Source organism: Heptranchias perlo, chromosome 6 (assembly GCF_035084215.1).
Source record: "Heptranchias perlo isolate sHepPer1 chromosome 6, sHepPer1.hap1, whole genome shotgun sequence".
NCBI classification, from domain to species: domain Eukaryota; kingdom Metazoa; phylum Chordata; class Chondrichthyes; order Hexanchiformes; family Hexanchidae; genus Heptranchias; species Heptranchias perlo.
Window position 1 is genome coordinate 15,326,218 of NC_090330.1, and position 246,983 is coordinate 15,573,200.

The following is a 246,983-nucleotide window of genomic DNA, read 5'->3' on the forward strand; positions in this document are numbered from 1 at the left end:
TAAGCTGGGCATCACGCCGATGGAAAGCCCCACGGGGGAACTCTGCTTCTGATTTTGTTCATGATTAATTCACATATCGACTTTTCTACTCTTGCGCTCAACATGTCCAGCCCGTTACCGATATCTAGGTATATAGAAAAAAAACAAGAGGTTTAATTTTTTTTTTACGGTATTTATTGAGACAGTGGAATCACTTTTCAAGAAATCCAAATGAGGGAAATAATCGTCCCTTTAAACTGAAAAAACCCACATAGGATGATTCCGCGTAAAATCAGGTCCAGTACTTACTAAAGGTACTTTCTATTTTGCAAAATGGTTTGGGAAAAAAATCATCTTGCATCGCACCCCGATTAGTGAAATCTTGTTCTTTAATTTAAGTTCTCTAATTTTCAGTGGACACTGTCACTCGCGGATGATGAGAGGAAACTCACACAGTAGCACTGTCAGTTTCCAGAAGACTACTTGTCAGAGACGATGTTGTTAGTGGGAAGCCTCAGATGGATCTTGGAGCGTGTTTCTTTTTAGAATTCTGTCCTGCAAAACAACATAGGCAGGTAAAATCAGAATAGCGCCTTTATTCATTCATTTTAAAAGTGGAGTCCATAACGGCCAGGCATCTTCCGTGGCTGAATGTGCAGGTTGGGGGAACATTTCTTGAAAATGCCTTTCACTAAATTCCCCACGAGGGACTTGAGTCTATCACCCAGGCTGCCTCTTCAGTGTAGTGCTGAGACAGTGCCGCATTGTCGGAGGTGCCATCTTTCACACTGCCTGCTCAGCTTCAGTTAAAGGATCCAATGACACTATTGGAAGGGGAGCAGTGTTCACCATTCTGGTCAACATTCCTACTTCAACCATCACCACCAATGGATTATCTGATCATTCATTCATTTGTTGTTTGTGGGACTTGCTGTGAGTATATCGGCTGCTACGTTTGCTTACATAACTGTCCTCATTTTAAAAGTAACATAGAAATAGAAGCAGGCACAGGCCCCTCGAGCCTGCTCCGTCATTCAAAAAGATCATGGCTGATTTTTGACCTCAACTCAACTTTCCCGCCTGATCCCCATACTTTGATTCCCCCTAGGGTCCAAAAAACTATCTATCTCAGCCTTGAATATACTCAACAACTCAGCATCCACAGCCATCTGGGATAGTGAATAGAGAATTGGGGTAGAGAGGTAACGCATTGATTGTAACACCCTCTGGGACAAACGAAGGATGCATTAAGGTGTAATAAATGCAAGTTCTTTGTCACTCTTCCGTCAGGAAATTGTTTTTTATTATTTTGTTTCCTGCCTTTGTGTTTCAGTTTTTGATTGGCAAATTGTGAATACATGACTATTGGGAAATGAACAATAGTTTGTAACAACTTAAATATTGCAATTATTGGCTGCTCACATTTCTATGGCCACAAATTAATTGTCAATCAATCAATCAGCACATGGATACTAAAAGATGGGAATTGCATTGTGTGATATTAGTAACACATATATTGATGCATTTATATGAAATTCCTCTGCAATTTTAGTGCAATTTTAAAATAAAGGGATTAACACTTTTATTAAAATAGCAAAGTAATTTCATAGAAATTTGTTAATGAACTGTTATTAAGGATTTCAACCCATAAAAAGGATAGTTTCAAAAGCACATCCAAGGAAAGCATGAAAATACATAAATGAGTCAGCCACAATAGTGAGCTTTATATGAGGATCTATTTATGGAAAAAACAATTTATCAATCAAACCAAAAGTCCAATTGTATTATATTTTTTTAAATTAAATTTCTTTAATCCATGGGATTAAATGGGCAGTGGCAGCATGGATATGAAATTGGCTAAGAGACAGAAAGCAGAGAGCAGTGGTGAACAGTTACTTTTCAGGCTGGAGGGAGGTAAACATTGGTGTCCCCCAGGGGTCAGTATTAGGAACATATTTTGATATATATTAATGATCTATTCTTGAATATAGGTGACATCATTTCAAAGGTTGCAGATGATGCAAATCTTGGAAATGTAGTAAAACAGTGAGGAGGATAATAGAAGACTTCAGGAGGACAAAGACAGACTGGTGAAATGGCACACATAGCAAATGAAATTTAACACAGAGAAGTGTGAAGTGGTGCATTTTGGGAGAAAGAATGAGGAGAGGCAATATAAACTAAATGATACAATTTTAAAGGGGGTGCAGGAACAGAGAGACTTGGGGGTTCACATACACAAATCTTTGAAGATGGCAGGACAAGTTGTGTTAAACCTTTTATAAATCACTGGTTAGGTCTCCACTGGAGTATCATGTCCAATTCTGGGTACCATACTTTAGGAAGGATGTCAAGGCCTTGGAGAGGGTGCAGAGGAGATTTGCCAGAATGATACCAGGGATGAGGGACTTCAGTTATGTGGAGACAATAGAGAAGCTGGGATTGTTCTCCTTAGAACAGAGAAGGTTAAGGGGGGGATCTAATAGAAGTGTTCAACATTATGAGGGGTTTTGATAGAGTGAATAAGGAGAAACTGTTTCCCCTGGCAGGAGGATCAGTAACCAAATGACACAGATTTAAGATAATTGGCAAAAGAACGAGAGGGGAGATAAGGAGGTTTTTTTTACGCAACAAATTTTTATGATCTGGAATGCACTGCCTGAAAGGATGGTTGGAAGCTGATTCAATAGTAACTTTCAAAAGGGAATTGGATATATACTTGCAAAGGAAAAAAATTCAGGGCTAGGGGAAAGAGTAGGGGAGTGGGACTAATTGAATAGCTCTTTCAAAGAGCCAGTACAGGCACAATGGGATGAATGGCCTTAATAAAGTTCCTTAAATGTATAAAAACAGCATTTTCTTACATGCATTATTGTTTAGTCAAAGTACAAACAAGGTTACTTATGGTTCAAGTGGAGACTTAAACCAAGAGGTAAGTGCTCTTCAAAGGAAATTTAAATGCTACATTCCAATTTTAATTGGAATTACTACATTCCAATGATTTCCTGGTTGGCCTCCCATTCTCTACCCTCCACAAACATCAGTTCATTCAATACTCTGCTGCTCCTGCATCAAGTCCCACTCTCCCATCACCCCTGTCCATGATGACCTACATTGTTTCCCAGTCCTCCAATGCCTCAAATTTAAAATTCTTATCCCCATGTTTAAATCTCTTCATGGCTTCACCCCTCCCTATCTCTGCAACCTCCTCCAACCTGTAACCCTCCAAGATCTCTGTGTTCCTCTGACTTTGGCCTCTTGTGTATTCCCCACTCCCTTCACCCAACCATTGACCCCACACTCCAGAATTCCCTCCGTAAATTTCTCTGCCTCTCCACCTCCTCTCTTCCTTTAAGACCCTCCTTAAAACTCACCTCTTTAATCAAGCTTTATAGAATAGAATTATTGTTTCGTTATAGCACAGGAGGCCACTCGGCCCATCGAGCCTGTGGTGGCTCTTTGTAAGAGCAATCCAGTTAGTCCCAGTTTTTAGTCAACTATCCCTCCCACTCCCTTGCCACCCCCCACCCAATACCTCCTTCTTTGGCTCAGCATCCATTTTTACTGATTATGCTTCTGTAAAGGTCTTGGGACATTTTTCTACGTTGAAGGCAATCTATAAATGCATGTGGATTTTGCTGTTATATTTTGTTGGCTACCATAAAATGATTTATGAAAAGTTAGTATCTTTATATTGTAGACTTTATGTGACCTTAACTTAAAATATCATATGTGTTACAACAATCTAATATTTACAATGCTGGAATGTTAAACTCCCAACTAGAAGGACTGGGTTTGAATCCCAGTCATGACAGTGACATCCACAAATTGGGCAGAACTTCCCAACGTGGCAAACTTCACCAGTCTCAGCTAGATTAACCGTGAGTGAAACAACTTGCAAACTATTTAATAGAAAACTGTTAAATTATATAATAGATCATCAGTGATTGATGGAAAGATATAAAAAGGGCAAAAAAATGTACAAATAGTTAGGAGAGTGAAAAGACCTTGGGGCGATTCTGTGATCTGATACTCCCGAGAGTTCAGGCCAAGAAATTGTGGGCCAACAGTTCTTCCTGTAGTTTTTCACTTTAACTGTCACTCCGGGACCTCACTGATGATGTTTTATATCATTTAACAGTTTTCTATTAAGCAGTTTGAAGTTACCATTCAAAACAGAAAATGCTGGAAACGCTCAGCAGGTCAGGCAGCATCTGTGGAGAGAGAATCCCCATTTTCTGTTTTCATTTCAGATTTCCAGCATCTGCAGTATTTTGCTTTTTGAAGGTCATTCAACCCAATAACTCCCTTTCTGCAATTGGAGTATCTTTATTCTCTCCTCTCTCTTTTTTCAACCTTACAAAAATGCTTATCTTATCTTTTGGTGTTCAGTGCTGATGAAGGGTACCTATCCAAAACATCATACCTAAACTGTCCTTTCCCTTTGCAGATGCTCACTGACCTGCTTTATATTTCCAGCATTTTCTGATTTTTGTTATTAGGTATCAGTTTCTGTTTAAGCATAAATTATAACCTCAGTGTTAAGTGCTCAGGTGTTAGTCTGTCACTGTATTTATAAGGAAATACTGAAGATGCCTCAGTGGCTTTTAATTAGGAGAGAAACTAAGCAAATATTGAATGCAGCATGGTAACCTTTAAATATCAGGTAAATCAAAACTCTTAGTAAAATAAGGTTTTCACACTTGGTCACTAAACTATGACATGGTTTGTATATTCAGTTTTTTGAGAAATGAACAAGGCCATCATTGCTTTCAGTTATTTGTTTACATTGTGTCCATTTTAATTGCACAAGGTTAAGAGACATACATTAATTTTGGACAAATATTATAACCTCAGAATAAAAAGGAATGTCAGCACTCTAAATAACTAGGAATCGCTGTTTGTTTTAAGCAGACACATGCTTAATGCATTCCTGTGATATTCCTTTGTCCACTATTTTAACACAGATGTTAATACGTTTATTTTAAATGAGTTATCTCTCCGCTAAACTAGCAGAGAAAGCAATGTCATAGGAATGTGTTAGTTATTCATCCTCTAATATTGCCAAAATTAACTTCTAGGCTGATAGAAAAAAAAAGTACAAACTTCTGCCATGAGGAAGCTTTCAGACATGAAATTCTTTTTTCCAGAGAAAGCTGGGTGGAAGGATAAGACTATACTGCGGAACATTGCCAAGGTTGAAACAAGCATGAGGAAAGACAAATCACAAAGTTGTGGTTAGATGGTGCCAAACCTGAGTTTCAAAAACCTTCAGAACGTAGGAGAAAGGGTAGCTGAGGGAGGTAAGGAATTACACAATTTTGAGGTTCCAGGCAATAATTAGTTTGAGGTACAATTACCCTTGATTTAACAGAGAAACTGCATGTAGGATGGCATCAAAAGAGGAAAGTTCAGAAATGCAATGACTATAATAGTATCAATAAAATAGAAAAAGACAAGAAAGATTGCAACAAGGAGTGAAAGTTTAGAGACTTGAGGTGAAGAAGGAAACAATCATTTGCAAACAAAACAAACATTTGCAAATAAAAATATAATCAGTTGTCCACACTGTAATTCAACAAGACTATAAAACCATTTCATATTAATTTGATTTCATTAATCCATCAGCATGATTCAATAGAGTGTCTGTTGATGTACTGGAAAAATGTGACTCTGGTAACTCGTCCTCTGAATTGTTTTCCTGCTCGTCTTCAGCATGTTGGTCATTTTCCCAGCTCTTCTTGTGATAAATCTCCATAGCTAATTGAAACTGGTCCTCTGAGAGCCAGAAGCAGTGCTGGGGTTCTACATTCTGAAGTCTGGAAGGCAAAAATCACTACTATCAGTTGTTTGGCTGTGACCTTGTTGACTTAGTAACCTTAGTATATCAATCATAGACAAAAATCTGATGCATAAAAAGAGCTTATGAATAGGCAAGTTATCCGGGTACATGTAACTCAACGTTAAGTGCACGCATTTCAATAGCTGCTTTTATATTGTGTAGGTCCATGCTAACGAGACTGCCTCCCATCAACCTAAAAGTAAATTTCCAAGATTTATTAGGAAGACTCGGGTCTTCTCAGTGCCGGCCGTAGCAAATCCAGAAAGTTTACTTTTGGGTTGCAGGCAGGTATGCAAGATCTGTGCAATATAAAAGCAGCTAATATTGCAGTTGTGGAGGTAACATAGCAGATTAACAAATCAGCACTATAATGTTTAGAGGCTGAAAATGTGCCATTCTAGCAACCGACATATTGGCACGTTCATATGAAATTCTGTCGTACACTATTTTAAGCGTAGAAGTGCAGATCCCATCAGCTGATGGCTACATTGTTAGTGGAATGAAAAAGTATTTAAAGAACTGCCTTCTTTAAATTAGCAGACAAAGCAATTTTATATGAACATGTTTATGTGTTTGTTACTAATATCAAAAAAGGGTGTAAGGATAAACCCGGCAACTACAGGCCAGTCAGTTTAACTTTGGTGGTGGGGAAGCTTTTAGACACGATAATCCGGGACAAGTGTGGATTAATAAAGGAAAGCCAGCATGGATTTGTTAAAGGCACATCGTGTTTAACTAACTTGATTGAGTTTTTTGGTGAGATAACAGAGAGGATTGATGAGGGCAATGCGGTTGATGTGTTTATGGACTTTCAAAAGGCGTTTGATAAAGTGCCACATAATAGGCTTGTCAGCAAAATTGATGCCCATGGAATAAAAGGGGCAGTGGCAGCTTGGATACGAAAGTGGCCAAGTGAAAACAGAGAGTAATGGTGAACGGTCGTTTTTTGAACTGTAGGAAGGTATGCAGTGATGTTCCCCAGGGGTCCGTACTAGGACCACTGCTTTTTTTGATATATATTAATGACTTGGACTTGGGTGTACAGGGCACAATTTCAAAATTTGCAGATGACACAAAACTTGGAAGTGTAGTAAACAGTGAGGAGGATAGTAATAGACATCAAGAGGACACAGACAGACTGGTGGAATGGGCGGACACATTCCTGATGAAATTTAACGCAGAGAAGTGCAAAATTATACATTTTGGCAGGAGGAATGAGGAGAGACAATATAAACTAAATGGTACAATTCTAAAGGGGGTGTAGAAACAGAGAGGCCTGGGGATATATATGCACAAATCTTTGAAGTTGGCATGTCAGATTGAGAAAGTGGTTAAAAAAGCATATGGGATCTTGGGTTTTATAAATAGAGGCATAAGAGTACAAAAGCAAGGAAATTATGTTGAACCTTTATAAAACACTGGTTCAGCCACAGCTGGAGTATTGTGTCCAATTCTGGGCACCGCACTTTATGAAGGATATGAAGGTCTTAGAGAGGGTGCAGAAAAGATTTACTAGAATGGTTCCATGGATGAAGGATGTCAGTTATGTCGATAGACTGGAGAAGCTGGGGTTATTCTCCCTAGAGCAGAGAAGTTTAAGAGGAGATTTGACAGAAGTGTTCAAAATCATGAAGGGTTTAGATAAAGTAGATGAAGAGAAACTGTTCCCATTGGCGGAAGGGTTGAGAACCCCCAGAGGACACAGATTTAAGGTGATTGGCAAAAGAACCAAAAACGTCATGAGGAAAAACCTTTTTACGCAGCGAGTAGTTATGATCTGGAATACGCTGCCTGAAAGGGCGGTGGAAGCAGATTCAATCGTGGTTTTCAAAAAGAAATTGGATAAATACTTGAAGGGAAAAAATTTGCAGGTCTACAGGGCAAGAGCGGGGGAATGGGACTGACTGGATTGCTCTTACAAACAGCCGGCATGGGCTCAATGGGCTGAATGGCCTCCTTCTGTGCTGTAACCATCCTATGATTCAATAGACTTTCAACCCCTTATTGTCTTGCAATACAGCTTAGGACTGATTACAACCACTGATTGGGAAATATTTTTAATGCTAATAATTCATTCTCTGGAGTAGCCTCACAGTTGTAGTAGTCAAACAAGGTAACCCACCAGAAGGTTGAGAGCTCACATCTCAACTGTGATTGTCAATAAACTGCCCTTGTTTGCCAGCTCTCAGATGGGCTGCATCAGATTAGGGAGGGGTAGTCATGAAAAATTAACCCCACCCTGGAGATGTACACTACCCATCAGATGACGGCAGCATTGCTTGTGATCACAAAAATGTCTGGGAGTCATCCTGTTTATCCCATTACAGCTGAAGGAAGAAATGTGGTAACTGGAAATAGAAGCAAGAGGCCCAAACAGAGATTAAATACAGAGCAAATGCTCTCCACCTCCGTAACATCGCCCGTCTCCACCCCTCTCTCAGTTCATCTGCTGCTGAAACTCTCGTCCATGCCATTGTTACCTCTAGACTTGACTATTCCAATGCTCTCTTGGCTGGCCTCTCGTCTTCCTCCATCCATAAACTTGAGCTCATCCAAAACACTGCTGCCCATATGCTAACTTGCACCAAATCCCATTCTCCCATTAACCCTGTGCTTGCTGACCAAAATTGGATCCCGGTCCCAGAACTCTTTGATTTTAAAGTTCTCATCCTTGTTTTCGAATCCCTCCATGGCCTCTCCCCTCCCTATCTCTGTAACCTCCTCCAGCGCTACAACCCTCCGCAATATCTGCGCTCCTCCAAATCTTGCCTCTTGCACATCCCCGATTTTAATCGCTCCATCATTAGCGGCCGTGCCTTCAGCTGTCTAGGCCCTAAGCTCTGGAATTCCCTCCCTACACCTCTCCACCTCTACCTCTCTCACCTCCTTTAAGACACTCCTTAAAACCTACCTCTTTGACAAAGCTTTTGGTCACCTGTCCTAATATCTCCTTATGTGGCTCAGTGTAAAATTTTGTTTGATAATCGCTCCTATGAAGCGCCTTGGGACATTTTACTACGTTAAAGGCATTATATAAATACAAATTGTTGTTGTTTTATTTAACAAGTGTCATGATTAACCTCTAAAAAGTCCATTTCTGTTGATTTAAATATAAATGTGTTTAAATAATGATGATGACATAACTGATGGAACTGGCTTAGAGTATTTTCTGAGCCTGGCACTGAGGAGTTGAACCCACACCAGTAAAGCTCCTGGGTGCTGCAGCTTCAACTTAAACTGTGAGTGTTAATTCAACTTCCTCACACTGACAACCTTAGTAAGTAAAGTAAGCTCCAATTATATCATCAGCACTCATTGTTTAGACCATACGTTCAGGAAAAAAAAAATCAACAGAAAGGCAGAAGAGAGAAAACAGATAAGATCCTTTATATCAGTTAAATAACTTCCCCTCCAAGTCACACACCATCCCGACTTGGAAATATATCGCTGTTCCTTCATCATCGCTGGGTCAAAATCCTGGAACTCCCTTCCTAACAGCACCGTGGGAGAACCTTCACCACATGGACTGCAGCGGTTCAAGAAGGTGGCTCACCACCACCTTCTCAAGGGCAATTAGGGATGGGCAATAAATGCTGGCCTTGCCAGCGATGCCCACAGCCCATGAACGAATAAAAAAAACTATTGCGAGTTTTGTAAAGCAGGATGGATAATGATACTTCATTTGTAAAGCAAATACAAGTAAACATTCTTCTGTTGCTATGAATATGATATCACAAATGCATTTGGAAGACTTTCTCTGTTTGCTATTTCTAGGAAAATTATAAGTACTTTCTAAAGGAACATCTTTACAATTTTACTAGATATATTGAATGGAGGAAATCTTCACAAATGCATTTACAATGTTGTTGCACATTGTGACCAGAGGGATACTTACTCAATAATGGTCAACTGTGTAAGAAAAATAGCTAAATAAAAACAATTCAACTTTGAAAATAGAAATAGACATATCACAGCTTTTTAACATCTTTAAAAAGTCTTTTCTGAACACGTTTGTAAACATCGCTTACTTTTTTCCACTGCAGAAATGGACAACCAGCTTTATCCCATTGTAGCCACAGATAAGCCCAGGGAGGTACGTTAATGAGGCTGAATCAGCCACTGCAAGGACACAGTCACCCACAGTAAGGACCTTTTGACGACTAAATCGTCCAAAGATAAAAGAAGCACTTTGGAAAGCCCTTTGCCCATTTGTCCAGTGAATTAGATAGTGTTTCCCATCACCAACACGCTCTTGGACTTGTGCTGTAGTTAACAGAAAATAAGAAAAAGATGTCAGTAGACCAGCCCTGGAGTTCTATCACACAGCTAGCTGAAAGAGAATGTTCATATGGCTGCTCAATCTATTGAGCAAACAATCAGCACTACTGTCATTAGGAATAAGATTTTCCTCTCATTGTTATTTCAAATGAACACTTTTCTTTCTAAGGCATAGAAAAATAACTTGTGTACTTCTCTTTCAAAAAATCTTCCCTTTAGAAATAGTCCTGCAGGTATTCAATTTATACCAGTTAAGAATCACAGGGTAGGTTTTTGGAATGTCTACAAGTTGTATAGACAGAGAGAGTGGAAAATTATTGGAGCAAGCCACAGACATATTTTGCATTTGATTCTTTCTGCTCATGATTTTGTGCCTGTCTGGATTTTGCATACTCAAGTGCTTGCAGACATTTCTGGGGTAAGTTTTTGTCTTCAGTGCTCCGAGCACGGAGCTCTGCATGGCAGGAGCGCAACTCACAAATTCTAATGTACACTCTCCCTGGTTTTACATCCGTTAAAATGAATGAATGGAGATCAATTAGGGAGGTGGAATGCCCAAATTCCTGATACGTGCAAAGCTATATCCTGGGAATGCTGAAGATAGAAATTTACCTCTTCATGTCAAAGCTTCATTAAGACCCTAGAATGCATGCTAATGTATTTAAATGAACACCTGACATGATTTTCCAGCTTTTGAATTGGGATTGCATCTTTTTCCCCCACATTTTGAATGGATGCAAGGGGACTGCCATGAATAATGCGACCCTTAGAGGTGAACAGGCTTTGGATTTGTTTATGCAAAGTTTACAGTACCTTTTTGGGGTATTCTTTAGAGATGTTTTCAATATTTCTGAATTTTTTATTAATATCAATTTGTGAAATTATTTTTGGGGAGATAATTTGCTCTTTATGATAAGTTTGGTTTTAAACATTCCCCATATTGCCCAGCAAGTCACCAGAAAGCAGACTCTAAATGAGCCAGAAAAATCATGCCAGCTACCATTTTGATTGGTGGCCACAAGAATATACAAAAAAAATAGGACTATCAAGCCTTTTTCTTGAGAAAGGAGAAAATATCCAAATATCTAAAATAAAATCAGAAAATGGTGGCAGTGTACAACAGGTCGATCAGCAACTGAAAGAGAATGGTTAGTATTTTGTGAATATAAGATTTTGCAAGCTGGTCTATTCTGGTAGACCCATGAGGGAAATTTTGTAGACGGAGTGATGGTACAGAAAACATGAACTGAATTCATCTCCACTTTTCTTGGCTCTATATTTTCTCTCTCTCCTCGTCCAGTCTCCACCATGGACACGTGTGACTTCTCTGATGTGAGTTCTGATGAAGAGTCACATCCAAAATGTTAATTTAACCGTCTGAGATAACGAAATATCTTAAAGGTGTATCTTGTTTTAGAATTGTCTATTAAATTGTAACCATGTTTACTGACATAAACTGCCTGAAAATAAAGGCTTATTTTGGATTATAAAGGGTATAAAATAAAAACCTATCAAGAGGCTTCCATGTTACATTACAAGTTGTTTTCTTGTTTTGTAATGCAAATTCTGCTGGCTAGAAATACCTTATGCTATCACTTTTCATTCTAATAACAGAATGCCATAAAAATAATATTGTTCTTTTTTAATGTACTCCCCATTTGAAAATGCATGGCTCAAATGAGCAAGGTAGAAATGACCCAGTTACCATGCCTATAATTCAATTCAGAAGATAAGCATATGCCTCCAGCACAAGTGGGACTGTTTGTATGCATCTATTTATTTAAAACAGCAAAATAGATATTGAGCCACTGATAGTTTATTTTTGCATAAAAATGTAGAAAATAAATGATGCAATTAATTATGTCCTACTATGGGGAAAATGAACAATAGTCGATAAAGTAGCATCAACAGGCATTGTGTTGCAGGGAATGAATTGTCCTCTGTATATATATATAGCCCACTTCATCACTCTAATAAGATGTAATTCATGTCAACAGTAAGGAGCTGAAATTGCTCTTTCCACATGGAAAATGTGCTAAAGCAGCCACCATTTTTTGCTCGCAGTAATGCACTATTTTGAAAAGCGCGCTTCATGCAAATCACTAGGATGTGCACACAACTGATGATCCAATCAAAATGCACCCATTGAGACTCTCATTAAGCATTGAACAAGCCAATGAAGCAGTATGAACTGCATAGTTTTAAATACAACCGAGAAATGTACAAGATTGTGTAGTAATAGAGCTCAAGAAAATGCAAAAGGAAGTCTATTTCCTGAAGAGACCCTGAAAGTTCTTGTATACGGAATGTTGCAGTGTAAAATGCCTTCTTCAGAGTTCATAGAAACCGCACTAATAGCCAGAGTTATATCAGGGAGTGGAAGGAAGTTACAGAAATACTCAATTCAGTGTTACGCACCATCAGATATGACAGGTGGTCCAGGTACACTAGGTCACCTAGATGCAGTAATTATTGAACAATTAGGCAGGTCAGAGATGCTCTGTGTCCACCTACCAGTACCCACATACCAACCTCAGCAAACAGAGGTGAACGTACCTTGCTTTGGCAGACAATTAGTGCATGCAGAGGCTTCTGTTTGCAAAAGAAGCTAGGACTGCAGACCTGATAAGGATTATGAATGCCTGATTAACTGTCTCATGTTGGAAGGTTCCTTGGAGGCATCCTATCACAGTGTGTCACACTTTCAGTGGCACCATGAAAGAAGGCATGTCAGGGTGATGAACAGCCAACGTATTCTGGCCACATCTGCCGACATGCTACCGTCCCTATTTGCAGGCCAGGCATGCCTACCCAGCAACAACTGTAAGGTACCACCTTCACTGGTTTAGGGTCAAATGCAAAGCTCTGACACCTGCTTCAAGGATATCTGCAACTACCATACTAACACATCCAGCGACTGTAACCATCAGCTGCAGTCTAATACTTGGCTCCACCTCCTTGCAGGCATACTGCAGTGTTGAACTATGGAGATAGAGTGTGGAGTGGCACAGAGGGCAACCCTCCTTGCAACTACCGCAGATAGCACCAACTCCATTTCAGCAGCTTAACAGGGGGTTGAGTGCTAGATTGAACTGTTTCTTGCCTGCAGATTCATGCTTACATCTTGGGTTTCCTTTCCCTTCATTTTTATCTGTCAGTTCTTTGCCCTCTATTCCTTCAGCCTTGGCAAGGGCCAATGGGTGGAGGTGCCTTCTGAGCCTTTCTTAAATTTGTACGGATTTTTATTGCTCTTTTCAGATACTTCCCTGTAATTGTCTACATCCCCATTAATTTCATCTACACACAATTTTCCACTCCCACTACTATAGGGTGCTCCCTGCACACATCCAAATCTGCACCCGAAGCTACGCACAATTGTGATAAAGAGCTAACCACAGAAAACTGAGTGCAAATTGCACACTTCCATTTGGGTCTACACAATATCTGTCTCAAACAAAGCTCCACCAATAAATCCAGGATATGGTAGCCACAGAAACCCTTGTCAACTGCAAATCATTTCTTAATGAACTTACACCAATGACTCCATGATCACTAGTCCTATTGTATGAAAATTATGACACACAGACATGAGCACTCCTACAGTTTATCGTGGTACTGACATCCACTGGCAGAACAAGAATGATCCAAAACTGAACAAAAGAGGGACAGATGAAATGATGCACTATACGTGTAGGGGTGGTGCAGTGGTGAAATGTACTGGAGCATGAACACATGGTAGGAGGTAGCAAATTGTGGTTGACTTCTTCCCTGTTTGAAGGGAGGGAATCTCAGAAGAAGTTTTGTGTCACTGCTCCAAACAGCTGATTCAGAGTAGCATTGGCATTGCACTGGATGTAACATCTCACACCTGCCCACTTAGCTGCAGTTGGTGTGTGGCCTAGGGAGATAGATATTGTAAAAAAAAGTTAATAACAGATATGGAGGAATGGTTCTTTGGCTGTAACATTAACTTGGAGTTCAAGCAATGATTTTAAACTGCTCAAGCTTCATTTTGTTGATAGGGTGAGATGAAGTAAGGTGGGAGGAGGCTCATGTGGAGCATAAACACCAGCACAGACCTGTTGGGCTGAATGGTCTGTTTCTGTGCTGTGAAATTCTATGTAATTCTATGAATTATGAGATTAGAATTCAGCCTTTGATCTCCAAATAATTTAATTCCCAACAAGGTCAAATTTCTGTTAGGGCAAAAACTCTTCGGTTAACTGCAATTGATTTTTTTTTAAAGGCTGCATACTCTAATTTGTGAATTGGGGTGATCACTGTATTAATCTTGATTGGTTTGATTACTGAGATGTTATTTTTGTTTTACCAAGCTGGTAGGTTCCAGTTTCATCATTCCTTGCAACTACTGGTTGTCCAACCCAACGTTCTTCACATTCTAAGATGTACGCCACATCCCGTTCAAATTTCTGAGGGCAGACCAAATACATCTCCTCTCTAGGGACCAAAGCTTCCACTCCATCATAATAACGAATCTGTTTGCAAGTAGAAGATAAAAAAGTAACCATTTGTGGCTGGGAAGTAAAGCAACAACTCTACTATACACAGAAGAGATGCATAGCATGTACACAGAACCAATATTGGCAGTTCTGAACATGCAAGGAAAATAGAACAGTTTAGAGATTTCAACAGGACAATCATTACAATTAGTAAAAGGTTGAGAGTCACATCAATGAAACCTAACAAGCATGAACTAAAAATAGCATTAATAATTATGATACTGGAGGGTTTTTGTCAATAATAATTATATGGCAGCAAAAAAATGTCCAGCTTCTTTAGTGAAAACAATGGTTGATAGTTCTTTATCTCATCAAAACATATAAATTTCTAACAGGTCTAGACAGACTAGATGCAGGGAGGATGTTCCCGATGGCTGGGGAGTCCAGAACCAGGGGTCACAGTCTCAGGATACGGGGTATGCCATTTAGAACCGAGATGAGGAGAAATTTCTTCACTCAGAGGGTGGTGAACCTGTGGAATTCTCTGCCACAGAAGGCAGTGGAGGCCAAATCATTAGATGTATTCAAGAAGGAGATAGATATATTTCTTAATGCTAAAGGGATCAAGGGATATGGGGAAAAAGCAGGAACAGGGTACTGAGTTAGACGATCAGCCATGATCATTTTGAATGGCGGAGCAGGCCCGAAGGGCCGAATGGCCTACTCTTGCTCCTATTTTCTATGTTTCTATGTTTTCTATGAATATTTCCTGTCCAGAGCAGCTAGTCAATTCTAAGTCAAGAGAAAAAAATCCTGACGTGCAGGTTTCAAAGTAGCAATTCTATTTAATTTTGTCAAGCATTGTGAATTTGAAAACCCCAGTTCTCAATGTCATATTGAAAATTTATGTATACGCTGGAATCTGCTAAGAAAATATAGTATTATCAACTGTGTGCTATGGGTTGTTATTTATTTTGGGAGACATATTAACAACTCTTCAAGTCTCAATTGATAAATTATTTCTTCAGTCCAAATAACCCAAGCAAATACCTTAGGACCAAAATCTACAATTACCTTATCTTTAAGTGTTCTTCTGAAAAATATGCTTGGATCTAATTTTTTTAAAATTATAAATGAAATTGAAAATATATAAAGTCACCATGCGATGGCTGCACCCCCCCGCCCCCATAATTTTGTCAGCCATCTTCACCGTGTTACCAAAGGTGGTGAAATATATGAGGTAGATTCAACAATCCTACATTCCCAACGGGAAACGATGCTCAAAGACAGGTTTACAACTCTGCAGCACCTATTAGGTAACCTGCATTCCCTTTGAGCAAAGCTTGCCACTGGGAACATGGGACTGGTGAATTGACCCTATATTTCTTCACCCAGCCTTAGATTCCATCACTATCCCTCTGACTGGTCATTGCTTCTGCTAAGCAATAGAATTACTGGAGAAATACTTAAAGATAAGACCATTGCTGGGCTTCACTGGGAGAGTATGATTGTTTCGTGATTCTGATATGCTACTATGTATAAGGCAATACAAAAATGTCAATAGCCTATGGTAGTTAATTTAGTGTGTAGGCAGACTGGCAGAGAGATTTGCTGATTACCAAAAGACCAAATTCACTATGAATGTGAGCTGACAGTTATACAATAAAGTCACTCTTGTTGTTTTTTAATCTCTGCAGAATTGATCTGGTTCTTCCTTTGTAGACATCCTGAATAGAACCCATGATACACAGTACTGAAGAATTATATGACTCATCATTAAATTCTACTTTTCCCGAAACAATCACACACAAAATGTAGGAGTTCTTTAACTATCAAACATTTAAACTTTTTTTGATATGCAGTCCTATGTGAGATGACATTGGGTAATCTTAGCATCAAAATATCACTGCTTGCAAAATTTCTCCAGGATAAGAATTTTAAAATTAAGGTATTGAGGGACCAGGAGCTAATGTAGGTCAGTGAGCACATGGGGTAATGGGTGAGTGGGACTTGGTGTGGGATACGATATGGGCAGCAGAGTTTTGGATGAGCTGCAGTTTATGGAGGATGGAGGATGGGAGAGCAATGTAATAGTCAAGTCTATCAAATTATTGATATACATTGTGAATAACAAAGGGCCTAGCACTGATTCTTAGACATCCGGTAATCACTTCTCACCAATACAACACAGCGCCATGCACGACCACCCTCTGATTCCTATGATGCAATCTATTGCCATCTATAATTGCTCACCTATTCTGCGCTTGTCTACCTGAGGGATCAACCTCCTATGTGGTACTATATCAAAAGCCTTGCTGAACTCTAGATAAACAGAGTCAACAGAGTTCCCTTTATCCACAAGCTCTTCAAACAAGGATGATAAACTTAAACCCTATATATAGCATCTTATTTATACACACCTTAGACTTTAAATCAGGCAAGATTTTAAGAACTATTCCAGGGCAGTAGCCAAGAGGATGCAGCGGATGCAGGCCTATCACGGGATCATCTTCCTGCAGAGATTAAAAAGACAACATAATGTTACAGCAAAAATAAAATAGCTCCTTTTTGTCAGCTAACATAATTACTGAAAATAAAGCAAAAAAGTTTAGATTGTTCCTTAGCTGAACAATATTTAAATACAAAATTCCATTTCTGAAAAACTATGACTATGTACATGAACTGCAGGATCATTCACAGTATTTTAATTGCTAAGGTACTTTTGTGAATTGGGGAAAAGTTATGGAGGTGAAATCATTGCTGTCAGTAATCTTAGCCAAAAATGTCAACATGAGAGAAAAAAGGGAAATCCCATTCAGTACTGACCTTTTGGTCAAGATTGTCAACCAGAGGAATTTCAGCCTCTATGTGAATTATTTTTAAAATTTTCTTTTTGTTCTCTTGATTATATTTTTGTAAATGAAGGTATATTGTGAAAGTCAAGTTCAGGAGTGATGTCAGAAACAAAGAGTGATTAATCCCTGGAATGGTCTTCTGGTTAGAGTAATGGAAGCAAAAAATTTCAATCAATGAAAAGAAGAGCTAGACAGGCTAAACAGACTTCCTAATCTGTACTTATCTTTGTCAACTTCATTTCTTTGGAATGTACTTTTTAAAATGACATGTGTTTGCTTTTAGGTTTATCTAATGCCTCACTAAATCACTTACCCCCCACCTCCCCATCAGCCAGTGACAAATGCATTAGAGGGTTTATCACATCTCTCACTACACACTGCCTGTGAAATGGAGACAGACAGGTAGGATGTAGGCAAAAACTTACAGCTGCTGTCTGCTCTGCCCTGACCAGCTGAAAAAATAGTTCTGGTAGGCACGAGGAGTTCTACTTCGATTGACATGGAATAATAAAAACAGTTTGAATTATATATTTTAATTGGCAGAATGTTGGTAGTGAAATCTCATCATTAGCGATTCTAGTGTTAATCGTGCCAATTAAGACAAATTTCCCCTTTAAAACCAAGATATGAAGAAGGAATATTAGTGGAAGATGAAGCTGTTTAGCTCATGACTCAGAATTTTGCAAACGTGCATCCGCAAACCCATTTACACCACCGTAGTCATTTATCAGCTGGGCGGCTGGACAAGATATCACAAGATGCCAAGACACTCAGTCACAGAGAGGACATAATGATACACTCAACTACTAATGTGTCTTGTCACATAATCACAAAGCTGCCTGGACACCAGCCACAGAGAATTCTGGGCGGAGAGCATCCTGCTCTCCCAGCTGGCACAGTGACATCCAACAGAGAGAAAAAATTAGAAAAAAAACAGATGAAATTGTTTGAAGCTGCTCCAATACTCAGAGTCAGTGGATAGTACTTTGTAATGTTCTTTCAAAATACAGTTCAATGAACAGCAGAAAACATTTTCATTTGCACATGAAGCAACATAAATAATGCGCTAATAAGTCAACAAATACAGAAAATACAGTATGCAGAACTTTTGAGATGAAGTGCTCATGGTGCACAATAGGTCCAACCCCAGACAAACAGAAATCTGATGACTATGCAACCCTTGGGATCCCCTGGTAGACTCCCTAGTTTGAAAACCTATGGTCTCCCTGACCATTTCCTTGTTGTATTTCTTAGTAATCTTACTGTATTTATACATGAACCAGGCATTATTCGAGAAATGTAGAATTTATTGTGTACTATGTATTGTGTTATTTTTAATATTTCAATATAATGGAAATAAATTCTATGTTCTTTAGTCAGAAATTGTGAATTCCCAAACAGTAGAAATTTAAGCCATGAAATTGCGAGACTCCACTCCTGGCAGTGACTCTCACTTAATGGGAACGCAAATTGAATCAGGCATGGAGGTCAGGGTGTCCAATTCAAAGCACTCATCTGGCCATTTTCTTCTGAGTTAAAAGAGTTGACAGGACAGTCCAGCAAGACAGTATGTCCCTTTCAATCAGAAGAGAACAAGATAACTGTACAGAAGGTTATGGTGATATTGAAGATAGGCACCATGCCAAATGCAGTTTTGGCATGGCTACCGAAAAGAACGGATGTGAAGAGTTACAATGCTAAGGCTGCTAAAGTTTAGAGTTCATTTTTGGGGCTTGGCACAAGAAAAATTTTGGCATGACACCAGGACGATTAATTAATTAATTGTGCTGTTTAAGGCTGAGTGCCATAACATTTTTTAAATGATTCATAAACTGTAAATAGAGCAAAATATTGTTTGGCTGCCTCACCTCATCTCTAGTATAAACTATCTTATATAAACATTGGTTGGCTTGAGGAAAATACCAGAACACTGATATAACACTAGGATTTTCCTTTACCTTTATTACATTTTCTGCATCTTCGGAACATGTAAAGATATCCTCTCGCCAGATTCTTTCTACATCTCCTGCACAGTTCTGTATGAAGTAACTATGATCCCCACAGTCATGGACAACAGCTCCTAAGACATAAATTTGGCATTCAGCCTAAAATAATTCGCAACAAGCAAAGGTAATATCACAATACCACAGTGCAGTTGATGCTTATTATTTACCAACAACCTTTCTGCCGAGGCTTGATGCTTTTCAATATATCTTTCATTTTAAAAAAAGTCTAATGAGGTTGCTTTTTCTATTATATAAAACAGATGTTCATCACTACCTCTAAATATGAAGTACAATTGAAACCATCAAAACCTATTAGCAGCCATTGCAAAAAGAAAATGGTAAAGTTACTGGTTGGAGATATTTAAATCAGTTAGTGTGAAATATTCCTTTGGTCAAAAATGACATGCTACTGGCATAAAGGTCAAACTGAAAATGAGAAATAACAAGAATCTACTGTGTTAAAGGGCAGATGAATGACCACAAAAAAAAATCTTTCTCCTGCTGTAAGGTTTTTATTGTTACCACAATTTGAGAGCTTTGTGTCTACACTTCAAAAGTACTTCATTGGCTGTAAAGTACTTTGGGATGTCCTAAGGTTGTGAAAGGCATGATATAATGCAAATTCTTTCTTTCGTTTCTTTCTCATTCGAAAGATTGCACTTGCAACAGTGAAGCCCAGTACTACATTCAATTGTCAGCCTAGTTTATGTGCTCAAGTTCTGGAGTGGGACTTGAATTAACGGCTTTCTGATTCAGACGCAAGAATGCTACCAAGTGAGCCAAACTGATACCTGAATGATTTATGCAGGCACAAATCTGCAGGCAAGTGAGGAAGCAGCCCAACTCCATTCGACATCTGCTGAAGTGGTGATGGTGCTGCATGAAATGGTTGAGAGGAGGGTTACCCTCAGTACCACTCCAGGGCACCATCTCTATATGTCAGCATTGCAACATGCCTGCAAGGAGGTGCAGCAAAGTTTCAGGCCACACCTGACCATTACTGTAACTGTATATACCAGTTCTTTGCTGCATGGTAGCTGCAAGTGTCCTTGCCACTAATGGTACAGCTCTGCACCTGCCTCTCTGCTGACCCAGACCCTGAGAAGGCAATTCCCATGAGATAGGTGTGTCAGGATCTGCACAGATAGCTGATGGGTGTGGTCAATCATGCTAAGCTAGCTCTTGATCACCCTAGCATGCCTTCATTCATACAATGCTATTAAAAGCATTACATTCTATTATTGAATTGTTTCTGAGGAAGCACCTCTGTAGAGTTATTCAGGCATCTATATATCTTGGTGCCATTAGGCTTGCTGTCTCAGCTTCCTTTGAAAAGAGGAGCCTTCAACTGTATTGATCATCTGCTAAAACCAGTAATGTTCACCTTGTCTGTAGCTGCAGGTGTTAGAGTATCTGTGCATGCCACAGAGCATCGCTCATAGAGCCAGAACTGCTTCGCATAAGTCTTCATCTTCAAATATATATTTCCTGGCAAAGTAACTACTACATTACTGAAATCTGTCCCAATGCCGATCTTTTAAAAGCCGCCTGTATACAAATAAACTGGGAAGCATTTCTAGGCAACTCTTACCAGTGTCATACCACCCTATATGTAACCATCGAGCAAGCACATTCTGTCCGGGGATCAGTTTTGGTAGGATTAGTCTTGCAGAATTTACATCTTCGGGTATTGAGATTCCACTGCCTTTGCCTGAAAAGCAATAAATATGGCAGTTACATGCAAATTCTAATACCAGCTACAAGTTTTGTCAAAGTAAACTTGTCTAATGAGCTCAATTTTGAAATGGTGGCGGTTTGGCAGCAGGAGGGATGAGTGAAGTTGCGCGTGGCAAACCCGAATAAAAAAAACTTACCTTTTCCGACACGGTCGCGATGTAATTGATGGTGATTAAAGTTGTTTCCGGGTTTCGCGTCCGGCAGCCAGCCTGATTGACAGGCTGGGTACAGACAGGAGCTGCAACGCCGAGGACGGGGGGTGGGAGAGGGTGAAAGAGAGAGCGAGACATCATCCGGCACAGGAACATAGAGTGAAGGGCGCTAAAGATCGGGAGAAAGAGAGGGGAAGATCGGGGGGGAGAGAGAGGAGGAAATCGGGGGGGGGAGAGGGGAAGATCGGGGGGAGAGAGAGGAGGAAATCAGGGGGGGGGAGAGGGGAAGATCGGGGGGGGAGAGAGGGGAAGATCGGGGGGGGAGAGAGGGGAAGATCGGGGGGGGAGAGGGGAAGATCGGGGGGGGGAGAGAGGGGAAGATCGGGGGGGGAGAGAGGAAGATCGGGGGGGGAGAGGGGAAGATCGGGGGGGGAGAGAGGGGAAGATCGGGGGGGGGGAGAGAGGGGAAGATCGGGGGGGGAGAGGGGAAGATCGGGGGGGACATCTGGGGGAGAGGGGGCGATTGGAAAGGGACATCGGGGGGGAAGAGAAGGGCATCAGAGAGGGAGTCATCGGAACAGGGTGGAAAGGTAGGTTTATTTTGTTTTTTAAACTTTGTGCAATGGTTTTTGATTTAATTTATTGCGTTTATTTTTGCCTGATCCAGCTCTTCACACCTGGTTTCACCAGGCGTGAATTGGAAGCTGTGGGAAAGCCGCCCAGGTAAGTTTAAAATCGTTTTAACTATCTACTATGTCAGAAATAAAGTACCTTAAGTACCTCAATGAGCTATATTTGGTTCTTTAACTATCGTCCCGCCGGCTTTAATTGCCGCCAGGACTTCCGGATTCGTGAAGTGCTCGCCCAACACACCCACAATTTGATTTTAAAATTGAGCCCTATGTGTCTGTGATGTTCTAAAGTGTAAAATTGAATTATGTTGCAGTAATCAACACAGAATTAAAAACAGAAATTGCAGGAAATTCACAGGCGGCCAATCAGCATCTGACCTGGTTAGGAAATTGATTGAGTGGCAGGAGACAGAGAGTATGGATACTGGGCAGGTACTCAAATTGGCAGGATGTGACTAGTGGTGTCCCCCAGGGATCTGTGTTGGGGACTGAACTATTCACTATATTTATTAACAACTTAGATGATGGGATAGAGAGCCACATATCCAATTGATAACACAAAGATAGGCAGCATCGTAAGCAGTGTAGATGGAAGCATAAAATTACTGAGAGATATTAATAGATTAAGTGAATGGGCAAAACTGTGGCAAATGGATTTCAATGTAGGCAAGTGTGAGGTCATCCACTTTGGACCTAAAAAGGATAGATCACAGTACTTTCTAAATGGTGAAAAGCTTGAAACAGTGGAGATCCAAAGAGACTTAGGGGTCCATCTATATAGATCATAACAATGTCATGGACGGGTGCAGAAAATAATCAAAAAGGCTAATGAAATGTTGGCCTTTATATCTAGAGGACTAGAATACAAGGGGGTAGAAGTTCTGCTACAGCTATACAAAGCCCTGGTTGGACCACACCCGAAGTACTGCGTTCAGTTCTGGGAATCACACCTTAGGAAGGATATATTGGCCTTGGAGGGAGTGCAATGTAGATTTACTAGAATGATACCTGGACTCCAAGGGTTAAATTACAAGGAGAGAGTTGTATTCTCTGGAATTTAAAAGGTTAAGGGGTGATTTGATCAAAGTTTTCAAGATATTAAGGGGAACTGATCGGGTAGATGGAGAGAAATTATTTCCGCTGGTTGGGGAGTCTAGGATTAGGGGAAGTAGCCTAAAAATTAGAGCCAGGACTTTTAGGAGTGAAGTTAGGAAGCACTTCTACACGCAAAGGGTGGTAGAAGTTTGGAACTCTCTTCTGCAAACGACAGTGATGCTAGCTCAATTGTTAATTTTAAATCGGAGATTGATAGATTTTGATTAACCAAAGATATGAAGGGATATGGGGCTAAGGCCTACTTGAGTAAGCCTTAGCTCCCTACTCAAGGCCTACTCTGTGACATAACTCCTGGTCACAGATCAGCCATGATCTCATTGAATGGCGGAACAGGCTCGAGGGGCTAAATGGCCTACTGCTGTTCCTTTGTTCCTTTGAAAGTAAAAGACAAGTTAACCTTTTGGGTGCAACTCTTTATTATAACTGTACATTAACATTAACTCCTCATTAATTAATTTAGGAATTATGTCAAAAAGGTCTTACAAAAAGAGTGATTAACATGTGGAATGGACTTTTGGTAGGGAAATAGAGCAATGCTCCTTGGAAACATTTAAGAAACAGTGATGGGAAACTGTAGGTTCTTTCTGTAGGGATGACCTAGGATGGACTAAAAGCTTTTTACACCTATACCGATCTTATGGTCTTGCAAGCGTTCCCAAATTTATCTCAGCAGCAGTTAAAATTTTAACAAAAATATTTTTAAAAAACAGAAATGAGCATAGGGTAACTGATTTCCACAGAAAGAAAGGGAAGATCGGAGAGCCATCCTGTTGCACCTGGCCTCAGATTGGTGTTGACCAGAAACCTGGGAGCAGGTTGTCTGCTCCAACTCTTGGCTGCAGAAGGAACATGGGTCTCAATTTTAAAACGGAGCCGAGAAGGGGGCGGGGGGTCAATTTGAGGTCGGGAAATCCATTAGAACGTCTTTTATTTTTTTTTGTTGGTTTCTCGTCCGACTGACCAGCTGATTGACAGGCTGGTCACAGTCAGAGGGAAGACCAGCCAGGGAGAGGATGCCTTCAGGTAAGGCTGCAGGTAAATCTTTGTTTGCATGGATGGGAGGGATGGGGGCATGGGTGGGCATAGGGACATGGGTGGGCATAGGTGGGCACAGGGGTCGCAAGTGATGGGGGATGGGATCGGGGGTCAGTCACGGGGGTGTAGCATCGGGGGTCATCACGGGGGGGGTGGGGGCGGGATCGAGGGTCATCGTGCGGGGGTCCGCAATTGTTAAGGGGGGGGTCGGGGTTGGGGGATCGGGGGTCTACGATCGGGGGTCAGGGGTCGGGGGTCCGGGATGGGTCAGTGAAGGTAGGCTCGTTGGGCCTGGGGGAAGCACTCCTGCTCCTCCGGGCCCACAAGCTATGCCTTTCTAGGCACCGACCTGTTAGTCTTGGGCCTTCTCGCCTCCTTTCACGAGGTGTAAAACAGAAGGCCCGGGAATCCCAGCCCCCCGGGGTTGAAATCAGGAATTACTGAAAACTGAGGCCTGAAGCCTCCTTGAAAGGTTTTAAGGCCCGACCCGTCTCTTGGGAGCGGGTTTGCCGCCTGCCCCTCGTCCCATCCCCGTGAAAACCGCAAATGGGCGGGTTGGAGGCGGGTCCGAAATGGTGGCAATTTTCAATGCCCCCCACCCCCACTGCCCCAACCCACCCGTTTTTTACTTTGAAAATCGAGCCCATGGTGTTGCTAAGTCCTTAGAAAGGGGAAGAGGAGAATACCACAGGGAGGATGCAATCTCTGCCGCTCAGACAGCATTGCAAGGCGTCTGGTAGGAGAATTACCCGCACAAGAATAGAATGCAATCCAAAGGGTTTAAACTTGCAATAGATTGAAAGTCAAAAAAGGAATATTCCTTATTTATTAGCCTGCTTTGCTAGGATTTCCCAGGATAATTTGTTACCACGTCTCATCATTAAATAATCAGATCTGAGTATCCTCTCACTTTGTATTCTTTTTAATCAAACAATGTAATTCTTTCTCCAACTGTAAACACCAATGGGGCGAAATTGGGCCGTTTAGCGCCCGTTTTGCAGGCAACACGCAGACACCTAAGTCCCAAAAATGGTGTCTGAGATGCGCCGTACCTCCTACATGAAGTGCGCAGGACGCCATCTTGCTAAAGGCGTTTGCGCACACGCAACTAACGACCACCGGCAGCAAAAGTAGAGTAAGGAGATGATGACGCGAATCAGTGTGCATTGCTGATTTGATGCATCCGGTGAAATTTTGGAACGCCACACCAATGCCCTGTCTTAATCTCGCACAGCTGAACAGGACTTAAACGGCATGAAGGGATCTTGAAGTACTTACAGGTTAGTTGCTAGATTATTTATTCTGGCTGCTGGTGCAATTGTACGTGTTTTTGGATGTTTCCTATTCTTGGTTAAAGTTTCAAATTCTATAAAGAATGGTTTGGCTGGTCTTGCAGTGCTTTTAATGGCATTTAAAATATAGTGCTGAAAAATGTTGTTTCCAGACATGGGTGGCCTGCCAGGGCTTCCTCTGGGAATTGAGCATGACTGGGAGAATGGAGAGAGGCCACGCAGAGCAGGACAAGCTGCTAGAAGAGGGAGGAGGAGGAGGAGTTGCAGGGCACTCAGCAGGAGGCCATATCCAACGAGGGTCTTCAGGGACCAATTCTCTTAGCTCAACTTCAGCGACGACCAGTGCATCAGATGTCTGTGGTTCACTAAAGAGGTCGTGACTGAAATTTGTCAACTGCTGCAGCCACAACTGCCGCCTCAAAGCAGGGCAAGGACAGCATTGCCTGTGGCTGTCAAGGTAACTGTGGCGCTTAATTTTTATGGCTCTGGCTCCTTTCAGGCTGCTGCTCAAGATATGAGCAACATCTCGCAGTTTGCAGTGCGCTGCTGTATAAGGGAGGTCACTGAGGCGCTGTACGCAATGAGAAACAGATTCATCACATTCTCTCTTGCCAGAGACAAGCAGCATGAGCGAGCACAAGGGTTTGCTCGCACTGTGGGCTTCTCCATGGTGCAGGGTGCCACTGACTGCACGCATATTGCCATGCATGCTCCACATCTGAACTCGGCCTTATTCATGAACAGAAACGATTCCACTCTCTCAATGTGCAGCTGTTGTGCGACCACAAGCAGCGCATTATGCAAGTGAATGCCCGCTATCCTGGCAGCAGTTATGATTCCCTCATCCTGCGGCAGTCCTCTGTTCCACCTATATTTCAACCAGCATGGCCAGTCAAAGGCTGACTACTGGGCGACAAGGGTTATCCCCTCATGAAAGGGCTCATGACTCCAGTCAGGAACGTACGCACACATGTCCACAGCAGGCCTACAACGACAGCCATGCTGCCACACGGAACATCATACAGCACACCGTAGGCATCCTCAAGTAATGCTTCCACTGCCTGGACCGCTCTGGAGAAGCCCTGCAATAGTCAGCTGAATGGGTATCAAGATTTGTCGTTCTATGCTGCATGCTGCACAACCTCACCATTATGAGGGGACAGCCCTTTCCATCGCCTATCAGTCGTGAACCTGAGCAAGAGGAAGAGGAAGAGACGGAGGAGGAAGTGGAGGAGGAGGAGGAGGAAGTGCACCAGGAAGTGGAGGAAGAGGCAGGGAGGCTACAAGGTCGACAGGTCCTGTTTGCCAGTGCTCTACATGATCAGATTATTAATGAGCGATACCAGTTACCTCAACGATACCTCCCCGTTCACCAACAGTTCCATACTTCTTACCTTTCCTCTCTCACATGGCCATCAAATCGTCCTCCTTATGATTACACATTGCTTCTTCCCTCAGCTCATCGCAGGAATAAAAACCACCACCAAATGCAAATTCAAATCCACATTTATAAATTAACACGTGAAATTATGCAAACAAACTGAGACTATTCACCCTTGTGCATTCCCTTAGTGCCTGTCGTTCGTGTGCATTTACCTTTCTTAGTGCTCCTAAGAGGTTCATCCCCAGGGGCTGGAGCTTGGGAGGTGGAAGACTGCTGATCTTCAATTGAGGAGAGTGCAGATGGCCTTGAAGGATGACCTCAAGCAGTTCTGGACCGAGAGGGCCCGTCTTCAGACTGCACCATCTCGGCCTGGGCTGCAACAGTCTGAGCTGGCTGGCTGACAGGCAATAGCAAGGGCACTGGCAGAGTGGCAGGGATGGGTGCAGGAATGCTGTCATTCTGAGAGAGGACAGCACGCCCGACTGTCATGGCGCCACTGTCACTCTCCCGGGGCGGCGCCTCAGCAATCCTGGTGATCTGTTGGAGAACGGTTCGCTGGACTGCTGTATGCCCTGGAAGTCCCTTTCAACAATGGTACTCAGAGCCACAATAGCAGCAGTCTGAGCTCCCAATGCAGCAGTCAGATCTTTGATGGCAGATGTTTGTGCTGCAATGGAAGCTGTGACATTGGTCATCAGTCGCTGCATCATGGTGGGTTCCACAGGTGTGCTGATGGAGGGGACCACTGTTCCATGTGGGAAAGGATGGACTCCAAGCTCTATGCAAAGCCTTGTGCCAAGTTGGAGCTGTACTCCTCCATGGCCCTTGACATTGTGTGCAGGCTTTCTGGTGGGCTTTCCAGTGCACCAAGCATTTGGTTATGTAGGCCCAAGAGCCTTCTTCTGTAGCCTGGCCCATTGAAGTCATCATCTGATTTCTCTGCAGTAGAACTAGTGTGTGACCTCGCCCTCCGGCGAGCTAGCACCTGCGATATCTGTTCCCCCGCCCCGCCCCGGCTTCTGCGCACTTGTGCCTGATTTCTCACCATCTGCAGATCCTTCCTCTATCCTAGCCACTAAAGTACGCGCAGTGTCAGTCTCTGAGCTGGTGACTGTGAGTGTAAGATTGAGTGACAGTGTCTCTTCAACATCACTGTCTTCTTCCTCTGCCTCCTCTGACTGGGCAGGTTCCAGGTCTTGGGTATCTGAAATGACAACACTTTAGGAAGGATGTCAAGGCCTTAGAGAGAGTGCAGAAGAGATTTACTAGAATGGTGCCAGGGAAGAGGCACTTCATAAGAACATAAGGACATCAGAACATCAGAAATAGGAGTAGGAGTAGGCCATATGGCCCCTCGAGCTTGCCCTGTCATTCAATAAGATCATGGCTAATTTTCGACCTCAACTCTACTTTCCCGCCCGATCCCCATAGCCCTTGATTCCCTTAGATTCCAAAAATCTATCGATCTCTGTCTTGAATATTATCAACGACTGAGCATTCACAGCCTCTGGGGTAGAGAATCCCAAAGATTCACAACCCGCTGAGTGAAGAAATTCCTCCTCATCTCAGTCTTATATGGCCAACCCCTTATCCTGAGACTATATCCCCTAGTTCTAGACTCTCCAGCCACAGGAAACAGTTATGTAGAGAGACTGGAGAAGCTGGAATTGTTCTTCTTAGAGCAGAGAAGGTTAAGGGGAGATTTGAAAGAGGTGTTCATAATCACAAATGGTTTTGATAGAGTAAATAAGGAGAAACTGTTTCCAGTGGCAGAAGGGTCGGTAACCAGAGGACGCGGATTTAAGGTGATCAGCGAAAGAGCCAGAGGCGACATGAGGAAACATTTTTTTACGCAGCGAGTTGTAATGATCTGGAATGCACTGCCTGAAAGGGTGGTGGAAGCAGATTCAATAGTAAATTTCAAAAGAGAATTGGATAAATACTTGAAGGGAAACAAATTACAGGGCCATGGGGGAAGAGCAGGGGAATGGGACTAATTGAATAGCTCTTTCAAAGAGCTGGCACAGACAATGATGGGCTGAATGGCCTCCTTCTGTGCTGTACCTACTATGATACTATGACAAAGGGACACAGGTTGAGTTATGGTGAGGGGAGAGGAGAAAGTAAAAAGTGCGTGCTTACACCATCTGCAGCACGAGTCAGAAAAGATTGTGGGCTGAGGGAGAAGTGGGAAGCGAGAAGGACGATTAGGTATGCAGAGACCCTCATCATCAATCCTTCCAGCACCGCCAGTGGCTACGGCCTCAGCGATGGCCCTTCCAACGATGGCCAGCACTGTCTCCTCCACAGGAGTTATGACATGTAGGCACACTTGTCCTGCTCCAGTTGTTTTTTGTTGCCTCCTGTTATGTGCCACCTTCTCCTTCCAGAAAGAGAGAAGTGTGTTGGTCAGTTTCCTGCAAGATGTATGGATGATGTGGCAGTCATGGTTGAATAGCTTCCAGTGTGTGTGTGACCTGTGAGTTGTAGGTGTGCAGCTTGCAATAGTGGTAAAGTGTGAGGGTGAGATGAAGCATCTGATTTCAATGGTTGAGTATTGATTGAAAGAGATTGTTGGTAGGTGGGTGATAGGTGGATGTAGGACATTGAGCAGTGGAAGAAACTAGTGGTGCAGTTGGTACGATATGCCACTTGAAACTTGAACTCACTCACCTTGACTACTCATATTAAATAATTGAACTTCTTCCTGCACTGCATCCATAGTCTTGGCGTATGCTCCTAGCATTTATCTCGTCCGCTATTTCCTCCCACTCCCTCTTGAGTATATGTCTGGAGGGCCTCTTGCCTCCCGCGGATACAGGATGCCCCTCCTTCTCTCCATCTCTTGCACCAAGGCCTCTAGTGCATCATCAGAGAACCTCGGTGCACACTCTCTCGCAGGCGCAGCCATTCTTCAAAGTATTAGAGCACTGAATCACTTCTCAGACGACTCCCACCACTTCTTGCAGCCACAGTGCACCTCCCCTTTAAGAGATGCAAGCTGCCTTTAAGTAGCGCTAGCAGAATTGACCAGCGCTAATGCGTGCAGCCAATCAACAGCACAGGTAGTGCTGGCTGCACGCATCAATCATTTAAAACAGCAAGCAGCACGAATGTTACGTGCATCGCAACGAACGGGCGCAGGTTAATCGCGTACCACAATCCCAGCAATTTTTTTTGTATTATGGAACTAGGGTGTGTTTAGCACATGCAAGTACAATACAAAAATTCAACGTTTGTGCTGTGCAGTCATTGTATTGCTTGAGCTTTCTGTAACTGGCAAGCACAATGAGCAATGCCTGTTACCATAGTTACAGTTTGTAATGAAAGATTAGCTGGATGGGTACTGTAAAAGAATACAGCACAAGCACAATAAATGATGCATCATTATCTATTGCAGTATTGTTTAATTGAATGGATTTTCTCACAGGTATTAACATTATCAGATAAAATGCTCACTTAATTGTCGTTTTTGTCATTAATATTGCATCCAAAAACACTCAGATCAGGAAGTGCTAAGGTTTGCCTAAAGCATTACTGTGGATATCTTTTAATTTTTTCTTGTATTTTTTCAACCATTCCATTTTACAATCATTGGACAATAGAAATTATTCTAATGAGAGATTAGAAAACTGGAGATAACATCAAACAATAAATATTCAAACCTTGAACTAAGGAGTTCAGGTCACTGAGGAGTTAGAGAAGATAGTTACAAAATGCAATGTCTAGTAGTATGCAGTTCCACAGTAAAGTGCATTTAAAGATAATGCAAAAAAGATGTTATAAAGGAATTATTGCATATGGATTAATTTCAAAACAAAATAGGAAATTAAATGAAGTAGGAGGGCCAATGAGCGAGCATTGTCATGATTACTTCCCATGTCTAATATTTGAAGAAAATCAGGCGTCTGACTTTAACATTCCCTCGGTTTAAGTCAAAGCCATCTCTTAATTCACTGCATCTGTGGGCAGTTTTTTTCTCTCAGACATCTTGAGCGCAGGTGGTAGAGGATTATACACTTTGCTATAATCAGCAATGTTGCTATCAGTTTATTTTGTTCCATTAGGATATTATTCAACTTGGGAAAATCATCTCTTATAAATACTCTGGGTTCAGGGCCATACAGACCATTTACTACTCTGGCAATGTTCTTTCAATTACCCGCTTCCCCAGACAAATAATAGCAATGCAATATCCAGCACTGGACCTCATTACTTATATAATCTGCAATTTCTCTGTATCCATAGACATCACAAAAGCTCTCTCCAAAATGAATAGCCTCAGAAACCAGCCTGGAGAAACAATTCAAAATGGCCATGTGGCTATGATCATAATTTTCACCAAGGCAAACCACAATATTAATGATTTCTGGATGAGATGATCATAACGCGAGCAAGGGAAAATGGGGCCTAACATTTTTTGTTTTTCTAAAAAATGGGAGAAAAGCATGTTTTTTCCAATATCAATTAAGTGATAATAATGATTCAGGAACACACAACTTTCAAACATGTGATTTGTGAGAGTGCAATTTCAGTGGTGTCAAAAAACTTTTTAAAAAACAATCACTGTGCACCTGCAATAATGATCAACAATAGTGAATGGAATTCACGATTGCTGGAGAAAATGTCAGAACAGGTGAGAAATCAGCCAGCAAGATTTAAATGAGGCCCAGAAGTTAAAATACCCTGGGTCTCATTTTTGGAACAACGGATGAGTTTCTAATTCAAAGCAAGAACTAGCCCAGAGTTAAAGTCGAGCTAAAAATTAGGAGCGAATATTTCTGCAAAATAGCAGTGCAGGACGTGCATGCATGAATGAAAGCAACAGTTTTTCAAGATGGTGTACTGATACACAAATAATAGCAAGGATGTCGCAACCAAAGTGTTAGAAGTGAAAATAGTTGCCATGCTGCAAGAGACAAAGTACTGCAGGAATGAATTTCCATGGGTTAGATCAGCGCACAGTTTCTTTAACAAAAAAGTAGACATGAGTGAAAAGTGGCATAACAGCAGTATGAAGCGCTAACTGATTATTTGTCCATGCCTAGTGCTGCTCTGAGGATTTGTACCTCTTCAAAATTGGATTAACAAACATTAGCAAAAAATTAGAGGAAAAAGCCATGTTACGCTCATATTAAAGACCAATCTTGAAATATTCACGCAGAATTATGCAGCTCTGGAGGTCAGTCAAAAAGTGGGTAAGACCTGGCACTGATGAGTTTAGCGAAGGGAATCGTTTCAAAGTAGCGACACAGCAGGGAGAAAAGCCAATAATGCAGACGAGTTTTCTGTCTCCCAGCATGTACGTCCCTTTTCAAAAATATATTTATGAAAGCTACAGGCCCACGCACATTTAAGTCAACAAAAACTTTTCAGATTCTCAGATCACCGTGCTAGAAATCTGTCATACAACCATGTATCATGTTGCACAATGGTTAAGTAAATTGCCAACATAGATAATTAAATATTCTGTTGGAGATTGAATAACAGGGTTGTTGTGTCCCATGAGTTGCAGCAGCTGGTATAAAACTTGGCACCTCATTATACTATGATTTGAATGCACATGTCTTTTTCAGTTATATCAATACCAGACCATCACAATGAGCCTTGCAATGAATTCATAACTGAGTTCATAAATTAACTGAGTTCATAAATTTCTCTTCACAGTCCAAGGATATGAGCATTGTGCAGTGGTACGTAAAATATAGACAGACACAAACAAAACAAGAACATGTTTCTTGTACATGTTTTAGAAATACACTTGTTAAATCTGAAAAAGCCAATGGCCTTGAACTTACTCACATTTTGTACCACGCGAGTGCCAGTATCATGACAGGTGGTTGCCTGCTCTTGTTCAACAAAAGGCTCATGGAACAGAGGTGGCCCTCCTCTCAAAGTAGCTTGATCCTGGGTAAGGCTTGCTGCAGGCTGCATCTCTTGAACTTCTGCCTGGACAACCTAGTGTTGCCTTTTACGTGCCACTTGCTTTGAGGGGATAGGCTGAATGTCTGGCAGGAGTTGCTGTTGTGAGAAACGGCAGCCTCGTGCAGGTTAACTCCAGCTGTTGCAAATCCACTGGACCCTGGATCTGTGTCCCCACTGATCAATGAGGTGTCTGGTCTGAAAGCTTTGAGTGACAATATCCTGCATCCTGAGCTGAAACCTAGTACATGGAGTTCTGTCTAACCTGTACCCACAGCCACCAGGGCTGCAGTCTGCGATTCCATGGAGGAAGAGGCACCCACTGATCGGGGGCCACTTCTCAGGAGTGGGAATGTTGCAGAATCCAGTGATACTGCCACATGCTCTGTTGACGACTGCAAGAAAGAAAATGCTTCCTACATGTTACTAGGAAAAATGAATGTTGTAGACTCCAGAATCACACTTCTTAGTTGCAGTCCAAACAATTCAGTGAAAATATGCTCCCCTCTCCACTTCCACACCCCAGCAGCCTCCTTCCAATAGCATAACCTTTTTTAAAAAAATTCATTCTCAGGATGTGGGTGTCGTTGGCAAGGCCGGCATTTATTGCCCATCCCTTGTTGCCCTGAGAAGGCGGCGGTGGGCTGCCTAGCGATTTGATACAACTGAGTGGTTTTCTAGGCCACTTCAGAGGGCAGTCAAGCATCAGTCACATTGGGTGTGGGACTGGGTCACATAGAAGCCAGACAAGGTAAGGACAGCAGGTTTTCTTCCCTGAAGGACATTAATGAACCAGTTGGACTTTTATGACCATCTGATACCTCTGACTTACTGTGAGCAACTCCATAGTAGATTTGCCACTGTACTATAAAAAAGGCACAGTGAGATATGTCAGTTACATATATTCAGGCCATATCTCCATTGGCACAGTAGCAATTTGTAGCTGGCAGTGCAAGCATACATTTACTCCCTGCTGGTAAACTTTAAATGTATTGACACTGTTGGCAGTAGGATACACATTCTCAAAATGTTGAAATAAGCTGCTGTAAGTTTATAGTATCCAAGATGCCCAAACAACGACTACCTAAGAAGTTTTAAAGCTATCCTTGACTTCTGTGGAGTGGAGTAGAAGTGGTGTGAGAAGGCCACCCTTAAATAGCATCAGGCTGTCCCATTCTGGAATTAGCTCAGAACCAGATTATGGAGTTACATTGTCACTTTTGGAGCACTGTGAAGCAAAAAACACTTTACAGTGATACAAAAGTGGCAACATAACTGCTCCCTTAGAGTGTGTCATATTTATCAAAATATCAAATAGCTTGAAATTCATTTAGATAGAAACATCTTTCAAATACATCCAGAATTGCAGCTTATTTTGACGTTTGGTAGTTTAGAATCTGAACAAGCTGCAGAATCATGTTGCCAGGGGTCCAGGATTAGCAGCTTCAATGCAACTGCTGTTAATCTTTTGATGTAATTTGCAAAGCTAAATAAAAACAGGTCAGAGAGCTGGCAGTGGGAGACAAGATTCTCTCCCAAGTGTGGTCAATATAACTACATATAGAAGGTAGATGGGGAATTGGGGGAATACGTCTCCCAGTCACCATGGTATCCTGGGACTTGAGCTCATCCAAAACTCTACTGCCCCTATCCTAACTTGCACCAAGTCCTGTTCACCTATCACCCCTGTGCTCGCTGACCTACATTGGCTCCCGGTCCAGCAATGCCTCAATTTTAAAATTCTCATCCTTGTGTTCAAATCCCTCCATAGCCTCGCCCCTCACTATCTCTGTGACCTCCTCCGGCCCTACAACCCTCCGAGATCTCTGCGCTCCTCCAATTCTGGCCTCTTGCGCATCCCCGATTTCCAATGACCCAACATTGGCGGCCGTGCCTTCAGCTGCCTAGGCCCTAAGCTCTGGAATTCCCTTTGTGAACCTCTCCGCTACTCTACCTCTCTCTTCTCCTTTAAGTCACTTCTTAAAACCTACCTCTTTGAGCAAGCTTTTGGTCACATGTCCTAATATCTCTTTATGTGGCTCAGTGTCAAATTTTGTTTGATAACGTTCATGTGAAACACCTTGGGATGTTTTACTATGTTAAAGGTGCTATATAAATGCAAGTTGTCCGCGTAGATCGTATGGCTGGTTGTTGGGGGGTGGGGGTAGGTGGGGATTATGGTATGCATAAATTTCTCACAGTGGCAGTATGGGACAAACTTGATAGACCAGCTGATCTTTTCCTGTCCTTTGTTTTCATATGTTCTATGTTCATAAGTACTATCAGATACAGCCCAGGCCCAACCACTTAACCACTTTTGTCCGTATTGCAACAAAACAGTTAGACAGGCCGGAAGGCATGACTTTTGATTTTATCATATACTCTAAATTATACTTACAACAGAAAATTAAGCTGACTCTCAGTGCAATGTCAATCTTTATCTGCCTGAAGATTTTACTTTGAATTTTTTAAATAATGCATTTCCCTCCGCTTCCACTGTCTTGATCGTGTCACATATTGTGGCATCTGTTGCTAAAAGACTTGCCGATGGCTGCTTGGAAGTACACAAAGGGTTGATTCTTCCTCCAAATCTCAGGGGCTGCCTCAGACACACCATCAACTTCGCTTCCATTTTGAGCAAAAATACAAATTCAGATGGTATCAGATTGAAGGTAGGTAGAGAGGGGTTAGCAGCAGTGGAGAGCAGGCAGGATTGTTGGATCTATCAGCAATTAAAGGATTGCTGAATCTGGGAGTGGTTCTGGAGTATGGCAGTACTATGGATGAAAATCCTGGGGTTTGGTGGCACTGGGGTAGGGTTTAATTTGGGGTTTGGTTTAGTGGATGATTCCTACCAAAACCAAAAATAACAATTGTATGCCTTTTCTTGAGCCTTGTGTAGATCCATAATAAATATGAAGAACATGCTGTTCCCTGTTCATATCACTGTAAATAATTAATGGCAATCATTTTCATCTTTCATATTATTTAAAATTTATCGGTGTCATCCTCTTGCAGTAAGTGACTCCTTGAAGATCCTTTTAAGTTTAATAAGGATACACAATCTCACTGGTTGGCTGCTTTTGTAGGTGAAATCCACCCTGATGTCAACTAGCAGACTGTCAGAAAATGCTGCGGATTTGAAACAAATTTCTTCCTCAGTTCATGCACTGTACAACAGAAATTGAAAATTGTCACATCTTTCTTGATTTTCTTTCTTTTCCTGTGCAGCAGGAAGAGAGAAGAGTCGTGACTTGCATGAAAGCCTCTGCTTACACTGCTTTTGAGCTGAGGATGCACAGCAGTGACTCAGGCTAGCTTGTAAATAAATCATTTCCTCCCTCCTTGTGGTCTCCTCTCAGTTCTGTGGCCTTCAGATGGAGCCTACGCAGTGGGCGTCAGTACATTATTTGACCATTGGGGGCAGCAGAGCTGAGCCTGATTATGTCTTCCTGCAATAACTATATGCCCATGTTTTCCACTGGAAGAATTATTGGACCACCATCAGGAGTAGAACCCAGGATGATTTTAACACATTACCTAGCCCAGAAGCATGGTCAAGTTTAGTGTTGTTCCAGTTTATTCAGCATTGACAGAGAATTGAACCTGGGATCTTCTTGGCATGCTTATCTCAGTTCCAGATTAGACAATGCATTTGCCATACCTTTATATTCCATCTGTAGTTCTTTTACTTTTTGTCCACAATATCTTATGCATTTCAACTATTAATATACCCCCATCTCCTTCATTAACTCTCACCGCTCGGCAGAAATGGAATGGACAGTAAAAATGAATCGACTCCATCTAGTGCTCTATTCCCACCGATTTGTGATTTTAGGGCCATTGGTTTTTGCAGTGGATTAGGCTCATGGCAGTCTCAGATGAGAGCCTTATACATAAATGCTAATCGGGATCCTATGACGTCAATAGGACCCCGATAGCATTTTAACCCTGTCCTGAGCCGCCCCAGTCAGTGATGCCTGGTCTGAAGTCAGCAGAGCCTTTCCAAGGTAAGCAAAATACTTTCCTTAGCGGGGATGGCAGGAGCAGGAGTGCTTCTCCAGGCCCCACAGTAAAATCCTTCCCTTAGTGTCAATGGGTAAGCCTCCGAGCTGCCCGAACTTCCTCTCTCGTCCGCCGTCCAGCTGCCGCTTTCCGCCCATTTCGGGCGGGCAGCTGATCAGCGACATGCAGATGCGGCCACTACTACTTCTGATTTGCGTAATTGACCTAGATTCAGAAACTTAATGCCAAGTGGTCATATTCACAGACAATTTCAAACTAGGAGGGGAAGTAGAATCAAAAGAACTAGAAAAAGAGGCAATTCGGAAATCACAGAATGAGTTGGACAAAATATGGGCAGAACAATGGCAGTTGAAACTTAATGCAGACAAGTATAAAGTGCTACACTGAGGAAGGAAAAATAGTTGACATTTGTACTCCAGAATTGTGTTGAATAACTAAGGATGAAGCTGAAAGAGACCTAGGTGTCTTAGTAGACTCAATGCAAAAGACGTCCAACCAATGCTGAGCAGCAATCAACAAAGCCAATGGAATGTTGAGCTACATGGTCAAAGCAGTAGAATAAACATCAGAGGAGGTAATGATCAAACTCTATAGTGCTCTGCTCAGACCACACCATGAAAATTGCATCCAGTTCTGGTCACCAAGAAAAATGAGAGACTTTCAAGCACTGGAGGCAGTGCAGAAATGAGCCACAAATACGATTCCTAGTGTCAAAGGTCTGAGTTATGGCAAGAGACTGGAGAAACTTGGGATTTTCAGCCTAGAAAGAAGGTATCTGAAAGGTGATCTTATAAGGTTGTTAAGGGCAAAGCAAAAATCAACCTGGGAAAAGGCCACAAAAAACTCCGGCCCGCTGCCAGCCCATGCGATCCTGCCACCTCCCAGGATCGCCTCCCTCTCCCACCAGGTTCAACCTACTTTCCTGTACTCTCTAAACTGACAAGCTGCCGAGGAGCTCCCAGTCGGCGCCTACAACTCACTGGCAGCATTTAAATGAGGCCCGAACCCAAAAATGGTTCGGGTCTCCTGGCACGGGCTTAGAATGCGAGGCGCAGCCGCTCCATTGACTTTGCGCCCGTTTCAGGTGGAAGTCGGAGATCGCCCTCTACGATTCCATTTTAAACAATAGATATACGTGGAGAATTTTTTGTGCGTGAAAATTACTTTCTTTACTTCTCTTTTGCTTAGTTTCCCTAGAGGTTCTTTGTTCAATTCTCTTTCTTAAGGAATTCTTCAAATTGCAATTATCTGTTAGTTGCTTCGTATGCTTTGAAAATCAATGAACTCTGTTGCTAGTCTCACAGTTATCCTTTTTCCCACTTTGGAGAGGAAATTAAATATCTAGGCCATCAAAGTATTAAATAAATCTTTTGCCAAATATAAATTTTGTACACATACCACCGGAATATTGAATATGATTTTCCTGTTTTTACCCCAAAAAAAAATCACAGACCTCCTTTCATCAGCTGGTCTCACCAGCACAGAAAGTCTCAAGAACATTTTTAGGAATTTATCTGTAGCTCAGGTCTGTTTAATAAGCGTTTCACAAAGTGACAGTAGTTTGTAGTGCTGCTGGATTTACCCAAAAAGGATTGTGTGATCATTTCCACCCTCTAAAACACTTCCTCATGGACCTTAGCTTTAATCTATTTTCTATTCTCTTTAACTACATGTTATTTCAGGAGATCACTCTCTTGGATGGTTGCTATTAATCTATATGTTAATTGATTTAAGTCCCATTACATCAGTTATTGAATGAATTCCGAGTTTGCAATACTCCATTACGGCAAAAAAGTAATTTATCTTAATTATAACTGGTAACAGTTTCACACTAACCTTAAAAGATTTAACCTAAACATAAGGGACCGGAATTTGCTGTGAAAATAACGGTAAGGCTGTCAGCGCTCACCGTTATTTATGCGCAAATCGGACAGCAACTGCCCTGAGCGCACGTGCGCAGTTAAACACGAAAATCTGGAAGTTGCTGTCCGAGATGTGCTGACTCTCCGTAAGTTGTGCGAAAACGGCACTTTGCCATCTGGCTCACTATTCAAATGTATTGAATGGCGTGAAGTTCCTGTACTGACATTCTAGATACGGACTAAACTCACCACAAAAAGTTAGGGCTTGTCCACTCCAGTCTAAGTGCCCTTTTAACAGCGTGGTAAGTTTTAATTACTGCCAAATAACCTCTCTGGCACTGAAAATTAACTTTTACAAGTGTGGAGTCTCAATACTTCAGCTTTTAATTATTGTTGGAGTTTTTTAAAAATTTAAATACATTTTTTTTTTACTTTTTCTTTCTGTCTCTATCCCTCTCTCTTAATCCAATCTTTTTATTTCGCTTTCTGTACTTGATTTGACATTGAATTCACTATTCTAACTTACACTCCCTGGCTCAGACTCTGCACTGCTCATTACTGATTCTTCAATCTGATTGGTTAAGGAGATACCCAGCTGCTTGCCCTGTTCACACAGGTCCCAGATGCCCTGTAGAGGGGCCCGCGCTGTTTAACTTACAGTAACTTGCCATGCAAAACCCCAGAGAAAATCTATGGGCAAGTGAAAGACTAACGAATGGCTAGCGCTGTTTGTTCGCCGCTCACAGCAAATTCTGGCCCAAGATAACATCCCCTCAAAATCCCTGTTATTTATCTGATTCAAGATTTTAGTGGGGCTACTTATTGCTTTGGCATAAATTGAAACCCATATTTTGCTGTAATTTTTTTAGTACCCAATCTAAATATGCCCTTTCATGCTGAATGATATTCCACCAGGCATGCACCAGCACTGTGCACTGTGGCATGATCTCTAATGTTATTACAGCATAGTGTCATCAGTTACAGCTGCCATACAAATTATTCAACTTTAAGTTGAAAAAACAGTTCTAAGCTAAATCTATGTAAATGTTGTGTAATTCTGTTCCTCCCTCTGATTTTGGGACTCTGCCTATGCTTACTGCACTCTCATCCATCTAGGAGCAAGTGCTATCTACTTGCTAAAGGCCAGCACTTCAAAAGCAACCCATTGGTTGTAAAGCACTTTTGGACATCCTGAGGACATGAAAGATGCTATATAAATGTAACTCCTTTCTTTCATTCAATGCCAGTATATAAAAAGTTTGAATCTGTCACTTTTACAATGCTGCACTTCAAAGTATCAAAGGTTTATTAAAAAAAGGCAGCCATTCTATGCTGGTTTCTTCAGAACGTTACAAACATTATTAATAAACAATTCTATCATAGTTCTAGAAATCAAGGAAGAGTTTTGATAAGCCAAATAGGGAACGACTATATTCTCTGATTGGGGAGACTGTGACAAGGAGTCATCAATTTAAAATCACTACTAAGACAGTGAGGAGAAATTTTATAGATATAGGAACATAGGAACAGGAGTAGGCCATTTAGCCCCTCGAGCCTGTTCTGCTATCCATTGAGATCATGGCTGATCTGTGACCTAATTCCATATACCCGCCTTAGCCCCATATCCCTTAATATCTTTGGTTAACAAAAATCTTTCAATCTCAGATTTAAAATTAACAATTGAGCTAGCATCAATTGCCATTTGCGTAGTGAATTCCAAACTTCTACCACCCTTTGCATGTAGAAGTGTTTTCTAACTTCACTCCTGAAAGTCCTGGCTCTAATTTTTAAGCTGTGTTCCCTAGTCCTAGACTCCCCAATCAGCAGAAATAGTTTCTATGTAATCTATCAGTTCCCCTTAATATCTTGAAAACTTTGATCAAATCATCCCTTAATCTTCTAAATTCCAGGGAATACAACCTTAGTTTGTGTAATCTCTCCTCAGAACGTAACCCTTGGAGTCCAGGTATCATTCTAGTAAATCTACGCTGCACTCCCCCCAAGGCCAATATATCCTTCCTAAGGTGCAGTGCCCAGAACTGAACACAATGCTCCAGGTATGGTCTAACCAGGGCTTTGTATAGCTTTAGCATAACTTCTATGCCCTTGTATGCTAGTCCTCTAGATATAAAGACTAGCATTCCATTAGCCTTTTTGATTATTTTCTATACCTGTCCATGACATTTTATGATCTATGTTCATGGACCTCTAATTTTCTTTGGACCTCCACTGTTTTGAGCTTTTCACCATTTAGAAAGTATTCTGATCTATCCTTTTTAGGTGCAAAGTGGATGACCTCACACTTGCCCTCAATGAAATTAATTTGCCACAGTTTTGCTCATTCATTTAATCTATTAGTATCTCTCTGTAATTTTATGCTTCCATCTACACTTCTTACAATGCTGCCTATCTATGTGCAATTGACAAACTTAGATATGTGGCTCTCCATCCCGTCATCTAAGTCGTTAATAAATACAGTGAATAGTTGAGGCCCTAACACGGATCTCTGTGGGACACCACTAGTCACATCCTGCTAATTCGAGTACCTGCCCATTATCCTTGCTCTCTGTCTCCTGCTTTCAGCCAATTTCCTAACCAGGTCAATAATTTGCCCTCAATTCCATGAGCTTCAACTATAGTTAACACTCTCTAGGAGGGACTTAATCGAAGGCCTTCTGGAAGTCCACATAAATAACATCCGCAGACATTCCCCGTCCACTACTTCAGTCACCTCTTTTGTCATCCATGGCTATTTTTTGGCAAGTAGAGCTCTTAACCTTTATGGGTATAAACTGGTTCTGTATCATATTAAATTCTTTTTTGAACACCTCCCACTGATCTTCTGTTGTTTTACCCATTAACAAATTTGCCCAGTTTACTGTGGACAGTCTCTGTGTCATCCCATTGAAGTCGGCTTTACCTAAATTCAGAATCTTAGTAGCTGATTCAGGTTTCTCACTTTCAAACATAACGTTGAACTCGATCATATCATGATCGCTATTAGATAAATGTTCATGCACTGTTCGGCTGTTAACTAAATCTGGCTCATTGCTCATTAAATCTAATATGGCCTGCCCCCTGTTGGTTCATGGACATATTGTTGCAGAAAGCTGTCCTGAACACACTCAAGATATTCACTACCTTTCTGATATGAGCTTGTCTGCTTATCCCAATCAATATGAATGTCAAGATGAAAGTTAAAATCCCCCATTAAAACCGCTCTGCCTTTGCTACATGCTTGTCTAATCTCTGCATTTATACATTCTGCCACTTCACAGCTGCTACCAGGGGACCTACACACAACTCCCACTACAGTCTGAAATCCTTTTCCATTTCTTAATTCTACCCATAAAATCTCCACTGCCTGCTTACCTCTCGTTATATCCTCTCTTATCATTGAAGTAATTTCATCCTTAATCACTAAGGCTCCCTCCCCCCCTCCACCAGTCTCTCTATCCTTCCTATAGATCTTATAACCTGATATATTCGGTTCCCAGTCCTGACCGTCTTGGAGCCATGTTTCAGTAATGGCAGTAGTAGAGGCGGGTACAATTTTGTCTTTTAAAAAGCATTTGGACAGTTACATGGGTAAGATGGGTATAGAGGGATATGGGCCAAGTGCAGGCAATTGGGACTAGCTTAGTGGTATAAACTGGGCGACATGGACATGTTGGGCCGAAGGGCCTGTTTCCATGTTGTAACTTCTATGATTCTATGATTCTACCATGTCGGTCGTACCCTCTAAGTTGAATTTGGACCTGCAATTCATTCAAATTGTTCTTTATACTCCATGTGTTTGTATAAGGAACGCTTATTTGGGCCACACACCCTAATCTGTCCTCTATATGAAGATACAGAGTGCACCGGAAGGTTCAATTATCTTTGACACCAATTTGTTAAAGAATGATTGCAGTATACCTTATCTATCAGTGCTTTCATTGTTGTAGGAGATCAAGTTAACAAAAGTAGTGAATTGTTTTTGATGCCCCTTTATTAATAACGAACCATATGAATGTGTTTTCTTAACACAGCATTCTGTCCTGAAGTACTATAATAATATTCCTTTCCAGCTGCAAATACCTTTTGTTACACTAGACCATCTTTATTCAGGAGAACGACTGGCACAATGTAATTTCATGTATTCACCTCTTGCGAGATCCTCTGAAGTTAATGCAGAAGAACTTTGATAGTTTGTTTTGAATCATTACAGCTGTCAGAACATTGACATTCCACGTAAAGCTCACTAAAGGTCATGAAGCGCAAGTGTCCTTAGCTGACAGATTCCATTTACCTTCAGAACAAAATCTCTACTGTGTTAATATGCTCAATCACTTCCAGCAAAGGATTAAACTAAGTGTTCATTTGCTGCACTGAGTCCAGAAAACCTGTCTGAGATCCTCATGGCACACATATACTGTATGTCAGGTTAGGTAAATTGTACGATGATTTTAAGTAGCAGAAAAGCCACTATTTGTGAGTGGATAAAGGGAGGGTTGTGATTGAGGGAGTCATATTTGAGAAACATACAGCCAGTTGTGGTGATAGTATTCAATTGTCTAATCTATGGATGATGTGGAGATGCCGGTGATGGACTGGGGTTGACAATTGTAAACAATTTTACAACACCAAGTTATAGTCCAGCAATTTTATTTTAAATTCACAAGCTTTCGGAGATTTTCTCCTTCCTCAGGCAAATGTTTCAAGAGCTCCTGAAACATTTGACATTCCACGTAAAGCTCACTAAAGGTCATGAAGCGCAAGTGTCCTTAGCTGACAGATTCCATTTACCTTCAGAACTCTTGAAACATTTGCCTGAGGAAGGAGAAAATCTCCGAAAGCTTGTGAATTTAAAATAAAATTGCTGGACTATAACTTGGTGTTGTAAAATTGTTTACACTAATCTATGGAGGTAGCATGCACCTCTGGCAGAAGCAGATGTCTCAAGATATGAATGGCGTGGTTTGAAGACCTGGTCCAGGGATGGCGGTAAGTGTACATATAGCTGCTACTGTGCCTTTGGATCTGCAGATGACAATCCATAACAAAACGGTCCTCTTGGTTTGGATCATGCAGGAGAGTAGGTGTTAACAGAGCCAACCCCATCCACACTATGTTAATAGGTGCTACCTGCAAACAGCTACTTGTCTCTTCAACTGCAGCTGCTACACATGCAAAAATCATAAGATATTCAAGGTGAGCGCCAAGAAGAGCAAATAAACTATGCACACTTCTAAATGCAGAGCCCTTCAAATGCTACCACCAAATAAAAAACAACATTGCAAGCTGCTACCTAAAATCTCCAGACACAGCTTCTAGTGGCTTATTAAGCAGGATTAGCCATTTCCTGATCCTGTGCACAGATTTTTTTATGGATGAGGTTTACGCCAGGGAATGTAGCAATGTTACAAAATTCAGCTGAGATCCCTCAGGACCTCATTAGCATATCTCTATGAGGCTTGCGGACACCTGAGGCATGGGGCCTCCTAAAAGGCACCAAAATCCTGATTGTAAAATTGGGTGTGAAGCATATCAGGCCTGCGAGGTCCTGCATTCAACAGAGTGTGAGGACCTGCTGGCAGCACGGAGCCTCGCAAAATCAGGGCCTATTTGTTAACTCACAGTATCTTGTTACCAACTGTAGAAGTAAATTCTTTAACACAGTCACAGTGGTGTTTCCATATTTGTGCATAGTTATATAGAATTATCAATGCATTTCTGAATACATGAGGATTCTCAGTTACTGAAGTGGAAGGGAAGGAGGGAATGAGGAGGAATGAAGGGTATGTTGTCTATGATGAACAACAGACCATGGTTGAAAATCAGGGATAGGAGGATAAAGGAATAATATCTTTTTCATTACCTTTGGGGATTGGGAAGTATTTGTGCAGCAAATTTCTCTCAATGGATAGTGTAGAATTCATGATGGGAAGTAGAGGCTTGATCAGTCAAGTGGCTATTTCTCATTCCATGCTTTCCATGTTCTTAAAAACTGGCTGCTATTTGTTACTTAGGGAGGATGGTTCAGACTGAGATATATTTTATATTCAGTGATGTACATGTGAAAAGTACCAGTTGAATTCTTCTAAAAAGCACCCTGTCAAACAGTGTTGCCATGTTAACTTGTCAGTACACTGGCTTGGCTGAGAATTAATGGTTGCAAGATGATGGATGTAAAGTCACATCACCACTTCTCATTATAGTGGTTTAGTACATCAATATGCTATCGCATTGGATCCTGCTCCCCGCACCCAAACCTTCACATCTTAAATTTCAAATTTGCTTCATTTAATGAATACACAGCCCACGGTAAAGGTGATATTTGAGCTTTGGTTGCACAAGCCAAGTAATTATAGGCCAATCAGTCTAACCTCGGTGGTGGGCAAATTACTGGAATCACTTCTGAGTGACAGCATAAATCGTCATTTAGAAAGGCACGGAAAGTCGGATTAAGCTGGATAGCTCTTTTTTGGCTGGCACGGACACAATGGGCTGAATGGCCACATTCTGCGCTGTAACTTTCTATGATTCTATCATTTTAAGCTTGCATATGCAAAGCAGCACAAAGGCAAATTATGGTTATGCTCGTATGCATTCTGATGCACAAGGGACAACTTAATCCCAAATTCTCAATCAAGTAGCTTTTGGACAGCTGCTGTTTTGCTCAGGATGTGGATTTGAGGCACAAATAGAGAATTAATTTAGAGATGTAAGAGATAATTTATAGGAACTAGGGGCCGAAGCTATACCTAATTAGTATTAGCCCAAAGGTATGCACCTTAATGGTTTTCAGTAATTGATCCCAGTGCATCAACAGTCACGCATATTCCAAGAACTTGTTCTTGTTTATTGATAATTCACTGTACGAACAGTAATTGTCGAAATCCTAGAATCGCCATCAATTGGAACACCATGTAAGTTCTGTGAAATTAGTAAAAGGCAACTTTGGGCCTCACTGCATATTTCTGCTTCCTTTATCTTTTCACGGCAGGGGGATGAGCACCAGGATGTAGCATTGGAAAGGAGAAACAAGGGGCACAAAGGATCGGGAGAGAAAGGTAGCACTAGAGCAAGTAATAGTGCAATATTAGTGGGAACAGACTAAGAGAGAGTACAAGAAAGTCTAGGACTTTTTTGCAGTGCATGTGTGCAAACGCACGAAGCTTGGTAAACAAGGTTGGTGAGCTGCAGGCACAAATAGCCATATGGGAATACAATGTTGTGGCGATAACGGAGACCCGGCTCAAAAAGGGCAGGATTGGGTACTAAATATTTCTGGATACAAGGTGCTCTGGAAAGAGAGGATGTCCTGGAGGGATCAAGGACAGAATCTATTTGGTTAGAGTTAAGAAATAAAAGAGATGCCACTACACTACTGGGTGTATTCCATAGGCCACCAACTAGTGGGAAGGATATAGAGGAGCAAATTTGCAGGGAAATTACAGAGAGTGCAAAAGCTATAGAGTAGTGATGACTGGGGACTTCAACTATCCTAATATAGACCGGGATAACAATAATAATATAAGGGGCAAAGAGGGGGAGGAATTTTTGAAATATGTTCAGGATAACTTTCTTGACCAGTACATTTCCAGCCCAACGAGGAAGGAGGCATTGCTGGACTTGGTTCTAGGGAATGAGGTGGGCCAAATGGAACAAGTGTCAGTGGGGGAGCATTTAGGGAGCAGCGATCATAGTATCATAAGGTTTAGAATAGCTATAGAAAAGGACAACGACCACTCTAAAGTAAAAATACTTACTGGAGGAGGGCCATGGGATGATAACAGATTAAAAGAAGTTAGAGAAAAGATAACGGAGGCACTATTACATGAATATATAAATTAATGAGAAAAGGGAATAGTCCAGAGGACAGGCAGACAGCCAATGTTATTCCTATATTTAAAAAGGGAGATAGAACAAGTCCAAGGAACTATAGACCAGTTAGCTTAATGTCGGTGGTAGGAAAGATAATGGAATCCTTACTCAAATATGTAATAGAAAAACATCTAGAAAACAAAAATATAAAAAAGAATAGTCAGCACGGATTTCGAAAGGGAAAGTCATGCTTGATCAATCTTTTTGAATTCTTTGAAGAAGTAACAAAGAGTGCACAAGAGTATTGCAGTTGATGCAATATATCTGGATTTTCAAAAGGCCTTCCATAAGGTACCGCATTGTTGACTCATGACTAAGGTCAGAGCATGTGGAGTCAAAGGAATGGTTGCAGAATGAATAGCAAGCTGGCTACAAAACAGAGAGTAATGGTTAAGGGTAGCTATTCAGGCTGACAAAATGTAGGAAGTGGTGTTCCACAGGGATCAGTGCTGGGACCACTGTTGTTCATAATTTACATTAACAGTTTGGACTTGGGAATCAGAAATACAATTTCAAAATTTACGGATGACACCAAATTGGGGGTGTAGTTAATTGCATCAAAATGCAAGAAGATGTCAATAAACTTGCAGATTGGACAGGTAATTGGCAAATGAATTTCAATATAGATACATGTGAGGTGGTGTATTTTGGTAGGAAGAATTAGGAGACCACATATTGTTTGTATAATAAGAGTCTAAATGGGGTAGAGGAGCAAAGGGATCTCGGTACAGGTACAGAAATCACTAAAAATAGCGACGCAGGTTAATAAGGTCATTAAAATGGAAACCAGACACTAGGGATCAATTCTAGAGGGATAGAATTGAAAAGCGGAGAAGTTATATTAAATTTGCATAGAAACTTGGTTACACAAGAACATAAGAAATAGGAGCAGGAGTAGGTCATACGGCCCCTCGAGCCTGCTCTGCCATTCAATCAGAACATGGTTGCTCTTCAACCTGAACTCCACTTTCCTGCCCGATCCCCATATCCTTTGATACCCCTAGAGTCCAAAAATTTATCGATCTCAGCCTTGAATATACTCAATGACTCAGCATCCACAGCCCTTTGGGATAGATAATTCCAAAGATTCACAACCCTAAAGAAATGCTTCCTCATCTCAGTCTTAAATGGCCGACCCCTTATCCTGCAACTATGTCCTCCAGTTCTAGACTCTCCAGCCAGGGGAAACAACCTCTCAGCCTCTACCCTGTCAAGCCCCCTCAGAATCTTAAATGTTTCAATGAGATCACCTCTCATTCTTCGAAACTCCAGAGAGTATAGGCCCATTCTACTCAACCTCTCCTCATAGGACAACCCTCTCATCCTAGGAATTAATCTAGTGAACCTTCATTGCACCACCTCTAAGGCAAGTATAGCCTTCCTTACATAAGAAGACCAAAACTGTACGTAGTACTTCAGGTGAGGTCTCACCAAAGTCCTGTACAATTGTAGTAAGACTTCCTTACTCTTGCACTCCAACCAGCTTACAATAAAGGCCAAGATACCATTCACCTTCCTAATTGCTTGCTGTACCTGCATGCTAACTTTTTGTGTTTCTTGTACCAGGACACCCAAGTCTCACTGAACACCAACATTTAATAGTTTATCACCATTTAAAAATATTCTGTTTTTCTATTATTCCTACCAAAGTGAATAAACTCACATTTCCCCACATTATACTCCATCTGCCACCTTCTTGCCCATTCACTTAACCTGTCGATATCCCTTTGCAGACTCTTTGTGTCCTCCCCACAGCTTACTTTCCCACCTAGCTTTGTATCGTCAGCAAACTTGGATAAACTACACTCGGTTCCTTCATCTGAGGCATTAATATAGAATGTAAACAGCTGAGGCCCAAGCACCGATCCTTGCGGTACTGCACTAGTTACAGCCTGCCAACCTGAAAATGACCCGTTTATCCCTACTCTCTGTTTTCTGTCCATTAATCAATCCTCAATCGATGTTAATATGTTACCCCCAACCCCATGAGCCCTTATCTTGCGTAACAACCTTTTATGTGGCACCTATCGAAAGCCTTTTGAAAGTCCAAATATACTACATCCACTGGTTCCCCTTTATCTACGCTGCTAGTTACATCCTCAAAAAACTCTAATAAATTTGTCAAACATGATTTCCCTTTCATAAAACCATGCTGACTCTGCCTAATCATATTATGACGTTCTAAGTGCCCTGTTATTACTTCCTTAATAATGGATTCCAGCATTTTTCCGATGACTGATGTCAGGCTAATTGGCCTGTAGTTCCCTGTTTTCTTTCTCCCTCCTTTCTTGAATAGTGGGGTTACATTAGCTACCTTCCAATCCGCTGGGACCATTCTAGAACCACACTTGGAGTAATGTACACAGTTCTGGTCTCCATATTATAAAAAGGATATAGAGGCATTGGAGAAGATGCAAAAAAGATTCACAAGAATAATACTAGAACTGAGAGGATATAGTTATCAGGAAAGGCTGAACAGGTTGGGGCTCTTCTCTCTAGAAAAGAGAAGGCTGAGGGGTGATCTGATAGAGGTCTTTAAGATAATGATATGGTTCAATAAGGTAGACGTAGAGAAAATGTTCCCACTTGTGGGGGAGCCCAAAACTAGTCGTCATAAATATAAGATAGTCACTAATAAATCCAATAGGGAATTCAGGAGAAACTTCTTTACCCAGAGTGGTAAGAATGTGGCGCACGCTACCACAAGGAGCAGTTGAGGCAAATATCGTAGATGCATTTAAAAGAAAGCTAGATAAGCATATGAGGGGGAAAGGAATAGAAGGGTATGCTGATAGGGTTAGATGAAGTAGGGAGGGAGGAGGCTCATATGGAGCATAAACGCTGGCATAGACCAGTTGGGCCGAATGGCCTGTTTCTGTGCTGTGGACTTTTTTTTTTATTCGTTCGCGGGATGTGGGCGTCGCTGGTGAGGCCAGCATTTATTGCCCATCCCTAATTGCCCTCGAGAAGGTGGTGGTGAGCCGCCTTCTTGAACCGCTGCAGTCCGTGTGGTGACGGTTCTCCCACAGTGCTGTTAGGAAGGGAGTTCCAGGATTTTGACCCAGCGACGATGAAGGAACGGCGATATATTTCCAAGTCGGGATGGTGTGTGACTTGGAGGGGAACGTGCAGGTGGTGTTGTTCCCATGCGCCTGCTGCTCTTGTCCTTCTAGGTGGTAGAGGTCGCGGGTTTGGGAGGTGCTGTCGAAGAAGCCTTGGCGAGTTGCTGCAGTGCATCCTGTGGATGGTACACACTGCAGCCACAGTGCGCCGGTGGTGAAGGGAGTGAATGTTTAGGGTGGTGGATGGGGTGCCAATCAAGCGGGCTGCTTTATCTTGGATGGTGTCGAGCTTCTTGAGTGTTGTTGGAGCTGCACTCATCCAGGCAAGTGGAGAGTATTCCATCACACTCCTGACTTGTGCCTTGTAGATGGTGGAAAGGCTTTGGGGAGTCAGGAGGTGAGTCACTCGCCGCAGAACACCCAACCTCTGACCTGCTCTTGTAGCCACAGTATTTATATGGCTGGTCCAGTTCAGTTTCTGGTCAATGGTGACCCCCAGGATGTTGATGGTGGGGGATTCGGCGATGGTAATGCCGTTGAATGTCAAGGGGAGGTGGTTAGACTTTCTCTTGTTGGAGATGGTCATTGCCTGGCACTTATCTGGCGCGAATGTTACTTGCCACTTATGAGCCCAAGCCTGGATGTTGTCCAGGTCTTGCTGCATGCGGGCTCGGACTGCTTCATTATTTGAGGGGTTGCGAATGGAACTAAACACTGTGCAGTCATCAGCGAACATCCCCATTTCTGACCTTATGATGGAGGGAAGGTCATTGATGAAGCAGCTGAAGGTGGTTGGGCCTAGGACACTGCCCTGAGGAACTCCTGCAGCAATGCCCTGGGGCTGAGATGATTGGCCTCCAACAACCACTACCATCTTCCTTTGTGCTAGGTATGACTCCAGCCACTGGAGAGTTTTCCCCCCGATTCCCATGGACTTCAATTTTACTAGGGCTCCTTGGTGCCACACTCGGTCAAATGCTGCCTTGATGTCAAGGGCAGTCACTCTCACCTCACCTCTGGAATTCAGCTCTTTTGTCCATGTTTGGACCAAGGCTGTAATGAGGTCTGGAGCCGAGTGGTCCTGGCGGAACCCAAACTGAGCATCGGTGAGCAGGTTATTGGTGAGTAAGTGCCGCTTGATAGCACTGTTGACGACACCTTCCATCACTTTGCTGATGATTGAGAGTAGACTGATGGGGCGGTAATTGGCTGGATTGGATTTGTCCTGCTTTTTGTGGACAGGACATACCTGGGCAATTTTCCACATTGTCGGGTAGATGCCAGTGTTGTAGCTGTACTGGAACAGCTTGGCTAGAGGCGCAGCTAGTTCTGGAGCACAAGTCTTCAGCACTACAGCTGGGATGTTGTCGGGGCCCATAGCCTTTGCTGTATCCAGTGCACTCAGCCGTTTCTTGATATCACGTGGAGTGAATCGAATTGGCCGAAGACTGGCTTCCGTGATGGTGGGGATATCGGGAGGAGGCTGAGATGGATCATCCACTCGGCACTTCTGGCTGAAGATGGTTGCAAACGCTTCAGCCTTGTCTTTTGCACTCACGTGCTGGACTCTGCCATCATTGAGAATGGGGATGTTTGCAGAGCCTCCTCCTCCCGTTAGTTGTTTAATTGTCCACCACCATTCACGACTGGATGTGGCAGGACTGCAGAGCTTTGATCTGATCCGTTGGTTGTGGAATCGCTTAGCTCTGTCTATAGCATGTTGCTTCCGCTGTTTAGCATGCATGTAGTCCTGAGTTGTAGCTTCACCAGGTTGGCACCTCATTTTTAGGTACGCCTGGTGCTGCTCCTGGCATGCTCTTCTACACTCCTCATTGAACCAGGGTTGATCCCCTGGCTTGTTGGTAATGGTAGAGTGAGGAATATGCCAGGCCATGAGGTTACAGATTGTGGTGGAATACAATTCTGCTGCTGCTGATGGCCCACAGCGCCTCATGGATGCCCAATTTTGAGCTGCTAGATCCGTTCTGAATCTATCCCATTTAGCACGGTGGTAGTGCCACACAACACGTTGGATGGTGTCCTCAGTGCGAAGACGGGACTTCATCTCCACGAGGACTGTGCGGTGGTCACTCCTACCAATACTGTCATGGACAGATGCATTTGCGACAGGTAGATTGGTGAGGACGAGGTCAAGTAAGTTTTTCCCTCGTGTTGGTTCGCTCACCACCTGCCGCAGGCCCAGTCTAGCAGCTATGTCCTTCAGGACTCGGCCAGCTCGGTCAGTAGTCTGTGCTCCTGGCACTGCTCATGATTTTCCAACCGTTTAGTCTTATGTTACACTCAAGTTGACGTAACACTACTCCACCAGCAATCCACTGTATTAAATCAGTTCCAGTGGAAGCAATGCAGTTCTATAGTTTGATTTGGTCAATCTTGTGCATAGCTGGACAGTTGCAAGAGCGCTGTGCATTGTTCCTCTATGATGCTGCACCATTTTACAATGAAGTGTTACGAAGATGCCTTGTTACACAACATTGTTAACTGATGTAAATTGAAAACATACATACCTTGGCAACCTTACACAGCCCAGCAAATTCCTTCCTCACCTGCCCTTATGTTTGGGCCACAGGTGAAACAGCACTAGCCCTCTCTGCAAACTCCATGCAGGCTGCTCTCGCAGTACTCTTGTCTTGAGTGTGCCCGGACGTTCCGTAAAGATTCACCCTTCTCTATTGCACCTCCTGCAGACACACCTTCAAAACACCATCTTGGAATAATAGCATTTTGTCACTGCGTCTTGCTTCTGCCATTCTCTCGATTTGGATCCAGATTCCCTTTACGGCTGACCAGCAGCTCTTTAGAAGGTGCTAGCTGAACGTATTGCTCCCCCTAACCTCTGCACACTTCCAGTGCACCATACATCAAGTGCACCAATTTTAAAAAAATAAGCTGACCTTGCTTTTTAACTCACTGCATGCAGCACCCAATGAGCAGCAATTTCGTGCATCTGTGTCAGGACTGTACTATCAGCCTCTCAATTACTATTTATGGAAGGAAGAAGAAAGTGACATAAGAACAAAAGCAGAGGGCAGTGCTGTGATCGTTACAGAGGGCAGTGCTGTGATGCACCAATACTCTGTCATGGAACAATAAGGCATGGGTTCCTGACCAAGGTTTACCAGTGGATGAGCTTCCAACCTCAATCATGCGTCAGGGAAAGTCACTAAGCAGAGGCTAGGCACTGCATGACAGGTTAGGAGAGATGGGAGAAAGCTTAAAGGCTCAATCACCCTGGATTACTTCTGGACAATGCTTGATGGATGACTCAAGAAAAATAATAGCAGAAATCTGACAGCAGATATTACCGCACACTAGGACAGGTACAGTGTCTGACGTGAGCATAAACTAAACAAATAGATCCAATTTTTTTAAACAAGAATAAGGCTAACAATGGCACTGGCAAGTCCAATAGTAACTTCTCTATCCTGTGCAATATATTTAAAGCTGCTTCAGTTAAATGACCATAGGGGTTCATATAATTTATCACTACAGTAAGATAGTGTACTTGCCTGAGGCTGTCTCAGCCTCTTGGTCCTCTCTTAGTGCCCCAATGTTATCTGGTGTGCTGGAACTCCTAAAGTGCACTTTGAAATGATTAGAGAATTCATCACATGGTTGTTGCTTGATATGCCAGTGAACAATAATGTAAAATAAATCAGTTCCATTTTGCTGCTTTAAAAACTGGGACCAGAACAACTTTAAAAACTGAAATAGCCTTTCTGCACAAAAAGACACTTAAGATCAAAAAATGTGTCCTTCATTATGAGGTATAAAATTATCTGTGCATTTCTCCATATTCTACTTCATTATAAATCAGCATCAAAATATTACAGAAAATCATTTTTCAAGTGATGCATGCCTTTAGGGTGACCAATCTGTAATATTGGGTGGTTATACGTGCATTGCAACTAAAGCTGCTTCATACCTTCAAGTATTCAAAATACATACCCACAGTATCAAATAAACTTCTACAAAAATGGAATTAAAGTAGATAGCTCCAGTAGAAAAGCCAAAACTGGCACAGGATCAATAGGCCAAATGGCCTCCATCTGCGTTGTAATTTTTAGGATTTTAAATGAGCGGGAGGGATTTTTATTTTTGGATCTGCTACACTTAAGTGATACAATTCTGCACACAGTAGACTGTAGTTGACTATTAAACAAAGGTACAAAGATCAAGCCAGCAAACTAAGTGCCATTGTACGTGCTTACAGTACAGAACTTGCAGTGGCTATTGAGAAACCAGGTGAAACCTTCATCCATGCCTTTGTTAGAACCTGACTATTCCAATGCTCTCCTGGCCGGCCTCCCATCTCCCACCCTCCATAAACTTGAGCTCTCTTAAACTTTGCTGCCCGCACCAAGTCCCATTCTCCCAACATCCCTGTGCTCGATGACCTATATTGGCTCCCAGTCCAGGAACGCCTCAATTTTAAAATTCTCATCTTTGTTTTCAAATCCCTCAATGGCCTCGCCCCTCCCCATCTCTGTAACCTCCTCCAGCCCTACAGCCATCCGAGATCTCTGAGCTCCTCCAATTCTTGCCGCTTGCGCATCACCGTTTTAATCGGTTGTAGAAGACATATTATGGGAGGGGGGGGAAATCGGAGCCATCGTGGGAGGTTGGTGTCATCGGGGGGGGGGGGCCATGGATAGATCAGGAGGGTCGGAGGCATCAGGGTATCAGATATGGGGGTGGGGGTCACCCGATCGCGTGTGTGGGATCTCAACGGATAAGCTTGTTAGGCCTGGAGGAAGCACTCCTGCTCCTCCTGGCCCAAAGCAGTGCAATAAAGGCACTTACCTGTTGATCCGGGCCTTCTCACCTTTTCTTACGTGGCGAGAATCACCAGGCCTGGAAATCCCGACCCCCAGGAGTTAAAAATAAAAAGCTATTAAAATTGCCTTCGATAAGGTACCTCATAGTAGACTCATGACTAATGTGCAGTCAGGGGACAAAGAGCAGAATGGATAGCAAGCTGGCTACAAAACAGAAGACAGAGAATAGGGGTTAAAGGTAATTACTCAAATTGCCAAAAGGTGGGAAGTGGTGTTCCACAAGGATCGGTGCTGGGACCACTGTTGTTCACCATTTACATAAACGATTTGTGTAATAAATTGGATAGCCAGGTGGTGAAGGATAGAATACCAGAGCCAGGTCTTCAGTTGCTTCCAAGCCTTTAGTCACAGAGATCCAACATCTCTGTGAATAAAGATTCTTTATGCCCCACACCCTAGATAAGCTCTCATATAAATGGATACAAGAGAGTTCCCAATTGATACGCACCACCTGAATACAATTAACACTAATTGATATAAATCATATGGATACAATTAACAATTTGGATTCGGGAATCAGAAGTACAATTTCAAAATTTACGGACGGCACCAAATTGGGGGGTATAGTTAAAACCGAGAAGGACTGGGACAAAATACAGGAAGACATTAATAAACATGCAGAATGGGCGTGTAATTAGCAAATAAATTTCAATTTAGATAAGTATGAGATATTACATTTTGGTAGGAAGGATAAGGGGGCCACATACTGCTTGGATAATAAGAGTCTAAATAGGATAGAGGAGCCGAGGAATCTGGGGATACAGATGTACAAATCACTAAAAATAGCGATGCAGGTTAATAAAGCCATAAAAAAGGCAAACCAGGCACTGGGGTTCATTTCTAGAGGGATAAAATTGAAACGCCAAGAAGTTATGTTAAACTTGCATAAAACCTTGGTTAGACTACACTTGGAGTACTGTGAACAGTTCTGGTCTCCATATTATAAAAAGGGTATAGAGGCACTAGAGAAGGTGCAAAAAAGATTTACTAGGATGATACTAGAACTGAGAGATTGTACCTATCAGGAAAGATTGAGCAAGATGGGGCTCTTTCCTCTAGAAAAGAGAAGATTGAGAGGTGACCTGATAGAGGTCTTTAAGATTATAAAAGGGTTGATAGAGTAGACGTAGAGAAGATGTTTCCACTTGAGGTAACCAGAACTAGGGGCCATAAATATAAGATAATCATTAATAAATCCAATAGAGAATTCAGGAGAAACGTCTTTACGCAGAGAGTGGTTGGAATGTGGAACTCGCTACTACAACGAGTAGTTGAGGTGACTAATATAGATGCATTTAAGGGGAAGCTTGACAAACACATGCGGGAGAAAGGAATAGAAGGATATGCTGATAGGGTTAGATAAAGTAGGAAGGGAGGAGGCTCGTGTGGAGCATAAACACCGGCATGGACCTGTTGGGCCGAATGTTTCTGTGCTGTAATGTAATTCTATGTAAAAATGGAAGCACTCAGCTTCCTCAAAAGATTTCACTGCCTCCTGAGAGCGGATTGGTTGCCCGCCCCTCGACCCACCTCAGATAAAACCGGAAGATTAACCCCTGGTCTCCATATTATAAAAAGGATGTAGAGGCATTGGAGAAGGTGCAAAAACGATTCGCATGGATGATACCAGAATTGAGAAAATATACTTATCAGGAAAGGTTAAACAGGCTGGGGCTCTTTTCTCTAGAAAAAATGGCTGAGGGGTGACCTTATAGAGCTCTTTAAGATAATGAAGGGGTTTGATAGGGTAGAGGTAGTGAAAATGTTTCTAGGTGTGGGGGAGTCTAAAACTAGAGGTCATAAATATAAGGGAGTCACTAATAAATCCAATAGGGAATTCAGGAGAAACCTCTTTACCCAAAGTGTGGTAAGAATGTGGAATGCGCTACCATAAGGAGTAGTTGAGGCAAATAGCATAGATGCATTTAAGGGGAAATTAGATAAGCACATGAGGGAGAAAGGAATAGAAGGGTATGCTGATAGGTTAGTTGAAATAGGGAGGGAAGAGGCTCGTGTGGAGCATAAATGCCGGCATAGACCAGTTGGGCCGAATGGCCTGTTTCTGTGCTGTAGACTCGATGTAATAGTTAGTCCATCTGCATAATCACCCACAGCTTCAGTGCAGATTTGGACATATGCGGGGGGTGGGGGGGGGGGGGAGAGCAGAAAATTGTAGTGCAGGTGAAAATTAAAGGAGTGAGGAATTGGAAAAATAGGGGAATAAAAATCCTTCTAACCTTTGGAAAGATTCAAAAGGCATCTCAATCCATTGGCAGCCTTTGCCAAGGCTGAAGGGAAAGAGGACTAAAACATGACAGGCGAAAATGAAAGAAACGAAAACTTAAGGTGCAGGCGTGAGTTTGCAGGTATGTGATGGAATAGCCCAGTACCTGACCCTTGACTGATAGCTATTCAAGTGTAGGAGGTGCTGCATGAACTGGTTGTAAAGAAGGTGCCCTGTTTGCCACTCCATGGGATCATGCACATGGATCATTATTGTAGCGTGCCTGGAATGAGGTGATGGTAGGTAGCAGGCACAGTTGACCATTACAGTCACTTAGCTGTGCCAGCCCTATGCTGCAGGTGTCCCTGTAGCAGATGGCTAAAGATCTGTCTCCACCTCTCTGCTGACCCAGACCCTGTGAAGACATTTCGTCATGGTCACTGCCAGATAGGTACAATGGTGTTTGCAGATATAGTTGGTGGCATCTTGGGTGTGGCTAGTTAAGTTCTGCTGACTGTTGATCAACCTGCTATGTCGTCTTTCATGCAATACCACTGAAAGCTTGACATACTGTGCTTTTGAAGAGCCATTCAGCATTACTGTTAGTCACGCCTTCACATGGATCTGTGCTGTTGGAACTTACCTCCAGAGTTGGAAGCTCTGCATACCATATTCCTCTATGTACATCTCTGTCTGTACATGCAGGTATGAGGGTACCAGCAGGTGGGCACAGAACACCTTTGATGCAGCCTGACCTGCCGGCATCCTTCCACTGGTTTTACTCTTCCTCCTCTTAAAAAGCTCACATATGTGGAAATTCACATTGGGAAACCTATTAGTGGCTCCAATGGAGCAGTAGTGGTGGGGGGGGGGGGGGGAAGGAGTGACAAGTTCCCATAAAGGCTCATAAAAGCCTAAGTGGCAGCAAGAAATATCAAATTGATTGTGAAAAACAATCCAGAAATGGCCTCCAAACTGCCAATTGATTTTTACTGTTCCGTTTAAATGAACTTTCATCTACAGGTGGTCCCTAGCAACCCCAGACACCCAATATATATGGGGGTGGTTTGCCCATGGCACCCTGAACACTCAAAAGTCAGAAAATACTGTGCAGAATGAAGTTATGTCAATCCACTCTCATTTTAATATTTAAATGAGAATCCTGTCTGAAATTTTGACAGAAATGGACATGATGAGCAAACAGGGCAGAGACATGGGTCTATTTTTGCATTCCATTACTCTCTTTGTCCATCATTTTATGGAGCAAACGGACATCTTCGTGGTGCCCTGCAGTATGAACCTTGGACCTTCACCTTGCTTGCTGAATAAAACAAAAATTATCATGTGTGTCATTACAGTGATCCAGGTTCTAATAAGAGGCAGTTGCATAGTTAACTACATACCTTTCAAATCTTGATTAACACTGACACTGTGATTCAGCTTGGGTGATAACTTTTCAAGTCTTTTAAGAAGCTCCACCTGTTGTTTGGCTAATTCTTTCTGTTCTTGCAATATCTTTGAGTTAAACTGGTTCTCCTTCAAATTCACTAATTCTTTCAGATATTCTTTGACTGCCTTTTTGAACATGGAAAATAATTTTTTTAAATATACATACATAAAGGCAAGTAGGAAAACTGTTAAAAACAATAGGTTTGAATAGTGCTTTACAGCATTAATAACAAATCTGTTCATATGAAAGTCCACCTTTACAATAAAAGGGTTAAAATAGTGGACAATGGAATTTCATACGAGCATGCTAACATGTTAATTACTCATATCATGTAGCACAGTTTCAACCCAAAAGAATGTAATTTTCAAGAAACACAGAATCCATTTCCTCATTGCACAACCAAACCCTTTCTTTGTGCCACCATCACCTCTATTTGCAGATTTGGCCAGTTAGATAAACATTTCTAAGAATATAACCTATATACTCTTCTTTAATTTACAAGTTACATAACCAGAAGGTAAATCATTAAACTACAAGTCACTTTAGAGATTAAGATAGAGAAGAATAGTACGTAACACATGATTTTTCACTGGTGGTGTTTAAAATCGGTAACTAGTTCTTGTGTCTGCTTTTGTCATTTCTCTTTTATTGATACTTTATTTAGCTGATTTTTTTTCTATTTCTTTGTAATGCCTTTCTTGTGTGAATTTAATGCTCATCAAAGTGAGGTGCTGTTAGCACAGGGGAATGGAACATTCTGTTTCAGGTGCCCAGTGTCAGCATCAAGGCAAACCAAACCCATTCGACCCTGCAAAGTCCTCCTCACAAACATCTGGGGACTTGTGCCAAAATTGGGAGAGCTGTCCCACAGACTGGTCAAGCAACAGCCTGACATAGCCATACTCACAGAATCATACCTTTCAGCCAACGTCCCAGACTCTTCCGTCACCAACCCGAGGTATGTCCTGTCCCACCAGCAGGACAGACCCACCAGAGGTACAGTAATATACAGTCAGGAGGAAGTGACCCTGGGAGTCCTCAACATTGACTCCGGACCCCATGGCAATCTCATGGCATCAGGTCAAACATGGGCAAGGAAACCTCCTGCTGATCATCCATCTACCGCCCTCCCTCAGCTGATGAATCAGTCCTCCTCTATGTTGAGCACCACTTGTAGGAAGCACTGAGGGTAGCACGGGCACAGAATGTACTCTGGGTGGGGGACTTCAATGTCCATCACCAAGAGTGGCTCGGTAGCACCACTACTGACCGAGCTGGCCGAGTCCTGAAGGACATAGCTGCCAGACTGGGCATGCAGCAGGTGGTGAGCGAACCAACACGAGGGTAAAACCTACTTGACCTCGTCTTCACCAATCTACCTGTCGCAGATGCATCTGTCCATGACAGTATTGGTAGGAGTGACCACCGCACAGTCCTCGTGGAGACGAAGTCCCGTCTTCGCACTGAGGACACCATCCAATGTGTTGTGTGGCACTATCACCGTGCTAAATGGGATTGATTCAGAACAGATCAAGCAGCTCAAAACTGGGCATCCATAAGACGCTGTGGGCCATCAGCAGCAGCAGAATTGTATTCCACCACAATCTGTAACCTCATGGCCTAGCATATTCCTCACTCTACCATTACCAACGAGCCAAGTGATCAACCCTGGTGCAATGAGGAGTGCAGAAGAGCATGCAAGGAGCAGCACCAGGCGTACCTAAAAATGAGGTGCCAACCTGGTGAAGCTGCAACTCAGGACTTTATGCATGCTAAACAGCTGAAGCAACATGCTATAGACAGAGTTAAGCGATTCCATAACCAACGGATCAGATCAAAGCTCTGCAGTCCTGCCACATCCAGTCGTGAATGGTGGTGGACAATTAAACAACCACCAGGAGGAGGAGGCTCTGTAAACATCCCCATCCTCAATGATGACAGAGTCCAGCACGTGAGTGCAAAAGACAAGGCTGAAGCATTTGCATCCATCTTCAGCCAGAAGTGCCAAGTGGATGATCCATCTCGGCCTCCTCCCGATATCCCCACCATCACAGAAGCCAGTCTTCAGCCAATTCGATTCACTCCACATGATATCAAGAAATGGCTGAGTGCACTGGATACAGCAAAGGCTATAGGCCCCGACAACATCCCGGCTGTAGTGCTGAAGACTTGTGCTCCAGAATTAGCCGCGCCTCTAGCCAAACTGTTCCAGTACAGCTACAACACTGGCATCTACCCGACAATGTGGAAAATTGCCCAGGTGTGTCCTGTACAAAAAGCAGGACAAATCCAATCTGCCCAATCACCGCCCCATCAGTCTACTCTCAATCAACAGCAAAGTGATGGAAGGTGTCGTCGACATTGCTATCAAGCGGCACTTACTCGCCAATAACCTGCTCACCGATGCTCAGTTTGAGTTCTCACAGGACAACTTGGCTCCAGACCTCATCACAGCCTTGGTCGAAACATGGACAAAAGAGCTGAATTGCATAGGTGAGGTGAGAGTGACTGCCCTTGACATCAAGGCAGCATTTGACCGAGTGCGGCACCAAGGAGCCCTAATAAAATTGAAGTCAATGGGAATCAGGGGGAAAGCTCTGCAGTGGCTGGAGTCATACCTAGCACAAAGGAAGATGGGAATGGTTGTTGGAGGCCAATCATCTCAGCCCAGGACATTGCTGCAGGAGTTCCTCAGGGCAGTGTCCTAGGCCCAACCATCTTCAGCTGCTTCATCAATGACCTTCCCTCCATCATAAGGTCAGAAATGGGCATGTTCGCTGATGATTGCAGAGTGTTCAGTTCCATTCGCAACCCCTCAGATAATGAAGCAGTCCGTGCCCGCATGCAGCAAGACCTGGACAACATCCAGGCTTGGGCTGATAAGTGGCAAGTAACATTCGCGCCAGACAAGTACCAGGCAATGACCATCTCCAACAAGAGAGAGTCTAACCATCTCCCCTTGACATTCAACAGCATTACCATCGCCAAATCCCCCACCATCAACATCCTGGGGGTCACCATTGACCAGAAACTTAACTGGATCAGCCATATAAATACAGTGGCTACAAGAGCAGGTCTGAGGCTGGGCATTCTGCGGCAAGTGACTCACCTCCTGACTCCCCAAAGCCGTTCCACCATCTACAAGGCACAAGTTAGGAGTGTGATGGAATACTCTCCATTTGCCTAGATGAGTGCAGCTCCAACAACACTCAAAAAGCTTGACACCATCCAGGACAAAGCAGCCCGCTTGATTGGCACCCCATCCACTACTCTAAACATTCACTCCCTTCACCACCAGCGCACTTGTGGCCGCAGTGTGTACCGTCCACAGGATGCACTGCAGCAACTCGCCAAGGCTTTTTCGACAGCACCTCCCAAACTCGCGACCTCTACCACCTAGAAGGACAAGGGCAGCAGGCACATGGGAACAACACCACCTGCACGTTCCCCTCCAAACCACACACCATCCCGGCTTGGAAATATATCGCCGTTCCTTCATCGTCGTTGAGTCAAAATCCTGGAACTCCCTTCCTAACAGCACTGTGGTAGAACCTTCACCACACGGACTGCAGCGATTCAAGAAGACGGCTCACCACCACCTTCTCGAGGGCAATTAGGGATGGGCGATAAATGCCAGCCTCACCAGCAACGCCCACATCCCATGAACGAATTTAAAAAACTTCCAGATTAGATCTAAATGTAAGCCCATGCCCACTAGGAATTGGGTTGAGAATGTCCAAATTGATTTCACATAGGGCCCTTGCAACCAGCAAATGGAAGGAACTTTCATCCCATCAATTTGGCTTGAATTCAAAGCTAGGTCTCAGAGATACAAAGCTGTGTCTAACCCACTGCATTCTCCAGGCTCCTTTCTTTTTGTATTTTTAGCATGTTCTAAGGTACCATTGGTACAACAAAAATGCACATCAAGATAAAAAATAAAAACTGTTACCGTAAGATCTCACTGTAGAAAAACACCACATCTCTAATTTAACTTTGCAATACTGGCACAGCACATTAACCCAGAGACTGCCTACTTTGATTCCCAATCTCATTTTTTTTTCAGGAATATTGGTCAGCATTGGTAAATTTAAATATTCTTCCCATAGAAATAAGTTATACCAAAGTAGTGCAAAGACTGGAGAGGAGAACTCTGCAACCCAAATGTTAAGGTCAGCTTGGAACATGGCCAGGATGAATCATTGGTCATCTTGAACCAACAGAGTCAGACAACAATGCTTAATAAAAGCATGTAGCTTATTCCAAACAGCCATCTTACAGATAAGAGCAACAAAATAATTGTCTGGACTGGTGAATATCCTTTCTTCTATTTATGTAGGATGCTAACTCCTTGGGCGATGGCAAAACAGAGAAAGAATAGAGGAGGTGAGAGGATAGGGAGAAATGATCAAACATTCGCAGAGCAAAAGTAAAGGCAAAATGAAAACCCTGAACTTTAGAAAATTGCAATAAAAGCAGAAAATGCTAGAAATGCACAGCAGGTTATTTATATTGCAGAGAATGATAAGTGCTGATCTACTGCTGTGCATTTCTAGTATTTTCAATTTTAGAGCAGAAGTAAAGCTTTTAAACCATATTATTTTTATCTAAAATGGTTACAGCAAAAAATGTCTGACATCTGAATAGCAATAGTACGGTAATATTACAGTTTGTTTCTGTATTATGATATATCACATTTTTAAAATATGTAGCCCTGGAAACCTGGAATTCCTTGGAAGTGTCAACTGTCTAAGGTTTAATGGTTATCCAAATTGTACTTAAAAGTGAACATAGTTCCCGATTCAGAAAGATTTCCTCATCTATTAAATTTGAGTTTGTACTATATTCCATAATTTTTCTAAAGACATTTGTAGACTTTTTCCTAAAAATAGATGCCATTGGAAAATAGCATTTCAACAGACCTTTGTGAAGTACAGTGATGATTGGTTTTAGGTGTGGATTATGCTCCATAGAAGTGGAGTACAATAAAGAAATGTCAGATTTTTTTTACTTGCATGATATCATGAAAATATCTAAGCATGTCACTGACCTCCTGTTGTTCCCTTTGCTCTGTTAGGGCCTGCTGCAGTTGGTTTCCCAGTTCCTCCAGTTTCCCACTGGTTACAGTAGATGCACGAGTCTGATCTGGAGATACTCCATTTTTTGAAGGGGTGGACAGTGATTGAGGGGAATGGTTTGGTGGTAGTGGAGTGGAGAGACTTGAGGACATCAGAGCTCCAGCCTGTGATAAGCAATGTGACTGTGAGACAGAAGAGGTTGGAGTAGGAGTGCATGATGGAGTGGAGGAAGAGATAAGGCAACCATTTTTTGTTTTACAGTCAGAGTTAGATTTGTGATCTGAAAAAAATAAAGCAGAGAAATAAATAATATTATGCATCAATTGCTATCATGCACTTATGCTAGTTCAAAAGTGGTAAACGTGGCACCTCCAGCATTCGTCTCAGTCACTGTTTCTGCTGAAGAGCTGGAAATCTCATACTAATATTTTGTAGATATCAAAATTAAGTTGAAGTTGGTCAAGTTTAGCCCTTCCTTTGAGGACATCACTTGAAAGTACAAAATTTCAGTTATGGCTTTGAAGTTATTCAGTGGGAAGATAGCATACAGGTACTTAACTTGTTTGAACAACATTTATTTAAATGGGTTAACATTCCTATTAAAAATGGAAATTCAGAATAATGTGACAGCATAATTTTAAGGCCCATGATCTAACAAGTGTAAAAAGACTGCAGGTTCAAATTGCTACAGTTGTTCCGTTCTTCAGGATTTTGGGCTCATGTCAAATGAACTGTCAGGAACCCAGCACTGTCAGTAATCTTTTACTTGTGCTATGGCTGTTGAATATGTCTTCCAGGCCTTTTAAGCTGATGTTGAAGTGACCTAACTGGTGCTTTTGACCCATGGAATTTTTTGAGTGATACGAGCTGGTGCAGGTATCAAGGACAGATCTAATGTGAAAAATAATGAAACATTTTTAACAGCGTGCTGTAGCTTTTGATGAGGACAGCTGGTTCTGCACGTGATTCCCTAACGGCCCTGCAGCATGCGCTCGAAAGGAGTCGGATACCAATCCACACTGGCGAGTGGAGTACTGAGCAATGTCACTCTTTCTTCTAAGATTGCGTTCCAGTGAGTCGAATAAGTATGAGAAGCTTCATGGGATAGTTTGGAACTGATCACACACTTCTGAAAATTGCAAAATGTTGAAAAACAATACAAGAGCCATCCATGGTTACCTCTTGCCAGAAAAGACCAAAGTTTTGAAAGTGGACGGTGGCACCCACTGGAGCCAACTCATGGAATGTTTTGAATGATACTAGCTGGCACAGATATCAGGGATGGATTTAACCTGCAAAATAATAAAAAGTTTGCAATAGGATGCTGTAGCAGTCCAGGAACACAAGTATTAAAAGTCAATCTCAAGCTCAACTTCAGAACAGGCAGATCGACTGATTTGCTAAACACTGCTCCTGCTGTTTTGAAAAATGATCTGATGGCCTTGACTCTCACTAACCCTGTATGCCCTCTTAAAAATTCCATTGCAGCACTTCACTATGCTCAGATTCAGACAACAGTAATGGTCCTTAGCCCCCAAATACAAAGCAAGCAAGCATCACAAAAGTTCACCTTTCCTCCCTTCCCCATTTTCCACATTCGGCCCTCAGGCATCATTACACTCCCTATTTTCTCCAGCTTTGGGGACCTCAGGGAGTGTTCTCTTCCTGCTCCAGCTTCAGGTCTCAGGTCCTGCTGCACTCCCTTCTGTTCCAGCTTTGGAGCCTATACCCCACTCTTGGACGTCACAGATGTTCAATTCCAGCACCCCACCCCTCTAAGTCCTACCCGTGGCCATGCCCTCAATTTTGCTTTCACCCACTTATGTTGCAGCATTTTCCAAATGTTCCACTGCTGATCAGGGCCACAACTTCAGATCCAGCATAATCAGGTCAACAGAAATACTATCTGCTGACGCAGGGTAGAAGAATCCGCTGCTCCCTCTCAAGTCAAACAACAGTTCCTTTCCAGTCCCTGTCCCAGTGCTTGCTGTTCTTTTCCAGCACAGGTACCAACCTTCCAATCCCTCCCAACCTAAATCCCCATGGGGTGCGACTGGTCATCGGCAGTAGAGCGAAATGGGCACTAGCGCACCTGCAGCTGGTTTTAGACTGTACCTGACCTTTTTATCCGTTGACTTCAATGAAAAATAAAATCGGGCTTGCTGATTCCTATTGCCCGTTTCACACTATTGCTGATGACCAATTTCACTCCCCTTCCCCCTTACCTCTAAGGCCAGGCTCCAGCCCTCAGTTTGTATTTGACCCTCTCGTGCTACAGCACCTTTTGCACTCTGCTGCTCGACACACCCGCAATCTCTCCCCACTTATCTTAGATCCCCACCTCCAACCAGATACATTTTGGCTCTCATCTTATTGCATGGTCTATCCTTTAAATAATGTAAAAATACAAATTCAGCAAAGTCAGTACCAGAATATGTGTGAGGTGCAAATAGACATAAGGCGAAACATACAGAAGAGAGAGGTGACAGATGAAACGGCAGACTTACAGAAATAGCAAAAACACAAAGAGTGACAAAAGACAAACAAGAACAACAAAGAAAACGTGAGAGAATCATACAGAGAGGAAAAGAACATAAGATAAACAAAAAACACAGAGAAGGACATAGAGGCCGGGGTTCTCCACTTTTGTGCTCACCAGCCTAGGATTTCTGCCCATTAAAGTGAGTGAGCAGAAAATCACTGGCTGTTGAGCATAGAAGCAGTAAACCTCGTTCTCTTCAACTCTAATTCTCACGGGCCAAGAGAAGCAGTTACAGGGAGAGAAGCAGATTTTTTATTTTTTATGAGCAAAGCCACAGGAGATCAAGTAGCATGTCTGTTAATATTCATGTGTCAGAATCAAAATGAAATACAACTTTACTACATTAGAAACAAAGAACAGATGGGAATTTCCAGCTTGTGGCAATAAAATTACATATGTTACAGAGATTCATCCGACAACATGACAATGATGATAAGAAGGAAAACAATTCGTACTTGGAAGGAACTAAATATACACCAACAGCTTTCGGCAAGATTTCACTACTGTTTTCCAATTCTTAGTCTATCAGCAATGAGAAGACAATTGCATGAATTGTTACTGACTCAATTACATTATTCCAAAACTTTCAACTGCAACAGAAATTACAGGGGAAATTTCTGATTGCATTTTAAAAATATTACTATCTAGGGCATAGATACTTATTACATTATAGGATGCAAACTTATGCAAGTCACAACATGGGAACTGAATCACATAATTTACGGTTCTTCGCCAATACTCCTCTGATGAATATACCCCAGGTTAATCGTTACTAAATCAAAACGTAAAAATTGCAGACCATATAGGAGACAGAAATCAGATCTGTTCAGTTCTAAGCTTAAGCAAGGCAACAATGAGTAAAATCATTCTAGACTGAGCAAATATTAAAGAAACATCAACTTATGTGAATGTTTAGTTGATATAATGTATGTACTGAAATATAATTATACAAGTGGGGGAGGGAGGGATTTCCTCTGCATTCTATATGTGGTGAAATCATGAATGCATTTTTATTAAGAATGTACTTACAATTTCACTATACCTAGCATACAAAGGAAATCTTCCCCATGTATACACCTGGTATGTACTGAAATATGAAATGCTAACCTCTTTCGCTTCCAGATGCTGATTAATTTGTTTTGCAGATTTTCTTTTGATTCCACTTTTTTCTCATTGTGTACTCTCTTTATATTTCCTTTTTCCCATTGTTGCTCTTTACCCCTTTTTCTTCACCGGACCCTCAGCCCACCCATCCTCTTACACACCTCCTGAGGAAGGTCACAAACATTTTGATGACTGCTACCAATATCACAGGTGTGATTACCCAACAAACGGGCACTTGTGTTGAATGAGAAAGTCACGGTAATTTTTCTTTCCTGAGTTTGAACATTCTATCATCTTGCAAAATGGGTGCGTAACTGATAAAACTAATATTGGAATCCACTGGATTGTATTCACCATCAAGTTAAAAAACAATTATCCTGATTGAGGTTGAAAGCAGAATGTACCTTGATAATTATCTTCATCGGTTGAGAAACTTCTCCCTTTTAGTCCAAGCTCTGATCCAGAGGCCGATCGCCATTCATTATCCTCAGCATCTGAAGAATCCTTTTGCCTTCTATGATGCTTCTTGTGCTTCTTTCTTTTCTTTTGCTTTTTCCTACGTCTTTCTTCGTCTGAAGATGAAGTGTGTTCTTGCTGTTCCTGTGGTAGAACTGGTTTAGGAATAGGCTTTACAAACTGCACGTTGGGTCTGGAAGACAAAGTTGGAGAATGTAGGGTTAGCAAAGGATGGTATCTACTTTTTTTAGTATTTACCTCTCTCACAGAAGTATCCCCAATGATTCAGTTGTTAAGTACACTACAAGAAGGTCCCAAGTTTAATCCCAGGTCTATGCTGAATTAAATGACCTCAGCAGTATGATATTACCATTCTTAGGCTAGGGAGAGGCAAAAAAAAAGTCAGGTTTTCATTCAAGCGCTTTCTAATATTGTTGGAATGTGCACCCATGTGGACGTCAGGTGTAAACAGAATCAGGCTCAGCAGTGATGACCCACATGCCCAAGTAGCCTGGAAACACTCACTGTCTGCACTCACACTTGAAGACTGGCCACTTGGGCAAGCTATCCGAGATGCTGGTAACCGTGTAACTATACCTCAACATTAGGCAGCATCTTCAGGAGAGAAGGGAAGAGAATTGAGGAGAAAAAAAAAATCCAAATTCATCAACTGCTATTACAAATTTTAAGAAAGTCCCATAGAACACACTGGAAACATGATTAAACAGTAGACAGGGACAAATACAGAATTCTGGCTGTCCTTCAGGGAAACCTTTTCATATTCAACTCGTACTCAGATAAAGATTTAATTGTAGCACTCAGTTTTGATCTCAAAGCACTCATTAAGAACTGAAGAGTCTTTGACAGAATATTCATTGTTGCTCTTTCTCTTTCCCAGTCACGTCTTTTCTTTCATGAATTCTAAGATGACATGCAACATTAAAATTCTACTCACTGGCTGAATGCGGTCAGAGTAAAGATGCCTATTCTAGGATTTGTTTTTATTTGAGCTTGAGATGTGGGTGACACTGGCAAGGCCAAATTTATTCCCCATCCTTAGCTGCTCTGAGGAGGTGGTGGTGGGCCATCTGTTTGAACCGCTGCATTTCTTGCGATAATGGTGCTCGATAGGAAATTTCAAGATATTGATCCAGTGACAACAAAGGAACGGCAATACATCCACATCAGAATGATGTGTGACTTGGAGGGGCACCTGGAGGTGATAGTGCTCCCATAACATTGCTGCTCTTGTCCTTCTCAGTGGTAGAGGTCACATCGGAGGGAGGTGCTGTCAAAGTTTATGCAGTGCATCCTGTAAATCGTACATACTGCATCCACATGATGCCAGGAGTGGAGCGGGTGGATACTGAGCCTGATGACGGGTGCCAATCAAACGGAACTGCTCTGTCCTGGATGGTGTTGTTGTGGCTGCACCCATGCAGGTGAGTGGCGAGTATTTCAATGCACTCCTGACTTGAGCCTTGTAGATAGTGGATAAGCTTTGAGAGGTTAGGAGGTGATGCACTCGCCAAGGGTAGCCAGTCTTTGCCCTGCACATAGCCACGATGTTGACATGGCTGGTCAGCTAAGCTTCTAGGGTGACCCCTAAGAAGCTGATGGTGGGATGGTGGTGTCATTGAAGGTCAAGGGGAGATGACTGGGCTTTTTATTGTTCAAAATGCTCATTACCTGGCACTTATGTGGCGCAAATGTTACCTGCCACCTGTCAGTCCAAGTCTGCCTGTTATCCAGGTCCTGCTGTAGATTGGCACGGGCTGTCTTCCACATTGTCAGATAGATGCCAGTGTTATAGCTGTAATGGAACAGCATAGCTAGAGGATACTGCCAGAGCCCACAGCCTTTTCTGTATGCAGGGCACTCAGCTGCTTCTTAATGCACCATATTGGTGAGTAGGGGGTGGTCTTCTGTGGTTGGGGCCAAGGCATGTTGTTGAGGCAGAGAGGGCTTCATGCTGATAGTGGGTGCCTGATTGGATATGGTAGCCTAACGGCTATGGTACCGAACTAGCAACCCAGAGGTCTCGAGTTCCATTCCCACCATGGCAAGTTGTGAAACTGAATTCAAAAAGTTGGTCACTTGTGGGCTAGCACCATGAAAGTTGCTAGATTGTCATAAAATTCAACTGGTTCATTAATGTCCACTCCTGCTCCATCTGGAGTACATTTGCCTCCTGTCCCACACTATGTGCTTGACTCTCAATACCTTCAGGGCAACTAGGGATGGGTAATAAATACTGCCTTGCCAGTGTCGCCCACATAACAAGAACAAATTAAAAACAAGAATGAAAGTTTTCCATTTCCCAGTAAGAATATCCCTTACCTTGATGAGCACAAAAAAACCAAAGAAATGTAACTTGTTATATAATACATAAAATATACACAATTTCCTTCTTACATATGTAATGTTATTTTTGATACTTAACGACATAAATTCTACACTATAAGCTACATTTTTTATGGAATTATTCAGTCCCTTTATGAGCTCAGTGTTTAAGCTCCAACAGCTACTTCACGTTCATTAAGACGCTAAAGAAAATATCTTGTGCTAAACAACAATGGTTCTCCTAGCAACCACACAACCACCAATAAGCAGGAGGCCTAATCTAACCACTTACCCAGTCCCTACAGTCATTGCATAACAATGACAAATATAGTCTTCTATTTGCTGCTGAGAAGCATCTTAATCCACGTAAATCAACCTAATTTTTATTTCTTTTTACTAACCTATCCTAAGCTGTAAAAGGTGTTTGTGTGTATATAAAAAAAATGTCCGATAGCCACTTAATACAATATTAAATTCAACCAAACTCATAGCACACTTTGGTTATGTCTGCTGCTTAATCATATCTAGTGAGTCTCCAATCTCTTCTGTGGTGATATTACATGTAATGATAATTGGGTGAGATTGTGTGGAATCTGTAAAATAATCACAAGGTTCTGAATTTTGTTAAAACTGCAACTGCTTAATTGTGACAGTTTACAATATTTCAGAGATAATAATCCGGAATAAAATTAATTGGCACTTGGAAAAGTATGGGCTAATAAATGAAAGTCAGCACAGATTTGTTAAAGAACAATCAAGTTTGACTAACTTGATTGAGTTCTTTGATGAAGTAACGGAGAGGGTTGATGAGGGTAGTGCGATTGATGTTGTGCATATAGACTTTCAAAAGCCCTTTGATAAAGTACCACATAATAGACTTGTTAGCGAAATTAAAGCCTATGGGATTAAAGGGACAGTGACAGCATGGATACAAAATTGGCCAAGGGACAGAAAGCAGAGAGTAATGGTGAACGGTTGTTTTTCAGACTGGAGGGAAGTGTACAGTGGTGTTCCCCAAGGGTCAGTATTAGGACCACTGCTCTTTTAGATAGATATATATATATATATATGACCTGGACTTGGTATAGAGGGTATAATTTCAAAGTTTGCAGATGACATGAAACTTGAAAATATAGTAAACAATGTGGAGGACAGTAACTCACCTCAGGGACATAGACAGGCTGGTGAAATAGGCATACACGTGACAGATGAAATTTAACGCTGACAAAATTAAAGGTTCTTTATCTGAATGCGCGCAGCATTCGTAATAAGATAGATGAATTGATGGCACAAATAGAAACAAATGGGTATGATCTTGTGGCCATTTCAAAGGCGTGGTTGCAAGGTGACCAAGGTTGGGAGCTAAATATTCAGGGTTATTTAACATTTCGGAAGGAAAAGAGAAAAGGTAAAGGTGGGGGGTAGCTCTGTTAATAAAGGATGAAATTGGTACAATAGTGAGAAATGATCTTGGCTCAGAAGATCAAGATGTCAAATCAATTTGGGTGGAAATAAGAAACAGCAAGGGAAAGAAATCACTGGTGGGAGTAGTATATAGGCCCCCTAACAGCAGCTACACTGTAGGGCAAAATATAAATCAGGAAATAAGGGGGGCTTGTAAAAAAGGTAATGCAATAATCATGGGCGATTTTAACTTTCACATAGATTGGACAAATCAAATTGGCAAAAATAGCCCTGAGGAGGAGTTCATAGAGTGTATTAGGGACTGTTTTTTAGGCCAATACGTCGGGGAACCAACCAGGGAACAGGCCATTTTGGATCTGGTAATGGGTAACGAAACAGGATTAATTAATGATCTCAAAGTAAAGGATTCCTTGGGAAGCAGTGATCATAACATGATAGCATTTCACATCCAGTTTGAGAGCGAGGATCTTGGGTCTGAAACTACTGTATTAAACTTAAATAAGGGCAATTATAAAGGAATTGGCAAAAGTGGACTGGGTAAACAGATTAGATGGTATGATGTGGATAAGCAGTGGCAAATATTTAAAAAGATATTTTATGACTCGCAACTAAAATATATCCCTGTGAGAAGGAAAGACTCCACAAAAGGGTGAACCAAACATGGCTAACTAAGGAAGTCAAAGATGGTATCAGGTTAAAAGAAAAAGCATACAACATGGCAAAGATTACTGGTAAGCCCGAAGATTGGGAAAACTTTAAAAACAGCAAAGGATGACTAAAAGAATAATAAAGAGGGAGAAAATAAATTATGAGAGTAAACTAGCAAGAAATGTAAAAACTGACAGTAAAAGCTTCTACAAGTATATAAAAAAGAAGAGGGTAGCTAAAGCAAACATTGGTCCCTTAGAGGATGAGCCTTAGAGGAGGAGGAACTAAAAACAATCATTATCACTAGAGAAAAAGTAGTAGGTAAACTAATGGGTCTAAAGGCTGACAAGTCCCCTGGACCTGATGGCTTACATCCAAGGGTCTTAAAGGAAGTGGCTACAGTGATAGTGGATGCATTGGTTGTAATCTTCCAGAATTCACTAGATTCTGGAAAGGTCCCAGCGGATTGGAAAACCGCAAACGTAACACCCCTATTCAAGAAGGGAGTGAGACAGAAAGCAGACCAGTTAGCCTAACATCTGTCATTGGGAAAATGCGAGAATCCATTATTAAGGAAGTCGTAGCAGGACATTTGGAGACTCATAATACAATCAAGGAGAGTCAACATGGTTTTATGAAGGGAAATCATGTCTGACAAATTTATTAGAGTTCTTTGAGGAAGTAACGGTCAGGGTGGGTAAAGAGGAACCAATGGATGCAGTATATTTGAATTTACAAAAGGCATTCGATAAGATGCCACATAAAAGATTACTGCATAAGATAAGAGCTCATGGTGTTGGGGGTAATATACTGGCATGGATAGAGGATTGGCTAACTAACAGAAAACAAAGAGTCGGGATAAAAGGGTCATTTTCAAAATGGCAATCTGTGACTAGTGGGGTGCCGCAGGGATCAGTGCTGGGGCCTCAACTATTTACAATATATATCAATGACTTGAATGAAGGAACAGAGTGTTTTATGGCCAAATTTGCTGATGATACAAAGATAGGTGGAAAAGCAAGTTGCGATGAGGACACAAAGTGTCTGCAAAGGGATACTGACAGGTTAAGCGAATGGGCAAAAATTTGGCAGATGGAATATAATGTGGGAAAATGTGAAGTCATCCACTTTGGTAGGAAAAATAAAAATGCAAAATATTATTTGAATGGAGAAATACTACAAAATGCTGCGGTACAGAGGGATCTGGGTGTCCTCGTACATGAAACACAAAAAGTCAACATACAGGTGCAGCAGGTAATCCGGAAGGCAAACGGAATATTGGCCTTTATTTCTAGGGGGATGGAGTATAAAAGCAGGGAAGTCATGCTACAACTGTACAGGGTGCTGGTGAGACCACACCTGGAGTACTGCATTCAGTTCTGGTGCCCTTATTTAAGGAAGGACATACTTGCATTGGAGGCAGTTCAGAGAAGGTTCACGAGGTTGATTCCGGGTATGGAAGGGTTGTCTTATGAAGAAAGATTGAACAGGTTGGGTCTATACTCATTGGATTTTAGAAGGATGAGAGGAGATCTTATTGAAACATACAAGATTCTGAGGGGACTCGATAGGGTAGATGCTGAGACGATGTTACCCCTCATGGGGGAATCTAAAACTAGGGGGCATAGTCTCAGAATAAGGGGTCGCCCGTTTAAGACGGAAATGAGGAGGAATTTCTTCTCCCAGAGGATCGTGAATTTTTGGAATTCTTTACCCTAAAAAGCTGTGGAGGCTTTGAATACATTCAAGCCTGAGTTAGACAAATTATTGATCAGCAAGGGAGTCAAAGGATATGGGGAAAGGGCGGGAAAGTGGAGTTGAGGTAAAAATCAGATCAGCCATGATCTCATTAAATGGCGGAGCAGGCTTGAGGGGCCGAATGGCCTACTCCTGCTCCTATCTCTTATGGTCTTATGGTCTATTGAAGTGTGAAGTGATACAACGGTAATGAAGAAAATAATAGCATTAAAGAGTGATAAATCCCAAGGACCAGATGATTTCCATCCCAGGGTTTTAAAGGAAGTAGGTGAGCAGATTGCAGATGCCCTAACTATAATCTTTCGAAGTTCTCTAGATTCAGGAACTGTCCCTCTAGATTGGAAAATTGCACATGTCACTCCGCTTTTTAAGAAAGGAGAGGGAAACCGGGGAATTATAGACCAGTTAGCCTAACATCTGTTGTGGGGAAATTGCTGGAGTCTATAATTAAGGATAGGGTGACTGAACACCTCGAGAATTTTCAGTTAATCAGGGAGAGCCAGCATGGATTTGTGAAAGGTAGGTCGTGCCTGACAAACCTGATTGAATTTTTTGAAGAGGTGACTAAAGTAGTGGACAGGGGAAAGTCAATGGATGTTATTGATATGGACTTCCAGAAGGCATTTGATAAGGTCCCACATAAGAGACTGTTAGCTAAGATAGAAGCCCATGGAATCAAGGGAAAAGTACGGACTTGGTTAGGAAATTGGCTGAGCAAAAGGCGACAGAGAGTAGGGATAATGGGTAAGTATTCACATTGGCAGGATGTGACTAGTGGAGTCCCGCAGGGATCTGTCTTGGGGCCTCAATTATTCACAATATTTATTAACGACTTAGATGAAGGCATAGAAAGTCTCATATCTAAGTTTGCCGATGACACAAAGATTGGTGGCATTGTAAGTAGTGTAGATGAAAACATAAAATTACAAAGGGATATTGATAGATTAGGTGAATGGGCAAAATTGTGGCAAATGGAATTCAATGTAGACAAATGTGAGGTCATCCACTTTGGATCAAAAAAGGATAGAACAGGGTACTTTCTAAATGGTAAAAAGTTAAAAACTGTGGATGTCCAAAGGGACTTAGGGGTTCAGGTACATAGATCATTGAAGTGTCATGAACAGGTGCAGAAAATAATCAAGAAGGCTAATGGAATGCTGGCCTTTATATCTAGAGGACTAGAGTACAAGGGGGCAGACGTTATGCTGCAGATATACAAAACCCTGGTTAGACCGCACCTGGAGTACTGTGAGCAGTTCTGGGCACCACACCTTCAGAAGGACATATTGACCCTGGAGGGAGTGCAGTGTAGGTTTACTAGAATGATACCCGGACTTCAAGGGTTAAGTTACGAGGAGAAATTACACAAATTGAGGTTGTATTCTCTAGAGTTTCGAAGGTTAAGGGGTGATCTGATCGAAGTTTATAAGATATTAAGGGGAACAGATAGGGTAGATAAAGAGAAACTATTTCCACTGGTTGGGGATTCTAGGAGTAGGGGGCACAGTCTAAAAATTAGAGCCAGACCCTTCAGGAGCGAGATTAGAAAACATTTCTACACACAAAGGGTGGAAGAAGTTTGGAACTCTCTTCCGCAAACGGCACTTGATACTAGCTCAATTGCTAAATGTAAATGTGAGATAGATAGCTTTTTGGCAACCAAAGGTATTAAGGGATATGGGCCAAAGGCTATATTAATATGGAGCTAGATCACAGATCAGCCATGATCTTATCAAATGGCGGAGCAGGCACGAGGGGCTGAATGGCCTACTCCTGTTCCTATGTTCCTATTTTGGTAGGGAGAATAAGGAGAGGCAACATAAATTAAATGGTGAAATTTTAAAGGGGCTGCAGGAATAGAGAGACCTGGGGATGCACATACACAAATCATTGAAGGTGGCAGAACAAGTCAAGAAGGCTGTTAAAAAAGCATACGGGATCCTGGGCTTTATTAATAGAGGCATAGAGTACAAAAGCAGGGAAGTTATGCTAAACCTTTATAAAACACTGGTTAGGCCGCAGCTGGAGTATTGTGTTCAATTCTGGGCACCACACTTTAGGAAGGACGTCAAGGCCTTAGAAAGGGTTCAGAAGAGATTTACTAGAATGGTATCAGGGATGACGGACTTCAGTTATGTGGAGAAACTGGAGAAGCTGGGGTTGTTCTCCTTAAAACAGTGAAGGTTAAGGAGAGATTTGATAGCGGTGTTCAAAATCATGAATAGTTTTGATAGAGTAAATAAGGAGAAATTGTTTTCAGTGGAAGAAAGGCCAGTAGCTAGAGGACACAGATTTAAGGTGATCGTCAAAAAGAGCCAGAGGCGACATGAGGAAACATTTTTTTAAGCAGCGAGTTGTAATGATCTGGAATGCACTGCCTGAAAGGGTGGTGGAAGCAGATTTAAAGGTAACTTTCAAAAGCGAATTAGATAAATACTTGAAAGGAAAAATTTACAGGGCTATAGGGAAAGAGCAGGGGAATGGGACTAATTGGATAGCTCTATCAAAGAGCCGGCACATGCTCAATGGGCCGAATGGCCTCCTCCTGTGCTGTACCTACTATGATACTATGACTATCTCCAGATCGTCTTTCACCCTCTTGACACACTTTATTTAATATTTATGGTACAGCATATTAAGTGCAGGCTTCTATTAGGAATGCAGTCTATAGAATTCATCCCTTTCGCTGCCGGAGTATATTATTGCTAAGTAAAACCAAGATTCCCCTGTTCCAAGCGCATATCTCAGTTTCTGTGTCCGTTTGTAACTTTAACTGAAGAATATAATTGTATATACAAAGGTTCATGCTGCAGCAGATGCACTAATTTAAAAAATCAAATTACATCACCTAACAGCTGTGCAAGGGAACTTAAGTCAAGCGGAAAAACTTAGTGGATTTAATATAAGTAAAAATATGGTAATGGAGAAAATAATGGGACAAAGGTAGACAAATCTCCAGAACCTGATGATTTCCACCCCAGAGTATTAAAAGAAATAGGTGAAGAAATTACAGATGCATTAGTCGAATTTTCCAAAGTTCTGAAAGGATGGCATACTGCGACTGGGATGCTTCAAAGTTTACAGTCCAATATTACAATTAGACAGGCGTTCTGATATCTTAGTTATGCCATCAGGTCTGCTGCTCCAGCTTCCTTTGGGAATAGGAGACTCTCCATACACTAATTGACTGCAAGGGGGGATAATTAGCCTCTCAGCACCATCCTAACTCTTGTCCCTTTTCCTTTTCCTCTAGGTCCTTCTCAGCACATTCTGAACAAGACACCTCAGAGTAGGATAATCACTGCAGGGCGAGATCCTCTCCCAGCTCTGTTGAGGAGGATTGAGATGAGGACCTCAGGGGTCCAGCCATTAAAAGAAAAATGCTTGTGCGAGGCAAGCAGTTAACATAACAAATAGGAGCAGGAGTAGACCATATTGCTCCTCGAGCCTGCTCCGCCATTCAATAAGATCAAGGCTGATCTTCTACTTCAACTCCACTTTCCCGCCCTATCCCCATATCCCTTGATTCCCTTAGTGTCCAAATATCCATCGATCTCAGATTGAATATACTCAATGACTGAGCATCCACAGCCTTCTGGGGTAGAGAATTCCAAAGTGTCACAACCCACTGAGTGAAGACATTTTTCCTCATCTCGGTCCTAAATGGCTGACCCCTTATCTTGAGACTATGACCTCTCGTTCTATACACTCCTGCCAGGGGAAACAACCTCTCAGGATCTACCCTGTCAAGCCCTCTAAGTATTTTATACATTTCATAAGAACATAACAAATAGGAGCAGGAGTGGGCCATACAGCCCCTCGAGCCTGCTCCACCATTCAATAAGATCATTGCTGATCTTCTACCTCAACTCCACTTTCCCTCCTGATCCCCATATCCTTTGATTTCCTTAGAGTCCAAAAATCTATCAATCTCAGCCTTGAATATACTCAACAACTGAGTAATTGAATTTCAATGAGATCACCTCTCGCTCATCTAAACTCCAGAGATTATAGGCCCATTCTACTCAATCTCTCCTCATAGGACAACCCTCTCATCCCAGGAATCAATCTAGTGAACCTTTGTTGCACCACCTCTAAGGCAAGTCTATCCTTCCTTAGGTAAGGAAACCAAAACTGTACACAGTACTCCAGGTGTGGTCTCAACAGAACACTGTATAATTGCAGCAAGACCTCCTTACTCTTATAATCCAATCCCCTTGCAATAGAGACTAACATACTATTTGCCTTCCCAATTGCTTGCTGTACCTGCATGTTAACTTTCTGTGATTCATGTACAAGGACACCCAAATCCCTCTGACCACCAACATTTCTTAGTCTCTCACCTCTTAAAAAATATTCGGCTTTTCTATTATTCCTACCAAAGTCGATAATTTCACATTTCCCCACATTATACTCCATTCTCGCCTACTCACTTAACCTGTCTATATCCCTTTGCAGGTATTGGAAGGCCTGCCAAGGAGTTTTAGCACAGCGGCTGAAAGTGTGGAGGAGTCCGCATCCAGCCAGTGTGGTGTTGTTAGTATGGCTTCAGCACTCTGCACTCTACCTTGGAGAGTGTGGCCAACTCCAGGGATGTTGCAGCTGGGCACTTACAAAAAGGAGTCAATTTCACCAGTCTTTGCAGCCTTGGTGGAATTTGCAAGGTGTTCAGGGCAATGTTAGCACTTATTGGAAAGTATGATTTATTCATTTTACAGAGTGCAAGTTCTCTTCCAATTCTGAATTTTCAAGGCTGATTTTAACCCTTCCCACCCGGTGGGAATAAGGTGGTGGGTGGTTAAAATGATGGTTGCACGCTTTCCTCTCCGTTCATCGCCATTTTAACTGCCGGGTTTTCGGCTGCCACAGGCCCCAGGCCCCTCCCCCCACCACAGGCAGGCGGTGGCCTCATTAATATTTAATTGTCGAGATCCTATGATGCAATTAGGACCCCAACGCAATTTTTACTACCGATCACAGGCCAGGTAGCGATTCCTGCCAGGTTCCAGCAGGAGGCATATTTCCAAGTTGGAAATGAGTCCCGGGATTTAAAATCTCAAGCTGCGGGGGTAGGCCAGACAATTTGTCATCCGCCTCAGGTTCTGCCCAAGTTAAAATCCAGGCTTAAATGTCTGGTTTCATGGCACACATCCATTTATTTAATCTAACATATACCTCAAATAATAATGAAATTCACTGAAAAATCAAATCGATTAGAAACTATATGAATCCTTTAGAAGTTATTATTATATTGCTGCTTTAATTCTACTGAGTACATAATTCGCTGTGAAAATATGCTGCAGACTAGCCATGAGTCTTACAACAGTGTCTTTTTCAGTGCTCAGAAAATTTCTGCTGCTCTGAGGTCCTGCTGAATATAATGATTAGTTTAGCTTGATATGCAAATGTATTAATCAGTAACCAAATAAAAAGCTATAAGATAGATATCTTAGTGGAAAATATATACAAAAACAAGACTTTCGCCATGGATCTAAAATCATTTCCTAACAATGAATTATATTTTCACACAAATTATAGTGAAGCAAATTATAGTCAGAAACTTAAGCTGCTACTGACCTGTCAGTTCTCTCCACCCATGGCAAAGCCCAGTGACAAGGCACTGATTCTAATAACCTACATGCAGGCTAACATCTGGCCTTCTCATTAAATGCTGGCTGCAGCTGAGTGGGAGACACTTAACACATTCTGCCACAACTCAGTCTGCCACTGTGCTGCCTGTTAGCATTGTCTCTGTTTTCACCTGACATAGGCACCCATCTAATACTGTCACTCAGGCCAGTTATAAGATATCCAGATTATTTACAAGGTGCTGCTACATGTCAATGTATTTGGCTATTAAAGTCATTTTAAAGTTTTCAAGTAAGATTGGGACCTAATGATGTTGGAAGCAGGAACAAGGCTGCAATAATTAATAATGGGTGATTGGCATATTAAACCCATAAGATAAATGTCCAAATGATGGAAATGCTCCACCACTCTAAGCTTCACAATCTTCCAAGTGTTTGCATTCTCAAATAGTTTCTTTTTCACAGGAAAAACCTCTATAAGCAACCGTGTAGGGAACTCACACTCTTTTCTAGATTGGATCCCATCCAAAATGCCTCCCATCTTGTTACCGTCCAGTCATGATTTGCCATGACTTTTCACCATTTTTAGCAAGGCTTTTCTATTTCTAATCCAAGGACCTCCAGGCAGCAAGTGAGCATGCATTTTTATTTAATTGTTCTTGGATGTGGGCAACACTAGAAAGGTCTTGTTTATTGCTCACCCTTAGTTACACTGAGGTGGTGGTGGTGGGCCTTCGCCTTGAACTGTTATATTCCTTGTCATGATGGAGCTCCCACAATTGTGTTAGGTAGGGAATTACGGGATTTTGATCCATTGACGGTGAGGGAACAGTGGTATATATCCATGTCAGAATGGTGTGCGGTTTGGAGAGGAACTTGCTTGCAGTTTACTTACCCCTTCAGATCCCCACCATTTGAGACTATTTGCGATGTTAACCTATTGGGTTCTGCAAGCAGATGAGGTGCCAGCCTAAAGCAGTCGCATAAATTTATGTGAATCGGGGTTCTATAATATCAATTGGACCCCAATGCAATTTTAACCGGGGCCTGAGCGGGTAAACCGCTGTGGCTTTCCCGCTAGGCAGAAGCAGGTCTGCAGCTGGAATGAAGGCAAAAAAGGCCCTTCTGTCAAGTCTTTGTGGGGCCAAGAGGAGTAGCAGTGCCCCTCTGAGCCATACAATTAAAGTCGTTGCCTTGCCTGCCCTGGATCCCCAACACCTCCCTCCCATGAGACCCTCCCGAAATCCCATTCCTATCACTTACCTGGAATCCAGGGGGCGGTGGCCAAGGGCTGTCCGATCTTGGCCTGCTGGTAGCCGCACTGCACTCACTTCATGCCTGTTCCGGGCGGGAAGCTGACCAGTGGCTTTTAAATGAGGCCCGGCAGTTAAAATCGCCTTGGCCTCCTGCTTCCTCTGCTGGACAGGAAATCAACTCACCAGAGTGATTTCCCACCAGAACCCTGCTGTTGACACCTCTATTTTTGTTTTTAGCAGAATAGTGGAATATATACAATGTATAACATACCACATGACAATATTACTATGTATATTACAGATGCAAGGATTCAAAAGTTGAATTAAAATTACAAAAACTACATTCAGGCACTGATGAAACAGTTGGGATAATTTTAGTGACTGTGGTCTATACATGAGTAACATTATTGAACAGAAATCTGAAGAAAGTACTGCTGTGTTATTGATCTTTGTGCAACTGGACAGCTGGAATAATTACAGCGCTGAAATTAAACTGCGCACAGTAACATACAAACAGTTAAACTTTTGAAATGCCTCAATCTGCTATTTTAGAAGAGATATTAAAGCCCATTTATTTTAAACAGCGTGGGGGCGTAATTGGGCTGTGTAGCACCTGTTTTGTAGGCGCTACGTGGACTCCTAAGCACCAAAAATGGCGTCCGAGATGTGCGTGCACACTTCCGACATGAAGTGCGCAGGACGCTATCTTGGTAAAGGTGTTTGCACACTTCACGTGCCGGCAGCATGTACAGTAGGGAGATTATGATGTAAATCAATGTGCAAAGCTGATTTGAAGCAACCAGTGGCATTTTGGAACTCCACACTTCAGCCAACGCTGAGCAGGACTTAAACAGCATGAAGGACCCCCCCCCTACCAGTGCTATTTAAAGGGATCGTGCAGGAGTTAAAGGTTACTTGCTGGATTAGTTATTCTGGCTTCTGGGGCAATTGTATGTGTTTTTCGAAGTTTGCTATACTTGAAGAAAGTTGCAATATTCTATAGACAGTGGTCCGGCTGGTCTTGCAGTACTGTTAGTGGCATTTAAAATAGTGTGCTGACCAAAGCTGCTTCCAGACATGGGTGGCCTGCTAGAGCTTCCTATGGGAATTGAATAAGACTGGAAGCAGCAGAGCAGGACAAGCTGCTAGAAGAGGGAGGAGGAGGAGGAGGAGGAGGAGCAGGGCACTCAGCATGAGGCCATATCCAAAGACGGTCTTCAGGGACCAATTCTTTCACCTCAACTTCAGCGACAACCAGCGCATCAGATGGCTGTAGTTCACTAAAGAGGTCGTGACTGAAATTTGTCAACTGCTGCAGCCACAACTGCAGCCTCAGAGCAGGGCAAGGACAGTGTGGCATGTAGCCATCAAGGTAACTATGGCGCTTAATTTTTATGGCTCTGGTTCCTTTCAGGCTGCTGCTGGAGATATAAGCAACATCTCGCTGCTTGCAGTGCACTGTTGTATAAGGGAGGTCACTGAGGCTTTGTACGCACACCGAAACTGATTCATCTCATTCCCTCTTGCCAGAGACAAGCAGCAGGAGCGAACATGAGGATTTGCTCGCATTGTAGGCTTCCCCATGGTGCAGGGTGCCATTAACTGCACGCACATTGCCATGCGTGCTCCACATCAGAACTCAGCCATATTCATGAACAGAAAGGGATTCCACTCCCTCAATGTGCAGTTGGTGTATGACCACTCGCAGTGCATCATGCAGGTCAATGCCCGCTATCCTGATTCCTTCATTCTGTGGCAATCCAACATACCACCTATATTTCAACCAGCACGACAAGCCAAAGGTTATCTCCTCATGAAATGGCTCATAACTCTGATCCGGAATGCATGCACACGTGAGCCATGCTGCCACATGGAACATCATAGAGTACACCATAGGCATCCTCAAGTGGAGAAGGAGGAGGAGGAAGTGGAGGAAGAAGCAACTAGGTAGACAGGCCCTGTCTGCCAGGGCTCTGCGTGATCAGAAGATTGATGAGCAATATCAGTAACCTTTCTCCACAGATGCTGCCTGACTTGCTGAGCTTCTTCAGCATTTTCTGTTTTTACTTTGCTGTCTAGACCGCTCTGGAGGAGCCCTGCAGTACTCAGCAGAGCGGGTATCAAGATTTGTTGTGGTATGCTGTATGCTGCACAACCTCGCCATTGTGAGGGAACAGTCCTTGCCACCGCCTGAGCAAGACGCAGAGGAAGAGGAGGAGGAAGAGACGGAGGAGGAAAAGGAAGTGGAGGAAGACGCAGGGAGGCAACTCGGTAGACAGGCCCTGTCTGCCAGGGCTCTCCGTGATCAGATGATTAATGATACCTCCCTATTCACCAACCATCACACACTCCTTACATTTCCTCTTCCACATGACCATCAAATAGTCATTCTTATGATTACACATTGCTTCCTCCCTCAGCTCATCGCAGAAATGAAAACCAACACCAAATACAATTTCATAACCACACTTATAGATTTACACATGAAATGATTCAAACTAATTGATCCTATTCACCCTTGTGCATTCCCATGGTGTCTGTCGTTCGTGTGCCTTTACCTTTCCTAGTGCTCCTATGAGGTGCATCTCCAGTGGCTGGAACATGGATAGCTGCTGACCTTCATTTGAGGAGAGTGCAGATGGCCTTGGAAGATGACCTCGAGTAGTTCTGGGCCAGGACAGCCCGGCTTCAGACTGCACCATCTTGGCGTGGGCTGCAGCAGTCTGACCTAGCTGGCTGACAGACAACAGCAACGGCACTGGCGGAGAGGTAGGGGTGGGAGAAGGAATGCTGTCATCCTAAGAGAGGACAGCAGGTTCATCTTCCATGGCGCCACTGCCACTCTCCCGGGGCAGTGCCTCAGCAATCCTGGTGATCTTCTGGAGAACAGATTGCTGGACTGCTGTGACACCCTGGAAGCCCCATTCCACAGTGGTACCCAGAGCCACGATAGCAGCAGTCTGAACTCCAAATGCAGAAGTCAGACCTTGGATGGCAAATGTTTGTGCTGCAATGGAAGCTGTGACATCAGTCATCAAATGCTGCATCATGGTGGGTTCCACATGTGTGCTGATGGAGGTGACCAACCATTCCATGTGGGAAAGGATGGGCACCAAGCTCTGCGCAAAGCCCTGTGCCAAGTTGGAGCTGGACTCCTCCATGCCCCTTGAAATCGTGTGCAGGCTTTCTGGCAGGCTTTCCAGTGCACCAAGCATTTGGCTGTGTACACCCATCAGCCTTCTTCTGTAGCCTGGGCCATCGAAGTCATCATCTGACTCCTCTGCAGCATACTGTGAGACCTTGTCCTCTGGTGAACTGGCACCTGCGGTATCTGATCCCCCCCACCCTGGCTCCTGCGCACTTGTGCCCAGTGTCTCACCATGTGCAGATCCCTCCTCTATCCTAGCCTCTAAAGCATGCACAGTGTCAGTATCTGAGCTGATGGCTGCGATTGTAAGATCGAGTCACGATGTGTTTGCATCATCATTGTCATCTTCCTCTGCCTCCTCTGACTGTGCCGGTTCCAGTTCTTGGGTATTTGGAATGACAAAGGGACATGGGTTGAGTTGTGGTGAGGGCAGAGGAGAAAGTAAGACGTGCGTGCTTACATCATCTGCAGCATGTGAGTCAGAAAAGATTGTGGACTGAGGGATAAGTGGGAAGTGAGAAGGAAGATTAGGTATGCAGAGACCCTCATCATCGATCCCTCCAGCACCACCAGTGGCCACGGCCTCAGCGACGGCCCATCCATTGATGGACAGCACTGTCTCCTCCATGGGGGTGAGGTCGTGTAGGCGAGCCTGTCCTCCCCCAGTTCTTTCCTGCTGCATACTATTATGCACCACCTTCTCCTGCAAGGAAGAGGGAAGTGTGTCAGTAAGTATCCTGCAAGATGTTTGGGTGGTGTGGCTGTCATGGTCGAATAGCTACCAGGTGTGTGTGACCTGCAAGTTGTGGGTGTGTGGCTTGCAAGAGTGGTAATGTGTGAGGGTGAGCTGCAGCATCTGATTCGCAGGGTTGCATACTGATTGAAAGAGTTTGTTGGTAGGTGGGTGAAGGGGAGGGTGTAATGTGTGGAGCAGTGGGTGAGGCTAGTGGTGCAGTTGTTAGGATATGCCACGTGATAGTTGAAATCACTCACCTTGACCACTCGTGTCAAATCATTGAACTTCTTCCTGCACTGCATCCAAATGCGTGGTGCGATGCTCCTGGCACTTACCTCGTCTACCATAGCTTGCCACTGCCTCTTCAGCATATGTCTGGAGGGCCTCCTGCACGCCTGCGGATATAGGATGGCCCTCCATCTGTCTAACTCTTCCACCAAGGCCTCTAGTGCACCATCCGAGAACCTTGGTGCACGCTCTCTCACAGGCGCAGCCATTCTTCAATATCTTCTAGCACGTCCCATAGGACATCCTCCAGCCACAGTGCACCTCCCCTTTAAGAGGTTCAGGCTGCCTTTAAGTAGGCACTCCCAATATCGGGGCCCCCTGCTGGTGCATGCAGCCAATCAACAGCGCTGGCTGCACGCAGCAATCATTGAAATCATCAGGCAGCACGAATGTTACAAGCTGCCTGCATGCTATGACCGGGCGTGGGTTAATCATGCACTGCAAACCCAGCGCCCGTTTTTGGGGGTTATCCAACATAACCCCCCATAACTCTCCACTAAAGTAGCATTAGAGAGGAATGGAGAGGGAATTTTGGATGGAAGTGTCAAGCATTCGTACGCTAGTATCACACTGTGTAACTTCGTGGGCGTAAGCATTGTGCTGAAATAGAACAAAATATAAAATAGTGGATGCTGTATAATTATTTCTGCAGATGTACAATTATTGTACATCTGCAGACTCCAGTTAATCAGTATTCAATACTAATAGCAGTCTGTTTATTTAAAAGCCACTGACCTGATTTTAATGTCACAATACCAGTGTCATTTAAGTAAATTAAATAGACAAATTAATAGTGCATTTGACAGTGGAATTGTAAAACTGCTGCAGTGCTTTAAAAAAAACAAAATGGTAATTAATGACAAAGAAACATACGACTAGTGAAGTTCACTGAAGAGCTGGTCCAGTGGATGAGCAATTATAATACTAACTTAGCTTCACAGTTGATTTGTTGTCTGAGCTCTTGAGCTCCTCATCACTTGAAATCTGCCAACCGCTGCAGGCTCACTTGCTAATTGATTGCAATCATATCTGTCCAACACACAATAGGTAGCGGTTAGCAAGCCACTCAGTTGCATCAAAGAATAAATTCCCCACATAACGGGATTTTTAGGAGCACCTTCACCACACGGACTGCAGCAGTTCAAGAAGTCCCATTACCACCTTCTCAGGCAATTAAGACGGCCCATTAATGGGCCTTGCCAGTGACTCCCACATCCCGAGAATAAATTTTTAAAAAGATGGGCTGAGGCAAGGGGGAAACGGGTGATGTTACGGAGGTGGAAGTAGATGGTCTTTGAGGATATGGGGTTGAAAGCTCAGCTTGGGGTCCAATAGAACACCGAGGTTGCGAACAGTGGGTTTCAACCTGAAACGGTGGCCAAGGCGGGAGCAGAATTTGTGGCAGTGGTGGGGGGGGCGGGGGAGGGGGTTAAAGATAATAGCTTTGATCTTTCCAATATTTAACTGGAGAAAATTGCAGCCCATCCAGGACCGGATGTCTGACAAGCAGGCTGACAACACAGGCAGTGGAGTGGTTGAGAGAGGTGGTGGAGAGATAGACCCGGGTGTCGTCAGTGAACATATAGAACCTGATGCCATGTCTTTAGATGATGTCACCAAAGGGCAGCATGTAGATTAGGAATAGGAGGGGGCCAAGGATAGATCCATGAAGGACTCCAGAGGTAACGGTGTGGGGACGAGAAAAGAAGCCATTGCTGGAAATGCTCTGGCTATAATTGGATATGGAAGAGTAGAAACAAGCGAGGTAGTCCCACTGAGCTAGACAACGGAGGAGAAGCAATGGAGGAGGATGGTGTTGTTGACCATGTCACAGGCTGCAGTGAGGTGGAGAAGGATGAGAAGGAATAGTGTACAATGCTGACAGTCACAGAGGATATCATTTGTGACTTTGATTAGGGCCATTTCAGTTGTGTAGCAGGATTGAAAACCTGATTGGAGAGATTCAAACATGGAGTTGCGGGAAAGATTAGCACGGATTTGGGAGGCATCAACTTGTTCAAGGACTTTGGAGAGGAAAGTGAGGTTTGAGATGGGTCAAGGTGCGCTTTTTGAGGAGAGGAGTGGCGATTGGACATTCGATCCCCAAAACACACGTAAAAATCACAGAATACTGTGTAATAAAATGCATTTTTACATTCAGTGACTGTAAATAATTGTGTGCTACATGGCAAAACAATTTCCTTCAGTCCTTCGCTACTCACTGACTACGCTTCTAAAGCCAGTAATAATACCGACATGGGAACCAAACAACATCTTGCACCACATGAATCAACATGTGGGAGTCCGAACAACACTACTCCAATCTCTAGGCAGAATAAACAAATACGAAACAGGTTTTAAAAATGGAGAGTTTACAGTAGACATCACTATCACATTAATCATACTTTCCATCTCAAAAATAGTAGCTCAGCAGCCTTCTAATATTTTTGGTAGTCTGGGGCTACTGAGCCACTTCAAATTTCAACTTCCAATTTATGATTACTGAATGATCATTTTACTACTTTAATAATTGAAACATTTCATTTACTTTTGCATTTTTATTAAAAAAAGATGACTGAATAATTAGTAAGTCATTCAAATGAAAGTTGGATAAAGCAAAGCTTTTTTCTTTAATTTACACTTAGCTATAAACACAGCTTCTACAATTTATATAGCTCAGATCCTTTCCAGTTGTGCTTGCTATCTCCTACCATTCAATCACTTACACCTCTAAGGACTAGCTAGATTCATGTCACTTAGATACAGCATGTACCTCTACTGTTGCCAGCTGGATCATTACTGTCGCTTAAGCTGCTTTATTCCCTTCTGTTGCCTGTCATATCAGGGAACATCATGAAAAGGGGAGATAGGAACATAGGAACAGGAGTAGGCCATTCAGTCCCTCATGCCTGCTCCGCCATTTGATAAGATCATGGCTGATCTGTGATCTAACTCCATATACCTGCCTTTGACCCATATCCCTTAATACCTTTGGTTGCCAAAAAGCTATCTATCTCACATTTAAATTTAGCAATTGAGCTAGTATCAATTGCCGTTTGCAGAAGAGAGTCCAAACTTCTACAACCCTTTGTGTGTAGAAATGTCTGGCTCTAATTTTTAGACTGTACCCCCTACTCCTAAAATCCCCAACCGGCGGAAATAGTTTCTCTCTATCCACCCTATCTGTTCCCCTTAATATCTTATAAACTTCGATCAGATCACCCCTTAACCTTCGAAACTCCAGAGAATACAACCCCAATTTGTGTAATCTCTCCTCGTAACTTAACCCTTGAAGTCCGGGTATCATTCTAGTAAACCTACGCTGCACTCCCTCCAAGGCCAATATGTCCTTCCGAAGGTGCGGTGCCCAGAACTGCTTACAGTACTCCAGGTGCGGTCTAACCAGGGTTTTGTATAGCTGCAGCATAACTTCTGCCCCCTTGTACTCTAGTCCTCTAGATATAAAGGCCAACATTCCATTTGCCTTCTTGATTATTTTCTGCACCTGTTCATGACACTTCAATGATCTATGTGCCTGAACCCCTAAGTCCCTTTGGACATCCACTATTTTTAACTTTTTACCATTTAGAAAGTACCCTGTTCTATCCTTTTTTGATCCAAAGTGGATGACCTCACATTTGTCTACATTGAATTCCATTTGCCCATTCACCTAATCTATCAATATCGCTTTGTAATTTTATATTTTCATCTACACTGCTTACAATGCCACCAATCTTTGTGTCATCGGCAAACTTAGATATGAGACTTTCTATGCCTTCATCTAAGTCGTTAATAAATATTGTGAATAATTGAGGCCCCAAGACAGATCCCTGCCGGACTACACCTGCCAATGTGAGTACCTTCCCATTATCCTTACTCTCTGTCGCCTTTCGCTCAGCCAATTTCCTAACCAAGTCCGTACTTTTCCCTCGATTCCATGGGCTTCTAACTTAGCTAACAGTCTCTTATGTGGGACCTTATCAAATGCCTTCTGGAAGTCCATATAAATAACATCCATTGACATTCCCCTGTCCACTACTTTAGTCACCTCTTCAAAAAATTCAATCAGGTTTGTCAGGCACGACCTACCTTTCACAAATCCATGCTGGCTCTCCCTGATTAACTGAAAATTCTCGAGGTGTTCAGTCACCCTATCCTTAATTATAGACTCCAGCATTTTCCCCTCAACAGATGTTAGGCTAACTGGTCTATAATTCCCCGGTCTCCCTCTCTCTCCTTTCTTAAAAAGCGGAGTGACATGTGCAATTTTCCAATCTAGAGGGACAGTTCCTGAATCTAGAGAACTTCGAAAGATTATAGTTAGGGCATCCACAATGTACTCACCTACTTCCTTTAAAACCCTGGGATGGAAACCATCCGGTCCTGGGGATCTGTGGAACTGTTATACACTTAACATGTGAATTATGTTGAGTATTAACTCACCTGTGTAGTGAGTACTCTATGGGGTCTATTTGAACGGAAAGCAGGATCTCTGCGTGGGGAGGCCGGGATCTGTGCGTAGGGAGGCCGGGGTGAGTGGCAAGCTCACATGCCAGCACCAGTTGAGGTGAGGAGAGATTTTAGCTCCCAAGCCTCATATCCATAATGTTGATCAGACTCCCGCCCGAACCTGGTGGGAATCACTGCCTGGCTGGCTGGTGGGAGTGTGAACCTGGGCCACAGGAGGCCGCCGCCGGACCCAAAGGAACGGTCCCCGGAAGTCCTGGGCCTCTTTTTGTTTGGCAGGTTTGGCCTGGCGGCAAAGCCACGACTGCTCCCCCGCTCAGGCCTCAGGTACTTATTGCAGTCAGGCTGTGAAGAGATAATCGGAGCTCGATCTACATATTTAAAGAAAGACCCCATCGGCTTCAGGCAGAAGTCCTTGCTACTTGCAATTTAAAATTGAAGTTGGCCAGGTCGGGGCAGGAAGGCAGTGGGTCAATACCTCGTTCTATTTTAACTGCCCTCCGCCTGGGTGGGGGGGTGGGGGGCGGGGGTTAAAATTCCCATCTGTGAATCCAAAACATGCTACTTTTTTCAATAGCTAGAGTCAGCTGTAGCTGCTAACTAATCAATAGCCAGTGAAATTAAAAATTCTAGTTAAGTTTCTCAGCCACAGGTTCTTTTGTGGTGATAGAAACTAAAGGATTTTACGGTATAAATGCTTTTTTTTCCCCCAATAGTGCTTTAAAACTTCAAATCAAAATATTTACTAAGAATTGTTTCCAAGTTTGATGCAAATTAGCAGTACCTACATGTTATCCTGAGTTAGGACCTGAGGAACCCTTCTAAATAGAGTAGTTGATCATAAAGGTAATCATACATCATAATCAGAGGTTTAGCTAGTAAGTCTTCATTAACTCATGTGGACTATGAGCAACTGAAAATGGCAGCTCTCCCAGCAATTCATATGATAAATTCATTGTCCAGTCTAACTAAACCATGCAGGCTAGGCAGGTTTCAGGTTTGATCCCAAGTCTGTACTGGTATTAACTGATCTCCGCAAGGATGGCAGTAGGGGTGCTACAATTAGCCTCAGCATCCTTGAAGGAGTAAAAATGTAGGCAGGGTTCCCACTTCTGTGATCACAATCCAGCAAACTCTGCTGAAAAATGTGCTTATGTGGATGTGGACTGCCTAAGACTTTATTCCCACATTGTTAATTCTTCCTGTTTTGAAGCGTTTTAAGTCTCAGAGTTATTTGGTTGTATCTATGATGCAACTATGTCAATCTTCAGACTTCTGGCTTTAAGTTGGATAAAAACAACTTTGTAGCCAGATTTTAACCCGTTAAAACTCAGTCTTTTGCAAGTTGTACCCACCTCCAAAATAGATAGTGGGAGTCAGGAGGAAGAAACAGGCAAATAAATGATTACAACCTTTATATAAAACTCTACTCTAAGTGTTTATTTGTAGTATAGAGTTAACATTACAATAAAGCTGCTCCTGATGGTTGATTAGTTTTGTCACTGTAATATTGGAGCTTTTTCTGGATTGTGAGGTCTGCGTTTTATATTTAAAAGAGGACCTGCTTGGACCTGCTAGGTTAAATAATCACCAATCATCTGCATATCACTTAGCAATACAAAACATCGTGCCACATGGCATTAGTAATAAAGTAAAAATCTCCTTGTGCAAAGTGAGTGCAATATGTGCAAAATTTAGCAATGTTAATATTACAGAACACACTATTATAGAAACATAGAAAATAGGAGCAGGAGTAGGCCATTTGGCCCTTCAAGGCTGCTCTGCCATTCAATATGATCATGGCTGATCCTCTATCTCAATACCATATTCCTGCTCTCTCCCCATACCCCTTGATGCCTTTTGTGTCTAGAAATCTATCTATCTCCTTCTTAAATACATTCAGTGACCTGGCCTCCACAGCCTTCTGTGGTAGAGGATTCCATAGGTTCACCACCCTCTGAGTGAAGAAATTTCTCCTCGTCTCAGTCCTAAATGTCCTACCCCGTATCCTGAGACCGTGACCCCTCATTCTGGACCCGCCCCCCCCAGCCAGGGGGAACATCCTCCCTGCATCGAGTCTGTCTAGTCCTGTCAGAATTTTATATGTTTCAATGAAATCCCCTTTCATTCTTCTAAACTCGAGTGAATACAGGCCGAGTAGACCCAATCTCTCCTCATACGACAGTCCTGCCATCCCAGGAATCAGTCTGGTGAACCTTCGCTGCACTCCCTCTATGGCAAGTAAATCCTTTCTTAGGTAAGGAGACCAAAACTGCACAGAATACTCCAGGTGTGGTCTCACCAAGGCCCTGTATAACTGCAGTAAGACATCCTTGCTCCTGTACTCAAATCCTCTTGCAATTATGAAGAGTAAAACAGACTTTCATCTCAACAACAGGTCATCAAAATTAATTTCATCTGTGACTCTAAAAATCTATCTAATTGATTTCAACATGAATTTCCAGAAATGATGAGATAGAAATAATAGAAGAAAGACGGAAATGTTTTCAATGACAGTATATGTGTGTTTAGGATTGCATATCGTAGAAATCTGGTTAACAAAAAAGCTAGGTTACTCACATACATTGGGAAAAAAAATGCCCCCAATAAATGACATCTAGGAGCTATGTTAATTAGCACTACTTACATTGTGTGATCTATCATCTGAGCCTCTCTTATGTAACGACTGATGAAGGTATACTGGGTCTTACTGATTTTAACCAGTCCGCTACGGAATGAGTGTTCCTGCAAAAGCAAAGCACAGCATTGTGATTCAATTGCGCTATCAACACAACAAACAACACTTAGGTTGAAGGGGAATGAAGTAATACACATCTGAATAAACCAGGCTTTAGAAATAAGCTATCTAAGCAAACAAGGATCAAAATAGGTTTTCAAAAATTGTCTGAAAAAATAATTCTCACATACACATCTGTAAGTAAGTTTTTTGTTTAAAAGTTCACTTTCTTCAAATTGTTTATAACCATTGATTTCCACTACCAAGTACAGTCACAAATGTGGTAGATAGCCTACATAGCTGTCTCTGTAATGTGTTATCAGGGAAACCAGGTCAGCTAATAGGGTAGAAAAGTGTCTGTAGACAGGGAGCCATCTACCCTATCAATGTTTTCTTTAAAAAAATCATAATTGTATTACAAATTATTATTGATAGAATTACTATTGATCCTTTCCCTCAATACTACCACAGTATTAACAATTGTATCTTGGAAAAATATATAGGGAATTTTATTTAATAGTAAGATTACTCCTTGCGTAATCAACTACCCTGATGAGGAACCAAGAAAAAGCTTCTGTGAGGATAATATATGAACATACGAATTAAGTAGTCCATTCAGCCCCTCGAGCCTGCTCTGCCATTTGATAAGATCATGGCTGATCTGATTGTGACCTCAACCCTACTTTCCTGTCTGCCTACTATAACCTTTGACTCCCTTGTTAATCAGGAATCTATTTAACTCAGCCTTAAAAATATTCAATGACCCTGCCTCCATCGCTCTCTGGGAAAGGAAATTCCACAGACTCACGACCATCTGAGAGAAAAAAATTCTCCTCATCGCCGTCTTAAATGGGAGACCCCTTATTTTTAAACTGTGGCCCCTAGTTCTAGTCTCTCCCACAAGGGGAAACATCCTCTCAGCATCCACCCTTCAAGTCCCCTCAGGATCTTACATGTTTCATTAAGATCACCTCTCATTCTTCTAAACTCCAATGTATACAGGCCCAACTTGTCCAACCTTTCCTCATAAGATAACCCCCTCATCCCAGGAATCAGTCGAGTGAACCTTCTCTGAACCGCCTCTAAAGCAATTATGTCCTTTCTTAAATAAGGAGACCAAAACTGCATACAGTATTCTAGATGTGACCTGTACAACTGTAGGAAAACACCTCTACTTTTATATCCCATTCCCCTTGCAATAAATGACAACATTCCATTTGCCTTCCTAATCACTTGCTGCACCTGCATACTAACTTTTTGTGATTCATGTACTAGGACACCCAGATCCCTCTGTACCTCAGAGTTCTGCAATCTCTCTCCATTTAAATAATATACTGCTTTTCTATTCCTCCTGCCAAAGTGGACAAGTTCACATTTTCCCACATTATACTCCATCTGTCAAATTTTTGCCCACTCACTTAACCTATCTATATCCCTTTGCAGACTCCTTGGGTTCAATTTTAAACTTGCATTGGGGGTGCGAAAATTGCAGAAATGCAGAGCGGGTTCGGAAGCCGGCTCCAATCCGCCGACTTCCGAGTTCCCCACAGACGCACCTGTGCGCGCGCGCGTTTCCCAAATCCGGAAGTCCTGCCGGCAATTAAAGCTGGCGGGATGATAGTTAAAGAACCAAATGTACCTCATTGTGGTACTTAAGGCACTTTATTTGTGACATATTAGGTAATTAGAACGATTTTTAACTTACCTGGGTGGCTTTCCCATGGCTTCTGAGTGACGCCTGAACAAAATAAATTAAATAACAAACCACTGCACAAAGTTAAAACCCAAATTCAACCTACCTTTCCACCCTGCTCCAATGTCCGATGTCTCCTCTCCAATCTCACCCTCTTCCCCCCCACCATGTCTCCCCAGTCTCCCCCTCTTCAACCCCCGATATCCACCTCTTCCCCCGATAACCCCCTCTTCTCCCCCCGATGCCCCCCCGATCTTCCCCTCTCCTCCCCCCGATCTTCCTCTCTCCTTCCCCCCGATCTTCCTCTCTCCTCCCCCCCCAATCTTCCTCTCTCCTCCCCCCCCGATCTTCCTCTCTCCCCCCCCAATCTTCCTCTCTCCCCCCCCCCAATCTTCCTCTCTCCCCCCCCGATCTTCCTCTCTCCTCCCCCCCGATCTTCCTCTCTCCTCCCCCCCCGATCTTCCTGTCTCCTCCCCCCCGATCTTCCTCTCTCCTCCCCCCCGATCTTCCTGTCTCCTCCCCCCCGATCTTCCTCTCTCCTCCCCCCCCGATCTTCCTCTCTCCTCCCCCCCGATCTTCCTGTCTCCTCCCCCCCGATCTTCCTCTCTCCTCCCCCCCCGATCTTCCTCTCTCCCCCCCCCCGATCTTCCTGTCTCCTCCCCCCCGATCTTCCTCTCTCCTCCCCCCCGATCTTCCTGTCTCCTCCCCCCCGATCTTCCTCTCTCCTCCCCCCCGATCTTCCTGTCTCCTCCCCCCCGATCTTCCTGTCTCCTCCCCCCCGATCTTCCTGTCTCCTCCCCCCGATCTTCCTGTCTCCTCCCCCCGATCTTCCTGACTCCTCCCCCCCCGATCTTCCTCTCTCTTCCCCCCCCGATCTTCCTCTCTCCTCCTCCCCGATCTTCCTCTCTCCTCCTCCCCGATCTTCCTCTCTCCTCCCCCCCGACCTTCCTCTCCTCCCCCCCGACCTTCCTCTCTCCTCCCCCCCGACCTTCCTCTCTCCTCCCCCCCGATCTTCCTCTCTCTTCCCCTCCGATCTTCCTCTCTCTTCCCCCCGATCTTCCTCTCTCTTCCCCCCCCCGATCTTCCTCTCTCCTCCCCCCCCGATCTTCCTCTCTCCTCCCCCCGATCTTCCTCTCTCCTCCCCCCCCGATCTTCCTCTCTCCTCCCCCCCGATCTTCCTCTCTCCTTCCCCCCATCTTCCTCTCTCCTCCACCCTCCGTCGTCCTCTCTCCTCCCCCCCCAATCTTCCTCTCTCCTTCCCACCCCCCCAAAATCTACCGTTCCAAAGCCGGATGACATCTCGCTCGCTCTCTTTCTCTCCCCACCCCACTCGGTGTTGCAGCTCCAGTCGGCAGGCAGCCTGGGCGCAAAACCTGGAAAGAACTTTAATCACCATCAATTATGTTACGATCGTGTCAGAAATGGTATGTGTTTTTTAATTCGGTTTTGCCACGCGCACCTTCACCACCACCCCACCCCCCACCCCGCACCCTCCACCCACCGGCTGCCAACCTGCCACCATTTCAAAATTGAGCCCCTATGTCCTCTTCACAACTTACTTAAAGGATAAAGGGATAAAATTAAAGTAGAATGGATTTGAAAATCAGAATTATTGTATTACATGTTGTGTGCCATTAAACTAGATTTTAAAAAATTGAAAATGGCATATATAAAAATAAATGCAGCAATCCCATCATGATTTGTTTATATGATAGGCATTTGCAGCATTTGTTAGACTAGCTAGTCTACTTTTAAATCTACCTAAGTGCTAATATATAAATTATGTATAATTAGCATACTATGATGATATGGTTTCGGTGTAGCATAATAAATATACCCTCCAAATCTAAGTCTGTTTTCTAATCAGCCAACTTACATATGCAGGTCAGTCACAGGATATTAAGTCTAATTAGCATACATTTGTCATGTTATTCACTTTTAACAGAACAAATAAACTTAGATTTGATGGATTTTTTTTTTTTTTATTCGTTCACGGGATGTGGGCGTCGCTGGCGAGGCCAGCATTTATTGCCATCCCTAATTGCCCTTGAGAAGGTGGTGGTGAGCCGCCTTCTTGAACCGCTGCAGTCCGTGTGGTGACGGTTCTCCCACAGTGCTGTTAGGAAGGGAGTTCCAGGATTTTGACCCAGCGACAATGAAGGAACGATATATTTCCAAGTCGGGATGGTGTGTGACTTGGAGGGGAACGTGCAGGTGGTGTTGTTCCCATGCGCCTGCTGCCCTTGTCCTTCTAGGTGGTAGAGGTCGCGGGTTTGGGAGGTGCTGTCGAAGAAGCCTTGGCGAGTTGCTGCAGTGCATCCTGTGGATGGTGCACACTGCAGCCACAGTGCGCCGGTGGTGAAGGGAGTGAATGTTTAGGGTGGTGGATGGGGTGCCAATCAAGCGGGCTGCTTTATCTTGGATGGTGTCGAGCTTCTTGAGTGTTGTTGGAGCTGCACTCATCCAGGCAAGTGGAGAGTATTCCATCACACTCCTGACTTGTGCCTTGTAGATGGTGGAAAGGCTTTGGGGAGTCAGGAGGTGAGTCACTCGCCGCAGAATACCCAGCCTCTGACCTGCTCTCATAGCCACAGTATTTATATGGCTGGTCCAGTTAAGTTTTTGGTCAATGGTGACCCCCAGGATGTTGATGGTGGGGGATTCGGCGATGGTAATGCCGTTGAATGTCATGGGGAGGTGGTTAGACTCTCTCTTGTTGGAGATGGTCATTGCCTGGCACTTATCTGGCGCGAATGTTACTTGCCACTTATCAGCCCAAGCCTGGATGTTGTCCAGGTCTTGCTGCATGCGGGCTCGGACTGCTTCATTATCTGATGGGTTGCGAATGGAACTGAACACTGTGCAGTCATCAGCGAACATCCCCATTTCTGACCTTATGATGGAGGGAAGGTCATTGATGAAGCAGCTGAAGATGGTTGGGCCTAGGACACTGCCCTGAGGAACTCCTGCAGCAATGCCCTGGGGCTGAGATGCTTGGCCTCCAACAACCACTACCATCTTCCTTTGTGCTAGGTATGACTCCAGCCACTGGAGAGTTTTCCCCCTGATTCCCATTGACTTCAATTTTACTAGGGCTCCTTGGTGCCACACTCGGTCAAATGCTGCCTTCATGTCAAGGGCAGTCACTCTCACCTCACCTCTAGAATTCAGCTCTTTTGTCCATGTTTGGACCAAGGCTGTAATGAGGTCTGGAGCCGAGTGGTCCTGGCGGAACCCAAACTGAGCATCGGTGAGCAGGTTATTGGTGAGTAAGTGCCGCTTGATAGCACTGTCGACGACACCTTCCATCACTTTGCTGATGATTGAGAGTAGACTGATGGGGCGGTAATTGGCCGGATTGGATTTGTCCTGCTTTTTGTGGACAGGACATACCTGGGCAATTTTCCACATTGTCGGGTGGATGCCAGTGTTGTAGCTGTACTGGTACAGCTTGGCTAGAGGCGCAGCTAGTTCTGGAGCACTACAGCTGGGATGTTGTCGGGGCCCATAGCCTTTGCTGTATCCAGTGCACTCAGCCGTTTCTTGATATCACGTGGAGTGAATCGAATTGGCCGAAGACTGGCTTCCGTGATGGTGGGGATATCGGGAGGAGGCTGAGATGGATTATCCACTCGGCACTTCTGGCTGAAGATGATTGCAAACGCTTCAGCCTTGTCTTTTGCACTCACGTGCTGGACTCCGCCATCATTGAGAATGGGGATGTTTGCAGAGCCTCCTCCTCCCGTTAGTTGTTTAATTGTCCACCACCATTCACGACTGGATGTGGCAGGACTGCAGAGCTTTGATCTGATCCGTTGGTTGTGGAATCGCTTAACTCTGTCTATAGCATGTTGCTTCCGCTGTTTAGCATGCATGTAGTCCTGAGTTGTAGCTTCACCAGGTTGGCACCTCATTTTTAGGTACGCCTGGTGCTGCTCCTGGCATGCTCTTCTACACTCCTCATTGAACCAGGGTTGATCCCCTGGCTTGTTGGTAATGGTAGAGTGAGGAATATGCCGGGCCATGAGGTTACAGATTGTGCTGGAATACAATTCTGCTGCTGCTGGTGGCCCACAGCGCCTCATGGATGCCCAGTTTTGAGCTGCTAGATCTGTTCTGAATCTATCCCATTTAGCACGGTGGTAGTGCCACACAACACGTTGGATGGTGTCCTCAGTGCGAAGACGGGATTTCATCTCCACGAGGACTGTGCGGTGGTCACTCCTACCAATACTGTCATGGACAGATGCATTTGCGACAGGTCGATTGGCGAGGACGAGGTCAAGTAAGTTTTTCCCTCGTGTTGGTTCGCTCACCACCTGCCGCAGGCCCAGTCTAGCAGCTGTGTCCTTCAGGACTCGGCCAGCTCGGTCAGTAGTGGTGCTACCGAGCCACTCTTGGTGATGGACATTGAAGTCCCCCACCCAGAGTACATTTTGTGCCCTTGCTACCCTCAGTGCTTCCTCCAAGTGGTGCTCAACATGGAGGAGGACTGATTCATCAGCTGAGGGAGGGCAGTAGTTGGTAATCAGCAGGAGGTTTCCTTGCCCATGTTTGACCTGATGCCATGAGATTTCATGGGGTCCAGAGTGAATGTTGAGGACTCCCAGGGCCACTCCCTCCTGACTGTATATCACTGTACCGCCACCTCTGGTGGGTCTGTCCTGCCGGTGGGACAGGACATACCCAGGGATGGTGATGGAAGAGTCTGGGACGTTGGCTGAAAGATATGATTCTGTGAGTATGGCTATGTCAGGCTGTTGCTTGACTAGTCTGTGGGACAGCTCTCCCAATTTTGGCACAAGTCCCCAGATGTTGGTAAGGAGGACCTTGCAGGGTCGACTGGGCTTGGTGTTTTGCCGTTGTCGTGTCCGGTGCCTAGTGGTCCGATGCCGGGTGGTCCCTCCGGTTTTATTCTTATTATGACTTTTCGTAGCGAGATTTTACAACTGAGTGGCTTGCTAGGCCATTTCAGAGGGCAATTAAGAATCAACCACATTGCTGTGGGTCTGGAGTCACATATAGGCCAGACCGGGTAAGGGCGGCAGGCTTCCTTCCCTAAAGGACATTAGTGAACCAGATGGGTTTTTACGACAATCCAGTAGTTTCATGGCCATCATTACTGATACTAGTATTTTAATTCCAGATTTTTATTTTAATTAATTGAATTTAATTAATTAATTGAATTTATATTCGCCAGCTGCCGTGGCGGGATTTGAACTCATGACTCTGGATTTTAGTCCAGGCCTCTGGATTACTAGCCCAGTAACATAACCACTATGCTATTCCATCTTTTGAATTAATAACTATGTTGTCCCTCTGCTTTAATACCATCTGGCTGCAGCTTACTTCAGTTGTCGTCACATCTGAAGACAACAACAACTGAGATAAGCTGTAAGAGGGATGAAATGTTAGCCACAGAACTTCACTAGTGACATGTGCAGGTCATAAAATTAGGGGCGTAGTTTTATAATCCTATATATGACCCATCTTTGTATCTAGCAAGGCTCCACACTAACAGCAAAATCTCACAAAATTACTGAGTTTTACATTTTGTATTTTGCTTTTCACTTTCTTGCTGTTTTATTTCCCCTTTTCTGAAATAATTCTGCAACCAATGTCTTTTATATTGTCTTCGATGTCTCTCCTGAATAATAATTCCCATTTAAAAGGCTTTAAGAATTATCTTTAAAAATGTAAATCTGTTAATGAAAACAACTCTTTACACATTTGGCCTTCATTCTGACCCAATGCTTGAGATGAAGACATTTTGTTTTTAAAAAGTAATGTGATCTTAAAATTATAAAAATAATCCAGGGTTTAGGTCTGTACAGTTTGGTTTGTAAAATATTTTAAAGCAGCTCTTTAAAATGCACATAGTTTCAGATTACACGTGGCCCCTTATGATAGATTGACCTCAAAATTCCACTTTTCAAAAATTAATACGTCAAAACAGTATGAAATATAAAACAGTGGTTGCATTATGTGATGTATAGTGCCAATAACACTGCTGTGTATCAGGTGTTGGCTTCCTAAATTATGGGGTGCTGAGGCTTTCTCCTGCACACAGACATAAAATGGACACGTGTTGGAAAGAGAATTGTGAGAGAAGATGAGTGGCACCCCCAATGCTAAGGACATTAGACACCTTTATTGAGTGTACTAACAGACAGCATTAAAGAACCTTGTGCTGGCATGATATTTGTTGCTTGTTACTTGCTACATTTAGAGGGTGACAAAGTCAGGTTTGGCAACTGTACACAGAGCAATATAAAGGCATGAACCTGCCTGTGCATTTGGAAAAATGAACATTTGGCACAGTTCACTGGATTCTCCCTCTGTGATGGTGTACCAAATTTACAGTGAAGGACAATGAGGAAGCTTCACAAGTCATTTCTCTATTTAGATATTGCTACATGCTTGTATACTTGCCAATGAGGGAGGCAAAGATTTATTTTGTTTGAATTCTTGTCTCAATTTAGACAGGAAGTTGTTTCTCTATCTTTACTAAATTTCTGATCATTATATATTTAAGTTTTAACCGGCATGGCAGTCAATGCATTTACAGCACGGAATGAGCGTCTGCACACCACCGCCATAGTGGGCTCTTAAACGCCCATTTTATGCCTCTAAAACAGGTGCAGCACAATCCAATTTCTAGGCCATGGTGATTTGATTTGCACTACTGAAAATACAGTACAAAATGAAACAGAAGACAATATTCCTGAAATCTTTCCTACAAAGCAACAACGAAGTAAGATAAAAAGTGATTTATAGTTTTGCAGCAAGATAATGATCTCATTATAGTAAATTCGGCTCAGTAGAATTGAAACCAGTGGTGTCCTGGATAAAAGCACAGCCTTTTTTGCTCACAGCATCTGAAGTGTAAAGATAAGCACACACCTCCTCATGAGGGTTGGAATAAGCTTGGAAGATGTGAGATCAAAGCAGTCAGAGGTGTAGGTTATTAAAATTTTAGCTCGTATCTGAGATAGACTGCATAGTCAACTGAACCCATGATTTATTCTGTTCATTCCACAGGTGCTACACTGATCTAATTTTAAATCTTAGTGCAACAACATTTTTCTGGTGGAGCTGAATACATAGTTCATGTAACTATGATGTATGATCAAACCAAGTCTGTGTTATGATAAGAAAAGTTTCATTAGCTTAACGTTATCACAAAATATATCATCCATAAACACTGTAAATGACTCCAGAAGTTACATGCAATTTATCCAACAGCGTCCAATCCATTTTTCAGAAAAACTATTTCAGTTCGGAACGATGAAAGAAATTTACATATCGAAAGACAAAATCTGTTAGGAGGTTGTAACGTCAGGGTTTGAACATTTTCTATTCTTTTCACGATTCCAAGCACAAAATAAAGTCAGAATCTTGAGAAAGATTTTTAGGCCTTTTATCTCCTACCGTTTGTTTCAGGCCACGTCGTAGACTGTTATTTTTTATTTATACTTCCACAGCTCTGTGATCTATGGCCTTGATTGATGGGATAGAACTCCAGCAATTCTGATGTGTGTTGCTTTACTTTCTTAGAGAATTACGCAGGGCTGGGAGCGAGTGGGGGCATATTTTTGTGGAATAAAAATCGAGTGGATTCTATGAAGAGCGGGCAATCTGCTCCACCAGATTATTGCCCAATCAGTGAAGACAAAAATCTATTCCATGGCAACTGACTGTCTGCATTCAAATTGCATTATGAGCCACAAGAAATTAATTTAAGTGGCTTATAGAAGTCACATGAACTGCAAGATTAAATTTTATACTCACCCTCTTCCATCTATTATTCTTTTACTATGTATATTATTCTTAAAAAAAAGAGAAATGGTTCTGATTTGACCACTCGGCCCAGCTGTGCCAGCTCTTTGCTAGAGCAATCCTAAACTATTCCCGCTGCCCAGTTCTCTCCCCATAGCCCTGTATCTTCATCTGCTTCAAATATTTATTCATTTTTCTCTTAAAAAATGCAAGGGTCTTTGCTTCAAACACTCCCTGTGGCTCCAATAACCCTCAATGTAAAGACATTTCTCCAAACTCTCCTCACTCTCTCACTGACAATTTTAAATTGATGAACCTCCATCACTGACTCCCCAGCTAAAGAAAATAGTCTTTCCCTATGCACTCTATCAAAACCCTTCATAATTTAAAAAATCTCTATTAAATCTCCTCTTGAACTTCTATGCTCCAGCAGAAATAGGCATCAGCCTGATGAATCTCCTATTTGCCAAACCTCCTACTTTATTATCATCAGTAAATTTCAAGATTGTGTTCCTGTGCTCAAGTCCAAATCATCTACATATAGAACAAAACTAGACTTAGCACTGACCTCTGTGGTACCATTTCCAACCCTTCTCCACCCTGAGCAACATGATTTTACCGTCTTTGTTTATTGTCTTTCAAACAACTTTCTATCATTTCCTCAGACCATATGCCCAAGTTTTTCTAACAAGCCTCATGAGACACCTTATTCAACACCTTCCTAAAAATTCAAATACACATCTGCTACATTCCCTTTATACAATCAGTCGCTTCTTCAAAAAAAACTCTATTAAATTTGCTAAACACAACTTACCTTTAACAAATTCATATTGTCTGTCCTTGATTAATCCATGCATTTCTAAATACTCACTAATTTTATCTCAAATTGTGGATTCTGAAGTGTTTACCCGCAACAGACATTAGACAAATTAGTCTATAGTTAGACAATTTATTCTCCTCTCCATTCTTTGACAATGTTACATTGGCTACTCTTTCAGTCCAACAGCATAATTTTCATGTTTAAGGAAGATTTAAAATTATGGCCAGAGCTTCTGCAATCCCGTCTGATTCTTTCAACAGCTGTGCCAATTGCTTTTCCAAAGTTATCTCGAACAATTGTTCCATAACCCCCTCTAGTGCACTTATATTCTCATTTCCGTCATAATTTGTGGAAATTGATGCAAAATATTTTATATTTCCATCATTCCTTCATCCACCACAATTAGACTCCCTTCTTCATCCCTGTGTGGTCCTAGCCTCTCTTTAACTACTCTTTTTACTTTTTGTATGCTTACAAAAGTCCTTATTATTTCCCTTTATATTATCTGCTAGCCATTTTTCATATTCCCTTTTAGCCTTTCTAAGCTCCCTGTTACACTTCCTATATTCCTCATGCTTATCTTTAATATTGTTAGCCCTAACCTTATCATATGCCTCCCTTTTAAGTTTCACTTTAGTTTCAATTTCTCTATTTATCCATGTAACTCCATATTTTGATGCACTCTCTTTTTGTCTTACGGGAATATATTTATTTTCTACTCCATCTATCTCATTTTTGACAATTTCCCATGCTGATCCTTCAATCTGTTAACTAACTTTTCTGTCTGCATACCTGACAAAGTCTCAAGTGAGTTATAGTCAGAGTTAATGAATTTTTAAAAAATCAGATGTTTGTTTACAATTCCATTTATAATACTTATGCATGAGTTTTGTTTTAAAAAAAAGCTTTGAAGGGGATTTTGTTCAGGTTGGGAAGTTGATTTGTATTGTCCATTGAAGGTATTGCTTCATTTTAATATGAAGTGTGGTTTCCCCCAGCTTTTGTCAATTCTATTCTTCAATATATTGGGCTCAATATTAGGAGGGAGGCGGGTTGGCAGCAGGGGTTCGACTGGGCGCGTGGGTAACGCACCCAGTGAATTCGGGGTGCTCCGCACGCGATCGCAGCCTAATTGAAGGCACTTACCTTGGCTTCCGGGTTCCGCGCTGGAAAGCTGCGCAGCGGGCGGACTGCGCACCCGCATCATAGGCTGTCAGCTGGAGGAGCTCTATTTAAAGGGGCAGTCCTCCACTGACTGATGTTGCAGAAAAGAGGCAAAATTACAGCATGGAGCAGCCCAACGGGAAGGCTGCTCCCAGGTTTAATGATGCTTCACTCCAGGTCCTACTGGATGGGGTGAGGAAGAGGGGGAGGACAGAGATCTTCTCCCCGCAGATGGGAGGAAGTGGCCTGCTTCTGCCACCAAGAAGGCCTGGCTCGAGGTGGCAGAGGAGGTCACCAGCACCACCAACATATCACGCATCTGCATACAGTGCAGGAGGCGCTTTAATGACCTAAGTAGGTCAGCCGAAGTGAGTACACTTACTCATTCCCCTACACTCCGTCTCCCACATCACCGCCCCCACCCCACATCTCCTTCTGCACTGCCAACACTACTCTATCACATCACTCCTCACACCCACTCAAACCTCATCCTCATCTTACCTGCACTTACTCACCTCGCCAGTACTCATCCCACCACTACCACTCGACCCAATCCTCATGCAATCTCATGGCTCCGTCTCATACTCACCCTCTCATGCATCTCTTTCACGGTCAGACTCACCCAACCTGCCACTACCTGTGCTGCAGCCACAGGGCATGCATCTCATATGTGTAGTAGGAAGCTTAAGGCAAACGTGTCGTGAGCATGAAGGGGATGCACAAGGGTGTTTGAGGGTTTGTCATGGTTTTTACTTATATTTGATTTCTGATCAACTCACATTACATATTATATTATCACCACTACTGCCACGTCTTTGCAAATCTTGTCTGGTTTGTGCAATAATGCCCTTTCCTGAGGATCACCATGAAGACCCACACCTGATGCCACCCATTGTGTCACTGCAGAGTGGGTGTAGGTGTATTTGCAGGGCTCTTTTGTGCAGACGACTGAGAGACGTCGGCGATGTCCCCGGTGGCACCCTGGAAGGATGCGGAGGAGAAATTGTTGAGGGCAGTGGTGACTTTGACAGCGACAGGTAAGAAGATGGTGCTCGAGCCAGCCGGGAGCAGCTCGGCATGAAGAAGGCTGTAGATGTCCACGACTACATATCGAGTGACTCCGAGCCTCCGTGTGCACTGCTGCTCAGAGAGGTCCAGGAAGTTGAGCCTCGGTCTGTAGACCCTGTGGCAAGGGTAGTGCCTTCTGCGACGCATCTCTCTCTGCAGTTGCCCTCCCTCCTGCTGTGCAGGTGGATGTGTCACATGTGGGGCTCCATGTGTCAGAGGTGGACGGCGTGGCCGGCGAGGCTGGTGATGCTGTTCGTCCTCCGAGAAGGTCATGACTGCAGCTATGGCGGCCCCCATCAGGAAGATGTACGTTTGAGGGGGTCCGCAAGGTAGGTAAATGTGTCTGCACACCAGGGGTAAGGTTCCAAGTTGGTGAATTTTATCGTTAGGAGGAGGGTGGTGGAGGCCAAACTTTGTCCAAAGTGACAGAGTGGCCTCCTACAATGAGTGAGGGTCTCCCCCCCACCACCTTTCAAAATGGACCTTTGCAGCTGCCACAGGCTGGTGGCTGCAACACGTCCATTTCAACTTGGAGTGTTTCCCCCAGTAGGGGAAACACACTCAGTTGAGATGAAAATCCCATCCCTCCTAAAATATCCTACAAATCTGGTCTGCTAACGACCTGAACTATGTAATTAACTGCCTTAAGTGGAATCCCGCCAGCTTTAATTGCCAGCAGGAGTCCCGCATGCGGGGGCTGCGCGCGCATCTAAGCGCATCACTGGGGAACCCGGAAGTGGGCGGGTTGGAGCCGGGCTCTGGACCCGCCCCGGGAATCCCCGATTTTCGGAGCCACCCCCCCCACCCCCGCCTCGAACCCACCGGCACTGACGTCCAAAAATCGAGCCCATTTTGTTCCTTACCCAAGAGGGCTGACAAGACAACCTGCTATTGGCCTCTACTGTGGGAAAAGGTGTGTCACATGGTAGTGAGAGGCAGGACACTCTTTTGTGTTTTGCATGCAATGATTGGTTGTAGAGTTCTATCCACAGCTACCCACATGATACCACTTTTATTATAAATTTCAAACCAGCTCTTGAAGTATATCTAGCCACTTCCCCACAGAGAAGGGGAGAACTAGGTGAATAAGCTATGTTGCCTCTCCTGCAGCCAAATCAGGAAACACTGACACAGACCTGGAAGAAGAGTGCTGCTTGCCTTCTCAGCCAGAGGATGGTGCAGGAAAGGTTGAAGAAAACAAAGTTAATGACACCAAAGAATTGAAGTATGCACAAGGGCCATTTTCTGGGGAACTACTTTGGTAGGAATCTCAACTGATGGCAAGAATTCACCATGTGGAGAATTGATAAACGCAGTCCAAACATCCCATGGTGCAAAGAACTAGCAACTGGACCTGTTGCACAGATAAATCCCCAATTATGAGAAAATACAAAGGATTATAAACTAAAAAAATAGACTGCTGTATTTGGTATATAATTCTCAAAAGATACTTATGATGACATTTACACTATTATAATAAGTGAATAACAAACTGCAACAACAAGAACTTGCGCCTATAGCGCCTTTAACGTAAGAAAATTTCCCACGGCGCTTCACAGGATAGTAATCAGATAAATATTGACACCGAGCCAAAGAAGGAGATATCATGAAGGGTGATTAAAAGCTTGGTCAAAGAGGTAGGCTTTAGGGATGGTCTTAAAGGAAGAGAGAGGTGTAGAGGAGGAAAGGTTTAGGGAGGGAATTCCAGAGGGCCTAGATGGCGGAAGGCATGGCCGCCAATGGTGGGTCAACTGGAGTAGGAGATGGGTAAGAGGCTGGAGTTGAAGGAACGCAGAATTCTTGGAGGGTTGTAGGGCTGATGGAGCTTACAGAGATAGAGATGTAGAGAGCAGTGAGGCCATGGAGGAATTTTAAATTTGAGGCGTTGGTGGACCGAGAGCTGATGTAGGTCAGTGGATACAGGAGTGATAGGTAAATGGGACTTGGTGCAGGTTAGGATACAGGCAGCAGAGTTTCGGGTGAGTTCAAGTTTATGGAGAGTGGAAGATGGGAGACCGGCTAAGACAGCATTGGAATAGTCGGGTCTGAAGGTAATAAAAACATGAATGAGGGTTTCAGCATCACATGGGCTGAGGCAAGGTCGGAGACAGGTGATGTATTGGCGGTAAAAGTAGGTGGTCTTTGTAATAGAGAGGACATGGAGTTGGAAGCTCAGCTCAGAGTCAAGTATTATGCCGAGGTTGCAAACAATTTGGTTCAGTCTGAGACAGTGGCCAGGGAAGGGGATGGAGTTAGTAGCGAGGGGATGGAGTTTTTGGCGAGGGCCGAAGACAATGGTCTTCCCAATGTTTAATTGATTTATTTCATGTTTAATCAAAAGTAACCTAAACTACATATATAGAATTGAACTAATACTTATACCTTGTAAAAATTGACTGGTATGAACTTATGGAGGAATAAAACAATTTTTTTAATTGTGCCATCCTACTCACCTTTCTATTATTATATTTCAAAACTGTATAAAATTTATCTGCTGCCACGGCACTGTGTGGAGTTGCAATGACCACACCAGGTAGATAACAATCATTTTCTGCTTCTGCATCACTACGAACCAAAATAACATCTCCCACCTGCAAATACAGTGTAGGTTTATTGTATAACATCCAATTAACCTTAGAGAATAGATCTTAATGTGGATAGACATAGGGTGATGTATATAGGAAAAGGTAACAGTAAACATGTATGCGACATGCAAAGATCCTTTTTAATTATATACCCGTGAGAACTTTGGGACTGGGCTAACCCCAATCCCACCCGAATATATCAAGTGCCTTCCTGTAAACAGCAATACTATTAAAATTTCAGGAGGGTTTTATGACCAATCCAAACTAGTTTTTAAAGCAAAATAAGTTAACAAAAGTAAGTAAATTAACAAAATCAATAAGATGAAAGGATTCAAATTTAAGTTAGGCCAGTACAACTACAGGTTTAAGCAAAGCTCAATCCCATTGGGATTCAACTAGTGCTTCCCTTTATAGGAGTAACACCACTAAAATTCCAGGGAGGGGTGGTCCATTCAAAGTGGTTTTCAAACAAAATAAACAACAAAATCAATATCGTGAAAAAGTCTCCACTGGCAGAGACTGGAAAAGAAAGGATTTGGGAGTGATCATTGCTCAAACTCTAGAAACAGAAGTCTGTGCCATGCCGTCATGAATAAGGCAAGTTAAATACTGGGGTGTACCTGGAGGACTATTAGACAGAGCAAGATACTAACATTGTACAGATTAAATGTGAAGACAATTCTAGGGTATGCTAACAACAACAACTTACATTTATATAGCCCCGTTTAATGTGGAAAAACATTCCAAGGCATTTAATAGAGGTGTAAGGAATAAATAGTTTTGGTCACCCTACTGTAAAAAAGCATATAGATGCTTTAGAAGGAGTTCAGAGAAGAGTGAACAGGATGAGTCCAGGCCTTAGAGAACTAAGTTATGAAGAAAGGTTCAAGTAACTAAACATATTTTCATTGGAGAAAAGAAAACTGGGAGGAGACATGATGCAGTAAACAAACATCACAAATATGCATATGACAAACAGACGCTGAGCCATTTTTAGGTATGTAAGCATGATTAGTATTTTGGACAATGAGTATTCAAGTATAAATTTACAAGCTTCAAACAAGGCTAGAGATTAAAAGAAACTTCCCCCCCGCAGGATAGTGGATATGTGGAACATACTCCCAGAGAAGGAATCTGATTCAGAATCAATTGGTACCTGGAAAAAGAAGCTGAATTGATATCTGTTGTGAAGCAGGATTGAGGATTATGGCAATATTAAGCAACACTGCTTGATTTTTTTTTCAAAGGAGGTTTTGATGGAGTAAATAAGGAGAAACTGTTTCAACTAGCAGGAAGGTCGGTAACCAGAGGACACTGATTTAAGATAATTGGCAAAGGAACCAGAGGGGAGATGAGGAGAATTTTTTTTTTACACAGTGAGTTATGATCTTGAGCGCACAGCCTGAAAGGGTGCTGGAAGCAGATTCAATAGTAACTTTCAAAAGGGAATTAGATATATACTTGAAAAGGAAAAATTTGCAGGGCTATAGGGTAAGAGTGGGACTAATTGGATAACTCTTTTGAAGAACCAGCACAGGCACAATGGCCTCCTTCTGTGCTGTATGATTCCATGATTCTAGGTCATGCGAGGAAATGAGTGCTTCATAAATCAGATCAACAGATTGAGTGGGAGGGAAGTCTATGATAAAATAATCATACACGAACTCTGGATGGAGCTGACTTGATATGCTGAATGGCCCATTCTAACTTGAGTTTCCTCATGTTTCTTATGAGACAGAAAATGAACAAATCTCAAGGCATTTACAGCCATCCCACGTGTTAAAGGCACTATGTAAATGCAAGATGTTGTGGTTGAAAACTGTCTTAGGAGGCTCCCCTTTTCTTGAGAGATAGTGACTGGATTGTGCCACCTGCCAGGAATTGATCTGCAAACAACCACCACCATAGGGATGGCATTGCCAGTAGCCATCAACATCACCAGAGCCCTGAATCTTTATGTCTCAGGCTCATTTCAAGCTGCCACAGAGGATATCAGCAACATCAGTCAATTTGCAGTTTTTAGATGTATCAAACAGGTGGAAATGTCATCATTGTATCCATGGGGAATGTGCAGCAGAATCAGAGGACACTGCTTTTTTGGCATATGGCAGGATTCCCCAAAGTCCAGAGCATCATTGACTATGTCTATGGGATCCGACACACACTTCCTTCAGCAGCACTTCTACAAAAGCCTCATTAAACCATGGATCTCTGCTAGCCTGTTAATCCTTGCTTCTAAATGCCTAAAAACATCTATCTCTAAAAATTTCTACTCCAAAATGCCCTCCCATTTAAACTGCTGCTGCAGGCCTTTAAATCCCAGCAGCAGCACCAGATATCCCACCCCGCCAAACAGCAAGCTTACAATGACAGGTGTTGTTCATGCCAGGAACTCGCTAGGAATATATAAGTCTGACCCTGGAATTTCACCCACAAGCATTGTAAGATAAAAGATAAAAAGAAAAAATGTTTACACCCAACAGTTTGAAACTACTTATTAGTAAAATCTCTACCTTGGTAGCTTCTTTTACTTACTTTCAATGGGGGACAAGGTGCAGCTCCTCCAACCTGGATTAAAAACCTAGTTGGTGTAATCTGAGTGTCTCCTTTATTGAAATCAATTATGACTTTTCTGACACCAACACACTTAGTCACAATTCCTGAGAACAGCAGAGATAAAATAAAGAAAACTTGAGGTATAATTCCCGTGTATCATAAACAATATGCAACAGGGTATCATTGGGTAGATTCGCAATGTAACTGGAAGGGGAAAATAACGGGCCAAAATTTGCTGTCAAAATAACGGTGAGGCTAATGGCGTTCGCCGTTATTTATGTGTAAATGGTACATCAACTTCTGACGAGGAGCAGATGCGCCGTTAAATGCGAATATCCAAAAGTTGCTGTCCGAATTGTGCCGCTCCGCCGTTAGCATCGCGAGAACGGCATTTCGTTGTCCACCTCACCACTGACATGCATTGAATATCATGAAGCTTCTGTATTTACACAGTAGATACGAACTAAATCTGCCGTAGATATTTAGGGCTAGTAATTAGTAGCATAAGTACTCTTTTAACGATGTGATAAGTGTTAATTACTGCCAATCAACCTCTCTGGCACTGAAAATCAACTATTACAAGTGTGGAGTCTCATTCCTCCAGGTTTTGAAATTTTTGGGGAGATTTAAAAAATGTCAAATTTTAAATTTTACATTTTTTTCTTACTTTTCCTTTCTGTCTCTTTTTCTCTCTCGCTTAAACCAAACTTTCCTTCCCTCTCTTTATTTCTCTTTCTGTACCTGATTTGACGTTGAATTCACCCTCCTTCTCAGTCCTTCCGCTGTTTATTTCTCAATCCTTAAATCTCATTGGTTAAGAAGATACCCTGTTGGTTCCCCTCCCTGCGCTGCTATCAGCTCGCACTTTCAACAACTTTGTGGGAAAAAGTGTTTTGAGCTGAATGGTGCAGAGGCAAGTCTAACTAAAGGCAGACACTGTTAGATGCCTTGCTAAAGATAAATTTGACCCGATAATTTTAATTGTTAATGTTCACCCAAGTAAACACCATGGGAGAAAAATTGGATAAGGCCTATTTTCGGGAGTGGGTAGCATGATCCGCAATTAACCCGCACCGGACGGCCCCTGCGCAGGCAGGACAAGACTTTCGTCCGCCTGAGGACTTACCTGCAAGCAGCATTGGAAATCAGCATCGATACGAGGATTCAATGCAATTCGCACTTTCACCAGCAAGGGGAGCTCCAATCTCTTAAAGGCAGGATGTCTCTTAAAATCTCTTAAAGGTAGCCGGTACCAGCTATGTGCTAAAAATAACAGTCTGCTGTCTGTACGGAGTCTGAATGGAGATCAGACATCGCACATATAAAACACTGATGCAGGTCCCATCCCTATGTTTGCAACTGATGAGTTATGTTAAAACAATGAATAAAGGTTGTGCACTACTAAATCCCACATCCTCCAATCTGCATGCCAGACCTCACTAATCTGTCGATCTGAGTTTGTACCAGGCCTGTGAGAGTGTGTGCACCAAGGTTCTCTGCTGATGGACTAGAGGCCTTGGTGCAAGAGGTGGACAGAAGGAGGGACATCCTATATCCACAGGGGCGGGGGAGGAAGGGGAGAGCAAGAGGCCCTCCAGGGCAGTGGGGGGCAGCAGGGAACAAAGTCAATGCCAGGCGCATAGCACCATAAAAACGGATGCAGTGCAGGAAGAGGTTCAATGCTTTGACACGAGTGGTCAAGATGAGTGAGGTCACCTGTCAAGTGGAATCTCCTACCAACTGCACCACTAGCCGCATCCACTGCTCCACGCAATACAACCCCCATCACCCACATACCAACAAACTCTTTCCATCGGTACTCAACTCTTCCAATCAGATGTTTCCTCTCACCCGCTCACATTACCACTGTTGCAAGCCGCCCACCCACAACTCACAGGCCACACACACTGGCAGCTACTCAACCATGACAGGCACATCATCCAGACACACGTCCCGCTTTCTTGCAGGAGAAGGTGGCGCATATCAGGAGGCAGCAAGTGGCAGTAGCACTTAGCACCTTGAGCCTGTTCCACCATTCAATGAGATCATAGACCTGTGACCTAATCCATATACCCGCCATAGCTCCATATCCCTTAATACCCTTGGTTCGCAAAAATCTATCAATCTCAGATTTAGAATTCACAATTGAGCTAGCATCAGCTGCCATTTGCAGGACAGCGTTTTCTAACTTCACCCCTGCACATCCTGGCTCTAAATGTTAGGCTATGTCCCATAGTCCTAGTATTCAAGTATAGGAGACCTCCAAAAACAGTTACAAATATATCGGCAGCCAGAAGCAGTAATCCAGCAACTAACCTGTAAATCCTCATGGTCCCTTTAAATAGCGCTGGTTGGGGGGGGGGGGGGGGGGGTCCGCCAAGCACTCTAAGACATGTTCAGATGGTCGTGGTTAAGACTGTGCGTTGAGTTGAGTGTTAGACACCATTTTGGGACTTATCACTTTAAATCAGCGATGCACACTGATTGTATCCATTTTCTCCTTACTTTGCATACTGCCGGCGATCGGTTATTGCGCATGCGCTAATACCTATGCCAGGTTGGCATCCGGCACACGTCACGCAGGAAACATGAATGCGCAGCCAAGACACCATCTTGGATGTTCGGGAGGCCGCGTAGTGCTGAAACAACGGGCGCTACATGGCCCAATTTCTAGCCCCATGTCCATAAGGTTATACTGCACCCTATTAAAAGGCATTAAAACTGGTAACAGTTTCACCGCTGGATAAATAATTCATTTCTATCTGTAGCATCATAAGTTAATGTTTACTCCTTCAAGACCAATCGCAGCCAGAAAGAGCAAATAAATAACGTGGGCAGTCTGATTGCACAACACAAGAAAAATCATTCAAAAAATATTAACTCAACTGTCTACTGCTCATTTTAAAGTCAAATGTCAGTGCATTAAAGAAGATTCCATTCGAAACCTCAGAAGTTACAGAACAAAATCCAGTATGCTTTATCACCATATGAATGCCCAGCAGCTACATTTTACGAGATGAGAATTTTAAAGTTTAATAACCAATATAGAGCCGTTAGCATTTTCTTCTGAAGCTGCCACGGAGATAACTGCAAATGCACAAGGTATTGCAATGAATAATTTAGCTATAAACCAATTTATTATAGCAGTGAAAATGTGCAGTTAAAATTTTTTAAAAGTACATATAATAGGTGCAATAGTAAAAAAAGAGGAAAATATGATTTAGCTTTTGGATTCATCAAACAAAAAATTACCATGGGAATTAAAAATCCCTCTATGATTTAAAGATATATGTATGCACAGCATTTTGCATATAAATATTTTTATTAAGAAAATATATGCTGCAAAATTAGAATTAAAAGCATAATTATCTTAACATGGTGGTGTTTCCTCACTTCCTACACTTTGAATAATTTTAAATATTCAAATGTTGTGTAAGGACAATCTAAGTCGCAGTGGCAGTTTGTCTTTAACAACTGACTAAAAGCACCCACGAGACTTGAGATTTTTTCTAGCCATTCTCAGTATGTGGGCGTCATTGACAAGCCCAGGATTTATTACCCATTCCTAATTGGCCTGAGAAAGTGGTGGCCTTCTTTTTGAACTGCTGCAGTCCTTGTGGTGATGGTGCTCCCACAATGCTGTTAGCTAAGAAGTTTTTATTCTAGTTATTTTTTGTAGCAATTTTATACAACTGTGTGGCTTGCTCGGCCGCTTCAGAGGGCAGTTAAGAGTCAGTCACATTGGTATGGGACTAAAGTCATATATAGGCCACAACAGGTAAGGGTGGCAGGTTTTCTTCCCTAAAGGACATTAGTGAACCAGTTGAGTTTTTACGACAATCCAAAAGTTCCATGGTCACTTTTACTGAAAGCAGCTTTTTATTTCCAGATTTTTTTAAACTAAATTCAAATTCTCAAACTGCTATGGTGGGATTTGAGCTCACGTTCACTCGATTACTCGTCCAATAACTTAACCGCTACACTACATACCCATTCTACGAAGAATATTTATGAGAAAAACGCAAGTCTAGTTAATGTTGAATGTAGACAGGGCAAATAAAATCAAATTCCAACAAAACCGTCTGCACAACTCTTTTCTTCCTGCTGTAACTCAAATTCACAATAAACATAGGCCCAGCAGAAACCACCTATTTTGCGTCTTCGCCCCCCCCCACCGCCCCGCGCCCCCCCCAGCAAAGATGGATCTCACCCCCACTGAATCTCTACTAGGTGGCATTTTGGTACTATATTTAATTTCCAATAGGAACTGGGAGCTATCCCAAGAGGTTTAATTTCACAGTCATATACTGGGTTTAGTTCTTTTTTTCTGGCTAGTAATGTTTCTGGCCTACAAGCCTTACTTTGTTAGCTTCCAGCCTGTAAACTTCATGCTTCCGATTTACTTTCTCTTCAAAGTTACACTTCCTCAGCACTTACATTTAAAACATTTCTTGTGGCTTTTTGAGGCTCACTGGACAATGTAATCCCAATCCAACAGGACCAAGACAGTCCCAGGATCAATTCTTAATCAGTGCTGAGTTGATCAATCTCAGCCAGGCAGAAGTGGAAGCACTACAAGTTCATCTCAGTGTCCCTGGGCTAAGAGATGGATAAAAAGGGGCTCCTGTTCTAGATTTCTAACCAGTAATTCTGAGGTGAAAGTGAATTATGAATGCTGAGCATAAATAGGGTTGGGTTTGGCTCTGATGTTTCCCAGGTTAATAGCCTCCCTATACTCATCCAGACTCACATATCAAAAATAGCCCCTTAAGTGAGGAACAAAAGGGCAGCCGGCATCCATGGAACCATATTTTAGCATGTCACTGTCTTCAGGAAAGGATGAAGGAAAAATGAAGAAGATGTGGAGCTAAGCCTAGCAGGACTCAAGCAGTTCAGTCCTCAACTCCAAACTAGGCCACAAGTTAAAGGCAAAGAATTGCTTATCACTGGCATTTTGGTTGCTTCACCTTGATGGATTTTTTTAGTTCTCAAATTAAAGGACACATGACTAAGCATTCCATCGAAAGGATGCACAGGAAACATCTAGAATTGTTCGGCTCAACCCGTCCAATGCACAATTACAAAGAAACACCCTCACCAGTCATGGAGAATTCTGTGGGCCAGACTAACCTTCCCATCCAACTGGAGAAGGATGTATATATTTATTGATTTTGTTTTAAGAAGGAATGCATTTTCTAAAAAAAAACATAATTAGCTTGTTTCCAAAAAGTTTACTGTATACTGGGGCTCAGTTTTCAAAGTAAAAAACTGGTGGGTTGAGGGCGAAGGGGCATTGAAAATAGCTACCATTTCAGACCCGCCTCCAACCCGCCCACTTCCGGTTTTGACCGGGGCAGGATGCGGGCGGGCGGCCAACCCGCTCCCAGGAAGCGGACCGTGCCTTAAAACCTTTCAAGGAGGCTTCAGACATCCATTTTTCTCCAATTCCCGATTTCAACCTCGGGGGCCTGGGATTCCCGGGCCTTCTGTTTTACGCCTCCTGAAAGGAGGCGAGAAGGCCCGAGAAGTGCGTCCCCCAGGCCCAACAAGCCTACCCGCACCAATCTCCCAATGATCGCGGACCCCCGACCCCCGATCGCGGACCCCTCCAGTCACGGACCCCTGACCCCCGATCACAGACCCCCAACCCCCGACCCTTCCCCTCAACGATCGCGGATCCCCGATCCCGACAACCCCCCGTGACTGACCCCCAATCCCATCCCCCATGACTCATGACCCCCTGTGCCAACCTATGCCCGCCTGTGCCCACCCATGTCCCCCCGTGCCCCCCCCCATCCATACAAACAAAGACTTACCTGAAGACGTCCTCTCCCTGGCTGGTCTCCCATCCAACTGAGACCAGCCTGTCAATTGAGCCCTTGATGTCTATTCTAAAGGCCTCAGAACAGACAAATATAGAATTCTATTGTCGATGTACACCATGGATAAGTACAGAAATCATCGTTCCCTTCCTACATACATTGGTTTCCTGCAAAGCTTCCCCATTGTATTTTATTACTTTATCTTGAGAAGAATGTGAAATGATGAGAACGTATTTTACGGTTATAGCATATCTAAATTACAAGGTGCTGAAATTTGCTGCTTATATTCAAAGTAAAGTACAATTATTGCTTAGAGTAGCTTCTTTGTTTCAATATGTGATGATGAAATACATCCTGGCTTTGCAAAAGTGGCCAATTATCTTGGGAAATTCTAAACTTAACAGTCAGGATTTAAAGTGCAAATTGCAATTAAATGCTCACAGGATCATTTCCAATTAATTATCTTAAAGGTTATAGAGGACATGCTTTATGCTTTACATTTCAACATAAACTCCTTCGTCATTTCTTGCTGTCAACAAAATTATTTTGTAATGTAAACAGTTATAATGAACAGACACGTATCTCCTTGTAATCTACTCTACTCAGTAATCTTTACATTTCTAAATAGATTTACTCTGGATCTCTTAGAAATCTAATCTAAACAACACATGACAGTCAACTTACCAGGGTAATAAAAGCCATCAACTTCTGACCTTGCAATTACTCTCTGACCTCTAAGGGTGTCCAATATCCTTCTGGTCTGTTTTGTGGCTTTTTGTACACTGGGACCATGATTCCGGGGAACATGATTCGTGGCCCCCAGCTCCTGCACAAGATATTTAAAAAGTGGCATTTCTAAGACAGAAAGATAGATTTTACAAAGAAATGATTTGACATCTTTATAAACTTATGAATGAGAAAAACACAAGCACATCTAAAACACAGTTATTTTTATAATTACATTTTTCTCAGGTCCATAAGTTTCAGTGATAATAGTAATAAGATGCATACAGTGGATTATTCACTCGGAGTCGGTCATAAAATTCATCATTTTCACAGAAGTACAAAGAGTACTCTGGGAGAGGAGTAATGCTCTCTCTATATATATATATGTATATATTTATATATGTATGAATCATTTTCATTTCTTTTCTGGTACATTTTGTTCTGTATTGAAAATTAGAGATGTTCCTTATCTATTTCCTAGATCAGGTTTAAGGCCTTTCAGGAAGATTTTCTCTGTGGATTAAAGTCATTTATAAAGAATGCCATAAACAATATTGTACATTTACTACATGCTTATGGAACAATTCCTCAAGTTCCCAAATGTTCCCTAACCCAAAGTAATTTTATGTCTTTTGAATTAAATAAATAATATCCACATTGTGCATTTTACATTGTGGCCAATGATGTGACATGGGGCAGCCGATGAACCCATATTATCAGGGGCTGAGCCCTGAGGTCTGAGACCTTCAATGCGCCCAGTGCACGTTGGCCAACGCGATTGGGGAACCTGTGCACAAACCATGCATAAGACACAGTAGGGCCGTGAAAATTATTTCAATTGGGGAATTTAGGATAGAGTACCATGACAGGCAAAATGACTTGGCACAAGCATGGAGCATGATGGGATAGTTAGCATATAATGTGAAGGAACAAAGTGTGTACATGCGGGGGGAGCACGAAGAATTAGCTGAATACGGCTGACAGGGAGGCTGAGATAAAACAGAACAAGGACAGCTGGTATAAAATGTAGCCAATTGCTTAAATATACTAACTTGAATAAGTGTTAGATAAGGCCAGAATGAGTGTTAGGTAGTATTAGAATTAGGTTTGATCAGGTAAATGCACTATATAGGAAAATACTAAGAGTTTAGTTCAGCACAACGCTGGAAGGAATGCAGGATTTTACAACCTTGAGGACTGGTAAGAGATAAGAGTTGAGGCCTAGACCACACCATTTCCCGCTGAAACCAGTCATGTGACATCTGCTGAGTCAGTACGAGTGAACATTGCAGACAAAGGAACAGTGTAGGTAACTGTGTTTCAAGAAAGGTATAAATATGTAATGAAAACCTCTGTTAGGTGAACTTAGCATTTGGAACAACCTCGACTGGTGAGCTCCTAGCCCCTGATGAATCTCCAATGGATGAGTACATTGACGTATAGCTTGCTTGTATTACTCATGTGCTGTTCAATAAAATCTAAGTCAAGTTAATCTGACTCCTAGGTTTCAAACCTTTAGTCATAGAGTGTGGATCACTCCGATAACAGAGGCCTCCCACCTACCCAACATCTGGTTGAAATGGTTGCTACAGTCAAGCGTGTTGTGATGTGGGACAGGATATACAGGCAGTGAAGTTTTGGATGTCCTGAAATTTACAGAGGATAGAGAATGGGAAGCCAGCCAGAAGACCATTGGAATAATTGTTTCTAGCAGTGGCAAAGGCACGGATAAGGGTTTCAGCAGCAGTCCTGCTGCGGTAGGGGCGGAGGTGAGCAGTGTTTTAGAGATTGAAGTAGGCGGTCTTAATGTGATGGACAGGATATGAGGTCAGAAGCTCAACTCAGGGTTGAATAGGAGGCCGAGTTTGTGAATGGTCTGTTTAAGCCTGAGACGGCGTCCAGAAAGGGGGGTGGATTCGTTGGCATAGATACGGAAGCCAAAGACAATAGCTTTGTTTTTCCCAATGTTTACCTAGAGGAAATTGCAGCTCATCCAAGACAGTGGTTTGACAAGCAGTTTGACAACATAGAGTAGAAATGGAAACCTACTGAATGATATCCCTTACTTTAAAACAAAAACTGTAGCATAATGTGTATCAGATTTTTTTTAAAATAATGTTTTGAGACCTTAAAATAATAATAGAAAATCATTTCCTATCATTATGGCAGAACTCAGTTCAGGAAAATTTCCTGCATGCACTTTTAATATCAAAAGAAATTGCTTACATTATATACTTCAGTAATATTTCTATAGGAGATTATGCAAAAACAATGACTGGTTGAAAATTACTGCTGAAGACTTAATTTATTGGAAAAGAAGTGACAGGATCTTGTTTTCCCCTCATTATTCCACTTGCACACAGATAAACAACATCCATACCTGGGAAAAACACAAAAACAGTTTTCAACCTATTTCACGGTTCTCCCCAAGCTCTGTTAATGCAGGTGAAAAGAAATTAGATCCAAGCAAGGGAGGTAGCCCAAGCCAGCTGAAATCAGGCTGAGTGGACAATTCAAGCAACTTTGCAATATTTTCCCTTCACCCCAGTGGATGCAGATTGGATCTTAGTCCTTTGTACAAATAATACCCACTTGGAGCAAGGAAGAAAAAACTTGCATTTATATAACACTTTTCACAGCCTCAGGACATCCCCAATCACTTCACAGCCAATGAAGTACTTTTAAAGTGTAGTCACTGTTGTAGGGATATGCAGCAGAAAATGTGCACACAGCAAGGTCCCACAAACAGCAATGAGACATGACCAGATAATCTGTTTTAGTGATGTTGGTTGAAAGATAAATATTGGCCAGGACTCCAGAAGAATTACCCTGCTCTTCTTCGAATAGTGCCATGGGAGCTTTTATGTCCAGCTGAGAAGGAAGAAGGGTCTCTGGTTTAACATCTCATTGGAAAGATGACACCTACAACAATACAGCACTCCCTCAGTACTGCACTGAAACGTTAGCCCGGATTATGTGCTCAAATCCTGGAGTGAGGCTTGAACCCACGACCTTCTGATTCAGAGGCGAGAGTGCTATCACACCTAGTCTCACCTGTGTATTAAACCATTTTCATTTGCTTTTGATTAAAGTAATAATCTTCACAAGCACAGATGTGCAGCATCATGTTGGGGGGTGGGGGAAAGAGTTTGAATTGGGCATTCTTAAAAAAGAAATAACAAGATTTACAGAACACCAATTGATGCACTACTCTTCTATTTCATCCCTTAGCACTCAAGTTCAGTGTATTAGATTCATACCTGGGGTTGCTCTCCTTAGACCAGAGACGGTTGAGAGAAGATTTGATAGAGATTTTCAAAATTATGAAGGGTCTAGACAGAGTAGATAGAGAGAAACTGTTCCCATTGGCAGAAGGGTCAAGAACCAGAGGACATAGATTTAAGATGATTGGCAAAAGAACCAAAGATGACATGAGGAAAAACATTTTTACACAGCCAGTGGTTAGGATTTGAAATGCACTGCCAGAGGGGTAGGTGGAGGCAGATTCAATCATGGGCTTCAAAAGGGAACTGGATAATTACTTGAAAGGAAAAAATTTGCAGGGCTACGGGGATAGGGCCAGGGAGTGGGACTAGCTGGATTGCTCTTGCATAGAGCTGGCACAGACTTGATGGGCCGAATGGCCTCCTTCCATGCTGTAAACTTTCTACGATTCTATACCAACCCATGTCCACAGGGGAAGGGTGTATTTGCATAAGTTCACAGTTTCACACCTTAAGAATGATTGGGAGATGTTGACAAATGGAATTGTCCGAGACCGTGTGTCACTGGCGGGGCCTCGCATGTAACTGTTGGTTTCACAGATGTATTCCTAGGCACAAAAAAAATCACAGGCAGTTCACTGGTGATTTTCCGATAAGTTACACGTTGCCTGCAAGGTCCTGCTAGTGTCATGCAGTGTCAGAAAATTTTGTTTGGTAGCTCTAAAGAACTCTGAGAAGTCAAAATTTTACTTTTACTGCTTATCTGTTAATTTAGACTTCAGCCACCTGTTAATGATCTGCCAATTAAACATGGCAAAAGACTGCAGTATTATGCTTATCTTGGGGATGAAATTCTTCATGTCACGGATTTTAGTGAAAAGTTAGTGCAAGTATAAAACAGGATTTCTTATTATTACTCTCTGTAAATTTTAATTTCTGTAAAATTATTCCCCCCTCCTCCAATCTTAGTTGCCAGGAACTGTCAGTACTGAAGGAGAAGACATACTTCAAAGTAACACTTTAATTAATCCACATTGTTTAGCATTATCAATCCACATTATTGATCATCAAGATACTTACTATCTCTTATACGTCAGGCCAATCAATGGACATGGAGTAAAAAAAGAACAAATGCGTCCTAAGTTGATTATTAGCTAGAGCTAAAGATAATGGGGGGAAAATTGGTTAAGGGTCTGTTCTGGGCAATGTTAGCACGATGCACTAACACCCCGCACTAGGCAGGCAAGACGCAAGTTTAGTCCCAAGGGAGCACTTACCTGCAATTGGCATTCCTTTCCTGGCGTTGCACGTGGAATGAATGCAATTTGCACTTTCCACCACCTGAGGGAGCTCAATCTCTTAAAGGGAAGATGTTTCTTAGAAATCTCTTAAAGGTAACTTGTACCTGTTATTTGCTGAAAATAACAGTCTACTGTCTTCATGGAGTCTGAACAGAGATCAGACATCGCACATGTAAAACACAGATGCAGATCCCATCCCCATATTTACATACTGATGAGTTATGTTAAAACATTGAATAAAGGTTGCGCACTACTAAATCCCACATTCTCCAATCTGCACACCAGACCTCACCAATCTGCCGATCTGAGTTGGTACCAGGCCTGCGAGAGCGCATGTACCAAGGTTCTCTGCTGATGCACTAGAGACCTTGGGTGCAAGAGGTGGACAGAAGGAGGGACATCCTATATCCGTAGTGGGGGGGGGGAACGAGGCCCTCCAGACATGTACTCAAAAGACAGTGGGAGGCAGCAGGGGACGAAGTCAATGCCAGGTGCACAGCATCATGAACATGGATGCAGTGCAGGAAGTTCAATGCTTTGACATGAGTGATCAAGTTGAGTGAGGTCAACTGTCAAGTGGCATCTGCTACCAACTGCACCACGCACTGCACCCCCCATCACCCACATACCAAAAAACTCTTTCCATCAGTACTGAACTCTTCCCATCAGCTGCTTCCTCTCACCCTTACACATTACCACTGTTTCAAGCAGCCCACCCACAACTCACAGGTCACACACACTGGCAGCTATTCAACCATGACAGACACATCACCCAGGCACACGTCTTGCTTTCTTGCAGGAGAAGGTGGCGCATATCAAAAGGCAGCAAGTGGCAGTGGCATTTAGCCCCTCAAGCCTGTTCCATCATTCAGAGAGATCATGGTGGACCTGTGACCTAACTCCATAGAAACAACGGGCGCTACACGGCCCAATTTAGCGCCCAGTCTTTCCATGACTGGGACAGATTGAGAAAGTGGGTAAAATAAAAGGTCACCTTTGTAAAGGTGGTCCAATCCAATCCATTAACCCATGCAACACATTCAATGAGACATCCCATATCCATTTGAAACTCCTACCTGCTTCTAACAGAATATGGTAGATTTTCCTCATCAAAAACACCTAATTTTCAAGTGGCGGTGGACAAGTGGTGGTGGGAAACGGAGTGAGGACCCATGACTGCAGTTTCTAGCCCACTTTACAATCCACTGTATTTTTTTGGCGTTACTTCTGCCAGATGCCGGAAGTGTTCGCCCAAATGGGGGCAGGCGTTTTAAATGATGCAATGACTTGGTGATGCCATAATACTCATTTTCCTTATTACTGCCTCAATAATGGTGAGTGTAACTCCTGCCTATATAAAAAGGCATTGAGTGTTGCAGGTCAGGTGCAGCATGTGGCATAATTCATTGAAGACTTCCCTACAAAAAAGGCAGAAGTAGATTTAAAGGGCATACCAAGTGCTTTAAAAAGCCTTGTAAAATCCATATTTTTGAATCATTTTTCAAATTTCATTTTGTTTTCTCATTACTGGCTATTGATTCAACATCTACCTTTGTGCCTTCTGCTGTGGGAAGTCTATTTTTGCAATCTCCCCCAATCAAAAGAGGCCATTACAGGTTTCCCATTGGGAATACTCCTGTATCAGTGTTACTTGGAGGTAGAAATGGATGAGGAATGGGGAGAGGCAAGGCTGCCCAGGCACAATAGGAGGTATATGGCAGCCATGTACCAGTATCCCTACCGTAGAATAAATAGACAAGGGGCCTCTCCCCCTATCTGACCCAGGAGCAGTGCTTGTGAATGCTGCACTTCAGAAGGGAAGTCTTCAATGAGTTGTGCCACATGCTGCACCTGACCTGCAGTCCTCCTGTACAGTACGCTTCGCACCGCCAGTGGCTGCTACAGGCACATTCGGGTGCCTCTAGGGACCTCAGTAACATTAGTCAATAAGATGTGCATGAATACATCAAGCAAGTCATAGATGCATTGTTTGTTACTGCAAGCCAGCTCATCACTTTCATTCTGGGCAACTGGCCACATGGCAGGACACGGCAATTTTACCAAGTGGCAAAATTCCCCAAAGTACAAGGGGCTAGAAATTGGGCCATCTAGTGCCCGTTGTTTCGGCACTATGCGGCCTCCTGGAGTGCCAAGATGGCATCTTCGATACACACACTTCTAACGTGACATGCGCCAGACGCCATCTTGGTAAAGGTATTAGCGCATGCGCAGAGAGCGATCGCCTCAGCATGTAAAGTAGGGAGAAAATGCGTACAGTGTGCATCGCTGATTTAAAGTGATAGATACCATTTTGGAACGTAATGCTCCACTCAAGGCACTGTCGTAACTACGCACACCTGAACATGTCTTAGAGTGCCTGGTGGACCCCCCCCCCCACCGACCCCAACCAGTGCTATTTAAAGGGATCATGCAGGTGCTGCAGGTTAGTTGCTGGATTATTGCTTCTGGCTGCTGGTAGAATGGAAAACGTTTTTTGAAGCTCCCTATACTAACTGAGGAGTTGCTAGAGTACATTTGAGAGTGGTTCGGCAGGTACTGCCTTACGGTTGGGAAAGTTACAACAGTGGTTGAACAAGATTCCTGGCAACCATGGGTGGTCTGCTAGGGCTCCCGTCGGGCATTGAACATGACTGGGGGCATGCAGAGAGGCCACGCAGAGGAGGCCATATCCAATGAAGGCCTTCCGGGACCAATTCTCTTACCTCAACATGAGTGAAGAGCAGTGCATCCGATGGCTGAGGTTCACCAAGGAGGTCGTGATGGAGATCTGTCAACTGCTGCAGCCACAACTACTGCCTCAGAGCAGGGCAAGGACAGCATTGCATGGGGTTATGAAGGTAACCACGGAGCTGAACTTCTACGGCTCTGGATTCTATCAGGCCTCTGCTGGCGATATGTGCAACATCTCGCAGTTTGCAGTGCACTGCTGCATAAAGGAGGTCTCAGGCGCACTATACGAGATGAGGAACAGGTTTGTCATGTGTCCCTTGATAGAAACAAGCAGAACCAGTGAGCACGAGGGTTTGCTCGCATTGCAGGCTTCCTCACGGTGCAGGGTGCCATTGACTGCATGCATATTGCCTTGCGTGTTCCGCATATCAACTCGGCCGTCATCGTGAACCAAAAGGGCTTCCACTCCCTGAACACGCAGCAGGTGTGTGACCACACGCATCGTATCATGGAGGTCGATGCCTGCTACCCTGGGAGCAGTCACGATGCCTTTTGTTATGCAGCAGTCCAACATATCAGCTATCTTTCACCTGGCTCGGCCAGTCAAAGGCTGGCTACTGAGCAACAAGGGCTATCCCCTCATGCTGTGGGTCATGGCTCCAGTGCGGCATGCACACACACGTGCAGAGCAGGCCTACAACGAGAGCCAATGGAGCGTACCATAGGCCTCCTGAAGCAACGCCTCTGCTGCTTGGGCCGTTCAGGAATAGCCCTGCAGCACTCTGCTGAGCGGGTGGGAAGATTCATGGTGGTAAGCTGCATGCTGCACAACCTCGCCATCAATGGGACCAGCCCTTGCCACCAATGATCAGACAAGATCCTGAGCCAGAGGGTGAGGAGGAAGAGGTAGAGGCTGAGGAGGAGGAGGAGGAGGAGGAAGAGGCTGACCAAGTGGAGGGGGAGGAGCCGGAGGAGGATGTGGAGGAAGATACAAGGGGACAACAAGGAACACACGCCTTGTCTGCAAGGGCTCTGTGTGCTCACCTCATCCGCGCCCGGTATCAGTAATGTGAACGACATCTCCCAATTCATCAACAGTCCTACAATTCCCCCCCATCCACTCCCACATGACCATCAAATCGCCCTCCATCTGATTACACATTGCTTTCCCCCTCAGCTCATTGCACAAATAAAAACCACCATCAAAGTCACATTTATCAATTAACAAATGAAATTATGCAAACAAAAGGGGACTATTCACCCTTGTGCATTCCCTCAGTGCTTGTCTCTTGTGTGCCTGTACCTATCCTAGTGCACCTACGAGGTGCATCCCCAGTGGCTGGAGCATGGATGGTGGAAGGCTGCTGACCTTCAATTGAGGAGCGTGCAGATGGCCTTGGAGGACGATCTCGAGCTGCTTTGGGCCGGCAGGGCCCGGCTTCAGACTGCACTGTCTCAACATGGGCTGCAGCAGTCTGGCCTGGCTGGCTGATAGGCAACAACAAGGGCACTGGCAGAATGGCAGGGGTGGAAGCAGGAATGCTGTCGACGGGGAAAGGACAGCAGGTCTGACTGCCATGGCGCCACTGTCACTTTTCTGGGGCAGCACCTCAGCAATCCTGGTGATCAGCTGGAGAACATATTGCTGGAGTCTGAGTTGCCATTGCAGCAGTTTGAGCTTCATCCATAGCTTGCAGGTCTTCAATGACATCAGTTTGTGCTGCAATGGCAGCTGTTCATGCTGCAATGGAAGCCACGACATCGGCCATTAGACACTGCATCATGGTGAGTTCCACAGGTGTGCTGATGGAGGTGACCACCCGCTCCATGTGAGAAAGAATGGGCTCCAAGCTCTGCACAAAGCCCTGTGCCAAGTTGGAGCTGGACTCCTCCATGCCCCTTATCATTGTGCGCAGGCTTTCTGGCAGGCTTTCCAGTGCACCAAGCATTTGGTGGTGTATGCCCATCAGCCGTCTTCTATAGCCTCACCCATCAAAGTTCTCATCTGACTCCTCTGCAGCAGAACTAGCGAGCGACCTCACCCTCCAATAGCTGGCACCTGTGATGTCCGTTCCTCCCACCCTGGCTCCTGCGCACTTGTGCCCAGTGATTCACCACATGCAGATCCCTCCTCTAACCCAGCCTCTAAAGGACGCGCAGTGTCAGTCTCTGAGCTGGTAGGATGCGAGTGTCAGATCGAGTGACGGTGTGGCTTCAGTGACCCTCTCCTCCTCCTCCTCAGACGGTGCAGCCACATGTTCTTGGGTATCTGCAATGACAAAGGGAAACAGGTTGAGTTGTGGAGCGGAGAGAGGAGCAAGTAAGATGTGCATGCTGACAGCATCGGCAGCACGTGAGTCAGAAAAGATTGTGGGAGGAGGGAGATGTGGGAAACGAGAAGGAGCATTAGATATGCAGAGATCCCCCTCATCGGGATCTCCAGCACGGCATATGGTCGCGGCTGCAGCAACGGCCCTTCCAATGATCCGAAGCGCGGGCTCCTCCAAGGGGGTGAGGACGTGTAGGCGTGCCTGTCCTCCCTCAGGTCTCTCCTGTTGCTGGCCGCTATGCGCCACCTTCTCCTGCAAGACAGAGGGCAGTGTGTCAGTGAGTATCCTGCAAGGTGCGTGGGTGATGTGCCTGTCATGGTCGAATAGCTGCCAATGTGTGTGACCTGTGAGTGGTGGTTGTGTGGCCTGCAAGTGTGGTACTATGTGAGGGTGAGATGCAGCATGCCAAGTGCAGCATTGCGTACGGATGGACAGTGTTTGTTGATGGGTGGGTGACAGGGGGTGTCATGCGTGGTACAGTGGGTCGGATGTGCCACTTGACACTTGCATTCACTCACCTTGACCACTCATGTCAAATCGTTTAACTTCTTTCGGCACTGCACCCACGTGCATGGTGCCATGCTCCTGGTGTTGACTTCCTAGGCCACAGCTTCCCAATGCCTGTGGAGCTGGAATCTAGAGGGTCTCCTGCAATGCTACGGGTACAGGTTGGCCCTCCTTTCATCCACCCCCTCCACCAGGGCCTCCAGTGCATCGTCTGAGAAGCGTGAGGTGCAGTCTCATACCGGTCCCGCGATCCTTCCTGCCATCTTTCCCTCCTCCCAATAGACTGTGCACCTGCCCTTTAAAATGTGCACCTGCACCTGTGACGAGTGCTGGACACGTCCCATTTCAGGATTCCTGATACTCTGTGCAGCCTCTCAGCAGCGCAGGTAGCATTCTATTTAGCAGGCAGCACGAAGGAGTCATAGGTGCACCTACGAGGTCAAATGTGCTCTCTTCATCAATCCCATCACTTCCATCAACAGAAAAGAATTCTACTTGTTCAACGTCCAGCCGGTTTGTGATGAGCATCACCACATCATGCAACTGAATGTTTGCTCAATGCTTTCATTTTAAGACACACCACTGTACTCACATTCTTTCACAAGTACAAGTATCTAGGTGGATCTGGGAAATCAAGGCTACCCTCTACAGCAATGGATGATGACACCTTTCCCAGGGACAACAGCTGAGCTTTGCTATCACAAGATCTATTCTGTCACCAGAGTGCACATTATTGATATTCTGAAGGCACATTTCAAGTGTCTGATTGGTCTGGGGTACTGTGCAATTAAGTCCAGCTCAGGACTGCTGGATAGTGGTGCATGGTGTACAATTTTGCTTTACAAAGAGGCCTCCCAATGGATGACCTGGAGGAGGAAGGCGCCCAGGATAGTATGCACAATCTACAGGGTGCACTGCAGCAACTGATGAAGGTTACTTCGTCAGCACCTCCCTCCCCTGCAACATCTACCACTGAGAAAGACAAGAACTGCAATGTCATGGGAACACCATTCCTAACAATTCGCACTTTGACATATAATCGCTGTTCCTTCACGTTCACTGAGTAAATATCCTGGACTTCCCTACCTAACATGGGTACGGCAGTGTGGTGGTTATGCCACTGAACTACTAATCCAGAGGCCTGGACTATTAATATTTATACACAACTTTTAGCTGCTTGGATAAGACTTGACATTCTGCAAGACTGTATGTAATCTGCTTGGTTGGGTTCAGCTGGAGTGTAGGTCTTTTGACTAGTGGGCGGATGCTAATGTGAAACAGCAGTTGGTTGCTTGAGCCCAATCCAATTGGCTCAGACATATGCCTTAATCGTGCTCTTGGAATTCTTTCCAGGACACTAATGAAAGTATGTTTGAAAGCAGACCAGTTAGAGTTCTGATGCCCTAATTCATGTCTTGTTGAGTGTTTTCACGTGATCAAAAGTGTTGCTATTTCCAAATGTCTACACCAAAGTAGGCACTACCTCCTGACAGATGTTGAATCACTGGTTGATGCTATTAGCAATGATGAAGAAGAGTATAACATGTTCCAGAATGGAAGATAAATACTGTACCATTTTTAGACAGCTATGTCACAATTTCCCAGTATACACCAGCTAATTCTAGCATTTGTCAATACTGATGTGGCAATCAAGAAGCAAGCAGTTCTCATTCTCTCTGAAGTGCTTTACTACTTGCAGAAGTCATCTTCATCCACCCAATCTAACTCTCCCAGAACACTCTGCAATTAGCATTCGAGCCTGATTGTATTTTGCTTCCTTCAATTATCCTTAATCCTGCTGCAGAGCATGCGACAAAAATAAGCGTTATATCATAGGCTCTGCTGCTAATTGCTAACGTTTTAATATATTTGATTATAGCTGAGTTCAAAAAAAAAAGTGGCTTTGGCAATCATCATGTCTGATGAAAGGACTCATTATGAGTAAAATAATAGATGCCTAGGACTAAATTGCAAGGCAGTAATTTCAATGAGACATTCAGGTGAGGTCATAATTTGTTTGAGTGGTTCGTCATCATCTGAAATCCAAGATTCAATTATTCTGTCTTTTGCTCACAGGAAGAAATACTGCATTATTGTACAGTTACTTACAAAGAGTTAGATTATCTTTAAGAGTTGCAATATTTTTATTAATGCACTGGAGTAATTAAGTGGAAAATTGTCTACTTATATAGTTGTTACTTATGTGTTTGTTCATCTTTTGTAAATAAATTCACTTGACATTTTTAAACTTAAAATATGCTCTGCTGTGATGCTCTATTACTTTTGAAGACAAGGATTCCTACCTGAGCCACGCGCAAATTGGTATAGGGTCAAGCAGGTCAGAGGGCTAAATGCTTGGCTCAAAGAGTAATGTGAGAGACAGGAGTTTCGATTCATGGGGCACTGGCACCAGTACAGGAGAAAGAGGGAGCTGACCTGTTGGGACAGGCTCCTATTAAACTGGGCTGGGACCAGTGTCCTGGCGAATCGAATAACTAGGGCTGTAGATAGGGCTTTAAATTAAAAAGGGGTGAGGGGTCAGGTGACGGAAAATTAAAAAATCTAAAGAGAAAAGTCAAGGCAACAGAGCAGTGTAGTGAAGATAAGCAGAGTATGACAGGAAGGGACAGAGTGTTTAATGGTAATAGTACATCAGCGAATAAGGTCAAAGCAGGGAAAAATGATAAAAAATTAAAATTAAAAGCTCTTTATCTGAATGCACAAAGCATTCGTAACAAGATAGATGAATTAGTGGCACAAATAGAGATAAATGGGCTTGATCTGGTAGCCATTACAGAGAAGTGGTTGCAAGGTGACCAAGGTTGGGAAATTAATATTCCAGGGTACTTGACCTTTTAAAAAGACAGGCAGAATGAAAAAGGATAGGGGGTGTGGGGGTAGCCCTGATTATAAAAGATGGCATAAAGACAGTAGTGAGAAAAAATCTTGGCTCGGAAGATCAGTAGGTAGAATCAGTATGGGTAATAACAAGGGGCAGAAAACACTGGTGGGAATAGTTCATAGGCCCCCTAACAATAGCTATACCGTTGGACAGAGTATTAATCAAGAAATAAGAGGAGGTTGTAACAAAGATAATACGATAATCATGGGGGACTGTAATCTTCATATAGACTGGACAAGTCAAATTGACAAAGGTAGTCTGGAGGACGAGTTCATGGAATGCATTCGAGACAGTTTCCTAGAACAATACATCGTGGAACCAACCAGGGAACAGGTTAGTTTAGATCTTGTATTGTGTAATGACTCAGGGTTAATTAGTAATCTCATAATAAAGGATCCTCTGGGGAAGAGTGATCATAATATGATAGAATTTCACATTGAGTTTGAGAGTGACATACATAAGTCTGAAACTAGATTCTTAAACTTAAATAAAGCCAATTACATAGGTATGAAGGGCGAGTTGACTAAGGTAGATTGGGAAATTAGATTAAAAGGTATGACGGTAAATAAGCAATGGCGAACATTTAAAGAAATATTTCAAAATTCTTAACGAATATGCATTCCATTGAGAAATAAAAACTCAATGGGAAAAGTGATCCATCCGTGGCTAACTAAAGAAATTAAGGATAGTATTATATCAAAAAAAAGAGGCTTATAATTGGGAGAGTTCTAGAAACCAGCATAGGATGACCAAAAAATTGATCAAAAGGGAGAAAATAGAATATCAGAGAAAACTAGCAAGAAATTTAAAAAACAGGTTGTAAGAGCTTCTGTAAAAAGAGAGTAGCAAAGGTAAACGTTGGTCCCTTAGAGGCTGAGACAGGAGAAATTATAATCGGAAATAAGGAAATGGCAGAGACGTTAAACAAATATTTTGTATCTATCTTCACAGTAGAAGACACAAAAAGCATACCAGAAATAGTGGGGAACCAAGGGACTAATAAGAGTTAGGAACTTAAAGCAATTAATATCAGTAGAGAAAAAGTACTAGAGAAACTAATGGGACTAAAAGCCGACAAATCCCCTGGGCCTGTTGGCCTATATCCTAGTGTTCTAAAAATAGTGGCTGCAGAGATAGTGGATGCATTGGTTGTGATCGTCCAAAATTCCCTAGATCCTAGAATGGTCCCAGCGGATTGGAAGGTAGCAAATATAACACTGCTATTCAAGAAAGGAGGGAACTACAGGCAGTTAGCCTGACATTGGTCATCGGGAAAATGCTCGAATCCATTATTAAGGAAGTGGTAACAGGTCACTTAGAAAATCACGGTATGATTAGGCAGAGTCAACATGGTTTTATGAAATGGAAATCATGTTTGACAAATTTATTAGAGTTTTTTGAGGCTGTAACTAGCAGAATAGATAAAGGGGACCCAATGGATGTAGTATATTTGGATTTTCAAAAGGCACCACATAGGTTGTTACGCAAGATATGGGTAACATATTATCATGGATAGAGGATTGGTTAACGGACAGAAAACAGAGAATAGGGATAAAAGGGTCATTTTCAGGTTGGCAGGCTGCAACTAGTAGGGTGCTGCAAGGATTAGTGCTTGGGCCTCAGCTATTTACAATCTACATTAATGACTTAGGTGAAAGGACCGAGTGTAATGTATCCAAGTTTGCTGACGATACAAAGCTAGGTAGGAAAGTAAGCTGTGAGGAGGACACAAAGGGCTCAATTTTCAAAGTAAAAAAACGGGTGGGCTGGGGGCAGGGGGCATTGAAAATTGCCATCATTTCAGACCCGCTCCCCAACCCGCCTAAATATCGGTTTTCACCGGGGCGGGACGAGGGGCGGACAAACAATCTGTTCCCAGGGGGCGGGGCGGATCTTAACCTTTCAAGGAGGCTTCGGGTCTCCATTTTTCTCCAATTCCCGATTTCAACTCCGGAGGGGGGGCGGGATTCCCGGGCCTTCTATTTTACGCCTCGTGAAAGGAGGCGAGAAGGCCCGAGACTAACGGGTAGGTGTCGAGAAAGGCACAGCTTGTGGGCCCAGAGGAGCAGGAGTGCTTCCCCCAGGCCCAACAAGCCACCCGTTTTTTACTTTGAAAATTGAGCCCTTTGTGTCCTCCTCACAGCTTACTTTCCTACCTAGCTTTGTATCCCAACGATCGCAGACCCCTGAGCCCCAATCGCGGACCCCTGACCCCGACACCCGACCCCGATCCTCCCCCTGACCCCTGACCCCAATGCCGATCCTCCCCCTCCAATCCCAATCCTCTCCCCCACTCCGATCCTCCCCCCCCACTCCGATCCTCCCCCCCACTCCGATCCTCTTATCCTCTGACCCCCGACCGTCCCCCCTCAATGATCGCAAACCCCCGCCATGACCTCTGATCCCAACAGCCCCCCATGACTGACCCCCAATCCCATCCCCCACGACTCATGACCCCATGCCAACCTATGCCCACCAGTGCCACCCGTGCCCACATATGCCAACCTATGCCACGCATGCCACTTGCCCATGCATGCCCCCCCCGTCCATACAAACAAAGACTTACCTGAAGACGTCCTCTCCCTGGCTGGTCACCTGTCCGACTGTGACCAGCCTGTCAATCAGCCGGTCAGTCGGACGGGAAACCAACAAAAAAAAGACGTCCTTACGTCAAAATTGTAAGGACGTCCTTGACACCCATACTATTGGGTTTCCCAACCTCAATTTGAACCCCCACCCTCTTCCCGGCTCTGTTTTAAAATTGAGCCCAAAGAGTCTGCAAAGGGATATAGACAGGTTAAGTGAATGGGCAAGAAGGTGGCAGATGGAGTACAATGTGGGGTAATGAGGTAGGAAGAATAGAAAAACAGAATATTTTTTAAATGGTGAGAAACTATTAAATGTTGGCGTTCAGAGAGATTTGGGTGTTCTCGTACAAGAAACACAGAAAGTTAGCATGCAGGTACAGCAAGCAATTAGGAAGGCTATTGGCATGTTGGCCTATATTGCAAGGGGGTTGGAGTACAAGAGTACGGAAGTCTTGCTACAATTGTACAGGGCTTTGGTGAGACCACATCTGAAGTACTGTGTACAGTTTTGGTCTCCTTATCTAAGGAAGGATATATTTGCAACGAAGGTTTACTAGATTGATTCCTGGGATGAGAGGGTTGTCCTATGAGGAGAGATTGAGTAGAATGGGTCTATACTCTGGAGTTTGGAAGAATGAGAGGTGATCTCATTGAAACATGTTGATTCTGAGGGGGCTTGACTGAGGGGGTAGGTGCTGAAAGGTTGTTTCCCCTGGCTGGAGAGTCTAGAACTAGGGGGCATAGTCTCAGGATAAGGGATCGGCCATTTAAGGCTAAGATGAGGAAGAATTTCTCAGAGGGTTGTGAATCTTTGGAATTCTCTACCCCAGAGGGCTGTGGATGCTCAGTCGTTGAATATCTTCAAGGCTGAAATAGATAGATTTTTGGACTCTAGGGGAATCAAGAGATATGGGGATCAGGCAGGAAAGTGGAGTTAAGGTTGAATATCTTATCGAATGGTGGAGCAGGCTCGAGGGGCCATATGGCCTACTCCTGCTCCTATTTTTTATGTTCTTATGTATATTGAGTAGTTAGAAGCAATTAGCAGGCAGTTTGACTATTTGAATTCCAATTTTTTTTTTAAAGCTGGAAATAAAAAAGCTGGTATCAGTAAAAAAGTGATCGTGAAGCTCTCAAATTGTCATAAAAACCCAACTGGTTCACTAATGCTCTTCAGGGAAGAAAACCTGCCATCCTTACCCAGTCTGGCCTCTATGTGACCCCATTCCCACTCCAATGTAGTTAACTCTTAGCCACAATCTGAAGTGACCTATCAAGCCACTCAGTTCTATCAAACCGCTTCAAGAAGGTGGCTCATCGCCACCTTCTCAAGGCAACTTGGGGATTGGCAATAAATGCTGGCCTTGCCAGCGATGCCCACATCCCGAGAATGAATTTTTAAAAACTTGTATTTATTCTACGTTATGGAAAATGTGCTTGTCAGAAAGTGATAAGGTGAAAATATTGAAATGGACAGCAAACTCATAGACCCCTTATCTTTGGTATAATGTTCTCTGCTTTAATATAGTATTATTTCATCATATAACATAAAATAAAGCAAATTGGTTGCACTGGTGTGAAAGTCGTGCATGGGATTTTTACACCAGTTGTCTTGTAAACTCTGAAAATTATTGTTGTATACATCGTACGCTGAGGCTAAAAATCTGCCGCAAGTGCTAAGACACCAGATTTTACAACATTTCTGATTATTTTACTCAACACTTATGAATGTAATTAGGTTTGAGTTTTCCTGCCTTCAGCAGGAGTTAGAACTGTAGAGGTCGATCAAGCTTTTTTCTGACAGGGGACCACTAAAGATCAACCAATTTGTTAGAACCTTTCCTTAATCCCAATTTTAGACTTCAAGGCCAATTCTTTTACATCAACAATTAGTAATTAATAACTCATGAAGTGAAATATTTGAAATCCTTTGGACAAATATCCATTTCTGTGTTACAGTCGTCACTCTAATCCTGCAGAAGATTCACAAACCTTCTCTTTAGCAGCTTTCTGGAGGTCAGAAGCCTGCTGTTCATATGAATAACCAGTCTGGATTTCATCCTCTAATAGTGTAACATCTTCCTGAGGAATAGGCCAACCCATTCTGTCCAAAGCCTGGAGTAAGGCCTCCTTGTGGTCGCTGAATGAGATTGGTTTATCACTGCTGAACCTTGTATGAAATGAACACACACAGAAAAAGAAATATCAAAATCTAATTGTATTTACAACAAAAAATGCTTATGTACTGTTTTGTACAGAATGTTGTTACTTACTTATCTCGCTCCTCTTGAGATAATACTCTCCATACGATTAAATTTAGACGCCTTTCAAAAGAAAAAAAAAGTGTCAAGAATTCTTGACTAATAATGAATTTGAAAACTCCAGTTATGTGCTATTTAAAAAGGTTAATCCAAAGTCAGATGAACAAATTGCATCAGCAGAAACCCATTGTGAACAAGCTTAAAACCACAATAGAGTGTGCCAAAACAATAAAGTAAATCGTTTTAGTAATTAAATACAATGCAAGTACCCAGATGTCCAGTGTATACCACAAGTGAGGCACACCATAAGACTCATCAGCAAAGTCACCAGTGAGTTATTTACGTGATAAATGCACAAACTCCAGCATATACAAAACAATTAGCGTAAATGGCTCCTACACATGAAGGAAAATAAAGATAGAGTGAAACTTTGAACTTCAGTGGGGCCATGTCAATGGGCGGTAGTGGATCGGCCACCATTATACAACACGCTCAATCTTCCTTTCCATTCTGCCGAGTTTGAAAGTTTCGCCCATTGTCTTTCTTAAAGCACTTTGGCTGCTTCTTCTTTTTGCTCAATACATGGTGGGGATTCTGTGCTTACCATTATTATTATGCCAGCTTAACCTTTAAATGCCTGATTCCTTGATTTGAAATTTTATGTTAAGAGATTTTATTTTAGGTACAATACAGCAATGGACACAGAGATAAAATCAGTACTGTTACAGGGTAATACTAGACAGAGTCATACGCAGTTATTATACAGAGTTCACATTCTTGTGTTGGTTTAAGCCAGTTTTCGTGTGCAGAATGGGTGCCGCATTCAAAGCACGTGCCCAATCACGTGGACGCAACTAAGGCCCCAAATTGGTCTCCCTGACTAATTTAAATAGAATGGGTAGACTGCCAGGGCTCTGAGTCCTGCCACAGAGGGCACAGATGAAGACTTCAAAGGTCCGCCATACATAAGAAGACTGATGGCAATACCCAGGGACCTTCTAAGTGAACTGGTCTACCTGCCAGCGAGCTTGCACACAATGTCGGAGGACATGGAGGAGTGCTGTCATTGTGCACAGCATCGAGACCATGCAGTCAACCATAGAGTGAATGATCAGATCTATGAGCACTGCAGGGAGCCCCACAGCGATGAAGCCTCTGCTGATAGCTCTGACAGCGTTGATGGAAGTTCAGAATGCTGCCATCTTGGTTCTGGGATCCAGCACCTCCTCTGAATCCTATGATCTCTTTAAATAACAGTTGTGAAGGCTGCTTCCTGACTGTTCCTGCAATGATTTGCTGGGCGGGTTTGGGAAGTGACATCTCAGGCACGCACCGACACCAATTTCTCAAAAGGATCCTGATTCAGGTGCAGGACCCTTATTAACATATTTAAATGATGCCTGTATTTGTTTAAGGAGGAGATATTTTCATCAGTGCATTTACAGGAAACTGGGAATGGAGGCTTAGAATGAAATTAAGTTCCGAAAAAAAATTATTTTATACATTATGTTAAGTGTTAAAAAAAAATGCAATTACATTTTTAAAAATCAGAGAATGCTTAGCCTATTATTTATATAATTATATTTCTTCTGCTACAATTCAAACTGCAAATTTTAACTCTACCGTAATAAGAGAAGTGAGATGTCATTTTAAAAAGGCAATGTTACCACAAAATTGGATATAACATTTTGCCCTCATGCTGACTGTTTCTTAAAAAAAACAGGAATTTCACCCCAATAAGACACAAGGCAAAAGTAAAAATGAGCATTTATGCAAACAATATATTCATTTCTGGTCTGCCATCAGATGTATTTTTTTCGCAAAACATCATAACAGGCCAGAATTTCTGAAAAAATAACAGCATCTGAACGATGCACACCATTATTAATGTGCAAATAGGCCAGCAACTTGTAGCAAGGAAGAGATAGCCTGTGAATTGCAAATCACTACAAGTTGCTGGCCAATTTGTGCCACTCCACCATTTGCCTCCCCACGATTTTCATTAAGTTGTTGTATCTGCACATTAATTGTCCATTAACCGTGCCACAGAAAGTTAAGTCTAGTAATTAACAGCGTTAGTACCCTTTCAACGACGAGATAATTGTTAATGACTGCCAATCAACCTCTCTTGCCTAGAAAGTGAACAATTATAAGTGTCTAAGTTTCATTCCTTCAGGTTGTGAATTGTTTTAGAAGATTTCCAAAATGTCAAATTTTAAATTTAATTTTTTTTCTTACTTTTCCTTTCTGTCTTTTTTTTCCTCTCTCTCTTAATCCAATCAATCTTTATTTCTTTTTCTGTACCTGATTTGAGAACAACTCTAATTCACCCTCCTTCTCAGTCCTTCCTTTGTTTATTTCTCAATCCTTCGATCTCAAATGTTAAGGAGATACACTGTTTGTTCCGTTGTTCACCAAGGTCCCAGATGCCCGGTTTCCTCGCTGCACCATTATCAAGCTCGCACTTCCAGCAACTTTGTGGGCAAAAAATTTTAAAACCTAAAACGTGCACGAACAAGTCTAACTAACACGGCACGCCGCAAGATGCCCCGTTCCAGCAAAATCTGGCCCAATAATTATTGCATATTTTATTCAGGAAAAAAAATTACAAATGAATATTTTGCACATGTATTTGTGCTAGATTATCACCTGGTATGACTGCATTTAATTATGTTTCAGTTCAAGCTCACTTAAAGTGCTTCAGCCATCCTGTAAATGTTACAAGTTTCACACTGCACCTCTGCTTTACTTGATAGGTTGAGGCTTACAGGATTTGCCGTTTTTATCTTAATTTGTCCTCAGGCAGCTCATTAAGCCACTCTACTTATAGTAATTTACCAGTCGAGTTCAGATCTGCTCTAAAGCAGTGTTGCCCAATACATTAGACACTAATACATGGGGCTAATTGGGAATCCAGGTGTGGATAATTGCATTTCTGATTAGTAAATAAAAAATGAGTAATAGACACCGTCTTTGGGCATGTGATCTCTATACCCATATTCACACAGTGAATACAGATGGTACTTTAACATTTTTGTGTTTGTTGGTAAAATGGTAACATGAAAAGTAGAGTGTGCAAGTGTTTTTTGATCATTTTGAGTACTTTACTTCCTTGGTTACTGAATAGTGGTAGATGTTTTTTCAGTAAATATACACGTGAAGTACATTTATCTGTATTACGTGAGTATATTGAGGCATTTTCTACTAAAATTAGTGCATGTGGCTAAAAAGACATCACTGTAGCCATGCCTATAGCCACTGGGCTGGCAAGTGAAAAGGCTGGCAGGGAAGCATGGAGCATGCAGACAGGTGAGCATCTGGGCAAAGAAGTATTTGAAATGAGTGGACAAATGGCCAAGCAGATCAGAAAGCACTTGGTGTGGATGGCCCAACAAGTACGTGGGCTGGGTGAGCAAACAAGTAGGCTGGCATGTAATTGGCTCAGGCAAGAGAACAGATGAGCAAAGGAGCACTAGGCGAGTGGGAGTATGAGCCGAGGTCTTGAGTCAGTACTTGAGACTTAGGCTTATAGTCAGGGCCTGGCAAAACATTTGTATGTGTGGGTCAGGGGAGTTGGGAACATCTCATGGCAGGCCAGGCTGCAAAAGATATTGGCCTGTTCAGGAGGAGCCAGAAGGACTTTCAGTGGATTGTCAGATCATTGAAAGGATCACAAGGAGCATGTCAGGTCAGTTCAGGTCTGTAAATAGAATAAAAACCTTACATATGGTGCACATTCAGGTCTGGACCCTTCATTAAAATTAATTTGTAAAAATAGTTCTAATGAAGGGTCCACAGCTGAAGCCTCAACTTGCCTGTTCTGTCCACAAATGTTGCCTGACCTGTTGAGTGTTTCCAGCATTTTCTGTTTGGGTTAATTTTGTACTTGCATCTTCTAGTCTTATGCTCATTTTCAAAGTTGAATAGTTTGCTTATTTCAACTTTATCTGTAACTTTTGTTCATTTGAAGACCACTATCATAAATACTTTCAATCTTCTTTTCTCCAGAAAAAATAAATTTAGTGACTTGAATATTTTTGTGTGACCATTCGTCATGCAGCTCGGTTGTGGTACAATGATTTTTGGTATGATGCCCTTTTGAAGATATCAGTGTGCCGAGGTTTTCAAGTGCACCTCGGACACGTGCCTTGTTGGAGTATGGGTGTGCTTGGTAAGCAATGAAAGAGCTGTCAGGTTGTGTTAGGGCTTGACATAGGCCACCAGTAAATGTGCAACACGTTGACAGCATTCATACATGGCCATCTACGTGGTAAACAGTACTGTTGGGTATTCTTACCTGCACAGCTTTGTTAAGATGTGTCACCTTCTGCCACATCTGTTCCTGAGTAGTGTGAAAAGTGTTGATCCCAATTGCCACCTCTTTCTAAGCATGGTGCACAGATGTCCTTCAATGTGGGCTTCCTGCCATACCAAACAGGAGAACCTGCCTCATACCCATCTCCAGCAGCTGCACCTCCACTTCACCAGCTATCAAATGGGATTTGTTTGTTCCACTGCTCCATCACTTGCCCACGGCCTCTGTTTCCTGACCTCATATCGGTTTTGCTAGCCACCTTTTTTTAAAGCAAGCATTTCTTTTGCTCCATTCGGTCTTTGGAAAGGCTGGAAACTATTTTAATCCCTTACAAAGTAACATTTGCAGCCCTTTAAGGGCTGATTGCATGCCAGATTTCCCAATCCCACCCCTCCCTCCATCTTTTAATTTGCTCACAGCAGCAGGTCTAATAGAGAATGGCAGCTCAGTGTGCATATTAAATGCGGGTCAACCGTGGAAAGTTCAACAGGGATGTCTGCTCACAATTTATGTAAGCACAAATTTTGTTATATTTCAGCCCTGCTGCTTCAATGCTAGGACTGGGAAATGTCTTGTATTGTGTACGAGAGTGACCAAAATAATATTAGAAAAGGTAGTGAAAAGGATTCAGAGAGAGCAATCAAAATGAGCTATGAAGAGAGGTAAAGGAAGTTAAATCCATTTTCAGTAAAAAAATAAATTGCTGAATTATTTCAAATATTTTAAATGAAAGAACCAGATTCATGAATATATAAATTTATTTTGTGCAAATAAAAATAGAAAAATCAGAGCTATATATTATAAACTGAGAAAGCTCTGAGCTAAACTTACTATAGGAATTATCTCTTAATTTTCATTAATAGATTCCCACTCAGTACTGTGAATACTGACTGAAATTGAAAAATTCAAAAAAGAACTGGATTGATTCCTGATTCAAGAAAGAATAAAGGAATCTATGGGGTAGGAAAACAATTTGAAAAAAGTCAGTACTGGCCCCGCAAAAATGGCCTAGAGAATGGAGAGCTGCATGGGCTCAACATTTGTTTTGTTATGTATGCAAGTGCTTTTCATTTTGTGCCTACTTACTTTGCATAGGAATGAATAGCTTGGAAAAGTCTTTGTTTGTAGCTTTCGAGGTTCACAGCCAGTGGATTAATAAGTGTAATCTGCTTCTTGCTGTTGGTCACGTGAGCTAAAGGTAACACCTGGAATAAAATAGAAACATCAGATTGAAATATATCCAAAGTACCATTATTATTTTTTAAATAATATCCACAGAAAAATGTCAGCTCAGAAGACGATGATTCCTTTTCATTCTCATTTTTTCTTGACCTTTCGTTAATATAAAAACATACTAGATGATCTCCTGTGGTGATGCTCACAGACAAAAATGTGAAAATGCGCATCCTATTTGCTTCAGTTTCAGACCCTAATTTACATGTGTACTTTACTCACTTTAACCCACGTGCACACTGTCACAGATCTTACTCACTTTTAAAGCTTTACTCACTCAGCCCTAAGCAATGTAGGTAGGCCCCTAGTGGAGCGAAAAACTAAAACCATGAGCTCGAGCTTGAGACCGTTGCCGTTGTTCTTGAAGGCTGGCTCTTTCCCAGCTTCAGTGTGGTTGAAATGCTAGCCCTATGTAATTGTAAATACATAATTACAGAATTTTAATATATTTGTAAATGTATGTAATTATAAATATCTTTATAATGAAATTCATGCCTATCACATACGTTGAGTCCATCATCTGCACTATAACAATCATGTCATTGGTCAATTTTCCTCTTTCTCATTGGCTAGGTATTTGAAGTGTTTTTCTCCTTTCAAGTTTATTATTTTCTATTTTTGACAATTATATGATGCAAAAACCTTTCTCCCTGATCACATTTTAACAAAAACATTTTCCCAATCATGTTCCAGCAAAAGAAATTCTCCAAAATTGTCCCCAACAACCCCACTATTTGCTCTTAAAAACTAAACTTAGAATAAATACTTTAAATATTCAAAAGTACAGAAAAAAAAACACAAACTTACCCATAATCTTACCCATCCCATCTTTCAAGTGTTCCAACAACCTATCTTCTCTCCACAGCATGATCAAGTGCACAGTGAATGTCATGGATATCAACAACTTCCTTATCTACTTCACGGCCCAGCCCACCTAGCTGAGGGCAGATGTTCAAAGACAAACAACTGCTTTACAACTCCCACAAGCCACCACATTGCCCAACTTCTTTCACAATGGGGCACAAACAGGGCAATTGTACAGTGAGGCTATAGTAACAAAAGGTATTTCACTGGCTATGTGAAGCACTTTGGGCCGTCCTGAGGTTGTGAAAGCTGCTATATAAATGCATGTTCTTCCTTCTTTCGTAACATAACCAAGTAACCAGAGAATAACTCGTAGACACCTTACCAAAGTCCTAGAGCTCTCTCTCCCTCCCATCCAATGCGTACAAACTCCTAGTATCACATTTTGCCAAGCTCTCATGGCTTCAATGGTGACATTGCTGCTGTTACTCCTATGTGGACAGGGGAATGTCAATGGATGTTATTTATATGGACTTCCAGAAGGCATTTGATAAAGTCCCACATAAGAGACTGTTAGCTAAGATAGAAGCCCATGGAATCAATGGAAAAGTACGGACTTGGTTAGGAAATTGGCTGAGCGAAAGGCGACAGAGAGTAGGGATAATGGGTAGGTACTCACATTGGCAGGATGTGACTAGTGGAGTCCCGCAGGGATCTATCTTGGGGCCTCAATTATTCACAATATTTATTAACGACTTAGATGAAGGCATAGAAAGTCTCATATCTAAGTTTGCCGATGACACAAAGATTGGTGGCACTGCAAGCAGTGTAGATGAAAACATAAAATTACAAAAGGATATTGATAAATTAGGTGAATGGGCAAAACTGTGGCAAATGGAATTCAATTTAGGCAAATGTGAGGTCATCCACTTTGAATCAAAGAAGGATAGAACAGGGTACTTTCTAAATGGTAAAAAGTTAAAAACAGTGGCTGTCCAAAGGGACTTAGGGGTTCAGGTACATAGATCATTGAAGTGTCATGAACAGGTACAGAAAATAATCAATAAGGCTAATGAAATGCTGACCTTTATATCTACAGGACTAGAGTACAAGGGGGCAGAAGTTATGCTGCAGCTATACAAAACTCTGATTAGACTGCACCTGGAGTACTGTGAGCAGTTCTGGGCACCGCACCTTCGGAAGGACATATTGGCCTTGGAGGGAGTGCAGCATAGGTTTACTAGAATGATACCCAGACTTCAAGAGTTAAGTTACGAGGAGAGATTACACAAATTGGGGTTGTATTCTCTCGAGTTTCGAAGGTTAAGGGGTGATCTGATCGAAGTTTATAAGGGGAGCAGATAGGGTGCATTGAGAGAAACTATTTCCGCTGGTTGGGGATTCTAGGACTACGGGGCACAGTCTAAAAATTAGAGCCAGACCTTTCAGGAGTAAGATTAGAAAACACTTCTACACACAAAGGGTGGTAGAAGTTTGGAACTCTCTTCCGCAAACGGCAATTGATACTAGCTCAATTGCTAAATTTAAATCTGAGATAGATAGCTTTTTGCCAACCAAAGGTATTAAGGGATATGGGCCAAAGGCAGGTATATGGAGTTAGATCACAGATCAGCCATGATCTTATCAAATGGCAGAGCAGGCACGAGGGGCTGAATGGCCTACTCCTGTTCCTATGTTCCTATGTTCACTCCTCCAATTTATAGATCCTATGTAATTCCCTCTTGCACTCCACATACAAGGCATTTGCAAATTAACAGAAAAAAGTAAACCTTTGGAAAAAAATAACAATTACGCATAAATCTGTGTGATGTTCTTACTGCCACACTCGTTCTGGTCGCTAATGCCAATATTTGCCATGGTGAAATATAATTTTAAAATAGCAGAACAGAAGTACATTATTTTATCATGATCTCTATATGATAAAATAATGTCACAAACCACTGTCTATTGAGCATTGGGAGGATTCAAAGTATCTTCTACAGGGAGATATTAAAGCTCTTCATACAAGAAATGCATGCTGGCCCAAGAATCACTGCAAATGACTCAAGGGACTTTTGACTGGAAACGTCCTGGACTTGAGCACATAATCTAGGATGACACTTCAGTGCAGAACTGAAGGAATGCTGCATTGTTGGAGATCTATTCTTTCAGATGAGATGTTAAACAGAGGCCTTATCTACTAGTTCAGGTGGACATAAATGTTCCCATGTCACTATTTGAAGAAGGGCAGGGGAGCTCTCCTGCTGTCCCGTATCCAACACCACCAAAAATAGAATAACTAGTCATTTATCTCATTGGTGTTTGTGGGACTTTGCTGGGCACAAATTGACTGCCGCGTTTGCCTACATAACAGTGACTACACTTCAAAAGTAATCTATTGGCTTGAAGTACTTTGGGATGTACTGAGCACATGATGTGCATTTTCTCAGCAATCTTGTACACTTTGTAGAATTTTATCTGCTCATAGTCAACTCTGAATTTGGTCTCCATTTTCCACTTATCTCCCATCCCTTTACTTAGGTCAAATACTTCTGCTCGTTCCAATTGTAAGTTTGAATAATTTACATGAAGATAAAATTATGTGCATCTGAATGTACAGCATTCCCATATGGGCAGTAAAATCAAGCTAATTTTTTTAATTAAAGAGAGCAATAAGCTTCTTAACTTAGCTTCAGGAACTTTATAGAAATTCTCTTTCATTGTCTGAAAAAAATCTATGGAGTAAAATTATTCTGGACACTATATGTAGCAACATTTTTAATTCATTGGTGAAGATTCCTTATAGTCGATATTTCTAGTCAAAACACAAACACTTTAAAAAGGAACATATTTATGACTTTGCTGGAAATGTAGATCAAAGGTAACCATAGACACATTTAAAATGTTGCTACTAAAGCAGCTCTTCCCCGCTATTGCTGACTTTTTCTCCCTCAAAAAAAAGATTACCGTAATCCAAGATTTTTTTTGAAGTAGTGTAAGAATTTTTTTCTCCGTATCACAGTTACTATTCATTTTAGATCAACACATAGATGTGCCAATCCATACACATATAATGGTTCATTTATTCATCTTGATATGAAGAGCTGTTTTAGTGACTTGCTTTGTTCTCCTTTGCTCCTGGAGATATCCGGTTCAATTTTCTTACAGCAGATGCATTGTTGAGCACAGACAACATGCTCCATTCCCACTGAGCAGCAGTGGCAGCATGGCACTGCTGTCCAATTTCACTGCACTGATGGAGTTCACGCAGTACACTAATAGATTCCATGTGTCCATCCAAGCAGCAGGTTCCTGCTATATCTCTGGCACTATTACTTGCTCCTCTGCACTTATGCACTCTATCTCACCCATTACAACCTCCTCAAGGTGTCTATCTGCATCCTCCAGGGTGTGCCTAACTGTTCTGGTGCTTGCAAATATGGGTGTGAGTCACATAGGATGCTCATGGGGCCATTGGCAGGCTGTTATTCTAGACATACGTTAACAGCAGATGAACATATGTTACAATTTTGACTCAAAGGGATTTCTTCAAAATTAGTTTCCATTGCATGCTGTTCTGTATGATATTTTTCAGGTAGTGTGTCTGCCTGTGTGTCACTGAATGAGAAGGGGAGATGACATAATGAAAGCAGATGGTATTAGCCCCGAGTCTGACGGAGGCCTGTGGCTTCATCTTCCTGTACCCCTTCAGTGCTTACATACACAAAGATATCAATAACAACACCATCTTAAATTAAATAGCTCCTTTAATGTATAAGTCCCAAGGTGCTTCACAGAGGCGAAATAAGACAAACATTGATGCTGAGCCAAAGTAGGAGGTATTAGGAGAGGTGACCAAAAGCTTGGTCAGAGATGGGTTTTAAGGAGGGTCTTAAAAGTGGAGAGGGAGGTAGAGAGGCAGAGTGGTTTAAGAAGGGCATTCCAGAGCATGGGGCCTAGACTGCTGAAGGCACAGCTGCCAATGGTGAGGTGAAGGGGGTGTGCACAAGAGACCAAAATCGGAAAAACAGAGAGTTCTGGAGGGTGTTACACAGCTGTAGGAGATTACAGAGATAGAGATGAGTGAGGCCATGAAGAGGTTTAAACACGAACATCAGAATTTTAAATTAAAGGTGTTGGGGGACCGGGAGCCATGGAGATGGGGGTGATGGTTGAATGGATCTTGGAGTGGGATAGGATACAGGCAGCTGAGTTTTGGATAAGCTGAAGTATATGGACAATAGAGTGTGGGTGACCAGTCAGGACAGCACAGGAATAGTCGAGTTTGGAGGTGACAAAGGCATGGATGAGGGTTTCTGCAGCAGATGGGCTGAGGCAGGGGTGCAGTTGGGCGATATTAGAGATGGAAGTAGGCATCTTTGTGATGGAGAGGATATGGGGTCGGAAACTCAGCTCAGGATCGAATCCGATGCCAGAGTTGTGAACAGTCTGGTTAAACCTAAGAAAATGGCTGGAGAGAAGGATGGAATCGGTGACAGAGGTATGGAATTTGTCAAGACAAAGGCTTTTTAATTTAATATTACAGTATACCAGTACGGGGTGGGAAAGGAGTGGGTATGTCCCCCGCTCCATTACAACTGCAACCCCCCCATTTTGCCTGGTTTCCGCTCAGCAGGGAGGGCATCAAAATTGACCCCTTTGTCTTAGTCATGCAAAAGGAAAGTTCACTACACTGAAAGATCTCTGCCCAAACTTGTAGACAAGGTCCTGGAGAGTAGACAAGTTTTATCAGCTTAGCTCATTTAACATTACCAAGGTCAGGCACCAGAGGAGGAAAGGCAGAAAGATACATTGTTGTAAGACAGAGGATCAAGGAGCAATAAGATCAAAGGGAAAGATTATTTTTCCTCTCTCTATCAGAGAAAAGGGACAAAGAGAGAGAAATGCAACAGAGAGCATGAGAAAAAGAAAAAGAGAAAGAAGACAGAGAGAAGAGAGATGATGAGACACATGTCCAAACATGGTGTGCCACAGACTGGTCGGTTTGTGCTAGTGGATATCTGCGTGATGAGGTCCTAATCTCGACTGCGATGACAGGGAAACAGCAAGCAGAAAAGAGAATAATATGTTCAGATCTCAGTACGCTGAAAAGGATACACTACAGCACCCGATATGAACAAAATGTATACTTGTGTTTTAGCTTCAAGTCTAAAGTCAAGAACATGGTAAAAATGGAATTCAGCTGCTATCTGGTGGTGAAGGGATGATGCTTTGTTTCTGTGTGTGTCCTTGTATCATAGATAAACTTTGATTTTATCATTAAATATTTTCCATTCATAGCTACATCAAATGCAGTGCTCAACAAACTACATTACAGAATGGTGCTGTGGGGTCTGCATCTGTGATTTGCCACATAGTAAGTTAATGGTCTCAACCAAAGAGACGAGTAACTTCCTAAAGGGAGAGAGCAAAATTGGAGGATAAATTACCCAAGCCACTCAGACCTGCAACTGTTAATAAGCAACTTGAATGCGCACATGTGCACACAAGACACTGTCTTGCATCTAGCATTTCAGACCTCGCTCTTCAAACGTTAAACTTCAAAACCTCACATTTTGTTACAAACACACATTTAAAGACAGTCATTTCTTCTGCTTTTTATGACCTCGATAACCTGGCCTCTCCCCAAAGGCAGGGACCAGGACTTAGAAGCAGCTGTCAACCTACAGAAACTTTCCCAGCAGCTGCCTTTATTTACCTATTTAAACCACTTCCCCACGTGAAGTACCCAAGCACTGGTCTAAAACGAATAGGCCAGGTTAAACACAACTCCATCTTAGCAACTAAATATCACACACGTGTACCAAACCGTGGAATGTGAATGAGGAGCACCACAAGAGATCAACTATCTAGAATATAATCCCCATATTTTCCTCAATGATTCAGAAATTCCAAATGGATGTGGGAGAAGAGAGCTCTCACCTCATCAAACACTTTGGATACAATATGTTTGTCCAAGATTGGGACATACTTTGCAGTTTGAGGAACAGCAGTAGGCGCAAGTGCATCCATTATGGTGAGTCTCCTAGCAATCAAGCTATTTGTCTTGAGCCAGTGAGCTGAAGAAATATCCAGAGAGCTGCAAATAGATCAATAAAGAATGCCTCATGAGATTAAAACCACAAAGAGAGCTAGACACTCAAAAGTACTCAAATACTCCAAATCTCTTATGAAAATAGTTTTATAACAAACTGAGCAGTTACTCTAGTGTAATAAATCAGCTTAGGTAGAGTACAGTTAAATCATTCTTTATTAAAATGTCCCTGTATTGGCTAACAACGTATCTTTCTCTTAGTAGCAATGCTTATTTGCCACAGTGATATGATCTATAGAGAAATGCAACAAGGAGTTCACTGTGTATTCTCTCCAAGGTGGATGAGCCACTGCTGTAATAACCCCTGAGTTCTGCACCACTGGTCCCCTGGTGACTTAAGAAGGGCCACTACAAACAGAATGTCAGCTAAGTGAGTGTGTGGAGGAAAGTTTCAAATTGGAGTTTTAATTAAAAAAAACAGAAGTTGAAATAAAAACTGTTCAGTTTGCAAAACAAGTAAAAATGGCCAGAGGGAAAACCTGTGACCGAACTTTAAAATGAAAGAATGAGTGGTTTGATACAACTGAGTGGCATGCTAGGCCACTTCAGAGGGCACTTAAAAGTCAACCATGTTGGTGTGGGACTGAAGTCACTTTTTTTTTTAAACTGAATTCAAATTCAAAAACTGCCACGGTGGGATTTGTAGGCATGTTCTCTAGATTATTAGCTCAGGCCTCTGAATTACTAGTCCAGTAACATGACCATTATATTTCCACAGTACCGCCCCCCCCCCCACCCCGGCCCCCCTCATTTCCTGATTGAGGAAGTTGCCTGCTGCTGAAATAAAGGCAACTCTCTGATTTCTCACTGACCAATGGACCACATAGTACATTTGGTGGCAGCAAAAGGATACAACTTAAGTGTACTGTCCATTGATATAGTAATACACATCATATTGTTACAATATTTAAATATTATTGACATTAAAAGAACTTGTACAATGAATAATCAAAGTCAAAATAATTATTCCAGAGCAGTTTTTTTGGCAATATTACAGATGTTGGGCCAGATTTTGCTGAAAAAATAATGGGATCTGAACAACACATAGCAGAGATATTTGAATCATCGACAGCTACAGGTGAGGTGCCTGAAGATTGGAGGGTAGCAAATGTTGTGCCTTTGTTTAAGAAGGGAGGCAGGGAAAAGCCTGGGAACTACAGACCGGTGAGCCTGACATCTGTAATGGGTAAGTTGTTAGAGGGTATTCTGAGGGACAGGATCTACAGGCATTTGGAGAGGCAGGGACTGATTAGGAACAGTCAGCATGGTTTTGTGAGAGGAAAATCATGTCTCACGAATTTGATTGAGTTTTTTGAAGGGGTAACCAAGAAGATAGATGAGGGCTGTGCAGTAGACGTGGTCTACATGGACTTCAGCAAAGCCTTTGACAAGGTACCGCATGGTAGGTTGTTACATAAGGTTAAATCTCACGGGATCCAAGGTGAGGTAGCCAATTGGATACAAAATTGGCTTGACGACAGAAGACAGAGGGTGGTTGTAGAGGGTTGTTTTTCAAACTGGAGGCCTGTGTCCAGCGGTGTGCCTCAGGGATCAGTGCTGGGTCCGCTGTTATTTGTTATTTATATTAATGATTTGGATGAGAATTTAGGAGGCATGGTTAGTAAGTTTGCAGATGACACCAAGATTGGTGGCATTGTGGACAGTGAAGAAGGTTATCTAGGATTGCAACGGGATCTTGATAAATTGGGCCAGTGGGCCGATGAATGGCAGATGGAGTTTAATTTAGATAAATGTGAGGTGATGCATTTTGGTAGATCGAATCGGGCCAGGACCTACTCCGTTAATGGTAGGGCGTTGGGGAGAGTTATAGAACAAAGAGATCTAGGAGTACAGGTTCATAGCTCCTTGAAAGTGGAGTCACAGGTGGATAGGGTGGTGAAGAAGGCATTCGGCATGCTTGGTTTCATTGGTCAGAACAGTGAATACAGGAGTTGGGATGTCTTGTTGAAGTTGTACAGGACATTAGTAAGGCCACACTTGGAATACTGTGTACAGTTCTGGTCACCCTATTATAGAAAGGATATTATTAAACTAGAAAGAGTGCAGAAAAGATTTACTAGGATGCTACCGGGACTTGATGGTTTGACTTACAGGGAGAGGTTAGATAGACTGGGACTTTTTTCCCTGGAGAGTAGGAGGTTAAGGGGTGATCTTATAGAAGTCTATAAAATAATGAGGGGCATAGATAAGGTAGATAGTCAAAATCTTTTCCCAAAGGTAGGGGAGTCTATAACGAGGGGACATAGATTTAAGGTGAGAGGGGAGAGATACAAAAGGGTCCAGAGGGGCAATTTTTTCACTCAAAGGGTGGTGAGTGTCTGGAACGAGCTGCCAGAGGCAGTAGTAGAGGCGGGTACAATTTTGTCTTTTAAAAAGCATTTGGACAGTTACATGGGTAAGATGGGTATAGAGGGATATGGGCCAAGTGCAGGCAATTGGGACTAGCTTAGTGGTATAAACTGGGCGACATGGACATGTTGGGCCGAAGGGCCTGTTTCCATGTTGTAACTTCTATGATTCTATGATTCTATGAACACACTTCATTATTAATGCACAAATCGGCCAGCAACTTGTAGCAAGCAAGAGATAACCCGCGAAATGCAAATCACCACAAGCTGCTGGCCGATTTGCTTCGCGAAAACGGCATCTTGCCCTTAACCTCCCAGTGATTTTCATGAAGTTGCTGCATTTGCACATTAATTGCCCATTAGACGCACCACAAAAGGTTAAGTCTAGTAATTAACAGTGTAAGTACCATAATTGTTAATGACTGCCAATCACCCTCTCTTGCCCAGAAAGTAAACAATTCTAAGTGTGGAGTCCCATTCCTTCATGTTGTAAATTGTTTTAGGGAATTTTAAAAGTTTACATTTTTTTTCTTACTTTTCCTTTATCTCTTTTTTCTCTCTCTCTTAATCCAATCTTTCCCTCTCTTTATTTCTCTTTCTGTACCTGATTTGACATTAAATTCAAACACTAATTCACCCTCATTCTCAGTCCTTCCTCTGTTTATTTCTTAATCCTTAAATCTCATTGGTTAAAGAGATCCCCTGTTGGTCCTGTTGTTCACCAAGGTCCCAGATGCCCTGTTTCTCTCGCTGCACCATTATCAGCTCGCACTTCCAGCAACTTTGTTGGCAAAAAATTTTTAAACTTAATGAACAAACAAGTCTAGCTAATGGGGCACGCTGCGAGATGCCCTGCTCCAGCAAAATCTGGCCCATGATTTTCTTCCCAAATTTTCTACTTACTTTTTAGTTGGTCGTATTGCCTTTTGTGGTGTAGGTTTGCTTTCTGGCAAATTAATGCCTGTAAAGAAAAGCATGAAATGTCATAAAACGAAGATTAAGGTATCACTTTTAATGGTGATTTTCACTAATCCCCTAACATTCCTTACATTTGTTAAAAACTGGACCTCAAATGAGCAATCTTCAGTTGCCTCCTACCTTTGGTTCTCTGGTTTGCATAGGTATAAGAGCTGCGCACTGAGCTCCAGAAGGAATATATTCTATTCTAACCGTTCTCCTTATAATGAGAAACCATGGATTGGGATCAAACACCACAGTGCAGGGCACCATTCAGATGAAAAGAGAAGACAAAGTAAATCAAGGAGTAGTGATTAAATACGCATGGGGTCAGTTTTGAGTGCCCTCGCCTGGTGTTAAATGGGGCGGTAACAGCCTCAAAATGGGGCCAGTAGCCCTACCGCTCCATTAACACTGGTGATGCAGCCGGCTCCGTTTACAAAGGGGCTTACTGCTGGGCGTCCAAAACGCCCGCCTCTTTTAATATGGAAATCGAGGGCCTATAGGAATTTGAAATTGGCAATAAAAACTGTCTTAGTAGACTCAACACTCATCATGTCCAACCAATGCAAAGCAGCAACCAACAGAGCCAATAGCATACTGAACTACATAGCCAAAACAGCAGGATATAAATCAGAGGCCCTTGTGATGAAACTTTACAATGTTCTGCTCAGACTACAGTTTGAGTACTGTGTCCAGTTCTGGTCACATAAGGAGATATTAGGACAGGTGACCAAAAGCTTGGTCAAAGACATCGATTTTAAGGAGCATCTTAAAGAAGGAGAGAGAGGTAGAGAGGCGGAGAGGTTTAGGGAGGGAATTCCAGAGCTTAGGCAGCTGAAGGCACAGCCACCAATGGTGGATCGATGAAAATCGGGGATGCCAGAATTGGAGGAGCAGTCAATTTATTTGCGTTCATTTGGAATTCAAACTCTTCAACTTACCATTCAGAACTTTCAATTCCTTGTTATAATTATTTACGAACATCTCCTTGTTTTCTGGAAGCATCCATTCATCCACCAGATTCTCATCGATTTTAAAGCCATTACTCAAACTCCTAAGTAGGCTAGACTTTGTGTGAGCTATTAACAGGAACAAACAGTTATACTATCATGTTACTGTTACAATTCCAAAATATTCATTTATATCCAAGACAATTAAATAATTTTTGAATTGCTCTAATCTAATTATAAGTACAAAGTTATGGTTCTTTAAAACTAACTCCTGTGTGCTATTTTTGCACAAAACAGAATGCACTTCCAATACAAAGTAACAAGTACAACTCCCCACTGTGCAGTCACTTCATTTCAAAAGTGGTACTGGTATGATAACAGCAATGTAATTTAACATTAAAAATATAAATAAATGGAAATTAAATAGTTGAATGAATACCAGAGAAAATAGCCTGGAAATGTTACAATGTGTGTTACAATGCAGTAACATTAGGAATGTAAACAGTTCCCAACCTAGTTTTCACATGCTGCCAAATTGCTGTTTGGAGGAAGTGGCTTGTGGATGCCACAGCACTGAAGACACATATTAGGCTTGTTAGGGTACATATTACTGGAATATTAGATATTTAAATGCAATCCATATGGCTGATTTTCCATTCTGGTGCATCAGGAATGCAACTAAAGCAGAGGAAGCAGGAAACTTGGAGTGGAGTCCTAGCATCAATATGAGTATGACAAGGCTTTTATTGTACATTTCATCTTGATCATGTGCCCTACTGAGGCTAGCGTATGCAAGCGATATAGTAAAAGGTCTGTATCAAGACTTGGCATGGTCGACCAGTAATTGTGAAACAGGTTGAGAGGCGACACTTTGCCATGTGCCATCCATTTTATGCATGGTACTGTTGGTTAGTATCATCTTGCATTTTAAGGCAATGAATTATCCCACCTTTATTGGAAGGGGAAAGGAAAAGTCCAAGAATGGCCAAAGCATGCAACATCCTTGTGTCAAGTACCTACAGAAGCTAAGTGCAGATAAAACACGGTTGATGCTTCAACCAGAATGATAACTAAACATACCACTGGGATCTTGAAGCAGCACCCCAGACATCCCAACCTATCAGGGGTATCATAGGAGTGTCCCCCTCCCCAGGGTTCCAATTCATTGTTCCTGTTGCAGAACTTTGCTTTGCAAAGAGACTTCACCAAAGAACAATCAGGCATCGACATCTTATTTGTACCAGTGGGTCTGCTGTACCAATTGCTTTTGGTAATAGGAGCCTCTAGGGGTACTAATCCTCTGTCAAATTGAGGTATGTTCACCTCTGCCTGTAGATGTGGTTGTACAGGTACTGGTAGGTAGGCAGGGAATACCTCTGGAGCAGCCTGGACTGTCTGGCATCCCTCTGCTGGTCCTCCTGTTCCCCTGAAAAGAGCTGATAGGATGATTCCCATTGGGAAATCATTGCTAGCAACAATGATGCTGGTGGCAAAAAAAGACGCAGCGCAACAAGTGGCACGGTAAAACTGCAATGTAAACATCTGCCCTGGTCTCTTGTGTGGTATTGCTGGGGGTAAATAGCTGTTTAGTGCTTTTAATAGACGCTGGCCCTTGTTACTGAACCTGCTGCTCAGGTATTCTAACATATAATTTTTCACCATTCAAGAAAACAGTACTGGCCCAGGATTTGCTGGAGCGGGGTACCTCACGGCGTGCCCTGTTAGTGAGACTTGTTTTAAATTTTAAATTTTATATTTTTAAAATCTCCAACAACAATTCACAACCTGAAAGAATGAGATTCCATATTTTAATTGTTCACTTTCTGGGCAAGAAAGGTTGATGGCAGTCATTAACAGTTATCACGTCGTTAAAAGGGTACTCACGCTGTTAATTACTAGGCTTAACTTTCTGTGGCGAGTTTAATGGGCAATTAACGTGCAAATGCAGAAATTTCATGTAAATCGTGGGAGGTTAAGGGCGAGATACCGTTTTCGCGAAGCTAACAGCAGGGCAGCGCAAATCGGCCAGCAAAATGTGGCGATTTGCAATTCACAGGGTATCTCTTCCTCGCCACAAGTTGCTGGCTGAGTTGCACATTAATAATGGTGTGCGTCGTTCACGCACCATTATTTTTTCAGCAAATTCTGGACCATAATCCCAAATTAAAAACGCACTTAATAAAGCTCTAAAAGTTTAAGTAACGTTACTTAACCCTTGAATAGGGCTCCAACAACAAATTCAGGCTAACGTACCTTGTATTATTAATTACATTTCAACAATAGTCAAGATTCAAATGTCCAGATTTCTCTTTGTAATGAAAATTCTTTCAATATGATAATAATTCAGAAAGCTAGGACATTGATGTCTGAAATGAATGTCCTAGATTTCCTTGCAGAGCTAATTTCTCACTTGTTTGTAGCTCCAGGTTTGCACAACAGAAAGTCTCAGTGATGTGATACCATTAAGACATCTAAAAACAGCAATCTTTTGCTTTGCTTTTTCTCTATAATGCCACACCTCCTAATATATCAAACACAAAAATGCAATTAATTTCCCAAATCTATTGGTCTTATAAGTCACAATGGAAATTAATACTGCAAAATCACTGAATGACAGAACTGTGGCTAGTGTCTCATACCTGCATGCAGGACTTTCTTCCTTTGGAGCTCCTTTGATTTGTTGGCAATATTCACACTGTAGACATGGTATCTGTCCCTGTGGTTTCTGTGTGTGGCAGGAGTCCAATCCAGAGCTGATTTGGATCTTACAAGGGCCTTAGAATCTAAAGAATGTACCTGAGCTGTATTGTCACTCCAAGTTGGACGCCTGATTAGAACGTCAGCAGCGATACTGCACAAGTGAAAACAGAGCAGTTTTTAAAAAATCTGTTTTCTGTCTTTTGTAAAATAGTGTGAACGGATCATTTTATTTGTCATTATGAACATTTATCAATGTAATACTGTGTATTAGCTCAAGTAAAACAAGGAACCGTCAGGTGCAGTTTGGATCTGAAACCCAAACTTGTTCTTTTTACAATTACTATTTACCTCAGCAACATGCCTGCAGTTTACAATCCTGTGTGAATGCTGCGTAATGCTGGATTAAGATTTGCTTGAAATCAGTCGCTTTATGACTTGGATTCTACAAATGTTTGTATATAATTCAAAAAACAACTATTCAACCCATGCTATTCTGAGGATTTTCAAGATTGATAATTCAGTATCTTCAATAAAGGACTCACAAAACAGGTACACAGGAAGAAAGATGAAAGAACTTGCATTCACATAGTGCCTTTCACAATCTCAGGACGTCCCAAAGTGTTTTACAGTAGTTTTTGAATTATAATCATTGTTGTAATGCAGGGAAACATGGCAGCCAATTTGGCACAGCAAGTTCCCACAAACAGAAATGAGATAAATGACCAAATAATCTGTTTCAGTGATGTTTGTTGAGGGGTAAATATTGGCCAGGATACCGGGAGAACTCCCGTGCTCTTCTTTGAAAAGTGGTGTGGGATCTTTTCTATCCACCCAAGGGAACCTCAGTTTAATGTCTCATCCAAAAGACGGTATCTCCGACAATGTAGCACTCCCTCAGTACTGCACTGAAGTGTCAGCCTAGATTATGTACTAAAGTCTTTGGAGTGGGGCTTGAACTCACAACCTTCTGACTCAGAGGCAAGAGTGCTACCAAATGAGGCATGGCTGGCACCAGCTTCAGTGGAAAGGAAAATCAGGTGGGGTGTGCAAGATCGGCCGATCCAATAATGCCTGTTTTACACCCCCGCTGAAGTTGAACGTTCCACCCAATGATTTGTATCTTTTGTTCAGTTCACTGATTATCAGTGCCCTGTTTTTTTGGATGGGTTGTGTTCTTCCACAACACACTCCGCACTCCTTCCCATTCATAAATACTTCAGTTTAGAAATGGAAATGGTGTTAAAACATCCTACAATAGAGCAGCAAGGATGCAGTGTGTTGGAGCTTTAGTATGTGATGCCGCACAGTTCTGGTCTGCAGATTCAATGCCATCCTTGCTTAGTCCTGATCTCAGCTCTTTACCATTGAGACATGCCAAGTAGAGAACACACAAGTGTCATATTACTTATTGCACTTCATCACTAATGGATTTGTATATCAAGAACTCCCTCCAGTGGTTATGATATTTTAAAAGATCTTAGTGCTTCCAACAAATGAGTGACTATTAACCTTAATTTACTTATACGTTATTAAAATTCTTAGACCTGCATCCACTGCCTATCTACAAAATCATACTTCTGTCAAGTTTTTCACACTTTTGTATCAACTTTTTACCATTGTATGTTGACATATTTAATGGGTTTTGCTTATGTAAACTTGTCACGCTGTAATCATACCATATAGCCATGGCATAACGCTGTGGAGCAAAATTTCTATACTTTCTTTTCGAGGTCTGACACCATTTTGCTTTTCTTTCTAAGTTTCTTCCTGAAACAAGATAAATTTAAAACCTAAGCTAAGGCAATTTACAAGCTAATTTTAAACTTTTAGTTTTTAGATATTATTATGTTAATATTTTTGTGCTTTCTCTTCCTACCGCCTCAAGCTTTTTAACAGCAATATCGTCGATGCCATTGTGCCTTCTCCTCCTCTTTAGTCAGATGCTTTTCAAAACCCAGGGCCCATTCTTGGCTGCCAGTGATCCCCCACTCGGCCATTCTTGCCTGCAGCTGCTGCCCCCATCCCACTGTCTTTCAGCACACTTCAGCCTATATCTTTCCAGCCAGATGTCCAAAGTAGAGTCCTGCAGATAAGGGAGACTTAATGGAGCCCTGAAGAGGAACAGGTTCAACAGCCTGGCAAGAGAATCATAGAAAGGTTACAGCATGGAAGGAGGCCATTTGGCTCATCGAGTCCATGCCCGCTCTATGCAAGAGCAATTCAGCTAGTCCCACTCCCCCGCCCCATCCCCATAGCCCTGCAAATTTTTTCCTTTCAAGTACTTATCCAGTTCCCTTTTGAAGGCCATGATTGAATCTGCCTCCACCACCCCCTCAGGCAGTGCATTCCAGATCCTAACCACTCGCTGTGCAAAAAGGTTTTTCCTCATGTCGCCTTTGGCTCTTTTGTCAATCACCTTAAATCTATGTCCTCTGGTTTTTGACCCTTCTGCCAATGGGAACAGTTTTTCTGTACCTACTCTGTCTAGGCCCTTCATGATTTTGAATACCTCTACCAAATCTCCTCACAACCGTCTGTGTTCCAAGGGATAAATTGGTTATCCAACCGCTAACAGACTTTGAAGGACAGGAACCCATTTTGATAGTCAAAGGGCATTTAATATTTAATGCACTGGTAAAATGATGAAAATACAAAAGTCCAAGATCAGCAAAATGAACGTACTTGTTCTTTGTTCCTGTTTCATCACTGTTATAATACCAGTCCAGCATTACACATTCTGCATAGAGCTTTTCTACCCTCTCCAAATCTTTTTTTCCCTGCTCAATTTCTTTCTTCAAAAGGCAGATATCTTCACTCTGAAGAATTCAAATTAATTCAGTTAGTCAAAACAAGGACCACTGTTGGCTGAAGAAAATTCAGCTTCATTATGAAATGAAGAGATTGGATTTAAATAACCACTTTGAATTGCCATTAGTTACAATTAAACACAAAAAGTACCTATTTGAATAACAATCCTAGTGATTAAAAACATGATTTATCCCATTCTCCTTCACATTTACTTGTGTATGATAATTAGTCTATTTGCATTTTTTTTCTACAGACAGTTCTTAAAAGAAAATAACAATCATAATAAAATAACTCAGGTGTTTTAGGGAGCAAGTGCTGCATCATTAAACTCAAATCTTTTAAAATTTTGAATACATAGATGCAAATGAGTTACCAACGTAGATCACTTGCTACCCTATTAACATGTTGAATTCACAGTAGAGAGGTGGCAGCATAAAGAAAAGCAAACCAGAGCAGATAATAAACTGTACACTTTAAAAATGTTATAATGAAGATGAGAGCTGGCAAGCAGATCTTTGTGGATCTGAGTCTCAAGACTGCTTGCTGCTGCCTCTATTAAGCTTGAACGATGAATCCTCACATTAGAGTGGAACACTATAACTCAAGAGGAAGGTTCTTCACTGCTTGCTTTCCCTGCCACAAGTGCTGTGAATTACAAACTGATGGTAACAGTCCATGCTACAGACTGTTCCAACCAGCTTGACTGAAGTAAGATGCATGAAAACAATAAACTCCCACAAAAAAAAGGGAAAAGGGGATATAAAAGAAGGTGGGTTTTATGTTTTTGGGTTCTATACTAGATATGCTACTTGGGTTCTGCATAACCTACAACTCTTGAAAGCAGACCTGCCTGTGACTGGTGTACCAAATATCGAGATAAATGATAGCCTAACAACTGAATATAGAACCCTTGCCACTGTACACTGGATTACTAGAATGAATCATGTGTCGTCATTTGAGGTAGATTGAATATACATTCTATGAGACCAAAGCTCAGGCTATAAAACACAGAACAGGTAATTGAACAGTATTCAGTGCATAAAGGTATTAAGCTGATATTATAACCCTAACCACCCCCCCCGCCCCACCCAGATGCTAAACAGATACAACGGCCCGATATTACCGTGAGGCAGGTTGACAGCGGGGGGTCGAATGGGCACGTGGGTAACCCACCCAGTAAAATCGGTGGGTTCACCACGCGATCGCGAGTAAATTGAAGCCACTTACCTTGGCTTCCGGGTTTCCCATTGGAAACCTGCACAGCGGACAGACTGCTCACCCGCATCACAGGCTGTCAGCTGGAGGAGCCCTATTTAAAGGGGCAGTCCTCCAATGCTGCTCCTGCAGCAAACAGTCAAAATTACTGCATGGAGCAGCCCAGGGGAAAGGCTGCTCCCAGGTTTAATGATGCCTCACTCCAGGTCTTACTGGATGGGGTGAGGATGAGGAGAGAGATCTTCTACCCAGCGGATGGGAGGAAGCCTCTGCCACCAAGAAGGCCTGGCTCGTGGTGGCAGAGGAGGTCAGCAGTACCACCAACATATCCGGCACCTGGATACAGTGCAGGAAGCGCTTCAATGACCTAACTAAGTCAGCCAAAGTAAGTACACTTACTTTTTTTTTTATATTCGTTCACGGGATGTGGGCGTCGCTGGCGAGGCCGGCATTTATTCCCCATCCCTAACTGCCCTCGAGAAGGTGGTGGTGAGCCGCCTTCTTGAACCGATGCAGTCCGTGTGGTGACGGTTCTCCCACAGTGCTGTTAGGGAGTTCCAGGATTTTGACCCAGCGACAATGAAGGAACGCCGATATATTTCCAAGTCGGGATGGTGTGTGACTTGGAGGGGAACGTGCAGGTGGTGTTGTTCCCATGTGCCTGCTGCTCTTGTCCTTCTAGGTGGTAGAGGTCGCGGGTTTGGGAGGTGCTGTCGAAGAAGCCTTGGCAAGTTGCTGCAGTGCATCCTGTGGATGGTACACACTGCAGCCACAATGCGCCGGTGGTGAAGGGAGTGAATGTTTAGGATGGTGGATGGGGTGCCAATCAAGCGGGCTGCTTTATCTTGGATGGTGTCGAGCTTCTTGAGTGTTGTTGGAGCTGCATTCATCCAAGCAAGTGGAGAGTATTCCATCGCACTCCTGACTTGTGCCTTGTAGATGGTGGAAAGGCTTTGGGGAGTCAGGAGGTGTGTCACTCGCCGCAGAATACCCAGCCTCTGACCTGCTCTCGAAGCCACAGTATTTATATGGCTGGTCCAGTTAAGTTTCTGGTCAATGGTGACCCCCAGGATGTTGATGGTGGGGAATTCGGCGATGGTAATGCTGTTGAATGTCAAGGGGAGGTGGTTGGACTCTCTCTTGTTGGAGATGGTCATTGCCTGGCACTTATCTGGCGCGAATGTTACTTGCCACTTATGAGCCCAAGCCTGGATGTTGTCCAGGTCTTGCTGTATGTGGGCTCAGACTGCTTCATTATTTGAGGGGTTGCGAATGGAACTGAACACTGTGCAGTCATCAGCGAACATCCCCATTTCTGACCTTATGATGGAGGGAAGGTCATTGATGAAGCAGCTGAAGATGGTTGGGCCGAGGACACTGCCCTGAGGAACTCCTGCAGCAATGTCCTGGGGCTGAGATGATTAGCCTCCAACAACCACTACCATCTTCCTTTGTGCTAGGTATGACTCCAGCCACTGGAGAGTTTTCCCCCTGATTCCCATTGACTTCAATTTTACTAGGGCTCCTTGGTGCCACACTCGGTCAAATGCTGCCTTCATGTCAAGGGCAGTCACTCTCACCTCACCTCTGGAATTCAGCTCTTTTGTCCATGTTTGGACCAAGGTTGTAATGAGGTCTGGAGCTGAGTGGTCCAGGCGGAACCCAAATTGAGCATCGGTGAGCAGGTTATTGGTGAGTAAGTGCCGCTTGATAGCACTGTCGACGACACCTTCCATCACTTTGCTGATGATTGAGAGTAGACTGATGGGGCGGTAATTGGCCGGATTGGATTTGTCCTGCTTTTTGTGGACAGGACATACCTGGGCAATTTTCCACATTGTCAGGTAGATGCCAGTGTTGTAGCTGTACTGGAACAGCTTGGCTAGAGGCGCAGCTAGTTCTGGAGCACAAGTCTTCAGCACTACAGCCGGGATGTTGTCGGGGCCCATAGCCTTTCCTGTATCCAGTGCACTCAGCCGTTTCTTGATATCACGTGGAGTGAATCGAATTGGCCGAAGACTGGCTTCCGTGACGGTGGGGATATCGGGAGGAGGCCGAGATGGATCATCCACTCGGCACTTCTGGCTGAAGATGGTTGCAAACGCTTCAGCCTTGTCCTTTGCACTCACGTGCTGGACTCCGCCATCATTGAAGATGGGGATGTTTACAGAGCCTCCTCCTCCCGTTAGTTGTTTAATTGTCCACCACCATTCACGACTGGATGTGGCAGGACTGCAGAGCTTTGATCTGATCCGCTGGTTGTGGAATCGCTTAGCTCTGTCTATAGCATGTTGCTTCCGCTGTTTAGCATGCATGTAGTCCTGAGTTGTAGCTTCACCAGGTTGGTACCTCATTTTTAGGTACGCCTGGTGCTGCTCCTGGCATGCTCTTCTACACTCCTCATTGAACCAGGGTTGATCCCCAGGCTTGTTGGTAATGGTAGAGTGAGGAATATGCCGGGCCATGAGGTTACAGATTGTGCTGGAATACAATTCTGCTGCTGCTGATGGCCCACAGCGCCTCATGAATGCCCAGTTTTGAGCTGCTAGATCTGTTCTGAATCTATCCCATTTAGCACGGTGGTAGTGCCACACAACACGTTGGATGGTGTCCTCAGTGCGAAGACGGGACTTCATCTCCACGAGGACTGTGCGGTGGTCACTCCTACCAATACTGTCATGGACAGATGCATTTGCGACAGGTAGATTGGTGAGGACGAGGTCAAGTAAGTTTTTCCCTCGTGTTGGTTCGCTCACCACCTGCCGCAGGCCCAGTCTAGCAGCTATGTCCTTCAGGACTCGGCCAGCTCAGTCAGTAGTGGTGCTACCGAGCCACTCTTGGTGATGGACATTGAAGTCCCCCACCCAGAGTACATTCTGTGCCCTTGCTACCCTCAGTGCTTCCTCCAAGTGGTGTTCAACATGGAGGAGGACTGATTTATCAGCTGAGGGAGGGCAGTAGTTGGTAATCAGCAGGAGGTTTCCTTGCCCATGTTTGACCTGATGCCATGAGATTTCATGGGGTCCAGAGTGAATGTTGAGGACTCCCAGGGCCACTCCCTCCTGACTGTATATCACTGTACCGCCACCTCTGGTGGGTCTGTCCTGACGGTGGGACAGGACATCCCCAGGGATGGTGATGGAAGAGTCTGGAACGTTGGCTGAAAGGTATGATTCTGTGACTATGGCTATGTCAGGCTGTTGCTTGACTAGTCTGTGGGACAGCTCTCCCAATTTTGGCACAAGTCCCCAGATGTTAGTGAGGAGGACCTTGCAGGGTCGACTGGGCTTGGTTTGCCGTTGTCGTATCCGGTGCCTAGTGGTCCGATGCCGGGTGGTCCCTCCGGTTTTATTCTTATTATGACTTTTCGTAGCGAGATTTTACAACTGTGTGGCTTGCTAGGCCATTTCAGAGGGCAATTAAGAATCAACCACATTGCTGTGGGTCTGGAGTCACATTTAGGCCAGACCGGGTAAGGACGGCAGGTTTCCTTCCCTAAAGGACATTAGTGAACCAGATGGGTTTTTACGACAATCCGGTAGTTTCATGGCCACCATTACTGATACTGGTATTTTAATCCCAGATTTTTATTTAATTAATTGAATTTAATTAATTGAATTTAAATCCGCCAGCTGCCGTGGCGGGATTTGAACTCATGACTCTGGATTTTCGTCCAGGCCTCTGGATTACTAGTTCAGTAACATAACCACTATGCTACCGTACCCTACATTCTCCTATACTCCGTCTTCCACATCACTGCCCCCACCCCACAATCCTTCTGCACTGCCAACACTACTCTATCACATCACTCCTCACACCCACTCAAACCTCATCCTCAACTTACCTGCACTTACTCACCTCCCCAGTACTCATCCCACCACTACCACTCAACCCAATCCTCATACAATTTCATGGCTCTGTCTCAAACTCGCCCTCTGATGCATCTCTTTCACGGTCACCCTCACCCAACCTGCCATTACCTCTGCTGCAGCCACAGGGGGTGCATCATGTATGAGTAGTAGGAAGCGTAAGGTAAAGGTTTTGTGGGCACAAAGGGGATGCACAAGGGTATTTGACGGTTTGTCATGTTTTTTATTTATATTTGATTTTGGTTCAACTCACATTAAATATTATATTGTCACCACCACTGCCACGTCTTGGCCATTGTTGACTGGCTTTTGCAATAAATCCCTTTCGTGAGATTCTCCGTGAACACCCACACTTGATGCCACCCATTGGGTCACCCTACAGTGAGTGTATGTGTAGTTGCATGACTATTTTGTGCAGGTGCCTGTGGCGCAGCACTGCGTTGTGGAGCTCCACGTGGCGGAGGTGGACGGCGTGCCTGGCGAGGCTGGCGATGTTTCTCATCCTCGGATGAAGTGATGAATGCAGCTATGGCGCCCCCCATCCTGAGTTTGAGGGGGTCCGCAAAGTAGGTAAATGTGTTTGCACAGCAGAATTTAGGGTATAAATTAAGAATTTTGAGTGGAAAGACAAAGGTTTTGCAGACAATAAATGAGGTATTCCCCCCCAACTGTCAAAAAATCCTTTGCATCTCCCACTGGCTGCTGACTGAAACACTTCTGCTCCAACAGGGAGTGTTTCCCACAGCACGGAAAACACGCTGAGGATCCATGAAAATTGCACCCTTGCCAAAATCTCCTGTCAATGAGGTCTGTCAAGTACCTCAACTAGGTAAGTAAGTATTTACATTGTCACCCTGCCGGCTTTAAGTGCTGGTGGGAGTCCCGCATGCGGGAGCTGCGTGCGCACCCGAACGCGTCACTGGGGAACCCAGGAGTGGGCGGGTTGGAGCCGGGCTCTGGACCCGCTCCGGGATTCCCCGATTTTACGAGCCATCCCGCCCGTGACGCACCCGCTCGGCCATCCTAAAATCGACCCCAACATGTCTGAAGTGCACTGCACCTGTGTAGGCCTCTGTATGTCTCAATTCGGTGGGCCAGATCATTTATATGGCCCTGTTGCAACTCCAGAACGAGCCCTCCCCTCTAGCCGGACATAACGCCTAGAAGCAAGGCAGGAAAGTCACTTACTTCTGCAGGCTAAACGGAGACCCTCCCAGTAGCCGAAGTGCCTGCCATGTTCCTGTCCAGTGTACATTCTCTAGCACAAGGCTCTAACTTCATAATTGCAAATAGGTTTGAGTATTGTATTTTATTATAAAGTGGGTAAAATGCATTTAGAAGATTTGCTATTTCAGTTTTTAACTTATGAACTTATATTTCTATTCATTCCAATGGCTGAAATACAGTTTGTTTTACAACACGGAAAGCAGATTGGGACCGCGCAAATTTATAAATTATAATTATTTCACATTCATTGTTAATGCAATATTTTTCAGAATACTCAAAAATCAACCAAAATTTGCATCACAGAAAAAGTTCTAGCATTGGCTTATGGGAAGTATTAACCATCCAGCACAAACAAGTGATGTAGAGGCCACAAATATCATAATAAAAATCATGTCTGTTGTGACCATTATCTATGTTGTCATTGTCATTTGTATCATGGCTGTTAAGTCCATCAATTATTTTGTTCCTCATTGGTGAAGTGTTCATGCCTCTGTGTTTTTCCCCTTTCTAATTGGCTACCCCTGTCCTTGCTCACTCATAATGAATAATTGTATTCCTCACATATTACGACACGTCAGGGGAACTGGGTGCTGCAGTGAGTTGGACTTTGGATTTTCACCTCTGGGATTCAGGTTCAAATTCAACCTAGAATGTTAGGGTAAAAGTCTCTTCTTTCTGCTGAAAGTAAAAGAATAAGAGTGTGCAGTCTCAAGATTGTTCCCAGTGGGCATGGATGTACAGCACAATACTGGTACCAACTGGCAATCTAACACAGTGAGGCTGTAGGATGGCTAGTGTGGAAAATGGAAAATGTGCCACACTTCTGAGGTTGGTGCTGAGGCACATTGTTGGGGCAGAGCAGAGGGAGCTTTACTCTACATCTGGTCATGCTATACCTGACCCGGGAGTGCTTGACGCTGAAACTAGAACAGTTCCGTTCCCCAGCAATTTTCTCCACCTGCCCACCCAGAGGTGAGCTCCCAAAAGATTGTGCTTATAGTGCTGGGAGCCTGCCATGAACATTGGACAGAATCTTGCTGAAAAATCACGGCATGTTAACGATGTTCGTCATTATTAATGCGCAAGTCGCCCAGCAAGTTCAGGGGATTAAGAGGTACACCATAAGTTGCGAATCTCCAGAACTTACTGGTCGATTTACTCCATTAGCTTCGCACATATGACATCTTGCCCTTAGCACCCCCTCCACCCCTGTTATTTATAAGAACTTGCTGGATCTGCATTTTAATTGTCCATTACACTCGCCGCAGAAAGTTAGGGCTGGTGATTAAGAGCGTATATACCCTTTTAACGATGTGATCATTGTTAATGCAATGCCAATCAACCTCTCTGGCCCAGAAAGGGAACAATTTAAAGTGTTCAATCTCATTTCTGCATGTAGTAAATTCTTCTTAGAGATTTAAAAGATTTCAAATTTCAAATTTTTTCTTACTTTTCCTTTCTGTTTCTTTTCTTTCCTCTCTCTTAATCAATATTTCTTTCCCTATCTTTATTTCTCTTTCTGTACCTGATTTGACTCTAATTCACCCTCCCTTCTGAGTCCTTCCTCTTTCTTTCTCAATCCTTACATCTCATTGGTTAAGGAGATACACTGTTGGCCCATTGCCCTTGCCATGTTCACACTTCCAGCAAGTTACAGTGCAAAAAAATGTTGTGCAAGTACAAGCGAGATGCCCCGCTCTGGCAAGATTTGGCCCATTATAATTTCCTTGACCCCAGGAAATTCTCCACGGTCCCACCATCGGGGAAAATCCATCACCTGATATGTTATAGAGTTAGACAGGTCAATCTTTGCAAACCAAGAAAAAGCACAATACAGAATAGACAGTATATCACACTCATGACTTTGCCTTTGCTCTTGCCCCACTTCAGACAACGGACCTCAGAACTATGTGATATGATACTCATTACAAAAAAACTTTAGTTACTGTTGTGTTTGATGCTTTCGACATAGAATTTCTTAGGGATTTGAAATATTTTCCTTCATTTCCAGTGTGGAAACTTACTTACCACAAATGGGGGAGGATTATTGGTCTCCCTCACATCACTGTTATAGGAATGGAACCGTCCACCTGTCTTCTCAGAAAGCTCATAAAGAAACTTGTTGGCTTCAACATCATCACAGTTAAATGCAATGGAATGAATAGGGACAAGGCGGATGAGCTGCACCTGAGCAAAAATGGTTTTCGGAGGCTGTTTTGGATAATAATATATAAAACATTATTAACCCTTAATTTAAATGATCTGTCAAAAAATATTAGTATTTCCTTAATATGCGAGCCCTCTGTTCGAGCTCGAAGAAAGTCTATGTCCTCGATTTTAACCCCCTCTCCCCGACGGGCGGGAGAGGATCTGTTGGGGGGGGGGGGTTAAAATATCAATACCAGGCAACCCGACCCCATTCCTGCCCTTTAAATTTTAAAGTGCAGAAATCAGGCCACAATCGAGGCTCCCGCAAAAGGCAGGCAGGGGCCTAATTAACATACCAATGTTGCAACCTGATGATATCTTCGGTGCCGCGACTTAAATTCAACACTGAGGGGGACACCAGACTGTGGGATTCCTGGCAGCTGATCCGAGGCGGGAAATACCAACTCCCCAAGGTAAGTGGCTCTTTTAGCACTCCTTGTGGGCCAGGAGGGGCCCCTCAAGGATGCCTTCGGCCTCCCCCAGCCCTCCTGATCGCGAGCCGCCCCTCCCAATCACCAGCCTCTCCCCCGCTCCTAATCGTCAGCCTCCCCACAGCCCTCCCGGTAGTCAGCCTCCCCCCAGCCCTCCCGATCATGGCCCGGAGCCCGGGTCCCTGGTTTCCGTGTGGGTGGGGGCCCAACAATATACCAATGAAGCCCTGCCATTGAGATGGGTAGGGCCTCCACATCCCTGGCCTTGCCAGGTTCTCCAGCTGATTGAGGCCTCCCCCCGCACCCCCCCTGGCTCCATGTTAATGTCAGGGCCATAGGCATTTTAGTTAGCATGCCATTCTCTGGATTTCAGCAATAGTCCACGTAACTGTTAACTGAACAAGCACATATAACAGTTTGGATGTTAAATGTCACATTGTTTTGTAAAGATAAGACAGGGCAGGAATGGTACACAGATGATCAATGTCACTCTATGGCTGAGTTGTTAATCTCAACTTCTTCCCTAGGGACTGCACCTTGACATGGTGGGAAAGCTTATCTGCTCCTATGACCCTGAGAGCTATGATCCAGGCCTTTTTCACAGTTCTTTCCCGTTTATCTTGATTCTCTCCAGAACAAACATCCCATTGCCTTTTGAACCATTTTATTCTGTCTGCTTCAAAGGCCTGCCCTGGCAACTTTTTCACAACTCTATTATGCTTTAGGTGAAAAGAGCTCCACCTCACTTGCCTTCTTATTCCTAACTTCTTCGGGCCCGAAATTCCAGGTATCTACCTCAGCCACAAGTATAACAGAGCAGGACTCCTGACTGCCCATGGACATTACCATAGATCCCATCTCAAATCACAAGGATGTCAGTTAAATACTCGGGGCGGGCAGCCTACATCTGTCCAGGTGCAACAGAAGTATCCATCCCAGCAGCTAGCAAGAAAAATGGAGAGGTGCCGTGCCAGGAAGAGTCAAAGAGATAAGGGTGGCAATATTTTTTTAAATGCCCCTAATGTTTAGAAAGGTAATCAAAGCCCTCTGGAATCAATTACCTTTTCTGGCAGAATTTTCTGTAGTCTTAGTAAGGCCCAGTACAGGACACAGATCGGCTCTGAGCTGATGTAGGTCCTGCTGGGCTTGTTGAAAGGCGTACTGGACAGAATTCCCAGGGGTGCCCAGGTATCCCCACATGGACAGGCCCCCATAACAGGACCTGGGGGGAGGGCAGGCAGAAGACTTACTCATTAGAGGGCACAATGCTAAAAGGAGTACAGAAACAGAGAGATCTGGGGATATATGTGCACAAATCGTTGAAAATGACGGCAGGTTGAGAAAGCGGTCAAAAAAGCATAAGGGATCCTGGGCTTTATAAATAGAGGCATAGTGTACAAAAATATGGAAGTCATGATGAACCTTCATAAAACACTGGTTCGACCACAACTGGAGTATTGTGTCCAGTTCTGGGCACCGCACTTTAGGGAAGAATGTGAAGGCCTTAGAGAGGGTACAGAACAGATTTACTAGAATGATTCCAGGGATGAGGGACTTCAGTTATGTGGATAGACTGGAGAAGCTGGGGTTGTTCTCTTTGGAACAGAGAAGGGTGAGAGGAGGTTTGATAGAGGTATTTAAAATCATAAAGGTCTAGATAGAATAGATAGGGAGAAACTGTTCCCATTGGCAGAAGGGTCAAGAACTAGAGGACATAGATTTAATGTGATTGGCAAAAGAATCAAAGGTGACATGAGGAAAACCTTTTTTACACAGCGAGTGGTTAGGATCTGGAATGCACTGCCTGAGGGGGTGGTGGAGGCAGATTCTATCGTGGCCTTCAAAAGGGAACTGGATATGTACTTGAAAGGAAAAAATTTGCAGGGCTGCGGGGATAGGGTGAGGGAGTGGGACTAGCTGGATTCGTCTTGCATAGAGCCGGCATGAACTCGATGGGCCGAATGGCCTCCTTCCGTACTGTAACCGTTCTATGATTCCCCTCTCCTCCACCCAGAGAGGAATTTGGGCCAGAAATAAGACAGGGCTGGATTCATGTTCCAGCCCTCGGCGGGCGCGCTGCCCATTCTATCCCCTCCTTGGTCACAATGTGGTTTCCTAATTTTTAATTCATGCTCCCAGTATTTGAATCCTTCACTACAGTGAACAATCTGTCTGGATGGATTTTGTCAATCCTCTTTATATTATTAAAAATTTCAACTTCAAGTGTCGTCTTTTTCACAGACAACAACAAATTACATTTATATAGCACGTTATAACTCCCTATATCTGAATTTTATGACAACCTGCCACTAACTGCTTCTGTGCACATAAGAACATAAGAACATAAGAAATTGGAGCAGGAGTAGGCCAATCGGCCCCTCGAGCCTGCTCCGCCATTCAATAAGATCATGGCTGATCTGATCCCAACCACAAATCTAAAGAACACAAGAAGTCGGAGCAGGACCCGGCCACATAGCCCCTGGGCCCTCTCCGCCACCCACAGGGCATTGACCGATCCGAACTCAGCTTCATGTCCAATTTCCTGCCCGCTCCCCATAACCCCTAATTCCCTTTACTTCTAGGAAACTGTCTATTTCTGTTTTAAATTTATCTAATGATGTAGCTTCCACAGCTTCCTGGGGCAGCATATTCCACAGACCGACCACCCTCTGTGTGAAGAAGTTTCTCCTCATCTCAGTTTTGAAAGAGCAGCCCCTTATTCTAAGATTATGCCCCCTAGTTCTAGTTTCACCCATCTTTGGGAACATCCTTACTGCATCCACCCGATCAAGACCCTTCACAATCTTATATGTTTCAATAAGATCGCCTCTCATTCTTCTGAACTCCAATGAGTAGAGTCCCAATCTACTCAACCTCTCCTCATATGTGCGCCCCCTCATCCCCGGGATTAACCGAGTGAACCTTCTTTGTACTGCCTCGAGAGCAAGTATGTCTTTTCTTAAGTATGGAGACCAAAACTGTATGCAGTATTCCAGGTGCGGTCTCACCAATACCTTATATAACTGCAGCAATACCTCCTTGTTTTTATATTCTATCCCCCTAGCAATAAAAGCCAACACATCTACATAAAGCCATGAAACAGATAATGCCTTTCTGGAATAATATTCAAACCACAAATAGTATAATCAAAGCTCAGAACTTCAAAACTCATGAGGACCAGCAGGTCATTTCTCATCAGTGACTTGTCTTACTGAATATAAAGGAGCTTCAGCTGTGACTCCAAGCACAGTTTGGTGTCATGAGAGGCTTGTAATAACAGAGTTTGCAGTTGTGAGGTGACAGTGACACCTTCAGAATTTATTTAACAAACATTATGTTGTTTTCTACACACAGCACTATACCTGATCAGGCCTTCCGTCAGTAAGGAGGTAGACAGCTTGAGTGCCAGCATCAGCAAGAGCAAGTCGTATAGCTCCCAGTGTATTTGTGGAACCCCCAACCTGTATAAAAATATAGCGTTGCTCAATCTGAACTTCTCAAAAATGAATCTAAATTGGACAATACCACCCATACATTGAAGCCTGATTTTGGTGATACGATAGCTCAGAGCTCTTTCCTCTCCGCTGCCGTAACTTCGCCGGCAGTGCAGCAGAAACGCCAATTTACGCAGGTTTCCGCCACACTTCCGGCAAAAGTTACGTTGGAGGAGCGGGAGCCGCTCCAGGGAAATTTCCAGCCAGTCCTTTGTTAAAATTTTGTGTATGCAGTTATAAGACATTTTCTCAGAGGGAAGTACCTAACCTCTGCTGGTGCATCCCCAGATGGCAGTACTGAGATCGAGAATTCACCACATGGGAAACCACTATCCAGGGGTGTCCAAATTATAGCTCCTGGGCCATGCGTGGCCCGTCAGCCTTGCAATCCTGTCCACAGGGTCCAAGTTGTTCAGTTCTGTTTCCACTTTTATTATAGGTTTATTTTCTTTAACATTGTGTATTCTTGGTGTGTTTTAAGTTAGTTGATTTCAGCCAGGCCTACAATTACACCACCCCCACACACCCCCCCCCCCCACCCCACCTCCACGCCAAGGTTATGGAAAGGGAAAAGTATTTAGTTAGATTTCTGCTCATGATCACTCTCCAGCATCTCCTGCTGAAACGTATGCATGTGTGAAAATCAACTGAGGGTAGGATCAGACAAATAGTCTACCAACATTCACCATGTAGGCTCACATATCAAAAATGGCCAATTAGGTGGCATCCGTGGTACCCCAGCTCAGCAAAAGTCAGCACCTTCATGAGAGGAGGGGAGAAAATTGGAGGGGAAAATTAGACTCTGTATAATTCAGCATTAAACGTAATTTATCTTTCTGCTAAAAAAATTACAGAACACAGCACTGCGCAACAATCATGTGAGCGATTTTAGTACACTAACTACAAGGTGTGCTTCCTGATGTTACTTTATTAATTCTTTAATTCTGATACTGATGGACCGTCTATCTGCATAACCACACAAAACATCAAATAACCACCATATTTCCAGCCTGTCAGACAGAGCCTACACCTTGCATAGTTCAAAGCTAATTGTATGATCTCATGGCAGTTACTGTCTGCACATCATCCAATAAAAAAATGATTAATAATGAAGCATAGATTAATTTTTATCATCTACAGTATTAACTAAGAGAAAATTGAAAAAAATGTTTCATTAATGAGGCAATAAGCATTTTTATCATTGTACAACTTCAGACTAAGATTTGTGTACTTTATTTATTGTAAACAATTTTACAACACCAAGTTATAGTCCAGCAATTTTATTTTAAATTCACAAGCTTTCGGAGACTTCCTCCTTCCTCAGGTAAATGTTTACCTGAGGAAGGAGGAAGTCTCCGAAAGCTTGTGAATTTAAAATAAAATTGCTGGACTATAACTTGGTGGTGTAAAATTGTTTACAATTGTCAACCCCAGTCCATCACCGGCATCTCCACATCATGACTACTTTATTTATGACAGTGTGGATTATATGTTAATCCTCAGTTGCTAAGTAATGGCTGTCACTTGTTGAATAATGCATCCCCAATGCAATCAAGAATAAGTGCAATCAATTATCTGTGAATGAATTATGAAAATTTCACAGAATTTAAATTTCCAAAACAATCTTATCAATCCAAAGAGCAGAAGATATCTGGATGGAGCATGAGATAGTAGACAAATTCAATCGGTACTGTTTCAAACAAAATGCAAATGTGAAGAATCAGGATTTAACAGCTCTCTCCATGTAGTCCTTGAACAAATGTTAAAATCTGAATTCAAGTCACCTGTCATAGCCCATGACGCAAAATGACCTACACTAGTTAACTGGCAGCATGAACAGAGAATCAAAAACAGGTCATTAAATAGAGAGGAAGGTAAAACAGCAAATCAACAAAGGCTACCATCACACTGCCTCTTAGTAGTTGGTTCAAGAATGGCATTGGCAGAGTCAGGGCAAGAGGGGGGAAAATGGCCAGTTCAGAGAGGCATTAGCAGAGATTCAGGAATAGAACACCTACCCATCCACGCTGCTGCAATTGTTTGTAGCCAACATCACAAAAGTCCCTGGTGTGCTAATTTATGCATACCCAACTTGGAGGAACAAGAAGGGTCCATCAGTTGGCAGCATTCTCACCTCTGAATCAGAAAAATGTGGGTTCAAGCGTAACTACAAACTTGAACACACAATTTTGGCTGTCACTTCAGTTTAGTACTAAGTAAGTGCTGCATTGTTGAAGATGCTGTATTTGGATGAGACATTTAAGCCAAGGCCTGTGTGGCTGCTCATGTGGATGGAAAGATTCCCATGGCACTATTTGAAGAAGAACGGGGAGTTCTCCCAATGTCCTGGCTGCGTTTCATCCTTCAATCGACACCCACAGTTCAAATTCTGTAAGCCACTTTATGGGTAAATATTTAAAGGGCTTGATTTCACAGCAATCTGTTATACAGGACTCACACAGCACTGGGGACACATTATATAAATTATTTACGATTGGACTGTAATGAGAAAGATGTTTAAGATATTTGTAAATATTTTACCTGAAGTCCTTTTACCCAAGACGAAGCATTTTTCAGATTGTTTTCATTTACTTCGACCAGCTTCTCCTGCCAAGGTTCAGCTCTGGAATCAAACTTCACAAAATTGAATTTGGCCTTGTGTCTAAGCTGTTCCTGAAGAAAGTAAATATTCCAGTAAATATCCTTTAAAAGACAGCAATCCTTGTTATGTTACGTGATATATTCTGCAACGTGATCTTTGACCTGATGGTTGCAACCATCATTCTATTTCTTCACAAGAAGATGAGAAATAGGAGCAGGAGTAGGCCTTAGGCCCTTCGAGCCTGTTCCGCCATTCAGTAAGATCATGGCTGATCTTCTACCTCAACTCCACTTTCCCGCCCAATCTCCATTCATGGACTGGGAGGCCCAGATTCAAATTCCAGCTTCTGTTGACATTTGCATTCAGGGGCTCTCCCATTAGAAGCCAATAGGGGTGAAATTGTCTTGAGCAGTAGCGCAAAACGGGCGATAGCCAATCAGCAACCCGTTTAACACTCTTAAAGAAAATCGGGCTGAGTGTAAAATGGGTTGCCGAATCCCTAATGCCTGTTTTGCACCACCACCCAAGGTGGATTTCAGCCCCTGTGTTGCTTGGGTCTTCAGGTCAAGCATAAGATAGGTACGTAGATAACAGAGGGGTAAAACGATCATATTTATTGTCCACTACCAGCTGACCACATAGCAGCATTTGAGATTTACTCCAAAATGTGCTGTGGCCATGTAATTAAAAATATAATTTGGAATTTTAAAAAGTGTTCCGTTAAGATGCGTACCTCATTTGTACATTATTCATTGCAACGAAAACAAATAAAAAGATGTTGAAAACATGTGGATGATTTCTAAATTTAAAAATATCATCGAAACTAAGAGCTCTCCACAGCATTACTTGATATCCCCAACTGAACGGCAGATGCCAGACAGAAAAGACACCACAGTCAAATTTAATTGACAGTGGTAAAGCTCATTAGTTTGGAACTGTGATGACTGTCAATTCTAACATGTAACCATTATTAAATTATATATAAATTTGTTTAATAAAAATGAAACATTAGGAACATTCAAAATCCAGTTGCTAAGGTGGGAGAGTTCAGGTTTGAAAAAAATAAGCTTCAATTGGCCAAAAGCGCTTTTCTCAATCTTGACCTTTTTGTTTTCTTAGCAAAGTTAGGCAGTTGTGTTGCTGATAATTCAAAGAACTTGATAAGACACCTTTTAATAATTGTATTAATGATCATGATGTATTTTAAAAAGCTGTAATTTAAATTGCTGGCATACAAATGCCACCTGAACCTTCAAGCAAGTAACTTCTGCACATTCTTCAGATTGTGTTTTATTGTGTACTAAAACGGCTGTGAGTTTTTAAACTTTTCCGTGTGGGGACTCCTCGTCAAATATTGACACATTTCCAGGGTCCCCATGTCCTAACTTCTGAAAGGCAATGTCAGGTACCCAAAGGAAAACAGTGCTTTCATTGTAGAAAATGTTTTTAATTAGTATAAAGCAACAGAAACAACATATACACAAACATATAGATGTTTGATAACAAATGGGCAGAAACCACAAAGGATCCCCTTATAGACACCCTTGGGTCCTGGTACCCCCAATGCATTATGGGATATTAAATATATACATAAATTCACCTGATTATAGCATACAAAATGTGTTCATCCCATGGAGGATGTTACAATGAGGGTTGGAATCAAAATCTCAGTGCTCAAAGGCAGATTTAGAGGAACTGCCTGACAACAATTAAATATTTCTGTGCTTTAGCGAGTGCATCCCTACATTTAATGTGCATGCAAAAGTGCAGACATTAAAAACAAGAATCTTATGGCAGTGAGCAGCAATGCTACTGGAATCAAGGAGAACGGTAAGTGATAGGAGGAGGAAGGCACCAGGGATTCATGGTTGTGAATCCTGGCAGCCGTTCATACTGGTAGGCAACATCATGTGCTTGAATAGACACCAGTCTGAGACTGACTGCTGAAGTGGGTCTTCTTTACACTGGTGTCAGTTCAGGACAAGCCATTTGTATCATTTTCAGTACAGATTTCAGATGTTTATAATATAAAAAAGAACCTTGTTTTGGAGCTGTAACTGGGGTATTAACTTCTTCAGAGAAAGCTGAGTTTCTATCACTGGCAAACCTAGTTCCTAAGGAAGCTGTCTTAACTGACCGTAACTAGTAATTAGTAGGGCAAGTGATTTGTTGCAGCAAGTGATTTGCCATGCAAATCTACTGAAAAATGAGCACTTTCATTGTCTCCAGGGCATCCTAATGGAAAATTGCTGATCTTGGGCAGCAAATCATACTACATGTGGTTATGTGTAGAAAATTTACAGGATTTGTCATGAGATGTTGTGCTGCACCCAATCTTTGACCTAATAATCAGTAGCTCATTAGAAAATCTTTTTAACCCAGGAATAAAACATTTTTAAGAGTCAGAACTGCTTGGTAATCAACCTGCATGAGTTGAAAGATCTTTCTTTGAACCAACTCCAGCTTATCTTTCATGGATTGAGAGGTGTCAACCAGGAAATAGATCTGATCCTCAATTATGGTCCCAAACAGCTCCCTACTCCCCTGCTGAAGCCAGTCAATTCTGTGAACAAGAAAAGAATCCAAGAAAATACTTCAGTACAAAAGAACAATTTAATAAATCTATGGCGTATTCAAGTGTTATTTGTTTCAGTGTAATACTGGAACTATATGATTGTTTTTCAGTACAGCTGTGGAAAGAAAAGCATTACTGTACCAAGTTTTTAATATCAAGTATATATTCTAAACTTTTATTACAAAGAAGATTTTCAAACAAAGAGATGCTCTCACACACCTCCTAGTGGTTAGTTATAGGGTGCAATTGGTATTAGCATAATTGAATGTGGGTTAAGTTGGTTAACCCCTGAAAACGGGCACTGGGATCGCGGTGCATGATTAACCCGCACCCGTTGGTTGTGATGCAGGCAGCACGTAACATTCATGCTGTGTGCAGCCGGCGCTACCTGCACTGTTGATTGGCTGCACCCTCCAGCAGGGGGCCCTGATATCAGGAGTGGCTAGCACTACTTAAAGGCAGCCTGCACCTCTTAAAGGGGAGGTACACTGTGGCTGCAGGAAGAACTGGATTCGTTTGGCAACTCACTCTGCTGCAGGATAGCGAGGAATGGCTGCGTCTGCGAGGAAGCGTGCACCAAGGTTCTCGGACGGTGGATTAGAGGCCTTGGTGGAAGAGGTGAATGCAAGGAGGAGCATCCATTATCTGCAGGGGGCAGGAGGCCCTCCAAACACATACTAAGGAGGCAGTGGGAGGAAGTCACGCACGAGGTAAATTCCAGGAGCATTGCACCATGCAAACAGATGCAGTGCAGGAAGAAGTTTAATGATTTGACACGAGAGGTCAAGGTGAATGAGTTCAACAATCAAGTGGCATCTCCTAACAACTGCACCACTAGCCTCATCCACTGTTCCACGCATTACAACCCCCGTCACCAACCTACCAACAAACACTTTCAATCAGTACGTAACTCTTCAAATCAGATGTTTCATCTCACCCTCACACATTACCACTCTTGCAAGCCTCACACCCACAACTCACACACACTGGCAGCTATTCGACCATGATAGCCACATCACCCAAACATCTTGCAGAACACTCACTGACACACTTCTCTTTCTTGCAGGAGGAGGTGGTGCACAACAGCTGTCAGTAGGAAAGACCTGGGGGAGGATAGGCACACCTACACGACCTCATCCCCATGGAGGAGACAGTGCTGTCCATCATTGGACGGGCCGTCCCTGCGGCCTTGGCCACTGGCGGTGCTGGAGGGATCGATGATGAGGGTCTCTGCATACCTAATCCTCCTTCTCCCTCACCCCACAATCTTTTCTGACTCATGTGCTGCAGATGGTGTGAAAATGCATGTCCTACTTTCTCCACTCCCCGCACCACAACTCAACCCGAGTCCCTTTGTCATTTCAAATACTGAAGAACTGGAGCCAGCACAGTCAGAGGAGGCAGAGGAAGATGACAATGATGATGCAGACACACCGTCACTCAATCTTACACTCGCAGCCATCGGCTCAGAGACTGACACTGCGCATACTTTTGAGGCTAGGATAGAGGAGGGATCTGCACCGGGCACAAGTGCGCAGGAGCCGGAGCAGGAGGAACAGATATCACGGGTGCCAGCTCGTCAGAGGGTGAGGTCACACAGTACTTCTGCTGCAGAGGAGTCAGATGATGACTTCGATGGGCCAGGCTACAGAAGAAGGCTGATGGGCGTACACAACCAAATGCTTGATGCATTGGAAAGCCTGTCAGAAAGCCTGCGCACAATGTCAAGGGTCATGGAGGAACCCAGCTCCAACTTGGCACAGGGCTTCGTGCAGAGCTTGGAGCCCATCCTATCCTACATGGAAGAGGTGGCTACCTCCATCAACACACCTGTGGAACCCACCTTGACGCATCATCTGATGACCGATGTCACCGCTTCCATTGCAGCACAAACATCTGCCATCCAAGGACTGATTGCTGCATTTGGAGCTCAGACTGCTGCCATCGTGGCTCTGGGTTCCACTGCGGAACAGAGCTTCCAGGCCGTCACAGCAGTCCAGCAATCTGTTCTCTAGCTGATCACTAGGATTGCTGAAGTGCCGCCCCGGGAGAGTGGCAGTGGCTCCATGGAAGACGAACCTGCTGTCCTCTCACAGGAAGACAGCATTCCTGCTCCCACCCCTGCCACTCCGCCAGTGCCCTTGCTGTTGTCTGTTAGCCAGCTAGGCCAGACTGCTGCAGCCCAGGCCGAGAGAGTGCAGTCTAAAGCCGGGCCTTCCCAGCCCAGAGCTGCTTGAGGTCGTTCTCCAAGGTCATCTGCACTCTCCTCAATTGAAAGTCAGCAGCCTTCCACCAGCCAGAATAACTAATGCAGCATCTAACCTGTAACTCCTGCATGCTCCCATTAATTAGTGCTGGTGGGGAGTCCTTCATGCCCTTTAACTCCTGTTCAGTTGTGGGAGGTTAGGACAGTGCGTTGGCTGGAGAGGGGAGTTCGAGATGCCGCCAGCTGCTTCAAATCAGCATTGCACACTGATTTACATCATAATGTCCCTACTCTACATGCTACTGGCGTTCGTTAATTGCGCGTGAGCGCGCAAACACCCTTACCAAGATAGCGTCCTGCGCACTTCATGTCAGAAGTGTGCGTGCGCATCTTGGACGCCATTTTCGGGGCTTAGGAGTCCACGTAGCACCTACAAAATGGGCGCTACATGGCCCAATTTCGCCTCCAATGTCTCCAGTCCATTCTTCCAGCTGGGAATGCAGTGCGTTCCAGAGAAATTTCAAAAACGGGAATGGGTAGAAAATAATAACTGAGAAGAAATCTCATATGAAAAAATATTATTCCTTGTTAATAAGGGCGCTTCTTCTGCCCCAAGTGCTGACTTAACTGCCTCGGTTTCCACTCTACCTGAAGACCCGAAGTCCCGACGACAACACAACTAGATTCTGTGAGGAAACAGTGAGCTGTGGACCCGCTGAATGACAGATGTGGTCTGGGCTAAGTGCAGCACAGCCAGTAAGTGCAGTATTGTCAATTCCAGTTTCACACGGAAATGAGTTGTGTCGTTGTTGTTGACACATTGAGTCTTTTGTTCACCCAAATAATTACTGATTAAAGCTAGAACATAAAAGAGATCCAGAGCAAGAAAAAAATCCTTAAGCTCACCAAGCCAGATCCATCCTCCTTTGCCGCCGTGGCCACTTAGAAGATGTAGGCCACAAACTGCAGGCAGCTCCTTTCGGCAAGTCCCTAATGGACTTACACAATGTCCTTCAGTGAGCTATTGAAATGTTAAGAGACTTAAACTAACACACTTGACTTGTCAATTTATTTAAATGCAATCGCAATAAAATAATATAAAAGCTCTACTTCTGTGTTTCCCAAATTGCTGTAAGTTTTACTATTTCGTTATTAATACCAAATCAAAGTATACAAAAATAAGAATGTACAACTTTAAGACAGAGTACGAAATACATCTTAGTCATAGGTCCAATTATGCCCTGCTCGCTAACCTTATTTCACATTTGGTCTTGACTCCCCATGTGCAATGCCACGGGAGATTGACAAGCTTTCATGTAATGTGTGAATCAATATCATTTGTGTAGAGTATTTAGTATGGAGATATGATAAAAATATTTCTACAATTTTACTCTCCGTTCCTCTGACTCTGGCCTCTTGTGCATTCCCCCTCCCTTCACCCCACAATTGGCAGCCATGCCTTCAGCCGCCTAGGCCCCAGGCTCTGGAATTCCCTCCCTAAACCTCTCCACCTCCAATCTCTCTCCTCTTTTAAGACCCGCCTTAAAACCCACTTCTTTAACCACGCTTTTGATCACACCTGCTAATATCTCCTTTGGCTTGGCATCCACTTTTGTCTGATTATGCCTTTGTAAACCTCATTGGGGCATTTTTGTTGTTATTGTTATAATGGTGCAAGTGTCAGTTTGTGTTGTGGGAGATGGTTGATGAGTATCCGACAGTGGGTGAGTCATAAGGCAGGAAGTTGGGCCATAGCGTTTAAATGGAGGATTTAGTTTAAACAGGATAGGGTTGTTTGGAGTTTATGTGATTATGAAGTTGGATGTGTGATGAGCGGAAAGGGATGGTTGAGAAGGCTGGATTGAGTTATGGGACGCACTAAACATTATGGGGAAAGACCAGGGGAATGGGACTAATTAGATAGCTCCAACAAAGTGCGGGCACAGGCACAATGGACCGAATGGCCTCTTTCTGTGCTGTATTGTTCTATGATTCTATCATTACCAATGAAAAATTTCAAAGACGGTTTCCTATTGGGAACCTGTGGGCAAGGCTTAGCTAACAGCCCAGTAAAAATGTGAAAGACTACTTCTAACAGGGAACCTTACGGTAAGGTCAGCTGATGGCCAAAGAATAATTTTAAATATTACTTATGCCTTTCCCGGCTGATGGCCAGGAATCTAGAGGCCAAAAATAAAATAAAAACCACTGCTCATGGAGTTGGGAGAAGGAACAATGGAGCTGGGAGGGCCAGAGGTCATATGAGAGGAGTCAGACAATCAGAGGTAAGTATCAGTAGTATGCTTGAAAAAACATTGAAAGTAACATGACAAAAAGGCATGACAGCCACGCCTTCTTGGTAGCTGAACCAGGTTTCTTCCACCCATCGCTTGGGTAAATTAGCTCCCTCCTGGTTCTCACCACACCCAGCAGTACTTCAAGTAAAGCAACCGTGAACCTGGGTGCTGCCCTTGCTCTCCTTGAATCCATGGGTGCTTTTCCTACTTTCTCCTCCAAAATCCATTTTTGCATTGGCCCTTTAAACAGTGGACTTCAGATTGCATCACATGAGTGCCCAGTGCGCCTGCTGCGCAGCTTGGAGACGCAAAACCCGGAAGCAAAAATAATTGGCTTCAATTAAGTTGCGATCGCAGATTCCAACGCGCTCACTTCACCTCTGGGTTTCCCGCGTGAAAATCTACCCGCCCCCCCCCCCCCCCGGCTCTCTTTCCTGCTCCAGGTAAAAATCATGGCCCTGCAATCAGCCTAAACTTTTACAGTTCCATGAATCATGGACATATGTCACGGTTTGTGCACTATATCCAGTTCTAAAATTGACACTGCACCACTGAATGTAAACATATCTTTTACTACATCTTCATCCAACAACTGACACAGGTTTCAAACTTACCTCCTTTGTATCTGGTCCAGAACGGTCTTCATGCTCTGCTGGTACTGCTTGCACTTCTCAGCAGTGATGTAAACATGCATTACAGAACCATCTTTCCACTGCGTGTGTGCAAATCGGCCACAGTACTTGGCATTCACCAGTTTATTTCTAGTTTCCTGTTAAGGTGGAAGTTTTAAAAGAAATCTACAATCAATACAGTGTTAGCACAATAATGACATCATCTCAACAATGACATGATGTTCTTTTACTAGTAGGAGAGGCTTTTAATTCAGTGCTTTACTGAAGTAAAGGAATGACCAGAGCTCTCAGTCATCAGCGAGATGTAACTAAGTCTTCAGGAAATAATAACCCTTTAGATTTCAGCACAGTCTAAGTCTTTTTGCAGCTTCCCAATCATAGAATTAAATAGAATGTACAGCACAGAAACAGGTCATTCGGCCCAACAGGTCCCCATGCTGGTGTTTATGCTCCACTCGAGCCTCCCCCCCACCCCTCTTCATCTAACCCTTTCAGCATAACCTTCTAATGAAGACATTAACAGAAGCAAAAGCAGAGAAGGCACAGCATTAACACAGATAAATCTCAAACTTTTAGCTGTCCGAGGCAGCAAGATGTCCAAAGGATCCCAGCTACTAAATCACATTTTCGAGTTGAAGCAGCAATCTAATCAGTTCTCACTTGTAGGTTATAATTTTAAAAATTGATTTCTGTGAGTTGTAATTTCAAACGCCAATGGAAATATTATTTATTTCTATAGAATAATTTTAATATAATTTCTAGCTACTGAAGTCATTTTAACAGTCCAAATGGAAAATAAATATTCTAGGCATCTTACATTAAATATCCTGATTACTCTCTAATATCCAATTCCCCACATTAAATCAAGTTTCAAACCAATATACGCAATTTTGTTTCTGAATACACAGGTGTATCAAGAAATACCGAATGTGAGGATGTATTTACACTATAACTGCAGTCAACTTTGCTACATACTGATGCCATAGATGTAAGGATAAGTTCACTAATCCCATGAATCAAGCAGGGAACCATACTCAAAGGAAATGCAGGTCGGAGATCGAACTACAACACTGTAGCTACAACTCTCCCTTTCAGTGTGGCTCCCCACTTGGAGCAATGCATTTACTCTACCGTGTAAATACAGCCTAGATATGGACTTGGGGCCCAACCTAACAGTGCAACGAAGCACAGTTAGACTCCCTGGAGAAGGAAGTGTTGATCTGCTTCACTCCAGAGACAGGTCAGATCTTAACTCTGGATTTACGCTGTACAAGTTTGACATTGGTGCAAAGCATAAATCAATTTGCCCAACACTAAACTTGTAGAGGAAATGCACCCTTCGATTCCCTATAGAAAAGGTGAAGTCATTCAACCTACACATACAAATTAGGAAATGCTGACATCCTACAGGGCTACAAGGATCAATGGGGGACACTGATTTATTTTTGTAAGATATTGCATCCCTGCACTGCCATTTTCGTCTGGTGGTCATCGTCCACTCATTGTACATGAGTTCTCTATCTGAACTGCCCCCTTCATTCTTTAATGAGATGCGTTATGCAGAATTGCCAAGAAGCATAAAAACAGCTGCATCATTATGCAAATTACACCAGATTCCAGGTGCACCTTATGCACTATATTTTGAATACATGTTTTTTATTTTTATATATATATTTATATACACACAAATACACATATTCCCCCAATGTTTCAAAATTTCTTCATCAAATATTTTGAAAGGCTATTTTTTGTGCTTAGGAGATATCCTGACTCTCTTTATGTAAATGTATCTCATCTTTTCTTGCAATGTTGTCCCATTAGGATCACTAGAGGGCACTGTAGCTCTAGTTACCTCAACCTTAGTCACTTCTGATGAATTGTCTTGATGGCAGTCATGTAAAAATCATTCTAATGGACGCATTCAAACAGAAATTTATAAAGGTATTAGTACTCTGTGTCTAAATCCGTGAATAAATTCTAAAGGATGTTAGTACTAATGTCATAAAATTGCAAGTTGCTTCCTTAAGCTGGGTAATTCCTTGGAGTTGTTCCTGCTCCACTTCCGTAACTTTGCCTGAAGTGCAACGGAAACCCCATTTATGCATGTAAACAGAGTTCTGCCGCACTTCTGGCTAAGTTACGGCGTAGTAGCAGGAGCAGCTCCGAGGAAATTCGGGCCTTTCATTTTTTTACTCCCCTCAACTGGAGTTGATGATTCATACTGGGCTACTGTTCTACATAATCCAGCAGCCCTGATCTTTTAGCCTTCTTTTATGTGTGAGTTTAGTCAGTGAATGTCAACAAGCTGTTTGGCAATGGGAGTCAACACAACTATGGCCAATCTGGAGAAGTTAGAAAAGGGAATGGGCAGAGACAGATCAGTTCTATATACCATTATTGAATTCTAGAAGTAAAGGGAATTAGGGGTTACAGGGAGCGGGCAGGAAATTGGACATGAATTTAGATTTGAGGTTAGGATCAGATCAGCCATGATCTTATTGAATGGTGGAGCAGGCTCGAGGGGCCGATTGGCCTACTCCTGCTCCTATTTCTTATGTTCTTATGTTCTTGTAAAATGTTTCTCCATTTTGCTTTGAGATGCACGGATAAGAAATTGGGCTGATACTTCAAAGTTAGGGACACCAAGATGTCCTGATAACTGACGTTCCACTGAAAGGTTGGACCGGAGCCTCAAGTGGAGACAGACACACACAGAGAAAAAATAATGGGGTTAAGATAGGTCAAAGTGAGGCAGGTCAACAGTAACTTACATTTTTATAGTGCCAAAACTTCCCAAGGTACTTCACATATTATCTTCTTAATTGTAATGGTGTGTTACAATTTCATTATTTAACTACTTTTCATAATTTGGCTCCTGAACAATACTGTGAGTGGGCAGAGATGAGGCAATTTAATAGTTTGGTAAGTCCAAATTATTTAAGAGGGAGTTAAAGCAAATCCTAGGAGTAAATTTTGTACCAACATCAATATGATTATAAATTATTAGAAAAAATTCTATAATAGATCATGCTACCCCTAAAAATGTCAATTAAAGATCATATGGGAGAACAAAAAGATTTCATAATTACATTTCCAATAATTTATGGAAGCATTTACTTCAGCCTACTAAACGGTTAACTGTTATTAAACCGATTTTTCAACCATCACTTACTGCATTTGTTTGAATGCTCTCATTCACTGGCTTCCCTTTTATATCCACAACGCCATCAGAATGCCGAAAAGCACAATCCGCAAGGGCATCGTAGCAAGACAATCTGCGAGCCTTCAATCCATACTTTTCAAGCCATTTCTTGGAAGTTATATAGTCCTCCGTTTTTGGCTGTGTCATTGGCTGATGAACAGTAACTTTTTTTGTAAAAGCAAAACAGGAGAAAAAAGCATGAGATAGATACAGATCATTGAGTAATATAGGCATGCATTTACATTTTAAAAGACAGGTGCAACAATTGATGGTGATCCTTTAACTAACAGTTATTAGTCATTTATTCTAGGAATTAGGAGTGCCATGGACAAAGTGGAGGGAAAAAAATTGGATAAGGCCTATTATTGGGCGTAGGTAGCTGATCCGCTATTAACCTGCACCTGATGGCCTCTACGCAGACAGGATGAGAACTTCGTCCAGCCTCAGTACTCACCTTCATGCAGTGTTGAAATCTTGGCCTTACATGTCGATTCAAGTAAATGCACACTTCCCAGCAGCAGGGGGAGCCCCAATCTCTTAAAGGGAGGATGTCTCTTGAAATCTCTTAAAGGTAGCTGGCACCTGTTATTTGCTAAAGATAACAGTCTGCTTTCTGCACGGAGTCGGAACGGAGATCAGACATCGCACGTGTAAAACAGATGCAGGTCCCGTCCCTATGTTTACAAACTAATGAGTTATGTTAAAACATTGAATAAAGATGGTGCACTACTAAATCCCACATCCTCCAATCTGCACGCCAGACCTCACCAATCTGCCGATCTGAGTTGGTACCATGCCAGCGACAGTGTGTGCACCAAGGTTCTCTGCTGATGGACTAGAGGCCTTGGTGCGAGAGGTGGACAGAAGGAGGGACATCCTATATCTGCAGGAGGGTTGGCAAGAGGCCCTTCAGACATATGCCCAAAAGGCAGTGGGAGGCATTGGGGGACAAAGTCAATGCCAGGTGCATAGCACCACGAACATGGATGCAGTGAAGGAAGAGGTTCAATGCTTTGACACGAGTCGTCAGGGTGAATGAGGACAACTGTCAAGTGCATCTCCTACCAACTGCACCACTAGCCGCATCCACTGCTCCACGCACTACACCCCCCATCATCCACAAATCAACAAACTCTTTCCATCAGTACTCAACTCTTCCAATCAGATGCTTCCTCTCACCCTTACACATTACCACTGTTGCAAGCCGCCCACCTACAACTCACAGGCCATACACACTGGCAGCTATTCAACCATAACAGGCACATCACCCAGACACACGTCCTGCTTTCTTGCAGGAGAAGGTGGCGCATAACAGGAGGCAACAAGTGGCAGTGACATTTAGCCCCTCGATCCTGTTCCGCCATTCAATAAGATCATGGTTGATCTGTGATCTAATTCCATATACCTGCCTCAGCCCCATATCCCTTAATACCCTTGGTTCACAGAAATCTATCAATCTCAGATATAGAATTCAGAAGTGAGCTAGCATCAGCTGCTATTTGCAGAAGAGCGTTCCAATCTTCTCCCACCATTTGCGTGTAGAAGTGTTTCCTAACTTCACTCCTGCATATCCTGGCTCTAAATGTTAGGCTATGTCCCCATGTCCTAGAATTCAAGTCTAGGAGACCTCCAAAAACAGTTACAAATACATCAGCAGCCAGAAGCAATAATTCAGCCACTAACCTGTAAATCCTGCATGGTCCCTTTAAATAGCATTGGGGGGGGGGGGGGGGTCCTCCAGGCACTCTAAGACATGTTCAGATGGTCGTGGTTAAGACTGTGCATTGAGTTGAGCGTTAAGTCCCAAAATAGTATCTATCACTTTAAATCAGCTTTGCCCACTGATTGTATCCATTTTCTCCTTACTTACATGCTGCCGGTGTTCAGCATTGCGCATCATGCGCTAATACCAAGATTGCATCCGGCGCACATCACACTGGAAACGTGCCGTGCGCAGCCAAGACACCACCTTGGCACTTCGGGAGGTCACATAGCGCTGAAACCACGGGCGCTACACGGCCCAATTTCTCACCCAGCATTCTTATCTACCTGTAAATTCATAACAAGCTTGTTGAGCTTAAATAGTTAAGTCTTACCTACAGTATCTGTCTCTGAGTTTATTTAACCAGATACACTTCCACCCTGGCTCCATTTATCCTTGAATTCTATATGACAAAGAGCTTTCTTTCTATTTGATTTTACAATTTACACAGCAGGCCTGCAGGTTTCTGCCAACGAATACAGAGCAGTTTGTTGATGTTAATGCAGCTATGACAACCAACCTTTAAAAGCCACCCTCACAGTAAGATGCAAAAAGTTTACAAGTCAACAAAGGGATCAGTAAAGATACAACAACTCTCTGAGCTAACTACATATTAGTCTTTATGGTTGTATAATTACTAACCTCTATTTGGCATTTGCCTCAGTTTCTATGGAGGGCATTATTTTTACAGCTTATAATTGTTTCTCCAACTGATACTGCAGGCTTTATACTGCTGAGACACAATTGCACCAATTGCAGTAAAAATATGAATGTAAAAATTAAATTCTTTTCCAGCTGTATACAATCTGAATCATTTAAATATTGCTATTTGCATTTTCCTGTAGTTCCCCCCCCCCCAAAATATTGATTACTAGAATGCAAAGAGAAGATTGCCAGCAACCAAATACCCAAACTGACAATCAGTTAACTAAACAACCAATGCTATATTAGACCCCGGTTATTGGTTTTTTAATTCCGCCATTCCACCTCTTACCCCTGGCAGACAGAGTTCAAAGAGACAACCTGTTCCCTGACTTCTACCACAACCAATCTTTAGTCTGTCATCAGAAGATGCATTAAGAGCGTGGGTTTACTCACTCTCTGAGTTTTTTGTGAGCTTTTCTTCCTTTTGAAACTGGGTTGAAATCGTCCTTCACTCATCCTCTTGCAGACAGCCCAGAGGAGGCCAGGAATTGATTAAAATAGATCCTGTCACTCAATTGTGCAGAATTCTAACATGGTAACATGTTGAACCACACGGTTGCCACAATGGTTATGACTTTTAGCATCAAGTTGTAATCATTAAAATGTAGTTGTCAGGTACAAAAAATAATCAAAAAAGCTAATGAAATGTTAGCCTTCAAAACTAGAGGGCAAGAATATAAAGAGGAGGAAGTTTTGCTACAGCTATACAAAGCCCGGGTTAGATCACATCTGGAGTACTGTGTACAGTTCTGGGCACCGCACCTTAGAAAGGGTATATTGGGCTCAGAAGAATTTATATTACATTGAGTCTACAGCACAGGAACAGGCCATTCGGCCCAACTGGTCTTTGCCGCCGTTTATGCCCCACATGAGCCTCCTCCCTCTCTATGCCATCTAATCCTATCAGCATACCCTTCGATTCCGTTCTCCTTCGTTTGCTTGTCTAGCTTCCCCTTAAATACATCTATGCTATTTGCCTCAACTACTCTTTGTGGTAGTGCGTTCCAGATACTTAACACTCTTTGGGTAAAGAGGTTTCTCCTGAATTCCCTAATGGATTTATTAGTGACTATCTTGTATTGACCACCTTTAGTTTTGGACTCCACCATGAGTGGAAACATTTTCTCTCCATCTACCCTATCAAACCCTTTCATTATCTTCTATCAGGCTGCGTTGTCACTTTTAGTGATTTGTGTATCTGTACCCCGAGATCCCTTTGTTCCTCTACTTCATTTAGATTCTTATTATCCAAGCAATATGTGGCCTCCCTATTCTTCCTACCAAAATGCACCACCTCACACTTATCTATATTGAAATTAATTTGCCAATTACACGCCCATTATGCAAGCTTATTAACGTCCTCTTGCATTTTAACGCATTCTTCCTTTGTATTAGCAACACCCCCCAATTTCATGTCGTCCCCAAATTTTGAAATTGTACTTCCGATTCCCTAGTCCAAATCATTGATGTCAATTGTGAACAACAGTGGTCCCAGCACTGGTCCCTGTGGAACACCGCTTCCCACATTTTGCCTGTCTGAGTAGCTACCCTTAACCCCTACTCTCTGTTTTCTGTTTTGTAGCCAGCTTGCTATCCATTCTGCTACCTGTCCCCTGACTCCACATGCTCTGACCTTAGTCATGAATCTACCAAGTGGTACTTTACAGGAGGCCTTTTGAAAATCCAAATACATCTACTGCATTACCCTTGTCTAGTCTTTCTGTTACTTCTTCAAAGAATTCAATGATAGAGGTCTTTAAGAGTACATCGCAGATTCACCAGAATGTTACCAGGGCACCAAGGGTTAGATTATGAGAAGAGATTACATAAATTAGGCTTGTATTCCCTGGAATATAGAAGGTTAAAGGGTGATTTGATTAAGGTTTTTAGGATTTTGAAAGGAATTGGTAGGGTAGATAGAGAAAACCTTTTTCCGCTGGTGGGGTAGTCTAGGACAAAGGGAAGTAACCTTAAAATCAGAGCCAGGAAATTCAGGAGAGAAGTACAGAAACACTTCTTCACACAAAGGGTGCTGGAAGTATGGAACTCCCTCCCACAAAAAGCAACTGAAGCTAGATCAATTAATAAATTTAAATCTGAGATTGATAGATTTTTGCTAGCCAAGGATATTAAGAGATATGGAGCCAAGGCGGGTGGATGGAGTTGGGACTCAGATCAGCCATGGTCTCATTGAATGGCGGAACAGGCTCGAGGGGCTAAATGGCCTGCTCCTGTTCCGATGTAATTATTAAAATGCATACCTGTATAAAATATAGGCTGAGGGACCTCCATTAAAAGGGTGTGGACTTCTGCCAATGTGTTTCTGGCCTCCTCTATTTCACACCAAATGAGAAACACATCTTCTCTGACTCCAGCCCCTGAAAGGGTAAGGAAGGTTACAATTGAGTTACGCTTGTTAATTTGTATCACAATATATATAAATTAGATCTTTAAGCACAGTTTTATAGATTAAGCAAGGTTTGCCGAAGGGATTTGTTTGTTAGGATGCAAATGGAAAAATGTAACAAACTTAGCTGATGGGATATGCTATATACCTCAGAACAAACCAAGAACTGAACCTGAAGTCTTGTTGTCTACATGGTTTAGCGCTACGCCAAGGATGTGTGTTTACAAATAGCCAACATGAAGCCAGTCACCAACCACTTTAAATATACGGGGGAATTAACTGGAGCTTAAACAAACATTGCCATGGAGGGAGTGCAACGAAGGTTTACCAGACTGATTCCTGGGATGGCAGGACTGACGTATGAGGAGAGATTGGGTCGACTAGGCCTATATTCACTAGAGTTTAGAAGAATGAGAGATGATCTCATCGAAACATATAAAATTCTAACAGGACTAGACAGATTAGATGCAGGGAGGATGTTCCCAATGGCTGGGATGTCCAGAACCAGGGGTCACAGTCTCAGGATACGGGGTATGCCATTTAGAACCGAGATGAGGAGAAATTTCCTCACTCAGAGGGTGGTGAACCTGTGGAATTCTCTACCACAGAAGGCAGTGGGGGCCAAGTCATTAGATGTATTCAAGAAGGAGAGATATATTTCTTAATGCTAAAGGGATCAAGAGATATGGGGAAAAAGCGGGAACAGGGTACTGAGTTAGACGATCAGCCATGATCATTTTGAATGGCGGAGCAGGCCCAAAGGGCCGAATGGCCTACTCTTGCTCCTATTTTCTAGTTTCTATATTCTGTTTAAATGTATTTTGCCATAGTGGTTCTCATTAGCTGACATTCTCTGTTCAGGCTTATATCATGTTGGTTAAGAAAGGACTGAAAATGAATATTCATCAAAGAGACATACATGAATGTAATGTACCAAATTAATTCCCTATAATGGCCCCTGGATCATATAACAAAAGCAATAGCAGATAAATTACAATATTTATGTATAGCCACTTTTTGGAATAGAATTAAAAAGTAAAAATAGCTTGCAATCTGGATAAGGTTATCAAATCAATGCCAAATAATAACCAAATAACGCAGCCTCAGAATTCAATTTCTTTTCCTCATTGGAATGAGAAAATTTACCACATGGCAAACCTTTGTGCTATCACTTTGTGGCATGACTACCTTTAACACTACAACACTGTAGCAACTGGGAGATTTTAGCTTTAAAATTCACTTAAATGGGAAGGAAAGTTTAGGAGGAATGCTTTTTTGTCTAAAATGCTCCTCCATTTAATAGAGTAAAATAATATACTGTACAAAACAGAAAAACAAACTGACACGTGCGGGTTTGACCTCTCACCTCCACCAAATGGTGGTTCTACCAGTTGAAGGTGCAGAGATTCGACAGTAGCTGCTTATCTCTTGACAATTCAATCATGTGCCGAACCGAACTTTGCATCCAGGCTCAGCTTTTACAGTACCCTCCTGAATTCCAACTCATCCAAAACATATGTGCCCTGTCTTGCATTAAGACCCATTCACTTCACACCTTGCTAACATCCATTGGCTCTCTATCCCCTATTGTATTAAATGCAAAATCCTAATTTTCAAATCTCTCCATGATCTCCTCAACCTTCTCCAGCTGTGACATTCCAGCCCGTGTCCTTCAACTCTCCAACTCCGGTCTCTTGTGCATCTCCCCTTAGCTCCACTCCAGCATTTTCAACCATCTCAGCCCTACTCTTTGAAGCTGACTCACTAAACCATTTTACCTTACTTCTTCTCAACCAACCATTATAAGCCTCCTCAAAGCACCTCGGAAAGTTCTGTACATTAATCGCACTATGTAATTGCAAGTTGTTGTTGAAGACATCGAATAGGATGGGTGACAATGGACAAACTTACCTAACTCCTCTTTCTAGAGAGTGAGATTCAATGAATCTGTCATTTACCCTTACATGGATCTTAGAGTTGGAATACACATCCTAGATAAAATCTAGGATTCGGCCATGTTCCCCCGTAGCTCCCAGATTTTCAGTGAGAGCTCCTGGAGACACCAGGGCCAAAGCCTTACAAAAATTTATGAAAGCAATGTAAGTGGACTTCCCCTAAGCCTTGTGGTGCTCTGTGACCTTCTAAAAAGCTTCAACCTGCAAACAAGCTAGCAAGTTCACTTAGAGAGCAGAGGTCCATAGCATTAACTGTCCATGACTGCCCTGTATGGCTTCATTTCAAGTATCAGAGAGTTCCACTCGATCGTTACTGCTCTGATATAGCCAGATTAACTGAGGACGACTCCAATCCGGATAACCTCGATTCTACTCTTCAGTGCAGGGTTGGAGCCAGGACACGACACTGCTTTACTCCAGATCTGAGGTAGACCCTCACAGATTTGTGGTTTTCCAGTTGGACCTGTCCTCCGGAATCATTATGTGGATCTTGATTTAGCCTCAGGAGGATGTCAGGGTCACCAATGCTTTGTAGAGTCTTCTATTGGGCGTTTCTGTCAGAATAAAAGGCTGCCTAGAGGTCTACGTTCTCTGGCAGTTGAAATTGTGATAAATCTCAGACAATAGGCGGAGATTGCCCATTGGTGAAACCCAGTGATAGTGTGGCTGAAGCCAAGCAAATAGGACATAATAAAAAGTCTTTTCCAGGAACAGAGAGTTATTGTTCTATTTGACTCGGTGCACGGGTCTTTTCCTTTATAAAGCGAGATAATGATCCCTTCTTTCCACTCCGCTGGCACCTTCCCAGAAGTCCAAACCCAAACAAAGAGCTGATGTAGTGCTGAGCTTGTGGGCTCAAGGGTGAACTTGAGAAGTTCGGGAGTTATACAGTCAGATCCAGAAGCACAGCCATTTTATAATTTCTTTATAGCTGAGCAGATCTCTTCCATCATGGTTATATTGACATGAGTCTCGGGATCAGGTATTGCTTCTGCTGCTGATGAACCCAGGTAGGAGCATGGTGTCACTTCAGGATGGTTGAGCGCATACTCATAATGTTCTTTCCATCTTTGCAGGATTTCCTCTTGAATTGAACCTGCATCTCCATGTAAATTACAAGAACAAAATCCAGCCAATGTGTAATATATGCAAGGCAAAACAATAATAAGGCAAGTGCTATTCATTAGCGCCTCTGCACCACTGGTTTAAATAATTATAATACTTGGAAATGGAATCATAAATACATTAAGGAGAAAGATAAATAAGACACTAGAAGTATAAAATGTCATATTTAGAAGAGACAGTAACAAAGAATATAATTTCCTCCTTTTGCCAATGTTAATAAAAAAGGCAATTGAGTGTAAATCAGATTATCCCACTTTATACTTATTCCAACCTTTTCACTAACATTCATGAACATGTGAAATATATAATACTGATATAATTACTGCTTCTAGACATACTGACCTGGTGGCACGCCTCCAATAAGTTTCCTATGTATCTTTGGAACCTGGGTATCTGTGTCCTTCAAGCCACTGGTGGAAAGTGTTTCATCTTCTTCACAACCATTCATTAGAGCAAATGCATGAAATCTGCCAGGATATGGGTACGTGCACATTAATGAACATACAACACAGACTGACATTAAAACCACAATGTTAAGCATTTTAGGATCTGATCGTCTATATGGTTTTCACAGTTAGTTAACCAAGCAATGAACCAGCACTGGGATCAGATAAAGTGAGTTAACCAGCTAAATGATTCCAAGCTGACTTGAAGCCTTTCTCAGGTGAATTACTAGTAAATATGATTAGGGGATGATGCTTTTAAGATACTCTCCCCATTCATACCTGTTACCAAATTCAATAACAAATACGTTGTCAATAAGTATGCTGATAGCTCAGTAAAGTTTTCCAATTAGTAGCTAAGCCATACCGGTTCATTCCCTGTTCTGTTCTAAGTTAACTGCTCTCCAGGAAGAAGTGGGAGAGCTTGTAGGGGTACTATCTCAGTACTCCTCAGTTAGGGAGAGGAAAAAAATTGCTCCTAGTCTTAATTGCCAGCCAGTGACTCCCAAACTGGCAGCGTGTATGTGTTGTGGTTTGTCAGGAAAAGAATAGGGCTTGGCTTTGTTGTCTTATGCAGTCAAACCGCCTGTCAACAATCACCATCAAGGCACATACATAAATAATAGCCACTCGGGTGGGATACCAGAGAGAAATCAGTAGGACTGTCCTTCCTCAAGGGATCTTCACCTTCAGGAGAGGAGGGGATTGGAGAAATTGGTGAGTTAATAAATACTTTACAAATTGTTCTAATTTGTTCATGACAAAATCAAAAGAACACCAGATCTACATGGAAATCCTCCTGAACTGTAGAGGTGGGAGTCCCAGATTGTTATTTAATTGAGCAGCTTCTCAAATTGTGGTGTGATTCTCAAAAGTCCAGGGATCAGGGTCATATATGATGAAAAATAAAAAGGACAGGGGAAAAACTGAAACGGGTAAAGGGAGGAACAAAAGTTTAGTAAGAGGCCCGAAACTCTACAGTACAGAAAAGAATAGGGAGAAATACAACTCGAGAAATAAAATCTGGGATGTGAGTTGATTGCAGGCCAAACTGATGGCATGACGATGTTGAATTTAGAACCCAATTGTTTATAATTTGGCACAAAAAAAATGGAAATTCAGTCAAATAGCTATGTGGCCACTAGTCTAATAGGAAATGTTGTTCTAACGTTGAGTTGAAGACTTATTGCTGTGACAGAGTGAAGAAAGTTTTACCTGGGTTTGCGTGATGGTGACATTCAGGCACTGAAATTATTCTGTGCGCTATTGCAACAAAATCATTAACCCATTTCAACCCAGAGTGAGGAAAACAAAGAAGTCTTCCATTTATCTACCACTGACATACTCACCTTGATGAAAGAACAAGTAAAGAGAGACCAAAAGATTTATTTTTAATTAACAAAATGGAATGTCACAAAATTATAATTTGGAAGTGTGGAATAACCCTACTTGTGATGTGGTTGGAACAAATTGTTTACAATGAAAATGGGTTCAACCTGTTGAAATGGACTGAAATATTTTCAAAAGGGTGACATGAGTTTTAAATAGATTCATTTAACCATGCTCAGCCTTTAGGGCTTTTTCCTGACTACAATTTTTCATCTGCTGAATAAAAGGAAAAGAAACACTCACCAATTTGACATAAGTACCATTTCACATTTTAAAATGTTCATAAGATGGGTTTGTGTACTAATTAATAGCTACTAAACTCAAGGCCATAAGCAAAATAAGCAGACTGCAACAATGACAACTTTAATTTATATAGTGCCTTTAACATAGTAAAACATGCCAAGGCGCTTCAAGGTAATTATTCAGAAATCACAGGCCTGAAGTAGATAATGTCATAGCATTATCAGTCAGCTTAAGTGAAATGTGATTTGTTACTCGAGTTATATTTCACATTGGAATTCATTAAAAAATGTACCAGTGATTTTTTTTTAAATTTGTGGCACTAGTTAAATGATAGCTATTTTGCATCAGTTTGCAACACATTCAGCCGAGTATTTAATTGTTTGGTTCTGTAATGTACTATGGACCTTGGCCCTTCATTTTAAAAACAGAAGACCAAAGTTCATGTCCAAGGATTCCTGACACTTGAACATGCCTGCTTTATTTGGGTGAGCTTGATCAGTTTTTATTCAGGTAAAAGATAATCTTGGAGAAGGAAATCCAACACTGTTGATTCAATCCTCCATCTACAAATTGCAGAGCTCCACTGATGGTCTAAGACTAGTTCATAACCCAGAATGTCCCACCATGTCAAAAGAACACGTTAGTCAAAAGAACACGTTTTAAAGGGACTGATAAGGGGAAAATGGGAAGAAGTAACAAAGGATATGGCAGTTCTTTCTACAGTTTAATTAACCTGTAACTCATGGAACCCCTCGACATGAGTGAATTAGGATGGTCTTTTCTGTGAATGAAAGAACACAATTCACTGTCACTGAGGAGACATCACTTATGGTAGGACTTTGAACGCATCAAAAACTGATTCTGGAGCTTTATACTCTGCTACCAAACATTTAGTGCTATTTCACACATGTATCTGACATTTCACACGTAAAAAATATCAGAAATGAGGCTTCCATTAATTTTCCGTTGCTCAATAAAGCCAGGAAGTGTCAGGAAGTGTAAAGCAGGATTTAGCCATTGTCTCAAGTGCTGTTTTCTCTTGTACCTTCCTGCAGTAACATGAGCTAATTCTTTCAGAAACTGAATTGTTGCTTCCTCCTTAGCGTTGAACGATACCATGTGGACAGGGCAAGGGCTGTTTGCCAACTTCTGACGCAAAAGCTCCCTCAACGCCTCAGGACCATCACCAGCAGCGAAAAAGTAGACAGCTTCAATCTGCAAAAAGAACAGTAGAAATATTGGATGGGATTCTTCATATGCGTAAACGCAGGGGAACAGCAGAAAAAACAATTTATTCTAGGAGCAAAGGAAAGTCACCTTCACAATTCACTTGTGACTCTATCTCTTGCGTGCCATGGGGAAAGATATTTTTCAGCTAAGAAAAGTGGCTATTTCACTGTTCCCTGTTATGCATTCTTCATGTATTTATGTACTGACTTTATTCTGATAAAAATTATATATCTACTAAAAATTATGTAGGCATATTGAAATCAGTTATACAAATTAGCATTCCTGGCACAGCACTTCACATGACAGGAACACATATCAGAAAATTAATGGTTGGAAAATTATGCGAGGCTCGCTGTCTTCCAAGCCCAAATTGTCATATAGGCTCCCAAAGCCGTGTGATGAGAGCACTTATTCATCAAATCTGCTTCACTGTATGTAGAACAATAATGTGTGCTGTACAATTTGTTCATGCATTTTTCCAATCATAAATAATTCTTCAATGTTGTTATGTGTTTCATTAACGTATGCTGGTAGCAGAAATAAATGTCCAAAATCTAAAATAATCACTTTAGTTGTGCTTTTACAGTTATCGGGTAGGTGGTAAGATTGACATTTTTCCAACACTTAAATAAAATTGTTGAATTTCAGCTAATATCTACTGACAATTTAAGATGTTTCATAAATTGGCATTTGGTTGTAGCTACTAATATAATTTTGAACATAAATGGCCCCCCCCAAATGAACTAAGTCTCACAGTTTTATCATTCGTTGCTTGTAACACAGCCTCCACTGAACTTGTCTTGCTAGTAGCTGGCATATGGCAAAGATTCCATATCCAATCGATAGCTGAGACTATGGTCTGTGCAGTAACGGGAACAGCTTTGTCCTGCCATATAACCATTTCTTCAGCGGCCCTATAGATCATTAGCAACAAAAAAACATAGATTAATCATTTGAGCACTGAATTAATATTATGATTAAGCATATACAGGGGTCGAAATATATTCCACGTGCCTCACCTATGAACACTCTTTCTCTTTGTACTTCAATTCATTCATTATCTGAACACAACCATGAACAGCTCAGATAAGACAGACCCGATTTTAACCTCCTGGACCCGACAAGAATGGGGCAGGCGAGGGGTTAACATCAAGGCTACATTCCTACCTCCACATTCACGCCGCAATCCTGTCCACTGCCATTTTAACTCCTGGGTTTCGAGATCGTGCAAGTCACACTGTTTGGCAGAGCTACTAATGAAACCTGGCAGCCAAAAGGAATGTGGCCAGAAGAGGTCCAGGTGAGTAAGTAAAATGAATTTTTTTTTTGTTTCCTTGTGGGCCAGGAGGAGCAGAACTGCGGGAGTTAGGAAGGGAGTCTGTCCTGGAACATGGTACTGAGGCCCAGACATCACACCGGCGTTGTCATGGGCACTTCCCACCCGTCCCGAGTTAAAATCGGAGCTTATAGGTTTAAATTTTCCCCACCTGCAGTTGATGCTGTGTTGAAGTGCCACTATTTTATTTTTAGTATTTGTAGCACCAACCATCATTAAGCAACAGTTTCAAACATAGGATGACTGTACTTAGAAAAAATATTCTGAAGGCCTCCGCCTCATTTGTTCTGTATGTGCAACTGCTCAGCCATTTTCTACCTTTTATCTTTTATTGTGTCTTTCAGTAATCTGTTCTGTGTCCTTTACAATTGTCTTAAGGAACTTAATCCTATCAAATATACTTCATCTGTCTGTAACAAGAATGAGTGATTGAACAAGATGTTAAGACCAGCAAAATTTATCATGTTACTAAACTATCTTTCACTGTGCAGAAGAGCAATGGCACTGCACATACATTGAACCATAAAGCAATGTATTAGGTCAGTTACCAGTAAAGGATCAGCCATTCTCAACTCAGGCAAAACAGGTAGAAATTCATAAATGTCATAAGAATGAAACCATAAGCGTACAGCACAACAAACCATGAATGTCACCCAGTTAACTCTCTCAATTGGTAGACTACCATATCTCAGTCAGAACCTTGTAAGTTTAAGCCCCCTCCAGGACATGAGCACATATTCTAGGCTGACGCTTTGGAGTAAATTTTAACCTAGAGGTAGGATCTCAGCAGGGGGGTCAGTAGGTGGGTGGGAAACCTGACTGTCGTTGTACCACTGCTGTGCCTCGCTGGTGGGGTTTCTCAGAGGCGTTGTGTGCCACGTCTGCAGGGGGTATCCCCTGTCTCCAAGGAGCCAGCCCTTAAGTCTGTCTTGTGAAAGAGGGCCAGGATATTGGATTCACGCAAAATGAAGGAATCATGGCAGCTGCCAGGGGATTTGGCACACACCTGCAGAAATCTCTTCTGCTGGTCGCAAACCAGCTGCGCACTGATAGAGTGATATCCCTTTCGGTTGATGAACAGTCCCGGCTCCTGTGCAGGTCCTCGGATTGCTATGTGTGTGCAATGAATTGTGTCATGTACCCGTAGGAAGCCAGTCAGAGAGTGGAAACCCACTGCCCTCTCAGTCTGGCCGATGTTGTGGAAGGGAAGTTGACGTAGTGGGATGCCCTGGCAAACAAGCCATCCGTGATCTGTCGTATACATTTATGTGCAAACGACTGTAATGTAATGCCCTGGAAGGCGAAGAAATTGAGAGCACTGGTGACTTTAACTGCGATAGGCAATGCGCAGCCACCAGGCCCAGCCGGGAGCAGCTCTGCATGAAGGAGACTGCAGATGTCTGCAACCACCTGGCGACTCAATCTGAGCCTTCGTGGGCACAGCTTCCCAGAGAGGTCCAGGAAGCTCAGCTTCTGTCTGTAGACCCTCTCACATGTGTAGTGCCTCCTGCGACCTCAGCCCCTCTGTTGGTGCCCTCTCTGCTCTTCTGCAGGTCCCTATGGCGCACCTCTGTCTTGTGGAGCTGCAACTCCCAGAACTGCACGCCGTGCATGCCGCGGATGGTGATGTGCCTTGTCACTAAACACAAAGAACTCCTAACCAAAGATATGTCTGAGAGAACTGATTGCCTGCTGCAAAAACTCACCTTTTCTCCTTGTGAAGAACAGACATCTGCAGGCTCCTTCATGCAGAGCTGCTCCCAGCTGGGCCTGGTGACTACACAATGCCCGTCGCAGTTAAAGTAACGGATTTGTTAAAGGCAAATTGTGTTTAACTAACCTGATAGAGTTTTTTGATGAGGTAACAGAAAGGGTAGATGAGGGCAATGCAGTTGATGTGGTGTATATGGACTTTTAAAAGGCGTTTGATAAAGTGCCGCGTGATAGGCTTGTCATCAAGATTGTGGCCCATGGAATAAAGGGGGCAGTAGCAACGTGGATACAGAATTGGCTAAGTGGCAGGAAACAGAGTAGTGGTGAACGGTTGTTTTTGAACTGGAGGGAGGTGTACAGTGGTGCTCCCCAAAGGTCGGTACTGGGACCACTGCTTTACTTGATATATATTAATGACTTGGACTTGGGTGTACAGGGCACAGTTTCAAAATTTGCAGATGACACAAAACTTGGAAGGGTAGTAAACAGCAAGGAGGATAGTGATAGACTTCAAGAGGATATATACAGGCTGGTGGCATGGGCAGACACATGGCAGATGAAATTTAACGCAGAAAAATGCGAAGTGATACATTTCGGTAGGAAGTTCAAGGAAAGGCAATATAAACTAGAAGGCACAACTCTAAAATGTGTACAGGAATAGAGAGATCTGGGAGTATATGTGCACAAATCGTTGAAGGTGGCAGGGATCCTGAGCTTTATAAATAGAGGCATAGATTACAAAAGTATGGAAGTCATAATGAACCTGTATAAAACACTGGTTCGGCCACAACTGGAGTATTGTGTCCAGTTCTGGGCTCCACACTTCAGGAAAGATGTGAAGGCCTTAGAGAGGGTGCAGAAGAGATTTGCTAGAATGATTCCAGGGATGAGGGACTTTAGTTACGTGGATAGACAGGAGAAGCTGGGATTGTTCTCCTTGGAACAGAGAAGGTTGCGAGGAGATTTGATAGAGATATTCAAAATCATGAAGGGTCTAGACAAAGTAGATAGAGAGAAACTGTTCCCATTGGCGGAAGGGTCAAGAACCAGAGGACACAGATTGGCAAAAGAACCAAAGGTGACATGAAGAAAAACTTTTTTACACAGCAAGTGGTCAGGATCTGGAATGCACTGCCCGAGGGGGTGGTGGAGGCAGATTCAATCATGGCGTTCAAAAGGGAACTGGATAAGTACTTGAAAGGAAAAAATTTGCAGGGATACGGGGATAGGGCGGGGGAATGGGACTAGCTGGATTGCTCTTGCATAAAGCCGGCGCTGACTCGATGGGCCAAATGGCCTCCTTCCGTGCTGTAACCTTTCTCTGATTCTATGGTTCTATGTGTCAATCACTGGTTTAAAGATCCAAATGGGTGCCAGCTGCAACTCGACCCCGTTTCCATGGTGTGTTTCAGAGGCCACGGGAGACACGTTCAGAAGCAGTTGAAATGGCTTGTGCAGTTCAAACCACAAAAATTTAACATCTTTAACTAGTTTAAGTACCTCAATTGGCCCTTTAAATATCGTCCCGCTGGCTTTACGTGCCAACGGGACTTCCGGGTTTCAGAAGCGCGCGTGTGTGTGCACCCAGATGCGTCTGGGTCAAACCCGGAAGTCGGCGGGTTGGAGCCGAGATGCGGTCCTGCTCCCAAAACTGACAATTTTCACTGCCCACCTGCCCCCAACCCACCCCTTCAGTGCAGTATTGAGGGAGTGCCACATACTTGGAGGCGTCCTTTGAATGAGATATTAAACTGAGGCCCTACCTATCTATTCAGGTGGACATTAAAGGTCCCATAGCACTATTCAAAGAAGAGACCCACCTCCCATTGCCTCGTCAATATCTTTCCCTCAAGGAGATCAACTGGTGATTTAACTACTTTGCTGTTTGTGGAATCTTCCTCCATGCAAAATGACATATTTGAAATACAGTTACTGTTATGTTGACAAAGTAATTCATCCTATGCGAAATACTTTGGGATGTTTCTAAGAGACGTAATAAGGCACGATACAAATGCAAGTATTTCAATCCTTTTTCCATTAAATATAGAGATCACAGCCCTCCAACAGTGAATGCAGATGACTCACCATTCCACTTACCTATAACAAACAAAAACACAAGAGCAAACTTATAGTGCAAACCACAACAAATAGGCATCAACAAAATTAAAAGAATACTTAACAAATATGATATTAAGACAAAAATATCCCAAAACAAAAATAAACAACAAACCAGAGGAACATCTTAAATACTCCAACACAAACAATACACAGAAGGTGCTATACTCACCGTGATTAACCCACGTCGAAATAAATGTTGTTAAAGTTTGTGTTGGTGCTGCTTTAACACCAAGGCCATTACTTTCTGCTTGACGGCAAGTTGTTGTAAAAAAAACCTCAGAGAAAAAGCCTCTGTAGTAATTTAGAGGTGGCTCCTTCTGAAGATTACTAGCAGTGTACAATGTACATCTTGTTGAAAAATATAATTTAATCATGTATATATTATAGTTTATAAAGTGGGTATACAGTAGGTTTGCCAATACAAACAAAGTCTTACAGACCCGGACTAATTTATATGGTTGATGCTTAATTGAATCTTTATCTAAAGAATTAGTTTTTATTAAAAAAAGAGTGTGCATTTTAAGTTAATGGAATATGATAAAAACTTTCAATTCTAAAGCAGAACTAAATGAGTTACTACACGTTTTTATGCTGACTCAATCAGCTTTAGTTAATGTTATTTATACAGAAATTTCTAGACTTATATTTAAAGAGAGAATGGTTTAATCACCTGCTTTCCTAGATCAGCATTTTGAAAATTACTTTCTCACAAAATAACGCTTGGGCCCCAATATTACCAGGGAGGCGGGATGGCAGCGGGGGGGGTGGGGCGGGGGGGGGCGGGGGGGGGGGGGGGTGACTGGGCGCGTGGGTAACCAGCCCAGTAAAATCGGTCCGTTCCCCACACAATCGTGGGTAAATTGAAGCCACTTACTGTGGCTTCTGGGTTTCCCGTCGTCAACCTGCGCAGCGGGCGGACTGCGCACCCACATCACAGGCTGTCAGCTGGAGGAGCCCTCTTTAAAGGGGCAGTCTTCCAAAACTGCTCCTGCAGCAAACAACCAAAATTATAGAATGGAGCAGACCAGGGGAAAGGCTGCTCCCAGATTTAATGATGCCTCAGTCCAGGTCCTATTGGATGGGGTGAGGCGTAGGAGGGATATTTTCTACCCGGCGGACGGGAGGAAATGGCCTGACTCTACCACCAAGAAGGCCTGGCTCAAGGTGGCAGAGGAGGTCAGCAGCAGCAGCAATGTCTCCCGCACATGGATCCAGTGCAGGAAGCGCTTCAATGACCTAACTAGGTCAGCCAAAGTGAGTACACTTACTCACTCTCCTACACTCTGTCTTCCACATCACTGCCCCCACCCCACAACTCCTTCTGCACTGCCAACACTACTCTATCACATCACTCCTCACGCCCATTCAAACCTCATCCTCAACTTACCTGCACTTCCTCACCTCCCCATTACTCATCCCACCACTACCACTCAAGCCAATCTTCATACAATGTCATGGCTCTGTCTCATACTCACCCTCTGATGCATCTCTTTCATGGTCAGCCTCACCCAAACCAATGCATTCAGCGGTTGGCCACATCACCATCCCTCACTCACGCCTCCCTACTTTCTCCCCTTATAGAAGAGAGCCCAGAATGCACAGGTGAGGGCGAAGACCAGAGGGGGGTCGCAGCATCTGGTCGTCCTCACAGCCGTGGAGCAGGAGGCTCTGGAACTTAGCCGCACCCTCGAGTGCCTATCCAGCGGGGACGCCGAGACTGCCACCCGACAAATGGCTGATGACAGAACTTTAACATTCAGCACACACAATAACAAATGATGTTAACATGCTTTGCCATCTTCAGCACCTCAACATCTGTCACCATGCTTAATATTGCTTTCTGTTCTCTTACAGGGCCTTCAGCGACCGCCGTGATGGCGGAGGGTGATTCATCAGATGACCAGCCGGCCTTTGAGCAGGAACCGTCACATCTGAGCGAGCCATTCACCAGCGCAGATGCACACACCTCGGTGGGTCCCCGTCCTCACTTAGTTGGGGTCGCACATGGTGAGTCACCACACACGTGAGCACGAGCAGACACTGGTGGCAGGGGCAGCTGTGGAGAGTCCGCGTCGGTGGGAGCACTCTTCTCCAGGCTCTGCTCAGCTGGACACAGATGCTGAACCCTGGGGGCCATCCTTTAAAAGGAGAATGATCGAGGGGCAGCAGCGCATTTGCGAGGTGCTGGAACAAGTGCCACATGCACTCTCCACAATCGCGCAGAGGATGGAGGAGTCCAACTCCTGCATAAGTGGAATGGTGGCACAGGTACAGGAGGGAATCTCTGAGATACTGTCACAGGGACATGAGGGCATCTCTGAGATAGTGTCGCGGGTAAGTGCGGGAATGTCTGCGATGGAGGGAAGGCTAGCTTCCATCGAGCATCAAGCACGGCTCACCAATGAGTCCATTGAGGCCCTGACAATGGCCGTTCGGACTCAGGTGAGCAACATTCCGCCACCTTAAACAGGCAGGCAGATACTCTGGCACTGGCCTTACAGGGCTTCACACATGTTCTCCAAACTGTCATCCAGCAGGGTAGTAGGAGTGATGTGGGCCTGGCCCAGGAGAGGGATGATGGCAAAAGGGGACGTAGAAGTGGGGACGCCACTCAAAGCGCCCCCATGTCTCACCCATTGCCCCCCTCTCAACCACTGCCCGCAATGCTGCCTCCTCTGGCCAAGTCTGCCCCTGCACAGGTGCAGGTGGAGCAGTCTTTGGAGAGGCCCTCACAGGCACCGAAACCCAGAGGGCGTAGGCCCAAAGCATCTAATCGGTCAAGACATGAACAAGAGCAACCTGCTATTACCTCTACTGCAGCCACAGGGGAGGAACCACGTAGGAGTACTCGTAAGCGTAAGGCAAAGTTTTTGTGAGCACAAAGGTGGTGCACAAGGGTGTTTGACGGTTTGTCATGTTTTTTATTTATGTTTGATTTTTGTTATTGGCACATTAAATATTATTATTGTCACCACTACTGCCACGTCTTGGCCATTCTTGACTGGCTTGTGTAATAAGTTCCTTTCATGAGGTTCACCATGAACACCCACACTTGATGCCACCCATTGGGTCACCCTACGGTGGGTGTATGTGTAGTTGCACGACTATTTTGTGCTGGTGCCTGTGGCGCAGCACTGTGTTGTGGAGCTCCACATGGCGGAGGTGGACGGCGTGCCTGGCGAGGCTGGTGATGTTGCTCATCCTCGGATGAAGTGATGAATGCAGCTATGGTGCCCCCTCATCCTGACGGTGTGAGGTTGAGAGGGTCGGCAAAGTAGGTAAATGTGTTTGCACAGCAGAGTTTAGGGTATAAATTAAGAATTTTGAGTGGAAAAACAAAGGTGTTGCAGCCAAAACTTTGTCTGAAGTGACAGAGTGCCCTGCTGCAATAAATGAGGTTTTCCCCCCACCTGTCAAATTATCCTTTGCATCTCCCACTGGCTGCTGGCTGAAACACGTCTGCTCCAACAGGGAATGTTTCCCACAGCACGGGAAACATGCTGAGGATCCTTCGAAATTGCACCCCTGCCAAAATCTCCACTCAATGAGGTCTGTCAAGTGCCTCAACTATCTGACTAACTATCTAAAGCAGCATCCCGCTGACTTTAATTGCCAGTGGGAGTCCCGCATTCGGGAGCTGCGTGCGCACCCGAACGCTTCACTGGGGAACCCGGAAGTCAGCGGATTGGAGCTGGGCGCCGAACCCACTCTGGGATTCCGCCATTTTAGGAGCCCCCCACTCAGCCAGCCGAAAATCAGCCCCTTGGGCTCAGAGTACCAGTCTCCCTCTAAAGTCCAGCTGGCACAATGACCACCTGTTCACACGGCAGAATGTGTTCCACATTGAAGGATCAGGATTTCCTGATCTGACAAGGGTGATAAGATAATAAAGGTAATGGGTTGGGGGGCACTCCCAGAAGTTGACAGGAAGGAGGGAGATTTTGCAGCAGTGAAGGGTTACAGAACATGTGATGCCAAAATGTCAACTAAATCTGCTAGGGAGGGTGTATTCCTTAGCAAGAAATATAGCTAGTTGTACATACACAAAGCTCCAAAAAAGACTGTGTGGAATTATACAGTCCACAACTTTAGTAAAATTACAAATGCATACTTTTCCTTGCAATTCAGAGAGTGCTTTATTAAGAATTGTAGGAACAATAGGAGCAAAGTCAAAGCGAGAATAGGGTTAAAACTCAATTTTGTGTTGATGCTATGCAATTCTTAAAGACAGGAGTTTCTGTTATTTGAAAACTGTAATGTACGACAATTAAAAGATGCCAGAGGGTCTTGTGTTTTCTGTATTTATGGCTTTTTTTAATGCAAACAAAAGGCAACCTTTTTACTAGGTCACTGGTCAATCATCCCATATTCCTGTAGAAGCCCTGTAAGTTGACAGGTTTTGCAATATGCATTTTTTTTAACATTGGTTGGATACTAGGTGTATCAGTACCATCAGCCTCACTAATAAACATGTGGTAATAGTAGGGGACTTTAACTTTCCCAACATTGACTGGGACAGCCATAGCATTAGGGGCTTGGATGGAGAGAAATTTGTTGAGTGTATTCAGGAGGAATTTCTCATTCAGTATGTGGATGGCCCGACTAGAGAGGGGGCAAAACTTGACCTCCTCTTGGGAAATAAGGAAGGGCAGGTGACAGAAGTGTTGGTGAGGGATCACTTTGGGACAAGTCATCATAATTCCATTAGTTTTAAGATAGCTATGGAGAAGGATAGGTCTGGCCCAAAAGTTAAAATTCTAAATTGGGGAAAGGCCAATTTTGATGGTATTAGACAGGAACTTTCAGAAGTTGATTGGGAGAGTCTGTTGGCAGGCAAAGGGACGTCTGGTAAGTGGGAGGCTTTCAAAAGTGTGTTAACCAGGGTTCAGGGTAAGCACATTCCTTATAAAGTGAAGGGCAAGGCTGGTAGAAGTAGGGAACCTTGGATGACTCGGGAGATTGAGGCACTAGTCAAAAAGAAGAAGGAGGCATATGACATGCATAGGCAGCTGGGATCAAGTGGATCCCTTGAAGAGTATAGAGATTGCCGGAGTAGAGTTAAGAGAGAAATCAGGAGGGCAAAAAGGGGATATGAGATTGCTTTGGCAGATCAGGCAAAGGTGAATCCAAAGAGCTTCTACAAATACATAAAGGGCAAAAGGGTAACTAGGGAGAGAGTAGGGCCTCTTAAGGATCAACAAGGTCATCTATGTGCGGAACCACAAGAGATGGGTGAGATCCTGAATGAATATTTCACATCGGTATTTACGGTTGAGAAAGGCATGGATGTTAGGGAACTTTGGGAAATAAATAGTGATGTCTTGAGGAGTGTACATATTACAGAGAGGGAGGTGCTGGAAGTCTTAACGCGCATCAAGGTAGATAAATCTCCGGGACCTGATGAAATGTATCCCAGGACGTTATGGGAGGTTAGGGAGGAAATTGCGGGTCCCCTAGCAGAGATATTTGAATCATCCACCGCTACAGGTGAGGTGCCTGAAGATTGGAGGGTAGCAAATGTTGTGCCTTTGTTTAAGAAGGGCGGCAGGGAAAAGCCTGGGAACGACAGACCAGTGAGCCTGACATCTGTAGTGGGTAAGTTGTTAGAGGGTATTCTGAGGGACAGGATCTACAGGCATTTGGAGAGGCAGGGACTAATTAGGAACAGTCAGCATGGTTTTGTGAGAGGAAAATCATGTCTCACGAATTTGATTGAGTTTTTTGAAGGGGTAACCAAGAAGATAGATGAGGGCTGTGCAGTAGACGTGGTCTACATGGACTTCAGCAAAGCATTTGACAAGGTACCGCATGGTAGGTTGTTACATAAGGTTAAATCTCATGGGATCCAAGGTGAGGTAGCCAATTGGATACAAAATTGGATTGACGACAGAAGACAGAGGGTGGTTGTCGAGGGTTGTTTTTCAAACTGGATGCCTATGTCCAGCGGTGTGCCTCAGGGATCAGTGCTGGGTCCGCTGTTATTTGTTATTTATATTAATGATTTGGATGAGAATTTAGGAGGCATGGTTAGTAAGTTTGCAGATGACACCAAGATTGGTGGCATTGTGGACAGTGAAGAAGGTTATCTGGGATTGCAACGGGATCTTGATCAATTGGGCCAGTGGGCCGATGAATGGCAGATGGAGTTTAATTTAGATAAATGTGAGGTGATGCATTTTGGTAGATCGAATCGGGCCAGGACCTACTCCGTTAATGGTAGGGCGTTGGGGAGAGTTATAGAACAAAGAGATCTAGGAGTACAGATTCATAGCTCCTTGAAAGTGGAGTCACAGGTGGATAGGGTGGTGAAGAAGGCATTCGGCATGCTTGGTTTCATTGGTCAGAACATTGAATGCAGGAGTTGGGATGTCTTGTTGAAGTTGTACAGGGCATTGGTGAGGCCACACTTGGAGTACTGTGTACAGTTCTGGTCACCCTATTATAGAAAGGATATTATTAAACTAGAAAGAGTGCAGAAAAGATTTACTAGGATGCTACCGGGACTTGATGGTTTGACTTACAGGGAGAGGTTAGATAGACTGGGACTTTTTTCCCTGGAGAGTAGGAGGTTAAGGGGTGATCTTATAGAAGTCTATAAAATAATGAGGGGCATAGATAAGGTCGATAGTCAAAATCTTTTCCCAAAGGTAGGGGAGTCTATAACGAGGGGGCATAGATTTAAGGTGAGAGGGGAGAGATACAAAAGGGTCCAGAGGGGCAATTTTTTCACTCAAAGGGTGGTGAGTGTCTGGAACGAGCTGCCAGAGGCAGTAGTAGAGGCGGGTACAATTTTGTCTTTTAAAAAGCATTTGGACAGTTACATGGGTAAGATGGGTATAGAGGGATATGGGCCAAGTGCAGGCAATTGGGACTAGCTTAGTGGTATAAACTGGGCGACATGGACATGTTGGGCTGAAGGGCCTGTTTCCATGTTGTAACTTCTATGATTCTATGTCAAAAGCCTGAAAACTAAAGTAGTGTTGGAGATAGAACTCGGCATCACTGTTTCTTTCCTTATCTCTGATAAATGGTTAATAACTAATGCTGTAGTTTATTTAGGTGATTGGCAGTATATTTCTTTACTGTTATTCAAATTAATGGATGTAGGTCATTTGAACAAGCTAAATTCAGCATCATTCATCATGTGCAAGATAAATTCCAGTATATTTCCTATATTGATCATCCCCATCTTAATAGGTACCTGAGCCCTTTAAAAATTGAATATCCGGTCTTAATGGCAGCTTGGAGATTGGGTCCAATGCACATATTAATCTTTCCTATAGGTTATATGTTCTGATTTATTTGGAAATAAGATGGAATCAATGGAAAAGTTGAAAAATTCAACTGGTTTAAAAGCATCTTCTTTCACCAGTCCAGTTTTCTGCTTTTGTTTAATGAACAAAGAGCAAAAATGACTGCACTACTTTTAACAAGTTGGCTTATTTGTTTGGATAAAATTTTGGGTTCACCAATTTAGCAAAGCTGTTAGGATCGCCCCCTAACCCCCATGAACTTCGGTAGAGTCATCGGCAGAGGAGCCAGGTGGACACATTCTGGTGCAAGAGCTGGGATGCAACCCCATGTGGATATTCAGCCCCCCTACCTCTAGTAAGCTGCTAACCAGCATATTATTAAAACAAAGAAACTGTGTTCATTATCATGGAATCATATAACACAGAAGGAGGCCATTCGGCCCATCATGCCTGTGCCAATTCTTTGAAAGAACTATCCAATTAGTCTCACTCCTCTGGTCTTTCCCCACAGTCCTGTAAATCGTTTCCCTTCAAGTATTTATCCAATTCCCTTTTGAAAGTTATTAATGAATCTGCTTCCACCACCCTTTCAGGCAGTGCATTCGAGATCAAAAAAAAAAGTTGAGTAACAAAAATTCCACTCATCTCCCCTCTGGTTCTTTTTAAATTTGTGTTCTCTGGTTAACAGATGCCTTCCTGCCACTGGAAACAGTTTCTCCCTATTTACTCTATCAAAACCCCTCGTAATTTTGAACACCTCCATTAAATCTCCCCTTAATCTTCTCTGCTGTAAGGAGAACAATCCCAGCTTCTCTAGTCTTTCCATATAACTGAAGACCTTCATCTAGTAAATTCTAGTAAATCTCCTCTGCACCCTACCTCAAGGCCTTGACATTCTTCCTAAAGTGTGGTGCCCAGAACTGAACACAATACTCCAGCTGAGGCCTAACCAGTGATTTAATTATCTTACCATTTTTTACAGTAATATGAAAAATCCTATGTGATGACAGCTGAAATGGGCACAATCCAATTCTACTTTCAGGGTAAGACTTTCTTTATGAGGATTTACAGCCTGCATTTATGTGGAAAAAAGTATATCCATGCTATTATAAGGTTTAAGGACATTGCTTGTCATTCATGCCACTGCAAAATTTGTAGTCAAGAACAAAATACTGAATATAGTCGGCAATGCAGAAACTCAAAAAAAGTAGAGTTGATTAAATAACATTTTCCTCACCTAATAAGATTAAACTTTCCGATCAGTGACAGCTGTTCCTGGAGAACCATGCAAAGAGCATAACGAGAAAGATGAAACAGATTCTGAGACATAGGGGCAAAGTCTAAAACGATAACGATGCAACATTCCTGAATTACACCAAAGAGCTGTTTGCTCCCACTGGTCAGCCACTCCAGCCGTTGTTGGTAGAGTTTTATTGCCCTTGTCAGAGAGACAGCAAACTGCTGAAGCTGTTCTTTACTGGCCGTTAGCTGCAAAGGAGAAGACAAGCACAAGGCAATTTTTATTGATATATCTAGAAATATTTGAAATTAAGCCATTTTGGCTCCTCTACAAAAATGTATGGAAAAACGGTGAAATGCAGTAAATGTTAGAATATTTAAGTTAGGTCTGCAATAGTCTTACATCATAGCTGTAACTAATGTATTGCTAGTATGGGTATAGCACTGCACCAGCATATGCACCAGTGGGCCTATTTATATCTAGTTTTGACATTTTCATTATTCATAATTTCCATTTAATCACATACGCCAAAAGATCTTACAAATTCAGTTCAGAAAGCTTTATACGGCTTTTTTCAAGAAAGTGGGCAAAGGAAAGAGAAAATAACTCAGTTTATATTTCTGTCATGGGTATGAGTCCAATATTCAACTGTAATGAATATGCAACAATCCAATTTAGTGCCATATAGTGTCATATTCCATTCAAGCAGCTAAATATTGTCTTTGGTTCATAGCCCAGGTTTAATGAAAGATGTACTGCAACATCAGCCAAAAAGCAGAAATACTTTGACAGATGGGAAAGATCAGGCAAACTAAAAAGACAGGAATGCCTATTTCCATACCAAGTCCTTATATGAAATACTCCTATAAGCATGCCAAGGTATAAACTCAAGATCAGCTCCCGAATGCATGAATGTCAGACAGGCTCCTAGATAAAAGGACACATCTGTTTCAAACAATGGGACAGCTCCATCACCTCTCCTTTTGAGAAGGACAGAGTTGCATGCCACAACTTTGCATGCAAGGCAAAATTGTTACCTACAATTAGGTGACAGGGTTCCCTCAAGTGCAAACCATGGTACCCATCTAGGCTCCTCATATCAACATAGCCCTCGTGAACAGAAAGGGGAAGAGGAAGCAAAGCTATTTCACTTCAACTACAACCAGAGTGAAACAAGCAGGGGAAATTATTTATGGGAGTTGGGGGGATGTTCATGATATAGAATGCCCTCCCGTCCAGCTACAGAAGGTTAGATAATAGTATACGAATATAAAGGAGAAAGGTACAAAAGTTCATAATACAGTAGAGAACCTGGCTGAATAAAGAAAGTGCAGAGGAGATCTAAAAAACGGAATATGAGGGGCAGAGAGAGAATATGAGAATAGATTAGCGGTTAACATAAAAGGGAACCCAAAAGTTTTTCATAAACATATAAATAGTGAAAGGGCAGTCAAAGGAAGGGTGGGACCAATTAGAGACAAAAAGAGGAGATCTTCTTATGGAGGCAGAGGGCATGGCGAGGCACTAAATAAATACTTCACATCCATCTTCACCAGAGAAGAGGATGCTGCCACTGTAGCAGTAAAGAGGGAGGTAGCAGCAATATTGCATAGGATAAAAATAGATAAAGAGAAGGTACTTAAAAGATTGGCAGTACTCAAAGTAGAAACGTCACCAGGTACTGATGGGCTGCATCCTAGGATACTGAGGGAAGTAAGGGTGAAAATTGCGGAGGCTCTGGCCACAATCTTCCAATCCTCCTTAGATATGGGGATGGTGCCAGAGGACTGCAAATGTTACACCCCTGTTCAAAAAAGGGGAGAGGGATAAACCCAGCAATTACAGGCCAGTCAGCCTAACGTTGGTGGTAGGGAAACTTTTGGAGACAATACTCCAGGACAAAATTAATTGGTACTTGGAAAAGTATGGGCTAATAAATGAAAGTCAGCATGGATTTGTTCAAGGAAAATTGTGATGACTAACTTGATTGAGTTCTTTAATGAAGTAACGGAGAGGGTTGATGAAGGTAGTGCGGTTGATGTTGTGAATATGGACTTTCAAAAGGCATTTGATAAAGTACCACATATTAGACTTCTTAGTAAAATTAAAGCCCATAGGATTAAAGGGACAGTGGCAATGTGGATACAAAACTGGCTAAGGGACAGAAAGCAGGGAGTAGTGGTGAATGGTTGTTTTTCAGTTCGGAGGGAAGTATACAGTGGTGTTCCCCAAGGGTCAGTATTAGGACCACTGCTCTTTTTGATATATATTAATGACCTAGGCTTGGGAATACAGGGTATAATTTCAAAGTTTGCAGATGACATGAAACTCAGAAATGTAGTAAACAATGTGGAGGATATTGGCAGACTTCAGGAGGACGTAAACAGACTGGTGAAATGGGAAGACACATGGCAGATGACATTTAACGCAGAGAAGTGTAAAGTGATACATTTTAGTAGGAAGAATGAGGAGAGGCAATATAAACTAAGTGTACAATTTTAAAGGCAGTGCAGGAACAGAGAGACCTGGAGGTGTACATACACAAAGCTCTGGAGGTGTACATACACAAAGCTTTGAAGGTGGAAGAACGAGTTGAATCATAGAATCATAGAAAGGTTGCAGCATGGAAGGAGGCCATTTGGCCCATTGAGTCCGCACCGGCTCTATGCAAGAGCAATCCAGCTAGTCCCACTCGCCCGCCCTTTCCCTGTAGCCCTGCAAATTTTTTCCTTACAAGTACTTATCCAGTTCCCTTTTGAAGGTCACAATTGAATCTGCCTCCACCACCCCCTCAGGCAGTGCATTCCAGATCCTAACCACTCGCTGTGTAAAAAAGATTTTCCTCATGTCACCTTTGGTTCTTTTGCCAACCACCTTAAATATATGTCCTCTGGTCCTTGACCCTTCCACCAATGGGAACAGTTTCTCTATCTACTCTGTCTAGACCCTTCATGATTTTGAATACCTCTATCAAATCTCCTCGCAACCTTCTCAGTCCCAAGGAGAACCACCCCAGCTTCTCCAGTCTTTCCATGTAACTAAAGTCCTTCATCCCTGGAATCATTCTGGTAAATCTCTTCTGCACTCTTTCTAAGGCCTTCACATCTTTCCTGAAGTGCGGTGCCCAGAACTGGACACAATACTCCAGTTGTGGCCGAACCAGTGTTTTATAAAGGTTCATCATGACTTCCATACTTTTGTGCTCTATGGTTCTATTTATAAAGCCCAGGATCCCGTATGCTTTTTTCACCACTTTCTCAATTTGCCCTGCCACCTTCAACGATTTGTGCACATATACCCCCAGATCTCTCTATTCCTGTACACCTTTTAGAGTTGTGCCTTCTAGTTTATATTGCCTATCCTTGAACTTCCTACCGAAAGGTATCACTTTGCATTTATCTCCCTTAAATTTCATCTGCCATATGTCCGCCCATGCCACCAGCCTGTCTATATCCTCTTAAAGTCTATCACTATCCTCCTCACTGTTTACTACCCTTCCAAGTTTTGTGTCATCTGCAAATTTTGAAATCATGAACGATTTTGACAGAGTAAATAAGGAGAAACTGTTTCCAGTGGCAGAAGGCTCAGTAACCAGAGGGCACAGATTTAAGGTGATCGGCAAAAGAGCCAGAGGCGACATGAGGGAACATTTTTTTTACACAGTGAGTTGTGATGATCTGGAATGCACTGCCTGAAAGGGTGGTGGAAGCAGATTCAATCGTAACTTTCAAAAGGGAATTGGATAAATACATGAAGGGAAAAAAATTACAGGGCTAGAGAATGGGAAAAAATTTACAGAGCAGGGGAATAGGACTAATTGGATAGTTCTTTCAAAGAGATGGCACAGGCATGATGGGCCGAATGGTTTCCTCCTGTGCTGTACCTACTATGATACAAAGGGATTTACAAAAAAATTGCTCATCCTACTGTAACTTGATGCAGTTATTCACATACTTACATTGTAAATCCTACCATCTTTTCTCATGTATTGATGAAACAAGCCTTCACCGTAACATGATGACACGGACTTTCGCAATCCACAGTCAAAATCTGTAACACAAAATAAATGTGATTACTAAGAGAAAATCATTTATTTGTCCATCGGTTTGAAATATTATTAAAATAGGCTACATAACATCTGAGCCTTTGCCACACCAAAGGTTCAATGGATCTATATTAAAGGGCAGGAATTGCTAAGATGGACACTTACAGAGTAAAGTTCTAATCTTCTGTTGACGTATAACCACATTTTTATCAAGTCAAAAAAAATTAACATTCATTTCAAATTTACTATAATAAATAATATTTCAGAGCAATTATTGTGTGTGTTTTTGTGACAGCTGCATACTGATTTATTATAGAATCATAGAAAGGTTACAGCATGGAAGGAGGCCATTCAGCACATCGAGTCCATGCTGGCTCTATGCAAGAGCAATCCAGCTAGTCCCACTCCCTGTAGCCCTGCAAATTTTTTCCTTACAAATACTTATCCAGTTCCCTTTTGAAAGCCATGACTGAATCTACTTCCACCACCCCCCTCAGGCAGTGCATTCCAGATCCTAACCACTCACTGTGTAAAACAGTTTTTCCTCATGTCACCTTTGGTTCTTTTGCCAATCACCTTAAATCTATGCCCTCTGGTCCATTAGTATAGAGTGCACCAATGTTATGACATTATTGTGTCCATTCAAGATTGCAAGTTTCTATGTTTTTTCAATTGACTCAGGCTAGGATTGTTTCTAGGCCGATGTGACAGATGTGACAACAACTAATGTATCGCAGAGTGATACGTGCAGTTCAGTTTGCATCATTTTAGTTACAGCTACTCTAAGAATAGAGAGAAGCAGGATTGCCCAGGGCAGGGATAGAGGCACTGGCCCTGAAATTCTGGGAGTCCCACTGTACCAGAGGAAATGTTGCAGAGCCAAACTCCTGGCCGTCCATGGAGGAAGATGTCAACCCCATACCATATCCTGGAGACCAGGTCATTGGCATGTTAGGGGTGGGTAGCCCATGTCTGTTAGAGAGTTTCAGATTCACCCACCCCAAACCGCCAGAAGTCAGAACATCACTATACCACACTATTAGAGAAAGACTGAGGCCTGGTACCAGTCAAAATAAGGATCCAATATTATTTGTTTAACTCCCAAGGAAGCCAAATGCTGCCATAATAAAGGTAATCAAGTCTTCCAAAATCTATTACCTTTATCTTGCTGCCTTTTGGGGCCATTTCTGGACCCCTAGCAGAACTCATTCCAACTCTCAGCTCTTACAAGAGCATAATGGGAAGAATTAATGGTGTAGCCCGGGATCTTCCCTAGACATTTGCCCTTAATGTGGACTCATCTTCTCCCCCACAGTGAAATTTAGGGCTAAAGTTAAACTGGGTTCTGTCCCAAATACCAGTTCCCCCCCTTCCTCCTCCATCGTTCCCCCAGCAGGTGACAAGGCCACTCCCCATCCTAGGAATAGTATGTATTCTATTTTCTTCAATTCTAAGTATTAAATATAAGCAGCACAGTCAAAGGGAATGGAAATATTTTCAAAGCAGATATCATGCCATAAGCTAATTCCACACATCAATAACTTCATTTAGTGGTTGCAAACATCTACGCCCTTCATTCCTTAAAGTGACATGACAGATCGCTAACCAAGTGATTGCTGTACAAAAATGCACTAGTGTCATTCTTTAAACAATGCAATACATTTTACCTTCTCTATGTTTAAATCCAATCTGTGGCAGGATCTGAGACAGGGTCAGCCTGTTTCTCTTGAGCCCATGGAGCTGAAGCCATTTTGATGAAGAAAGGAGAGTCCGTACATCAAGTTCAAAATGTGTATTCTTCTCATGGATTTTCATCATTTCCATTGGCTTGTGGTTGAACTTATTAAAATCATGCAAATTTGTCTCTGGTGGGTTATCACTTTGTTTCAAATCAAACGTTACTTCTGCCAAGGCAACATATTTCAATTAATGATTTATAAACCTGTCAACTACATAAGAATGTGCATTAACCTTTAGAAGTTTGTGGTACAATTTATGCAGCAAAATATGCCATGATTGAAATGTTGCACTCTATGCCAATAATATTGCATAGCACTAAGAAATTTTCTTTTGTACATTCCTCAAATCCCATTTTATAAAACTCAACATTTTTGTAGATACTGCACAATAGATGTGCAAATTTAGCTTTAACCGATGCAACTAATTTACTTACTAATTTTTTTCCAAATTTACCATTGTATCACAGAAACAAACCCCCAGCTAATGGTTGTGGCACCTGTGTTGCAGGATAAAATTTAACCTCAAATCAATCATTTTTAACATCACAGTTTTATATTGTAATGATCATTCAAATAATGACAACCTTCTGAGTTATGAATCAGCTGTCAGTCTTATTTTGTGTTTTACCTGCAACACTGTAATTAGCATCAATTATGATGCAGTAATCACAATAATCAAATCAAAGCAAACTATTCAAATTTTTAATCTAAAGGCTTTAAGGCTTTACATTGTTACACTTTTTTAACTAAAGTTTTAGTACACTTTCACCTTGGGGAGATATAAATATTCCAAGTGTATCCAAGTACTAGGCTGGTCAGATTTGTATGGGTATTTGTTAACCCTTTATGCATCATTAGATCTAAGGTTCTGAAACTAAAGCTTCGATTTTAACTCAGGGGAATGCGACATAATGGGCGGAGGGGGGGTGTGGGAGAAGGGCTGGAGTAGGCTGGAGCACCGGGCCATTTTAACTCCCATGCCTCATTGCCGTGTTTCAGGAAAGACTCCCGCCCGAAGCCAACAGGAACGATGAGGTGGCTGGCGGGTGTAAGTGGGATTTCACGCGGCAGGAGGCTACCACTGGGGACCCGAGATAATTGTCCTCAGCATAACGTAAATGGTGAGGGGGAGGGAGGTTATTTCAGTCAGAAGAGAGAAAGGGAAGCCTGGGGCATGGGAGGCTCAAAGTTTCCTTGTAGGGCCCGAAGGAGCAATCCTGTTCCGCCTGGCCCAGAAGGAAACCATTAAAAAATGTTAAAATGATTCCTGCCTTTTTTTAAAAAATAATTCTTGGGATGTGGGCATCGATAACAAGGCCAGCATTTACTGGCCATCCCTAGTTGCCCTTGAGAAGGTGGTGGTGAGCCTTCTTCTTGAACAGCTGCAGTCCACGCAGTTAAGGTACTCCCACAGTGCTGTTAGGTAGGGAGTTCCAGGATTTTTACCCAACAGCGATGAAGGAACGGCAATATATGTCCAACTTGGGATGGTGTGTGACTTGGAGGTAATGCTGTTCCCATGTACCTGCTGCACTTGTCCTTTTAGGTATTAGAGGTTGCAGATTTGGAAGATGCTGTCGAAGAAGCCTTGGCGAGTTGTTGCAGTGCATCCTGTAAATAGTACACACTGCAGCCACGGTGCGCCGATAGTGGAGTGGAGTTTAAGGTGGTGGATGGGCTGCTGATCAAGCGGTCTGCCTTGTCCTGGATGGTTCTTGAGTGTTTTTGCAATTGTACCCATCCAGGCAAGTGGAGAGTATTCCATCCTGACTTGTAGGTGGTGGAGAGGCTTTGGGGAGTCAGGAGGTGAGCCACTCGCCGCAGAATACTGACCTGCTCTAGTAGCCCCAATTACAAAAGGACCAAGAGAATCATTGAAGAAAACAGTCAGATACACAAACAACATTGTATGAGGATGTGTGAGAGAGAGATGGGGACAAAAAGAGAGAGAGGAGTGGAAGACAAATAGGAAGTGAGAAGGAATTAAGAGTGCAAAAGAAGCAGAGATCAATTTACATGCAATGCCACAGGTCAACTAATAATTTTTTTAAATATAATTTTTCCCACCAGTTCTGTTCCTTTCCACTCCTCTCCTGAAGGTACAGATCCTATCTCTACCTTACCCAAATGGACATCTTTCATGTATGACAAAGACAATGACTGGCAGCAGGCTATTTAACTACAGAAACTTCACAGTTGAGTCCAATTCTATCCTTTCCTGACATTCATAGGTCTCTTTCCAACAAAAAACAATGGATAGTGATCAAGAACTAAAAACCCTGTTGACTTCTCCCCTTCCTAAGCCAGGGGGTGGGGGAATCAATTTCAATGTCCCACTATTGCCCTGGCTGGGATCATCTGACTCAACACAGACCAGGAATCAACCCTGGCACCTTCCTCATCTGAATGGCTCAAGTCAACCACCACAGGCGTCACTCACCCACTAATCCTTGAGTGGGGGGCCTTCTGAAAATAATTCTGCTGGAATCACAGACCATTAATGCAACCATTAAACTCAACCTAACCCTGAAGCCAGCATACTAAACAGCTAGGAATTTAATACAGAGGGAAACATAAAAGCAGATCAATCTGGAATTCAGAATTCTGGGTTAAAAATGCGTGCGGTAAAAGTGCTTTAACTGGCGGTTTTGGTTTGTTGCTAGGTCATACTTAAGTCTGCAAACAACGGTCCAATGCCTTCCCAGCACATTCCAACGATAGAAGAAGAAAAAAAAAGCAAAAAAAAAGTTTTCTTTCAAAACAAAAATTACACATTTGCTGAAGGAGAAAGTGCCAATGGGTCTATCACTAAATAATAAAATTGCCAACTTGCCCTTACCCTGTTGCTGTTTTGAGGCGGTGTCAGCGCTGAGGGACCGAGCGCACGGAGGCTGCGCACTCTCCTCTGTTTACCTTGACTACGGCCGTTGCCAGGCAAGTCTGTCACCCGCCCTGAAGCCTGTTCTAAACAGGACAACGCGTGCACTGTAAATCTGGACAACCAAACGGGTTTTCCCAACAATTTATCAGGTGAAAGAGAAAAAAAAAACACAAACGCAATGCGCATCCAAGCAAACAATAGAGCTTTGTACATGCATTGAAAAAATAATGTTCTGGAGACTGGAGAAGCTGAGGTTGTTCTCCTTAGAGCAGAGAAGGTTAAGGAGAGATTTGAAAGAGGTGTTCAAAATCATGAACGGTTTTGATAGAGTAAATAAGCAGCAACTGTTTCCAGTGGCAGAAGGGTCCGTAACTAGAGGACACAGATTTAAGATGATTGGCAAAAGAACCGGGGTGACAGGAGGAAACATTTTTTTACGCAGCGAGTTCTTATGATCTGGAATGCACTGCCTGAAAAAGTAGTGGAAGCACTTTCATAAGGGAATTGGATAAATACGTGAATGGAAAAAATTTACAGGGCTATGGGGAAAGAGCAGTGGAGTGGGACTAAACTGGAAAGCTCTACCAAAGAGCCAGCACAGGGCTCTTTGGGCCGAATTACCTCCTTCTGTGCTGTATCATATTATAAGCACAAAGGAGATTGTGGGTTTAAGCACCACTCCAGAGACTTGAGCACATAATCCAGGCTGACACTCCATTGCAGTACTGAGGGAGTGCTGCACTGTTGGAGAAGCCGTCTTTCGGATGAGTCGTTAAACCGAGGCCCCGTCTGCCCTCTCAGGTGGATGTGAAAAATCCCATGGCACTATTCAAAGACAAGCAGGGGAGTTCTCCCCGGTGCACTGGCCAATCTTTAGCCCTCAACCAACATCACTAAAAACAGATTATCTGGTCATTATCTGTTTATGAGAGCTTGCTGTAGGCAAATTGACTGCCATGTTTCCTACATTACAGCCAGTGCCTATGGAACTGTGCCCAGGCATGGGTCACCTCTCTCAGTAGAGAAGAGAACTGAAGAAAAATGCAGTCTTTTCAACAACCAGTAATTCAGCGGCAGTAGAGATTGAAATTCTGAAGATTGCTATTTTTATAACTGGTTAAGGCATGTTAAAATAAAAAAAGTTATGGAATTTGTTACAATAACACAACCTAGCAATTTTATGTAAGCAGTAAAATAATGCTCAAAGGAATTCAGCTCCATAGTCTGCCTGGCCAAGACTGGCTTACATCATTCAAAAAATGCAGGAGGTGGTTAATCTGTCAGGTATTTTATTTCCCAATTATACTTTAGGTCTTGTATAAGAGCGGTGCATGCTTTCTTCTCACTCCAACACAGACCAGCAGCATAACTCTACCCTCATGACATGGCAGAGATATTTAGCGCAATGTTTGTAAAAGATGGACCTCGATATTAAACCCCCACGAGTGGCAGGAGAGGGTCGGGCAGGGTTAAAGAGTTAAATACGGGGAACGCAACTCCCATTGCTTTTTTTACGGCAGCAGATATCGGCAGATATGTCCCACCGTGGAGAGGTGGGAAGCTAAATTAATTTATTTAAATCGGGCTCCCACAGTGCAATTGGCAGCGAATGGGAGGCGGGACCTGCCAGCTCCACAAGGTAAGTGCCTCTTTCAGCACTCCTTGTGGGCCAGGAGGAGCAGAGGTGCTCTCCCTGGCCTTTCAAAGATGCCTTCGACCTCCCCCATCCCCGATCAGCAGCTTCTTACCCCCCCCCCCCCCCACCACCACCAGCCCTCCCGATTGCTGATCTCCTCTCAGCCCTCCCGATCACGGGCCTCTCCCCCCTCTTGATCATGGGCTCTCTCCACCCTCCGAATTGCGGACTCTCTCCCCCCTCCAGATCACGGGCTCTCTCCCCCCTCCCAATTGCGGACTCTCTCCCCCCTCCAGATCACAGGCTCTCTCCCCCCTCCCAATTGCGGACTCTCTCCCCCCTCCCGATCATGGTATCTCTCCCCCCTCCTAATCGTGGACTCTCTCCCCCCTCCCAATCGCGGGCTCTCTCCCCCTCTCCTGATCATGTACTCTCTCCCCCCTCCAGATCACGGGCTCTCTCCCCCCTCCTGATCACCGGGTGTCTCCCCCCTCCCAATCACGGGCACCTCCCCACTCCTGATGGAGGCTCCCTCCCCCTTCCCAATCATGGGCTCTCTTCCCCCCTCCAATCATGGACTCTCTCCCCACTCGCGATCGTGGGCTGTCTCCCCCTTCCTGATAACAGGCTCACACCCCATTCCCGATCCCAGGCTCTCTCCTCCTTCCCGATCACGGGCTCTCTCCCCCTTCCCAATCGCGGGTTCTCTCCCACTCCTGATCACGGGCTCTCTCCCCCCTCCCAATTACGGGTTCTCTTCCACTTCCGATCGCGGGCCCTCTCCCCACTCCCAATCGCGGGTTCTCTCCCACTCCCGATCACGGGCTCTCTCCCCCCTCCCAATCACGGGTTCTCTGCCACTCCCAATCACGGGCTCGCTTCCCATTCCGGATCGCAGGCGCTTGTCCCACTCCCAATCGCGGACTCTCTCCCCCCTTATGATTGCCGGGGACCTCTGCATTCGGCACAACCTCTGTGTCCCCGGCCTTGCCAGGTTCTTCGGCCGTTTTCGGCCTCACTCGCATCCTCCCCACCTCCCCGTAAATATCAGGGCCGTGTTCTCACTCTGTTGAGTCTACATAAGAACTCCTGCCTGCATCCAGCAAGTTTTTTAAACTTAAGAAAAGAATTGCAAGCAGCACACTGCTGATTTTAAACTTCTAATGGCCCAAAATAAAGCTGACCATCGTGAGTTTGTGTAAGTATGTGTGTGTGCTTGTAAGTGTTTCCCACCCCTTCCCTTTTGTTCCATTCTTTTTTAAATGCTGTTCACCTATAATTTATTCCAGTTCTGATGAAGGACCCACATCTGAAATGCCAACCCATCTGTTCTCTCTATGGATGCTACCTGACCTACTGTTTATAGCATTTTCTATTTTTGGTTATAACCATCCTGTGAGTTCTTTTTAAATATTTGAATTTTCACTAGTAGTGGGATGCCAGAAAAGTTAAGAGTTTTATGCGCTCATTTTGGTAAACATGGGTTGAACTCTGCTTTTTTCCCGCGCAACAGCGACGCATATATCAGTGCAACTATGGCTGCTTGCTGACACCGTTTAATTATTTTTTTCGTTCATGGGATGTGTTAGGTAGGGAGTTCCAGGATTTTGACCCAGCGATGATGAAGGAACAACGATATATTTCCAAGTCAGGATGGTGTGTGACTTGAAGGGGAACGTGCAGGTGGTGTTGTTCCCATGCGCCTGCTGCCCTCGTCCTTCTAGGTGGTAGAGGTCGCAGGTTTGGGAGGTGCTGTCGAAGAAGCCTTGGTGAGTTGCTGCACTGCATCCCGTGGATGGTACACACTGCAGCCACAGTACGCCGGTGGTGAAGGGAGTGAATGTTTAGGGTGGTGGATGGGGTGCCAATCAAGTGGGCTGCTTTGTCCTGGATGATGTCGAGCTTCTTGAGTGTTGTTGGAGCTGCACTCATCCAGGCAAGTGGAGAGTATTTTCCATCACACTCCTGACTTGAGCCTTGTAGATGGTGGAAAGGCTTTGGGGAGTCAGGAGATGAGTCAGTCACTGCAGAATACCCAGCCTCTGACCTGCTCTTGTAGCCACAGTATTTATATGGCTGGTCCAGTTAAGTTTCTGGTCAATGGTGACCCCCCGGATGTTGATGGTGGGGGATTTGGCGATGGTAATGCCATTGAATGTCAAGGGGAGATGGTTAGACTTTCTCTTGTTGGAGATGGTCATTGCCTGGCACTTGTCTGGCACGAATGTTACTTGCCACTTATGAGCCCAAGCCTGGATGTTGTCCAGGTCTTGCTGCATGCGGGCATGGACTGCTTCATTATCTGAGGAGTTGCGAATGGAACTGAACACTGTGCAATCATGAGCGAACATCCCCATTTCTGACCTTATGATGGAGGGAAGGTCATTGATGAAGCAGCTTTATGCTAGTATGACTCCAGCCACTGGAGCGTTTTCCCCCTGATTCCCATTGACTTCAATTTTACTCGGGCTCCTTGGTGCCACACTCGGTCAAATTCTGCCTTGATGTCAAGGGCAGTCACTCTCACCTCACCACTGGAATTCAGCTCTTTTGTCTATGTTTGGACAAAGGCTGTAATGAGGTCTGGAGCTGAGTGGTCCTGGCGGAACCCAAACTGAGCATCAGTGAGCAGGTTATTGGTGAGTAAGTGTTGCTTGATAGCACTGTCGACGACACTTTCCATCACTTTGCTGATGATTGAGAGTAGGCTGATGGGGCGGTAATTGGCCTAATTGGATTTGTCCTGCTTTTTGTGGACAGGACATACCTGGGCAATTTTCCACATTGTCGGGTAGATGCCAGTGTTGTAGCTGCACTGGAACAGTTTGGCTAGAGGCGCGGCCAGTTCTGGAGCAACAAGTCTTCAGCACTACAGCCGAGATGTTGTTGGGGCCCATAGCCTCTGCTATATCTAGTGCACTCAGCCGTTTCTTGATATCACGTGGAGTGAATCGAATTGGCTGAAGACTGGCTTCTGTGATTGTGGGGATATTGGGAGGAGGCCGAGATGGATCATCTACTCGGCACTTCTGGCTGAAGATGGTTGCAAACGCTTCAGCCTCGTCTTTTGCACTCACGTGCTGGACTCTGCCATCATTGAGGATGGGGATATTTACAGAGCCTCCTCCTCCCATTAGTTGTTTAATTGTCCACCACCATTCACGACTGGATGTGGCAGGACTGCAGAGCTTTGATCTGATCTGTTGGTTGTGGAATCACTTAGCTCTGTCAATAGCATGTTGCTTCCGCTGTTTAGCATGCATGTAGTCCTGAGTTGAAGCTTCACCAGGTTGGCACTTCATTTTTAGGTGCTGCTCCTGGCATGCTCTTCTACACTCCTCATTGAACCAGGGTTGATCCCCTGGCTTGTTGGTAATGGTAGAGTGAGGAATATCCCGGGCCATGAGGTTACAGATTGTGCTGGAATACAATTCTGCTGCAGCTGCTGCTGATGGCCCACAGCGCCTCATGGATGCCCTGTTTTAAGCTGCTCGATCTGTTCTGAATCTGTCCCATTTAGCACAGTGATAGTGCCACACAACACGTTCGATGGTGTCCTCAGTGCAAAGACGGCACTTCATTTCCGCGAGGACTGTGCGGGGTGGTCACTCCTACCAATACTGTCATAGACAGATGCATCTGCGATAGTTTGTTTAAATCAGTATAACTGGGTACAAAAGATAAAACAATCTGAAGAGGAGCTCAAATGCGTTTTTAATAGTTTGTCAAAATGTAGCAATATTTATCCAATAATGAAAGTAAATCAAACCTTTCTTGCATATTTTATCCACATAGGTGTGGTTTATTCCTAATTGGACAATTATCGATTTACTGCCATAACACAGGGGGGTGATTAATTTGTCCACCATTTTTCCCTCACTAAACATACTTCCTCTTCAGTTCATTAATAACATTCAAATATTGAAGTGAGCAGGGAGGTGCTTTGGCATAGCACATTGGATTGTTAGGACCCAGAGTTCTTGATCTTAATTGCAATGTCAGGATGAGGTCAGGCATTCCATGAAAGAGACAAAGGGAGAAAATCAGTTGGTTCCCATCCGCCAGGTTACTTTTGGGGATCTGCTAGTAGCTGATGACAGAGCAGCATTGGCAGAGATTTGGGAGCATGTTCGGAGAGAAAAAAATAATTTGTACGTATTGCACTTTATCATGTCCTCAGAATATCGCAAAGCATTTCACAGCCAATAAATTACTTTTGAAATGCAATCGCTGTTATATAGTCAAATACAGCAGCCAATTTGCACACAGCAATGTCCCACAATTAACAAAGAATGAAGGACCAGATAATCTGCTTTTGGTGATGTTGCCCACTCACCTGGAGACAATTTGTTGCTCAGGGAAGAACAATAGAAAAAAGATGACTAAAAAATATCTACCCACTGAATGGGCTTTCCATACTGTGGTCACCAGTTTCTTCAGATACCACCAAAAACACACTCGAGTTCAGAATGTTTCTAATTCTGCTGGCAGTAACACAAAATAAATAACAGCGGAGAATCCTATTCCACCGGTCCATCTCCTGTCCTCAACGCAGCAGTAGCTCCACATTTCCAGTGACCAAGTATAGGAAAAAATCATCAATATGACCTGAATGCATTATATGTTGGATGGAAAAAAAGGCCAAAAATGGTGGCAACACTGTTGAATCTGCAATTTGCACATGTTGAGTCCCTGATCTTATGGGAGACAACAAGTAAAAGCATAACAGTCCCATTGAGGGAAATAAAGAAAAATGCCACTTTCAAACATCTGTCAATGGTCAGTCACACAACAGTAGTAGCGAGTAGCCTGGGAGCAACTCAACTGTCTGTCCTCATGGTGTTTGAAATGAGAGATAATTATCTTAGTACAGATATGAACCTAGAAATTAATGTGGGAGATATAATTATACAAATGCTTTATGTGCTTGTAAGAAATTCCTCTCTCAGCCATTTTAATGGAAAAATTAACCCATTTAAAATAAACAGATTAACACCGCTTAAAATAGCAGAGACAGGAATTTGATATTAGTGCCTTAAGTGTTCATACAATAACATCCCTCAGTTTATTTTCCAGGCACAATTGCTTAAGCAACATTAAGGAGCTGACAAACATCTTCTAACCAAAAGAATAAGGATCTTAAACTATCAGTTATTATATTTTCCTCAATTATGACAAATGTCATTAACTAGCCCAACTAATACAGTGTACCTGACTTGCTTTGCAATCACAGTACTGCTTTCTTCTGCTTGTGGTACTCTCAATGTAAGTCAATTCACCTACAGCCATCCTTATGAATTGTCTTCTTGTCTTCAAGAAAACAAATGACAGTAAATAACCTCTGCGATAATGTCATTGTTCCATCATCCAGTATTGACCTCAACATGTTAACTGTTGTATAGAGTGTTGAGCCTGTGCTGCGAATGATATCACAAAATCCTTTGGTGTTCCAAGCTATTTTGTAATTCACACATGGATGTCACGAAGAAAAGGACCCTTAAAGACTGAGTTCTTCTGATGCAAAAGTCTACTTCACATAAACCTTTTTTAGTAATAGAACAGTTGAATCCTTTCATAATAAACTCAAGGCCCAAAAGTTGCCGTGGCAGGCCAACGAACGGCACATGGTATTAGTTAAACTTGCCCTTGCCCGTTTTATCTCCGTGAGATTTTGCACTACAAGTTGCTGGAAGTGCGAGATGGAAACGGTGCGGCGCCCTCTACAGGGCACATGGGACCTGTGTGAACAGGGCAAGCAACTGTGTATCTCCTTAACCAATCAGATTAAAGTATTCTTAAATGAACAGCATAAGGACTGAACCAAGAAGTGTAAATTACAATGGTGAATTCAATATCAATTCAGGCACAGAAAGTGAAATAAAGAGAGGGAAAGAAAGACTGGATTAATACAGAGAGAAAAAGGAGACAGAAAGAAAAAGTAAATAAAAATGTTAATTTTAATTTTTTTTATTTTTTTAAATCGCCAACAATTAAAACCTGATGGAATGAGACTCCACACTTGTAATAGTTAACTTTCAGTGCCAGAGAGATTGACTGGCAGTAATTAACACTTATCACTCTATTAGAAAGGGACTTAGATTGAAATGGGCAAGCCCTAACTTTCCGTGGTCAGTTTAGTTCATATCTACTGTCCAAGTACAGGAACTTCACATCACTCAATGCATTTGAATGGTGAGTCAGACAGCGAGATGCTGTTTTCGTGAAGCTAACGGCAGAGTGGCACATCTCTGACAGCAACTTTTCGATTTCTGAGTTTAATCGCGCATCTGCCCTCGCCTGAAGTTGCAGTGGCATTTGCACTTAAATAATAGTGAGCACTATTAGCCTAACCGTTATTTTGACAGCAATTTTTGGGCCCATGTTTACCACAACAAAATGCCACCATTTACAAAGTTTCCCTATGTCAGAGATCAGATGACGGAGTATCACTCATAGACCTTTCCAATACAGCAGATGGCACTCTCATTCTTCAGGGAAGGCAACTTTAGGCCACCAACTGGGGTTTTCTGTTTAAAGATGAAATGTTTTTGCTTTGATATCTCCAAAACTACAAGGAGTTTTTTTTTGAAACCTGTAACACATTGCAATCTAGTAGTGTTCCATGCAATATAATGGAATGGGTTATACATTATTTTCTACTTCATGTCTTATACTGGTGTTCACAATGCAGTTCACGGGGCAGGTTTCTGGGTGTGGGCCATTTGGGACTCTAACTGGGTTTTTTTATGCAATGCACAGAACCTATAAATGCACAGGAACACTGTAGTTTCCTCTCCGCATTCATGTGCTACTGGCTATTAATAAAAATTTTTAGTGAACCAACCAAAACAGATCAGTAGTTACCATTTACTTTGTCAACAAGTAGGAAATGAGCCTTTGACCCAAATAGGAAATGAAACCTCTGTAGGAAATGAACTCTTCACCTTTCTAAAAGTACTCATTGGAAACTTCAGAGTCATGGGAAAAAAAGAAAGACACGTTTTACAAATACTGAATGATTGTAAAAGAGGTACTCGTCAGAAGGGCAGCAATTATAGAATCTTATAGCACAGAAGGAGGCCATCTGGTCCATCATGCCTGTGCCAGCTCTTTGAAAGACCTATCCAATTAATCCCACTCCCCTGCTCTTTCCCCATAGCCCTGCAAATTTTTCCTTTTCAAGTATATATCTAATTCCCTTTTGAAAGATACTACTGAATATGCTTCCACCACCCTTTCAGGCAGTGCATTCCAGATCATAGCAAACACCTTTGACATACAGCTCCAATCCACATATATGGAGGAGATAACCAGATACATTGCTGTAATGACTGCTGTTACAACGTGGCAAATGATTTCATCCAAATGACCACTCAGTGTCTCCGCTAGCAACAATAGGGTGTTTACACTTTAAATTGAAGAGTGATAATGTATGCAAACTTGATTTTTATTGGCACTATAAAAGTAATATTTAAATCATATTAGCTTTCAGTCCACAATTAAGAATCAAAGGCTAGCACAACAGAATTTACACAAAGATCAGTACAGGTGAGGAAGGCCATTTGGTCTATCCAGCTCATCCTTCCATAGAATCCCATCACAGCATCAAACTGCCTCTTGAATTAATCCAGAGATTTTGCTTCCATTAACCTATCCAGAAGACAATTCCAGGTACTGCTCCCTCTTTGGGTGAAGAAGTGCTTCCTGACCTCTGTCCTTAACTTGTCTTTTACCAGCTTATACCTTGTCCTACAGTTGTGCTTTGACTTAAAACAGTGCTCAAGATTAACCTTTTCTATTCCACTTCGTATCTTGTACACCCCTATAAGGTCCCCTCTCATACCACATCCTTTCAAGGCTAAAGAGTCCAAAGGGTCGATCTTCTTCTTTGCTACCGAGGTATAAAGCATCACCTGTGCGGAATGAAGAGAAGAAAATTGGGTGGGTGAGTCTGCACCTTAACAAATAGAATTTTCCTTCCATTTAAATTAGGAAAAATTTTGTGGGTTCCATTATAGGCATGTGTGATCCTCCCCACTTGATTTCCCTCTCTGTGCTCTGTCCAGGTGATATCAGTGATGTCCAATAGAAATTGCTGACTAGCCAAAGGCGTGGCTACAGCGACATCATTTTAGCCACATGCACAAATTTTAGTAGAAAATACCTTACACACAATACAGGTAAATGTACTCCACGTGTATATTTACTTAACAAACATCTACTACCATTCAGTGTGAAACTTTTCAGCCTTTCTCTTTCACCAAAGTTTGGAATTCTGGCATGAATTTATCAGACACAGCACATCTTAGGTTTTTGTTCAGCAGTTTGACTTCATCAAAGTGATTGCTGAGAATGTTGACTCGCCAGACCCGCCCCTGCTCTCCATCCAGAACGCGGTTGGATGCTGCTTGCCCTTTGCAATGACGTGCCATGATAGAGCTGCTTGTTATTGGGCGGGCTTGCTTTCTTCTGCTTGCGAGGAGTGGCTGACCACGATGGCAGCTCCTCTCTCCATGCAATGTTGCTGGTGTTTACGTCGAGCGGAAGTCCGGCATTTACACCAATGTTACACACCAGTTTACCAATAAGCAGTAAATAAGGAAGTAAAGCACACACAATGATCAAAAAACACTTGCACAGTCTGCTTTTTGTCTTACTACTTTACCAAAAAATGTCCAAAAAGGTTAAAGTACATATGGATACGGTGTGCAAATATGAGCATTGAGATCACGTACCCAACTGTGTCTATTACTGATTCTTTTATTTACTAATAAAAAATGTAATTAGCCGCTTCTGGATTCCCAATTAACCACATGTGGCTAGTGGCTAAGGTATTGGACAACACTGCTTTACATGCAGGCGCTAAAGCCGAAAATCTACCTCCAGATTTTCCTCGTAACTCAGTTCTTGGACATGAAGGACCAGCCTCGCGACTTTCTTCTGAAATGCTTTCTGGGCTTGGATGATGCAATATTTAAGGTGCAGCCTGAGCTGAGCACCATACAACTTCAGCATGACAGCCTCTGACTTAAACTCTACTGATTCAGCAGCATAGCTCAGAATTCTGTTTGCTTTGTTAATTGCTTCCCGGCAATTATTGTACATGGTCAGTGTCATGGTCACTATCACACTTAGATTGCATTCAACTTCTTCCCTAGCTAGTTTAACACTATTTATTCAGTAAATAAGTACACCACCTTTTTTCTTATGATGTGTAAGATCTTGCACTTATCTGTTATTGAATTTCACCTGCCTTAAGTCTTTTGATTTGCAAATATTTTCTAGGTAATTATGTAATTCTTTGGCTGCTTCATCAGACTCCTCTCCCTTCCCTCCCCCCAGTTTAATGTTTTCTGTGAGTTTGGCCAACTCGCATTACATTTCTGAATTCAGGTCATTTATGTAGATCAGAGACAATAGGGGGCCCAGCATTCTACTTAGTACATCTCCTCAGCCCGACATCAGTCCCCTAACTTGTAACTGCTTCACCCTCTCTTTTAGCCAATTGTTAAGCCACCTCCAAGTTTTATCCAAGATACTCACTACATAACCTTCTGTAGATGCCTTCCATGTGGGATTTTATCAAAGGCTTTCTGAAAGTTGAAGTATTAGGTATCATAGAGCTTTTCAAGGTCCAACTGGGATGTCACTTCCTCAAAAATATCAAGGAAGTTGGTCAGGCAGGATCTGCCCTTTCTGAAACCTTGTTCACTGCAACTTGCAAGCTTATTCCATATAGGTATTCCCAAATTTTATTCCTATGGATCAATTCCATTATTTTGTCATTTACCAATGAAAGACTAATGTGAATCTAGTTACCTGGATTTGTTTTTTTATTGCCTATCTTGAAATAATGGCCACATTGGCTTGTTTCCAAATTTGGTGGACATCCTCTGTATTGATTGACTCTCTCAAGATGACTGTCAGCCAGAGACAGACTGGAAGGACATGGGATTCTTCAGGATTCACATGGAAAAAGGGGGCACCGATAATAGAGAACTATGGAACCATTTATGGGGGCACTCAGGAAATTTCCTAATTTCCCATATAGCCAGTCCACCCCTGTTGTCAGCGCTTGGATCAAAAGATGGATCACCGTGTAAAGAATTTCATATCAGACAGAACATATCCCACCCCACAGACGTATTCCCATTTGCAGCATCAAAGGAAGTCCTGGAAACATGCAATGTCCAAAGTGTTTCGCTCTTTCAGTTGTACACAAAAGTTCACCAACGCGGTATCAAAACAGTTAAAAACAATTGTCTGGCACTCTTTCCACATAAACATAACAAAGACATTCTCAATGTTTTCAATTGGCTTATACTGTCTGGGTTATGACTTTATTTAAAAGAATGTTGTTGATCCTATAAATTTCTCTCAGAAGTTTTTTTCCCTAATGTGCCTAGACACACAACAAAATGATGTAACTTGAGTTGTAACCAGATCATTTGCATTGCAAATACATCACATTGTTTCTCCATTACATTGTCAGCACATGATGTTCATCTAGTTTTTTTTCCTCCTCAAGAACCCTCTTTAAAATACAACAATGTTTTGACTAACAATGTTACTTAAAAGTTTCCAACAATGTTCACCTGAGGATGGAGGAAGCCTCCGAAAGCTTGTGAATTTAAAATAAAATTGCTGGACTATAACTTGGTGTTGTAAAATTGTTTACAAAAGTTAACAGGGTGGTATTCGTGTTTGCAGTTTATTTCACCTCTCCAGATTCCCTTAGGCATCAGTCCCTATTTGGCAGGCTGATAGATAATTCATGGAGCTTCTTTCAATGGTAATCTTGAACCAGCTGATAGGGCATAAACAAAGGACTCACCATCTGATTTCCCCCTGCCCCTCCACCTTCCTACATGGGAGTGACTTGCCACCACTCAGCACCTTCTTCTTAGTGACACATCGTTCACCTGACGAAGGAGGAAGCCTCCGAAAGCTTGTGAATTTAAAATAAAATTGCTGGACTATAACTTGGTGTTGTAAAATTGTTTACTAGTGACACACTGCAGTGGGAATCACTTACACATTTGCAATGTTCTGTACTGTCAGGGTTACTTGTATCATTGCTTTCAATTGATTTTGCATAGTCGATATGGTAGCTTTCATTGATGACATTACTTAAGTATAGCAGCAGGAGCAGCAAAAAGAGAACAAGGGAAAATAAGGAGAAGAATACTTTTTATGATGCAATGGTGTTTATAACAACACAATTTCATTGCATCAGGAGCTGAATAATTGTATGTGTGTGAAGTTGGAAATTAAATATGAAGTAGATGGAGAAAGCCGATCATCTGTTATCTCAACATCTTAAAATCGGAGTGCCCTTTGTATCTTTTAAAAATTTAGTTCCAAAGTGCTTCTCAAAATAGCACTGTTAAACTTGAATAAATGCAATTAAGATTCAATCAGACTGCAGACAGTTGATGACAAGAGGCACCAGTTTTCATTGATCAGTGAGACACTGTTAATGGACTAAGCAAACTGTTGTTACAATATGAGGCATCAAACTACCTCTTTTACAATGGGTGAAAATTCTTGTGGCAAAAGTGTTTGAGACACAAGGGAAACATCCAAGTGCTGGAAGCAGTATAGAGAAGAGTCACAAAACTAATCCATAGGCCCCGATATTTACAGGGAAGCGAGGAGGGAATAGGGGCACGTGTCAGCGGCCGGGCAGTCCAGAAATATCGGGGAGGCAGAGGTCCTGCCGAATTTAATGGCAGGACCTCTCATTAGAATTTTTTTACCCTGTTTCCCGCCTGGCAGCCAGCCAGATTGAGGGGCCATCAACCCCCAATCCTCTTGATTGCCGGGAACCGGGGTGGGGGCTCAGAACGTGGCAGCGAGGAGGGAGGGAGAGAGAGATCGCGGAAGGAAGAGATCATGGGAGGGAAGAGATTGCGAGAGGGGAGAGATCGCGGGAGGGGTCTGAAGATCACGAGGGGGCTCTGAGGATCACAGTAGGCAAGAGATTTCGGGCGGAGGGGAGAAGCCGATCGTGGGGCCGGGGGACGGAGAGATCACGTCAGAAGATGTGCTTGAGGGGTCAGGGGAAGCACTCCTGCTCCTCCTGGCCAACAAGCAGTGCTCTAAAAAGCACTTACCTGCTGGATCTGGCCGTCCCACCTCCCTTCAGTTGCCGTGTTTCCCGAGCCCTGGGAAACCCAGCCTGCAGCCGTTAAATTCAAATGGCTGCTAAAACCTGAGGAGCGGAGTTTCATTTAAATATAATGGGCTCTATTTTAGCACCCACTACCGGGTGCGTTCCTGGCGGGGGGGCTCCGAAAATCGGAGAATCCCGGCGCGGTACCGGAGCCCGCCCCGAACCCGCGCACTTCCGGGTTCCCCGCTGACGCGCCGGCGTGCGCGCGCAGCCCCCGCTGGTGGGAATCCCGCAGGCAATTAAAGCCAGCGGGATTCCACTTGAAGGTATTTATTGAGGTATTTCAGGTCATTAACTGACCTGATTAAGGGACTGTGTGTGATTTTAGAGCAAACTGGGACTGTTTCCCACACTGGGGGAAACACTCCCAGGTCAAATGGACGTATTGCAGCTGTCAACCTGTGGCAGCTGCAAAGGTCCATTTGACAGGTGCGGGGGGGGGAGACCCTCACCCATTGCAGGAGGCCACTCTGTCACTTGGGACAAAGTTTGGCCTCCACCACCCTCCTCCTGACAGTCAAAGTCACCAACCTGCACACTTACCCCAGGGTCCAGAGACATGTACCTACCTTGCGGACCCCCTCAGATGTACATCTTCCGGATGGGGGCCGCCGTAGCTGCAGTCATGACCTCCTCGGAGGGTGAACAGCATCACCAGCCTCACCAGCCTCGCCATCCACGCCGTCCACCTCTGACACACGGAGCTCCACAACAGAGTGCTGTGACACATCCACCTGTACAGCAGGAGAGAGATGCATCGCAGAGGGCACTACCCTCGCCACAGGGTCCACAGATCGAGGCTCAGCCTCCTGGACCTCTCTGAGCAGCAGTGCACACGGAGGCTCAGAGTCACTCGACATGTAGTCGTGGACATCTGCAGCCTCTTTCATGCCGAGCTGCTCCTGGCTGGCCCGAGCACCATCTTCTTACCTGTCGCTGTCAAAGTCACCACTGCCCTCAACAACTTCTCCTCCGCATCCTTCCAGGGTGCAACCGGGGACATCGCCGATGTCTCTCAGTCGTCTGCGCACAAGAGCCCTGCAAATACACCTACACCCACTCTGCAGTGACACAATGGGTGGCATCAGTTGTGGGTCCTCATAGTGATCCTCAGGAGAGGGCATTATTGCACAAACCAGACAGGATTCGCGAAGATATGGCAGTAGTGGTGCCAATATAATATGTAATGTGAGTTGGTCAGAAATTCAATATAAGTAACACCCATGACAAACCCTCAAACACCCTTGTGCATCCCCTTCATGCTCACGACACGTTTGCCTTACGCTGCCTACTGCACATATGTGATGCATGCCCTGTGGCTGCAGCACAGGTAGTGGCAGGTTAAGTGAGGCTGGCTGTGAAAGAGATGCACGAGAGGGTGAGTATGAGATAGAGCCATGAGATTGTATGAGGATTGGGTTGAGTGGTAGTGGCGGGATGAGTACTGGCGAGGTGAGTAGGTGCAGGTAAGATGAGGATGAGGTTTGAGTAGGTATGAGGGGTGATGTGATAGAGTAGTGTTGGCGGTGCCGAAGGAGATGTGGGGTGGGGGCAGTGATGTGGCAGACGGAGTGTAGGGGAAAGACTACGTGTACTCACTTTGGCTGACCTACTGAGGTCATTGGAGCGCCTCCTGCACTGTATGCAGATGGGCGATATGTTGGTTGCACTGGTGACCTCCTCTGCCACCTTGAGCCAGGCCTTCCTGGTGGCAGAGGCAGGCCGCTTCCTCCCGCACACCGGGAGGAAGATCTCTGTCCTCCCCCTCCTCCTCACCCCATCTAATGATACCTGGAGTGAGGCATCATTAAACTGGGAGCAGCCTTCCCCCTGGGCTGCTCCATGCTGTAATTTTAGCTATTTGTTGCAGCATCTGTCAGTGGAGGACTGCCCCTTTAAATAGAGAGCCTCCAGCTGACAGATCGTACTGCGCATGCGCAGCCCGCCCGACGCGCAGGTCAGCAGTGGGGAACCCAGAGGAACAGGTAAGTGGATCCAATTAGTGGATTGGATCCTACAATCGCGCGGGAAACTGACTAATTTCACCGGGCGCGTGATAGCCCCCCCACCGAGAACCCGCAGCCCTGCTAACATCGGGCTCAATCACCGACCTGCCTCTCCAGAGCGGGTTATTCGGTCGCCCCCAAAGCCACCGCAATTAAACTGGAAGTAGGCGCAATTGCGGTGGGTTGGGGTCGGGTTTCACATTTTTAGAAATTTAACCACCCCCCCGGCCCTCTCCCGTCCGTCATGGAGGGGGGTTAAAATTCCCCCATAGTGTCAAAGGTCTTGAGTTATGAGGAAAAACTGAAAGAACTAGGTGCTTTCGAACCTGAAAAGAAAGGGAGGCATCTGAGATCTTACACAGATCTGGAATATTACTTTAAATTAAATTGCAAGAGTAGGACAGGGGAGCCACAGGTTCAAGTGCGTAAAAATACTTTTAGGACTGATATCAGGAAGTTTTCTTCACATTGTTAGAGGATTGTTACTTATAAGTTACTCCTCAAAATAATATAATAATAACTATTATTGACAATAATTAAAACATACACTGAACAGCAGCACTTAAGGCAAAACCTTGCGAGTTCGCTGGAGACTCCAAAATATACACGTCGTAGTTTCAAGCTCGAAGTTGTAGGTTGATCAAACCTTAAACGAATTCTGAGGTATCTTCCCCAGCACCATCTCTTTTATACCCTTTTTTCAATCCTGCTGTTTCAGCAGTACCTAAGAAACAATTGGAAGATGTAGTGGGGGAACTTCAAAGGTGGGTGTATAATGGCGGCTGACCTGCTACCGGCCATTTGCCACCACCACCGAAAGTGAAAATCTACCCCAATGTAGAGATCTTCAATAGGCAGAAAAATTCGGTGCAAATCGTTCTCACTCAGTGCAAAGCTTGCTGATTTCAAATGGGCATTGAAGGCCAGCATGGTTAGCACCTATAATTCAAGGGAAGGTTTTGACAACAGATACAATAGTTCATTCTGGTGATTTCAATTCCTCTGCACAGTCAGCTGTCAGCTGTAAATTTACCATTTGCATCTAAATGGTAAATTTCCTAGCTTTGTTAATATTTTACACCACCTGCTGCCTCTTACGCTTGTTTCTCTTTTTAAAAAAAAGATTATAAAGCTTTTTAAAGGATATCACATTGAAGTTAAAGCAAATCAGACAAGCATTAAACGTGGCCATAATACATGTATCTTATTTACTTTCTTCAAGTCATGCAACAATTCTGTAATACAGGAAGTACCTACCTGTTAAACAAGTCGGTTCAAGTTCAAGTGATTTTTGGCCCTGTTTGAAAAGATGGAATTGAGCAGGGGTTTCTTGGACAGACACATCGAGAAACAATTCCTTAAAGGTACACAGACCCTGAAATTTCAATCGGTGCCCAGTTGGAATCTAGGTGGATCTTTGGATCGAGCACCAGAAAAAGTTCCACCAGGATTCTGTCTTGTGTTTTCCATCCCATCATTTTACGGGGGCTATCGATGAATGTTCCATCTGGCAACCCCACCCACCAATGCCAATGGGACATGGCAGGGAGAGTTCCCGGCCTCAATGGAACTCATGGCAGCTGAGTACTGCACTGAGTCCCACTGAGGCCTGCAAAAGGCCCCAAACCAAACCAAACCGGAAGGAACGATCATCTTCCTAAAGAGGCCGCCTTGCTCCATTGGGAACAGAGGAGGAGATGTTTCTTCATAACCTCCCCTCCACCATCGGGGCACACAGTGCTGCTGCAACATTCCACTGGTAGTTTGTGGCCGTCAATACAAATGACCCCGTCTCTGGGACTTGGAACAGGGTCTCCGGAGCTGGGGTGCGTGGAGATTCTGCTGCAAGAATTGCCTGAAAAGATGTAAAACAGGCAGCCAATTTGATCCCGTCAGTATCCCGCCAAGCTGGTTAGGTTAAAACTACCCCCCATAAAAACAGGATTGAGGTAAAGCTTTGTCCAGACCTTTTTAAGTTAGGTGGATGAGATAAAATTGGCCTTGTCTGAATGTAATTTGGAACCCTTGGCACATATTCTGTATATTTTTCTTAGAGTTTGGTTCTACTTGCTATTTATATGATGGGCACCCTTGGTACATATACTGTATATTTTTATTAGAGTAGAGTTTTACTTATTATTTATACAATGGGAACAGTGAGTGCAATTGCAAAATAGAACCAGCCTAACAAGAAACAAGGGAAACATTCAACCTCCGGAAGCATTGCGGAGAAGAGTCATGAGGTTGCGTCCTGCCATCAGAAGGCTGGACTATGAGGGAAGACTGGAAAAACTGAAGCTTTTTAACTTTCAAAAAAGGTGATGGAGCATACATCTTTTAGAAGTATACAAGATTTTGAACGGCATAGGTAAATCTGGAGCACCACTTCACAACAAGTCATAACCGTGCGACAATGGGCAGATCTTCAAACTGGTGGAAGACAAATTTAGCACTGATGTAGGGAAAAATTCCTCCATAGAAAGAGTAATCAACACTTGGAATAAGGAGTTATTCATTATTAATTAGAAGTTATTCAAGTGCTAATTGGATGTTGTGGTAGAGGGACTTATCTGGCACTTATCTGTTTCTAATGATCCTTACCACTAACTTCTAACCTTTTTCACTCACTTCTCTTTCCAGGTCCATCTGAAGTCATGGGCCCAGTTTTGCAGTAATTATATACAAGCCTTAAAATTGAATGAGAGTGTTGGGTATTATGCATTAAAGATTTCTATGGAAAATGGTCTCTTTGTTTCATTGTAACAGGTCAGGTCCAACCATAAAATTAAATTTTCATCTTCCATTATTTTTGGAAGCTATGTTGTCCTCTAATATTTCCCCATTTTCTCCTCTTTTTAGTGTCACTAAGTGATGCATATCTTTTGCTGAGATTGTAAGCAACCTACACCACCAGATACCACCAATGAAGCATTAAGATGGTCACGTAGGAATATCAAGAGTAGCTTGGTGACAATCTTCATTCCAATTTCTCATGCTCCTGCCCGCCCATTGGTGCAGGCATGAGGCCTGAGCCATTTGGAGGCACAGACTTCATTAACATGCCGCCAGTGAGCTACGGGCGCCAAATGATCGCCACAAGTCACCAGCTATGGGTGGGTCAGTGTGCTGGCAGGTCAAGTCTAGTGGGGGGGGGGGGGTGGGCGCGGGGAGGTGAATCCAGGGAGGGGCGCCTTGAATGGAATGGCATCAGGTTTTTTTGCGGGGCGGGCAGGAGGAGCAATCACCCGTTCAATTAAACTTCACAAGCAGGCATAGATGGGCATAAAAGTCCTCAGTGTCATAGGCATTTCCATGCGGCATTATGATGTAGGGTGCACAATGGGTATGCACCTTACCTTAGTCCTCAGTGCCAATAATTGGATCATTGCATCAGCACTACAGACACAGACTATAAAGAAAGAATTTGCATTTATGATGTCTTTCACAACTTCAGGACGTCCCAAAGTGCTACCCAGCCAAAGAAGTACTTTTAAAGTGCAGTCCCTGTTGTAACGTAGAGAAACCTGACAGCCAATTTGTGCACAGCACCTAAATGACTGCCCTGGTTGATATCAGTTAATTCAGCACAAACTGGGGATCTCATGATGTTCTGTATCGCTCAGCTAGTCACTGCCTTGACCAGCTGAGCAATTGAGAGATCCCTCGAAAATACCTCATGTGGTTCAAAACTGACCATGACACTATTTTGAAGAAGAGCAGAGGAGTTCTCTTCACTGTTCTGGCCAGTACTTATCCCTCAATCAACACCACTAAAATAGATGATCTGGTCATTATTACATTGCTGTTTGTCGAACCTTGCTGTGCGCAAATTGGCTGCTGTGTTTTCTACATTACAACAGTGACTACATTTCAAAAGTACTTCATTGGCTGTAAAGTGCTTTGGGACGTCCTGAGATCGTGAAAGGCGCTATGTAAATGCAAGTTCTTACGTTCTTTCTTTCATGCATGCACAGTGAATCTGTGTAAATGGACGGGAGAAGTTTGTGTGTAATCTGACTACATGCCCAAAACAATATTAGCATTTGTGTATACAGGGGAATAAGGCTGCACTTACACCGAGACCCTGCACCCTTGGCAGAGCCTTACACACAGCAGGTGGCTTATTGGAAATTAGATCTTCTGTTATTGAAAGCAAAGGATGGAAAATGATGGGTCCTTCAGATTTAATTTTCTAATAAGTCTCTTGCTATGTGAGAGGCCCTATCGGTGACATGAGATCTCAGTAAATTTACCCCTAAAAGTTTAGTGTTAGTGCAATGCAAAGCAGATTCAGCTTTGCACCAATGCTATACCATTGAGGAAATAGTCCTCTTCAGCATCCAGGTGCAAGAGCTTGGTGAGGTGAAAGCATTTATCACAAATTGGAGCACAGACTTTCTATCCATTAACTTTGCTCTGCATAATGTAAATCCAGAGGCGTGGCTTTATAACTGTAACATTGGTGCAAAGTGAAAGTGCTTTAAACCAGCACTACAGTTGCAGTTATGTACTCTAAGTTTGCATACATCCAAGCTACATTCACTATTGCACACCGGGGAAAGTTAAATTCTTTAAAGTTTTGTGGAGGTCTTCCAAATATAATTGTTTTTAAAAATGTGGTGAAAAAGATAAGTAAAGAATGAAATTGATTGTACATTACTCATGTTTATACATATGTCAAAATATTGGGAAGTCCTTAATCCAGACTTTGGTTGGTCGAGGTCCTGGAAGGTTGAAATCAGTATGGAACTAAACTGACAACTAGGTTGAAATCACTATGGAACTAAACTGACAACTATACAGTAAAGTCAGGCTGCTTTTCATCTCCCCACCCTGCCCTCTCTTACCACCTCTGTCTGCCTGGTTCTTCCTTTGTGGACCACTGGAATAGAACTTCTGACATTGCAGTGCATTAGTCGTGTTGCATCATCTCCAGCAGACTTTATTAGTATTAATTACATTGTTAACAAGCAGTATAAAAGTGCTGCCAAGGAGAATAAATAAACTGATAATAAAGAAGGGTCAGAAAAAGACAAATTCCAGTATGAATTGGGAATTGGAACAGAATGTAAACGGGAGGAAAATCTAGGCCTTTATTCTGTAAAGCTTGCCCTGCAATATTGCTGAATTGATTGAAGCAATGTTGATGGAGGCCTATTATTTTATTGAATTATTATGCTGCGTAAAGTGACATATTTTGTTCCTTGTTCTACAAACTGAAACTTAAAGATGAATGGTGGTCAGTTCCCCAAAGTAATGGAGAGTTTAAGATATCCATTTAAACATGTATAGGAGTGGCTAAGTTCAAGATACCTATTCTTGAGCTGGGTGTGTTCATAGCTTATCTCTTGTGAGTAAATGATTAGTGGCAAATCATAACATTACCAAAATAACTGCCGGTGTTGTGCTTGTCCATTTGGGTTCACTAGGAATAAGTGCCTGAAAGTCCTAGCAGCTCAATTGCTTTTAGGGTAAATTTTCATCCGTGTGTAGTTAAAGAAAAAATATTTTATTAAGCCTTAAAGCAATGACTGTTTAGAAAAAAAAAAATTCAAACGTTAAACAGTCGAAAGTATGCTCCTTGTCGCTAATAATTTATACAAAGGTTTACGAGTTCTTGTGTTGATTGTCTTCAGATGGACAGCAAGGTATTAGGGGGCAAACAATGACTCAGTTGCCATTTTTGTTTGGAGTATGAGTCAATTATTCAAGAAATGCTGTAATCACAGGATTTGATGCTAAGGCAGATAACCATAACCATTATTTGCATAACTCCAGAGCAAACTTGCGTTCATTCCCCCCTCCCCCCCACCATCTTAACTTACCTCAGAATAGGCACCGTAGGGCCGCCAGCCTCCAGCATGGAGGGCCCTACTTTACATTGGTGCCACAATGGCATTTTAACTTCCAGATTCGATAGGCTTGCACAGGGCCAGCCCCAACAGCCAAACCATGGTGGGAGCCACGGCGTTGCTAGAAGAGGCCAGGGTAAATTTAAAAATTTAATTTTTCTGTGAAATCCTGATGGGCCTGGAGGGGCATAAGTGCTCCCCCAGGCTCTGCAGGTTGTCCCTGGGCCTTCACAGCCCCAGTTTTGCCTCTTCGTTACAGCATTGATATAGGCTGCCAACCCACCTTCCCAGCACTAACTTTATGCCGGAGACTGTATCCTTGGGTCCATGGCTTCCTCTGGCTCCTGAGCTGATTTTTGCTCTCTCCCACCAGCCCTGACGTCACACCCGCTGGTTTTGGGCGGGAGACAGTATTGCTTTATTCAAATGAGGACAGGGTGTTAAAATGGCACTGACCTCACCCTGAGCTCCCTGTGGGGGGGTTTCTCTTCGGTCCCGCACCCCCATCCACCCCAAACGTGCCCCCAGTTAAAGTTGACCCCCAATAACTAGTCAAGGTGCAGTGTAATACTCAAGAGCTGTCTGGACAACATTAAAGATTTTTGAGTAGGAGAATTGGGAAAAAAAACAATTATGGTAGCAAGACAAAACAAAAAATGAGGTAACAGCCACATTATGAAATAACTTAAATGTACTTTTTAAAATAGACATTTCTTTACCTGATGTAGATTGAATTTATGAAGCTTACTTACTACAGTGTCATTTAAAAAAAAAATCCAAATATATTCTGCACACTCAAAGGGAAATCTCTAGAAAGACGGTTAAAATGAACAATTCAGAACTCCAGTAGGTAAAGCAAACTGTTTTTCTTCCATCTAATAAAAGCATAGGTTAGCACACAAACACATAACTAAACAAACAGCCTGTTTGAATTCACAAACTAAACAAATGCTAAATGCAAATAAAAAATCACAAAAAGCAAATAGCAGGTTTTCTATAAGCATTGTTTGTGTCAATAAGAACATTCTTTGAACATCTGACTTTGTTTCAGTACCACAAAAACAGCCATGGTGATAGCCATCATTTTGCCCAAACAGACTTTGTATTATCCTTCAGTTGCCCGCTGCCCCTGAAGTAGATAAGTCTAAGACAATAAATTATATTTTAAACTGTTTGAAATTGGGGGGTGAAATTTCTCATTGGCAGTAACACAAAATGACAATAGTGAATCAACAGCTTGTTTTATGGCCTGCCTGATTTTCTTTTCTGAGACTAATTTCACCCCCATTGCATGTTAATGTCACAGAAAGGGGGTCATTTTAACTTTTGGCGAGAGCATAAAACGGGCGATATCGGACCGGCCGACTGTTGTACATCTTTCCCCATTTTCCTTTCCTTTCCATTTGGGAAGGAAAATCAGGAGAGGTGTATAACGTTTGGCCGATCCAATATTGCACACTTTACACTATTCCCAACAGTTAAAATTACCCCCTGTAAAGTCTTTGTGACATTTGGTGACATACGAGACGCAATAAGCAATCCCCCAGATGTCGAGGAGAGTTGTTTCGACACTTCACATCCACCCAAATGATAGAAATAATTAATGTTGATTATCAGGCTGTGGAGAAAAAAGTCTGAGTTTTCTTCAAAGTCACCTACTGTGAGAAGTCTGCTTTTGATCCAAGGTGTCAAAAGCTGCCTGGATCAAGTATACCTACTATAGCCTTTTGCCATATCTTCAGTTCACTTGATTCAACTATGTAGCCCGATGCAGTGAGACAGAACTCCATGATGATCACCCAAGTCTTAGTTAAAGGACTTTTCAAAATGAGTGTGGAGTAATTTTAACTTTGGGCGAGTGTGAAAACGGTAATATCGAAATAGCCTCCCATTATACTGCAATATAGATATACAGTGAAGAGAACATAATTAGCACAAGGGGACTTTGAAAGGCATCTGAAAGTAACAGTAATCTCTTCACTTTCAAAGAAAACGCAAAAGAACAATAAAAATGCAAATAAAAAATTGAGATTCATAGCCAGAAAAGTGAAGCATTCAGAAAATATGCTGAAGCTTTATAAAGCATTGCTCAGACATCACTTGGAATACTGTGTACAATTCTGGTCAGCATACTTCATAATGGATGTGTGTGCATTGAGGTAGGCAATTGTAAACAATTTTACAACACCAAGTTATAGTCCAGCAATTTTATTTTAAATTCACAAGTTTTCGGAGGCTTCCTCCTTCGTCAGGTGAAAATGTGATTTTCACATTTTCACCTGACAAAGGAGGAAGCCTCCGAAAGCTTGTGAATTTAAAATAAAATTGCTGGACTATAACTTGGTGTTGTAAAATTGTTTACAATTGTCAACCCCAGTCCATCACCGGCATCTCCACATCATTGAGGTAGGTGCAGAGAAGAACAACAGGAATGATCTTAAGTGTAAAGGGGATGAGCTGCAAGGAAAGATTAGTGAAGCTTAAGCTCTACAGTGTAGAGAAGCATAAGAGGGTGAACCTTGTCGAGATATAAAAAGAATTAAAAATAAGAATTATAGATAAGGACCTGCAGAAGATATTAAGAGAGTTCAGAATTCAGTCTGATCCTGGGCTGGTGATTTGGCATACTGCAAGGATGAGATTTGATGGGCCAAATGGCTTTAACTTTTTGTTATATTTCTTTTGACAGTTGGTCACTATAGTGGATATTTTCCAATCAGATCGTCTAACTTTGAGTACAAATTGCATTACCCTTTAATCCCTTTAAGCATATCATGCTTCCAGTGGTACTGCATTAAAAAAAAGGCAGGCAGGGTGATCAACAGCCAGCATACCCCAATTGGCTGCACATGCCAAAATGCCATTATACATACCTGCAGTCCCTCGCACAATTACCTGGCAACAACGATGGAGAACCGTCTTCACAGGATGCAGGTCATCAGAGAGCCAGATGCAGAACTGTGACATCTGCTGCCAGGACACCTGCACAGGACTGGCAGATCCAGTGACTGTAACTGTTTGCTGTGGCTTGACACATGGCTCCACCTCCTTGTTCCTTGGGGATGGTGCTGTGGAGTGGCACAGAGGGCAACTCTCTGCACAACTACTTTATGCAGCACTACCTCCATTTCAGCAACTATCAAATAGGGGCCACTTGCCTGCAAACTCATGTCTGCAACCTGGGTTTTCTTTTTCTTCATTTTTGCCTATCATTTCTTAGTCCCTGGTCCCCTTAGTAATGATAAAGGCTGCTACTGGGTTGAGACATCTTTTGTGCCTATCCAAAGGCTTTCAGAATTTACGCCACTGTTTTATGACACTCCTCTTTAATTGTCCCTATCCCTTTAAATTTCACTTATATACAATTTTCTGTCCCCATCACTAGTGTGCCTTCTGCATTTGTCCAAATCTGTATCTGGTTTTATGCACATTCATGATACTGAGCAGATCTTGGGAAAATTAAATGCAAACAGCTCATTTCAGTCGTGTCAGTGCAAAACCCATTTCTTAATCATTCAGAGTAAAATGCACTAAAACTGCACTAAAATCTGTTACAAGGATTGAAAAACTCTTTATAGATTATTTTAAAGAACTGCACATAACTCAGGTATTGAAGTAGAAAATTATCATATAACTGAGGAAGCGAGCGTAATAACTGCTTCCCAGCTATGTTAAAGAGAAGATTTTATTTTGTTTATGTTGCGTCTCATTTATGCAGCATCTTGATGAAAGGGGTGGAGCACCCAGTTGCTACTAATTGAATTCTTTTAATTTTAAGGTTATGCAACACAAAGAACCCTCCAGAGGAGTGGAGTACTAATACCATATATGTGTTAAATATTTCATAAATAAAAAAGTACACACATACACCTGGTCAAAACATTAAGGTAAGATATCCTCCAAAGCCAACATTGCTTTTTCACATCTGGAAAGGAATGACATTAGCATTAGTGCTATACTCTACAAAACCATTAACTGGTGCACAAGAAAACCATTTCCTTCCAGATGTTGGAAGTAGATGCAAATTAAGCAACTGATGTTTTTTGAGTAGTGCAAAATGGGATTTCCATCCACCTAAAAGTGCCTTAAGGCATAATGTATCAACCAAAAATGGCATGAATATCTAGCAAAGTGTACTGATGGATGGTGCACATGCAACAACAACTTGCATTTACACAGCACCTTTAACGTAGTAAAACATTCCAAGGCACTTCACAGGAGCGATTATCAAACAAAATTTGACGCCGAGCCACATAGGGAGATATTAGAACAGGTGACCAAACGCTAGGTCAAAGAGGTAGGTTTTAAGGAGCATTTGAAAGGAGGAGAGAGGTAGAGTGGCAGAGAGATTTAGGGAGGGAATTCCAGAGCTCAGGGCCTAGGCAGCTGTAGGCATGGCCGCCAATGGTGGAGCGATTAAAATCGGGGATGCGCAAGAGGCAAGAATTGGAGGAGCGCAGAGATCTCGAAGGGTTTTAGGGCTGGAGGAGGTTACTGAGATAGGGAGGGATGAGGCCATGCAGGAATTGGAAAACAAGGGTGAGAATTTTAAAATCGAGGCATTCCCGGAACGGGAGCCAATGTAGGTCAGTGAGCACAGGGGTGTGATTGGTGAACAGGGCTTGGTACGAGTTAGGATACAGGCAGCAGAGTTTTGGATGAGCTCAAGTTTATGGAGGGTGGAGGATGGAAGGCTGGCCAGGAAAGCATTGGAATAGTCGAGTCTAGAGGTAACAAAGGCATGGATGAGGGTTTCAGCAGCAAATGAGCTGATGCAGAGGCGGACACGCGCAATGTTACAGAGGTGGAAGTAGGCGGTCTTGGTGATGGAGTAGTATGTGGTTGGAAGCTATCTCAGAGTCATGCAATGGACTGTGTGTAGAGGGGCTGGCTAAAGTGCTGAGGCCCATTAAAGAAACTATGTTCATATTAAAGTCAACGTTACAAGTCAATGAAGAGTTGAGCAGTAACGGGCCCCCTCTTCCCCTAAGCTGGGTTTGCATGTTGCAGTAGGTGCGCTGACACTAAGCTTATGACTTTGAACAAGCAAGTCACAAGCTTAGTGCCAACTTGGCCACCGGCATCTCCACACCATCAGATCTGTATATTCCAAAGGACAGTTTTATTCAAGTGGAAGGCATCTAGTTTTAAACTAATTTACATTCAGAAAAAATTATTTTGAGGGAATTAAGTCCTATTCTATGGCACACCCCGTTAGATTTGTTAGGAGGTCCCCTATGTTATCAAGCCCAGATAGCATCTCACCCTAAAGATAGAGTCAGACGAGGAAGATAGAACAGCAGGCCAATACAGAAAGCAACTGTTATGAAGACTAGATATAGTCTGAAGGATAGAAATTCTAATAAGATCAGCTTTTATGGCACACCTCCAATGGTCTCCAGAAGATGACTTTCACGGAACATGAGTTTTTCCAATTGAGGCAGCGTAAAACACAGGCCCAATAGGGATGGAGACCTATGTTTTACACCGCCTCCTTCAACAGACCAAATAGGAACCGGAGCACATTGCCAGTTAATCAATTAACCTACACTTAAATCACATGACCAAATTAGAAAATGCACATGGTGTGTAGTGGAGGATCAAGATTGACTGCCATCAGCCTGTAGTCAAATAGCTTGTCGATACTCGCTATCTAGACTAAGGGTCAGCAGTAAGAGCAGGGAGAGCAGCACTTGTAACTTACTGGGCTTCACTTGAGCACCACTCTCCTAATGCCAAAACCAACAAAATAAAGAAGGCTTAAAAATTTCAGACATTTTCTCTATTGCTCTCCTAGTAGACCAGTTCATCTCATTGTACTTTTCTTCAACAAGAGTGTGAAACAAAATGAGATTCATCAACTTCAGCTTAGGCGCATAGTTGCAACCCTCTACGAGCCATTTCCATTGATTCAGATCTGACTCCTATTAGTGAGGATTTTAACCGAATGAACCCACCGTGATAGGATCCCAGATATTCAGCCCATTTATAAGCGGTGATGTATTTAACTTTGCATACTACCTGCACGTTTATATGATCGATATAAATCAATATTGTTGCCCTTTAAAAAAAAATTTGTGCTTGCCATTGGCCTCTAGAGGGAATTATATGTAGGTTTCCTGGGTCTACTTATTTGCATTCTCATTGGTGCAGGCATCATTATAAAACAGGTGTAAACAGCTGAACTGCCTGGAAACTTCTTTAAAAACACAGTTCAAAATGCACTGTTCAGCAGCAGACTGGGGGATAAACAGGTAAGAGATTAATAGTGCCTGGCTCTTTCACTTCACTTCACTTCACTTCACTCTCTAATAACTTCAGTGTGTGTCTCAGCAATATTTTTATTATACTTATGCAGAATTATGACTTCACAGACACTATCTGGAACCAGAGAGCAGCAGAGCCAGAGAAGAAGAACACACAACTTTACTGACTGAGTCCTCCAAATCCCAGATCACAGTAGGTGGTTAGCATCTCGTGTTGTACAAAAGGGTCACAGGACTAAAATGGCCCTCATCTCATGGCAACTGGCTCATGGCACATAAGCTGCTGCTGGCTGTATCTGTCTGGAAGGTGGTCCTCGGCAACCTGGTTGTCCCTCACAAGTCCCATTGGCATGGTGCTCTGAGGGGAAAGGCCAGAGGCCTGGCATCTGCTGCTGTCCTGAGAGATGGCAGTATCAGACAGGTGAATTCCAGCCATTACCATTCCTCTGGGCCCTGGATCCGTGGTCCCAATGATCAGTGGCATGATGGGTCATATGACAGCTATCAGATCCTGAAAGCTCTGAGGCACAACGGTTGCCATGCAGTGGAAGTTGCAATTCATGTGTGTTGTTCTGAATTGATGGGTGCCTTCTCCTCCGCGATGTCAAGGTGCAGCCCATCCTGAATGGCAAAATTGTGAAGGGCACAGAAGGTCATCGCTCAAAAAGCACAAGGAATTCAGGTGGAGCATTTCAAAGGTGCACAAGGGGTGGAAACGGCTTCCAACCAAATCTCCTCCTGAAAAAATGTCCTTTCCTACATGGTAAATACGCCAAAAATGGAGAGGCCCAACCCTCTTCAGCTGCTTCATCAATGACCTTCCCTCCATCATAAGTTCAGAAATGGGGATGTTCGCTGATGATTGCACAGTGTTCAGTTCCATTTGCAACCCCTCAGATAATGAAGCAGTCTGTGCCCGCATGCAGCAAGACCTGGACAACATCCAGGCATGTTGCTTCCACTGTTTAGCATGCATGAAGTCCTATGTTGTAGCTTCACCAGGTTGGCATCTCATTTTTAGGTACGCCTGGTGCTGCTCCTGGCATGCTCTTCTACACTCCTCATTGATCCCCTGGCTTGTTGGTAATGGTAGAGTGAGGAATATGCCGGGCCATGAGGTTACAGATTGTGCTGGAATACAATTCTGCTGCTGATGGCCCACGGTGCCTCATGGATGCCTAGGTTTGAGCTGCTAGATCTGTTCTGAATCTATCCCATTTAGCACGGTGGTAGTGCCACACAACACATTGGATGGTGTCCTCAGTGTGAAGACAGGACTTCGTCTCCAAAAGGACTGTGTGGTGGTCACTCCTACCAATACTGTCATGGACAGATGCCTCTACGACAGATAGATTGGTGAGGACAAGGTCAAGTAGGTTTTTCCCTCGTGTTGGTTCGCTCATCACCTGCCGCAGGCCCAGTCTGGCAGCTATGTCCTTCAAGACTCAGCCAGCTCGGTCAGTAGTGGTGCTACCGAGCCACTCTTGATGATGGACGTTGAAGTCCCCCACCCAGAGTACATTTTATGCCCTTGCTACCCTCAGTGCTTCCTCCAAGTGGTGCTCAACATGGAGGAGGACTGATTCATCAGCTGAGGGAGGGCGGTAGGTGGTAATCAGCAGGAGGTTTCCTTGCCCATGTTTGGCCTGATGCCATGAGATTTCATGGGGTCCGGAGTCAATGTTGAGGACTCCAGGGCCGCTCCCTCCTGACTGTATACCACTGTACCACCACGTCTGGTGGGTCTGTCCTGCTGGTGGGACAGGACCTACCCAGGGATGGTGATGGAAGAGTCTGGGACATTGGCTGAAAGGTATGATTCTGTGAGTATGGCTATGTCAGGCTGTTGCTTGACCAGTCTGTGGGACAGCTCTCCCAAATTTTGGCACAAGTCCCCAGATGTTAGAGAGGAGGACTTTGCAGGGTCGACTGGGCTTAGTTTGCCTTTGTCATGTCCGGTGCCTAGTGGTCCTTCCGGTTTTATTCTTATTGTGACTTTCTGTTGTGAGATTGTACAAGTGAGTGGCTTGCTAGGCCATTTCAGAGGGTGATTAAGAATCAACCACATTACTGTGGGTCTGGAGTCACATATAGGCCAGACCAAGTAAGGACAGCAGTTTTCCTTCCCTAAAGGACATTAGTGAACCAGATGGGTTTTTACAACAATCCGGTAGTTTCATGGTCACCATTACTGATATTAGTTTTTTTTATTCCAGATTTTATTTAATTAATTGAATTTCAATTCCCCAACTGCCGTGGCGGGATTTGAACTCAAGACTCTGAATTATTAGTCCAGGCCTCTTTAATATAACCGCTATGCAGCCGTGCTACCGTGCTATGCAGCCTCCTTCATGCCGAGTTGCTCTCGGCTGGGCCAAGTGGCATCTTATTACCCGTCACTGTCAAAGTCACCACTGCCTTCAATTTCTTCACCTCCGGATCATTCCAGGGGTTTCTGTCGTCTGCACACAAGTGCTTAAGGCAGGTCACTGACGGCTTGTTTCACAGAGCCTCACTGCATCAACTTCCCCATGAACGACTTCAGCAAGATGGAGAGGGCAGTGGGATTCCACTCTGTGGCTGGCTTCCCACACGTGCAAGGTGTAATCGATTGCACCCATATAGCAATACGAGCACCTCTACACGAGCCACGACTGTTCATCAACAGAAAGGGGTATCACTCCATCAACACTCAGCTTGTTTGTGACCACCGCAAAAGATTTCTTCACGTGTGCACCAGATTCCCTGACAGCTGCCACGAGTCCTTCATTCTGAGGCAATCCAACATCCCGCCCCTCTTCCATGCACCGAACACCCTAAAGGCTGGCTCCTCGGGGACAAGGGATACCCCCTGCACACGTGGCTCATGACACCTCTGAGGAACCTTATCACCGTGCAACAGTGTCGATATAATGACAGCCACATTGCCACCAGGTCTACAATTGAGCATGCTATAGAGCTGCTCAAGATGCAGTTTAGGTGTTTGATCATTCTGGAGGGCGCTTCAATACACACCAGACAGAGTGGGAAGCATTATAGTAGTGTGTTGTGCCCTGCACAACATGGCACAATAGAGAGGGGTGCCGTTTGAGGAGGCCCCATCCACATCTGCCATCCACATTAAGGAGGAGGAGGAGGACGAACCCATGGCCAGAGTAGCGGCTCACCTGGCTGCTTGTGAGGCCAGGGAGTCACTGATATGTGAACGGTTCTCCTAACATCAAAAAGTGTGAAGAGTCCAGTCCTCAGATCACCTGGAAAAAGCAGCGTCCACACCAGGCCGCCCACCCCTCCCTGCACAAAACAGCTCTGCAACTACACATACACCCACTGTAAAGTGACCCAATGGGTGGCATCAAGTTTTGCCGTTCATGGTGAACCTCATGAATGGGCCCTTTCTCAAAAAACAGTCAAGAATGGGCAAGACGTGGCAGTAGTGGTGATAATCATAACATTTAATGTGACTTTAACAAAAAGCAAATAGAAATGAAAAACATGACCATCTGTCAAACACGCTTGTGCATCCCCTTCGTGCTCACAAAACCTTCGCCTTTCTCTTCCGACTACTTCTACGTGGTGCATCCCCTGTGGCTGCAGCAGAAGTAGTGGCAGGTTGCTC

General features: G+C 43.1%; 1 protein-coding gene and 1 long non-coding RNA gene across 2 annotated transcripts; one reads left to right on the top strand and one right to left on the bottom strand.

Annotated features, from left to right (window-relative positions):
• Nucleotides 1-4,777: 4,777 nt before the first annotated feature.
• Nucleotides 4,778-212,700, bottom strand: LOC137322767 (von Willebrand factor A domain-containing protein 3B-like). The gene is made up of 34 exons (XM_067985798.1): nt 212,477-212,700; nt 210,723-210,814; nt 206,762-207,012; nt 193,859-194,018; nt 192,920-193,089; nt 190,142-190,266; nt 186,574-186,690; nt 181,816-182,009; nt 178,626-178,780; nt 173,358-173,496; nt 170,873-171,004; nt 168,200-168,298; nt 164,227-164,409; nt 155,762-155,895; nt 153,019-153,230; nt 150,371-150,508; nt 149,373-149,430; nt 145,929-146,085; nt 139,035-139,153; nt 133,646-133,696; nt 133,365-133,542; nt 115,788-115,929; nt 109,261-109,385; nt 106,594-106,731; nt 91,527-91,624; nt 67,171-67,415; nt 63,093-63,400; nt 57,996-58,167; nt 21,012-21,131; nt 19,373-19,494; nt 16,980-17,072; nt 14,430-14,595; nt 9,850-10,084; nt 4,778-5,798 (listed from the first exon to the last, which is right to left on the bottom strand). Exons 1-34 carry the CDS (start codon nt 212,631-212,633, stop codon nt 5,582-5,584), a joined length of 5,202 nt encoding a protein of 1,733 aa, XP_067841899.1. The 5' UTR covers nt 212,634-212,700; the 3' UTR covers nt 4,778-5,581.
• Nucleotides 200,130-212,658, top strand: LOC137322768 (uncharacterized). Its single transcript, XR_010963236.1, has 3 exons — nt 200,130-200,278; nt 206,507-206,567; nt 212,508-212,658. It is a non-coding gene; the product is annotated as an uncharacterized lncRNA (long non-coding RNA).
• Nucleotides 212,701-246,983: the final 34,283 nt, after the last annotated feature.

Coding starts and splice junctions, on each gene's coding strand:
- LOC137322767 (XM_067985798.1), bottom strand. CDS start 212,633: ATGGAAATGATGAAAATCCATGAGAAGAATACACATTTTGAACTTGAT. Junction 210,815..212,476: donor TGGATTTAAACATAGAGAAG/GTAAAATGTATT, acceptor TTTGTGTTACAG/ATTTTGACTGTGGATTGCGA. Junction 190,267..192,919: donor GCTCATGTTACTGCAGGAAG/GTACAAGAGAAA, acceptor ATATCCTGGCAG/ATTTCATGCATTTGCTCTAA.